This window comes from Cibotium barometz, chromosome 15 (assembly GCF_041138505.1).
Source record: "Cibotium barometz isolate CiBa-2024 chromosome 15, ASM4113850v1, whole genome shotgun sequence".
NCBI classification, from domain to species: Eukaryota; Viridiplantae; Streptophyta; class Polypodiopsida; order Cyatheales; family Cibotiaceae; genus Cibotium; species Cibotium barometz.
The window spans coordinates 37419735-37708092 of record NC_141060.1 but is presented as its reverse complement, the minus strand read 5'-3'; the positions used below and the strand labels follow the sequence as shown (position 1 = coordinate 37708092).

Genomic DNA, 288358 nt, shown 5'->3' with positions numbered 1-288358 from the left:
AATCACAAGTAATGGAAATATTTCAAGACAACTTGTTTGGGTATGGCATGTGTTATGCGTATTAGCTAGTCTTGTAAGATGAAGTTATTTTTGTGGTTCAATTACAGGCTAGTGTTAATGGAAATATCCATGAAAAAGTTAAATTGACTAAACTATTAGTATATGCAAGCGCATTGAAAAGCAGTTAAATTTCAAAGCATGTAAAGAAATTAGCTGGATTGCATGCCAGCTCAATCAAGAAAGGGAAGGCTGCTTATGTTTTCTTGGATTGTGGCGTGCAAAGTACTTTTCTACTCTCTTGTTAAATGCTTTCATACTCTGGTAAGCTTCTTGTAGTACCATGTACTCTTCTTGCACAATAGCCACACATGTAACAGTTGTTTCACCTTTCAATCCATGATGATTTTCAAATTTTTGTATGGCCTTTGCTTATTTAGGCTGAGCTACTTGGAAAATGTCAACCAGTGAAGAGATTGCAAATTTTTGTTCATTTAGAAGATATGCATAGGAGGTGTGGCTTGTACTTCACAAATAGTGTCAGCACCCTCTTGCCTTAGTGGCCCTCTCCCCCCATTGTCTACATAAAAGTCACAAGTTTGACCCTTGGCTGCTACCTATGCAATCCCCAACATGTACAGGGGAAAGATGAATAAACTTATTATTACCTTTTATATCACATGAATATGATGTGTGAGCATTTTTTGTGATATGGACATGGAGTTTATCTGTAACTAATACTAGGGGTTGTAAATCATGAAAGCTTTTTAAAAATATTTTCCACTCTTTGTTCATTATTCTAGTGGATGCCTTCTAATAAAGACTTCTTTGATCTTACCAGCAGTGTCATGTGGATGTTTTGTTTCTCTTCCATTGTATCAATCAAACTTTTAGCTGGTTTTAAGAAAATGTTTGTTGGAAAATTTGGCTACACATGTATGCATCATGTCAGAAGGGAAAAAACTGTGAGACATTTTATTATTTAAGACCATGAAAAATTGTGTAATATGTATATGTGGCCTCTTCTTTGTAAAAGAAAAGCATAACTGATATATGGCCAATAATAATCTTCTTTGAGTTTTTTTTTTTTTAAACATCTCCTTGCTTGACCTCTTCTCTCTTTTTTCCCTTCTTTTCCACAATTCTTTCTTTATTTACATTCTTAAAAACTTAAGCTAAAGGATAATAATGTACTCCCCATTCCCTCACCACACCAAGAAAGCATATCTTGACTGTGGTGACAACACTTTCAAGAGAATGATATCGGATGAATGAAAAACAGGTATTAGCACATAGTTGTACGTTGTGGGTAGGATGAAGGGCGAGTGGGTGGAGCAGATGGGCCCTAGATTGTGTAAGTAAGATGAAACCATTTTCAATATATCAAAGAAAGCATTGAAGAGTGTTTGAATTATTTGGGTTGATATAAAGAAGATTGGCATTGCTTAGTACCAACCCACATAATTCAAACACCCTTTTTGCAAGTGTATTATGAGACATTGAACCTGTAGAGTGCATAAATCATGCACATCGGTGTGAGCACAAACTAACGACTACTACACATACATACCAAAAATAGCTTAATATAACGGCTAGATTTGCCTTGGTGAAAGAAGATCCATAAATACCCGTGCTGCGCCTGTGCAGTGTCTCTAGGTCACACGCAAACTTTAGTTTCATCTCGACACCTTAGTTGTGTGCATGTGTGTGTGTGTGTGTGTGTGTGTGTGTGTGTGTGTGTGAGAGAGAGAGAGAGAGAGAGAGAGAGAGAGAGAGAATGCATATGCACCTTTGTGACAAGCCCAAAATCTTTTGCATAATTAATCTCACGTGATAACATGAGATCTCCACCTTAAAGAAACAATGTGTTGATAATATCTGGCATGGCCTCTATACTCTGATATGTGTTTTTATGGGTGTTGAAATCAAGACATATTGGCCAAAATTTGATGACAGTCGAAAATACACGTTAGCCAAAAATGTTATGACAATAGACAATCATGACCAAAATAATTTATGATTCAATTTTTCTCTAGTGCCTTTCCAAACAGGTGTGCAAAGCTTCATGTGGGGTTCACATGCAATAACACACTCGCACATGCATATGTTCATGTGCATGTGCATGTTCTCTTGACCTCCACATTCATCATGTAGGGACCATTGCACTCACATGAAGAGACCATTGGACTTAAGCAGGCACTTAGATATCCAATCTAATTTTCTTTCATTCTTTCTCCGTATGCTCCAACCGGTCAGACCGCACACACTCTAATGGTGACAAGACTTCGGGAAGATCACCAGTAACACTACAAAGGCTCACTGTATAAATAACGAAAACACTCTCCCTCTCCCTCTCTCTCTCTCTCTCTCTCTAAGCCACACGTTGTTACAGAGTAAGTTCAAAGACACGCATGACTGGGAAAAGCAAACACAAAGACAGATCGATGACTAGAAGACTTAGTCTATGAACCCAGGTTCTATTTCCATAACCAGAATGATGGGATATTTCAGCAAATAGTGTGATTGTCACAATCAAGAAGGCCAAGACATGACCACATGATCTTATGCAAAAGGTCCACAATCCCACTCTAACCAAATGTCTTGAAGTTCGTTTTACACATGCCGACTGCAGTTCTGTCCCTCCACCCAACAACTTGCTGTCTTAATCTGAATTCAATTGGCTTTTATACCAAAGAATACCACCTTCCTGAGGAGAATCTGCTTCCACAAATACACACTCCTTGAACTCTCTCCAGAGAGCTTCTGGTACCGAAGTGCTGTCATACTGATAATAGTTGCCCAAAATGGGCTTTATTGCTTTTGTTGCCTCTGCTGCATGGTAGTGTGGCATGGTTGAAAAGATGTGATGAGCAACATGGGTGTCAGTAATGTGATGGAACACATGATTTAGAATACCGTAGTCTCGATCTACTGTCGACAAGGCTCCACGCAGCCACTCCCACTCTGAGTCAGAATAATGTGGGAGAGCAGGGTGAGTGTGCTGCAAAAATGTGATAAGAACCAAGAACCCATTGACGATTAGCAGAGGCACTGCATAGACTTTGAGTAACCAAAGCAGCCCATATGCAGAGGCCAACTTGTAGAGGGAAAACCCAACAGCAACAAGTGATACATCGCTGATCAGCACTTGTAATCTCTCTCTATTGTTGAAGATAGGGCCATTGGGATCAAAATGCGAAGCAAATCTATCATACGGCCGGCCAGACACATTGAACAAAAGGTACAAAGGCCACCCCAAGGTCAAGGTGATGGCAATGGAGAGCAATCTGCCAATAGGGTTACTGAAAAGTATAGAAGTGAAGCCTAATCTTTCCTTTGTTTTAGGCACAAAGACCTCATCTTTGGACATGCTGCCAGTGTTGCTGTGGTGTCGCCTGTGACTGAATTTCCAAGAGAAATATGGCACAAGGAGCCATGAGTGCAAAACAAGGCCAACCACATCGTCCACAAGGGAGTAGTCACTGAATGCATGATGTCCACACTCATGGGCTATAACCCAAACACCTGTAAGTACGCATCCTTGTGCCACCCAATAGAGAGACCATGATATCCATCCCAGAAGACCTGGGAAGGTGATGAAGGTTGCGGCATATAAGAGAGCACTAGCCACCAGGAGATCTACACACAAGTAAGATGCAGATTTCAACAGAGATCTGTTGAAGCAATGTGGGGGTACTGCCTTCTTCAGCTGGCCAACTGAAAAGGGAGGCCGGGCATGAGGGGCTCTGTGTCCCTGCTCTTTACTGGTCAAGGACATCCTTCCTCCAGCACCCATGTTGAATCTGCCCTCTGCGCAAAACAGAGCACATTTGTAAGAGAGTGATTTATTGGGAAATAAAAGCTGGCAACCCATCCCTGAATAGTACTCATCAAAACAAACAACATTTTGTAATACCTTTACTCTATGAATTACTTACCAATCAATCAAAGCATGCTCATATGTATATATCTTAGAACACATACAAGAAATAAATTAGCAACCAATCGAAACCAAGCATGTATACCTGTCTGTGTTATCTACGTTCCCAAACAAGCTTGCATGTGTATATATGCTATCTATCTTAAGTACACACGCGCATGTGTATCCATGCTATCTATCTTAAATACACTCATGATACATTAGTAATCAGTCCAAACAAGCATGCATGTATACCTGTGTTCTCTATGTTAGATATAGATTGATACACTGGCATTCAGTCCAGACATTGCATTCGTGCATATGTGTGTATTTTATCTATGTCAAAGACAGATCAGACAGTACACTTCAACGCAAGAAAAATCTTTTATATACTAGCTTTAATTCAGTCCCTTCATACATGCATGAGAAGAAAAAGGCCAGTAGAGGCAAGCCATATCTGAAAAAAACCACTTTGGCTAAACAAACAAGTTCTGAGAAATTTAAGGCCAAAACAAATGTTGTTAAATATAATAATACCTCCAACATCTGACTGTGCTACTACTCGAATGTTCAAAATCCAGCATTCATACTTACATGACCATGCGTACCATTAAAACAGGCTTATTGCACATTTTAATACGAACATACCCATGTACAAGGGCATGCATTTATGCACAATGGACGCAATACAGTTAAAACATGATGAGAAATCCAACATCACACTTAGATGACCATGGGTACCATTAAAACAGGCTTATTGCACATCTTGATACAACAATACCCATGTACAAGCACGCACAATGGAAGCCATACAGTCAAAACATAATAAGAACCCATTAGTTGCAGATCAAAACAAAACAACCTTTCAAAACTCACTAATTGCATGCTATGATGAAGAAACCTCTCGAGATTTTTCATAAACACTCAGATCCCACCCACCAGTGCACATTCTGCAAAGTACCCTTAATTCCTTCACTGCACACAACTGGATGCATGAAAGCATGAAAACGTGACGCAAAAAAAAGGGATAAAAACTTGAGAGAAAAAGAGAGAACTACACAGGAGATCTGCCACAGAAGGGTTTTGATGGCATGGGAAAACTGCGCATTGTGGAACTAAGCTGCTCAAAACGCAGAACCTGAACAAAAGAGAGAAGCCCAGAGAGCAGAAACCATTGAAAAGAAGAATCAAAAGATTGAAGAAAGAAGGCAAAAAAAAGACACAGAGACTCGCTGGAATGTTAAGCTAGCGTTCCACAATGTGAAAGCAGAAATAAGCAACAAAATGCGCAAGGAGGAAACGCAAGAGGGTGCCATGGGCAGTGATGAAAATGGCAAAAGTGAAAAGAAGAAGAATGGGCAGGAAAAACACCAACCTTGCTGAAGCTCCTGGCTATGGCGACAGAAGCTCTCTCTGCTGCGGGAGGGGCAAGGCAACGAAGGGCCCTAATAAATGTTAAGCATGAAAAAGACAACACACGTGGTCGCTATTGCAAATAAAAAAAGAAACCATCTCATTGGCTGGGACGTCTCCACCCAAGAGGAATGGTTCAAAATTAATTGTTTTTTTATTTTATATTTTGACTCAAATTTTTATTTTATATTTTGATTCAAATTTTCAATGGAGTCACTTCACATGATCACATGAATCATATGTGGAGCCCATTGATAAGAATGTCATTTGCATGAAACCATTATCAAGAGAAACATTTACTGCTCTTATCAACAACTCTTGCCTCTGATTGGGGAAGGAGTGAGTAGAGTCTAGACCATGGACATGCATGGGTGATTCTTCTACAAACCTTTCTAGTTTTACTACAAGAACATAGGTTTCATATAGTTTCTTATAGGGAGGGACGGAGGGAGGGAGGGACGGTGCCTTTCCTTGGGGCATCGTCTACCTTGCACATATGAGAAATGGCGAGAGATGCCCAGCGTCGAAGCGGTGAGGGAGAGATGACGGAAACCGAAAAAACTGTAATTTGATGGAAATTGGTAGGCGACGTTTAATTGGTATCATAACGTTTAGATTAAAGTTCCACCTTAATAAAATAAGGTTTTACACGATGTCTCTTGCTTGGTTAATTAATGAATACGATTTTTTCATCGTTATCAGCCCCTATTGGTTGAACATTTGGAAATGACCATGTTTGTTACCTTTGTACAAGATAGGTTTCATATAGTTTCTTATAATGGTTGAACATTTGGAAATGACCATGTTACCTTTGTACAAGATAGGTTTCATATAGTTTATATAATGGTTGAACATTTGGAAATGACCATCGTTACCTTAGTAACCCACCTAGCATTGCCACGCCCCCCACTTCCATCCCTCTCTTTTTGCATTAGGATTGGCTCTTAGTAACATACAATGTCCTTTGTCCTTTTAAAGTAATAACGAACATTATACGATCATATATAGTAAGGTGCAACATCATGGTCAAGTTCAACAACCAAATTAAATTCTAAAAGCAAGAAAAAAATCCCCTTGGTTAAATGAGGGTACCATTAGTCCTAAGAAGGCATCCATTTGGAAGATTAACCTGAATGTGTAATGTACCTTAAAAGGTGTTCATAAGTTTTAGCTCTTTATGCATCCCAAAAAAAAAGAGGCGAGACACTTCACTATAACATAAAAATCTTTGGCTCATACTTTACATTTTCTTCAAGAGATTAACCTATGTTTAATAGACCTTACAAGGTTAACAAGTTTTGGCTATGTATGCATCCCAAACCCTTGCTCAAGTGGGTTATGGCCTTAGAACCACAACATGGGCTCTAAGTCCAGCTCAGGGCATTAGATGTGGGTAGCTCATAGAATGGAGATATGGCCACAGAGCCTTATCATTTGGAGATATAGCCCCGAGACCATGTCTCCCTTTCCTCTTATAACTTATGGCTCTAGCACCATGCCTCCTCTAGAGATGGGGCAAAAGAAATAATTCTCTAGAGGTGGGCCATCTCTCATATAGAGGTGGATAGATCAAGTTGTGGATATATTTCCATACAACCATTTCTAACCATCTAGTGGATAGGGATTTAGAGCCACAACATGAGGCTTAAAGTCTAGCTCTTGGCTCTAGAGTTGTATGGCCATGGCAATGGAGAAATGACTCTATGGCCACGACATGCTTAGATTGTGTAGGCATGACTCAAGGGCCATATCTCCTCAAGAGATTGATAGCTCATGCTTCTGGATTCGGGTGTGAAGAAATGACCCTTGGGACATATCTCTTCTAGAGGTAGGTTGTTGAAACTGTGGTGCCAAGAAGCACAAGTTCTTGTACTAGGGGGGGTGGGTGTTAAAATATGGTGCCGTTATGTAGGCATGTGGGCATTTATGGACACATGGATGGCACAAGGGTGCATGGAGCATGTGGACGAGAGCTATATATGCATGTACTTGGATCAAGTTTGATTATGAATGAGAAATTGTGTGGTCTTGTGTTATTGTGAGCCCTTTAGTCTTTCTTAGTGTGGTTAATTATATTTCAATCCTCTTTTTCATTCTAATCTATAATTATGAGTTTAATCATGTGTTATGAGCCACCTTATCCATGTTAGATTTTAACATAGGTGGCTCAAGGTATGAAAACATGGCCATGGAGCCATTATATATTTTAATGATATGACAATATCTCCCCTTGCTCTAGTGGAATATGGCCATATCTTCTAGAGGCACATAGGTCAATATCTCCCCTTACTCTAGTGAAATATTGCTTTAGAATCTAGCTCAAGGTGATACAGGTGGGTGGATCATGGCATGGAGATATGGCCATAGAGCCATATCATTAAAGTATTAGCCCCATGAGGGCACTTCACCTCTTACTTTAATGGATTGTGGTGTTAAATCCATGCCTTCTCTAGAGATAGGGCAAAATAAAATGTTAATTAGAGGTGGTTCATATGTCATGTAGTAGATGTGGGTAGCTCAAGGTAGAGAGAGATGGCCAAAGAGGCATTTCTCCCCGTCTAGTTAAAAGGGAAGTGAGCCACAACATAACCATCCCTATCAATGAGATACGTTATCAAGATTTGAGATGGCTCTAGGCATGGAGATATGACTTAAGGTCCATATCTTTTTAAGAGATTGGTAGCTCATGCCTCAAGAGGTGGGTGTGAAGAAATGGCCCTTGGGACATATCGCTCCCAATGGTAGGTGGCTCAAGGAATGGAGATATGGCCATGTAACCATAGCCTTTATGCACATCACCCTAGAGAAATATCTCCTCTTAATGTAGTGGGGTATGGCTTCAGAGCTATGACATGGGCTCTAAATCTAGCTCAGGGAATTACGAGTGGGTAGCTCATGGCATGGAGATATGGAAGTGGAGCCATATGGTTTAGAGATATTGCCAAAGGGCCATTTCTTTCTTTTCTCTAATGACATCGCTCTAGAGCCACGCCTCCTTTAGAGATAGGGTCAGATAAATAGTTGATTAGAGTTGGGTCATATCTCATATAAAGGTGGATAGATCAAGATGTGGATATATGGCCATATAGCCATTTCTAACCATCTAGTGGATAGGGCTTTAGAGCCAAAACATGGGGCTTAAAGTCTAGCTCTTAGCTCTAAAAAAGTTGCATAGCCACGGCTATGGAGAAATGGCTCTATGGCCACATCTAGCTTAGATTTTCTAGGCATGGCTCTTAAAAATGGATCAAGGGTCATATCTCCTAAAGGGTTTGGTAGCTCATGCTTCTAGAAAGGGAAATGAGACACAACATAACCATCCCTATTCAATGAGACAGGTTGTCAAGCTTTGGGATGGCTCTAGGCATGATGGAGATATGGCTTAAGGTCCATATCTTTTCAAGAGATTGGTGGCTCATGCCTCTAGAGGTGGGTGTCAAGAAATGACCCTTGAGACATATCTCTTCCAAAGGTAGGTGGATCAATAAATGACCCTTGGACCATATCTCTTCCAAAGGTAGGTGCAAGAAATGACCCTTGGGCAATATCTCTTCGAAAGGTAGGTGGATCAAGAAACAACCCTTGGTCCATATCTCTTCGAAAGGTAGGTGGATCAAGAAATAACCCTTGGTCCATATCTCTTCCAAAGGTAGGTGTCAAGAAATGACCCTTGGGCCGTATCTCTTCCAAAGCTATGTGGATCAAGAAATTGAGATATGGCCATGTAGCCATAGCTTTTATGGATATCACCCTAGAGCAATATCTCCTCTTAGTGGGTTATGGCTTCAAAAACACAACATGGGCTCTAAGTTTAGCTTAAGGTATTAGAGATGGGTAGCTTATGGAATGGAGATATAGAAGTAGAGAAAAATGGTTTGGAGATATGGCCCAAGGGCCATTTCTCTCTTTTCTCTAATGAGCTATTACTTTAGAGCTAGGCCTCCTCTAGAGATAGGGCTAGATAAATAGTCGATTAGAGGTGGGTCATATCTCATATAGAGGTGGATAGATCAAGGTGTGGATATATGGCCATAGAGTCATTTATCCCCATCTAGTGGATAGGGCTTTAGTAGATCCACATGGGGATAAAAGTCTATCTCTTTGGTGGGTGGCTATAGAGGTGCATGGTAATGGTAGTAGAGAAATGGCTCTGTGGCCACATCTAGCTTAGACTGTGTAGGCATGGCTCTTATTAAAAATGGCTCAAAGGGTCATATCTCCTAAAGGGATTGGTAACTATTCTTTTTATTGTGCCACTAAAAGTGGATTTGGCTAGAAATATGCCCAAGGAGGGGTTCAAACAGCATATTAGCTTGTTGTGGAGTTCCAATCAAAATATACATAATGGGGTTTTTAAATACAAAAAGTGAACATTTCTATACATACTTTTATCATCTTAAAATTCATAGAATACGGGAGGTTTTACAATTACCCCTTGAATTCACATACTCTTTTGGGGTGTACATAAATAGGGGAGGTTTTGCAATTACCCCTTGAATTCACATGCTCTCTAGGTTTTTTACATAATGACCACCACTTTTTTTTATCAAGATAGGGGTTTTCACTAAGGAAATATAGTTCAAGTTTGATATGCAAACTTTTGAGAAATGGGAAGACAAATTTCTTAAGCATGCTTGTTTAGCACGTGTCTACACATGGTAAGAATTTTGAAATCAAATATATGCCTCTTAGATTGTGGATAAATTGAGAAAATATAATCAAATGTATGCCTCTTAGGTTGGATATATTAAGAAAATGAGAATGAGAATTCATTTGTTTAATAGAGTTGGCCCCTCTCTCTCTCTCTCTCTCTCTCTCTCTCTCTCACACACACACACACACACACACTTTTTTTTTTGGTAATGTCTAGCGCAGTATATTTATATGTTCACAAATTTACAAAGATGGGAGATCTCCATAAAGGAGAGGAACCCAAATGTCAGAAACATAAACAGAAGAGCTCTATGCAAGAAGCATCCATATCACCCTCATGGTGGCAGGCATCATATAAGGATTGCCGCAATGAGGCTCTGAAGAATTCATATGACTGTTGATTCAGCCTACCCAAGTATGCCATGTTGTGCTCACTCCAAATTGTCCAAAGAGCCCAATATCTCACCCAAAAAAGAAATAGTGAGTATTGGGACAAAGACTGCAATAATCTGCCAAAGAGCCAAAAATGTTTCCCAAATCTGTGACTCGGGAATCGGAGCCGAAGATAGCCTGAAATTCTGCTGAGGAGGGTCCTGGAACAAGGACATTGCCACAGCAGATGAAGAATGGAATGAAGGGATGTAATGCATGAAAAATATGAGTAATCACCATGTAAACATGATGCCTAAGTGTGTTTAGTCTCTCACCAAGAGAATGGAAATAGCCTTCCACAAGCCAAGAGAGAAGCCATGAGCTCCAAGAAACATAAGTTTCCATTTCTAAAAATGATCATCAAAAGTTACAACCATGGTCCAAGTCCCCTCTTTTATACATGGACTTGTCCCATTATTAACCCTATTGAATAAAGTTCCTACTTTATTACAAACCATCCCTTCCCAAAGATTTTGTCCTCAAAATCAATAACATGTACAATCTCAAGGTATGAGACTCTAATGTAATCAATGGGAAGTGGTTAAGAGTTCTCAAGTACATCCAAAGCACATATACAATGAAAATCCGGATGTATACAAGTCCACAAAGCTTCAAGCCCAAAGTGTATGAGTGGGACTGTTATGACAGCCCTTCTAGTCGATGAAGACCCTTGAAAATCCTTCATTTAGAATCCATATATTGGGCTGAAAATGATATGTACACTCAGCCATATGTAGCCCACATCATAATCTTTCATTAGGATACGCCATGAAGCTTGTTGGAGTAGAAAAATAGGCCCAATAGTAGACCTTCCCAAAGCTGTCCAGAAATTACAGCATGTATACTTCTCCTCATATTACCCAATTTGCTCAAGTAAACCATACCACTTGGTCACGGAAAGTCATCCACAAGTAAGCCATGTTGTTGGACATACTCCAATGATTGCCAAGTAGCCTCATCCATGGGTAATTGCTTCCATTTGACAAGGTATTCATCAATATTCCGATTCCTCAACTCTCTTGTCCTCTTGCCAATAACCCTCTCCGGCTCATAAATGATCTCACCTTCTTCATTCATGGGTGGAAGCTCTTCCATCTCTCCCATAAACCTCTTAAGGTTAGATACATGAAACACATTATGGATCCTTGTTGAAGAAGGCAAATCCAACTTGTAGGCCAAATCACCAACCCTCTTGATAATCAAGTATGGTCCATAATACCTATGAGCCAATTTTGAGTTGGTTACACCTTTGAGAGTGTTATGCCGACTCTTGGGAAGCTTCAATAGCACATAATCACCCTCTTGAAACTCCACATTCCTTCTATGAACATCCGCATTAGCCTTCATGACATCTTGAGCCTTCCTCATATTGTCGTTGCAAAGTTGAAGAAGTTGTCTCATTCTTTCCAACTCTTCTTTTGCCAATGGATTGACCACTTTGTCTTCATGGAAGGCTATCGATGGCTATCCTTATTCTTTTGACAAGAAGCACATTCCATCACAAACTTCTTCACATCTCCCCATATACCTTTCCAATAAAAACTCTTGCTCACTTTATCATAGGTTTTGAGTACACCAAGATGGCCCGAAAGTGGTGAAGAATGCATCTCATGAAGCACCTTTGGTATGTAGAATGAGGTAGGAACCAAATACACCTTATCCTTGTACCACAAGAGACCATTGTGAAGCTTGTAATGAGGAAACTCTCCACCATCACCTTGCTGTAATTTGGTATAAATATGGGCAGCACCTTCATTGATGAGGTATTCCTCTTGAATCCCCTTGATCCATTCACTATATACCTCCATGATTGAAGTTGTAGCGCATGCCCACATTCTAGACAATGCATCCGCCACTACATTGTCCTTCCCGGGTGTGTAGGATATCTCAAAATCATATCCTTGAAGTGTGGCCAGCCATCTCTTTTGCTTTGGAGAAAGATTTGGTTGGGAGAGGAAAAATTTCAGCACCCTATGATCACTTCTCACCTTGAAATGAGCACCATAAAGATAGTGATGCCACTTCTTGATGGCATGAAGTATGGCTAGCATCTCTTGCTCATAAACATGAAGCCCCATCTCCTTTTCGGTAAGTTTTCTGCTTTCAAATGCAATGACTCCATGCTCTTGATACAAAACTGCCCCAATTCCTCTACCACTTGCATCCGCCCTCACATAGAATGTCTTTGCAAAATCCGGACATACAAGTATAGGGGCTGAAGTGAGCAACTTCTTGAGCTCATTGAAGCTCTTGTTGGCAATGGAATCCCAAAAGAAAGCCTCCCTCTTGAGCAAGTCGGTAAGAGGTGCCGCAATGGATGCATAATGTTGCATGAATCTTCTATAGAAAGAAGATAATCCCAAAAATCCTCTCAATTGAGTTGTATTGCTTGGTGTTGGCCACTCTTTGACACATGCCACTTTCTTAGGATCAGCCCTTATGCCATTCTCACCCACCAAGTGTCCAAGATATTCCACTTCATTGACCATGAATGTGCATTTGCTCTCCTTTGCATAAAGCTTGTGCTTCCTCAACACTTCAAACACTTGCTTCACATGACATAGATGTTCCCCTTTGCTCTTGCTATAGATCAAGATGTCATCGAAGAACACTAGCACAAACTTGAAAAGAAGGGGAGCCAATATCCGATTCATCAATGCTTGAAAAGTGGCCGGAGCATTTGTAAGACCAAAGGGCATCACCATGAAGTGAAACAATCCCCTTTCCGTCCTAAATGTTGTCTTCTCTTCATCACCTTCCTTCATCCTTATTTGATGATATCCCGATCTCAAATCAATCTTGGTGAAGAACTTTGCCCCTTTGAGCTCATCAAGAAGATCATCAATGCGAGGTATGGGATACCTATTCTTGATTGTGACCTTGTTCAAGTCACGATAATCAATGCACATGCGAAAGGATCCATCCTTCTTCTTCACCAAGAGAACGGGAGATGCAAATGGAGATTGTGAAGGTTGAATAAGACCCATAGCAAGCAAATCTTGCACTTGCTTAGCCACTTCCTCTCTTTCTACCTTAGACAAATGGTAAGGAGGCTTGTTGACAACCTTTGCATTCGGTTCAAGTACTATGGCATGGTCAATCTCCCTCTTAGGTGGTAGACTCTTTGGCACTTGCAAAATATCTTCATACTCCTTAAGAAGAGTTGCCATTTCCTCATCTATGTGCTATCCACTGCCTTCCATCCCCTCTTGGGTAACATGTAACACATAGATAGTGCCAAAAGCCTTAATCTCTTTCTTGAGTCGCCTTGGAGTGATCAAAGAGAGCTTCTTAGGTGCATTTGCAGCAAGTACCACTTGTTGCCCATGATGTAGAAAGCTCATGAAACCTTGTTGAAGGTTCATGTGAATGTCACCAAGTGAAGCCAACCAATCACACCCCATGATAATGTCGATGGGACCCATATCCAAAACCACCAAATCACCTTCCCAAGTGTATGAAGAGGATAAAACCACTTTTGTAGAAGGGCAAACCAAGCTAGTCTTCTCACTTTCCCCATTTGCCACTTGCACTTGGAACGTTGTAGGTGTCTTCTTTGTGTTGAGTTTGAGAGAGTTGATGGATTTAGAGTTGATGAAGCTATGAGTGCTCCCGGAATCCACAAGAATATGTGCAACCCTCCCATTGATGGTCCCCACCAACCTTAGTGTGCTTGGGTTCTTGCAACCTGCCAACAACTCTTGTGAGATAGAGCATATGCAAGCTGAAATTTCTGCATTGGTAGGCATGTCTCCATCCACAAGGCTTTCCTTAACTCCACCTCCCGGATCAAATGGAAACTCACCATCCTCCGTGATGAAAGAATGGTCTTCAAGTGACTCCTCATGTGCTTCTTCATTGCAATCCTCCCATTCCTCAATCTCATGAGAGTCATCCTTGTTCTCTTCCTCATCCATGAGGATCATAGTGGCCACAATCTTCTTTGATTTGCACACATGCCCGGGTGACCACCTCTCTTTGCACTTGAAACATAGCCCTTTGCTTCTCAACTCCTCAATCTTTGGATCATCCATTCTTTGAGTCTTCTTGAAGGGTTGAAAGGGCTTCTTCTTCATGAAGTCACTACTCTTTTTGGCATAAATTGATGTATCCCATTCTTTGGCTGTCCACCCCCAAATGATGTAGGAGTTCTTGGATTAGAGGATGGTAATGTAGAGGTAGGACCTTTCCCAAAATTGTAAGAAGTAGTGGTTGGTTTGAGTGTGTCTTTGGTGAAGGTCATGGGTTGAGACCTCTTGTACTTTGGCTCATAGAGTTCGGCTAACCTCATAGCTTCTTTGAGAGAGCTAGGCCTTTGAGCCGACACATCCGCCTTGATGAAGTGTTCAAGCCCATGCACAAACTTTTTCATCTTCATGTCTTCACTCAAGCCTTCCACGTACATTGAAAGCTTCAAAAATCTCTTGATGTAATCTCTCACCATCATCCCCTTTTGAGAAAGCTCATACCATTCTTCATGGTATCGGTCAAGCACTAAGGGTGAAATGAAGGCCAAGTTCATCTCCCGCTTCAATCCTTCCCAAGTTGATGGCGTGTTCCCTTGCTTGACCAAGTGCCTCCACCATTGATGAGCATAATCTTCAAGATGTAAGGAGGAAAATTGTACCATATCATGCTCACTTTTTGGGTAAAGTTGGAAATAGGTGTCAAGCTTGGTAGCCCACTCCTCCAACTCTTGCGGAGATGACCCGTCACCTTTGAACTTTGATAGTGAGATTTTGTCTGTGACATCCTTGGAAGATATGTGGGATGGGTTATCATGTTGGGTAGAGGGCTTGAATCTTTGCATCTTCGAGTATGACTCCATAAATTGTGCAAAGTCTTTGTAATCCCTCTTGATGATATTCGACAATTCCATCCACTTCTCGTGAGCATCCCTTTGTCTTTGGGCAAAGGACATTTGATTCCAATCGCGAGTGCAATCTCCTCATCATTCACAAACACCTCATCCTCTTCCCTTGAATGCATTGCCCTAGAAGAGGTAGGACCCTTTGATGCATTAGGGTGAGACAAACCCGAATGAAAAGAAGGAGGAAACATATCCTTGACAAGAGGTCTCCGTGCATCCGCCATGAATCCCCGAGTGGATGCTCCCAATGGATCCTCTTGTACGGCCTTCACGGAATCCTCATTCAAGATGCCCTTGCCTTTTCTTTGCTCATAGTCACCATAATTCCCATGCTTTTCTTGTGCTTGAGACTTCCCAAATTTGTCCTCTATCACACCAATCCGTGAGGATAATGTTTCAAAATGAGAATCAAGCTTGGAGTCTAAGGTCTCCAACCGTTGTACAAGCATTTGCATGAGGGTGTCATGGTTAACCGCCGCTTGTGTCCCTTGAGAAATTTGATTATGTACATTGCCCCCATTGTCTTCATTGATGAATGCATCCCTTGCATCCATATTACCTTCCATGTCCTCATCACCAATGATCATTTCTTACACAACATCCCCACCCTTGCGTGGTCTTCCCTTCGGCATAGTGAAGAAATGCAAGATGTTGGTAGAATGCCCAAATGATGTCGGAATTGGACAAAAGAAGGTTCTATGGGTAGGTAATGGTGTCTATTATCCTCCCAAATGAACACAGTAAGAATTAGGTGTGGGCAAGTACTCTCTGTTTTAGGGTTTGTGAGGGACAGCTGAAAGTAGTAATTTGGCTCTAAAACGCAAAATATATGTCGGAATTAGGATTTTGACGGCTCTATAGAAAGCTAACGGAAGATAGAACCTACCCCTAAAAGCATTTTGATTCAGTCAAAGTGGAAGTATATTCTGTTTGACTTTGACCAAAAAGTCAACATGACTACTTTGACCGAGATTGTGATATCCGATTAAGGGGTTCTATGGCTCATTTGAAAACTCTCAAGGAGTAGAATAGAGTCGTGTAATCACTCGGACCTAATCCCAAAAACCCTAGGACTGAATTAGGGTTTTGTAAAATCCCAAAAATTCCCAAAATTCTGTCCTAAAGCTCAATCCGGCTACAAATGATTGGTGTTCCTCCCCTTGGTAGTTGTGAATAACTCTTCAAGTGTATCCATGGGGTAAATCTCCAATCAATAAGCTTGTTTGGCTCCCTTGTTGGAAAAATTCCACCAGAGTCTCCTTTGTAATTGGAACCAAATCTCAAATGAAAATGCAACTTCTCAAATCACAATGCAATACTCTTTGTATCCCACAATGTCATGAACAATCATATGCACTCTTTGTCCATCAAAGCATTTGCAATATCCACACAATATGACGGAAAAAAGGGCCCCATTGCCCAAATGCATCCACAAAGTCGATGGTGAGGATTGTTGAGGACGCGCGTTGAAGCTTGCCAATCTCCCGGCCAAGCTCTTCTCACCCCTTCACCGAGTTTTCCTCCAAGGTGAAGGTTGAGGCCATTTCTTCACACCGGTGTACCTAATCCCCCTTTGTACCGCTTTTCCAAGGCAATCACGACACAAAGAGTTCAAGCCATTCTCCCCTTGGCCTCTCCAACCAATGCCAAGGTACCCTCACACATTGCTAGATTCTATAGAAACTTGAAGTGGTAGCAATGGTGAGTGTAGGTACAAAATGATGTGGATAATATCAAATGATAGAACAAGTTTGTTGGCTTACAAGTATTGAGCATGACTCATGCCCTTTTACAATTTAGAACTCATCAATAAAGCATGGACTCATGCCTCAATCCATCATCCAAAAGCTCCAACACAAACCAACAATTCACAATGCCCTCACCATGGTATTTGCATAAGCAATTGTTAACCACAATCAAGGCATTTGCAATTGCATTCCAACAATCCCTTTCACATCATATTGACAAATGCATGCTTCCAAAACTTATGCTCTCTTATGCCCATGTGTAAAACATAGCATTGGCATGGCTATGTATAGCATCCATAGTGTCCATATGGCATCAAGATGAGCATGAGGGACTCCAAAAAAAAATTGCATAAGCTTGCTATTCCATCAATGGCATGCCAATTGAGACATAATGAAGAAAATCTCCCAAAATGTGATCTATGAATTGGCCAAGCTCATGTGGAATCAATTCCTTTCACCATTGCCATCAATAATGCATGGAAAAGCAATATTGGCATGTGAATGGTCAAGCTTTAATGGTTAATTTCTAAAAATTAGGGGAATTTGAATGTGTCCAACCCTAATCCATTCCCAAGCTCCACCAAATGGTTCAAATTTGCAAGAAATTGATCAAACCACTCACCAATGTCATCCGGAACGCTTCAATGGAAAAAATTGTTGAAGAAGCCTCTTGTTGAAGAAAAACGTGGCCTCTCTTTGCTCTCAAATTTGCAGCCAAAGAACACCTCCCATGTGCTTGAATCATAGCTTGAAATTTGCTCCAAACAATGGCTAAAAACCCTATTGCATAGCTTCCATCTCATGAGGTAGTAGAGCTAGGCTTCACCTAGCTCTCCCTCCACCATTTCAACGCGATTTTGAGGCGGCAGCCTGCTGCAGCCCGCCGTTTGCTTCTTTGCCTCCTCCATGAGATGATTAGAATACCAAAGATGCCTATGAAGTGTAAGAGCATAGCAATGCAAGATTTGGTCAATGTGGCAAGGTATACTAGGGTTTCTCACAGCCATGGAAGAATGAACAAAATCTCTCCAATCTTGAGAAAAAAATTTGCAAGAAGAGGCTCAAATGAAAGATCTCATTGAGCTCTACAAAAACCCTAAGGTTTGGCATCAAAACGGGTAAAGGAAGAGCATCCCATGGCTATGGAAAGCTTGAGGAAGAAGAAGATGATTACTAATCACGATTAGCAGAAAAGTTAATTGCAATTAGTCACTTGCCTAAGTTTTGGCCCGACTGCCCCAAATTCTTGGTCCAGAGGCCCAAAATTTGGTCCAAAAATGGTAAAATTGGCCAAAATCACTCAAAATCCAACAATTTCCATGAAATGCTCACCATCTCCATGAGATTAAGCAAGATTAGAGAAGATTTGTCAAGAATCACTCAAGGATTACAAGAAAATGAGAAAAAAAATTAAAAGAAACTCAAATTTTCAAGCAAATTTTCCCAACAACCCATGCATGCCCATGATCAAAATCAAGAGCTCTGGTACCAATTGGAATGAAGGGATGTAATGCATGAAAAATATGAGTAATCACCATGTAAACATGATGCCTAAGTGTGTTTAGTCTCTCACCACGAGAATGGAAATAGCCTTCCACAAGCCAAGAGAGAAGCCATGAGCTCCAAGAAACATAAGTTTCCATTTCTAAAAATGATCATCAAAAGTTACAACCATGGTCCAAGTCCCCTCTTTTATACATGGACTTGTCCCATTATTAACCCTATTGAATAAAGTTCCTACTTTATTACAAAGAAAGGTCTCTGAGGGAGCTGAACATCTTAGACATGTGGATGGTGCAATGTGACGTTTGGCAAGTGTGACCCCAACTGATAATGTGCCTGTCAAACATCTCCAAAGAAAGAGTCTTTGCTTCAGTGGCATTTTACACTTCCATAACATGCGGAGATTCTTCCGCCACCAAGAGAGAGGCTTTCTCATATGCCACAAAGAATTGGCATGTTGCTGAATCCATGGGGGAGGCTAAAAAAGCCTGTAAGCTTTGATGGAGGTCAAGGCTGGAAGGGGAACAGGATGAGTGCTTGGCAGTAGATGAGCACAATTGCCAATCCATGAGCCTGTCTGTGTCAGCCATAGTTGGAATAGGTAAAAAAGGAAGCAATATATCAGCAATTTTCTTCCATATTGGCCTATGATGCATTCCCAATGCATAGGTAGCAGTGGCCCGAGGAAAGGATAAGACATATCCTCGATCATCCACCACATCATGTATGTACCTAATTCCCAGTTTCATAAGATTGTATGCCCGAACAGGTTCCTACAAGGCAAGTGGAGTGTCAAAAATGGCACTCCAATGAATACTTTCCTTCCTCATGGAGTTCATCCCCAAGCAATTATGAGGAGCCCATTTGACCTTAGAGAGAACTTGGTTCCAGTCAAGTATTAAGGCAGTGGAAAAAGGACAGCCAGGTATCCTGCCTTGAAATCTCCCAATAACAACCTCCCAATGATCCGTAATCCAATGACCATAAGCTGAAGTCCTCATGTTGACACACATGGACGCTAACATACAAGTCCATGGCTGTTGTTGGCAGAAGAAAGTGTGCAACATAGTAGCCTTCCTTGCAAGTACATGATATCTTATATTGAGAATATTGAGTCCACCATGCATCCTTGGGGAACACACCATTTTCATCTTCATCAGTCTCAAAGCTTTAACAGCAGATTTTGTCTTCCATAATATCTCCATAACTTGAGACATAAAGGCTGAAATATCCCGGGAGGACCAATGCAATAAAGGCAAATAGAACTGAACATAAGACATCACTATGGATTGCACAATTCTGAGCCTGACATGAAGAGGCCAAGTAGATATCTTCCAGTATTCCAGCTTATGATGGAGTTTTTGGAAAATCCATTTTAGTTGCTGCTTTCTTGAGATATGCCATCCAATGGGATATCCCAAATGTCTGACCACATCTCTGGAATGCACCACATGCCCCGGCCAAAGAATAGAATGCCAATCACATTCTTTCAGGGGTATTAATTTAGATTTATCAAAATTAATATGCAATCTAGCTTATACCTAAATCATTTCCAATTAAAGGGCAACAATATAAACCTTGTGAATTTAAATCCTAAAGCTCTAAAACAAAAGATTTGATCCCTTTTTTTCAAAATTAAAACACCAAGGCTTACAAAAGATCTATCTCCACTACCTTCCCTCCTAGTTGCAATTGGTGGTCGTGAAATGTATTCATTTTGGATAGCTCTAGTGGTTATGACCAGGTGCGGATGTCTCCTGAAGATAAAGAAATCGCTTCAGTGGCCTCCAATGTTATGACATTCACATTGAAGAATGCTCTAGCTACTTTCCAAAGAATGGTTCCAAAAATCTTTTATGATTAACACTCGACAATGTGCTTGGAAAAGTGCTGAGAAACTAGATTGAGTCCAAATCTAACAAAATGTGCCTTTGCACAGCATGAGCAGTGCACCATTGCTTGGTCATGTAGTCTCAGCCAGAGGAAGCACTAGTAGTGGATCCCCAGAAGTTGCTTGTTATAGTGAGGCTTCAAGGTCCACATAACATTCAAGAACTGGCCAGGTTCCTTGGGCAAATCAAGTGGCACACAAGGTTCTTGCATAATTTGGCATATGTGGCATGTCCATTGTACGTGCTATCAAAAAAGGATGTTTAGTACGTATGGAATGATAAATGTGAGCAAGCATTCTAGCATCTCAAGTTGATGTTAGTAGCAGCACCAATAGTGCAACCCCCGGATTAGACAAAGCTATTTCATATTTTTTTAGATACTTTGGATATTGCAATTGGAAGTGCACTAATGTAGGCCAAAGGAGACTAGTTCGTCCAATTTATTATTCAAGCCGGATGCTATTTGCAATAGAAAATAATTATTCCACAATAAAAAGAGAAGCTCTAGGTATGGTTTACTCAGTGCATGCATTTTCTTTTGGGCAATAATTTTGTTTTCCATGTTGACAAGCATTGGTGTATGCAGTAAAATTAAGCCCAACCTATAAGGAACGTTGGCTAGATGGATATTGTTATTGTAAAAAGTCCGATTACACCATATATCATAGGCTTGGAAGTGAACATGTGGTTGTATACTTTTTATATCGGATATATTTTGGAGAACCACTAGGTGGTGTAACATATTAGTTTTGGACATAGAATTTTTATTCTACATAATTCACCAATGACATTGTGAGGAGAATTTAAGTGATGCTTGCATGAGGGATCAAAACCCCAGGTAAAATCTATGGTAGGTGTGAATTTGAGAAGAAGTAGCTATATGTAGTTCTTGAATCTTGATAGTATGGGTTTTGATGGTGTGGAAGTTGAATGAGGACATGAGGAGAGTGATGAGAGAGAGCTATGGTTGATGACGTCCATGGTGATGATACATGATCGTATGCATCTAACACCCACATGGTAAACCTATTCACATGGCAATAGAGGTCTACTGGGGATATAAGTCTAAGAGGGCATCATGGCCTTATATGACTATGGGATGCTCATGCTGTGAGGATGTTGGGAGATGTGTGAAAGTATGTGAGATGGTATGGTTGATCATGTACATAATGAATATGCATTGCCCCATGTGCATCCAAAATGCCATGCATAGGGTACTTGTCCACTTGGCATTAGGGAGAGGTGTCATTAGTCGAGCGAGAACCCAAAACGAGTGTGAGTGTGAGTTAAGAAGGGTAGTTTTTTTAGTTTCTAATTGAGGTATGCATGGTTCTTAACAAGAAGAAGAAAAGAAGAAAAAACAACGAATAGGAGCAAGGATTGAGGATTGGAGAGGATCATCAAGCTGGAACAAAGGTGGATATAAGAGCAAGTACCTATGTCAGAAGATATGTGAGAAGCTGCTAGAGGATTTGAACAATTCGGACTAGGGAAACTTGGAGCTAGTGCAGAGCACACTGTGCATGTGGGGGACTAGCTGAATTGGGGGACTAGCTGAATTGGAGGGCATGGGCATTTATAAAACTTTCTCTATTGGAACTTGGGTCTTCCCCAAGACTCTTTGGTATTTAAAGCTGGTGTCAACTATGGGTTGGTAGTTTCTTGATGCTGGGAGTTCATCACATGGAGCTTCTTCTTCTTCACTTGGTTCAAGCTATTCAGCATTAAAAGTATAATATTGTCACCTTTTTTTTGTCTTACCATTGAGAGCTCAATTGAGAAGGAATTGTTATTATATTGGTATATAACATAATGTTATTTGAGTGTCTAATGGTCAATAATTAAGCAATTGATGAACTCTGAATGAGCTTGTGTGCGTGTTGAACTAGAGGAATGAGCCTCTCATTATATTGGTTTAATTTCAGCAATTAAGTGGGTTTGATTGGGTCTTAGAGATTGAGTAGAGATTGCTAACTTGGATTGGGTCTCTGGTTTGTACAAATCACTTGAAGGGATATCATCAATGAATATGTGATTCTTAACTAGGTGGTCTTAGGTTTGAATTGGACAGAATCAATTGGGGGGACACAACAGTAAACAAGTCTTTTATGTTTTGGATCCAATTATCATAAGGAACATAGAAGGTAGGCTTCTCTGGGCTATCGGAAGTGATTCAATTTGAGACAAATTTGATACCATAAAGTCTGTAAAACATGAAAAATTTAGGCTTGAGTTATATGGTGATATAAAATCAGAATCTATTCACTGCTGCTACTAGCTGTTGTGAATTGTTAATCTATTCAGCTGCTACTAGCTGTTGTGAATTGTTAGTCTAGTTCTTTTGAAACTTCAGGGGAGAGTGGAACTGCAGATTTTGGGAGACCAATAAAGAATAATTTCCTGGATTAAGCACCTTATAAAAAGGATAACTCTAGATGATTGGGGTCTTCTTTGATCAACAAGGCTTTAGGGGAGATGATTTGGATTGATAGGTGCTTTGAAATTTATGATTTGGGAGCCCCCAATACTTGTATCTGTATAGCCTACCCTTGTGTGGTGTCTGGTAGAGGCCATCATCCAAATCCCTCACATATTTTGGTCCCCCCCATTGAGCAAACAGTTCTTGTTATTAAGAGCTTTGACCAGCAAGTTGGTTAGTCAACTCTCGACCATGGCAGGTATGGGATATGAAGTGTTCTAAAGGCAAAGGACTAAAGATGTCAGCCAATTTCTCAAAAGGATTGAGCCAATTTCTCAGAAGGATTGAGCTGGCAGCTTTGAGTAGCAATAGGGGATGAGGATGCCTACAAGTCGAGGATGGTAAGTTTGCTTTTGTAAGGTCCAGCTAGGGAATGGCATGAGTATGTTGTTAACAGATGATGAAAAAGGGGATTGGGACATGTTGAAAGAAGCATTGAGGAGGAAATATGAGAAGGCAGATAGTCCTCAAGATTTATGGAGAGAGCTTGGCAAGTTGTACCAACAAGGAGAGGATGAAGAGATGCCAACCTTTGTGGGCAGATTTGGGAGAAGGATACACAAAGCTTTGGGAGAGAACTAGGTACCACCTGGTTTTTTGAAAAAGGACAGGTTTGTTGGTGTATTACATGGCAACATCAAAGAAAAGGTGGAGTTGAAGGACCCTGACACATTTGCTGAAGCTGTTAAGGATAACAATGAAAAATGGAGAAAGAAGTTGAGGAAGCTGGAGCTAGCGAGGAAGGAGAAAGAAGCAGGAATACCGATCAAGCATGAGTAGGTTCCGCATGGTCCTATAGTAGACCCTCTACCTACTGATATGCATTTGGAAAGGGGGATCCCTGTGGAAGTTCCAAGATTAGTGGAATCAAATAGGGCTCACGATGGATTGCATTAAGAGATCTAGAGACTCATTGAATAGATTGGCAATCTTAACCTTGCTGTCCAAGGAATTCAAAATCAAGTGAGAAGGCCACAAGGGGAGATACAACCAAGAAACATATTGGAATAGATACAATTCTTCAATTGTGGAGAGAGGTCACATAGCACCTCAATGTCTTCAGCCTAGAAGGGAGCTAGCTAGGATATGCCCAGTGATTTAAAGACAGGAAGGAGATAGACCCATTGACCACAAAAATAGGGGAAATGGGAATCAATTACCAGTACAGGGTTAGGCTCAGGGTCCCTTGGGCAATGTGAACATTTTGAAAGTTGTTCCAGAGGAGATAGATGAAGTAAATGTGATGGCCAATAAAAGGACAAGGTTGTAAAGGTCAGAATCTGAAGTACCACAAATAGGGAAGATAGAGCCAAGATGAGATCATAGAAGGGGAAAGCTCGTATGGATCAAAGTGAATCTAGTAAACAAGGAGAGGTTAGGGCTAGGAGAAGGAAGATTGTGATGGGAGATTTTCAGTTAGGAGAAGATTAGGCACCATACAGTTTGTTGGCAGATGTAAAGCATAAAAAGGCTAACATTACCTATGGACAACTACCTACAGCTGAATTCTATGTGAGAAGACAACGGCATAAGCTTGCTAGTATCAGAAGGGTGAATTGTGGTTCAACTAAGTAAAGTGCTAGATGTATTGCCTATGGGATAGATGTCTGGATCCATGGTGGAGCTTAGGTATGTGTGATTACTTAAGGAAGCAGCTCATGCCCTAGAGTTGGAGCTCATGGTATGTGTGATTACTTAAGGAAGCAGCTCATGCCCTAGAGTTGGAGGTTATTGGAAGATCCATGTTTAGTGTGAAGATGGCTAACAATATTGCCTAAGTGAAGTGCTTAGGGGTGATTAAGGATTTGGAATTCAATGTGCTGGTCAGAAAGTGAGGATTGATATGCATGTCATGCCAGCTGGGGTTGCTCTATAATCTTGGGACGACCATGGTTGATAGCAATGAGATCAAGGCAAGATTGGTATATGGGATGTATAGACCTATTTGTTGATAAGCCTAAGGATAAGAGGATCAAGTATGATTTAAAAATAGGGAAGCTAATGGAGCTTGGAGAGGATTGGAAGCTCTACCTCATTAGAAAGTTATGATGCCTACTCTTCAGAATCTACCAGAAGAAGCTGATGATGAGGGCTTGGATCAAAGTTTGTTGGAGATGGAATCGATATGTGTGGGTTATAGAATGTCTAATCATTTGGTTTTATGCAGATATTTATCCATCCAATAGGATAGACTGGCAACCAGTGGAGAGTATAAGTGGGATTTTTTACGCTTTCCATGCATATGTAGGAGAACAAATTTACAAAGGAAGAACTCATAGAGATCTTGCAGACCAGGGCATATTTTTCTATGATATGTAATACTTAGAACACCAAACACGTTTTTGGATGGGGTCGTTTGATTCCATTACCCCTCCCATTATTTGGAAGCAAAGATTGGCCATTGCCAACTTCACAAACTAGTGAATGTTATAGGATCAGGTTGTATCACGACATACAGAAGTCTCTTAAGGCATCTGTTTTTTTGCAAGTGAAGCAGGGCACTGGACTTTTTGGATAATGGTTGGGACAGGAGAAAGATAGAAGGCATCATTTCTGTTTTGGAGAAGAAGTCAATAGTTTGCAAGTACATTATTGGCTCTTAAAACTTCATTGTGACTTTTCACTACACCATGTTATCATATTATAGTAGTGATGTGTGTGAACACACTTAGGACCGCCGGGGCACTTTTTCCCTCACTAGGAGGTTTTTTCCCCCGTGCATTGTATATACGCCCATTATCTTCTAGGGCTTGTAATCTTTCATTTTTGGCACTCATAATACACTACTGTGTTGTGCTCAAGCTTCCTCATCTTCTTGAAGTTGTGTGTGCATTCCTGCAACCCTAATTCCAACAATTGGTATCAGAGCAGGCTTCCTCCTCCCGGGCAGCATCACCGGCACCTGCCGCTTCATCTCCTCCGATTGCGACGAGGTTTCACGAGCGTCTGCAGGTTAGTATATGCTTTGGGGGAGCCCGTAGGGCTTGGTCGTTTCAGAATTTTGATCTGAGGTCATTTCGCCCTCCGTTTTTGCATTCCAAGTACTGCGCAGGCAATATCGTCCTACTGTGCAGATTTTCTGTCAAGATTGAAATCTGCAGGACAGGTGCCCATTCGTCTGTTTTGGGCTGTGCTACATAGCACAGGTCGATTTTATACAGGTTTACCTCTTACAGACAGCATTTACATCTAGAAGTACAGTCATTGGCCATGGCTGACAACAATGATGTATTCCGCATGTTGGCTGCTGAGGATAAGTTGGATGGCACCAACTATCCATTGTGGGCATATATGATGCGACATGTATTGGTAGCAAAGGGGTTATGGAACATTGTGCAGGGTATTGATGCACGTCCTATTGTGGCTGGGAATGCTGCAAACACATCAGAAACAGGTACTGTTGATGATGGTGCAGGCACAAGTGCTGTAGCAGCTGTTCGAGAACCACCACTTTCAGCAGAGCAGATTCGTTGGGATGGTAGAGATGCGCAGGCTCATGCCTTGATTGCGTTGTCTGTCAAACGTACCATTATCCCACATATTCGCTCCTGCAGGACTTCTAAGGATGCTTGGGATGTACTTGCCACATTGTATCAGGCAAGAAATGAGGCTCGTGTTGCTTACCTCCGAAAACAGTTGGAGAGTGAGCATATGAACGAAGGTGATTCTATGGATAGCTTTTTGACAAAGATCAAGGATTTCAAAGAGCAGCTCATTTCTGCAGATGAAATCCTGTCAGACAGTTCACTTGTGCAGACTGTTTTGAATGGTTTACCAGATTCTTATCAGGGTTTTGCTTCCACTCTTCGCTTGATGATGAAAGGCAATCCCAATGCCTTATCATTTGAGGAGTTAGTTTCTGTTTTGCTGCAAGAAGACCAGTCAAGGCAAAACAGGAATATTATGCGTGTCGCAGATCAAGCTTTCGTTGCTAGTCAGAGAAGCGGGAAAGGTAAAGCTGGCTTTTCTTCTAGTAAGCAGAAATCTGCAAATGCTGCGCAACCAAAGAAGGAAGACAAAGATGAGAAGAAGGGTGACAAACAGAAGACATTTTGCAAGTACTGTAAGGGAAATGATCATGTCATCAAAGCGTGTCCTAAGCTGGCTGCGAAAGAGGCTAAGAAGAAAGAGGCTGGTATGGCTGTTGCAGATGCCTCTCCTTCTAACAATGAATCTGCTAATGTTGTGCTAGATACAGAATGGGCATTCAATGCGCAGTGCAGTTATGACCCATCTTTGCATGACACATGTATGTCTGCAGTAGATTCAGATGTATGGTACTTTGACAGTGGTGCCACTAAGCATATCACCTCGCAGCGCAGTTTATTCACTTTCCTTGAGTCTGCTCCCACAGGGAATACTGTCACTTGTGCCAATAACTCCTCTTATCCCGTTAAAGGAGTTGGACAGATTGTGCTGAATGTTGCAAATGGCAACACCTTTACACTTTTTGATGCATTGTATGTGCCAGGGATCAAAAAGAATCTGCTGTCAGTCTCCGCATTTGCCAAAACAGGTTTGGTTGTAAAATTTGTGGATGACAGATGTACTGTTCATGATCTCTCTTGTGGTGACATCATTGTAGCATCTGGTTCACTATGTCGAGGGCTGTATAAGCTCAATATGGATGGCAAATGTGTAGAGGATTCAGCATGTGCTATTATGGATACGCAGGCTATTTCAAATGCAAAACTGTGGCATGCACGTTTTGGTCATCTGAATTTTGCAAGTTTGCTGCGCCTGCAGAAATCTGAAATGGTGTCTTCTTTGCCTAAGCTTGAGGCACCTGTCAAGCATGTTTGTGAGGGCTGCATATTGGGTAAAATGCAGCGTGCTTCCTTTCCCAAAGATGGATCAGTGAGAGCTGAACGCAGATTGCAGCTTGTTCACAGTGATGTTTGTGGTCCCATGCAAACTCCATCATTTGGAAACTACCTTTACTTCGTGACTTTCATTGATGATTTTACCAGGCATGCATGGGTATATCCTTTGAAGGCAAAGTCCGAAGTGTTTTTGTGCTTCAAACAGTTTTTGGTTATGGCTGAAAATGTGTCAGAAAGTAAGATGGGCACCCTCCGTTCAGATCGAGGGGGGGAGTATATGTCTTCAGAATTTAATGCATTTCTGGCTGAGCGTGGGATAAAACACCAATGTACAGTGCCGTATACACCACAGCAAAATGGTGTGGCTGAGAGAAAAAACAGGTCTCTCATGGAAATGGCAAGATGTATGGTTAAGAGTCAAAGTCTACCACATGGTTTTTGGCTTGAGGCTGTCATGTGTGCCACTTATGTACTAAACAGGTGTCCCACCAAAGCATTACAGGTTGTCACTCCATATGAGGCTTGGCATAGCCGCAAGCCATCTGTTGGCCATTTACGTGTTTTTGGTTGCCTGGCATATGCATTAGTGCCTGTGCAACATCGCAGAAAATTGGATGACAAAGCTGTCAAATGTATTTTTGTTGGATATAGTGCTGAGAGCAAAGGCTATCGTTTGTATCATCCACAGACAAAGCGCATTTTGGTTAGCCGTGATGTTGTATTTGTGGAAGATGCAGTTCAGCCCTTGGTTTCATGTACTAAGGAGACAGATATCAGCTCACGTGATGTCTATGATACATTGTTGCCTCTTTTCAGTGGTGCACAGTCAAGTGCAATACCTCATGAGGCAGTTTTTCAGCCTATGCAGGTTTTAAATGATGGCACAGATCAGCCTATATCTGATGCAGATGTGCATGATGCACTTGAGGATGAGAGACAAGAGATTGAGGGCTCTAGAAATATGCCTAGATGGCTGGTGCAGACTTTGCGTGACAGCAAGTTGGATGCCCCTTTGTCTAGTCGCACTCGTTCTGGCTCTCATGGTGCCTCTTATGCGTCAGATTGTTATGCATTGGCTGTTTCTAGTATGTGCGATGAAAGTGAGCCTGTTTCATTTGATGAGGCACAAAGTTCAGAAAATTGGATGGCTGCTATGCAAGCAGAATACGATGCTATTATGAAGAATAGTACATGGTCTTTATGTGACTTGCCCCCTGGCAAGAAGGCCATTGGCACTAAGTGGGTATACAAATTGAAGCGTAAGCCTGATGGCACAGTGGATCGCCATAAGGCTAGGCTTGTTGCAAAAGGTTATGCTCAAGAGAAGGGCATTGATTTTGATGAGACTTTTGCTCCCACATGTCGTATGACCACTGTTCGTAGCATCTGTGCATTAGCAGCTCATAATGGTTGGAATGTACATCAGCTGGACATAAAGACTGCGTTCTTAAATGGAGATTTGCATGAGGAGGTGTATGTATCGCAGCCTCGTGGTTTTGTTCAAAGAGGGCAGGAAAACAAAGTGTGCAGGTTGAAAAAGGCTTTATATGGTTTAAAGCAAGCTCCACGAGCTTGGTATGAAAAAATACATGCATATTTGACTGCACATGGGTTTCAGAATAGTCCAACAGAAAGCACTTTGTATGCTAAACGTGTGGATGGTGTACATCTAATCATTGCTCTCTATGTCGATGACATGCTGCTCACAGGACCAAATGAGAGTCATATTGCTGATTTTAAGGCTGATTTGAATGCCTCTTTTGAGATGTCAGATTTGGGGCATTTGCATCATTATTTGGGGATACAATTTAAGCAGTGTGATGGAGGTATTGCTTTGTGTCAGACAAAGTATATTGAAACATTGTTGCGGAGATTTGGCCTTGAAGACTGCAAGCCTATTGCTACTCCAATGGAGACAGGTTTGAAGTTGAGTCTTCATGATGCTGGAGATCACTTTGATGTCACACTCTATCAGACAGCTGTTGGTTGCCTCATTTATGTATGCATTACGAGGCCAGACATTCAGTTTGCAGTCTCACAGGTGAGCAGATTTATGCATAGCCCAGGCATTAAGCATTGGCAGGCAGTGAAGCGTATCTTTCGCTATTTGAGTGGTACTCGGCATCTTGGGTTGTTTTATCCCAAGGGGACCCTAATTCCAACACACCAGATATCATTATGTTAATGGCAACCTTGTTCAACAATGTTTATTTGCAAGTCAAGCAGGGCACTGGACTTTTTGGACAATGGTTGGGACAGGAGAAAGATAGAAGGCATCATTTCTATTTTGGAGAAGAAGTCAATAGTTTGCAAGTACATTATTGGCTCTCAAAACTTCATTGCAACTTTTCACTACACCAGATATCATTATGTTAATGGCAACCTTGTTCCATTATATTAAGATTTGGAGTCAGATCCCAAGAATACACCTCTAGTAATGGAGATATATTTGGAACGAAAATTGCTTACAATGTTGAACACACTATCTAAAACATCTCTTTCTCAAATTAGAGAAGACCTTACATATTTATGAGGAGATTGAACAATTGCCAAAAGATTATACATTTACAATGGATACTAAAAAGTTAAACCATTTATATTTACATTCACCATTTAGTATGCTGTGCATAACATTATATAATATAAAACTAACAAAACCCCTTTTTTACAGGTGCCAAGGTGAAAAGAGAAAACGACTTTCTGCAAAGAATCTATCTCTCATACTATTCACTTGATTAATCGTTGAATGATGATAGTATTGAGACATTGTAACTCTAAAAGCAATTGTATATATGAAAGATTTTTTTCTTACAAAACAATGTCAGGTCTCTTACAAAATTAATGTTAATGTTAATGTTACAAATGTAAATATAAGTCTAATGATGGTGACACTGATCAGAAGAGTCAGGGGCAGGGGAGCGACGTCGTGTGATTGAGAGGTCGACTGTGCTTTGGGACTGAGGGGGCCGTCGATTTTTCTCCTCTTACAGCCTTTCCATTTCTTCCCATAGTGTTTCTTCTCTTCCCCTCTCCGCCTGCTACTACTGCAGCTTGTCATACTCATTCAGGACAGCCACATGTTCTTGGACTTGTCTTTGCCGCTCCTTATCTCACTGACGTATTCTCTCTGCAACTTCCCTCGCAAATTTGTCCGCCCTCCTAATCTCTTCTTCTACATGATCATGGATAGCCAAAATAATTCTTTGTACAGATTTTGTCATGAATTGTTTTACATGCAAGGGAGCATATTTGTTCAGACTTATTTCCTATACACAGAGAAAAGCTTTGTTGGGGACATTATAGCTACGTTTGATTATGCAAGTCTACGTTACAAACATCACTTACCTCAAGAATATCTAAAATTTTCCTTATTAAAAGATAGGCATTTAGGGCCGTCCTCCATCCATTCACATTTGGCTGGACTATCACCCTTATCCTACGATATGTCATGCACATTGAACAAGGTTTGGCTCCATTAGGAGATGTTCCAATGCATATACAAACTTTTGAGCACATCTGAGAGGTCCAAAAACCCGCATCAGCTTATCCTACTTAAATAAATATACATGCTTGTGGAAGAGGGAAATGTCAATAGGGACTTACTCTCTAACGCGGCCATGATATTGCTGAATAGAGTTAGCAAAATAACACGAGTTTTGCTCAATATTGTACAACATCAAACTCCAATGTCGACTGAAAAAAACAAAGAGGACATAGGTGTTATTAAAGAAAACATATATAGATCACCAAATATTTGATGTCAATTTTAAACTTAACATGAGACTCACTCTTCATGGTAAGTCGTGAAAACAAGTCTTGCCTGCCAAGTCTAGGTTCACTAGTTTAAACCAGGACATAAGGTTCAAAAATGTTGAGCTTTCATTTTGTAATGCCACGGAAATGAGAGGATCCATAGTATATGTACAATTTTGGACCTCTTTTGGTAGTAGTAATATACAATACCTAAAGGCAACAATGAAAAGAACAAAGAATTAGTCCACTGGTACTTACAGCTTAGTCATGCATCATACTATATACATCATGCATTGTATATACTATACATACCATAGTAAAATATTGACAATGTTATCTGTGATTTCGAATGCGTCATTCCGTATGCATCCAGGCACCTGACAACTCTTTGGCCCTGAAGTGAAAAAGCCGCTCTAACCGGCGTAACAGCCTCTAAGACTCTCAATTCTCTGATATTGTCTGCTTCAATCAGACTTAATTCCCTCTCTATCCTGTTTGCATTTTCTTCTTCTGCAACAATTTCAACTTCAGCGGGCGGGCGGAGGGCTGTGGCTATGGTGCAGTAGCCTCCAGTTGTGGTTGTGCCTTCGATTCTAGTTGTTTGTGAGGTTCTGCTTGAGGGGCATCATCACTGAAGTGTTCAAGTGTTAACCTACTATGAGAACGGGTGTCCCTGTCATCATGAGTAGGAGCACGAGAGCTCTTAGATGGCCTTGTACGAGGATGGAGGGGGAGAACTGTAAGGATACACCGCATTCGAGGATCGCTTACAGGAACAAGCATCTGGTCGTATCGTACCGCAATCGATGAAGGGTATCAAAGTCCCTCGGCATTATTATCACCTTGTGGGCATGAGCAGAGAGAAAGTAAGCATCTTCAAAAACTCGATGATCCAATCCTTAGTGATTTCTTGAAGACACAATAATGCAGATGATTGCCACTGCATGAGCAAAGAGAAAGTAAGCATCTTCAAAAACTCGATGATCCAATCCTTAGTGATTTCTTGAAGACACAATAATGCAGATGATTGCCACTGCATGCCGATACTCCATTGCTCACAAATTTCCCTCACAATCCTCTGGAAAGGGAGCCTGGATATCGCAGGCTGCATGTGTTGCTCAATGCGACGAAGCTCCTGCAAAACTGCCCTATGAGCTTGATACCTCCTTGTTCTACTGACTCAGTAGGTCTTTCAAGCCTCCGAGCAGTTGTCTTGGTACGAGCCATCTAAACAAATAAACAAAGCGTTATGAGAAACACTTTAAAAAAAGTCAATACCAAGCGATATAATAGAAATAGGATTCCAGAGTACATTGTATCGCTTGGTACTGACTCCATGACCCCATGACTCACAGTGGGGTCTGTACCAAGCGATATAAAGCAGACAGGATCCCGGAGTCCTTTGTTTTGCTTGGTACACTGACCCCACGACTGGGTGGGGTCAATACCAAGCGATATAAAGGAGACAGGATCCCAGAGTCCTTTGTTTTGCTTGGTACTGACCCCGTGACTCACAGTTGGGTCGGTACCAAGTGATATAAAGGAGACAGGATCCCGGAGTCCTTTGTTTCGCTTGGTACTGACCCCATGACTCATAGTGGGGTCGGTACCAAACGATATAAAGGAGACAAGATCTCAAAGGCCTTTGTTTTGCTTGGTAGTACTGACCCCGTGACTCACAGTGGGGTCGGTACCAAGCAATATAAAGGAGACAGGATCCTAGAGGCCTTTGTTTTGCTTGGTACTGACCCCATGACTCAGAGTGAGGTCGGTACCCAGCGATATAAAGGAGACAAGATCTTGGAGTCCTTTGTTTCGCTTGGTACTGACCCTGTGACTCACAGTGGGGTCGGTACCAAGCAATATAAAGGAGACAAGATCTTGGAGTCCTTTGTTTCGCTTGGTAGTACTGACCCTGTGACTCAGAGTGGGGTCGGTACCAAGCAATATAAAGGAGACATGATCTCAGAGTCCTTTGTTTTGCTTGCCCCCGCCGTGACTCACAATGGGGTCAGTACCAACAAGCAATATAAAGGAGACAGGATCCTGGAGTCCTTTGTTTCACTTGGTACTGACCCCATGACTCACAGTGCGTTCGGCACCAAGTGATATAAAGGAGACAGGATCCCGAAGGCCTTTGTTTCGCTTGGTACTGACCCCATGACTCACAATGAGGTCAGTACCAAGCGATATGAAACAAATAGGAGTCCAGGAGTCCAGAGGTACCAATATCGCTTGGTACTAGACCCATGGGAAAACGTGAGCCAAGGGGGTCAATATTAAGCGATATGGGACCAGAAGGACCCCGATGAAACCCTAAATGTTTTGTATAGACACTATCATCAACATTCACAAAACAGACAGCAAAACGTTAATAGAGGGTCTGAAAGAACTTTGAAATACCTGTAAATGGATGTAGAGGCCAATGGCGTTTGGCTCAGTTTGGGGGGCGTTGAGGAGGCTGATGCAGTCAGAGAGTCAGAGGACGATGGATGTAGGAGCGATGGCATTTGGCTCTTGCTATTTTGTCGGAGACTCAGGTGAAAAAAATGAACACATGCAAGAATGTCGATGAGTGAGCACATAGTACATAATACCATAGTCACGCATCGTTAATGCAACCGACCTTTTAAATGTCCACACACGAGTGGTATGAGTCGATAACGTCCCAAAACTCCTTGTGTGGTACTAGTTTTTAAAGTCCCAAATCTCCCTTGGGAGCAGTGTTCAGGGAGGATATTTTTGAGAAGCATACCCAAATTCCCATTGGACTTTTCTCAAACCAGCAAAGCAAGCAATTTGGGACATACATTTTTAGAAATTTACACTATTTCATAAAGTTTCTTTGTATGCTAAAATCCTTCTAGGTTTAAGTCTTGTAGGAAATCCTCAAAGCTAACCGCCTTTATGATAAGTTGAGACACCCATTTGCGTTGAGTTACCTACGTTGCCATCCCTCTACATTGCCATCACCCCATCACCATCGCCGTCCCTCTGCATCGCCACCATCGCCCCATCACCATCGCCGTCCCTCTGCATCGCCAATGCCATCGCCAAAGCTTTCAATATTTTCTGCAGGTATGCCCATCTCTCCCTGCCTCCCTCCCTCTCTCCCTCCCTAAGGTTTCAATTGAAATCAATTTTTCTAGAGTAGTAGTGGGTTGTAAATGTGTAAACACGAAGGCCAAGTAAGTTTATAGGCCTTCAAGTCAAAGCTTAGGGCAGGCCTTAAATTTTCAGGCCTGGAAGATAGACTATTTCAGCTTACAAAATACAACTAAAATGCAAAATATGCCACTTGTATGTTTTTTATTTAATATATATAAAGGCTTCATCTAAAAAAATAATAATAAAAATTATTAACCCCTTTAAGTCTCTTTAAATTTAGGGGTCAGTACCAAGCGGTGATGGGCTCGTGAATTTCGCGTGAGCCCTCTACCGCTTGGTACTGACCCCTCTTTTTTTGGTGCTAGTACCAAGCGATAGGGGGCTTGCATGTGTATATCCAAATCTCCTTATCGTCAGGTACTGACCCCATGTATAATAAGCGTGCATGTTCTAATTGACTGAAATGTTTTTTAGGCGAAAGAGTTGGACATTGTCTAACGAATCGAATGACGAGGCAGAAGAGTCTTATGCAAAAAAGCTGTTTATGTTCTTGTACAATGTACAAGCCCACGAGCGTATCCCGGAGTTGTCTTCAATGTTCAACAAGGAACTTTCTCTTGAGAACGTCATTAATTCTTGTAGGATTGTTCTCAATGGTGACCGTGAGCAGGAGTATGAAGACACTATTTCTGCCAATATCGTTATGTCCGATGGTGAACGATATGTTCATCCATTTGATTTTGCAAAACAGACAAAGTCATGAAGAGGAGGCTTAGCCGTTATCTTGAAAAGATTCCCAGCTATAGCAATAGAGTAGAGGAGAAATGCCCAATACACTTAAAGAAGTCCAATTTAGTTATGGTTTTCTTTGTTTTCTGCATCTTATTACTGAGGACTCAGAGCTCGAGATAGTGACTTTGGCAATCACTCAAGTGCCATTCGAGGATGATGGGGTTGAGAAAGAGGTGGCTATAGACCTAGCAGAGGAGAGGGCTGAGGCTGAAAAGGAAACCTTTGAGGCTAATGCATCCCTTATCCCCTTCGATGTAGCACCTTCTGATGAGAATGAACAGGGGGAGTTGTCACTACCTTCCTTGCCCAAAATTACTATGGCAACCCAAGATGATTATGTATTATTAACAGACATTATGCAACATTTCAATATTTGTGAAGAATATTGCTTGGCTACCTTAGCAAATTTTAGTGAAGCAGAAATGGACTGGATAGAGGAAGGAGTTGACAATTATCTACTAGCTGATTCTGCAGTCTAGGACTCCGAGTACCTGCCTGCTGGCAAGGAGATATTAAAGAAGATGTTTGATGAAGCTAGGACATATGAAACCCAATTGCCTTCCAAGGAGGAGGCTACAGCAATTGCCGACCGTCTTGGTTCGGCAGATATGGGTAAATTTTTGGCACCAAGTATGCATGAAGATAGTAAGTCCACGATCCCTTTGTGGACAAGATCCATGCTTGAGGGTGATGAAAATCAACAGGTAATAGAGCCAAAGATTTTTCAAACTATAAGAATTTGATTTATGTGGACTTTGTCAATTGTGTGAATTAAACATTTAACATTGGTACCAGGTTTTTGTATATGATGAATGATTTCCTAAAGAGAGCAAGAGGCTCAAGATCATCTAGAGCTTCCACTTCAAAGTCAATAGGTAATCAAAAGGATGTTGCTCTCGTTCAATATATAAGGCATTTAAATCATCAAAAGGTATGTGCAATTTACGACACTTACTTAAAATTGACAATAGCAAGCAGTGGCATGAGTCATGATGATTACAATTTTAATACGCAGATCATTATATTTCACAAGGAGTTCTCAAAAGACAATGCAAAATTCCCTTTATTCGCATTTAAAGGACTATCCAAGTTTTGTGGTGGACACGAAGTGCCTTTAAATGCTGAGAAGTGGTGCTTGTCGAGAAACAGTTTGCACTGCGGGTGTTTGGCCACGGGTATGGTTGCCAAGCACTAATATGCCCCTACTACTTGTCATATACAGCGCATGCTATTGTAGCGGGAATTACAAACCCATACACATTGCATCCATATGGAAAAAGATATCTAATAAGGACAAGAAAAAGCCGGTCGGAACTGTTACCTCCAACAGTGCAGATGCCAAAAATAGATCTCCCGGCAGATGAATAGGAAGAAGAGGAAAAGTAAGACGAAGAAGAAAGATGAATAGGAAGAAGAGGAAAAGTAAGACGAAGAAGAAAGACCACTGAAGAAGATCAAGCCCACCTCATCTAGACCACATTCTCCCAACCCTGACTCTTGAGCAATGCCACAACTATGGTGCTCTCTCGTAGTTGACTGGTTCTAAGCACATTGTCGCTTTTCTTTATTAATCAATTGTATTGCATGTGTCAAGGATGAGGACTTGAATGTGTCTTTTTGTTTTGCTTTGTAAATAAATTTCCTGTAAGTCGATTGATGTAACTCTAAAAGACTATTGACTTGATTCTTGCCTCCACCATGTCTAGTGTGCTTAAAGTAACCTCTTCTTGCCATCATGTAATGTGACTTCTCCATGCCTTGAGTTGACCATATTGACAATGAACCATATGTCTTTGTGAAATATGGTGTATGATTATATAGTATATGCTGCAATCAATGACAACATAAAAAAATCAGATGTATGTATTAGTTGGTCTCATAGTATTGAGATTGTAGCAGTTTTTAAAGTTCTTACCATGTAATGAGTTACATGTTGATCACTCCATCCTGCAATGAATGCCTTCCTCCAAGTCTAATATATTTTCAAATAATTTTATCTCACACTTGCTCCAGCTCTTTTTCTCCATGAATGCAAAGAACTTGTCAAGTGAAATCCACACATCTGACTTCCGATTTTGGATTGAACCTTCATTTCCAATGTCCTTGACTACATTATGGAGATCTTTCCATCGATTAAACATATTTTTCTTGTTTTTATCTGGATAGCCTTTGAGGTAGTATGAAAAAAATCTTTTAGCTTTCACACCACCTATTGATGGTTTTCTTGGTACTTTGCTGCCCCCTTGACCGCTTGTCGTCCTCCTCAATTTTAACATGCCCCCCATGCAAGCCAATGTCTAATAGCACTTTTTCTATTCCTTTGATTGCTTTTAGAGATTCTTTTTTAGGCTTTAACGTCCATGCAAAGCATATGTACAAATACACTAGCTTCTCTACAATTCTACATAGTGCATCCAATGTGCATACGTGCACTCTAGATAGAGGAATATCAAGCACTACTTTGAAATATTTGTCTTTTAAATGCCTATCAGGAGCTTTGTTCCATAGTACATGATCTAAAGTCTTGGCACTTGACATGCAATATAGACATGGACTCTTTGCATTTACACCTTTGCTAATGTTATACATGCATTTTAGAGTCTTTAAATCACTTGCCATGTGCCATTCCACATTATAGTCACCGGGCCCTTCCATTTCTTTGCTCACTAATCAGTGATAGAATTGTAGTTTGATGAAACACCCAATGCAAAATTTCAAAGTCTTCTTTATCCACCTGTATCATTTGGAAGAAGCTCATGTTTAATAATAATACAAGTCTCGTGTTTAAATTATTTCAACGTAACACACAGTCATATTCAATGATAAAGAAGATACCTCAAAAGATCCAAGCGACAAAATGTTATTCTCCGATTGAACACTGAAATATCTTGCATCATCTTTTGTAATTGATGTGTCTAAGGCCCTATTCATTAGAGTGATAGTAACCCTCTCCATTTTACTATTCTTTAAAATCTCACACTCATCCAGTTTCAAAATAAATTTTAGAACTCCTACACATTCTTCTTGACTAATCTTAAAGAACTAAACTCTGTACCTTTGCAAAGCTTCAAGATCAGAGAAAATATTGTTGTACTGGTTAAAGAGTACCTCTCTGTTCTTTAGCAACGAATGTTGCTTCAATATGTACTGGTGAACTAAGCTTCTCAAACACCTCTGAGTTCACATGTTGGCGTGCAGTCTTTACTTGCATTGGTTTTGGAAGTAATGAACCTTTATGCTTCTTACTTTGACATTTCTCTGCTAGTGCCTTAAAAAGTATACTATATGGTTTCTGAGAGATGCCAATCTCATCGAGCATTGCTTGCACCTAAGTTACTGGTTCTTGTTCATAAAAGAAGATACATGCTTCTCATTGATTTTTTGAAACTTCTTTTGATACAGCATCTTCCACTATTCCTTTTGGTACCAAATGACTATAATGCACTCCAGCTTCGGAATGTACCTTGGACTCTGGATGAAGTAAAGATTTAAAAATAGAATAACATCAAATCTGATTACTTATGTCTAGTTTCAAACAAAGAACCTAATCTTAAAAGAGAAATATATATGAAACAAGAGTTAACATTACCTTACAGCCTGTACTCGCTTTTTCATCCCTCCATTTCCAACTTTCATTTTCTCTATGTTGCAAAGTTGCCTTCTTCTTTTACGTGGCCCTAGTGTTGTGTCCTTTCTCCTTAAAGCATCAATCTTTTTCTCTGAGTCTTGAATTGTTTCTTTGTTTGTTGTAAACTACTGTGCATATAAACCATTTAGTTTTTTTATTTCAGTGTTCTCTATCTGTAGAAAATCCCTTTGTTGTTCTACAACCATCGCTTTTGTTTCCAAGTGTTGGGTGCATAACCTTACAAACCTTGTCTACCATACTTTTTGGATTAAAGACACATGACTAGCATAACTTTCTAAAGAGGTAGGCCATGGCTCTTATCTTATTCTTGACATTTGTTAATTTGTATGGATACTAACGTCAAAGGTGGACTATTTACAGCATATCTTGCCACTGTAATTGATGAATGCTTATCTGAGGGCATTTGAGATATCATATACCATTTGGGGTCACTTGCAAGAAGGTACTGATCCTTCAAAAATGTGTCTAGGATTCTTCCTTGTAATTGAAGTTAGTTATCGATTGGTGTTTTATCATTTTCTTGGTGGATCACATCAAAGGAAATAGACACTCAGGAGATTCCACAAAAAAAAGTTGGAGTGCATAGAGCTCCTATGCTGCTTGATGGAAAAAGAGTTGCATATAGCTCCTATGCTGCTTGATGGAAAAAGAGTTGCATACATCCTTTTTTGACATCCAAGTCCATGTGTTTATCCACATCATTGAGGAGGTGAAGCTTGTTGGAGTTATAAGCACACGATGAATGTTCAGGGTTAAAAGATTCATTGGAGTCTTGAAGGGTTTTGTGCATCAGAGGACAAGGCCTGAAGGATCTACGGTAGAGGGATGGTACATCATCAGTGCACGTACTATCTCTTTGAGTACTTGCAGCTTGTTAATGAGGAAGCTCCCCATGTTTGGTGGACGGCAGAAAAATCGAGTAAATTATCAGAAGAGGTGTTATGTGGAAAGGGACTCCCAGTACGTCTTGATCATGAGACAAATGAGAGAATTTAAGTATTTTTGTGATCTACAATTCAAAATTCAAAATTTAAGTATTTTTGTGATCTACAATTCAGAATGCATGCAAAAATGAGTCGAAGAGCATGACAACGAATGGCAAGAAAATATGCAAAGAACATCAACGAAGAGGTAATGGGTGACCCCACCATGTCAATGACATGGATACAAGAGTGAATAAAAAAGGCTCAAGGCAAAGGTGTGCAAGTTATGCGTGAGGAGTTCGAGCTCAGTCTCGGGTGTGACAAGGAGGTAAGATATGGCATCGCCCACACTTCCAATATTCTATGTGCATGCTTTTGTGATGTTAGTATTCTCTACACTTGTGATTTTAGGTTCGGGCATATAGCATTATTTGGGCCTATGGACAACATCGTTGAGTCAAAAGGATTGATAATATGCATCTTACTCAAGACTTGTGCATTGTTGCATCATTTCAATAACAATCTCGTGCAAGTGCCCATGACATGAACCTTGTTGATGACATGCTAGGTTATGTTGGAGATCTAGAGAGAATATATGAAATTAATTTATCATTTTATGAAACAAGTAGTCATTCTAGAAATTGATTCTTTCTCTCACATGGTGTATTTGGTGCTAATTTGAGATCCTGTTTATTATAGGTTATTTTGAAGGTTCGCTAGTTCTGTACATTTACAGAGGCAAAGATGCTATCGTGAAAAGAGAGCCCCATGGGTATCAACTCCTCCAAGTTGCTACGAGGTAGCAAAGAACCTTACCTTCTTCCAATGCATTGTGAACAAGCATTATTTTACAAGAATCCAAATGGCAATCCATGGTAAATTGTGCAAGCCAATCCTCGAGATCGACAGATTGTTGATAGCACACTCGCCTCCTTGCACGAGGATAGCAACCATATTGATATCCAAGAAGATACATCATTGGCCGAGGAAGATTATACACATCTCAACCTCATCATAATGGTGATTGCTCAAGGAGATAGGCCAGGACCATATAATGTGAATGAGGAATGAGAGGAGGAAGATGAGGATGAGGGGGACGAAGACCTACCTGAGTTTGGCATTAAGCAGGTAACTGAGCTTGTAACGTCAACTTTCCCTATACCACCCAGGTTGGACCTAACAAAAGAGGAACTACAAGAAGCTAGCAAGGACAACAATGAGCCACTCTTTTACATTGACATTTTTCCCAAGTCTAGTCCTTGGAAACTTAGGTGTAATCCCACTTCTTGCCCTACATTGAGATCACAACAAAACAACACAACTTGAAATAGGTGAGTGAGTCTATATATAATGGGGTGAGTGAACATATGTACAAGAGCTCTCTGATGTGAGGTGACTATCGACGTGCCGGTAGCATGTCGGGTGCTACCGAGGCAGGCCAGTAGCTACCAACATGCACCGAGAGCACCCAATCCATGACGGGTGCTACCTAGGCATGAGGGTAGCTTCCAATTCATGCTAATAACTACCGACATGCACTGAAAGCTACCAGCATGCACTCAGAGCACCCAATGCATGCCGGGTGGTACCTAAGTATGCCGATAGCTACCGGCATGTACAAGGAGCACCCAATGCACGAGTGCTACCTAGGCAAGTGGGTAAGTATGCCGGAGCTACCTAAATATGTCAGTAGTAGTTGCTATCGCCATGCACTAGGAGCTCCCAATGCATGCCGAGTGCTACCTGGGCATGCCAGTAGCTTCCAATACATGCCGATAACTACCAACATGCACCAGGAGCTACCGGCACATGGACGAGAGAACCCAATGGATGTTGGGTGCTAACTAAGCATGTTGGTAGCTTCTAATGCATGCTGGTAACCTACTGACATGCCGAGAGCACCCAATGCCTGCAAGTGCTACCTGAGTATGTTGGTAGTAGAGAGGGATGTTGTCCCATAAGCTGAGGATAAAAATGATAATGATATGTAGCAAAGAGTGGGTTGTTTTCCGAAGGTATGTTGCTAAAGGAAAACGCTATAGATATACTATCAACGAAGAAGATGTGCTGATGTACGGCAAGTGCCAAAATAGCAGTAGCAGCAGCACAGCCCTGCATCATGGGACTAGAAATCTTAGGCTCTAAAACTGAAAACATATTTTCTCAATGCTTCATATGGAGTTCTATAGCTCTTCTCGAAGAGGAGGACGAGCCGGTCGTTTTGAGTACTAGAACACAAAAAATGGACACTGTATGCAATAGTTATAACCCAAAACGTATCAGGCTCCCTAGGCATGCCGGTAGCTTCCAATGCATGCCGATGGAAACTAACCTTGGACCCATGAGAGTTGGAGTGGAAAACTGGTCCCATGTGAGCCCAGTCTAGGATGTGTCAGCCAGGGTTCCACTGTATGCGTCTAAGGTCAGGTCTGCATTGTCCTACACATGAAGCAGTGCCATTCCGTGCTGTGAGTCTCCCTTTGGAATGATGTCAGTGATCTGTGTATCTGAACTACGACCGGGTTCTAGACATCTGCAGGTGCATGTAGGATTGCATGTAGAGAAGGGGGGCCATCCCATAAAGCTACCCTAGTGCAGAGCCTTGTTCTCTTGTTGTGGGCATGGGGGAGCTGTAGAACCACCCCCAAGGGGCCAGAAGGGCCCCAAGCTGTGCCCACCAGTCTTGGCTTGGGCCGGAGGGGTTGTCGACCAGCTCTATGGACCATGGATAGCCAACCCTAATAGCCCCAAGCCCTAGAAAAGCAGTCATACCATGGATCTCTCCATCGTTTTGGTGGTCTTCAACCCAAGACCTTAGGAAGGCCCTAAGCTATGCCCACTAGCCATTGCATGTGCTGGGCAGGTAGCCCTAGGGGCCGTGAAGAAGCAGACGATAGGGCCAGCAGGGCTCTGCCCAACCAATCGGCTCTGTCATGTGCATAGAGTGTGTCTACCATGTGTAGCACGCACACAAGACTAGCTTTGAGGCTTGGGGTAGCTTGGAGCTAGGCAGACCGATTTGGTGAGCTGGGCTAGGGATGAACTGATGGTGGGCGAGCACCCATGTGTGGATGCCCCGTGACCAACCAAGCGCCTACAAAAGGGTGGTCAGGGTCAGTCAGCCAGTCAAAGTCTTACGAGTCATTGAGAGAGCTCTGTGGTCAGGAGCCTCCATCTAGTGCAAACATGCACCTGCTTAATTACAACCAAGGCTAGCAACAGTCTCAGGGGCCCACAAGGGTAGCCTCATGGCGGTATGGGACGTCATGGGGTAGAGGGCTGATCGATATGTCTATCTAGTTAGCTCAGCTCGTGGCTCAGTGGGGATAGCCAAGACTTGTGGGCTTTGCCCATGGCTGCTGTCGTGGTTGGGTGGTGAGTCAGGCATGCACCCCCTTCATGGTTTTATGGCTTTGTTTTGTAGGTTTGGAGTCTTGTTGAAGGTATGCCCTATGAGGAGTCCTTGTTGGGGATTTGACAAGCTAAGTGTGGGGGAAGTCCCACACTGTTTGTGCATGGCTATTGAGTAGCTTGGAATGATGCTAGGTGATTTGTATATCTAGCCGAACATCTGTAGGTGCATGTAGGATTGCCATGTAGAGAAGGGGGCAGCCCAAAGGGCTACCCCAGGGGGCAAAGCCTTGTGCTCTTGTTGTGGGCATGGGGGAGGTGTAGAACCACCCCCAAGGGACCAAGAGGGTGCCACTGTGCCCACCAGCCTTGGCTTGGGCAAGAGGGTTATCGACTAGCCCTATGGCCCATGGACATGTGAAAGCTTTGGGCTCGAATTGGTAACTTCAATGCTCAGAATTCAGTAATCTTTCATGACAAAAATAACGCACAAAACTAAAGTAGATGTGCTGAAAATATATATATATATATATATATATATATATATATATATATATAGAGAGAGAGAGAGAGAGAGAGAGAGAGAGGGAGGGGGGAGAATAGGACACAGTATTAGGTCCCGAATACCCACACAGGACTAGAGATTCCCCTTGATTGTGTTTGGTTTGGCCACCCCAAGCAAGCCGGCTGCAAGCAAACCGGCTGGTTGTTTGCTAGGCAGCCACCACTTGGTTGGCTATCTGGGCTGTGGTCCAGAATACCCACAGGACTAGAGCTTCCCCTTGACTGTGTTTGGTTTGGCCACCCCAAGCAAGCCGGCTGCTGCAAGCAAACCAGCTGGTTGCTTGGGCAGCCACACTGTCCCATGGCTAGCTGATAGCCTCTCTAGGGGAGCATGGGGCCTAGTCGACTAGCTATCCATGGGCCATAGGGCTGGTCGATAGCCCCTCTTACCCAAGACAAGGCTGGTGGGCATAGCCTAGGGCCCTCCTTGCCACTTGGGGGTGGTTCTACAACCCCCATGCCCAAGAGCACAAGGCTTTGCCTTGGGGTAGCCTTATGGGCTGCCCCCTTCTCTACATGCACCTACAAATGTCAACTGACATCATTCCAAGCTATTGGGTAGCCATGCACAAACAGTGCAGGACTGCACCCACACTCAGCTTGTCAAATCCCCAAGGTCTCCTCATAGGGCATACCTTCACCAAACCTACAAAACAAAGTCATAAAACCATGAAGGGGGTGCATGCCTGACTCACCACCCAAACACGACAGCAGCCATGGGCAAATCCCACAAGTCTTGGTTGTCCCCACCAAGCCATGAGCTGAGCTAACTAGATAGACATATTGATCAGCCTCTACCCCATGACGTCCCATACCGCCCTCGTGGGCCTCGAGATTGCTGCTGGCCTCGGCGCTACAATGAAGCAGGTGCATGTCTGCACTAGAACGAGGCTCCTGACCACAGAGCTCTCGCTTAGACTCGTAAGACTCTGGCTGGTTGACTGACCCTCACCACCCTTTTATAGGCTCTTGATCAGTCACCGGTCGGGCACCCACCACCCGTCAGTCCAACCCAGCTCACCAATCAGCCTGCCTAGCTCCAAGCTACCCCAAGCCTCGAAGCTAGTCTTGTGTGTGTGCTGCACATGGTAGACACACTCTATGCACATGACACAGCCGATTGGTTCGGCAGAGCCTTGGCCCTGTCGTCTGCCTGGCCAGGGCCCCTAGGGTTGCGACCCCAGCTCATGCAATGGCTGGTGGGCGCAACACAACTTGGGGCCTTCCTAGAGTCTTGGGTTGAAGACCACCAAAACGATGGAGAGATCCATGGTATGACTGCTTCTCTAGGGCATGGGGCTATCGGTTGGCTGTCCATGGGGGCCATAGGGCTGGCCAACAGCCCCTCCGGCCCAAGCCAAGGCTGGTGGGCGCAGCTTGGGGCCCTTTTGGCCCCTTGGGGGTGGTTCTATAGCTCCCCCATGCCCACAATAAGAGAACAAGGCTCTTCCCTGGGGTAGCCTTATGGGATGGCTCCTTCTCTACATGCAATCCTACATGCACCTGCAGATGTCTGGCACACCCGACTGCAGACCAGATACACAGATCACCTGACATCATTCCAAAGGGAGACTCACAACATGGAATGGCACTGCTTCATGTGCAGGACAATGTAGACCTGACCTTAGACGCTGACCTTAGACGCTGACCTTAGACGCTGACAGTGGAACCCTAGCTGACATGTTCAAGACTGGGCTGACATGGGACCAATTTTCCACTCCAACTCTCATGGGTCCAAGGTCAGTTTCCATTGGCATGCATTGGAAGCTACCGGCATGCCTAGGGAGCTTGATACGTTTTGGGTTATAAACTATTGCATATGGTGTCTGTTTTTGTGTTCTAGTACTCAAAACGACCGGCTCGTCATCCTCTTCATCAAGAAGAGCTATAGACCTCCATATGCAGCATTGAGCAAGTATCTTCTATTTTCATTTTTAGCCTAAGATTTCTAGTCCCATGCACGGCTGTGCTGCTGCTACTACTACTTCTGCTGGCACCTGCCCTACATCAGCACATCTTCTTTGTTAACAACATATCTGCAGCGTTTTCCTTCAGCAGCATACCTTTGGACAACAACACACTCTCTTTGCTACATGCATTCGGTGCTCTCGCTGCATGCCGGTTAGCTATCGGCATACTTAGGTAGCACCTAGCATGCATTGGGATCTCCCACTGCATGTTAGTAGCTACCGGCATATTTAGGTAGCATCTAGCATATGCAGTTAAAGATAACCGCATCTAGCATATGCAGTTAAAGATAACCGCATCTAGCATGCAGTTAAAGATAACCGCTTGTCTAGCTAGCACCCACACCCAGCATGCATGGGTGCTTCTACTTCATGGTAGTAGCTCCTAGTGCATGTCACCTAGCATGCATTGGGATCTCCCGCTCTGCATGTCAGCAGCTACTGGCATATTTAGGTAGCATCTAGCATGCAGTTAAAGATAACCGCTTGCCTAGCTAGCACCCAGCATGGTGCTTCTACTTCATGCTAGTAGCTCTTGGTGCATGTCAGCAGTAGTTATCGGCATGCATTAGAAGCTCCCATTTGGTGCTCTCGGTGCATGTCACCTAGCATGCATTGGGATCTCCCATTGCATGTTAGCAACTACCGGCATATTTAGGTAGCATCTAGCATGCAGTTAAAGATAACCGCTTGCCTAGCTAGCACCCAGCATGCATGGGTGCTTCTACTTCATGCTAGTAGCTACTGGTGCATGTCAATAGTTATCGGCATGCATTAGAAGCTCCCAACATGCATTTGGTGCTCTCGGTGCATGTCAGTAGCTACCTGCATACTTAGGTAACACCTGGCACGCATTGGGAGCTCCCAGTGTTGTTGGGAGTTACTGGCATGCATTGGAAGCCACCGACATGCCTAGGTAACACCCATCATGCATTGGGTACTCCCGATGCATGCTGGTAGCGACCAGCATACTTAGGTAGCACCTGCTGGCATGCATTGGGTGCTCTGGGTGCATGCCAGGAGCTCCCGGTGCATGTCAATAGTCATCAGCATGCATTGGAAGCTACCCACATGCGTAGGTAGCACCCAACATGCATTGGTGTTAATCCAATTCTAGGATTAACAAGAGCTACCACCATTATCTTACATCAAGGAGTCACGATAGATACACCAAAGGGTCATACATTCAAGATATCAAGCAATAGTGTCCAAAGCTACAACTTGGACGGGTGCCCGTAATGGTGTGACGGAGTATTTATGGCGATTCCCGCTTCAAGAGCATGTGGTAGCAAGTTAGGATGAAGTCCTAAGTGATGTACTTCATGGTATATTATGAGAGTAGTCATTATAATAGCATTAGGCCTCTTATGAGCCTAAAGTGCCCGGCCGACCGGCCCCACAATTTAAGTGAGTGTGAACACTTATAGCCATGTATATGATTCAATTTCTCTCATAATAGAACATACTCTTCCATTGTGCAATTGAGTCTTGCTCTTGCTAATCCTCTTACTAATCTTTCTCCCTAATGCATGCTAGTGAGTGTGTGTGAGTGGAGTCAGGTGGTAAGAGGAGGGACGAGGATCCGTAGTGCAAATTCACGAAACTCCATCTCACGGAATTACAATTCACAAAGTTCCATTTCACGGCTTAAGAACCTGCACTTTCACATTTAAGCCTCATCATGGATTAAGCCATATTGCACAAATAGCCACTATATATTTATTAAGCTTATTGCTTACTATTCTTTTGGCTAAATTAATGTAGCAGCTGCTCCACGAGTACGTATCCATACTCATGCACTGGAGAACATTTGCACCAAAGCCTCACCCCCATCGATAACTTCGAGGTACATCTCTGGATGGGGAGGCCATGGTGGGCGGAAGTCTGGTCAATGGTACAACCCATCACTTGGAGTTTTCCTTCAAATTATAAACCTCTCCAAACGATGCCACCATCTTCACAAATCAATTATCTTCAATTCTTAGTGAAGATATCTATATTAGCCTCGCAAGTCGACATAATTCTTTCAATCCTCACCAACAAGTGGCTACTTCAATAAAGAGCAGTTCAATAAGAGTCTATATGAATCAATTCTTGTACTTCATGTAAATATGCTTCTAAGAGCACTTAAATATACATAAAAACATAAAAAGCACATGGGCAGAAGAAGACAAGATGAGGTCCTACTCAACAACATTTGACAAGAATCCTGCCACACAAAGGGACATCATCACAAGCCAATTACTTCAAATGATGAATGTTGCTTCAATGAATCAAATGAGGAACTGAGAATCGCCATCTTGTTCTGATGATTAAGTCTACATTCCTCCGGATCCTTCTCTCTCTTATCTCCCATTATTAACATCTCTTAGTGTCCCCACTAATAAAAATCACATGTAACCTTGCCGATGATTGCCAAAAACAAAGTGAGCCAAAAAAAAAACAGCTCACACAAATATAAAAAATGCAATCATTCGCAAAAACCCCCCACCCCGTTAGGAATTCCCAATACACCACTAACCTTTTCGTTCATTAACTAGCTTTTCTTATTTCCTCCAGAGGAACAAAGACTATTCAATAGTCTAACCTTTTCGTTCATTAACTAGCTTTTCTTATTTCCTCCAGAGGAACAACTCCAGAGGAACAAAGACTATTGAAGGTCATTCAACATCAAAGCCATCGACAAAGCTTGTTCATTCTCCTGACACAAAAGTCTTCAACACGATCATGAGGACGTGATCGTCATCATGAAGGGGAGAATGTTAATCCAATTCTAGGATTAACAAGAGCTACCACCGTTATCTTACATCAAGGAGTCACGATAGATACACCAAAGGGTCATGCATTCAAGATATCAAGCAATAGTGTCCAAAGCTACAACTTGGATGGGCGCCCGTAAAGGTGTGACGGAGTATTTATGGTGATTCCCACTTCAAGAGCGTATGGTAGCAAGTTAGGATGAAGTCCTAAGTGATATACTTCATGGATATATTATGAGAGTAGTCATTGTAATAGCATTAGGCCTCTTATGAGCCTAAAGTGCCCGACCGACCATAGTTTAAGTGAGTGTAAACACTTATGGCCATGTATATAAGTCAATTTCTCTCATAATAGAACATACTCTCCCATTGTGCAATTGAGTCTTTCTCTTGCTAATCTCTCTCCCTAATGCATGCTAGTGAGTGTGTGTGAGTGAAGTGAGGTGAGAGAAGGGACGAGGATCCATAGTGCAACGCAGCGGTGTGACAACGCTCGTAGAGACACGGTGGAATTGCTTCTCAAGGAGTTGTAGAGCATGGAGACCGCGAGGGTTACGAGCTCGGCCATTGAAAAGATCCTCACGACAGTTGCGATTCACCAGGTAAGCTCTTTTTGGATGTGTTTCAAGGAGGGTTAGGGTGAACCATAACAATTGGATGCTCGCGGCACATGTCGGTAGCTACCGGCATACTCAGGTAGCACTCGGCATGTATTGGGGGCTCTTGGCATGTCAGTAGTTATCAGCATGCATTAGAAGCTACCAACATGCCTAGTTAGCACCCACCATGCATTGGGTGCTCTTGGTCCATGCCAATAGCTCCCGGTGCATGTTGGTAGTTAGCAACATGCATTGGAAGCTAGCGGCATGCCTAGGTAGCACCCGTCATGTATTGGGAGCTCCTAGTGCTGCATGGTGGTAGCTCTACCGACATATTTAGGTAGCATCCGACATGCATTTTAAGATACCCTCTCGCCTAGGTAGCACCTGACATGCATTGGGTGCTCTTGGTGCATGTCGGTAGCTACCGACATACTTAGGTACCACCCGCATTGGCCGGCATGCATTGGGTGCTCTGAGTCCATATGCCAGTAGCTCTCAGTGCATGTCGGTAGTTATCAGCATGCATTGGAAGCTACCTGCATGCCTAGGTAGCACCATTGGGTGCTCCCGGTGCATGTCAATTAGCTATCGACATACTCAGGTAGAGCATTGGGAGCTCTTGGCATGTCGGTAGTCATCTCACATTAGAGAGCTCTTGTACATATGTTCACTCACCATTATATATAGACTCACTCACCTATTTCAAGCTGTGTTGTTTTGCTATGATCTCAATGTAGGGCAGGAAGTGGGATTACACGTGAGTTTCAAGGACCAGGCTCGGGAAAAATGTAAATGTAAAAGAGTGGTTCATCGTTGTCCTTGTTAGCTTCTTATAGTTCCTCTTCTGCTAGGTCCAACCCAGGTAGTATAGGGAAAGTTGACGTTGCAAGCTCAGTTACATGCTTAATGCCAAACACATGTAGGTCTTCATCCCCCTCGTCCTCATCTTCCTCCTCTCATTTCATTCACATTATATGGTCCTGGTCTATCTCCTTGAGCAATCACCATCACAGTGAGGTCGAGATGTGTATAATCCTTCTCATCCAATGATGTAACTTCCTAGATATCAATGTGGTTGCTATCCTGGTGCAAGGAGGCAAGTGTGCTATCAACAATCCGTGGATCTCGAGGATTGACTTGCACAATTTGCCATGGATTGCCATTTGGATTCTTGTAAAATAATGCTTGTTCACAATGCAATTGAAGAAGGTAAGGTTCTTTGCTACCTCATAGCAACTTGGAGGAGTCGATACCCATGGGCTCTCTTTTCACGGTAGCATCTTTGCCTCTGTATTATTTACGGAACCAGTGAGCCTTCAAAATGACCTATAATAAACATGTTCTCGAATTAGCACCAAATACACCATGTGAGAGAAAGAATCAATTTCTAGAATGACTATACTTGTTTCATAAAATGATATTAATTTCATATATTCTCTCTTGATCTCCAACGTAACCTAGCTCGTCATCTCGACAAGGTTCATGTCTCGACAAGGTTCATGTCATGGGCACTTGCACGAGATTGTTATTGAAATAATGCAACAATGCACTTGCACGAGATTGTTATTGAAATAATGCAACAATGCACAAGTCTTGAGTAAGACGCATATCATCAATTCTTTTGACTCAAAGATGTTATCCATAGGCCCACATATTGCTATATGCCTAAACCTAAAATCACAAGCGTAGATAATACTAACATCACAAAAGCACGCACATAGAATATTGAAAGTGTTGGCCATGCCATATCTTACCTCCTTGTCACACCCGAGACTGAGCTCAAACTCCTCACGCGTAACTTGCGCACCTTCTCCTTGCGCCTTTTTTATTCGCTCTTGTATCCATGTCATGGTGGGGGTCACCCATTGCCTCTTCAATGTTCTTCGCATATTCTCTTGCCATTCGTTGTGTCATGCTCTTTGATCCATTTTTGTATACATTTTGAATTGTAGATCACCAAAATACTCAAATTCTCAAAATACTCTTGCCATTCGTTGTGTCATGCTCTTTGATCCATTTTTGTATACATTTTGAATTGTAGATCACCAAAATACTCCAGAAAATCTTTTGACCTTTCAAATTCCGGAAACTTTTGACCTTTCACATTCCAATTTTTTTTGTCTTTTCATTTTCCCAAAACTATTGGCTTTCCGTATTCTGGGAAGACTGTTGGGATTCCAAAATTTTTTGATCGTTCGTATTCTAAATGCTTTCGGGGTAAATTAAATTTTTTTTAAAATTCCTAAAAATTAGTGAAAAATTAGACGAAGGTTATTTTAAATTTCTGGAAAATGTAGGGTTGGTGTTTGGCATGTGGTGTGTCCATTCAGACCCTTGTGACCATTCAAATTCCTTTAAACCCAAAAATTTTTAAAATCCATTAAAATTGTAAATTTTCACTGGATTTGAGAATTGTCGCAAAGCAGAATTGGAAATTTCGTGAACAATGGGATTCTCAGAAAAAACTAGAAATTTTCTAGAAATTATTTTTAAAAATCCTTAAAATTGATATTTTTAAAATACCAATGGTATTTTGGCAAATCTAAATTGCTAAAGAAATTTTGGAAAAATATAGGTTTGGAATGCCATAAGATAGGTTTGGTGGAATTCAAAATTATCGTATTTTGAGGCCCTTAAAATTAGGGAAAATCAGAAAAAAAAATCATGATAATTCTTTTTCTCGAGAATTTAATATTTTCGAGGGTTATTTAATGTTGAAGAACGTTTTCTCGTGCTGACATAAGATAGATGTGGGTTATTCACATATTATTAATACGATTGTACCTTGTATTAGTAGATATTTTTATTTGGATTAACTCTAAACGATGTCTTCATGATTTTTTATCATTGTTTAGCCATTCTTTTTGGGCATGTTCCTTAATTTCTTCAATGATGGCTATAATCTGTGTTCAAAGTGTGTTTCATCTTTGATACTTTTCCATGATAATTTATTTTGCACTTGTTTAAGTGTGGTCTATGCTTAATTTCTTAAGCCTAAGAGAAATTCTATCATGGGTTAGTTGATCGGTTTGTTTTGGTGGATTTTATTGGATGTTTTCCAAGTTTTATATGGACTTATCAGGTTTGACCTAGATCACTTGTTTCTAGGGGTTTTTTATTGAAAGTGTGGGATAAGGCCATCTTATTCCTTTTATACAGGATTTTATTCATATTTCCTAGACGGTATACTAGGGAGTTTAAAATTGGTAAGGTATGTATATGTGGTATCATGGTGGTATCGGACATTAGCAATCCCTCACATATATTATCTTATGGGATAATTTGGGCTCAAGATTGTTGCTTTGCTTACATCACTTAGCATGTTGACCTCAACATTCAAAGACAATCTCATTTTTTTCTGAATTCACTAGAAGTTATAGTGTAGGCATTCTCTCTAGATCAACTTCTTTTATCTATAGCCTGCATGCACATAGACCAATCAGGAAACTAGGACCCACCCAACCACCCCAAATGGATAATAATTATCACATAACATATACGAAATGCAAAAGGCAAGTTAAGGAGAGCATGCTTAGCTTGGTTGAATGTCTTACTGGGTCATCGATTGTAATTGAGCCTCATAATGCCAATCCTAAAAAAGCAACTAAAATACAAAGCCCAGAGGAGTACCGCTTCCCCTTTCAAGAGGAAGACATACTCTCTACACAGAAGAGTCACTTGAGACAAATTGCACAAACTATACGCTTGAGAAAGCACGTGAGGAATTTGATAATTCCCTTACAAGATTAAAACAGTCTCTCAAAACCTCATTTGGAGGAATGCTCTTCTCTCATGGGGTGAAGCCATCATAATATCCGCACTTGCACCTTTAAAAGGGCTCAACCTGAGTTATACCAAGACATAAAGAACTCCATAGAACAGGACTGTAAGGATTTGCAAGTTTCCAAATAGACCTCATTAAGAATTGTCAGAGGGCCAAGTGTGCCAGTGTACACATTGGGTACTCTTGAAAAAGTTGAGCCAAAATGAGGATGAAAGTGAATGGGAGTATGAAATAGAAATGGGATCTGAAGCTGAAAAAAACTGAAATATCCATGGTTCCTCTAGAAGATTCTATTATGATACATGGTTAGATTTTCCTATAGGCAAGCGCAAACATGCATTGATTAGCTCTCGAGCTAGTCATAACATCATTGATAATAGACACTTGGGTGTCATTGGGACAACCTAAACTCATCCCTATAGATAATAGTCTTGCAAGAGGAGCCAATGGACAAAACATTGAAGTTCCAGGTTACTTTAGCTACACTACTCAAACAATCGATGTGGCGATATGGAATTTACATTCCATGTTACCCTAGATTCCCTTGAGTATGATGTCGTCCTTGGTGGAACTTGGCTAGGTGAATTGTTGTATTCAATAGATGAATCCATGCAAACAGTCACCTTGAACACTCCTCCAGGCAATGTACAATTGGTATTACGAGAGGAAGAGACCTTGGAGGAGCTGTAACTTCCAACATATTTTACTGAAAAGATCCCTAGGATTCTGGTTGGATTTGAAATTTTAAATAAAATCACCACAGCTCAAGCACAGCTTATCCAACATGAGAACACAATCTCATGACCCTCAAGCTATGGGATTTGTTAGGGAAACCAACACTCATGGCACATCCTGAAAGAATTCCCTTTACACAAGACTTAAACATGCCATGTTTAGGGTACTTTGAACATAAAATGTATATTGAAACTAACCCCCTTACTTACAAGTTTTTTATGGTTATGTGTTAGAAAAGCAGATTTGATCTTGGGGCATAAATGGACTATTGCTACCTAAGCACCACTGTGCTTTGCTAGTGATAGAGTCATCATGGTGGTCAACGACAAAAAGTTGACAATACCATACTGCAAGGAAGAGGATCCAACTTTAATGGATTTCTATGATGCTGAACGCAAACGGTTACAAGCCTCTATGATGCTGAACGCAAACGGTTACAAGCCTCTTCCACAAAAGCCCCTCTACACAATGACCTACCAATTCAACAACCGACTCCGTTAGAGCATCTACTCCTTCAACCCCATCCTCACCTCTACGAAGTTCGATGCCAAAACCTTGCACAATCAACAGCTATTCTTGAAGAAGTTTCCACAGCTCAACCTTCTATCTCTATCAAGGAACTCAAAGGAAAAGCCACGGAGCCTATGCATCTTCATCGACAAACCTCACCAAAGGAGAAAACCACATGCTTGAAGGCCTCGTCTTGACAGCCACTCCACAAGAGACTCTAGCCTCATCATCATCAACAATGCCCACCATGAGTCTCAAACTTGTAGCCTCCACGCCAACCAAAGTCAAGGTGAGACCCAAACCTTTCACATCAACCCAAAAGAAAACTCCACTAAGACAACCACAATCAAGGTATCTTAATAGTATCAAGATGTGGGTGGAGAAGCTGTTACTTGTAGCTTAAAGCTACTATGAAGGTGCCAATCAAATTTGGGTGCCTTGACAGTTAAAGCCTTTTCCTCAACATCAGAGGCTAAGGAAAAAGAAAAGTACTCCACAACACCGTCCACAAAAGACTATGTGAATTCCTTAAAGAACTCTACCAAGTCAACAAGTGCGGGTACCAAAAACACTAATACAAGCACAAGGGTACTACCAAAGAAATACCAAAGCTTGGATCCCTAACCGCATCACAAAGTCCCCTAAGCTTGCACAAAGAAGGAAGCCTCAGCACCAAGCACATCCGCCACATGTTTATAATGTTCATCAAAGATGGGTGCCTATGCATGTGCTTTAATAACAAGGATACTATGATGGTAATCCCATCATATGGTTGCCAAAATTGAACAATGTGAAGAAAGCCTCACCATCGACTTCAACCCCAACAGCTTCACCTAAAGCTCGACAAGAATGGAGGCGCAATCAACAACAAGCAAATCACTCAACCACTCTCACACATGCATTCAGCACCAACACAAGAGCTTGTGTGTTCAAGTAACCAACGAGCAATCTGAGCCAACAATTTGGTCACATGAAGGACTAACTCACAATGCTCTTGTCACCTCTTTGGATGTGAAGCATAAGTGCACAAGAACCTATTGCTTGCATGTTATGCTCTAGCTGACCCATAGAATCATTTAAATAAAAAATCATCTCAGGATCAGAACCTGCACTTTTAGAGGTTAAGACCATTTCACGGAATAACCTTTCACGACCTTATAAAAAAAATAAAATAAAAACTTGCAATCTCACGAAACTCCATCTCACAGAATTCCATCTCACGGAAGTCCATCTCACGGCCTTCACTTTTACGGAATTCCATCTCACAGAATTCCTTCTCACAGAATTCAATCTCACAGAATTCCTTCTCATGGGTTTAGGCCATTTCACGGAATATCCCTTCACGGCAGCCAAAAACCTACAATCTCACAGGATAAGACCATTTCACGGAATACCCCTTCACGGCCAAAAAACCTGCAATCTCACAAGTTCAAGTTTCTCACAAATTACAGTCTCACGGCTTAAGAACCTACACTTTCACGGATTAAGCCATCTCATGCATTAACACTTTCCCAACAATCTTTAATAACCATTATATATTTGTTAAGCTTATTTCTTACTATTCTTTTGGCTAAATTAATGTAGCATTTACTCCATGAGTATATATCCTTACTCACGCATAGGAGAACATATCCATACTCTATCTCACCATCGAGACAACTTTCAGGCATATCTCTGGATGATGGGGGGCCCATGGTGGGCGAAAGCCTGATCAATGGTACAACCCATCACTTGGAATTTTCCTTTAAATTACAAACCTCTCCAAACGACGCTACCATCTTCACAAATCAATGATCTTCAATTCTTAGTAAAGATCTATATATAAGCCTCCCAAGTTGATGTAATTCTTTCAATCCTCACCAACAAGTAGCTACTTCAACACAGAGTAGTTCAATAAAAGTCTATATGAGTCAATTCTTGTACTCCATGTATATCTGCATTCTAAGAGCACTTAAATATTCATAAAAAAATAAAAAGCACATGGGCAAAATAAATTAGGAACATGTCCTACTCGACAATATTTGACAAGAATCCTGCCACACAAAGGGACATCATCGAAGACCAATTTCTTTAAATAATGAATGTCGCTTCAATGAATCAAATGAGGAACTGAGACTCACTATCTCTTTTTGATGATTAAGTATATGTTCCTCCGAATCCTTCCCTCTTTTCTCTCCCATTATTAACGTCTCTTAGCATCCATACTAACACAAATCACATGTAACATTTCTTATGATTGCCAAAAACAAAGTGAGCAAAAAGCCCAAAAAAATACATGTTCACACAAATACGCAATCATTCGCAAAAAATCCCATCCCCCACCCCGTTAGGAATTCCAAATAAACCACTAACCTTTTCATTCACTAACTAGCTTTTCTTATTCCTTCCCGGAGGGACAAAGACCATCAAGCATCAATTAACTTTTCATTCACTAACTAGCTTATTCCTTCCCGGAGGGACAAAAGACCATCAAGCATCAATTAACTTCAAAGCCACTAACCTTTTCATTCACTAACTAGCTTATTCCTTCCCGGAGGGACAAAGACCATCAAGCATCAATTAACTTCAAAGCCATCGACAAAGCTTGTCCATTCTCCCCACACAAAGGTCTTCAACACGATCATGAGGACGCGATCACCATTAGGAAGGGGGGGATGTTAATGTAATTCTATGGTTAACAAGAGCTACCACCATTATCTTACATCAAGGAGTCACAATAGAGACACCAAAGGGTCATACATTCAAGATAATGAGCAATAGTGTCTAAAGCTATAACTTGGACGGGCGCCCGTAATGGTGTGACGGAGTATTTATGGCGATTCCTGCTTTAAGTACGTGTGGTAGCAAGTAAGGATGAAGTCCTAAGTGATGTACTTCATGGATATATTATGAGAGTAGTCATTGTAATAGCATTAGGCCTTTTATGAGCCTAAAGTGCATGATCGGCCATATTTTAAGTGAGTGTGAATACTTATGGCCATGTATATAAGTGAATTTCTCTCATAATACAACATACTCTCCCATTGTGTAATTGAGTCTTGCTCTTGCTAATCATCTTGCTAATCGTCTTGCTAATCTCTCTCCCTAATGCATGCTAGTGAGTGTGTGTGAGTGAAGTGAGGTGAGAGGAGGGACGAGTACCTATAGTGCATTGCTTCTCAAGGAGTTGTAGAGCTTGGAGACCTCAAGGGTTACAAGCTTGCCATTGGAAAGATCCTCACGATAGTTGCGGCTCACCAGAGGTAATCTCTTTTTGGATATGTTTCAAGGAGGGTTAGGGTGAGCCTTAACATTTTTGGCACTACTGCCGGGGTCAACAAGAGCTACCGCCATTATCTTACATCAAGGAGTCACGATAGATACACCAAAGGGTCATATATTTAAGATATGAAGCAATAGTATCCAAAGCTACAACTTGGATGGGCGCTCGTAATGGTGTGACATAGTATTTCCTGCTTCAAGTGCGTGTGGTAGCAAGTAAGGATGAAGTCCTAAGTGATGTACTTCATAGATATATTATGAGAGTAGTCATTGTAATAGCATTAGGTCTCTTATGAGCCTAAAGTGCCCGATCGACCACAGTTTAAGCAAGTGTGAACACTTATGGCCATGTATATAAGTGAATTTCTCTCATAATACAACATACTCTCCTATTATGAAATTGAGTCTTGCTCTTGCTAATCCTCTTGCGAATCTCTCCCTAAAGCATGCCAGTGAGTTTGTGTGAGTGAAGTGAGGTGAGAGGAGGGACGAGTACCTATAGTGCAATGCGGCGGTGTGACAACGCTCGCGGGAGGCACGGTGGAATTGCTTCTGAAGGAGTTGTAGAGCTTGAAGACCTCAAGGGTTACGAGCTCGGCCATTGGAAAGATCCTCACGATAGTTTGCGATTCACTAGGTAATCTCTTTTGGATGTGTTTCAAGGAGGGTTAGGGTAAGCCTTAACAGCTCCACATTTCTGGTGCGGAGGCAAAGAAGAGGGCAAGTCAGATTTGAAAACATGAGAAAATTTTGTCAGAATTTTCTCTTGCAAATATTTTGTGGCATTACAAGTTAGAGTTCCACTTTCATGCATGTTACAACACTTGGAAATTTTTGAATCCAACCTAAAAAGAGATACTTACAAGATATTTTAAGCATTTGTGTAGTAGTATAATTATTACATTTTTGGTTAGATCTATCTCACCTTTAATGTGATACGTCCTCCTCTCATGCATGAATTGACAAGACATGCTTTGCAAAGTCAATGAGAGGCTTCTTTCATGCGTGCCATTCTTTCCCTAGCACAACATCAAAACGTGCTAGGGAAACATGGTCAGGTAAAATTAAAGTTGAGCTCGTTAAAGTAGGATTGAATGGTGAGACCAAGGCCTACAACTTGCTGGTCCCAAATCTCTATTCCTTTGACGTCTACTAACTCAACTATGTACTGATATGGTGATGGTTGAGTCTTCAACTTTACCTTCTTGACAAGTTGAGAACTAACCACATTATGGATAGAGCCCGTATTGAAGAGTACCTTCAACTTGGTTTCCCTTCAATCAAACCCTTCATTACAAAATAAGTTATGTAACCAAAAATTGGTAATCTCCCATGACTTACCTCTAAAGATAAGATTATATCAGTAGCCCATGATGTATTTACCTGTAAAAAAGTAGTCCATGTAAAGATAATATGTCCTATATTAAGATGCGGCCCTAACAGGAAGAGGGCATGCATTTAATCTAAGAGTGAGCCTCGTCCTAGGACTAAACTAGAAGGTTGCCACAAAAACTAGAGGAACATAGGAATTACTTGAACGTTCTCAAAGATGGTAAAGGAGGGTAGCAGAGCAGGATGATAGACGAAAATGACCACCAAAAAGACTAGATAGACTAGGAATAATAAATGTTTAAGCTTGAAAGAGCTATGACCTACAAGAAGGGACTCGAGAAGAATGGATGTAAAAGTTTTGAGAAGAGGTATGCTAGTCTGAGAAACCTAGCAAAAATACGATAAAATAGTCCAAGGAGAAGAAATCAAAGAAGACCAAAAAAAAGTAAGATAAGAAAAAGAGGGGCTAATCAGCTTAGAAGAGACAAAGATTGAGAAATAAGGCTAGTTAAAAGGCCATATAAACCAACTACAACAAATTGAAGACAAGTAGAAAAGCTTGGATAAATGAAGGTGCGAGCAAGAAAGGCCCTAAGAATAAATACTTAAAGAAATACCAAGAGAGAAATGAAGGTAGGAAAGATTGAAGAATGGCAAATCTAGAAAAGAAGAGAAGGAAGTTAGGAAAACCCCATGAAAGAAATTTGGCAAAGGAGCCAGGAAATCAAAAGTAGGGACAATGAGAGTTTCAAAAAAAAGAATGGAGACTAGAAAAAGAGTTAAGAATAGGAAAAAGGGAACCAAATAAGTCCTAGGAAGGACTAATAAAGAGAAGCCAAGAAAGAGGAGGGAGCCTAAAAAGCCTTAAAAAAAACCTAGCCAAGGAACCCATAGGGAAAGATGAGGAGCCAAAAAGGCCCTGGAGGAAGAGCTAGTGGAGATATCAAGAAAGAGAGCATGGATACCAAAGATCAGGCAGAGCAAGTCAAAAAATCAAGAAGTCAAGAGCCAAGATCTTAAAGGAACTAGTGGAGATATCAAGAATGAGAGAGTGGATACCAAAGCCTTAGGCATAGCAGGTTAGAAAGTCAAGAAGGCAAGAGCCAAGAGCCAAGATCTTGAAGGAGGTAGTGGAGATGTCAAGAAAGAGAGAGTGGATACCAAAGCCTCAAGAGGAGCATGTTAGAAAATCAAGAAGGCAAGAGCCGAGATCTTGAAGCATGAATTATTGATATTCATTTCCCAAGGCAAGATCTTACAAGTTGACTATTTTCAAAACTAGGAGCATAGTACTATCCTAAACAAGAATAATGTTGAGATATTTAGCTCAACTAGTGCTACGACAAACATTGATAACGTGCTTGGGTGATAGCTTCCGCACTTATGTCAGTGCCGGCACGGTTGGTATGATTATGGTTGATATGCCACTAGTGGACGACAGGTTGTGTGATAGCCACCTTGGAGTACTAGAGTTATGGTGTAGCTTTAGAGCCAGCTCATATATTTGGGTTCACACTATAGACCAAATTTTTTGTATGTTGTAGGAGAGTACTTTCCCTTTATGTATGTATTCTTATCTTTTAGTTATATGGTTGTAGGGAAGATAAGAAGATAGAAGAAAATTTAGCCATCCATCTCTCTCATGTGTCTTGCACTCTCTTGTGTGTGTGTGTGTGTGTGTGTGTGTATGTGTGTGTGTGTGTGTGTTTGCTTGTAAGGAACTCAAGCTCTCTCTCTCCCCCACATTCTCTTTATGGTATATCAGAGCTCTAGTTCATGTGAGAGCTAAGAAGGCAAGCAAGAAGCAAGAACAAGAAAGGAAGGAAGTGGTATATATGGGTAAGAGCATCGTCATCTCTTTGCTTTCTTCGTTTAGGTACAACACCCCTCAGTAGCTTCGAGAGCTACACATCTCTGATTGAGAAGCTATCTTTGCAAGCTTGGAAGTGCCTGTGTGTACTTAGTACTTTGTACTATAGTTTTACGACCAGAATCATGTTTCAGGGGGGCATCTCGGTCTCCATTCTATCACTGCAAGGTATTTTTGGCAGTTTTGGGAAGTTCTGGTTGAGAATTGTCTCTAGTTGAAATCTAGTTATTGCAATGCAGCAATGCATTTTAAGAGTGCAAACAGTGTTTGCATATGTATTGTTTACATTAGGTGTATGTACATGTACTTTGGTCAAATCTAGTAACTTAGAGGTTGTGCTCCTGAAGTACAGTAGTCACTCACAGAAGATACTGCTATGTTACAGGTTGCATACAGAAATTGTATGTTGCAGTTTTTTTTATTGTTGTTGTAGGAAAACATGTCTGAAGGAATCAATGAGATTGTTAGTGATGAAAAGCTGGATAAGAACAATTTCCATGTCTCGAAGTTCAAAATGACCAATTTCCATATGGGTAAAAGATTTTGGAACTATGTCGAAGGAGACAATGAGGAGCCTCCTGAATTGTCTCTGAAGAGAATGTCACTCCAGTAGACATAAAGGCATTCATGGATTGGAACCAAGGTGCAAGGAAAGTTGTGTATTGGCTTTCAATAAGTGTCATAGACATGATGATAGGACACATATAGGATGCCAACATTCCAATAGTTGCATGGCAGAATCTGGTGCTGCAGATGTTCCAGACCAACACAAAGGCAAGGAAATTGCAGCTAATGCAAGAGCTACATATTGCGGAAAAGAAAAGCATGTATATCAATGATTATGCTTTAAAGATCAAGGGCATTGTTGAATCTCTTGGGTCCATCAATGTATCGATGAAAGTTAATGATTTGGTGAGTGTCTGTTTGAATGGTCTTGGCAAAGAGTACAAGCCATTCAAGACCTCCATTGCAGCAGTAAGGGAGAATATTCCCAACTTTTGGGACGTGGTTTCTATTCTAATAATAAAAGAAAAGTCACTAGGTGAGGAATCTTCCTCACACAAAGCAAGAACACATTGGAACATGCGTTTTACTCTACTTCAGGTAGAGGCATAGGTAGAGGTCATAGTCGAGCCAAGGTGTTGGCCGATAAGGAAATCAGAGTTCTCGACAACAACAGTCTAATGATTCACATTTTCAATCATACATAGGTGGAAGAGGCCAGTCTCTAGAGGCAGGGGGAGCTTAAGAGGCCAAGGTGGTTGGTAAAGAAATCAGAATTAAAATAGCATAGAGTGCTATTATTGTGGCAAACGAGGGCGCATGTCAAAGGACTGCTATAAAAAGTAGAATGACATTAAAAGTGGAAAGTTATAGCAAGGCAACTATGCATCATCTAGTAAACAGGGAGGTGATGACACAAGTGAGCAGTTGTTTGAGATGTAGCACATGCTCAATTCCATAACAAGAGATGTGTCAGGATCTCAAGATACATGGTATGTGGATTCTAGCACCTCTAACCATATGACCAGTCATGCTGAGTAGTTTAGAGACATGCAAAAAATGAAAAAACTAGGTTATGTAGAAATAGGTGATGATATTGCACATGTTGGTAAAGTGCCATTGTGAAGGATGGCAAAATAAAGTACTTACTAGATGTACTTCATGTTCCAAATATTACAAAGAACCTAGCTTCTGTTGGATAGATGGTTGAGCAGATTCTACAAGTGAGCTTTAATCCTCAAGGATGTTTTGTGAAAGACTTCAAAAATTAATGTCAATTGGTTGCAAAGGGTAACAAAAATGGTAGGATGTTTACCTTGGATGTGAACATGCCTGAAGTAAAGGCAGCCATGTTTGTGCATGTAACAGATGTCATTGCAGATATATTGACATATGGCACAAACGCATTGGTCATGTAGGCCCAAAATATTATTGTAGGTTGGCCAAAGTTTAAGGTTGATGCTATGCACAAAGTATGTGAAGCAGGCCAGCTTGGTAAGTAGGCTAAACATGCTTTCCCACATGAAAAGCATATCAGTGCAAGACCATTAAATGTCATACATTCAGATGTATGGGGACCGACCAAGACTACGAAAGTTGCAGGTTGCAGGTACTATGTTACATTCATTGATGACCATAACAGGAAATTGTGGGTTCACTTTATGAAGGAGAAAAGTGAGGTCTTTATTCACTTTCAGAGATTTAAAGCCTTGGTTGAGAAGGAAAAAGGCATGTAAATAAAATGCCTGAGATCAGATGGTGGGGGAGAATATTTCTCCAATGAGTTTAACGATTTCCTGAGTAAGAAGGGAATCACGAGACCGTTTACATGCAGGTACACTCCGCAACAGAATGGTGTTGCAGAAAGAAAAAATAGGCACATTGTAGAAGTGGCACATGCCTTGATGACTAAAAAGAATATGCCACATTATTTTTGGACAGAAGCAGTAGCAATTGCTATGTACATTATGAATAGGACACCCACTACAACTGTTCATGGTATGATGTTTAAACAAAAGTTTATAGGCATAAGATCAGATGTGTCTCACTTGAAAGTCTTTGGGTGTATTGGATATGTGCATGTTCCTGATGATGAAGTGAGAACAAAGTTGGATCCAAAGGCAGGGAAATGCATCTTTATTGGTTATGCTATGGAGCAGAAAGGTTAAAGATGTTATAACCCTACCCCTCATGAGATGCGAGTAAGCATAGATGTTTTCTTTGACGAGATGAGTAGTTGGGTATGCACCAGTAGTGAAGGCAATGAAAGATGCAGATGTAAAAAGTGTTGATGCTGCACCACATGTAGAGCAATCACATGTGCTTAGTGGACTTGGAGAGCCCTCTAGTAGTGGATCCAATGTTAGTCCATGGTCAAGCAAGTTAAGGACATATGTAGGTACACATGTATCACATAGAGGGAAGAAAAAGGTAGATCAACCTCTTGTGCTTGATCTATCAGCATGTCACTCATATGTGGATGGTGACTCTAGTGGCTCTGAGCAGAGCCTTGATGAGGATCTTGGCATCCCATCTGTGGTTACTCTTGGTCTAAGGAGAACGAGGGCTGTTTTGAGGACACCTGTAGTGATCCAGGTGTACGTAGGTCTACGAGGGTTAGGTACCCTGTTGTTGATAGGTTGAGATATGATGGATATATAGCCCATCATTATGCTTACATGGTTAAAGCAATACAGGAATTGGAGCCCACTTTGTTTTGAGCAGGCACTTGGAAATAAGAAATAGGAAGATGCCATGAATGAGGTGATGACAGCATTGGATTCAAATGCAACATGGGAGTTAGTGCCTTTGCCGAAGGAAAAGAAGGAAATTGGATGTAAGTGGGTGTATAAAGTCAAGCATAATGCTAATGGTTCAGTTGAGTAGGTATATAAGGCAAGATTGGTGGCCAAAGGCTATGCGTAGACTTATGGCATTGACTATGAAGAGATATTGAGCCCACACTTGGATGCGCGGCTAGACAAATTCTCAGGTACATAAAGTCCACAATTGATTATTGAATTTTCTATGAGCTTGGTATAGAGATACAGCTATATGGGTACACAGATGCTGATTGGGCTGGTAGTGTTGCAAACATGAGATCTACTAGTGGTTTTATGTTCTCATTTGGGAGTACTACTGTGAGTTGGAGCAGTAAGAAGCAGCCCCAAAAGTTGCCTTGTCAAGTACAACGGCAGAGTACAAGGGTGTTGCCATGGCAGCTTGTGAGGTAGCTTGGTTTCAAAATCTACTTAGTGATATGGGTGAGCCCGTGGTGGGTAGGGCAGTTTTCATTTATTGTGACAACATGAGTAGTATACAGTTGGCTAGTAACCCAATATACCATGCTAGAACAAAGCACATTGAGGTGCATTATCACTTTGAGTAGTATATAGTTGGCTAGTAGTATACAGTTGGCTAGTAACCCAATATACCATGCTAGAACAAAGCACATTGAGGTGCATTATCACTTTGAGGGAGAAGGTTCTAGTATATGTCAGCACATATGATCAAGTGGTTGACATCTTCACAAAGGCATTGGGCATAGAGAAGCTCCATAGGTTTAGGAGCTTACTTGGAGTACAGTGTGTGGAGTAGAGATCGAGGGGGAGTGTTGAGATATTGAGCTTAACTAGTGCTACGACGATGGACATTGATAACCCGCCTAGGTGATAGCTTCCGCTCTTATGTCACTGGCATAGTTGGTGTGATTATGGTTGATATGCCACCGGTGAATGGAAGGCTATGTGATAGCCATTTTGGAGTTCCAAAGTTATGGCATAGTTATAGAGCTAGCTCATATAGTCGGGTTCACAGTATAGACCAACTTTTTTGTATGTTGTAGAAGAGTACTTTCCCTTTATGTATGTACTCTTATCTTTTAGTTATATGGCTGTAGAGAAGAGAAGAAGATAGAAGAAAATTCATCCATCTATCTCTCTCTCATGTCTTGCACTCTCTTGTGTGTGTGTGTGTGTGTGTGTGTGTGTGTGTGTGTGTGTTTGCTTGCAACAAGGAACTCAAGCTCTCTCTCTCCCCCACATTCTCTTTAAAGATATTGGGGACCTAGGAACATGGAAGATAGGATCTTGGAAAGGAAAGTATTACCTGTAGTTATGGAGCTATACTAATAAGTACAAGATAAATTAGAATACTTCTATGATGTAGAAGAAGAATTTAAGGACTGTAATGAAGAAAAGAGCATGCAAGAAGGAGTACAACAAATAAGCATTTCAAGTACTTGGGAAGAAGCCAAGAATCCAATATAAGGAGTCCAACAAATAAGAATTGTAGGTACTCAGAAATAAGCCAGCAATCCAACAAGGAGTACAACAAGCAATCACTTGCAAAAAATAATAGAACTAAGGGTGTATAGATAATTTGAGATTTGCAATCACTTGTACAAATAATAATAGAACTAAGGGTGTGTAGAGAATTTGAGATTCAAAATCACTTACAAATAATAATAGACTAAGGGTGTGTAGAGAATTTGAGATTTGCAATCACTTGATAATAATAATAGAACTAAGGATGTGTAGAGAATTTGAGATTTGCAATCACTTGATAATAATAATAGAACTAAGGATGTGTAGAGAATTTGAGATTTGCAACAAGTTGTTAGTGGATGTATGTTTATGTGACTATTTTATATTTAGTTACAATACCATTATGTTAGAGATTTTACAAGCGCTATTTGGGAAGGTGCTATAGGTAATGTTACAGGTATATATTTTATCATATTTTGATGCATAATAATTGTAGAAAAATATGCTTGATTTAATGTGTGTGCAGAAATCATCTTAATGGAATGTGCAAATGTGCACAAGGTTATTATATGTGCGAATGAGCACAAGGTTATTTTATGAGTTTTTTTTTTTTGGTCACGTGCCAAATGTTTGTACAAATTATTCATGCACGCTTGTGCATGGCGTTGCTATATTCCTAGCACGTATGCTAGAAGTGTTTTGATTATTTACACTTAGTGTGTGAACAAGCTCTAGTATTTGAGCAATTTTTGTAATACTGGAAAAGTAAGCCCAATTTTGTATGCACAACTATTAATAGCTCCTTGGGCTATTTATTAAATACAATTCTCAAAATACTCATATTGTTGGAAGTGGAGCTACACGTATGAGGGGGGAGATTGCACCCAAGCTTGTCTGGATAGTGATGGTGTTCTATCTCTCTTGTTTATGCTATGCTATGCTCTTTTATATCAATTTGATGCAAGTCTATGCTTTAATCTTTGATGAATTTGTGACTTTTTAATTATTTCTTCAAGAAGCACAAAAGGTCATGTGATAGTGGTATCAGAGCTTTGGATTAATTCAATCTTCTTGAAGCTGATCAAATACTTGTAGACAAAGAGGTGAAAGAGAAAAAGCCAAAGGTGATTTTTCAATTTAATTTGAAGAAGAATATGTTTATCGTTATGTATGGTTGAAAGAAGACTTGTTTTTAACCATTGGACAACAAATCTCCATCAATCTATTGTCCAAGGGGTGAAACAAGGTGGAAAACCATTAGTGGGTTTGTGAAAACCTCAAAACCACCTTTAATCTCACTAATTCTCTTCATAATCCATTTGTACGGATTGAATCAGCAAGGGAAGAAGCATAGGGAGCCATAGCAAGATTGCTAAGCCAGTGAAAGTGTTGGAAATCTATCATGGATGGCTATGGAAACTCTCAAGTCAATTTATTGATTTTTCACAAATTGTTGAATTACTTTAGGGAGAAACAAAGCCAAATTCTATTTTTATAAATTTATTATTTCCTTCTCTCCTCTCCCTCCACAACTCTGTCGGGTAGAGCAAAGGGAGATTTCTTTATTCCCCATGGACGACGGCAATGCACGGGCTGATTGTTCTTTTTTTAACTTTCTGCTATGTGTCGTTTTTGAGGGCCGTTGCTATCGTTTGTTTTTGGTGAAGCCCTTTATAAAGCTAATTAAGCTTTACTACAAAGCTTACTAAAGCTTTGATAAATGCTTAGTTCACACACACACACACACACGTGCATGTGCACGCACGCACGTGCACACACACACACACACACACACACATAAAAGCCTCATACTCTCTACTCTCTCCTGTGCATGGGACGTCAATTTTAGAATTTCTTTCGTATTTTTCTTTTAAAGCTTAAAGCTTTAATACTTATTTCCATAAGCTTTAAAAAAACTTATTACTTTAAGCTTTAAAAACTTATGTCTCCCATAAGCTAAAGCTTAAATTTATTTAAAGCTTTAAAGAGCTTACAGAATCTTACAAAATAAAGCTTTTATATATTTTCAAAGAGGGATTACAAGTGGGCATCATTACGATTATTTCTAAATCCTTCCGGCTTTCGACTTTCCATCTCAGTTATTCATTTTCAAAATTTATTGACTTATTTATGAATGGGAGGCATGATTATATTTTTGACAATGATATTTTCTTTGAATATGGCATTTATCGACTTCTTTGACATACCGATAAAGGGATTAGTGGTTCATTTCAGCATCATTCATCCTCAAATTGTTAGTGGAAAGAATGGGGGTTTTCACACAAAGAAATCACCAAGTGGACAACGGGGTTTTTTCTTCCTCGACAATTTTCGACTCTTAAGAAGATTTTTTCAATGAGTTATCACTTGGATTTATTTTGGCATTAAGGAATTATCTTCCACATCGGATGTATTTATCGAGCAATATTCTTGATCTTTTGAAAATTTTGGATCCATGGTTATTAGTTGATTTTTCGACATCAACAAATATTATTTTTCCCACTTAATCTTTGAAATATGAGCTTCTGACTTTTTACAAATTGCGGGTGAAATTCAAGCTAAGTAATAACTATACTTTCTAAATTTTATAGATTAACAATTGAAGTTTGATATTATATTATGAATTGAAACTAACCTGCAGATAGTATATGCAAAATCTCCAATGTTTTACCAGTTAAGTATTCACCTTGTGTAATTTGATTACTTTATAAAATAAAAAATTTTATTTGTCAATTCGTTTTCTTCTAGCTAATATTTTGCAGTCCAACCTAAGTAATTTTCTCCATTTTTCATATTTTTGAGTAAATTAAAATGTCACATATGCTTGCAATATTTGCGTCCTTTTAATGATGTATTTTTTGTAGCTAAGCTATCTGACACTTGCAAGTAAGTTGCTACCCTCTATAACTTGGTAAATAATTCCTCAAATATTTCTATGTAACCTTTATATTTCAGACAGTTATTCGAGCACTCTCCAAGAAAGTTTCTCATTACTATCCTTGCAATAGTGATCATGTTTAAATATTTATGCATAGAATTTTAAACCATATTACTATAGGTTATATTTCTTATAATGTCATAATTTAATATAACCTTAGTTAGCTTTGGAAGAAATTCAAAAAAATAAATATTTCAATCGATTCGCATTACTTTCTCATTTTTCTCTCTAATTTATAATGAGGTATTCTCAATGTAGAAAATCATTGCAACTGAATATATGTAAGGTATGACCTTCTTATGCTTCACTCAACCTTATGATTGCCAAGTTTCATATTTATTATTCAAGCTTATTTCAAGTTCAAATGCAAATTAATCTTTTCATCATCATTATCTCGTTTGACATTAAGGTAAGTACATAGATTTAGACTTATTTACTTAATGAAGATTGTTATAATTGTTACTAGTCATTCACACTTATAATTGTGCTTAAACTTTGGATGTATTGAAAAATCAATTCTATCTATTTTTTATTTACAATCTCACACCCTTTCAAACAACTTTTCAACTCAAGGTTAGTATTTCCTATCCTTATATCAATTTATCTTTTACTGTCATGATGTTAAGTTTCTCATGAATTATGTTTAACAACTTTATATTCCCTATTGATAGAAACTTTAACGATTCACATCCCTTTAGAATGTTAAAATTATTTTTGACCAGATAATTTCAATAACACCACAATGATGGAGGTATGTATATATATTCACTTCCTTTTGTAAACTTTCATAAGCATTTCTATTACAACCTAAGAACCTAATTAGTAAACCATACAATTAAACATTAAAATTACTTCAAATTCCGTAACTTAAATAAAATTTTAAGATGAAGAAAATTTATGTCGGACTTTAAGTTTCAGAGGGAACTGGTCACTTCGTCTCAAACTTCTATTTTAAAGGAGTGATATATGGAATTAATATAGTGGTATGGGACATCAAATTCGTTTCATGTACTTACTCTAGACACATTTATATCTTCTATCTTTTATGCAGAATGCACCTTTGTGGTGGTATGGGACACTTAGACTCGTTTCACATATGTTCATTTGATTGGTTCATTGTATATTTGCGCACTATGTGCTGGTCTTCCACACCAATCATGAAGCCATCCTCTCATGGATTTACGCAACCGAGGCCAGTTTTGCAACCCCAACAAGAGGGAATGATATCTATACAAGGGTACCGATTGAGGTGTCGTATGGATGGTGGATTGAGCGGTGGCATGAAGATGAGATCACTTGCTAATCGTATATTAGAATTGCATTAATCATTTATGGCCTTTCATGTTGCCAGGTTATTTTATGTGTGTGTGTCACACACAAGGGATCTTGTCTATATCATATTATTTAGTATTATTATTTGTGATTTGATGAGATGAGTGCGAGGGTCTCACCAATTTAGGTGTCGCACGAGTTTTGTTATTGTAGTCCATGTTCACCCAAGTCTTTGAGCCATGCCTTTGTGCCTCTGAGCCGCCATGCTTAGTCAATGAATCTTTGAATCTGTTTGCGGTATTCCATGTCCATAAGAACTTTTGAGCCATGCCTTTGTACCTCTGAGCCATGTTCGGACCTTTGAGTTTACCTTGCAGGTTATGACATCGATAACTATGAGCATGATGTTGTTGTAGCATTTTCTTCTCTACACAACTGAGGATAGTTATTTCCTCAAATGGGAGGACTGTTACAAGTATATATTTTATCATATTTTTTATGCATAATAATTGCGTGGAAAAAATATGCTTGATTTAATGTGTGCAGAAATTAGCTTAATGGAAAAAATATGCTTGATTTAATGTGTGCAGAAATTAGCTTAATGGAATGTGCGAATGTGCACAAGGTTATTTTATGAGTTATTTTTGTTGGTCATGTGCCAAATGTTTATACAAATTATTTATGCACGCTTGTGCATGGCATTGCTATATTCCTAGCACATATGCTAGAAGAGTTTTGATTATTTACACTTAGTGTGTAAACAAGCTCTAGTTGGAAGACTTCAAAAATCAATGCCGCTTAGTTGCAATGAGGTAACAAAAATGGCATGATGTTTATTTTGATATGAAGCTGCCTGAGGTGAAGGCATCTCTTTTTGTGCATAGGATAGGGGTTATCATATAAATATTAACATATGGCACAAGCATATTGGTCATGTGAGTATACAATGAATGAAGCTTATACAAGCTCAAAATATTATTATAGGCATATTAGAGTTTAACGTTAATGGTATGTACAAAGTATGTGAAGCATGGCAACTTGGTTAGTAGGCCAAATATGCTTTTGTGTATGAAAAGAACATTAGTGCAAGCCCATTAGATGTTATACATTCTAATGTATGGGGACCGACCAAAACTATAACAATTATAGGTTACAGGTACTATGCTACATTCATTGATAATTACACTAGGAAATTGTGGGTTTACTTCATGAAGAAGAAAAGTGAAGTGTTTACTCACTTTTAGAGATTTAAAGCCTTATCTAGATAAAATTCCTAGGATCGAATGTGAAAGTTGAAAATTAAGAGACAATTCTCAAGCAAGTACACTCCTTAATAGAATGGTGTTATAAAAATGAAAAATAGGCACATTACAAAATTTTCTTGTACCTTGATGCTTATATAAAATATTAAATTATTTTTTGGCTTAAGCAATAGTAGTTTTTGTTTACATTATGAACATATTCTCGCTATAGTTTCATGGCATGATCTAAACAAAAGAAGTTTATAGGCATAAAACCAGATGTATCTCACTTGAAATTGTTTAGATGTGTTGCATATATACACGTTCCTAATAAAGGGAGAACCAAGTTGGATCTAAAGGCATAGAAATGCATGTTCACATTGGTTATGCGTTGGAGCAGAAAGGTTATCGATGCTATAACCCTAGCACTCGTAGGGATGGAAGTAAGCAAAGATATTATCTTTGATGAGATAAGTAGCTGGTATGCACCAGTGAAGGCAGCCAAAGATGAAGTGAGAACCAAGCAGGATCTAAATGTATCTCACTTGAAAGTGTTTGGATGTGTTGTATATGTGCATGTTTCTGATGAAGTGAGAACTAAGCTGGACAAAGGTATAGAAATACATATTCATTGGTTATGCGTTGGAGCAAAAATGTTAAAGATGCTATAACCCTACCACTCATGGATGGGAGTAAGATATTATATTTGATGAGATAAGTATTTGTTGGTATGCACCAGTGAAGGCAACCAAAGATGAAGTGAGAACCAACCTGGATCCAAAGGCATAGAAATGCATGTTCATTGGTTATGCTTTGGATTAGAAAAGGTTATATATGCTATAACCCTACCACTCGAGATGGGAGTATGCAAAGATGCTATCTTTGATGAGATAAGGAGCTAGTATGCACCAACTACTTATCTCATCAAAGATGTTATCTTTGATGAGATAAGTAGCTGGTATGCACCAACTACTTATCTTTGATGAGATAAGTAGCAGTATGCACCAATGAAGGCAATTAAATATGCAAATGTGAAAAGTAATTGATGTCCCATGTGTAAAAATGGCAATCAGATGCTTAATGGACCTTGAGAGTCCTCTAGTAATGGATCCACTGTTGTCCATGGTCAAACAGGTTAAGGATAGATACAAGTAATGTAGATGCATCATGTTATGATACTACAAGTGCTGGTACACTTGTATCACATAAAGGAAAGGAAAGGTAGATCAACCTTTTATGCCTAATCTATCAACAAGTCACTCTTATGTGGTTGATGGGTGTGATTTTTTTGCGAGCTTCCTTTGTGAGCTTTTGACAACAAGAAATGGCAAGCTTTTAGATTTCTATTTTTTTAAATAATTTAGAGAGTTTCTTATTCTCTCTCCTTTCTTGTTTGTCTTCTCTCTCTCCTCTCTCAAATCTAATCTCTCTCTCTCTCTCTCTCTCTCTCTCTCTCTCTCTCTCTCACACACACACAATACAACACACAATCTCTCTCTCTCTCTCTCTCTCTCTCTCTCTCTCTCTCTCTCTCTCTCTCTCACACACACACACACACACACACACACACACAATACAACACACATATATACATGTCACCATCACATTACAAAAAAGCATCTATGTAAAATTTCATGATTCAAACTTAGAAAATAGGCTTAGAAGGCCTCAATATGGTAAAAAAATTTATAAACATGAGTGTTAAGAGCACTTAGAAGCCAGCACTAGCGGTTGCTTTTGAGGGCTTCCCATACCTTTTTTTAATACACATGCACATAAGTCAATATTATATTACAATTTATTTTTCAACTGCATAGTTTCAGACTTTTATCATAAATAGACTCAAAAGGCCCAAATATGGTATTGTAAACTTGGGTATCTTTTGATGACTTTTATGGATTTCTAGTATTGAAAAAAAGTCTAGGGAGCCCTCAAAAGCTTTTTTTTAACAACCATTTTTCAAGTGTAGAATTTCAGGCATTTGACATCGTAAATGGACTCAAAATGCCTAAATATGGTAAAAACAACTGTAAACTTGGATACCTTTCAATGAGTTTTTTTTTTCAATATTTCAAATTCATAAAACTCATCGAAAGGTACCCAAGTTTACAATCATTTTTACCATATTTGGGCCTTCCGAGTCCAATTATGATGTGAAAAGTCTGAAATTTTACAAACTTGATAGTATAATGATGACTTATATATATATGTGTGTGTTGTATGAGTTTTTCTTTTAAGAAAGGTCTAAGGACTTTTTAAACCTTATTTCTTTAATATTTGAGATCACAAAACTTATTGAAACATACTATTGATTTGTTATGTCAAAAGTATGAAATTATGCACTAGAAAAAAATATAATGGTGACATGTGTGTATGTATGTGTGTGTGAGAGAGAGTGTGTGTGTGATGACACAAGATAGTCTCAGCATAGACTCAGGTGGGGATATTGTGGGCCTCAAACATCTTTTTGAGGACCCTAGGCATTTTTAAAAGCACGTTCGGTTTATTGGCCAAGACTTTGTGTGGTGTGAGATTTGAATAATAAAAAACAAGGAAGCCCCCACCATGCAGATATTTATCGCAACTTATTTCAATCCAACATGCACTATGGTGTGTGATTTGGAGAGAGAGAGAGAGAGAGAGAGAGAGAGAGAGAGAGAGAGAGAGAGAGAGAGAGAGAGAGAGAGAGAGAGAGAATATTTGATTATAAACTCCACCATAACTTAGTGACAATGTCTTGAAAAAAAACTATAAATTCAAAAACTTGCAAGATATTCTTGGAAGCCAGCAAAAAAAAAATCCTCGTGAATGGTGACTATAGTGGCTCTGAGAGCAGAGCCTTGATGAGGAACTTTGCATTCCATTAGTGGTTACTCCCGGTGCTGCACAGAGAACTAGGGCTATTCTGAGAACAACACCAGTAGTGATCTAGGTGTATGTACATCCACTCAGGTTACCCTGTTGTTGATATAATAGATATACAGCCCATCACTATACTTACATGGTTAAAGAAATACAAGAGATAGATCCCGCTTGTTTTAAGAAACACTTGGAAATAAAAAATGGAAGGATGCCATGGATGAGAGGAGATGGCAGCATTAGATACAAATGCAACATGGAAATTAGTGCCTTTGCTAAGGATAAGAAGTGCGTTTACCTAAGGATAAGAAGTGCCTTTGCCTAAGGATAAGAAGGCAATTCGATGTAGGTGGGTATACAAGGTCAAGCATAACTCGTATGGATCTATGAATAGGTATAATGCAAGACTGGATTATGAGAGTGATGTATATCTAGATTTTGTGTGTAGGTTACACAAAGCCTTGTATAGCTTGAAGCAGGGAGTCCCAAAACATGGTCAAACAAGATCAGAGACTATCTTATTACCATTGGATTTCAGATATCCACCAATGTAGATTTTTCACTTTTTGTAAAAAAGATAGATAGAGGGATCATGCTATTAATCGTTTATATGGATAACTTGATTATCACTGGTGATAGTGATGTTGACATACATAATGTCATAGGGTACTTTTGAAGCTTAAGTTTGAGACGACAGATTTGGGTAAGCTATGGTATTTTTTTTGGTATAAAGGTGGTAAGGTTACTTGATGGCATTTTGGTGTTAACAAAGGTAGTATGGCTTGGGCATGTTGTCTAAGTATAGTATGATAGGCTTAAACATATTTCAATGCCATTGGAGTAGAACACTAAGCTTTCTATTGTAGATACATGTGAGCTTTCTCAGGACCCCACTATGTATAGCTGCATAGTGGGTAGCTTGATCTACATTACCATTACTAGGCCAAATTTAAGCTATAATGTTGGACTTGTGAGTTAGTTTATATAGGTCCCTAGGAGGCCACACTTGGATGTAGCTAGATAGATACTTAGATACATAAAGTCTACTACTATTGATTATGGGATTTTTTATATGGCTGGTAGAGAGATATAACTACATGGGTATACATATGCTAATTGGGCTGGTAATGTCTTGGACATGAGATCTTCCAGTAGCTTTATGTTTTCTTAGTATTATTTGAGTTGGAGCAGCAAGAAATAGCTGACAATTACGATATCGAGTATAGAGGTCGAGTTTAGGGACACTTCTTTGAGAGCTTGTGAGGTAGGTTAGTTTTAGAAGCTACTTGGTGATATGGATGAGCGCGTGGATAGGACCCTTCTCTTTTTTATGACAACATGAGTAGCATACAATTGGCCAATAACCTAGTCTATCATGCTAGGATGAACCACATTGAGATGCATTATCATTTTATGAGAAAGAAGATTCTAGCAGGTGATGTGGATTTAGTATATGTTAGCACGTTGACATCTTCATAAATGCATTGGGTACACAGAAGCTCCACAAGTTTAGGAGCCTACTTGGAATACAATGTGTAGAGTTAAACTTGAGGGAGAGTGTGGAGATACCAAGCTCAACTAGTGTTGCAGACATTGATGACCCACCTAGGTGATAGCTTATGTACTCATGTCACTGGTTAGGTTGGTGATATTATGGGTGATATGCTACAAGGCTATATGATAGCCACTTTGATGTACTAGAGCTATGGCATAGGTATAGTGCTTGTTTATATAGTCAGATTCACACTATCGAACTATGTATGTTATAGTAGGAGAGTACTTTTTCCTTATAATATGCTCTCTTATATCTTTATATTATAGTTGTAGAGAGAAGAGAAGAGAATAGAAGAAGAAAATTCAGCCATCCATCTCTCTTGTGTGTTTGTGTACTCTTATGTGTGTGTGGGTGTTTGCTTGAGCTCAAGCTCATCCTCTCCCCCACATTCTTCTCATGAGAGGCTAAGAAGAGAAAGGCTAAACATAAATTAAGGAGAATTATAAAAAAACTAACATGACAATGAAAAAGGGAATGTGCCATAAATTACTAAGAGCAGTAAAAAGTAAGAAGAGAACATAAAACTAGCAAGAAAACTTAAGCCATCATAATTAGCACTAAGGTGTTGAGAGACTAAAAGATCGGAAGGGAGCAAAAGAATCAAAAGGAAAAAACTCTAGATAAACAAGAAATTGTGAAAAACAGAGGCATAATAGGAAGAAAAGAATAAATAGGCAAAAATACATTAGGTAGAAGACAGAAGTATAGGAGGATAAAGAAAAAATAAACAAGAGAAGAAGAGAGCAAAAAAAAGATAAACGAGAAGTTGAAGAAAAAGCAAGGAAGGACTAAGAAGGGAAATAAAAAGGGGCCAAGGAAGCTAAACATACCAGGACACAAAAATAGAAAGAATAAGAATAAGAGCTCTAGAAAAAGAAATCAATAAGAACAACATGAACAATACAAAAGCTAGCAGATCTAGGCACATATGGCTTTAGTATTGTAGTCATGAAGGAGATTGACTAAACACTTTGCCCAAGTGCTCTTTCACATTCCACAAATGAGAAAAGCTAGAGTATAAGATTGTTATAAATGTATGCTCTCTTTGGTACTATGTCATACTAAATAGAGTAGGTAGTATATGCATTAGACATGTAGCTCCCCTGTCATATGCCATGCTCTATAGAGTATGGGATAGTTTCCTTAATATATATTGTGTGACATCTGCTCCTTCCATGATCTTTTTAGCTAGGTGAAGGTTGAGGTGCCTCATATTGTAACCAGTGCATTGTGTGTGTGTGTGTGTGTGTGTGTGAGAGAGAGAGAGAGGGAGAGAGAGAGAGAGAGAGATCCCTCTTAAAATTATATCCTTGGCCAAAAAATGAAGAAGGAATACTCATATTGGTGGATACACCACGAAAGAAAAGCAAACACAAACTCGTGAAGTGTATCGTATTCTCGATGATGATAACGCTTCGGCTCCGGCACAGCACGGCGTCGTGAGCTGCAGAAGAATCAGGCATTGGTTTATGCAGTCCGAGATGGAGGGCCTCCCTGCATTGGATATTGATTATTCGTTGCGTCTCTGCGATCATAAAACGTGCCCCTCCTGACCAGCAAATATAAGCACAGGCAGAGCGCTATCAAAATGATGATTGCGGGGATAGATACGTAGATGTAAGCTGCCATAATCGCGATCTAAATCACCAGCTAATTGCAGTGTTTAACGCCTGTTTAATCAAGCAACCTTCAATGCTATGGTGGCTGTAGTATTACTCATATAATGCAAGGTTCCAACAGTTTGCACTAAGGAGTGAGAGGATAGACTCCCATTAGGGTTTTGCTCTGGTCCCCTTATGACCTCTGCGCTCCTCCTCCCATCGTTGTCTGAAAAGTAGGTGAAGAGTTGAACCTTCATGCTTGCCAACACCACCAAGACGATTCCACATTTTTAAATAATCAAACCCCAATCCTCTCCATTTACCAAAGTCTCTTACATGACCCTACATTATACCTCTTGTCTCCCATTATCATGGGTCCCCCACCATGCTTGGAAAGTTACTACTCACACCTGTCTCATCAAGCATCTCTTTGTTTCCTCACCAACCTTATCCCCTCCTCACACCTCCTACAAGCTACTCCTCTCCTATTCGGAGTACTTTCCAATGCAGCCATAGACAGAGGACCACAATCTTGAACTTGTTCAATACTAACTCTCTCTCGTCTCCTCGACAAAACTTTATGTTAATCATTATATGCATATATCATATATTATCAAAAGTAACACCCCACCCTGACCCATCTCAACCCAACCTTATTTAAACTAAAGGAAAACACATCCATCCACTCCTGAATGTACAAAGCTTATATGCCTTGGTTGCCCTTGTTGCTTTCTATCCCTATTTTCCATCATGTACCAAGTCAGTGCAAACTATTTCTTTCAACTTCAATATTTATCGATGAATGTCACTTTTTATGAATTGCCTCCCTATCCTCATGAATATGTGGTATGCACTCATTGATAGGATTTCTTACAACTACACTCTAGACAACACGAGCCACTTGCGATGGTGTTGGTGTACTCCTAGCTATTACATTATTGATCAAGGCTTCCAAACTGGGTCCTTCACCCACATGCCTACTAATCATGTAATCATGTTACTTTGCACTTTGCAATAAAGTATTCACCATATCTAACTCACACGCATCATGCAATGTGATCGACTTGTATCCCTCCCCAGCTAGCTAGCTTCCATGCGTACTCTCTTGGGTGCATGCTTCTTCAACTGGACTTTTATGTACCTAGAAAAATCATTAGAGTAAAATTAAGATATTTTATATAATCATGATCAAAGCACCAATTTTTTAAAATTAAAGAATATTGTGAGTTTATCACAGAGATAAGATCTCCCCAATGTGCTATTCAAACTTTCTAACATAGCCAACTATCCAATACTAGAATACGGTTTGTATCTTTAACTACTCCTTATCTCCACTAACTTCTTGTCAACTAACTTTGAACAAGAGCATCTGCCTTTGTCTTGCATATCCTCTACTTTCTTATTGTAGATCTTTCTTTATGTACTTCTTTGTGCATCGTTGCATAGACTCTGCTCCTAGTGAAAACGGCAAGACCTTTCATGCCCCTCCGTAATTTTATCAGGATCTCCATTGTACACTACCCTTATTGCTCTCCAATTTGTTGATGCCTCATTTGCTATGAAGTCATAGGTATTTACTTCATGGTAGTGTTCTTAACATATCCCAAAAAATGAATGTGGCTTGTTGTATCATCCTCCATTTCATAGGTTGCATAGTATTAAATTTATTGATTAATATTTAGTATAATGAAGAGTTATTTATCTAATTAGTATAATGAAGAAATAGTATTTAATTATTTTCTCGTTCTACTCTTCATTTGAGATTTTGGAACAATCTCATGAAGAACAAGATATATTTAACTAATTAGATAAAATTTAGTATAATGAAGAGTTATCTTAATTAGTGTAATAAAGAAAGAGTATTTAATTATTAATTCATTCTACTCTTCATTTGAGATTATGGAGTACGTGAAGAACAAGATATGTTTAACTAATTAGATGAAATTTTTATTTTCGAGATATCAAAACAAAACTCTAAGGTTTCTCTTCTCCATCGTTTATAGCAAGGTGAAGAGTCTTATAGTAGCCATCTACAAGCACCATATCAAGCAACAAACAAACATCTTTCTTTTCAAAAGGTATACTCTTCTTTCCCACATGTGCTATTTGTTTGTTGAAAGAAAAAGAATGTCCCTCATAGAGCATTGGGATGGCCTGCGCTAGCACAACCCCTCCGAGTGCTCTATGAGGGGATTTTTTTCATGGTAATAAATCACTATGAAAATTTAGAAGAGAGCAATGTAAAGCATAAGCATTCCTCTACAAACTTTTATCCATTTGAATTGAATTATGGGTATAATCCAGTGATACTAGATACAATTGGATTACAGAAGACACCAGTGTAGCTGAATTTCTATTTGAGGTGTAGTTAAATTTAACCAGAGCTTACGATTATATCAGCTGGGCTATGGATCGAGTAGTTCACTATGCCAATCCCAAGCAAATAGCCTATTCTTTTAAAGAGGGAGAGAAAGTGTTTCTATTTGTTCCTCGAATGACTGAGACGCTTTGTGTGAGTAAATCTACTACGATGTTGCCTAGATTATAGGCCGTGGACAATTTTGAAATGAGTTGGAGATGTGTGGCTTATAAATTGGACTTACCACAAGACTATTGTATCCATCGAGATTTCATGTGAGTCGATTGAAGCGTTATCTTCACAATGGCAGTGATAAGTTAGCTGATGATATAATTGCTTTGTAGGAACCTGATCAAAAAGATCTTGGACGTGAATAAATCTTGGAACGAAGAGAAAGACGATTGTGAATGCGTATTCTTTAGGAGTTCCTTGTAAAAAAGAAAGGGCATCCCTTAGCATATGCAACTTAGGAAATAGAGTTTCAGTTTTGTAAGCATTATCCTCAGTTTGTCATCAAGGACGATGATTCCTAAAAGCATCAAGGACGATGATTCCTAAAAGGGGGAAAAAATTTTATAACCCTTATACCTAGCAATACGTGGGATGCATACGCACCGATATGCGGGATTTACATATACTAGTAATGTGTGGACACGCAGGCGTTGCGTGGGAAAACTAATGTCGGCATACTATTGTACATCACCAAACTAATGTCGGCATACTATTATACATCACCACTTATATTAATAAGTGTGAATGGGTAACGTTTGTGGGTGATGGTTATAGGCCAAAGACTCAATGATGTGTAGCATGGGGGTACCAGTGGTGGGGACACAAGGGGCACGTGAGTATGCTGTGTGGTCGGTAAGGTACACACTAGATGCCCAAGGTCACTAGTATATATAATGGTTGGGTGGTTAATTATGGTATGACAAGCTAGGTTTATTTTTGCTATTTGGAACTCTTCTTCTTCTCTCTCACGTTTTTTGCATGAAAGAGGATGCCTAGAGCCAGGGTTGCTTGCATGGGAGCTTAACCGTGATATGTGGACCGCACCCTCACCCTTACAAAGTTTGGCAACCATCAGAGCACATTTGGTTGCCAAGTCTACATAAGCTAAAGGCCCAATTTCGAGGGGACTCTCTAAGGCCATGATACATTGGAAACCAGGTGTCTAGCATGTACATTACAACCAAATATGCTTTGATGTGACCAAACTTTACAAGTGTGTATGTGTGGACCACCCCACTCTCACTCTTGTAAAGTTTAGTCACCACATTAGAGCACATTTGGTTGTAATGTGTGGGCCAAAGAGCCACCGAACAAATAGAAAACAAAAGAGACAACATTAGGTGAAAGAGAAAGACATGTTTGGATAAGTTTGTGCATGTGTGTGTATGTGGATGTAGGTGGATGTTTATGTGTATTATGTAGGTGTATGTGTGTATGTAGGTGGATGTTTATGTGTATTATGTAGGTGTATGTGTGTATGTAGGTGGATGTTTATGTGTATTATGTAGGTGCATGTGAGTACGTGTGTGTGTGTGTCCCTATGAGAGTGTGTGAATGTTTGTGAGCATATGTGCCTTGGAGAGAGATCTCTAAAATGACCTCATATCTTGGAGCCTCTATGACTTGCTAATGGGCAATAGTAGAATCCCATCATGGAGACTCCACTCTGGGTGCACACGGTAGTACACATGTCCACATTGCCTCAAGAGGCCTTTGGGCTTTTGTGTCTTGTGTTGCCCCATAGTCTCACCTTTCTCTTTAGCAAAAGATTGAAGTTGGCAGGCACACGTCTCTCCCACTCAACCCGTGTAATTTTCTCAACAATCTAGTAAGTCTCAGATGTTATTAGCGTGCCGCTAGGACCAGAACTACCAACATGCTCAAGACATGCATCCTCCTCTAGGACTACATGTAGCTGTTGTTAAAACACTATCTTGCTCCACTCCAACTCTAGTGGCTCCTCAAAGCCCTCTAGTAGGGCCTCAACACCCAATTTACAAGCAATAGCTAATAAGTCCTCTTGCGTCATGTGAGAAACTGGTCTCCTTATCTATGGATCAATCTCTACTAAGCTTGGAAAAAGATTGTCAATGTCCAAAAATTGATAAGAAGCTAGGTCAATGTCATACCTACACACTGGGATGCCATAACTCAGTTGGACTAGGAAGGTGTAGTCTAGCTATAGTCTAATTTTATAGAATCATTGATGAAGATCCATTGTGTCAGCTACCAAACGTGCCAGTGGTGTAAATGTTACAAATAATAAGAGTATTTATCTTCGGTGACCCAAGTGTGGTATAAGAATTAAGAGAGAATCCCATTAATTCTTTAGATGGTGACCCAAGTTGGTTGTGAGTGAATCCAACCAACTGTGACACGTGTAAAACATGTATATTAATTGATAAATTGATTGTACATGCGAGAAATGCCCAAGCTAAGTTTATTATGAGTGAATCCGATCAACGGTAACATAGACATGTGGTGTTAATGTGCGAGTTTGATTGTGAGTGAATCCGATCAACTCTGTGACATGTTAGACATGTGTGAAGACATTGTGAGTGCATCGAATGTGAGAGTGAATCCAATTAATTAAGTTTCACATAAAAATGAATTGAATCTTAATAATTTTTACCGCTTGTCGTTATTATTTTTGTAAGTGAATCCAAAGTAATTGTGATCTAACATTGTGGGTTGTCTTTGAGTATAGATCATAAGTTCGGGACAACAAAGGTGGACATTAGACATAATTATCTAGCCATGCACATGTGTGCAAAATACTTAATTTTGTATGGTTTGGCCCATTGTACATATGTTGGGCAAGGTTTATTTTCGCTGAAATACTTTAAAATCATTGGACTATGATTCAATTTTGTAAAAGCCCAATTTTGGAAAAGCTATACTATTTATGGCTCCGAGGGCTAAAGTTACGAAATATGATTTAAATATCGTATGTGGAAGAGGAACCACACACTTCGGGGGGGGAAATTACACCTAATCTTATGTTCTTTGATTTTTATGTTCTTGAGTTTATGCTATGGTGTGGTGCAAAGTCTATGGTTAATTTATGCACCTCCCACCAGCTCAACCAAGAGTCCATTGTTGACCCATTATGCCACCATTGACATATCAATCAAGCCTCCACCACTTATGCAACTTCACTCGTAGGATCCATGTGCCACTTCTCGAACATTGCTTTGTGCTCTCCTTGAGACGTAACACACACATACTTTGTTGTGTGGGATACCATTCTCTACTCCCAAATGAAATAGGCAAGACCTCTCCCTATCTACCAAGATGTTATTTTTTCCACCATTGAACTAGCTAAGTTAATTCTCTCGCTTATCTCTTTCATGTTTTTATAATTTCTATATTTTCTTCATTTCCACCATAGTAGCAAACAATCCTCAACTGCCGCTAACTATCCAATGAACACTCCTCTTGTCACTCTCTTACGCAAAGCTTTCTTCGCAAAGCTTTCTTGAAAACTAATGAGGCACGATAATTCTCCTCCTAAAAACTTTCTATCAAGGCTCTAGTGGTTTCATCTAGTAGGCGATCCATTAGGGCCAAAAACGTCTCAAAATGGGCTGTGTAAGGAATTTCGCTAACTTGCTAATTAGTAGAATGTTGACGGTCAAAACAGCTCCAAATTTAGCCATTTTGGGTATTTAAAGCGTATCTATCTGATTGAATACGTATCTAAGTGCATATTTTAAAATCTTAAAAAATAGATCGTTTTCATGCTACTCTTTAATGGCTCGTCTCGAAATTTGTCCTCTTTCAGTGACTACGCGGCAAAATGACCATTCTCTCCAAACGCGCTCTTATCCATTCTCCAAAAAAATTTCACTCCTCTGCTTCTCTAAAAATTTCACAAGCTACATCTCATTCTCATTCTTCTGTGTCTCTCATGATCTAATAGCTCTGCTTATACTTTTTGCTCGGTTAGTAATGAGTGATACATCTAATCGTAAGTTTCATTTGAACATCAAGCTCAACCAAGAGTATGCAACTACACGGAGTGTCTACCAAAGATCCCTATCATGTGCAAATGAAGCTCAACATCTTCGCAACGAAGGAAAGAAGCATATTGACCTATGGACAGATGGAAGTCTATATCCACCGGATCCCAAAACAGGAAGGTATCCTTCTTTTCACACACCACATGATTTGATTAGATTTGTTGGTGATGGGGAGGATGGCTTACTTGGTTATAGTTCAAGACTATCTCAATCACATATTAATTATGCAGAATATACTACATATCTTCAAAATACTTCATCTTTGAATGCAACAAAAATTTTAGAACTTGAAAACGAAATAGTGTCTTTGAAACAAGAAAATGATCAATTGAAATCCTTAAAAGAAACTCCAATAGGATTAAGAGCACGAGTAAAACGAATGCGGGATGTAGTTAACTTAACAGAGAGATCTAGACAAAGAAAAAAAAGGTTAAAACTTGTAAGAGATCATGTTACTAACCTTCTAGGATTTGACATGTCTAATGCTCAGGAAAGGGTGAGATTTTTGAATGAGCTTATGAATAGGTCGGATATCTTGAAACTTTTAGAACTTCCTGAAAATCAAACTCAAAAAAAACTGGTCTTTCAACATCTATTAAAAGATATGGACTTATTAGTCCAGCCTTCCCAAATGCAAGAAGTTTGTGACACAGTGGGAGTGAGTAGAAAGGGATACAGAGCCATCTCTAAAACCTGGTTCAGGGTCCTTAAGTATTACAAAATCAAAGCTTTTGGGTTGCCTAGACCTCACAATGTTGGAAAATATAGAACTATGTTAAATGAGGAAATTTCTAAACATTTCGGAGAGTATTTCCATATTGAGGGAACAATGCCATATGAGAGACAAAAAAAAAAATCATCTTTTGAATACAACGTTTATAATAATATTTGGATGAACATTAGAAAAGTCCAACCTTTAATGGTGAGATATTACAACATAAGAGAAATAGATTGTGAAGGAAAACTTGTATTTGTTTTAAAATTAGATGAAGCTCAAATCCAAAAGTGTCAAAAAATGGAAAGAATATCTATATCCCTAATGAATAAAGCATTGGACTATAGTCAGGGTAAGCTTGATTCTCCATACCACAAAACTCAATCAGAAATGGAGCTATGGTGGATTGGATCAGCTCAGGTACCAGTAGAGAGTCATGAAACATTAAAGTGGCTCTTCTAAAAAACAGACATTCCTTCAGTTATTCAGAGCCAGAATACAGGTGAACACCTTCATGTTGATGACATAGGTGATTTCATTGTGGAATGGCATTTGAGTGCCGACCTCAAGGCGTTGAAGTGTATGTTTGGTGTATGTGGAGGAGCAAATACCAAATATCCATGTCTTTATTGCATGGCAAGCACAGGGACAAAAGAATGGCTTGCAGAAAATGAGATTGGAAAACCACCATCCAGAAATAATGTGAATGTTGTCGATTATCCAACTTCTGTTAAAATATGGGATCCAATTCTACCAATACATTTGAAAAATGTGCATATATGTACACTGCATGCAGAGATAAGAATCTTGGACAAATTGCTCAAACTTCATCTGGACTATGCATATTCTATTAAGCCGACTAAACTTGCAGATGAGTGCATAGAAAAGTGCGAAGCCTTGCTCTCTCAAATGGGTTTTCATGGTGGGGAAGTGCATCTTAAAAAAGATCCTGTTCTTTCTGGAGGTACAGGTGATGTTCTGCAAGATGTTTCAATGGGAGGAGCAAAAGTGAGAAGATTTTTGAGCAACCATGACACCAAACAAGTCAACGCAATGTGGAACTGTTGGAAACAGCTGTGTGTCATCACCACAAATGTCAAAAGTAGACCAGATGTAGCCAACAAACGTATGGAAGTTTGGAAAAAACTCGACAATTTTTTCAAAGTCCTTAGACGACAAGTTGGTTCAAATACTTATGCAGATGATTTCAAAAACGCAATAAAGCTTTTGATCAAAGCTATCACAGATGCCTGGGGAGAAAAAGACATAACTTATTACTTGGTGAGTATTCAGACTTATCAAAACAGTTATAAATTGGTGTGTCCAGACTTATTACTTGTAATTTCTTAAATGTACTAACAAAAATTTTCTTTGTAGCATATTCTTTACTTGCATGGACCATATTTTGCTACAGAAGGACCACTTGCAACATGGAATACACAAGGAATGGAAAAGTCTCATTATCAAGCGAGAACTTCCTTTTTTAGATGTACCCGAAGAGGAGGAGGTGGACAAAGAAGAAGCAATGCACTAAACGAATTATTCAATTGGTTCTACAGGAGGCAATTACAAAGGATGAGATCAAAGACCCAGCAATCTGAAACTACACCAACACCTCAAGAAAGAGACTAATGATTACTAACACATTTGTACCTCTAACAAAAAGTTTTGCTGAAATAAAGTTGGTCCTTGCAAAATATTGTGTACATTAGTATTTGATTCTCTTGGGACTACTTGGCATGTCACCTCTGTATCTCAAAAATTTTCTCCTTCTATAACCTCCAAGGAGATTGATATCTGACACCTCAGCTGCAGCTGCATAGCTAGAGTAGCAAAGAAAGTATCCTGCTCTTGAGGCATTGAAACCTGCAGCATATCCAAAGATTCTAAGAGCAGCAGCTCTCTCTAGAAGCAAAACCTTGTTAGCATTTATTTGAAGGGGAGTATATCCCATAAACTTTGACAACACCTTGAAGGCAAATATTGGCAACTCAGCATCTTCAGAGAAGTTCATGTGGAATGCACAGAACACAGCCTTATCCAATGTAGGCAAGTAGTGCATGAGAGCAGATGAAGGCCTTCTTGACCTTGTTTCTGTAGATTTCACTCTGGTGCCTCTAGCTCTTCCCAGAAAATCATCCTTATCAAGCAATTCAATCTGCAAGACAAAAACCTCAATTAAAAAAAATTACAATCACAATAACATTTAACAAAAGATTAAATGGAAGCTACCTTCTGCAACTCATCCTCAATTACTACTTTGTCTTTCATCAAGTTGCAAGAGCCAACCCTTTCCACTTTATCAGAATCTGCCTGAAGCTTGAAATCTCTGCCAAAAGACTCAATACCTAACTCAATTAGCCTGTCCTCAAAATCCTCATCACTCAAGGAAGGTTTCCCCTCTTCCACTTTTTTAAGGCACAAGGCAAGTGCATCAGTAGAGCAGGGATAAATGAGTTGTCAGATGTTTGCAAATCAAGTGCCAAAAACTCTTCCTTTGGCTCTACTTCTGTATCAATAAAGTCTTTGGCCACTTCACAAGCTTCTGAAATTGCTGCAATACAGTAGTCTTCTCTGATATTGAAGAGACATTGAAGATAGGAAAGAGGAATAAAACCTTTCTCATTGATATAAAAGAAAGGAAGGTTTGGAAGAGTAATAGAGGATTCAGATATACTTGCTACCTCTGAAGGCTCTTCAGTAATAGTGGAAGCCCTAAATTCTGCAACATCAAGATTTGCACTTTCTCTCTCCTCAGCTTGAACGTCAATTTCTTCCTCTTCTAAAACTTCACATTTCTCTAACTTTGAAACTGTGGTGACAATTAAGTTTTCTTCCTCATTCTCTGCATCAATTTCTGGTTGTTGCTCTTTATCCTGTATTTTTGCTTTCAAAAATAGGAAGAAAAGAAAGGAGACATCCTTGGGGACAAGGTTGCAATGTTTTTTATGGATAGGACAAGAAATGGATGAAGGGCATGTGAAAGAAGTTCTATTTGAAAATCTACTGAACCTCTTTGTTACTTTGGCTTTCTCCACAGATAGCTGTGTAAAATCTGTAAGGTGACAAAAATCATGGTCTCCGATACGAAAACAATGAGCTTGAATTGACATTTCAAATTGGTTGTACTCATCTTCAAGAATGTCCTTGAGCTTCAACAAAACATCTGAAAGAGAAAACCTTGGATTGAAAATCTCCACTGCATCAACGTATACCTTCATATCATGACCATCTTGCAAAATAGCATTCAAGAGTTTCTCACTTGGGCTTTCTTCAACAAGCTCATGTCGACCCGCAACACCTTTACTCATTGAGATATTTGAGAAAAATGCCTGAAAAATTCTGATGTGCCAGAACCAAGCGAAAATGAAAGGTCCAAAAAAATTGGAATGACTCTATCGCTTGGTGCGGGCTTTGATAATTCCAAGGTCTCGAAATTAATTTTGATTTTTGCAAAATAGGGTTTGGAAAAGAAAACGGTGTACAGCTTGATCTGACGCAAATGAGTGGTCCAAAACTGGGGAAAAAATTTAAAAGCGCGTGACTAAAAGATATTAAATAGTGACCGTTTATGCCACGTGGCAATAATGATTACATACCACGTGTACTCAACGGTACTTTGTACGACATATCCGAGGTATAAAAACTTAATATTGTTAAAAATATTCATTTTTTTCTCCGTCACTGTATCAAGCGAAACCAGGCTACCTTTTGTTTCTCAACCCCACTTTTCCCATATCAAGCGTTTTCACAATTCCCTACCCGAATCAAGCGATAACGAACATCCGAGATCCTTGGATTCTCCGCATCGCTTCGTTCCTGCCCGCATCAAGCGATTACACACATCCGATTCACTAGGATTTCCCTCATCGCTTCATTCGGGTCTTCAAGTTTTCATTAAATCCTGCCCGCATCAAGCGATAACATACATCCGAACCTCTAGGATTCTCCTCATCGCTTCGTTCGGGTCTTCAATTTTTCATTAAATCGTGCCCGCATCAAGCGATAACACACATCCGAACCTCTAGGATTCTCCTCATCGCTTCGTTCGAGATTTTTCTTTTTTTTATTTCGTGCCCGAATCAAGCGATTATCACCTTCCATAATCTTTGGATTCCCTATATCGCTTCGTTCGGGCTACCTCATTTTTTTGTCCTATTATACAAATTGCTTGATCTGGTCTCTTTTTCTAGCCTCAATGGCAAGGACAAAGCAGACTGCAAGGAAAGTTTACCCACCATTGGAGACTGAAAAAGCTGAAGACAAGCCAGGACCTTCCGAACAGGAAAAGCCCCTTCCAAAGCCTCGTGCGAGGACGACAGCAAGAAAGAGATTGAATTATCAGGTGAAGTCCTTAAGAGAGATAAGAGCAGCACAGAAATCTACAAGTCTTCTCATCCCTCGACTGCCATTTACTCGGGTTGTCAGGGACATATCAGAAAGGTTAGTTGGTAAAATGAGAAACACATATCTTCAGAAAGTTCGATGGGAAACCCAGGCCCTCATGTGTCTTCAAGAGGCTGCTGAAGATTTTTTAATCGACTTTATGAATGATGGCTACATTGCTGCTGCATTTGCTCATAGGATCACTCTTATGAGCAAAGATTTTGTGCTGGTGTCCAGACTTAGATATAAGTTTGACAAAGCTTTGGAGCCTATTCCAAGTCAAGATATGAGAGCTTTTGAAATTCTTAATATCCCTCCAGCAAGGCAACCCAAGCAGTCTGTTGTTATTGAAGATATTTCTCATCCTTATGATACAAGAAAAGCTCACGATATCAAAGAAGAAGTTGAGAAAGAGAGAGAGCAGGAGAAAATTTCAGAGGATGCACTTCTTTCTCAGCAAGCTGAGATTCTCCATTCATCCAATTCAGAGCTTTATAAGAATGTGACAGGTCAAATGATAGTAGATGTGTCCATGCCTGGAGAGGATGAGGTGTATTGTGACATTGCCCCTGAGGACACAAGCATGCTTGTGAATCCTAATATTGAGATATCTGACACAGTCCTCTTCATCTGCCTGAGGTTTGTAGGGATTTGCTTTTGTTTTCTTGATGAATTTCCCAGGAACCATATTTTGTTGACATGTTTTGTTTGTGTATCCAGATGTCTTATGAGGGATCTTCATGAATCAATGGCTGTGCAAGTGACAATTCTTGATCCCCTTGTTACACAGTGCCTTTTCAATAGGCAAGGGGATCTTGCAAGTTTTCTCAAAAACTTTGATATGCTTACATTACATTGTGTACCCTTATGTTGAAGTGTAAGACTCATACTCAATTACCTTTTGCCTATTATAGACATGACAGTATTCATTACTAATTTCAGTACTCATATTATCACAGAGGCCATTGGAGTCTTATTATTATCAATCTATTGGATAGAGATGTGATCTTAATGAACTCTTTGGCATCCATCCATGGGAGAAGTAAAATGTAAGAATCAATTTTGCCATGTGTTGACCCTCAAATTTCTTGCATGATTTCCATTATTTGGTTGACCCTCAAAATTTTATGTTTGCAGTGCTGCCAAACTTATCTTGAGTTTTCTAGCCTCTACCTATGTAGACTACAAACTTGAAGATTTTAAGTACTTCAATCAGGAAGTTCCCTTGCAGAAAGACTCAACATCTTGTGGATGGATGGTTCTTGCTAATGCTTGGAGATTTCTTGAGTCAAGATTCAGAATGACAACACTTCCTGTAAGTTCATGAATAAAAACCATTGATTGATTTAGTGAATACATTGAGTGACCTGTTTTCTTACTTTCTTATTTTCTTTTGTCTTAGTTGCATGAGTATTCAGATTCTTGGGTAAGTTGGGTAAGGGAGAAGGCAGTGTCCATGGTTTTGAGCAGATCCATCAATCCATATGATCCTGATTCTCCCTTTCCACCTGGAGCCAAGGATACAACTTCAAAGAAAAGGAAAAGGGAGAAGAAGGAAAGCAAAGACAAGGATGACTCATTCAAGAAGGAAAAGACCTCTGCCAAAGAGAAGAAGAAGAGAAAGAAGAGCCCTTCCAAGAGCAAGTCTTCCAAGGGAAAAAAGAGCCATTCTAAAGAGAAGAGCCATTCTAAATTAAAGATCTCTCAGGCTACAGAGAAGATCCCTACCCCTCCTGTTAAAGAGAAGACCCCTAGCCCTCCTGCCAAAGAGATGAGCTCTTCACCAGCTCAAGGGAAGACACCTATCAAAGAGAAGATCCCTAGTCCTCCTACCAAAGAGAAGAGCTCTTCTCCAGCTCAAGAGAAGACACCTATCAAAGAGAAGACCCCTGTCAAAGAGAGGAGTGCTGCTAAAGGTCTTCCTTTTCACTCACCAGTGAAATTTAAAATTCAGAAGCGTCGTTTGTCCAACAAAGGTAGTAAGAGGGCAAATGTTGGCTCTCCATTAAATTTCTTGTTCATGTTCCCCAAGAAGACTGCCAAGTCTCCAAGGCCAACCTCCAAAGAACCTTCTCCAAAACCAGACACCACTGCCAAATCTCCCTCGCCAACACGTGAAGGTCTCAAAGAGGAGCCCAACTTACCACCATTAGGGGAATCCACTCTAAAGTCTTCCTCTCCAACACCTCAAGTGCTGAAAACTCCAGAACTTGAACCTCAATCAGCAAAATTTGATCGAAGCAAACAGAAGAGAGAAAGATTCTCTAAAGATGCAGGGTCATCTCATGCCAAAAGGAAAGTTGATTTTGCAAAGTGATTCCACATATTGGATTTTGTTTTGTTCATTTTGTCCATATGAACACACCCTTTTTGGGTTAATTTTCTGTAAAATTCTGTATCAATAATTTGATATCAATCTGTTAAACCTTGTTTTGTGTCGCGAACAATTTGTTAACCAATTTTGTGAAGAAGACGAGACGAAATCTAGCAGAATATATTGATTACATTATCCTTTTCAACTATACAAACTTGCCCTTGCAAGTGGCTCAAATACAACTTTTTTTGGGGGGAGACATGTGATGCATGAGGTTACACTCTCCATCCTTGTACGGATAACAATATCATCTACTTTGAATCTATATTCAGGTGATATTTCATCCAGAAACTCAAGCGACTCTCTAACATGTTGTAGTCGCCAGTTTGATGTTACTATGAGTTTCCTAGGATCTATGAATGGATGGACTATGATGTTAAATTCAAACTCTGGACAATTCTCTTCAGAATCCAAAGGGACCCAACTACCAAGCTTGCTTTTCCATCTCCTATAGTCATAGCCCAAAACTAAGGATTGGCGACACAGTTGGTATGAGATGGACAAAGAATTTGGGCTTACTCTACAACTGATATTGTCCCCCATATGAAAACTTTCCTTGGTACTCCATCCTTCTCCAAGTACAGTGTCCAGATCAGTCAGAGATAGTCTTCTATTAAGCCACATCGTTCTTGTCCTCTCCAATTCCATTGTTTTGAAACATGCCACAAAGACATGTATAGGCAAGAACCATTGAAGTTTAATCCTTCTTGAAATCCTTCCAGGAGACATTGCTTTAAGAATATCATCTTTGATTTTGGATTTGAAGCTTGTTATGGTATTTGGATCAGGAACTTCCCATTCTAGTGACATTATTGTGGGAATAGGTATGTCATACAATTCTCCATGAACACCTTCTCTTGATGGAACCCTGTATTCTGCAAAATACACAAATAAATCCACTGATTTGTAAAATGAAGGTGGTTTGTCTGCGTACATGACATCTGCAATCCCCTTGTGAATTGCCTTGAATGTGCCACTTAAGCTCTCAACAGGCTGCCACTCCACAGCTGTTGACGGAAAGATAACTGAAATGAAACAAACAACAAATATATCAGAAAGAGAAATATTGTGTTGTGTCAAATAGATAAAGGTTTGTTGAATTACAGTAAGAATGGAGAATTGGATGTTCATCCAAGTTCAACACCATGTCTTTGGCCATGTAGACATGTTGAACTTTTGCAAGCCAGCCATTGTCGGTCACTTTGAATGCAAGAACACGACCTTTCCAATGGGATTTCACTTCATTTCGCTTGGTTCTTTTCACCCTGTGGGCACCTTTGCAAGAGGGAAGCATTGTTACCCAATCATTCACACGAAAAGACATGGGTTTCCAAACACCATCTTCTCTCGTGTTATGAAAATCACAAGAAGTTATATTATGAGAAGGACGACGTGAGGACGCCATAGAAGCTCACAGATAAGAGAAAAATAGTAAATCTTTTGAATAGTGAATCTTTTGAATAGTGAATCTTTTGAAAGTGCAAAGAAGAAAGAATAAACCATATGCCAAAATGAAAGGAAGGCGGAAAGTAGACGTCTGATGTTTTGTCATTAATAGCGTTGTTTTCAAGGCCTGAAAAGAGGATTTCGTATCTTAATGCTTGATTTTTTGAAATAAAAAATGGAACAAGATGTCACTATTTTGGACCCAAACTTTAATGTTAGCTATCGTAAACGTCTACATTTAGCCGTTTTAGCCGTTCGCCACTAAAATAGAACCGTTAAGAAGACATTTGGAGGAGACAAGAATGCCATACTTTTGTATACGTGTCAATTCACAATTGGACAATTTCTTAATCCTTGGATTAACAAACAGCCCTTTTCTAGCCGTTTTTGGCCCTAATGCATGCCTAACTACACGACCACTACTCGCCCACAAAGCACCAACCTCATTGGCATCTAAACTTTGCCGTCTAATAAACCCAACTCTAAGTGCGTGTGTGGTGCTATGGAAAGGATACGAGATGTGGCACTCACTTTACCCTTCATTTGGGAGCTACTTATAGCTGCCACAATAGCCCGTCGAGCAGCCAAAGCGTCCGCAGAGTTCCTCTTCTTGTTAACTGTGTAGGAACGACGAACACTTTGTAGCACCGCCATGCCAGCTCTCTGCTCTTTGACCTCCGATGTGAGAAAGTACCTTACAGTTCGCCATGTTGGGCAGATCGATCAAAGCATCAAGCACGCATGCTTGTGATGAAGGCATGAGGTCTTTGAAATAGGAATGGAAGATTGCATGGGCACGATGATGTGCCCTTGACTTTGATAGTTCTTTCCTATCCACACTATGGGTGTCCAAAGAAGGGGGTGGGTTCTTGTAGAAGAGAAGGGGGCTCAGGAAGGGTGGGTTCATGTGGATTATCTAAACTAAGGGATAGTGGGGGGGAAGAGGGCGGAGGGAGAGGAAGTGGAAGAGGAGGAGCAAGGCTTGGATCATCACCAACGGAAGGTGTTGCTCGTTGACGTGCTCTCCACTCTCTCTTTCTCTAACGAGCTACCCTTTTCCTCTCCTCCTCTTGAACTCGGTGGATGGGGGGAAGTCTAGTCCTATCACGTTCATTCTCAAGGAAGCTAAGAGAGTAAAAATTATGAAGGCTCAATGATGGGATAGTACTAGAGATAAGTATGGGATAGTACTAGAGATGTGTGATTATATAGGAAAATTAGGTTATCCACTTCAAATCTCATTGGATTTCCTATCTAAGATTGATTGGATAATTAAGATAAACTATTATCCACTTAAAAATTAATATTATTAATAATATTTATTAACAAGTCTAAATATTTATCATTACTAGATATATAAATATATCTTTAAAAATATCTTTTGTTTTATAATTATATAATTACATTTTCTTTTATAATGTATTTTTTTAAATTTTATTCAAAGGTTTAATAAATATTTTTAAGAAATATAAAATTTAAAAATTTATTATTTTTAAATTAAATAACATGAACTTTAAAAATAATATTATTTATCTAATTTCAAAATATAATCCTTTAAAATTAGTGATTTTAAATTCTTTTATATTAATCAATTTTATATATTTTATTATTTAAAATTTTATATTTTATTTCTCTAAATTACTAAATTAAATTTTTCAAAAATATGTTTTTGAAAAAAATGGGGAGGTGGGAAGGAGGTGACACGTGTCACATGCGTGCATGACACGTGGCATTTTCTTGACATGTGGCACTATTATGGCTAATGTGGCATTCCATGTCACCAAGTGCCAGGTGGCATGCAAAGGTGGCAAGAAGATGTGGCATTAATATGATGACTAGGATGATGAGGTGGGGAGTCAACTAGGTTGACCATGTTGACATGGAGGGTGGAGGTGGCAAGGTGAGGTGCCAAGCTGCTTATGTGGATCCTCTCGAAGCTGATGCGAACATAAAGTGGCATGCATATATAAGATTTGTGCCTACCCAAGCCTCACACACAGAATGATATCTAAGCTTTGAAGTTTACCAAGCCTAGATTTCCAAACCTAACTAAGATTGGTTTTAGACTTGAAAAGGGGAGAGTGGACACAATATGGAAATTTTCACTTGGGAGGATTGAAAATGGACCTTCCCATACTCAAATTAAGCCAATTTTTTTTAATAAATTCATGGCAACAAGTATATTGATCCCTATAGTTTTTAGGTTGAAAGATTCAATATTTGATTTTCTGGAATTAAATTACAATTGATTTAATGGGCCTCTAACAATCATAACAAATTTTTCAAAGTAAATCTACAAAAATCCAACCGTTAAATTTGTAATTTTACCTTATACCCACATTCTACTAATCTTTCCCAATCTAATCATCACTAGATCCATACAAATTGAGCATTTTAAATGGTAGATGTGGTGGAAGGACAAAATAGTATGTTTTTCAACAATTCTAATACATTTTAAATAATATAAAAAATAGTAGAACACATCAAAAATTACTCGATAAATCAAGTTAAGGTCTATGTTATTTGAATTTGTGATATGCAAAGTGGGAACATCATATGAGTAATAATGTAAAAGTTATAGGCAATTTACTCACATTTAGTGTCCTTGTCTAAACCTCCGAGACAGGGCTTGTATACAATTATGGTTCCCAAAGAAAAGGGGATTCGCAATTATTGGATATTCGATCAGATTATAGTTTTAGGTGCCCAACTTTGCATATGATGTTTCATTAGAAGACCTTGAAGTGAAACTCCTTGGCTAACTAGGAGAGATTGGTTATTCTTCTTGAAAAAATGCATGTTTTCAGGCTAAAGCCAAGGGTGCCCACTAAGTGAAACTAGATAACCTCATCTTGTAACCGCCCATGAGTTGTCTATGATACACACTCGTGTTAGTGTTCAAGAATACTCTTTTGCATGTTCATGAATGGATACTTAAGTGATATTTATCTGTGATGGATAGCTTATCACAATTAAGTGTTCATAAGTTCTTGAGACAACGAAGGTGGACATTGGACGAAATTATCTAGCCATGCACATGTGTGCAAAATAATTTATTATGTATGGTTTGGCCCATTATATATATGTTGGGCAAGGTTTATTTTCGATGAGATACTTTAAAAGCATTGGACTATGGTTCAATTTTGTAAAAGCCCAATTCTGGAAAAGCTATACTATTTATGGCTCCAAGGGTTAAAGTTATGCAATATGATTTAAATACCACATGTGGTAGAGGAGCCACACACTTTGGGGGGGGAAGATTGTGCCCAATCTTGTGTTCTTTAATTTTTATGTTCTTGAGTTTATGCTATGGTGTGGTAAAAAGTCAATGGTTAATTTATATAATTAATTTATAGTATTGTTATGGAAACATATTTTAAGCCCTCTTTAAAATATTATTCTATCCTCTTAGATAATTCAGGGATGCTTGGATTATCTTTACGTCAAGCCAAATCATGTTAGTATCATGGGTGATGCCATTATAAATATTAATACGTTTGGTGAATATTGAAGTATGTTTGGGGCCTCCAATGCGTTTGTATACGGAGGGGTGATTCTTGGGTCACTTATGCCTGGCAAACATGTGTGTGGTTACGCTTTGTATACTTATGGGATATTTGTTTACTAATTTAATGTTGGTTATTTTATAGATGAAGAGGATTCCAAAGATTAAGGAGAATTTGCACATATTTATTACTTGGCATACCATTTTTGTAAACAAGCTTTGTATATACATGTGCTAGCTTGTGCACATTTTGATTTATTTGGAAAGCCTTAGTTTATCAAGCATAGACTTGAACTTCAATATTTTGTGAAGCGTGATATGCTTAAAACCCTAGCCTTGATTTATGGGCACTCTATTTTGAGCATAAGAGAGTGTCGTGCAAGAAAAGCACCTTTTTGTATTTTTGGAGGCTATGGCCTAATTTGGAATAAAGTATCTCGTATACTCATGTGTGGGGAGAGGCCACACACATGAGGGGGGATGATTGCACCCAATCTGGGAGTTATGCTATGTGAGCTAAGTATTATTTGTTTTCCACTCAAATATTGAATATGTTGAACATGTGGTATTTGATGAGTTATTTGATTTGATTTAATCAAATTCTTGCAAGTTTCATTTAACTCTATTTTCCTATAAATTTAGATCCGTGACAGGTATATTCAAATCTCCATGTACCAAAGGTCTTATAACAATAAATGTCGAATGGTCACCCAGGCATGTCATGAGTATCAGCTCATGTTGAGCTCAACATCTCAACATATGTGAATAGCTAATGTAGATTAGGCAGAGAGGGAGCTCTAAGAGTAAACAATAAAAATGAGGAGGGAGAAAAAAAAGGGGCTTTCTATAACCTCAACTAAGTTGGGGTTAAGGTTTTTGACATAAGAAACACCTCACGATTGGTTTACCAAATAACTCGATTGAGTTCCAAAAAATCTACAAAAGAAAATCATAATTGAACACGTGTCAATCCTTTAATGGTTATCCGCATAACTCGGTCAAAAATTAGGGAAAAATTTTGGGCAACATTGCATATATTAGCACCATTTAATTGCTATTTATGTAACTCGTTTGAGTTAAGTGAAAATTACATTTTTTAAATGCCTACCAGGAATTAAAATAAACACGTATCCATTATGGGTATCCATGTATCTTAGTCTAGTTGCGTGATTTTTTTTTTGAAGTATGCATTCTTTTGAACATCATCGAAGTGCGCATCTTGATGTGCACGAATGCCATGGATTATGTAAGTAACTCGGTCGAGGCACATACTGGACGTCCACATAAGCAACTCGTATATCGATCAAGTTCCATGGGGATGCCCACACTGCATAACTCAATCGAGTTATGCAGTGGTACCTACATGGATACCTACGTGGATGTCCACCATATAACTCGATCGAGTTACATGGATGTCCACCTTATATCTTGATTGAATATATAAGGATGTCCACCATATAGCTCGATCAAGTTACACAGTGCCTTTGTGGATGTCCATCATGTAACTCGCTCAAGTTACATGGATGTCCACCTTGTATCTTGATTGAATATAAGAGGATGTCCACCATATAGCTCAATCAAGTTACACGGTGCCTTTGTGGATGTCCACCACATAACTCGATAGAGTTACGTAGTCATTGATAGTGTCCCATGGTAACTTGGTCAAGCTACCTCTTGGGCCTCTAGTGGATTGCCACTAGGGATGATGTGATTGGAAGCATAACTCAATTGAGCTATGTCAATGGTAAACTTGATTGAGCTATGTTAATGGTATCCCATATACGCATGCTACGGTCCCAAATTGAGGATCCTTATTCAACTTGACAACACTACTTTCGAAAAAAAAAATCAAATTATTTTTGGATACTTACACATGTTGGTTTGTTTGGGTGTGTTCAACAAAGTCAAGGTGAACTTTCATAAGTAGTTGGTAATGTTCATGATCACATAGATAAATGTTCATGATCACATAGATAAATGTTCAATACATTTTCTAAAAAAACTTTCTCCTCATGATGCCTTCACCTTGCCAATGATGATGTCTCTTTGTTTTATTGAGAGTGCATACATACTAAGGCCTATGGTAGTGCATTTATAAGAAACATATGACTTCAAGTTGTTTTCTTATGGGGAAAAAACAAATAGAACTCAAGCAACTCAATAACTTAAGTTTGCAATTGTTTTTTTGATAAAGAAAGATAAGAATGGAAAAGTTATCCTTTATAGTATACAACTTTCATCTCATAATGAATGACTAAAGGGTCTCCATCTCCTCAAATTTGTACCTCAAACAATCATGTAAGCAGCAAAGCTACAACCACTTTTAAGGGTAAAGGAGACAAAGGATGCAAAAAGTTTTGGTCGAGAAATTGATCACAAGAAGTGTATTGAAGAAAAAAAGAGGCTACTACAGAGAGCAAAGAAGTATGTTGGGAATCAAGATGTTTCATGGTGGGATGACTTCTTCCATAACCAAGAGGTTATTCTTACAAGAGCAAAAAATAATGAATGGACTTTGGTGAGTCTTTTTTAGTGGCCAATTACTTCTGATGCAAGGTGCCATATGGAGATACGTATCCCAGCAGAAATTGATTTTCTTTTAAATGTCCTGGTAAGAGAAATATACTTAGGCACTAGAAGATTAAAAGTAAAAAGAGAACAATTGTAAGATATGTGGAGTGGTGTCCCCCAAGAAATAAAGGAAGGCACTCTTATTGGCTACTTTGGCAAAGGATAATGAGCTTGGACATCCATTTTGGATTGCCAAAGTGATTGGGATTAAAAAGGATAAAGTTGAAGAGACAATTATTTCAATCATTGTACATTATTAGCAAACTAATCACAAGGATGCCTTCAAAGGAAAATATAGCTTAGAGATGATTAGTGAACCAAAAGGTAGAAGTAAGAGGAGAAAGAACGCACATAGCATAAGCACTTTGAAGCTCGATGAGGTGGACATACTTGTGTACAACTTCTTTTTTAGTTCATGGAAATTGTACACCAGACAACGAATTTGATCATATTTCAATGATACGAGAAGCATGTTCACCTTGTGTCATCTCACTTTTTATGCCTGCAAGAAACAAACATTCATAAATTCTTTCCAACAACTTTTGAGTCCAGTAATAATTTTTCAAGCTATGGTATACCAATTCTATTTGGGAAAATCAACATTCTACACTATTAACTTATTAGATATAACAAGGTTTTGAAATAGTCAAGGCAAACTTTGATAATAAATAAGTTTTCCAATTCATAGTGAGATCAATAGTATACACCTCCAAATGTAAGTATATTTATATTCTTTGAAATGCTATAAACTAGCATTAGGGATAAACAATCTATCTCATGGGTGACAAGCATCCGTTTGTAAAAAAATCAAACTACTCATAAAATTTATGCATGACTTTAACAACACTCAACGAGATCACATTTGGACCAACATGAAAGACAATTTTCATGTTGGTACAGTATACACATATTTGTATTGATACAATTTTCATGTTGGTACAGTATACACATATTTGTATTGATACAATTTTCATGTTGGTACAATATGCACATATTTATATTGATATAGCACAAATTTAGGTAAGACCATATCTTTATTTCACGTTGTTACAATATATATACATATATTTGTATTGATATAGCACAAAATTAAGTAGGACCATGTCTTTATTTGTCAACTTATTTAAGAAGTGGCCTTTTTGAAATTTCTAAAAACAAGGGAAGGGGACAATTTGCCACATGTATGAGGAGCCTTTTAAGAAAAGTGGCATTTTAAAAACTTTTTGGATATCCATTATCCCCCTTTTGGCCTTTATCAACCTAAGATTGTCTCCAAAGGACACAAAGATTAGACATCTAAACAACTTTGTTAATCCATTTCTTATGAGGCCTAAAAAAGTCTCAATTTCTTTCTTGATGGAAAAGTGTGTGTGTGTGTGAGAGAGAGAGTGAGAGAGAGAGAGAGAGAAGAAGAAGAAGAAGAAGAAGAAGAAGAAGAAGAAGAAGAAGAAGAAGAGGGGGAAGGAGATGGAGGAGAGAGACATGGAAGAGAGAGTGTCTGCATAATAAATAGTAAATTTTTTAAACTTTTCTCCATTTTTAAGTTATCTTCCGAGCAAGTATTAAACAATCACTTAGGTACATGAAGCCCACAATATGTTGCTAGTCTCCTTAAATCCATGAATGCCATCTGAACTTGTACAACTTGGTTCACATAGTTTTGTAGGCGCGGCTCCAGAAATCGATGTAGCTTGCGAACAAGTATTGGTGTATTTTTGTCTGGGGGGGGTTGATGTTGTGCTTCTCCTATCCATGTTTGTGTAACCAATAACATGCCTTGCAGCTCTCCAGACCGCTAAAATCTTTCCAATCAAAGTCACACACAAAACTATTTTTTAAAAATATGTGAGAGTTGGTAATGAATTTAAATGCCGTGAAGGTAGGTTGAGACCGAGTATCTCCTTGGGGGGGGACGGGTGCCACCATTGGGCTATAGTGAGAAACCATTTCAGCTATTATCCCAAGTTTTTGTGTTCTCCACAAATACACGCTTAGTAGAGAGAGGAAAACAAGTTAGACCAAATATATTATTCTAATGACGAGGTTAGAAGGATAATCAAGGATTGGTTAGGGCATTAAACAATGTGATTTGGCGGGAAGAGATTGGGCAGGGGAAACGTGTGATGTACGGAAGAGGCTCTGCCGTTGGGCGGGGGATCTCTCTCCTATTTTTGCATGCCAGTTTCCACTTCACGGGCAAAGGGGCGCTTGTTGTTTTCTCCAGATTCTAGAACATTCCAGGGCCCTTCTTGATGGCGTGGGTTGTTGGGTTATTGCTAATGCAGGCCTCCATGGTGAACCTGCAGCTCCTCCTCTGTGTAGGCCTCGTCTTAGCAGGTCATTTTTGTCGCACTGAGATGCCAAATAATTCCATACTCAAGATTTAACCTAAATTCGCAGTTTTTAAATTTCGATTTCCAATGTATTCTCCCAGTATATGCTGTTTTTTATTGGTTTTTGTGATTTTGAAAATAAAATTCCTGCCAGTTTTTTTTTGGGTTGGAAATTCTGTTTTGGGTTCAAAACTCACATGTGAAAGGTGTGCTAAATATTTTGATTTTTTTTTGGGGGGTTGTATTTTTATTATTATTAGCCACAAGTGCACATGGATCAGGCTTTTCCGAGGAGTGTGGAGTTTTTGCTGCAGATGAACTTGGGGTTTCCTTTGAGCCTTACTCCAAGGTAACGGAGCCCACATTATCACCAAATCACTTGCAAGGTGCTCTTCTGCTCAACCTCCTTGAACTCAATGCATTATTCATCAATATAAGTAACCCTAGAATTACATCTAAACAATCATAATATTCAATTAGGCATAGTAAACATGTAACATAATACACATTATATACCAATTCATGAGCATTCCTCCAGCCTTTTAACTGATTCCTGCATTGCTTGCACCATTATCTATGTATTAATGTCTACAGTTGTCTTGCCATTTCAATCGACAAATAATGGATCACCGTTCAGGAGCTGTGCATGATGTCCGTTATGACAAGAGCTGATGGCCTTGGCGAGGATTCTGTACGCATGCCTGGTGATCAAGTGCCGGTTCTTGTCCTTCCCCCTCTTCTTAAAGAATAAGGTTGATGAATCCTTGCAGTAGCCACATTTTTCCTTAGGATTCTTTCCACTAGTGGATGTGTTTCAAGGACGAACACAAACAGAAGGTGTCCAAGATTCCCTACTATGAGTGCATTCTAGTGTGGTCTTGGTTAGGTCCATGTGAGTTATCCCTATGAAGAGACTAAAGAAGCTCAAGAGGTAGTCAAATACAACTCAAGAGGTCCATGTGAGTCATCCCTAATGAAAAGACGAAAGAAGCTCAAGAGGTAGTCAATTTGGGCATGTTCCTGGATTCATCTAGGTATATCTTTATCCTGTATTAGTGGACATGCAAATTTCACATTGTGAAGTTTTTGACCAAGTTGTGGCTAGTTGATATTGTGTTAATTCTTTCTATCAGTGGTGCATATTCCCTATCAACTACCTTTTTGTTGTAATAATTCTTTCTATTTGTTATGATCCCTTAGTGCTAGGCTTCATTATGGTTAAAGAGTCTGCCCTGCATCTCCGGAGCTCTAACAGAAACTCAGTACATAGACCTTTGTATGAATGTATGCTCTTATGTGTGTGAGCACGTAGGGGTGTGTGTGTGTGTGGGAGCATATATTGATACCAAGTTCTACACCCAGTATTGGGCATTGATGACGTTAGTGGGGATGTCGTAGTATCTAGTCCATACTATGCATGATGGAGTTGATGGTTTATTGTCTTGTGGATGACTACCATAAGGTTATAAATTGCACTTTCTTATAAGGTGAATTTGGGCATGTTCCTGGATTCATCTAGGTATATCTTTATGCTTTATTAGTGGACATGCACATTGTGAAGTTTTCGTCCAAGTTGCAGCCAGTTGATATTGTGTTAATTCTTTCTATCTTTAGTGGTGCATATGCCCTATCAACTACCTTTTTGTTGTAATAATTCTTTCTATTTGTTATGATCCCTTAGTGCTAGGCTTCATTATGGTTGAGTCTTCCCGACAAACTTAGTACATAGACCTTTGTATGAATGTATGCTCTTATGTGTGTGTGTGCACGTGTGGGGGGGAGCTTGTGTGTGTGTGTGTGTGTGTGGTGGAGACCGAGCAATCAAGGAGCTGTTTGCTGCGCGACCTAGTGTAGGGTTTTTCTACCCACGACAAAAATTGTTTGGAGGGTTTCCAATCCATGCGCAGTGTGCAGGACCCCTCCTAACCTACTGCGACCCTCCTAACTAGGGTTTATGTGCTTTTGACCTCCCTGTAGAATTTGTCGCCCACCTTCACTCTGTGCTTTCTCCTGCCCAGTGCCCCCCCGTGTGTGTGTGTGCGTGTTTGGGCCTTACCTTTTCTCTACACGACTTTGTTGCACAGGTTTTTTTTTTTTTTCTCATCTTCCTTCATTGTGTTCATCCCCTCATTTTCTTCGACTTTGCCTGTTTAATTTTTGTTTGTCCTCTTTCTCTTCTCCCCTGCTCTCTCTGTGTGTGTCTCTATGTGCGCTTGGGATTTTTTCCCCTTTTTTGTATAGTCTCTCTGTTATGGATTCAAGGCAAACTTTCAAGCGTGATGATATCAAGAGAAGACAAGTTCTCATTGGAGATTCAGATGCTTGCCTTTTACACTATGAAAATCCAGGTTTGCAGATACTCTTCATGAAGGCTTTACTGAAATCAAAAAAGTCTAGGAGACTTCTACACCTCAATTCCGTGTCAAAATCCATGGACATATAATGCTTGATCCTGTTATGAATCTGGCTTAGAAGGCAGTTGTCCTTTTTTTCCCTACGAAAATGCCATATCCATTGCATGTTGCACAATGGCTTAAAGCGTTGATTGGGGGTTGTTTTGTAGCTTGTGTGTATAAAACTGACCGTGGCTTTTTTGAAGTGATATTCACAGATCCACAATACAAACAATCTGATACCAATGTGATATGCAGCGGAAGTCTTTGTATTGGAAGATCCTGTCACACAAGTGCTCACACCGTCTTCTGTATCATCCTGAGTTTCGTGAGTTTAGCAATCCACTTTAATACTTCAAACTTCAAAGAGATGAGAGAGAGATATGAGAACTATACACTAGATTGGGTCCCGAATTACCCACTGAAGGGCCCCCTATCCCGATAACGAGATAGTGTTCGCTTTATTTCTTTAGAGAGAATGACTGTAGATAAGCCAAACGCAAGATCTCGGAGGATCGGAAGCCTGGCTGAACTGTACACGGCAGTAGAAACACCTCGATGAACTGATCTCGAGCCTATGCACTCTTCCCAAGGGCATGAGGAAGGGCTGCACACCTGAGGCTGAGAAAAGAAGGCGGTGGACTGTTCTAAGCTATGTTAGAATGCTGTAAATGCTGTGTTACCTTCACTAGAGGGCTGTAGCATGTATGGATGATGCATATAGGCGGAGGAACTGCTGTAGGACTGAAAACGCAAGGTAGCACTGCTGTGGAACTGTAAACGCAGGGCTGTGCTGATGCTGGACAGAAAAACGCAGGACTGTTTGCTGTTTTGGGGGACTGTGGAGGACTGAACTGCAGGCGGCTGTGTACTATGCAGAAAACGCAGAGATGCCTGCTGAATTGGGGCCTGAAAAGGTGCTGAAAACAGGCGCCTATGTCCTGAATGGCTGCGCCTAGCTCTGCAAGGACTTGGACTGCTGTAGATGCTGATTGGAAGCAAAACGCAAGTAGATCATCTCAGCCTTCAGCGTTTTCAGTCCACAGCACAAGGAGCATCAACGCATGAAGCAGTCCGTCATCCATCATCAAAACGCAGCATAGAAGCAATTCAGTACCTTGCGTTTTCAGCACACATACAGTTTTTCAGCATACATATCTTCATCGTTTTGCTATTTCACTTTGGTGAAGGTAAAACTCAGCATTCATATTCATTTCAGCATTCATTCACAGCCTAGAAACAGTCCCAATCAGCCCATACCTCAGCCTCAGATTTGCAGCCTTCCCTCATTCCATTGGGAAGAGTGCATAGGCTCGAGATTGGTCATCATTGGTGCTTCTACAGCCGTGTACAATTCAGCCCGACTCTTGGTCCTCCGAGATCTTGCGTTTGGCTTATCGTCAGTCGAAAGTCAGTCTCTTCAAAGTAATAAAGCAAATACTATTCCGGTAACGAGATAGGGGGCCCTTCAGTGGGTAATTCGGGACCCCATACGGTGTACTGTCTCTCTCTCTCTCTCTCTCTCTCTCTCTCTCTCTCTAAATCTCTTAAAGTTCGAAGTTATCAAAGTGGATTGCTAAACTCGCGAAACTCAGGATATAGAAGGCGGTGCGAGACTTGTGTGACAGGATTACGAATACTTCTGCTGCATGTTACATTGGTATCAGATTCAGCTTGTCCACACACATTGCATCCTAGCGTGAGGGCATCCTTTGATGGTCAAATTGCGTTCCGACACGACCACCGACTTCAGCATCATGTCTACAGAGGAGAGTACACATCAGCCGGAAGACGTCTCCCTCGAAGGAGACCTTGCTCTTCCAACTACCGCAGATACCATAGCTCTATTCAGAGCTCAGAGCCGGCTTCTTATGGAGAGTCTTTAACTCTTGGAGGCAACAACAGCATGATCTTCTCCTCCTCCAGTAACCCCCGACTACATCTCCCTCTTCTTTCAGATGGAACAACATAGAAGAGAAGACGAGGTTTGACGGAGAGAAGAAAAAGCTGAAGTTGAAGCAAGAAAGCAACAAGAAAAAGCAGATAGATGGGACTATGAGGAAGCCCAATGCAGGATCGAAGAAGACTGACGTCAGGCTGAACTCGTCGCTCGGGAGCACCAACGAGAGCTCGATCAAGAACGTATGTTACTCAAGCACCAAAGGGAAAAGGAGGCCATGCATGTGAGATATCAGCACCTCTGTTTAGTTTCCCCAGCCTTAGGTGCCACCAGCCAGTAGCCTGCGACATCGACTACCGTCATTCAAACTAAATCAAATTTTAGTAAGTATGATGGTAAGTGTGATCATTTAGTAATTAATCAATTCATTCATTAATTTACTACTCATTTTCCTTTAGCTAGGATTACAGATCCACAGGATAGAGTCCGTGTAGCGGCTCCCCACCTTACGGGTGAGGCAGTCACTTGGTGGCAGCATTGGTCTAGTCTTCATACAGACCAGACCGTAGGTGTCACAACTTTTAGTTGGGATACATTTGTTAATGACCTAAAGACCAGATTTCTCGCTCCTTAGTATATGACCAGCCTGGCAGATGAGTTCTATGGACTCAAACAGAACGGGTCACTAGTGCTTTAGTTTTTCGGAAAGGTTATAACTTTAGCACAACAGTTAGGGTTATCTAAGTAGGCCAAGATGGATCAATTCATTCGTGGATTAGATCCTAATATCCAGTTCACAGTTCATAACTTTGAACCCAGTACCTATGACCGGGCTTTGACTCTGGCTCAAAATGAAGAAATGAAGATGAACGGAGGCAAGCCTAAGCAGTCGTTGCAGTCTAGTACCAAACCCCAGCAGCAACAATCTACTGCGCAGCTAGGGAAGGGTAATGCATCTTCTAAAGATGCTAAGAAGGACGACAGTAATAGCTCTAGTTTAGGGGGTAAGAAGGATAAGGAATCCAAGCCTAAGAAAAACCCCGAGGAAAAGGCTAAAGCAGGCATCACTAGAGGTTATCTTCCTCTAGAGGAGCAAAGGAAATACCAGTCAGAAAACAGATGTTTTTTCTGTCATACCATCGGGCATGGTAAGAAGGATTGCCACAAATGGCAAGCGGAGCAAGCCTCCAAAGCTCCTTCTGCCATAGTTGCCACAGCATCTCCAGCTCCTCCAGCCCCGCCTACTACCACAAATGCAGTTCAGCTTTTACCTTCTATGCATTATATGCCATCCGTGGTATTTGATGCTAAGCAGGAGGGTGAGAGCGATGCTGCACAGAAAAGCCTCATCCTAGCTTATGGCTCTGCCAAGGGACGACAGTTTGTAGTCCTATTCGACATGGGCAGTTCTGAAGACGCCATCTCTCCCCAGTTGGCTAACAAGATGAGCTGCACATTAGTGCCATATCATTTGGATGTGGATGGGTTCACACTTGGTCTCCGCACCCACATATCTCAGAAGGCGTAGCAGTTTGCCTTTGAAGTTCAAAAGGCCTCATTCCAATGAGATTTCATTGTCTCGCCTCTTTTGGGGTGTGACATGATCTTAGGAATCCAGTGGTTTCGTCAATATGAGCCTATTCCCGATGGGGGGTTGGACACTTTTACTATCTGTAAAGGTTTTCTTGAGCCCGTCATGATTCGTGGGGATAGAAGAATTCTTGGCATCTCACTGATTTCTAATCTCTAGGCCCGACGAGCTATCCGCAAAAGGGAGCGGAAGGGACACTACTTTATGTTCGTGCTTAGACAACCTCTACCTTATCGGTAGCACCTATCTCATCTTCAGTCCCACAGTTAGCAGACCTCCTGTCTAGACATCAGGACATTATGCTTAGGGACGATCTCCCGCCCAGTCTTCCCGCATCACGTCTTGAGGACCATCATATCGATTTGGTCCTCGGATCAGAACCTCCTAGCAGGTTCCCTTATCGTCTTTCCAAGACTTTAGAGGGCGAGCTAGAAAGACAGTTATCTGAGCTTCTCCGAGTTGGATTTGTTTGGCCTTCTTCCTCACCATTTGCTGCACCCATCCTGTTTGTCCAAAGAAGGACAAGTCTGCACGCCTTTGTGTAGACTACAGGGCATTGAATAAACTCACCATTAAGAATAAGTTTCCTATGCCAAGGATTGAGTACATTTTGGAGTGTTTAGACGGTGCAAAATTTTTCACTAAGATTGCCCTTAAGAGTGGTTACCATTAGGTCCGCATTTTCGAAGCTGACATTCCAAAACAGCTGTTCGGATAGAGCTCATAGTCATGCCTTTTGAGCTTACCAGTGCACCCGCAACCTTCAATAAAATGATGTCCAAGATTTTCGCAGTTCTTATTGGTAAGTGTGTCTTCATCTTTCTTGATGACATACTTGTATTCTGAGCCACTGCGGAGCAGCATGAGAAAGATGTGGAGAAAGTCTTGCAACTTTTGTGAGATAATGGGATCTACATAAACGCCAAAAAGTCTATCTTCGGCGTTAAAGAGGTTCAATACTTGGGCTATATCATCAGTTCCAATGGGATTCGCTTGGACCCCTCAAAGGTTCAAGAGATCTTGGATTGGGACATCCCTCAGACTGCCCAAGAGATCCGTTCTTTCGTAGGTCTTTGCCAAGCCTACAGCACCCATGTTCACCAGTTTTCCAACCTTGCAGCACCTCTCACCGACTTGCTCAAGGGGGTGAAGACTCGCAGGACAAAAAGTCTCAATCACACGCAAGGTGCTTGATGCATTCTGTGCCCTCTAGAAAGCTGTCTCAGAAGCGTCTGTTTTGAAGTTAGCATGTTGGGATGAACCTTTTGAGGTCATTACCGATGCAAGCAATGTAGCCATAGGTGCAGTTCTCCAGCAAGACAACAGACCCGTGGCCTACTACAGTCGAAAGTTGGATGTCGCCGAAAAGAATTATTCAGTTTATGACAAAGAGCTTTTGGGTGTGATCACATCACTCAAACATTGGAAACGTTTCCTTTATGGACAGGTTTTTACAGTCAAAACAGACCACCAAGCACTGGCTTCAAACCTTGCCAAGTGTCCAGTGGAGTTATCGGCAAGCCAGATGGAGTCATCTCTTCCAACAATTTGGAGGAATGATGGAGTACATTCCTGGTAAGCATAACCCAGTTGATGCTCTTAGTCGAAAGGCCAGCATCCAGGCAGTGCAGGAGTCTACCATTCTCGAACCGGGGAAAGACTTAGATTGCATGAAAGACCAATATGTCGACTTCCTTGAGTTTGATACTCAATACAATTTGGCCCTCACTTCTGAGCCTAGCCATTATTCAGTGTAGAACGGTTGGTTGTTCTTCAAGAACCGTCCCCGCGTCATTTAGGAAAAGCGAGCAACTCTTCTCCATGATGTCCATGACTCCTTAGTTGGAGGACATAGAGGTATCAACAAGACCCTTGAGAAACTAGAACGGTCCTTTTATTGGCCAAAAATGAGGTGTGATGTATATTCACATGTTCAAGCCTGTAAGATTTGTCAAAAAATTAAGGTTTCACATACAAAAAAGGTTGGGTTACTTCAACCTTTTGCCTATCCGTGACGGACCTTTCATCGACATTTCTGTGGACTTTGTAGTGCCTCTACTAGCATCCACCGGATCCCGTAACACGTAGTGTTTTATCTTTGTGGATCGCTTCAGTAAGTTCTGCATGCTCATCCCATGTAAGCATATTGCCACAATTGAGGACGTAGCCCGTCTTTTTCTCAAGCATTGGTACCCCATTTGTGGTTTGCCTAGCACCATCACCTCAGACAGAGATTTCAAGTTTACCTTGCATTTTTGGAGGGCATTATTCAAAAACTTTGGAACCAAGTTACAGTTGTCTAGTGCATTCCATCCACAGACAGAGACAGACGGCCAGACAGAAATCTATAACCAGTTGGCCTTTGATGTTCTCAAGTCATATTGTCATGACCAGCAGTCCAAATGGGAACATTATCTTCCATTGGTCCAAGCCATCTTAAACGATACTCACTCATCTAGTGTCGGGCGGACTCCGTATGAAATAGCCTTTGGTGGTCGTTTCTCTTCTCTCTTGACGAGATTGGTGTCTCTATCTCTTGAGGCTAACAAAACGACGGAAGCATTTTCCAAAATCATTGAGTTAGTTAAGGGGATTGGGTCTATCTGCGCATCATGAGACAGAGATTGAAACAAGTGGGCAAACGTTATCCCAAGCTTTCTTTCTGTAGTTTTGGACCTTTTCCAATAGTTAAAAAGATAACTGATGTCTCCATGAAGTTGAAGTTGCCTAACAGTTGGACGATGCATGATGTTTTCCATGTTTCTTGGCTAAAACCATATGACGGACAAGAAGTGTTTGATGTTTCAGATAAATAGCAGCCAAACGTGGTAGACGAAGGAGAAGTCATTGAGCTTGAGCAGATCCCTTTTCATCGTTGGAAGCATGGTTCTGGTCGAAGAATACGTCAGTTCTATACGAAGTTCTGAGATCGAGGTACCTACGAAGCCGTTTGGCTAGATGAGGAGTTCTTTTAAGAGTACCCCTAGTTATTGGCGGACTACTTGGAAGCCATGAACCTGCCGCCAAGCTTAGCAGGAGGGAATGTCACATGCACTCTGCACTGTAGTGCATGGTGACAAGATGGCTCATCATCATCACTGCAACATTGTACAGTATTTGTCGTACGTCATGACCCCATTGTAATCCTCAGTCTAGGATAAGTCAGGCACGAGCTACGTAGGTCATTCCTCAGCCATAGGAAGTGAGTCAGTTAGTCAAGTCCCTTAGCTCACTTGAAGAGATTCATTCATGCATGTAGAGTTAGTAGAAACCTTAGGGTTTGCATTAGAAAGCACTCTGCATATTGCATTGTTAGAATTGTGCATCTCTTGTGTATATGGGCTCTACCCATTGTTGGGTGTTTTATGCTTTTTCTCCTATTTTTAGGGGTCATGGAGCAGTCGGCTTGCTCTAGGAGTAGTCGGCCAGCTTCTACACAACACTATAAAAGCAGGCCTCCAATCATCACTTTATTCATCCATTCCCTTGCACAAGTTCAACACCGTGTTGCTGGCCATTGCCATTGTAAAGCTTTACTGCTGTTATAAAAGGTGATCTTATCCAACACTCTCTATCTCCTTTGCACTCTCTCATATGTTTACAGTTTTGCTTCCGCCCTGTGCTATCTCCTTCATGGTATCATACGCTTAGGTCGTGGCTGCTCCAAACCTTGCAAATTTGCCCAGTTTTGCCGTGCGTTTTGCCTCCATCACTTCTCTGGCTGTAGATCAATCCATACTGTTGCTGCGTTTTCAGTACGTTGCTGCGTTTCTAGTCCAGCCCTCTTCTGGTTGCTGTCGGCCAGCCCTACAGGCTGTGTTTTGCTCTTCAAAGGCAGATCTTGAAGTGTTTTGGCTGCGTTTTCTCCTACAGAGGCTATCCGGCCAGTTTTGGTGGCTGCGTTTTCTTCTACAGAGGCAAACGGTGGAGTTGTGGCTGTGTTCTCTGCACCGGCATCAAATTTGGTGAGTTCTCTTGCATGTGGAGTTGCCAGACAAGTGGCTGTACATTTTCTTCTTCCTCCACGAGTCCCTACCCTTCTGGTAGGAGGTTCCCGGTGGATCTTGGACTGTTTTGCTGCTGTCCCGCCTCTTTCTCTCTACGGTTTGAGAGGGGGCTGATTGTTCCTGGTGCCTCGCTTCGTTGGAAAGCACTTGAGAGAAGTGTTTGAGAGCTGAGATTTGTTCTTTGCTGCTGTGGATATGGCTCCCCCTTTTACGAACAAAGATGATAAGTTGAAAGGATCCAACTACGCTCATTGGAAGCTTTAGATGCAGGTCTGGTTCATCCACAAGGGTTTGTGGGACATTGTTCAGGGCACTGAAAGGAGGTTAGAAGTCTTTTGTCTTTATGATGACACCAGGGCCTTTGTTGTGGGTGTGCCCGCCCTTGTAGGTGTTTTCTCATTTTTCCTCACTCCCCGTATTTTTTTCCCATTTTTCCCTATTTTTCTGTGGCTTGGGTGGCAGCCCCGTGGTGGTAGGAGGACCTCTGAAGTTGGCTGACTGCATTTGGACATGCTGCTGCTGACTGATTGTGTTGCTTCAGGTCCACGACCTCCCACATGAGCTGGCCGACACCCCTGTTGCTGGCCGACTGGTGATCATGGCTGGTCGTGGAGGTTCAGGCCCTGTCGGCTGCCCTACAGCAGGCCAACTGCTGTTTGGGGGCCATATAAAATGGCCCCACAGCCCCTTGTCACATTTGTATCATTACGGGATCTTCTTTGTGTATATAGAGCAGACTTACACGCCTCTCTCTCTCTCTCTCTCTCTCTCTCTTGTGCTGTTGTTTTCTGCATTGCATTCGCTCGTGTGTTCCCAGATCTGGTCATCATCTCCGCTGCGTATTCTGACATGGTATGAGAGCCCTAGGCTCTTGATAGTTCTTGGGATTTGTGTGAGGAAGAGGGGGACTGTTGTGTTGCTGATTGGTGGACTGTTCGGGAAGAGGAGAAGCAAGAGGACGACGGGTTGATTTGCTGGATAGCCACTTGCAGGTGTAAGTTCTTCTTTGTTCCCACCCACCCACCCTTTTTCAGAGTACGTCCCCGCAAATGGCAGATCTGTTAGAGATGGCCGAGAGGCATGTGAAGATCTCTACACTCCCCACGTTCCCGGTGGACCATTAGTTGGATGGGAACAACTACGGCATATGGAAGGTTATGATGGAATCTGTTCTGGAGTCTTACAACCTTGCTGATTTCATTGTTGTTGGGGTTCGACGGCCGGAAGAAGAGGAAGGGGAGTTACCGTAGATCCGAAAGGACCGAGAGGCAGAGGCACAGATGTGGGATTGTGTCAACGCCAGGGTCCGTTCGTTTATCTTTCTCAACTGCACACCACAGGTAATCAATCATGTAAAGCATATGGTGCTAGCCAGAGGTATATGGCAGCATTTGGCTTCTCTTTACAACAGGGTATCGCCCATGAAGAGGATTTTCTTGGAAGTACAGATGCGGGTTATGAGCCCTGCAAAGTCGTTGACGATGCGGGAGCGTATTAACAAGCTGCAAGCTCTTCAGCCGGAAGTTCTTCAAGCTGGGAAGGAGATATCGTCAGAGGACATGGCCATAACGTTGCTGTCACATTTGTCCTCTCAGTACTCAGCATTTTACTCGTGTTTGATTACCAGTGGCAGGCTCAGCACCATCACGTGGGAGGAGCTTGTGCCCATGGTGTTGGACCAAGAGGAACGATTCACGAACCCTCCTCAGGGTGGAGGTTCGGAGGCCTTAACTGGCCAACGGTCGAAAGACCGTAACACGGGCAAAGGGAAGGCTTCATCGGAGAAGTGTTCTGAGAAGAAGTCCGTCGCTGATCGTGAGAAACTAAAGGCAGAGAGGACCTGTGGTGCTTCCAAGCACATGACCCCTTCTCGTTGAGATTTACAGGATCTCTGCACAGGTATTATGGTCACATTCTAACTGGGGATACATCCACTATCCCAATTCACAGTGAGGGTAGGTTGGAGATAGTCCTATTTTTCTGTGGCTTGGGTGGCAGCCCCGTGGTGGTAGGAGGACCTCTGAAGCTGGCCGACTGCATTTGGACATGCTGCTGCTGATTGATTGACCTCCCACATGAGCTGGCCGACACCCCTGCTGCTGGCCGACTGGTGATCATGGCTGGTCGTGGAGGTTTAGGCCTTGTCGGTTGCCCTATAGCAGGCCGACTGCTGTTTGGGGGCCATATAAAATGGCCCCACAGCCCCTTGTCACATTTGTATCATTACGGGATCTTCTTTGTGTATATAGAGCAGAGTTACATGCCTCTATCTTTCTCTCTCTTGTGCTGTTGTTTTTTGCATTGCGTTTGCTCTTGTGTTCCCAGATCTGGTCATCATCTCTGCTGCGTATTCTGACAAAGGAAGCCCAAGCGTCCTCAAAACTCCAAGAGGTGGACTCAAGATCAGGAGGATGAATTTCCTGTGGAATTACAAGACTGGGAGAATTGGGACTCAAAGGCGCATTCTGTGCTTGTGCGGATCATTACCGAGGAGGTCTTACCGGCAGTGCAAACTTTCTCCAGTGCTCATTAGGTATGGTCAAAGTTGGAGGATCTCTTTGCACGAGATTCATCGATGAGGGCAGTTACCTTGCAGGGACAGCTCTACGGTTTGTTATTTCTTGAAGGCAATTCCATGCCGTCTTTTCTCATGAAGGCCAAGGTTATCCATGACCAGTTACTGGCTATGGGTGCTGCTTTGTCCTCTTCTTAGCTGGCTGCTCTTATCCTCACCAAGCTTCCTCCGGACTATGATGTTATTTCTCGATCTTTGTACCACTCAGTTGGATTTTGATGATCTTAGCTCCCTACTTTTGGAGGAGTCTGTTCTCATCTCACAGGGTAAGTTGAAGGTGTCAGTCAATAGTTTTGACCAGGCACTTTCCTCAGTTCAAAAGAAAGGTCGGAGTTGTGTTAGAAGTCATCTCTTGTCTAGATTTATACACCAGGGCCTTTGTTGTGGGTGTGCCCGCTCTTATGAGGTGTTTTTCCATTTTTCCCCACTCTCCGTATTTTTCCCCTATTTTTCCCATTTTTTCTGAGGCTTGGGAGGGCTGCCAGAGGGTGCCAAGAGCAGTACAGTGCTGGCCGACTGGGTGTTGATGAGTCGTGGGCACTCTTGCTGCTGGCCGACTGGTTTTCATCAGTCGTGGGCACTAGATTGCTGGCCGACTGCATTTATGTAGTCGTGGACCTTTTTATCAGTCGTGGGCTTTTCCTTATGCTGGCCGACTGCCCTCTAGGGGGGTATATATAGGTCCTCAGCCCCCATACCTCATTTGTATCATTCCTCGGGATCTTCTTGTGTATATAGAGCAGAGTTACACGCCTACATCTGTCTCTCTTTTGTGCTGTTTTTCTGCCTGCGTTTTTGCTCTTGTGTTCCCAGATTTGGTCATCATCTCCGCTGCATATTCTGACATGGTATCAGAGCCCTAGGCTCTAGATAGGTCTTGGGATTTGTGTGAGCAAGAGGGGGACTGTTTTGTGGCTGATTGGTGGACTGTTTTGGGCTGATCGGGAAGAGGAGAAGCAAGAGGAAGGCGGGCTGATTTGCTGGACAGCCACTTGCAGGTATTAGTTCTTCTTTGTTTCCACCCACCCACCCACCCTTTTCAGAGTACATCCCCACTATGGCAGATCTGTTTGAGATGGCTGAGAGACATGTGAAGATCCCGACACTCCCCACGTTCCCGGTGGACCGTCAGTTGGACGGGAGCAACTACGGCATATGGAAGGTGATGATGGAATCCGTTCTGGAGTCTTACGACCTCGCCGATTTCGTCGTTGTTGGTGTTCCACGGCCGGAAGTAGAGGAAGGGGAGTTACCGTCAACCCGAAAGGACCGGGAGGCCCAGACGTAGATGCGGGATCGCGTCAACGCCAGGGTCCGTTCGTTTATTTTCCTCAACTGCACACCACAGGTAATCAATCATGTAAAGCACATGACGCTGGCCAGAGGTATATGGCAGCATTTGGCCTCACTTTACAACAGGGTATCGCCCATGAAGAGGATTTCCTTGGAAGTACAGATGCGGGTTATGAGCCGTGCAAAGTCGTCGACGATGCGGGAGCATATTAACAAGCTGCAGGCTCTTCAGCAGGAAGTTCTCCAGGCTGGGAAGGAGATATCGTCAGAGGACATGGCCATAACGTTGCTGTCACACTTGCCCTCTTCGTACTCAGCATTCTACTCGTCGTTGATTACCAGTGGCAGGCTCAGCACCATCACGTGGGAGGAGCTTGTGCCCATGGTCTTGGACCAGGAGGAACGATTCACGAACCCTCCTCAGGGTGGAGGTTCGGAGGCCTTTACTGGCCAACGGTCGAAAGGCCGTAACTCGGGCAAAGGGAAGGCTTCATCGGAGAAGTCTTCTGAGAAGAAGTTCGACGCTGACCGCGAGAAACTGAAGGCAGAGAGGACCTGTAATGATTGTGGCGAGAAAGGCCACTACTGGAGGCAGTGTCCCAAGCGGAAGACCGAGAAGGGTGAAGACTCCTCAGCAATCATGAAGACTCCGGCTTTTGTGCACCTGGAGGTGATGGACACCGATGCTTCATTTTCTTCAGGCAGGGAGGAGATTGGAGGACTCTCCGCAACGGATACTCGGGAGTGGATTCTCGATAGTGGTGCTTCCAGGCACATGACTCCTTCCCGTTCCAGTTTACAGGATCTCTGCAGGTGTTCTGGTCATATTCTTACTGGGGATACGTCCACTATCCCAGTTCACAGTGAGGGCAGGATGGAGATAGTTCTCGATGGCAGAGGGGGGAAGCATTCCTCCCAGGTGTTGTATGTTCCGGCACTCGGTTTTCATCTGTTGTCAGTGCAGAATGGAGTCTACAGGCTTTCAGCACTCTCTCCCCCATGTCCTCAGGATTGTGATGAGTGGCAGTCTGGTAATGGCTACTCAAGTGTGGATACGCTGCAGGTACCGGCTTTCCGAGACCAGATGGTGGATAGCTTACTAGTAGTTGGCAGCAGTTGGCAGGAACTTTCCAGTACTGAGGTTGGTAGTTCTTGTGTTCGTGAGTCAGAGGAAGCTGAACAGGTCACTTATGCTCTGATGTCTCGTCGTGTTCGGGACATAGAACTTCCAGTAGTTGAGGATGTTCTTTCCACGGGGACCTTTCGGAAAGCCAGGCAGGTGGCAGGTGCTTACTTGCAGAAGGAGGTGGTTTCTCCAGGCTTTGTGGTTCTGGATTCAGAGGGGGTGGTTGACAGGTTTCATCAGGTTTCCAGGACTTGTTTATGCACCGTAACAGGTGTTGATCCTTGTGAGCAGTGTGATGTCTCTCTGACTCAGAAGCTGTATGGTTCATTGATCTGGTTGATGGACACCAGATTGGACGGGAGCTTCCTCATGAGGCAGTTGAGCTCATGGTTGCAGATGTCTCTTTGGGAGGCAGGATTGCATTTCCTGTGGTTTCTGCAGCATGCGAAGGATCATGGACTCTTGTACAGAGGAGGGGGATTGTTGGATGGAGTCCGACTCCACGGTTGGAGTGACTTGGTTTGGGGAGGAGATCCGGACACGAGGGGATCTACTTCAGGCCTAGGAGCAATTTTTCGGAGCAAGAGGAGGTTGCATTGCTTCCACTGGAGGAACCCATGGTCATCCTGAGGCACTTTGTTCATGAACAGATCGTTGCTGATGACATCTTGCTGGAGTTCTGTTCGACGGAGGACAGTACGGTGGACCTCTTCACGAAGTCGCTCTCTCAGGACTTGCTCGGGCGGCACCCCAGCTCCATGTGGTTGGTTTCACAGCCAGGAGCTGAGAGGGGGCGTTAGAAGTCATCTCCTGTCTAGATTTATACACCAGGGCCTTTGTTGTGGGTGTGCCCGCCTTTATGAGGTGTTTTCCCATTTTTCCCCACTCTCCGTATTTTTCCCCTATTTTTCCCATTTTTTCTGAGGCTTGGGAGGGCTGCCAGAGGGTGCCAAGAGCAGTACAGTGCTGGCCGACTGGGTGTTGATCAGTCGTGGGCACTCTTGCTGCTGGCCGACTGGTTTTCATCAGTCGTGGGCACCAGATTGCTGGCCGACTGCATTTATGTAGTCGTGGACCTTTTTATCAGTCGTCGTGGGCTTTTCCTTATGCTGGCCGACTGCCCTCTAGGGGGGTATATATAGGTCCTCAGCCCCCATACCTCATTTGTATCATTCCTCGGGATCTTCTTGTGTATATAGAGCAGAGTTACACACCTACATCTGTCTCTCTTTTGTGCTGTTTTTCTGCCTGCGTTTTTGCTCGTGTTCCCAGATTTGGTCATCATCTCCGCTGCATATTCTGACAAGTTGTTGTTTCTCTTGCGGAAAAAGAGGCCATCTGTCAAGGATTGTTTGTCCAAGAAGAAGGACAAGACCAAGGGCAAGGCTTCATCTTAGAGAAAAGGCAAAGACATGACACATGATAGTGATACAGATTCCATTACCACTTCTAGGGCTCCCAGGGCGCTTCTGGCTCAGGAGACCCCAAATGGTGTGCTTCTCTAGTACACATGCAATTTCCCCCCATGTGCTTCCAGCCAGAAGAGGCTTGTGGGAGGGAGAGGGGGCTAATTACAGCTCCACCTACTGGTTCATGGAGACCGTGATTCGGAGTTCCAAGCTTTAGACATCTGGCAAGACATGGTTATCTTTGGTCCAGCAGAGATTATGAACTGGATCTGTTCCAAGTTCATTGTTCGAGGCTTTTGGGACGTGATGTGTTTCGTCCACTGTTGGGGATTATGGCCGTGGTGTGTCTAGCAGCTCATCATCTATTCTTGGAGTTCACTGCACACTTGTGTAGGAATTCGTGGCCAAGCAAAGTTCCTTGATGTTCGTGGTGGCATCTTGTTTCGAGGAAACAGGTTGGTGGGTGCTCTCTCCGAGGTGATTCCAGTATTCGCGGTGCTGGAGGATCCATGGTTGCATCTTCATCAACTTATCTTCTTCCGACTCTTGCACACTATTTTTCTCCTATTTTTAGGGGTCGTGGAGCAGTCGGCCAGCTTCCACACAACACTATAAAAGGAGGCCTCCCATCATCACTTTATTCATCCATTCCCTTGCACAAGTTCAATACCGTGTTGCTGGCCATTGCCATTGTAAAGCTTTACTGCTGTTATAAAAGGTGATCTTGTCCAACACTCTCTATCTCCTTTGCACTCTCTCATATGTTTACAGTTTATGTTCCACCCTGTGCTATCTCCTTCATGCATTCATCCATTGCATATAGACCATGGCAGAAGCCTTAAAATAGCATCTAGTATTTTTAGAATATTTATTAGCATTTATTTGGCATTTTCCCATAATTTCCAGCATTTAATACCGTCGTGTAGCATTTAGTGTCCAGTCGGCCAGCCCTTCAGCCAACCGACCAGCCATTTAGAAGCATATAAATAGTCTTGCTTTTGTAATGTCCTGTCTTTCTTCACAAACTTTGTAATGCTAATACTTGTCTTGTCTTTCTTCACGAATTTTGTAATGTGAGACGTTTTGTAGATGACCTCTTCGTTCCTGACATTCCTTCCTTCCAAGAGTTTTTGTTTATTAGTCCAAATTCCTTAGATGGAGGGATCTATCCCAAGGAATTTTGTGAACTTAACCGCTTCTCGAATAGCGATAGTTGTGCTTTTTTAGACCTTAAGATCACTTAATCATCTTTAGGCTTCATAGTTGATATTTATGACAAATGCTTACAACCTGAATATGCTAGCTTAAAGATCATTCGGATGCCACACTTTTCTTCCAATATTTCTGATACAGCTAAGTATGGTGTTATATGCTCTCAACTTTTTAGATCCTCTCATCTTTGCTCTACTAAATTTGCCTTTATCTCTCAATCATGCCATCTTATTTTGATGCTTATCGAAAAAGGTTATAGTTTCAATACGATTTTGAAAAAGGTTCGTTCCTTCATGAATCGTAGTAAGTTTATCTTTGGTATTTTAGCTTTCGGAATGTTTAAAATGATAAGGAGTAAGTTTTATAAAAGTGGGGAGCTGAAAAGCCCACTTAATTCATAATTCAATGCTCTTTTTTGTAAAAGTGGCTTGTTCTAGCTTAGAGTAGGGTTTGTTGTTTTAACTTAGAGTAGGCCTTGTTTAGTCTTTTCTTTCTTGCTCTAGCTTAATATAGACTTATTTGGTTCTTTCCTATGTTTTGTAATTGTTTGTTGTTATACTTAGAGCAGACTTTGAGTGCTAGTCTCTATCATGGCTGAGTATACCCATCACCTCCGGAGAGTGAGAGAAACTCAGTTTGCTGGTTTTATAAAGCATGTTCTTTTGGACTAACCTTATACAAACCTGCACCTACTCTTGGACACTGATGACGTGAGTAGGGATGTCATAGCTTATTGTCCACGCTATGCATGATAGAGTTCATGAACCTACACTTCATGTTTGGACAAACATTGGAGTTAACGGTTGCACTTTTGAGTCGAAGTCTTTTTTAAAGTTTAGCTTAATGTTTGGTTCTAGCTCTTAGTGCTTTAGGTCTAGAGTTTAAAGCTCTCTGTTTTGCTATTTTGTTTCTTGTTTTTTGTTTGTTTGTTTTTTTTGTTTTTTGTTTTTTTGTTTTTTTGGATTAATGTCTTAATTAAAAGTCTTCGTTTGATATTATCTTTTGATTTCCTTTCCTTAGGAGCTAGGTTTGTTAGTTTATTTATTTTTGATCTTTCAAATGCTTTGTTTTTGTCTTTTGTCCTTCTTCACTATTATTTCTTTCTCAAATCTCTCAATTCGTAAGTTCAGATTTTTTTGACCTTATGAAGGTATATAGTCTTGCTTTTGCACCATTTCATCATCATCTCATAATCAGCCATCAAACGTGGAGCCTTCAGCACAAGGAGCATAAGCGATTGATTATTTAGCCCTAGATCATCTCAGCCTTCAGTGTTTTCAGTCCACAGCACAAGGAGCATCAACGCATGAAGCAGTCCGTCATCCATCATCAAAACGCAGCAGAGAAGCAATTCAGTACCTTGCGTTTTCAGCACACAGAGTTTTTCATCATACATATCTTCATCGTTTTGCTACAACACTTTGGTGAAGGGAAAACTCAGCATTCATATTCATTTCAGCATTCATTTATAGCCTAGAAACAGTCCCAATCAGCCCATACCTCAGCCTCAGATTTGTAGCCTTCCTTCATTCCATTGGGAAGAGTGCATAGGCTCGAGATTGGTCATCATTGGTGCTTTTACAGCCGTGTATGGTTCAGCCCGACTCTTGGTCCTCCAAGATCTTGCGTTTGTCTTATCGTCAGTCGAAAATCAGTCTCTTCAAAGTAATAAAGCAAATACTATTCCGGTAACGGGATAGGGGGCCCTTCAGTGGGTAATTCGAGACCCCATACGGTATACAGTTTATCTCTCTTTCTCTCTCTCTCTCTCTCTCTCTCTCTCTTTCTAAATCTCTTAAAGTTTGAAGTCATCAAAGTGGATTGCTAAACTCGCAAAACTCAGGATAGAGAAGGCGGTGCAAGACTTGTGTGACAGGATCCTTAATTACGAATACTTCTGTTGCATGTTATTGAAAAGGACTTGGCAAAATGTATTTCGAAGCATAAGAGCGTGTGATTTATGGAAGCACATAATGCCTCCCAAAAAGGATATACCTTCCATCACAATGCAGTGAATGACTATTGCGTGAGATTAGATCGATGGTATATGCTAAATACTGATCAGTTTGATGCCTTTACTTGCATAGACTTCTCTATGCAAATTTCGGATCATTGTCCTTTATGGATGACTTTGTATTTTGGCATGACTATGCATGATGTACCTTTGCCTCGCAAGAAACTGCTTATAGTTAATAATAGCTACCTTATATATCAACAATTCAAAGCTTGAGTGGAGGCTGAAATTCGGCCTATAAAGCTTCACATGCGCATAGATGTAGATCTGGCGTGGTACAGATTTGCATTTAGACTTCAGGATGTCATTCGAAAATATGGGAAATTCTAAAAATGTATTGATTGTAAACTCTAAAATACGATTACTGACGGAGTATACTCAGTATGGGACATTGGATGCTCAAGAGCAAGATGATCTAGAGGCTCAAATTTGCTTGAAACGCAATGATGCTAAGAAGCTTCAAAAATGGCAAATTAGGGCACGACAAAAATCTCTCATGGGTAAAGGTTGCTCTTCAAAGGCTTTCTTTAAAAATCTGCATGCTTCTAGGCAGAGTGAGTCCATTCATAGACTCAAAAAGGATAATGGGTAGTGGACTCAAAATACACATCAGTTAGAGACATAAGTATTGACCATTTTATTGCCCTTTTTGCCGCACCTACACAACCATCGCAACAAACCTTGCATGCTTGTCGTGTTTTTTATAGCAGGTCAACCAAATTGTTACACCTTAGACAGCATTGGAAATGGAAGTGCCTTTTACAAAGAAAGAATTGCATGATGCCTTACGCGGTTTAGGGAAATGGAAATCTCTTGGTTGGGATGGTTTGATAGCTGAGTTCTCTTGAATATTGGGATTCACTTGAAAATGAAGTTCTTTTTATGATTAATATTAGTTGGTGCTCTGGTGTGCTGCTAGCTTCTTGGAAGCAAGGGCTAGTGTGTTTGCGCTCTAAAAAACAGCTATGTGGTAAATTGACAAATTGGAGACCCATCACTCTTATGCCTGTTATTTACAAGCTGGTTGCTAAAATGATGGTCAACAGATTGAAAGATGTCCTCCATAACCCTACTCAATAGAGTTTTGTGCCTAGGCGACAAATCATGGACAATATTGCAAATGCCTATAAAGGCATTAAATATGCTAAATATACGAATCAGGATGCACTCATCATGCAAATTGATATTGAAAAGGCTTTTGACAGTGTTCAATGGCAATTCATAGCTCAAGTGATGGACAAAATGGGTTTTGGTCCTAAAATGAGGAATATCATATATTGGCTGTATGAGGAAGACACAACCCAATGTATCATTGAAAATGAACTCTTTGCTTCTTGGAAGCTTGGGCGATCTGTGAGATAGGGATGTCCATTGAGTGCCTTGCTTTATGCGATAGCCACTCATCCATTGTTCTTGTATATGGATAATTTGAGTGTAGAAGGGAAGCTTCATGGTATTGACATCACATGAGCTAACCAATTTGTTAGTCAAGTGTACGTAGATGATTCCTTCTTTTTTCCCAGAAGCACACAACATGATGTCAATGCAATCATGAATGCTTTGAAGCTATATGGACTAGCTGTTGGATTGAAGGGTAATTTTACTACGTCCAAGCTATTGCCTCTTAAAGAGTGTGATTGGAATTTTGTTCTTTGGCCATGCATATTGTCCAATCCATCATTATGCCTTATGTTTAGTTCCACTTGCCTCTTATGCCTTGGTCAAATAAGGATATTGACAGTTTCATGTCCAAAGCTTTAGAATGTTTATGGTGGACAAAAATAGATAGAAAGGTTGTCAGATTGCTCAAAAAAGGTCTTGTATGCACTCCCAAAATGCATGGAGGCTTGAATATACTCGATATTCACTACCATGTCATTGCAAGAAAGTCAACTTTACTTCTTGAATTCCTTCACCAAAAGAAGCCTTGGACTTTAATGCTGGCACATTTGATTGCGACTATGAAAACAAAAGCTTTTGGGGATTGGATAGTTTCTCACCATGATGTCATATTTGGAAAATTTGAAGGTCGGATTGTGAGTCATCCTTATTCCACTAAGCTTATACATGATTGGCAAATGCTTCTTTCTCATCTCTCTTGGTCTGGTAGATCTCTAGATACAGGCAATTCCTTGCGAAAAGAAAGTATTGAGCAGGGCTTTTCAACATTCTTTAGCTGCATTACAACCCAGAAAAGCATACTTCCTCTCCAACTTTGGTGTACGCATGGTTGATGATGTTGATGATCAAGGCAATGTATTCTCCTTTCCATAGGCTATCAGAAGATATAATCGCATGTATGGCATGAAATAAGCTCTATATTGCAAGATTTTCAGCCGGTGCCTCCACTTGAGGATGAGGAAAGATTAAGATATTGGAAATTTGACAAGAAACTTCAAGGTTATTTCTTTTTTCTTTCCATCACCTCACGGCCGCTAGAGCCTATAAAATTTGCTCCCTCCGCCTTGGATACAATCACATGCAAATCACTTGTGGCATGTAAACACACCTCTCTCATGGTGGAAGGCCTCTATGATTGCAGGTTGGAAAAGCAAATTGCCTCTCAAACATAGACTTTTCTTGTGGAGATGCATTGTGGGTGCATTGCCAGTTGACACCTTCTTAGCCAAGAGAAACATTGCACTTGCCTCTTGTAAGAGGTGTTCTCATCACCGAGAGACAGTTATTCATTTGTTATGGGGATGCCCCTCTTCTTGTGCTGTCTTGGACAGACTGTCAGGGTACTTGAGATTGGTTTCACAAAAAAAAGGGTGTGTGTGGGACCTTATATTGATACCAAGTTCTACACCCAGTATTGGTCACTGATGACGTTAGTGGGGATGTCGTAGTATCTAGTCCATACTATGCATGATGGAGTTGATGGTTTATTGTCTTGTGGATGACTACCATGAGGTTATAAATTTACACTTTCTTATAAGGTGAATTTGGGCATGTTCTTGGATTCATCTAGGTATATCTTTATGCTGTATTAGTGGACATGCAAATTTCACATTGTGAAGTTTTCGTCCAAGTTGCGGCCAATTGATATTGTGTTAATTCTTTCATATGCCCTATCAACTACCTTTTTGTTGTAATAATTCTTTCTATTTGTTATGATCCCTTAGTGCTAGGCTTCATTATGGTTAAAGAGTCTGCCCTGCATCTCCGGAGCTCTGACAGAAACTCAGTACAGAGACCTTTGTATGAATGTATGCTCTTATGTGTGTGCGCGTGCATGGGGTGTGTGTGGGAGCATATATTGATACCAAGTTCTACACCTAGTATTGGGCACTCATGACGTTAGTGGGGATGTCGTAGTATCTAGTCCATCCTATGCATGATGGAGTTGATGGTTTATTGTGTTGTGGATGAGGTTATAAATTGCACTTTCTTATAAGGTGAATTTGGGCATGTTCCTGGATTCATCTAGGTATATATACAGCTCACCATCAAGATGAGAAGCCCACCATTTTGCTCTACTAGTTGTGTCTCTGTGAAGTAAAAGGCAGATTGTCTTTCCCTTTAGCAAGGAGTCCTTTTATCTTTTTTTGAGTCCTTTACTTTTTTTTTTTTTGTCTCTAAACTATGTCTTACTCTCTCATGTTTACCATGTGCAGTAAAGTTTATGATGCTTATGTGTCCCTAAAGTTCTAGTTATGCAATACATATTGCATATGATTTCATAAGTGATCAGAAAGAGAAATTTTCTTGCTTTTCTTAATGTGAATGAAACGCTAGAGGAACATGCTCCTCATAGTTTGTCTTCATTGTTCAGTGCAGATTTGCCAGGTTTTACAAGGAGTTTTTGCAAAAGGGATCATGCCCTTATCACACCAGAGAGCCAAGTCTTTGCTCCCTTACAAAGCTGGTCATTCCCACTCTTCATTATTGCTACTAATTTTGTTTTAAGATCACGAGATTACTAGAAAAATCATCTGCCTTATCTTGAAGAGTTTTGTCAACCTTGGTTATTTTGTTTGTTCTTAATTCTAGGCTGAGGACTACTGCTGCCTTCTTGATCTCTCCAGCAACAGGATCTCATTTCTCAATGTACCTTGCAAAAATGGAAGGCGAGTGTCTCTTGTAATAGCACACCTTTGTATGAGGTTGTCCTGCAAGGTTTGATGGTCAGGAGTAAGCTTTCTGTTTAACATTCAATACTTGTTGATTGAAAAGTTGATTCTACTTTTGTGTTGAATGCCAGAAAATTCTACATCTGGCACACCTGGTGTTGGTATAGAAAGGTAGGCTTCAAAGTACTTGCTGTGTTTCTCCATTGTATTATGCAGGTTTGTGCGTATGTTTGCGCACACTCTCACACACACAATGTGGAATGGATCTCTCAAGGCTTTCAGAAGCTATTTGGGTTCTAATGTTGTCGAGTGGCATTGATGTTGCTACAGCTCAAGCTCTTATTATGTGATTTCCAGGTTCATATTTGTAATAAAGGGTGAATTGGTGCTATCCGCAGGCTTTGATGGCTCTCAAAAGCTCTCAGTAAGTGTTTTTTTGGGTCCTCTAGAATTAAATTTCTGATTTCTGAAGAGCATATGTGATGGACTTATATGCTTTTACTTGTAGGTGGACTCCTTTGTTTACTTGCCGCCAGATTTCAAGCACTCCCTACATTGTGATTTTTCTGCAACTATCGTAATATTTGAAAGGAGGTTTGCATTGAGTTCCCTTCAAGACTGATCTAAAAACCATTTGATTTACAAAGAAACTTCGAATCTTGATCAGCTGGTACACCTACTATGTAGCTGAGACACTAGGTAGAGGAGGCATTTTTAATCAATTGAGGAGTCATGGCTATTATGAAAATGGTCATTGCACATAGAATGCATGCTTCTTGAGTGAGTTTACATCTTGTCATCTTCCTCTATCACTATGGAAAATCACGTCTCGGAGCACTTAATTATTCACTTAATCAACAAAACAATACATCACAATGGTTTGCCACACACAAGCAGAGATCACTCTACACCACATTGGGGGTGGAAGGTGGGCTGAACCCCCACTTCCCCCTCTTCCTTCCCGCACCCCTTCACTATTTTGATACCAAAGGAGAATTTGTTGGGTACAAGCTTTGTGGGTGTCTTGGCGCACGACACAGATTTTCAAAACCAACAATGTGATAAATACAAGAACAATAAAGATTGTTGATGCCAATGCTGGTGAGCAAGAGACTCATCCCTCTAGACACGACATGTTAAATATAACATGCGGAAGCTTACAGACAGGAGTATACTTTGATAATGAATATTCAGCACCTTGGTTCTTGATGATAGCACAATGTAGAGAGAGAGAGACAGAGAAATGAAATGCTATATTAACTTCTCTAAGAGGCCATAATGGGCTATGAGACCAAAACTGAGAGTACATCTGAAGTTGGTGTCTCATCAAAGAGAACAACTAAATGAGACTAAAAAGTACGATAAACTGATTGTCTTACAGTTATAAGAACATAATTGTAAGACTCTGAGATGATATTGAGTAGAAAATACTGGAAAATGTATATCAAGTAGATCCATGTATGTTGATTAGGTGAAGTGTTGCCCTCTCCTTAGATCAAATATCTCCGCCATGGGGCTGTCTAGAATGGAGAGGTCGTAGAAGCGAGGTAGGCGCCTCCGATGCCGAGCAATAATGGCTCTGATCTGGCGATGGTGAGGATGCCGTGGTCGGGATCCTGGTGGGCGTGGCTGACGAGCACGACATAAGATGACTGCTCTATCAGTGGTGACTCCCTGGGAGTGTGGTCGGTGCCCTGATGGCCCAATGGAGGAGGTATCAGGAGGTGTGTGGGCTGGTTGCTGGTGCCGGAGAAATCTGTCAGGGTCCTCTGTCTAGGTACATCATGGCTCGGTCTCTTGTCTGTCAAGAGGGTCTCTCTATGTCTCCTGAGCTCAAGTAGGAACAATCCGAGAGAGAGAGAGAGAGAGAGAGAGAGAGAGAGAGAGAGAGAGAGAGAAATGAAATGATATGATATATTAACGTCTCTAAGAGGCCATAGTGGCCTATGAGACCAAAACTGAGAGCACATCTGAAGTTGGTGTCTCATCAAAGAGAACAAGACTAAAAAGTACAATAAACTGATTGTCCTACAGTTATAAGAACAAAACTGCAAGACTCCGAGATGATACTGAGTAGAAAATACTGGAAAATACTGGAAAATGTATATCAGGTAGATCCATGTATGCTGATCAGTTGAATTGTTGCCCTCTCCTTAGATCAAGTATCTCCGCCATGGGGCTGTCTAGAATGGAGAGGTTGTAGAAACGAGGTAGGCGCCTCCGATGCCGAGCAATAATGGCTCTGATCTGGCGATGGTGAGGATGCCGTGGTCGGGATCCTGGTGGGCGTGGCGGACGAGCACGACATAAGATAACTGCTCTATTAGTGGTGACTCCGTGGGAGCGTGGTCGGTGCCCTGATGGCCCAATGGAAGAGGTATCAGGAGCTGTGTGGGCTGAGAGAGAGAGAGAGAGAGAGAGAGAGAGAGAGAGAGAGAGAGAGAGAGAGAGAGAGAGAGATTTTAAAACTAGGTTTTCTCATGGGGGATTTTAATATTTACTCTTCTGCTGATCAAGCTAATTCGCCTCACTCTATAATGGATAATCTGAAAAGGCGGGTTTGGGACTCTTTTATGTCTCTAGTCCTTAAGCAAGACATTTGGTCTTGGCTACATCCTTATGATTTTGGCTTTACTTTTCAGTCTCGCCAGTATCTTGGTACTTGGAGCAGGCTGGATAGAATGTATGTTATGCATGATGATTTATTTTTGCCTGAGATATTGAAGGTGGCTGTGGATAGGGAGCATGTTCTTTCGGATCATTTCCCAATGGTCTTGGACATAATGCATCAGCCTATGGATTTTCATAAAACTTTGCTTGGGAGGTTGCCTTTGCGCTTCAATCACAACTTTCTTGATCATGAGGTCTTTCATGGATTTATATTGCAATTGATTGATAATTTTCAGCTATGTTTCATACCATAGGGAATGTCAGCCTGGGATTGCTTTTTGTCTAATGTTCAACGCCTTGCTTGTCAGTATGGTATTCATCAGGCCTCGAAAAGGAGGCAAGAGCTGACATTGTTGCAATCTTTACTGGGGGCCTTGCAATCTCAGGCGGCTATATCACTAGGGAATGATAGAGTGAATAATGTTGTTACTTGGCTCTCTCGTAGAGTTGCTGAATGTCAGGAGGCAAGTTATATGAGGGCTAAGTTATCTGCCCGGCCGGAGGCCCTTAAGGATAATAATTTTCAGACACATAAATTTTATTCTCAGTTGCATCCCTCTTATGCTAGAGAGAATATTGTGAGGCTTGAAAATTCATTGAGAGAGATGATTTCAGAGCCTCATAGCATCATTGATTTGTGTGTTCAGTTTTACCAAAGAGCTTTTGGGCACTCCTGAGGTGCTATCTAATGATGTTTATCAATCATTAGATAGCAATGATGTTTATCAATCATTAGCTTTTGGGCACTCCTGAGGTGCTATCTAATGATGTTTATCAATCATGTGCTAGTATTGTAGCATTGGTACAACATCAAGTATCTTTGGACTCGGCCAATATTTTAGATACTGATATTACAGAGCAGGAGGTTGGCTTTGTGTTGGCTCATTTGCCCAAAGACAAGAGCCTAGGTTGGGATGGCATTACTAATGAATTGTTTTCCAAGTATGTGGATCAGTTGAAGGGTCCATTGACATCCGTTTGTCAGGAGATCAGGCAATCTGGGGCTATGCCAAAGGTGCCTTCTCCATTTGCTTTAAAACATTGGAGGCCTGTCTCTTTGATGGGTTGTATGTATTAGGTTTTCTCTAAAGTCTTGGCAAACAGATTGCACAAGTTTCTGCCGGACTTGATACACCTTGTTCTGTATGGGTTTATAAAGGGGCGCAATATCTTGCATAATATCCTTAATGTTCAAATAGGCATTGATTATGCAAGGAAAACAAAGCAGGAGGTGGTGATGGTTTAATTGGATTTGGAGAAAGCCTTTGATCATGTCATCTGGTCTTTCCTTGTTGAATTGATGCATTCTATGGGTTTTGGGCCATGTGTGTCTCATTTGATCTACACTCTCAGCCATGGATCTCAGTCTTGAATTATGATGAATGGTGGAGTTACGTCCTTGGGCTATCCTATCGGGGTGGATGTCACCAACAAACAACTTTTAGAATGGATCTCAGGCCGTATTGGGGATAAGTTTGTGTACGGGAAGTCTCAGGCATTGCCATTTCATACCCGGCTGAAAGTGGCACAGGTTATTATGCTAGCTATGCTTTCTTATTTCTTGCCCTTACTTCCTTGGTCTCAAAAGGCTTTGACAGCTCTCACCCAGTCGCTTCGATTCATGTTGTGGAAAAAGAAAGGCAACAATCCAGGGTTGACTTGGGTTTCATGGAAGCACATTACCACCCCAAAGAGATTGGGAGGGGTAGCTTGTTGGATGTTTGGGTACACCTTCTTGCCCGTAGGTGGACTTTACTTCAGGCTATGTGTGTTGATTCCCTACCATGGATAGACATGACTGTTGCATTTTTGGAGGATGTGGGTATTGTGCATGGGAAGATCCGGATTGTTGCATCTTGGTGGGATGTTCTAAATGCTTCACAATCTGCGCGTGTATCTGCTTCTCCTCTATTGGATCATTTGGTTAAATCATGGCAGGAGGTGTTACCATTCACTTCTTGGAGACCTCTAGATTCTCATTGAGGTGAGAACTCCCTGCTTGCAGAGGTGTTGGCCACCTCTCGTGTGATTACTTGGCCAGAGAAGAATAGTTGTAGACAGCAATTCAATCGTATGGCAAGACTCGGTGTTGTGAGGATGTATGATACTCTGTTGCCCGGACGGCGGCGAATGTTATCATTCTGCCGTGCTCGTCATAGATTTCGTGTGTCCCGAGGGCCGAGGTTACAACAACAAGTGCAGTCTCTGGGGCGCCTTCCTAGGATTGATTCTTCTCATGCATGGGATGATTGGGTGTTGGATCGCAAGACGAGGCTGTTGAAGGCTTCTGCTAATTTTGTATATCATCTTTTGGTTGAAGAGATGAGATGGCTTGCAGAAAAAGCTAATAAAGTATGGAATGTTAAGAAAACGACCTCCTGGTGGAAGTGCATTTTATTCTGTGGTTGGCATTCCAAGCTTCCTTTTCAAGGCAAAGTGTTTATTTGGTGAGTCATGGTTGGGGGCCTGCCTTTGGCCATTGCCCTTTGGCGTTGGAGACTTTCGAATGGCAACTGTTTCTTTTGCTAGACTTGTCCACAATCTAATCAGCACAGGTTTATTTCTTGCCCGGTGGCTTGCCAGATATGGGAGTTCATCTCTTCAGTGTGGCAAATGGTGACTGGACACACTTTGTCGCCTAGGCGTGGGTATTTGGACATGATCAGCTTGGGTATTTGGACATGATCAGCTTGGGGGGAACAATCAGCAACATGAGGTCTTCTTTGTTTTCTTTCGATGGTTGGGTCTTTGGCATAATTGGCTCATGCGAAATGCTTTCATCTTTGATTCACAATCAGGGGTGAAAGGTCATGTCTAGCGTGTTCGTGGTCTATTGTTTTGGCAACTTTCTTCTTTGATCGATGCTTATGTTATCACCAGGGCGCAAGCTGACCCCTGGTTACATGCTCTCCGTACGGTGGGCATGCCTCATGTGGCCTTGTAGTGTGCGCGGTCTGACGGCCTCTATGTACATGTTTGTATAGCTGGTCATGCGACCTTTGCTTTGTATTACATTTAATCAACCAACCATTACGAAAACAAGAGAGAGAGAGTTGTATTAATGTCTGCAAAAGGCCAAAATAACCTACGAGACCAAAAGGTTACATCATGTCCATGAAATACATCATCATGGGTACTAAAAATAAAAATCAAAGAAAGTAATAAGAGCTGAAATGTCAGATCTGATCCCAAAACAAAAGGTGTCCAGCTCTCATATCACCCTAAAATATCTCGCATAGGACGCTTTGCAACCTGGCACCCAATGTAGTAAAGCTGGGCAGACGGGAGATGATGGCTCTTATCCTCCTGTAGTGACGCAAGCGTGGGTGGGGACCATGAGGTCGAGGGCGTAGGGTTCAATGGCTCTCTCTAGTGTTACTCTCGGCCAAGCTCCTGCATCAGCTTGAAGGTCAGGTGTAGTGGGTGAATCTGCCCTCATCACTCTAGTCTGGAAGAAGTTGGTGAGAGCTCTTTGTACTGGTCTTCTGACGGGTACCGTTGGTCTGGGCCGCAAAGGGACTCCTTGTGTTTGTGAAGCTCTAGGAGGAAAAGTCCCAAGCATCTCTGGTCTGGGAATCCACGATCTTGGAAAGTGAGAGGCAGTGGAACCTCCCCCTAATCTCATAGTATACTGGGCATCTGTATACATAGTGGGCCTCTGTCTCAGTGTTACATGCGGAAGCTCTCGGAGTCTTCTTTCAGCCTCCTGGAACATGCTGATGCGAAAACGTAAGTAGATGCTAGAGAAGAGAGAGAGAGAGAGCTGAGTATTCAGTATATTCATAATGTACAAAAAGGTAAATCTGTTCTTGCAGCCAAGGCTGCCTCCTTGAAAAGGTATAAAACCTAATCTAAAAGCCTAGTCTAGTGACCCAGCCCTGGCTGGACTGAATGACCAAAAGCAATGAGCAATGTTGCCTTTATAGGCTTGGAATAACCTGATGGACTGGCCGACTGCTAGTCGGCCAGGTCTTGGACAAAAATCCACCTATTGTGCTGCAGTAGACAGGTCCTTCTACTCTCTCATATGCTGGCCGACAGCAACCCAAAGTCCTCTATCCGACATTCCTTGCCAAATCAGCAACACTTGCTCAAACATCTTGTTCTAATTTGTCTTTATCTTGTTGCCTCTTCAGGATTAGCCCTAAGATTGCTAGTGCATGTCTTGCACATGACATCCCCCTCTGCTAAACTTGATGACGGGATTCCAATCTGCATTCTTGGATGACTGTCATCATCCCATTCTCTATTCCCGTAATCCCTATGTCATCCTTTCCTCTCTAGCAACCTTTTCACTGAACACCCGGCTTGGTCTCCAAATCCATTCTAATTGATGAAGATCTATGCATATGTTCCATCTAGTCTCCTTTCCATTCCTGCCTTGTCCCTGAACACTGTCTTTAGTCTTCTTTCCTGAGTATTGAGTCTGGCACTCTCACTCCACCCCTTGGAGGATCAACCTCCCCTGAAACCGTCGCCTGAAAGCCTTTCTTGGTGTGCCCTAAGTGGCACCCGACTCACAAGACTGCCATTCCCTTGGGTCTTGTGGAACGCCACCAACCAACCCCCTGAGAATTCTTATATATCTTGTGTTCCTTGCCTTGGGCCTCGTACTTGCGCACTTTCTTGTGCCTTGGACTTGTGCACCTTCATTTGGGACTGAATCAGTGTTTAGCCTTGTTGAGCCTGATGCTCTGTTACCAATGTAGCATGTAGAAGCTTTGTGGTCGAATCGGTAACTTCAGTGCTGAGAATTCACCAATCATTCACGACGAAAATAATGCACAATGTTGAAGAAGGTGTGGAGAGAGAGAGAGAGAGAGAGAGAGAGAGAGAGAGAGAGAGAGAGGAGGGAGGGAGAAGAGGACACAATATTGAGTCCCAAATACCCTTTGTAGGGCCCCCATCACGAATGGTGTATTTACTTTATTAGAATGATGTGAATTTGAAAATAAAGACCAAATCTTGACCTGCAATGTTCACCTTGGTTGGAGCACTACCCCTGTTAGAAAAGTGGTTGAGGATGCATGTGAGCTAGGGAGGCTCAAAGATTAATATAAGATTAAAACTCATGATGAGTAAGAAATGGTAGAAAGGGTTGTGCACACAAGAGACAACAAGGTTGGGCAAAATACAATTTGTTGATTACTTCATAGGCAAGTGCCCTTTTATAGATTCCATACAACTCAATACAACCTAGTGGTTTCATCAAAACAAGTGGTTTAATACAAAACTAAATGCTAGAGAAGCTTCACCCACAAGCTAAGTGATCTAGTCCCTTTCACATGTACATGGTCCATTTGGCCCCATCGTTCTAGGGATGTGTTTGGTGCATATTTTAACACCCCCCTTCAAACACATAATCATTACAATGGTATTGATGACCTTTGATGACTCACCACAACTTATGCTTACCTAACATCCATGCTAGATGATTTTCCTCTTACTATGATTGCTTACCATGACCATACAAGTTTAGGATGATAATTTAAGCTTGAGGCTAGTTAGGAGTAGTTGGGCTAGAGGTTTAATGGCTGATTTTACAAAGATTTACAACACTTATGTAAAGTTGGGCATTGAGAGTTTGGGGTAGGGCCCAAGACATGATATAGAAGAGATGGTCACTTTGCATTATGAGGGCTTCATGATGCCCTTTGTTGTTCTCCTTTGGTTCTCCATGCTCTTCTTCTTGATCTCCATACTCTTCATGCATAATGTAGGCCTTTTGAGCCTTCTTTCGAAAGAAATAATCTTTGTCAATGTGTCCAGGTTTGTGACAAAAATCACAAATGATTGAAGAGTTGTTCTTAGCCTTCCCTTTGTAGCCTTTGTTTGATGTGTAGAGAGCCACTTCATTTGACGAAGTGTTTGTGTGAAAATGGCATTTTTCCCAGTGCTAAAAAGGAGATTTTTTTGGTTTTTATTGGGTCTTGCTGCTGGCCGACAGCCCCTTTACTGGGCTGACCAGCAGCACACCACCACTATATATAGCATAGCCTCATCATTCAGCATTAGTACCACATCATTGACCACATCATCGTCTGCATGCTGCTGCCGGCGCCTGCACTACATCAGATCATCTTTGCCATTCAGCAGCAACACTTCTCTTGCAGCACACCTTGGGACAGCAGCCCTCTTTGCTATAGTAGAGCACATCAGCGTTTTACAGGTAACTCCTCTCGGGCGAGGTAGGTCCGGAGTAGCTCGTGGAGGGTCCACAAGATCCGCTATATCGGTGTCCTCCATCTCTTGGGTCCGGAAGAAACTGGTGATGGTTGGTTGTCGAGGGAGGGGGCAGGGTGGCTGGGGCCGAAGCTCTCTCAAGAAGGTGTCCCTGTGTCTGCGGACCTCAAGCAGGAGGATGTCTACGCAACGCTGGTCCTGGAAGTCAATGATCTTGGAGAGTGGACCAAATCCCTCACGAAAGAGACAGTGAAACCTCCCGCGGATCTGAGAAATGAAATGAAATGATATATTAACGTCTCTAAGAGGCCATAATGGCCCTATGAGACCAAAATTGAGAGTTCATGTGAGAGAGAGAGAGAGAGAGAGAGAGAGAGAGAGAGAGAGAGAGAGAGAAAAGACAAGTACACCCGATTGGGTCCCAAATACCCTCTTAAGGCCCCCCACCAAAGATTGGTATATTTGCTTCATTGAATGATGTAAAAGATTGACTTCTTGGAAAATCAGCAGCGTGAATATGACCTATTCTTGACCTTCAAGTTCGCCTTTGCATTAGCCTCCTTAGCCCTTGGAGTCTTCAGCACTTTGTGAATAATGAGATGAATTAGCCCTTGCCAAGCCCATGCTTTTATAGGGTCTCTTCTATGCTGGTTGGTCTGCTGATGGGGCTGTGGGCCTGCTGTTTATTGTCCCATGACTAGAATAAACACCATAAATGGGGTCACATGGCCTCTTGGGCTGGCCGACAAGTTGCTGTTGCTGGCTGACTGAGGTCTGGCCTTTCCCATGGGCTGGTCGACTGTGGCCTAAGCCCTTCCATGGGCTAGCTGACTGAGCCTAGGGTCTTTATGGGCCCAATCAATGGCCCATGGGCTGACCAAAGGTAGCCCAAGTGTAAGGCCAACATCGACATAGTCTATGGCCTTGCACTTCCTACTTCTACCTACATCTAAATGCTACTTTAGTCTTTAGTGCCCTTGCATTTGGCTGAAAGCCTCAATGCTTGGAACACCACATCATCATTCTAGAGGGTGACTCGCAATATGGATTGGCACTGCTCCATGTGAGGGACTTGCATACCTGGTTGTTTTGTCTCGCCCATTTATTTGGGACATGATTTGGATACTGGTGTTATGGAGACTTATTTGGTCTCGCCCATTTATTTGGGACATGAATGCTTTTCGTTATATTGAATTTTTGAGACTGTCTTGTCTGGCCTACTTGATGGGACATGATTATATCTTGGATATATGGCTTGAAGCTTAAAGTTGCGGACAACTTTTAAGAAGTTGGGAAGGAAGTCACTGACATTTTCCAGTATAAAAGGGATCTGGTGGAGTCCAGGACAAGCTTTGGGAATGGGGGATTATCTTGGAATACAAAGGATCACACTCCGAAAATCTAGGAGGGTTACTATTTTTGGACAACCCAGAATGAAAATTCCGTTTGCGTCATTACGTTCGTAAGCTAGTCAAATGGGGGGACTTGCTAAAGCACCTTTGACAGAATTGTCTACAAATTGAGATATTTTTAGAGATGAAGTTTATGGGGGGAACCATCTTTAGATTGGGACATGTCTCAAGAAAGTGGATCAAAGTGAGACAAGGAGCCTCACCATTGTCACCTTAGCTCTTCACTTGTCATTGTACCCTTCACTTTCCATTTTTACTCATGGGAGCCCCATATCTATAAATTGGATCCCTCTCTTCATCCAAGAGGCTCTCTCTTGCTGCTGTAGGCTCTCTTCTACCATGTTGGTTGCTCGCCTTCTTGTCTACATCACTCTATGGAGTGTCTACACTACTTCACTCCCCTCTACAAAAGCTGCTGTAAAAACCGTAGTACCAGTTGTACTAGCCGTTGTATGCATTGTACCAGCGCCTATACCGGTTGTACCAGTTGCAGTGAAGATTGTATGAGTGTACCCACCCATATGGTTCTATTATGGTAGAGACAAATAGTTATTTATGGTGCTGATTTGCAGTTTTTCTCTAAGAGTTGCAAGGCGTCGTCATTATGGAAGATCAGTACCCTTTACAAGGAATATTGGCTTCTACATACATCCGATATATGTTTATGGATTCTTGGAAATGAGATGGACAACCCTATTGTACATTTGTTTATGGTTATGTACACGGATAATCCGGCAAGAACCCCTGTTATGGGTGAGCCCTCAAAGCTTATACAGGTTTCAAATACTCCTTGGTAATAAAATTATCCAGAAGGAAGGGGGAAGGGGGGGGGGTGCGAGGGGGTTGGCCCTAGTGTAGTGCAAGCGGCTATTTTCAACTTCCAGTGGCTGTTTCCAGTTTCTATGTTTTATGCAGAGTGATTATGGAAATATGTCAAGGCTATGGCCATGTTTCATGTTTAAATGTTAAGTAAGCATTTGATGGCATCTAAAAGTGTGTCAAAGTCCTTAGTCCCCTGGGCAAGTGAGTTACAGTGTGTGTAGAGACTGAGAAGATCTAAACACCGTAGAACCCTGTTGGTGTCGTCCTGAGAGAATTGGAGAAAAGGGGAGTCCAAACTGTACGGAGGGGGTGGAAGGCGGTCCATGTGGAGTCCATATCCTGATAACCAGGTGGAAACTCGGGCTTACCATACTCCAGGGTGGCCCTCGAGTGCTAGTTATCTTGAGGACTCCGGGAAAGCCTTGGATATATATGTGGATCCATCTCATGATGCGATAGAGGTATGTGACTGTCTAGAAGAGTGCATCCACTACCATCGGGCTATAAGAAACTCTGCATGGATAATTTCATGTGGGATTGATTGTTTGCTACGGATCATACGGGAGAACATCATGACTTGGGGCCTCTCAACTCATTGCCAATCCTCATCAGAAAAATTTGTCCCCCCAAAAAGCTACTCCATACATCAAGGCCGGTGTGATGAGGGTGTCAAAAAGCCAACCCTTCTTCTTGGGCTCTTGGAAATGTGCTTGGAAACATTGCCGCTCAAGTAAGCTCAAGGTTGCATATCCTCGTGTCACTCTGGCATGTGCTACTGGAACCATGGTGAAGCGTGGGCCATTGAAAGTGATGCCAAGGTAGACATAGGATGAGACGATCTCCACAAGATCTCCTCTATGTGTGAAGCTCAATTTGAATGTGAAGGGGCACGAGGTATACCTTGGTTTTACTAAGGTATACCTTGGTTTTACTAAGGTTCACAGTGAGGTCCTGTTGAGTGCAAAAACCCTTCAAGGCATCCAAATGTCCTTGAAGCCTCTTGATTGAATGTGAAAGGACGATGATGTTATCTCCATAGAGTAGTAGGGGATCAATATGTCATCTACATAGAGTAGTGTGGTACCAACCCTGCCTAATCTATTAATGAAGCTAGAGATCTCATTATTGTAGATGCCAAAAAGAGTGGGTGATAGAGAGCAGCCCTGTTTCACCACTATACTGTTGGAAATCTTTTGTGACATACCTCCTAGGGCTCTCATTGCTCGAGTGGAGGACTTGTAGAGGGTGATGATTGTCACGTGCTGTCACCAGCCTGGACATTTCCCAGTCTGAAAGGGGTCTGGTGGACTCCAGGATGTTTAAATATTTGGAAAGTACAAGCTTTGGGAATGGGGGATTATCCTAGAATACAAAGGACCACACTCCTAAAATTTAGGAGAGTTGCTATTTTTGGCCCGACTCCGATGGAAATTCTGTTCGCGTCATTACATCTGGAATTGAGCAGATACCAAGAGTTGGCAAAGTGCCTATGACAGAATGTCTACCAGTTGGGATATTTTTAGAGATAAAATTTATGGAAGGACCCATCTCTTAGATTGGGACATGTGGCAAGGAGGTGGACCAAAGTGAGACAAGTGCCCTGACATTTGTTAGAAAGTGGATCAAAGTGAGACAAGTGGCCTCACACTTGTCACTTCAGCTATTGTGTGGCTCTCCACTTGTCATCGTAGCCTTCTCTTGCCATTTTAGCTCATGGGAGGCCCAAATCTATAAATTGGAGCCCTCTCCCTTCATTGATAGAGGCTCTCTTGCTGCACACTAGCCTCTACCACCGTTGAAGGCTGCCCTAATGATGGCTACTCTCTTTCTCTCTCTCTTGAAGGTTGCCTATGAAGAATACCGGCTGTTGGGGATTGTTTTGGAGGCTTCCATCGCGAAGAAATACTGAAGGCAAGGGAATTTAATCATTTATTATGATTTCTAGCCATTGTACTTGTTGCATCAGCATTTGTACTTGCTGTACCGGCTATACCAGCCACCGTACCGGCTGTACCAGTCTCTGTACTACCTGTTGTACTTGCCATCGCACCAGCTGTACCAGCCACTATACTTGTTGTACTAGTCATTGTACTTGCTGTACCAGCATTTGTACTTGCTGTACCAGCCATCGTACCGGCTGTACCAGCCACTATACTTGTTGTACCAACCATTGTACCGGTTGTACCGGCTGAATGGAGAGTTGTACTTGCTGTACCAGCTCTATTGCATGAAGACCCGTGGTTTTGGGGGAAGAATCAGTACCCACACGGAGGTATATGGATTATATTGTTGGCTCGGCATTTCTATAGCTTATGTTCCGGCTTGGTAGCCTTGTGTTGGGCTGTGTTATGGCATTTGTATAGGGATAATCCGGCATCTCCCGTGGGGAGAGTAAGACCCTCAAAGCTTGTACATGATATTATTCTCCTTGGGTAATAAAATACTCCAAGGGGGGGGGGGGGTCGGTCCATTCCGGCCTCTATGCGGTGTCACACGTGCAAGCTCCATTTTCAGCATTTGTTAATGTTTTGTCCAGCTTTATGTTTTATGCAAAGTGATAATGGATATGTGTTAAGGCTGTGGCCATGTTTAAGTGTTTTAACATGCATTGATGGTATCAACAAGTGTGTAAAAGGCCCTAGTCCCCCGGGCACCCGGCGCGAGTTACATTGGTATCAGAGCATAGGCTTTCTTGGAAGCGGAGGCTTCCTTCTATTAATAAGGAAGAGAAAAGATCTCAAGTGGGGACCACACTTACCATCATTGCTGTTAAGCATGGCCAGCCGCTTCATAGCTTATGAAGCAAGAGCATGAGCAGTAGACAGCTTGTTGATCTAAGGATTTATGAATTCACAAAATTTATCTTGGAAGTATGGAGTTGGCTTTATGTGCACACGTTTAGCACTCTTTCCATATGGATATTGTGGATTATATTATCAAGCTTACAGGCAAGCTATATGGAGATATATCTCAGGATATCTTAAGGATATGGTGAGGAGATATTTCTTTTGGCTTCATGACCAACCTGGCAAAGAACAGCTAAGTATACTTTGAGTTTGCAAAGTTGGTGCTTTTGCTATTTACTATGAAGTGTTTTTGATGTTCACTAACCCTTGTATAGCTATGCAAGGAGAAAGGAGGTGTTGTTTGCCTTGAGATGGTTTCAGGGAAACATTGTTTATGGATCCCTTTAATGGGATGAATTCTTTTCATGGCTCCCTTTATTGGGATGGATTATATCTATGGAGATTTCTTCCTTGGACGAGATTTATATAGATATTGGGCTTCACAAGTAATTTCTATGGACGAATCTGTCCGAGTTTATAGAGAAGAAATCTTCGAATATCTCATGGATATGATGCTTTTATGGATAAAGTCCACCTCTACTCCAAGGGATGGATTATTCCTTTTGGCTCCCTTTATTTGGGATGCATTGGACTTATGAAACTCATGATTCACTTACCCTGTGTAGTGTTCTCTTGTCCTACGTGCTCTCTTGAAGATTGTTTCTACCATGTGAGGGTGGAACAATAGAGAGCAGATGGAAGGGAACATGGGTACTTCAAAGGGTAGTGACAAGGACAACATACCATGTGTAGTGTTCTCTTGTCCTACGTGCTCTCTTGAAGATTGTTTCTACCATGTGAGGGTGGAACAATAGAGAGCAGATGGAAGGGAACATGGGCACTTCAAAGGGTAGTGACAAGGACAACATACCCTGTGTAGTCTTCTCTTGTCCTACGTGCTCTCTTGAAGATTGTTTCTACCATGTGTGGGTGGAACAATAGAGAGCAGATGGAAGGGAACATGGACACTTGAGAGGGTAGTGTGAGTTGGTGGCCGAAATGCCTACAAACTATTGGTGGCCGCAATGCCTATAAACTATGTGTAGCAGAAATGCTTATGGAACACCAGGTTATCTATGCTTGCGAGTGATTGTTTTATCTTGTTACTTGAGTCCACCTCTCATCCAAGGTGTGTGGTTAGAGTACCAACACGGAGTGCAAGTGGTAAAGTGGACATGACGCCTGGTTGGCACGGAACTTATATCTATGCCAAGGATCATGTGGACCAATGCCTTATTGGCAGGAGACTTATTTTGTCTCGCCCATTTACTTGGGACATGGATTATGATATTTGGACTTATGGGACTGATTTGTCTCGCCCATTTACTTGGGACATGATTATGATATCTGGACTTATGGGATTGTTTTTTTTGTCTCGCCCATTTATCTTAGGACATGATTTTGATATTGGTATTATGGAGACTTATTTAGTCTCACCCATTTCTTTGGGACATGGATTCTTCAGTTGTTGGGGTAAAGGCGTTATGCCCACCCTTATAGTGTGTACAAGCCCATAAGTTATAGTACATAGTATACTTAGTACTTTTAATGTACTAAGTGCACTATGTGTACTAGTGCAATATACATGTGTGATAGGGGAGTCACACACTCATGCTATTGATGAGTTGACTTATCCCCACAACTCTCTCTCTCTCTCTCCCTTGCTTCTCTGTGTATGTCTCCCATGAATGAACTCTAAACCCTAATTCAGTTTTCTCCCCATCAACTGGTATCAGAGCTAGTTATTTTTCTAGGGTTTTGTCGCTGCAGAGAACAGGCGCGTGCTGCATCAGAACTTGTTGCTGGTCGCCCTTATGCAACGCTGGTTACTGGTCGACTGTGTGACCAGTCACAGGCAGGTGGGTGGAGAGAAGCAGCAGCATGGGCAGGCGCATCCACGCTGCCCAGCAGACTTAGCCACGCTGCCTACGTGTAGCATTACACAAGGCGCATAACCACAAAGCAGCGTGTAGCGTGGCTGAGGCAACGAGCGAAGGCGCATCGTAGCGAACCCAGGCGAACAGCGTGAAGCTGGCGAACGTGGAGTAGTCGCGCAGCGTCAACAGCCGTGAGAAGAGTCTGTGAGCGCTGTTGAGGTGCGTGTACCAGCGTGCCGTAAGCCAAGGCCAGGAGGAGCCCGTCGACGTGTATGCTTGTCGACTACTCGGGTGCCTTCGTCACCCAGCGCCGCCTGCCTGACGTATTCGCCATCGCCTAGTCGTGTAGCGTTGCACACTTCACAAGGAATTGCTGCTGCTTTCGACGCCAGGGACGTTGGGAAGTGTGGAAACGAAGAAAGCCCCATTCCATAGCCAGCCCATGTGGCTGCCCAAACTGCACAGCCAGCACACGTGGCTGCCCACAGCCAGGTGTGGCTGCCCAGTTACTCCAGAAGCTGCCCAGCACCGAAGTCGCCGCCACCACCGCCTCCATCTCAGCCTGCAAGTCAAGAAACTCAGAAAAATCAGAAAATTACAAGGTATTCTGCTTCAATTTTTTTTTGGGATTTGCAATTGAGCAAATACAGTAATCAATTGAGCAGGTACAGGTGCCCAATTGCTCAATTTTTGAGCAAAATTGGCAAAATTGGGTGACATTGGTCACAATCAGGATCAATTTGCAGGAAATTGGATGTCGAAATTTGGGGCTTTTGATGTAATTGTGCAATTAAGCACTCATACATGCTGTATGATGTGAAAAATCGCACATTTGGGCAAAATTGCAGCAAATTGCAGTGCAAATCAAGGGGCTTTTGTGCCGATTTGGTTGATTTGCATGCAGGCGATCGCATTTGATGCTGTGGATAATGTGCTGATGCCTTACAAGGACTCAATGTGCCTGTAAATCAAGGGGCTTTCATGTATTTGATGTATATGTGGCCAGGGGGAAGCATCGTGAACACTCTGGATGCCTTCATGTGCGTCAATGTACCATGCATGATCAGCAATTGATCTTAAATCAAGGGGCTTTTCAAGTTTGTATGCTTGTTGAGCTTGGCAAAGCAGCAGCAGGCAAAACATTTATGCCTTGAATCCTCAAAAATCAGCTTGCAGTCAAGGGGCTTTTGCCCAATTTCTGTTCGGGACTGTTGTATGCAGTGTTCAGGACTGTAAAAGTCTGATTTTCACTCATTTGGACAGCCAGGAGAGCATTTATTGCTACTGTACCTGCTGGTACAGATTTGGCACAGCTTTGTGCATGTTTTGGCATGGCTGTACACTGTTTTGAGTGACCAAAAGATTCAATTTCAGCTGCTGAAATTGCCGGTACAGGTTTGGTACATCATTGGTGAGCACTTAGTACTGCTGTACAGTACTTTGGAAGGGCAAAAGAGCACATTTAAGGTGTTGTCCAAAATCTGCAGCAACCAGATTTTGGTGTTTTCATCACAAAAAGTGGGAGAAAAGTTGCATTCTTGCTTCCGCAGTGGGAGATAAAGCTTGGGAGAACATTTGTGAGCACTTCGTGTGCTTAGGGTGCAGTGTTTGCACATCTTGGGTGTAGTGTTTGCACATTTGCAGGGAGTCAGGCATTGAAAGGTTGCATATTGCTATGGCAACCACAGGTGAGAGCTCTTCATTGCTTCACATCAAGAAGCTTGAAGGCTCGCATAATTATGATATTTGGCAAACCCAGTGCTACAATGTGTTGCTCCAGAAAAAGCAGCACAAGCCTATCAAAGAAAGGGGTGTAATGCCCGCTTCTCTTACTGCTGAAGAGTGGGAAGATATGGATGAGTTGGCAAGATCTACTATCATGTTGTCTGTGTTAGACTCATTACTTTTCAGCATTCGTGAAGAGAAGACAGCTTGGGGAATGTGGCAGAGATTGCAGGACTTGTATGCCCAACAAAGTGCCTCAAGCAAAGTGTATTGGTTGAAGAAACTCATAGGTCTTCAGATGAAGGAAGGGGCATCTATGACAGCCCATCTCAATGAGTTTAATGGTATTGTCAGCCAAGTTATCAATCAAAAGTTGGCAATGGACAATGAGTTCAAAGCCACTTTTCTGTTATGCACTTTGCCAGAGAGTTGGGACACATTCAGGACAGCCACTAGCAATTCGCATGCTATGCTGTCATATGCAGATGTTGAGGGTGCTCTTCTTCAAGAAGAGATGAACAGGAAAAACAACTCTGTTGGAAAGTCCAATGCAATGAATGCACGTGGGAGATCCCAGCAAAGGGGAAAAAGCCAAGAAAGGGGAAGGAGCAAGTCTCGCTCCAAAAAGGATTTGGAATGCCATTATTGTGGCAAGAAGGGACACATTAAAAAGCAATGCTACAAATGGAAAAATGATCAAAAAGAAAAGGGAAAAGGCAAAGACAAAGAGAAAGATGAAGCCAAAGATGTAAAGCCAAAGGGCAAAAGTGGAGTTAAGATTGAAGAAATCAATGTGTCACATGCAGGTGGCAGTGAGGATGAGGTCCTCTTTACGTCTTCACTTGATGCCCATTCACTTCTTACAGGTGGTCATGGTATGCACTCATGGATCATTGATTCAGGTGCCTCCTTTCATGTCACAGGTTGCAGAGACTTGTTTGTCAGGTACACTGTTGGCAATGAAGGAGTGGTTTATTTGGGTGATAACCATGCATGCAAAATTCTTGGCAGAGGTGATGTGAGGCTTGTGTTTTCAGATGGCTCACAGCTTATGCTCCATGATGTCAGGCATGTGCCTGAGATCAAGAAGAATTTGCTTTCTACTGGACAGCTTGATGATGCTGATTATGTTACCACATTTGGTAGTGGAAAGTGGAAAATTAGTAAGGGCTCACTGGTTGTTGCCAGAGGCTCTAAGGTGGACACTCTTTATTTTATGCATGCAGGTGTTTGTCACCATGCTAATGTAAATGCAACCGAGCTGCCGGAAATTTCTATGTGGCATAGCCGGTTGGGACACATGAGTGTCAAGGGAATGGAGCAATTGTCTCGTTTGGGTTACTTGCCTTCTCTAAAGTTTTCAAGTTTTCAATTTTGTGAGCATTGTATATATGGTAGGCAACTACAGTGCCCCCACAAGAAAGCTCTTGGACAGAAAGATGCTCAGTTAGAGCTTGTGCATACAGATGTATGTGAGATGCCTCAGCTTTCTTTCGGAGGGGCAAAATACTTTGTGTCTTTCATTGATGATGCCACACGCAAGGTGTGGGTTTATCCTCTTCGTTTGAAGAGTGATACATTCTCAGTGTTTGAGAAGTTTGTTGCTCTTGTTGAGAATCAAACTGGCAAAACACTGAAGGCTTTGCGTTCCGACAATGGGGGAGAGTATATGTCCAAACAGTTTCAGGACTTTTGTGATGCTAAAGGCATCAAGAGGGAGCTCTCTACTCCTTATGATCCTCCACAAAACGGGACAGCAGAGAGGATGAACAGGACCATACAGGAGAAGGTCCGTTCTATGTTGTCACATGCTGCATTACCTCATGGTTTTTGGGCTGAAGCTGTTATGACAGCCGTTCACCTTATAAATAGGTCACCGAACACGAGGCTTGGTGGGAAAGTGCCAGAAGAAGTATGGACAGGGAAGCCTCCGTCATACAAGCACTTGAGAGTGTTTGGTTGCGTTGCGTACGTGCACATACGCAAGGAAATGCGCACCAAACTTGATCCTAAGTCTCACAAATGCATATTCCTAGGATATGGTGACAGAGGTGAAATGGGGTATAGACTTTGGGATCCCATGAATAGAAAGATCATACGCAGCAATGATGTCATTTTTGATGAAACATGCATGTATAAGGAGCCTGCAAGGCAACAGGAGCCTGGCAGAGTCATCTTTGATGATGATGGACATCATGGACAACAACAAAGGGCTGTAAATCAGCCATTACAGCAGGAAAACCAGCCCTTAAATGGTGCTGAAAATGGTCCAAATGGACAGCCAGAGATGGCAGAAGATATCCCTATGGATATACCACAGTTAGAGGAGATACCGGGCATGATTTTTCAGCCTTATGGCATGGAACAGGAGCCACCAATAGGTGATATGCAGGCTGGACAGCAACCTGCAAATGATGGTCATTGGGTACGGAGGTCCACTAGACCCTCCAGAGTCCCTGACAGGTTTGTTCCAGGGGTTGACTACTTGATGCTTACTGACTGTGGGGAGCCCTCGTGTTACAAGGAGGCTTTACAGAGGGCAGACAAGGCTCTATGGGAGCGTGCCATGAAGTCAGAGATGGATTCTCTGCATAAAAATGGAACATGGAAATTGGTGCCTTTGCCTGAGGCAAGAAAGTTTTGCCATGCAAGTGGGTATACAGGCTCAAAGTTGCACCAGATGCAAAGCCAAGATACAAAGCCAGGTTAGTGGCTAAGGGCTTCAAGCAGGAATATGGTGTGGACTTTGATGAGATCTTCTCTCCAGTGGTCAAAATGACCACACTTAGAGCTGTGTTGGCTTTGGTAGCGCATGATGATCTGGACTTGATTCAGATGGATGTGAAGACTGCTTTTCTTCACGGTGATCTCCATGAGGAGATATATATGCAGCAGCCAGAGGGTTATGCAGTAAGTGGAAAGGAGAAGCTTGTATGCAAGCTGAAAAAGAGTCTTTATGGGCTCAAACAGGCACCAAGAGAATGGTATCATAAATTTGATACATTCATGAAATCTCAGAAATTCAGGAGAAGTGACATAGATCATTGCTTGTACACCAAAAAAGCTTTGGATGGCAGTCTCTTGATTCTCATTTTGTATGTTGATGATATGTTGATTGCCGGGAAATCTCGTAAAGAGATGAATGCCTTGAAGCAGAGGCTGCATCAAACCTTTGATATGAAGGATTTGGGTGATGCAAATCACATCTTGGGTATGCGGATACTTCGGGACAGAAATCAGCATGTGTTGTATTTGTCTCAGAAGGAATACATTGGCAAAGTCTTGCAGAGGTTCAATATGGACGGGGGGAAGAAGGCTAGTACTCCTTTGCCTCCATATGTGAAACTCAGTGCTATGGACAGCCCACAGTCAGATAGAGACAGGGCTGATATGGCCAAGATTCCGTATGCTTCAGCTTGTGGCAGTCTCATGTATGCCATGGTTGCTACTAGGCCGGACATTGCATTTGCAGTGGGAGTGGTTTCTAGATACATGGCCAACCCTGGCAAGAAGCATTGGGAAGCAGTGAAAGGTGTCATGAGATACCTGAAGGGCACACAGGATTTGTGCATTTGCTTTGGCAAACAGGATGCATTAGTGCATGGTTACACGGATTCGGATTATGCCGGTCATCCAGATAACCGGAAGTCTACTACCGGTTATGTATTTACATTCACAGGAGGTGCTGTGTCATGGATATCCAGGATGCAGAAGTGCACAGCCTTATCTACTACAGAGGCCGAGTATATTGCAGCCACAGAGGCTTGCAAGGAGGCATTATGGCTATCTCGGTTAGTGGTTGATTTGGGCTATACAGGGGATATTCCATTGTTGCATTGTGATAGTCAGAGTGCCATCCAGTTGGCAAAGAACCCTGTCTTTCATGCAAAGACGAAGCATGTGGATGTGAAGTATCACTTCATCAGAGAGGTGATAGAGAACAAGCAAATTCAGCTTGTTAAGATTCACACGGATGACAACCCGGCTGATCTGTTGACAAAGAGTTTGCCTCCGGAGCGGTTTGCTCATTGCAGACACTTGATGGGCATTGGATGAGGCCAGTTTCAGCCTTGATATGGCCTTGTATATTATCATGTACATGCTGATTTTTTTTTCTTTTCTTTCATTTAAGGGCACTTTGCCTTTAAGTGGGAGGTTGTTGGGGTAAAGGCGTTATGCCCACCCTTATAGTGTGTACAAGCCCATAAGTTATAGTACATAGTATACTTAGTACTTTTAATGTACTAAGTGCACTATGTGTACTAGTGCAATATACATGTGTGATAGGGGAGTCACACACTCATGCTATTGATGAGTTGACTTATCCCCACAACTCTCTCTCTCTCTCTCCCTTGCTTCTCTGTGTATATCTCCCATGAATGAACTCTAAACCCTAATTCAGTTTTCTCCCCATCATCAGTTATATTGGATTTTTGAGACTGTCTCGTCTCGCCCACTTGATGGAACATGATTATATCTTGAATATATGGCTTGAAGCTTAAAGTTGCGGACAACTTTTAAGAAGCTGGGGAGGATGTCACCAGCCTGGACATTTCCCAGTCTGAAAGGGGTCTGGTGGACTCCAGGATGTTTAAATATTTGGAAAGTACAAGCTTTGGGAATGGGGGATTATCCTAGAATACAAAGGACGACACTCCTAAAATTTAGGAGAGTTGCTATTTTTGGCCCGACTCCGATGGAAATTCTGTTCGCGTCATTACATCTGGAATTGAGCAGATACCAAGAGTTGGCAAAGTGCCTATGACAGAATGTCTACCAGTTGGGATATTTTTAGAGATAAAGTTTATGGAAGGACCCATCTCTTAGATTGGGACATGTGGCAAGGAGGTGGACCAAAGTGAGACAAGTGCCCTGACATTTGTTAGAAAGTGGATCAAAGTGAGACAAGTGGCCTCACACTTGTCACTTCAGCTATTGTGTGGCTCTCCACTTGTCATCGTAGCCTTCTCTTGCCATTTTAGCTCATGGGAGGTCCAAATCTATAAATTGGAGCCCTCTCTCTTCATTAATAGAGGCTCTCTTGCTGCACACTAGCCTCCACCACCGTTGAAGGCTGCCCTAATGATGGCTACTCTCTTTCTCTCTCTCTTGAAGGCTGCCCATGAAGAATACCGGTTGTTGGGGACTGTTTTGGAGGCTTCCATTGCGAAGAAATACTGAAGGCAAGGGAATTTAATCATTTATTATGATTTCTAGCCATTATACTTGTTGCATCAGCATTTGTACTTGCTGTACCTGCTATACCAGCCACCGCACCGGCTGTACCAGCCTCTGCACCTGTTGTACCAGCCACCGTACCGGTTGTACTAGCCATTGTACTTGTTGTACTAGTCATTGTACTAGCATTGTACTTGCTATACTACATTGTACCAAATGTACCAGCCACTGCACTTGCTGTACCAGCAACTGTACTTGCTGTACTAGCCATTGTACTTGTACCGGCTGAATGGAGAGTTGCACTTGCTGTATCAGCTCTATTGCATGAAGACCCGTGGTTTTTGGGGAAGAATCAGTACCCACACGGAGGTATATGGATTATATTGTTGGCTTGGCATTTCTACAGCCTATGTTCCGGCTTGGTAGCCTTGTGTTGGGCTGTGTTATGGCATTTGTATAGGGATAATCCGGCATCTCCCGTGGGGAGAGTAAGGCCCTCAAAGCTTGTACATGATATTATTCTCCTTGGGTAATAAAATACTCCAAGGGGGGGGTCGGCCCATTCCGGCCTCTATGCAGTGTCACACGTGCAAGCTCCATTTTCAGCATTTGTGGATGTTTTGTCCCGCTTTATGTTTTATGCAAAGTGATGATGGATATGTGTTAAGGCTGTGGCCATGTTTAAGTGTTTTAACATGCATTGATGGTATCAACAAGTGTGTAAAAGGCCCTAGTCTCCCGGGCACCCGCCGCGAGTTACACGTGCACATGGTACGAAGTGACACACTGGCTCATCAACAGTGCAAGAAACACGTACAGAAGTAGTACCTTGATAGGAGATTTTATTGTATGCTATGACCCCATTGTGAGCCCCAGTCCGGGACATGTTAGGCACGAGCTATGTAGGTTAGTCTTCTAGCCATAGAGGTGTGTCAGGTTAGTAGCATGTGTGCTTAGGCAGCCTGCCTTTGCATACTTCAGCATCCTTTGTGCTCTCAAGCTCAAGACATCCAAAGCTCAGCCTCTTCCCAGAGTTCTCAGAGCACCATCGTCGGTGTGCTCTCTCCGAAGATAGCTTCATAGTCGCGTACAGCTTATACACAATTTTCCCAACGTTTGGTCAGCTTGTCCTCAATTAGTCAGTTTGTCGGTTTAGTCTTGTGGACGCAGTTCAGCTTGTATTTAGTTCTTCAGAAGAAAGCAAATACTCCTGCTTGCAGGGGGGGCCCTTCAGTGGGTAATTGGGACCCCATCTGGTGTTGTCTTGACTACTCTTTCAGTTCATGTATGTTGTTTGATCGTTATGTAGATATTAGGATCAAGTGGATCTTCGGCTTTGAGGATTGGGGTGATGGTAAGGGATTTGACAGTGATTATGGATGTTTTGCAATTGTTTGGGACAGCAGCGGGGTTGAAAATCAACTTAAGAAAGTTGAAGTTGCTACCACTAAAACAGGCGGATTCGCATAGTATACTACACTACCTCCAGGTCAAATCACTACTCATTTGGGATATCCTTTGGGTTGGAACATATCTTTCAAAGAAGCAGTTGTATGGATGCAAACAAAGTCAAACAAAAGGTTGATTATTGGCACTTGTCTACATGGCCTTGGCATGTCAAGTTGTGAATAGTAAAATCCATCATAATGGCTTACATACGATTCTTCTTGTCGTTACTTATTTGGGGGACAAAAATTGCTTGATACATTCATGTCATCAGCAATGGAACTGTTGTGGAAAACAAGCACTGATAGGAAGGAAGGCTTTAAGGCTATTGAAAATGGAGCATGTACGCAGCCCTAAAATGCATGGTGGGCTGAATATCTTGAATGTGCATTACCATGTACTGGCTCGGAAAAGTACCATGATAATAATTTTCGAGGAACAAGGATAGCCATGGGCATGGATGCTGGTTGTAACGTGTGAGTGTTACAAGGTTGATTATTTTGGGCATTGGAATCTTTCGTACTGGGATATCTTGGTAGGTTAGGTACAAGGAAAAATCCTAGGCTACCCCTACTCTTCCAGATTGCTGCAAGATTCGAAGTCTGTGCTCATACATTTGCATTGGTCACATAGGCAAGTGCCGCGATGGTAGCTGAAAATGTGCATTGGAGCAGAGCGTTTGATACGCCATTGGCAGTGACTGAGCCAAGAAAAGCTTATTTTTTAGCACAAAAGGAATTTGTACAATGGGAGATGTCATATCGTTGAAGGCAGACCATTATTGTTTCCACAAGCACGACAACGGTGGCAATTGGGAGCCCATTACCACCTTGTATGGAGACTTGTTGTTGCTTAGCTAGCAGGACATATGGATACGGTTGGGCAACGACAGGATGATTGGTTGCTAAAGAACAGCCGACTAGGTTATATTACAGAGTTTCCTCTTTGTAGATTGACAGTGGCAAGGGCATATAGATTACTGCTTCCATAGCCATGGATAAAGAGAAATGCGGATTGGGTGTGGCATATAGTCCTTAGGTTGGTGGAAAGGTAATTTGGGAAAGATATGGCAAAGCAAATTGCCTTTAAAACAGAAGGTTTTCCTATGGACATGCCTTAACAAGAACGCTCCTGGTAGGAGAGTATTTGGAAAAGCAGAAAATTGCGGCTTCAAATTGTTTGCGGTGCAATCATGAGATGGAGAGTATTTATCATTTGCTATGGGTATGCATTGACACAAGGGATTTTTTGAATCGTTTATTTTCGCATTTGCGAACAAGATTTCTTGGGGTGACATTTGGGAAAATGTTTTGGATGTTTGGAAGATAGCCTTCCATATTGCAGGAATATGCTCTTTTCTATGCTTGGGCGAGGTATTGGGCTATATGGACAATATGGCTGGATCGTAATTATGAGGTGTTTGCACATCCTCTGATTGAAAAGTACGTATGCTTCTGTCGATCATTACGTCAGTCATTGCATGACAGTTTTGAGTTTCGGTAGATTGATTAGCAAAACTATGAAGTGTTCTTCCACTATTTTGTACTTTATTGAGAGCCTCTCACTTTGAGGGTTATCGAATATAAGATAAAACAGTGGTTTCACAAAAAAAAAAGATGGTATTAGTGGACCAAGAGGGTGGAAATCCTTCCCAAAAGGCTCTATTGAACATGTAGGCTAGAATTGGTGCGAGGGTATCATCGGCAGTGAGTTCCTCGTGATCTTGGGCTTGCCCATTATGGAGTCTACGGATGGCCTTGAGGACCATACCCTTTGTGAAGAAAGTGGAGGTGGAGGAGTGGATTTTGGAGGTGGGGGAAGAGGTGGCTGATGGGGGATATGATAGAGGGAGCGTGCATAGGAGTGCCATGTGTGCGAGTAGGTGATAGGTTTGGGGGGCGACGTTCTCGAAGTTTCCTCCAAGCCTCTTTGCAGCTCGGCCCTAAGATGAGTCGGTATAATTCATTCTCTTTTTGAGCGTAGAACTCCCAATTCTTTCGTTGGGTGAGGCATTGAGAAATCCGTTGTGCTTGGCACTTTGTGATTTGCCCCCAATGCGTACCTTATGGTTGAGATAGGAGCGTGTGGCTCGACATCATCATCATACCAACATTTTTGGGGCATAGAATTGTAGGATGGCTTGGCAGTAGAATGTCGTGTGTAGATGAAAGAAGTGGAGGCACATGTTTGGAGAATGCTGGTGAACTGTGACGTGAGGATGGGTAGGGGGCCAACAGGATGCACATCTTGGTGGAGGCAGTAGATGTGGTTGGAGTTAACGGTGTCAAGCTCGTTATCAAAATGGACCTGGGTGTATTGTGAGATGGGGGGTAATGGCGGGGAGTAGGGTGGTTAGAGGCGTCAGAGGCGTTTGGTACAAGGCGGGTATGGTATGTGCCTTGAAAGACTCATATTTTTTAGAGACGTTAGAGGCATGTTAAAGGCGTCTGTTATATTATATATATATATATAATGATAGATATATATATAGATAGTGATAGATAGATAGATTATTAGAAAAAAAGAAAGAAAGAAAGATTTTATTAACGTCTTCCAAAAGACCGAACTCGGCCTATGAGACAAATCAGTGTACCTGTGTGGGGTATCCTCTGTCATCCCAACAAAATGAAAAAGTACTGAACTAAAAAAGCTGAATCTGGGTGTGCAATAAGTACAATGAGTGGGGGAGGTGATGGAGAGAGAGGGTGTCACCTGGGTGTGTATGAGAGAGGAAGAGGGTGTCACCTGGGTGTGTATGAGAGAGGAAGAGAGAGTATAATGATAGATATATATATAGATAGTGATAGATAGATAGATTATTAGAGAGAAAGAAAGAAAGCTGTATTAACGTCTACTAGAGGCCGAACTTGACCTATGAGACAAATCAATGTACAACTGTCAATGTCCTCTGGATGTCCATAAAAAAAGGACAAAATAAACATGAAATAAACTATGAAAGTATTGAGCTAGTGGGGGGGGGGGGGTGTGATGGTATGCAACCTATATGCGTAGCGTATACAAGAATGCAATGTAGATCTGTCTAGCTCCAACCAGTACTATAATGGGGGTGTAATATGCCATACATAGGCGATGGCGAGGCAAAAATCCCTTGGAGCATGATCTCCGGATGTGAGTGTAAGTGAGCTAGCCGCTCCTGGATATGGTGCTGATGTCGAGCCCGTATCTCTGTAATATCCCTCTGATGTAGTCAGGGAGTCTGATAGCCTGGTGCTCTCGGTCTCCATCTAGCTCGGAGATCCGCAGCACGTTGAAGTGTAACCCCCTCCTGTGTCAGGGTAGGCACTGGGATAGATCTCTGGAAGAAATCAGTGAGCTGGAGCTGTCGCCCACCTCTCCCTGTGGTATGAGTCCATAGCAGTGCCTCTCTGTGGCGTTGTATCTCTAGCAAGAATTGGCCAAATTTGCGTTGGTCTGCGGATTCCATGATCTGGCAGAGTGAGGGATGTCCACTGAAGATGTTGGTGTATCTCTCTCTAATGTCACTATATGCTCTGCATCTGCATACATAATGCTCCTTATTCTCAACCTCCTCGTGGCATAGTCTGAGTGTGTATGAGAGAGGAAGAGAGAGTGTGTGTGAGAGAAAGAAAGAAAGAATGATTTTATTAACGTCTTCCAAAAGACCGAACTCGGCCTATGAGACAAATTGGTGTACCTGTATGGGGTGTCCTGTGTCATCACAACAAAATGAAAAAGTACTGAACTAAAAAGCTGAATCTGGGTGTGCAATAAGTACAATGAGTGGTGAAGGGGATGGAGCTCTACTACTAGGAGAATGCAAAGCTATATGCATGGAGTATACAATCATGATATGCAACCTAGCTAGCTCCATCCTGTACCATACTGGGGGTATAAAATGGTATACATCAATGAAGGGGGTGTCCACAGCTCCCTGAAGAACATGCCTAGGTGTGATCTGAAGCGAGCAAGTCGCTCTGCACCGTCTCTGTGAAACTGAGCTCTGATCTCTGTCATCTCTCTCTGGTATAGGCGTGGTGTTCGAAAGCCAGGTGTCCTCTGTCTCTTGCGGGCTCTCAGTGTCTCTGCTCTCTGGAGAGTAATTCCGTGCCGTGTAGGGGCTGGGAGTGGGATGGATCTCTCAAAAAATGTAGTAATCTGTGTCTGTCGTCCCCTCTCTGGAGCTGTCTGAGCCTGTAATGATGTCTCTCTGTGGCGCTGTATGTCTAGAATGAATCTCCCCAGTATGCGCTGGTCTGCTGCCTCAAAGATGTAGCGTAGGGAATGTGGCTCTCTGAATAAAATGGGATCTCTCTCGCTGATGGCTGTATATGCTCTGCATCTGCATACATAATGCTTCTCACTCTCCACCTCCTCCCGGCACAATCTGCATACCCTCTCCTCTCGGGGGATCCGTCCTGCTTTGCTAGTCTCAATCTCCAATCGGTGCGATGAAACTCTAAGCTGACCAATAGCCACTCGGGAGCCGTGTGGTAAAAAGCCCTCCATGTATCTAGGCCTCTCTATAAATCCATCATCAGTGATACTCATAAAGTGATCTCTGTAGTATAGCATCTTTGGTGGAAGAGGTTGTGTAGGCGATATCCATGTCTCTCGTGTATAGAGCTGCCATAGATCCTGTCTCAATACTCTGTTCCTCTCACTATGTGAGAGACGGATATGTGGTGCATCCCTGTCATACTGGAATGGTGGTAGATGATCCATGTCTAGGCCATGCTGTGAGAACCAATGTGTCACATGTGCATACCATGATCCTCTGTCTCCTTCCTCAGCCAGCTGTCTAGATGCCTCAAAAGCTCTGCATGACAATCTTTCCTGTGGCATCTCTCTGAATCTGTCTAGCAGGCATATAGTCTGGAATATGGCCTCTACCATCATAGGAGGCGTAGCAAACTCTGCTCGGATAATGTCATGAGGTATTGACGGTTTGCTGCATATCATGCGTGCCATCATGAGGGCGTGTGGTCTCTCTATCTGTGTCCACCAATGGGTAGCAAGGCCTGGCGCCCATACCGCTGCTCCATACATCAATGCCGGTGTGACTAATGTGTCAAATAGCCACCCCTTCGTCCGAGGTTTCTGAAAATGCGCCTGGTGGCACTGTCTCTCTCTAGCATAGCCAATGCTGCATATCCCCGTGTCAATCTAGCTCTGGCTGCTGAACCCATGGTGAAGCGTGTGGCTGCTCTACAGAGAAGGTAACCCCTAGGTACACGTATGATGTCACCACCTCCACCTGGCGTCCTGCGAGAGTGAATGTCAGCTGACTCCTGCCATGTCTCGATGTATGAAAGACCATAACCTTGGTTTTCCCAAGGTTCACAGTAAGACCCCTCTGTGTGTAGAAATCATCGAGTGCATGTAGATGCTGCTGTAGACCACCTGGACACTCAGACACTAATACAATATCATCAGCATAAAGCATAATATGTACTGAGGTACCTGCTAAATCAACTCCATCTCCGCCTCCCCGTGTAATGAAGTCAGCCACCTCATCAATGTATAACCCAAATAGAGTGGGGGAAAGTGGGCATCCTTGCTTCACACCAATGGTGCTAGCAATAGTCTCGGACATACCTCCTGGTCATCTGACTCGCCCAAAAACCTGCTCATATAATGCATAGATGCCCCATGTCATATCTGCTGGTGTGCCAAGAGACAGCAGGCGCTGAAAGAGGCTCTCTCGTGGTACTGTGTCAAATGCCTTGCGGAAATCCACAAAGCAGCAATAGAGCTTTCTCTTCCTCACTCTGGCCTGATCAATCATACATCTCAAAGTGAATACATGGTCAGTGGTAGAGAAAGCTCTCCTGAAGCCTGCCTGCCCTGATGAGCGTAAACCTGCTCGCTCAGCATTTAAGCTAAGCTCTTGCTCCAACACTGCAGCATAGAGTTTGGCCAGCACGATGCCAACCATAACCGTCTTGTAGCTGCTCGGATCGAGCATATCCCCTGTTTTGTGAATTGGCACAATGGTGTGCATCGTCCACTCCGCAGGCAAACCCTCTGCTAGTTTCTGTTAAACAGGTGTGCAAGAAAAGGAGCCAAAGAATCTACTGCATATATGAGATGCTCACCCTGCAGGCCCATATGGTCGGCGGCCCGTCCATGCTGTAGGCGGCGGATAGCTTCGTGTACCATCGAGTGGGTAAAGAAGCTAGCTGTGGTAGGTCGAGGCTCCTGTGGCTGAGGTATAGGTGGCTGCTGTGGGGCGTGGTATAGGCCCTCTGCATATGTGTGCCATGTCTGTGGGTCTGCAATAGGTGTCGGTGTCCGGGGCTCTCTGAAGTGCCGCCATGAGACAGGGCTATCTCTACTCATGAGGAAATGAAAGATCTCTAGCTCCTGTATATCTGCGAAGGCCCGCCTTTTGCGGCGAGTAAGTCTCCTCATCCCTCTCCTCGACTCCTGCTCTGTGATTGCTCCCGAGGCTCTCTGCATGCGGAGCCGTGAGTATAGGGCCCTGCACTCGTCATCATACCGTTTGTTTTGGGGCATAGTCCCAGATCTCGCAGGCTCTCCTGAGTGTACACGATGTGGGAAGCTCTGTAATGCAACCGTGTGTAGGAGTGATGCCAGCTGGGCTGTAATGGTATCCATAGGTACCAGGGGATCCATGAGTAGGAGCCCATCCTCTACTCTACCAGTGTATATGTATGCCATGTTTTCAAAGAAAGGAGTTTATCTTATTGATGATGTTTTGGATGCTGGTGGCCATGTGCTTTCTTTTGTGGTTGCCGCTAGAAAATTTGGTCTGGGAATGCATTATAGAACAATCTGGCAGCTTATTCGAGAGCTTCTTGCTCCTTTTGAACCAATTGCTGATTTGGATCGTTCTGATCGTTTGGTTGATTGGAGCCTTAGAAGAGAACAACCTGCACGAGGCCCTTTATCAATGGCTAAACTTTCGGTTCGTTCGATATATCATCTCTTGTTGCCTGCCTCTTGGGTTCAAGAACGTGCGAATCAGATCTGGCATCTTCATAAAAGTCAGACTTGGTGGAAACAGCGGCTTCATTCTCTTTGGAAATGCAGTCTGCCTTTGAAAAGTAGACTTTTTTTATGGAGATGCTTGATTGGAGTCTTGCCAGTCGGGCTTTTCTTGGCTAGGCGACTTTTGGCACTTTCAACTTGTCATAGTTGTGGTGCTTCTCAAGAGACAGTCTTTCATCTTTTGTGGAGTTGTCCTCTCACCAGGACTTTTTTGGATCAGATTGCTGCACGTTTGAGAGCCCGCTTCCGACAGGCACCCTTTGGGAAATACTTTTGGATCTTCGGTCTTCTCCCATCACCCCTTAGATCCTATAAAGTCTTCTTTGATTGGGTTCGTTATTGGGCTTTATGGACTACCTGGTAGTCTCGCAACAGGATAGTTTTTGCTGGGCCTCATTTGGATGCTTACTCATTCTTCCGTTCCTCTCTTCAGCAATCTTTATATGACTGTCTCTCTCTTCATGAGATTGACTCATCTCTATATGCTCTTTTTACAGATTGTTTTTTAGATGTTTAACTATGTTCACACTGAACATAGTGAACACTCTACTAGTCTCCCTTGTAAATGGTCTTTTTAGTGGGTTTTCCTCGTTTTCAGGTTTCCCACCTGTAATTAATGACATGAAGCTTTACAAAAAAAAAAAAAGTATATGTATGCCATGTCATGTGTGAAGTAGATGGTAGTGTGTGGTGTCGGTATGTGGGGGGCTGGTGATCCGGCTAGTGAAAATGCCAAGTATGTATGATCTGCCCCAATAGGGCGAGGTGGAATGGAGAATGAGGTGACAAGTTGTGATGCCTCCAAAGACCCCATAATGTAGTCTACCACCGTGCCTCCGATCCGTGTATGACTCCCATGTGGGAAGCATGTCAGCCCTCCTGATCCTGGCCACTGTAGCATCCCGTTATAAATAACGAGACGATGCCTGGCTCCCAACTCTAGTAAGTGGTCCTCCCCATAATGTCCTCTGTCTGGTCCAATGTCCTCTGATGCGTGACTAGCCCCTATCTCCTCTGGATCCACAGGGTGGAGGATCTCCATGCATCATAGTCATACACCTCACACTGTCTGCTCTGTGTGTGGGCATTGAAGTTGCCCGTAAGAAATACTTCCCCTAGTGTAGAATAATGCATAATCTCCTCTGACAGACAAGTGTATGGCGAGGCTCCTGTCTCCTCCTCCTGTGGCATGTCCTTTGTAATGACATAGGAGGATCCTGATGGAGAAAAGTAGTAACATAGAGCTATGTATATAACCCTGTCCTGTGAGAGTTGTAAGCTAATCCACATGTATTTGGCCTCTGGATCCTGTGCTACCACTCTCAGTCTTCCCTGTAGCTCCCGTCTGAATAGAATTGCTACTCCCCCCGACCCTCTCGAGGTACCCTGGCGTGTGGTCCTCCTGTATGCTGACTCCCACTGGAATCCCTCTACTTGAGGTAGCCCTCTCTCTGGGCTCTGATGTGTCTCTGTCAGAAGTATGATGTCTCTCCCCACCATAACATGCTCCAGTCGTCCAGACTGCACCCATAGTGAACCATTACAGTTCCATGCTGCCATGTGTATCTCTGTCAGACTTCAGTGGCCTGGTCTGTGTCCCATAGGCCCCAAACCGTTAATCCATGGGCCGGCCAACCATCAATGATGACCCGACCATCTCGATAGAAGGCCTTCTTGCCTTCTCTCCTCGCGTGTAAGACTCGTGGCATGCAAGTTCTCCTATGCTCAAGCTGCATCCTCGTGAGATCATCATCCAAGAAAATAGGAGCTTCCTCTAAACCCCGTAGTATGACCCTCTTCCTCATGAAGGTGACCCTCTCCGTCTCTCTTGCAAACTGTAGGATGAGGGCTCGCGTGCGTGTTGAGTCTTTCCCGGCTCTCTATGCTTTGGTGAAGGGGAGAGGGTGCTCTTCTTTGTAGCCGAGCTTCATGCATAGAAGTTGTCCATCTTTCTCGGGAGTGGAGTCGGGTCTCTCGGCTATACCTGTGACTCGAATGTTGAGGCGGTGGGCATACCTCATCTTCTCCTCCTCAATGGTGGTGTGAATGATTTGGTGTTCTTCCCTTTGAGTCTCCTCCCTCACTTCTTTACGGATGTTCTTCTTCACCACCTCAACCCATCCTGACTGCTTGGCTTCAAGCTTTCCCTCCATGTCCTTTGTGATCTCCTTGGAGATCTCTTCTTTGATGGCCGTGAGAGTGTTGTCATTGATCTCCCCTTCTTCCTTCTCAGTAATCTTGATGGCTACCATTTCCACTTTCAATGCACTCACCTCCTCCTTGAGTGCCGTGTTCTCTTGTTCGAGGTTCGTGACCCGTGCTTCGAGAGCCATGATGTGCCGGTGTAGTTTGTTCTGCACCTCATTGAGGTTGGAATCGGATGTCTTCTTGTTCTCCTTGATTAGTGCCTTCATTGCCGTCTCGAGGGCCTCGAGTTTCTCTTGGAGACTCGGGGCCATTCCTCCAGATCACTCTGCAGTCCTTCCCACAGGCAGGGAGGAGAGAGAGAGAGAGAGAGAGAGAGAGAGAGAGAGAGAGAGAGTTATGTTGCTGCCTTGGGGGCCTGAGCAAGGGTGGGTAGGCAGAGCAAGGGGGGCAACCAACGAACAGCGCGGCGAACAGAGGTGAGAGAGAGAGAGAGAGAGAGAGAGAGAGAGAGAGAGTTGCGGGAGAGTGGGAGGGTGTGTGTGAGAGGGGCTGCCTTGAGCAAGGTTTAATTCTTAAGGAAGGGAGAGAGAGTGTGTATGAGAGAGGGAGAGACACGAGAGAGGGAGTGTGTGAGTCTTGAGAGCTTAGAGGGGCCCTTGTAGCCCCCCGTCTAGAGACTCAAACGGATGAAAACGGGAAAATCCCAAACGGTTAGAAACGAGCAGAATTCAGAAACGGTTAAAAAAAAATCAACTATGCCAAGACGCATTGAACGTCTCGGAAGACTCGTATGCCTCGACGCTTCCGACGGTTAGAGGCGCACCTCATAACAACTATGGTGGGGAGAAGGTTGATGTGTAGGTAAGAGTGAAAGAGGTAGGCATGGTCGGCTTCGTAGGGGGGTGGCGGGATGGAGAAGTCTGTGAGGTGTGCCAAAGTTGGAGATCTCAATAGCATAGTCACCAGAAACGAAAACAGAAACGGCACCCCTCTCGGAAAAGGCTAGGAAACGGCAACCGTGGGAAACGGAAACAGCTAGGAAACGGCACATATACTTGATAAATTAAACTACAGAACCAAAAACTAGTAATTACAAACTCAACAGCGAGACTTTCTGAAATTTGCATAAAGGACACCTCAAGATGAAGTCAATTTCTTGTTGAATGTAGAATAGAAAGTACAATGCAAATACATCAGCCAAGTTTGGAACTCATGAGTAGACTCAAACTTGCGAGCGATGCACATCATTCGAGCCCAAATCATCATAATCTAGAAAGTCGTTGGAGCCGCAATCCCCTGCTTAGCCCAAAGTAGCTATCGGTGTAGGCGGTAAACTGGCATGCTCTTCTGCCTCTGAACCCTTCTCATCCTCCTCTGACCAATGCTTCCAAGATTGGGGGTTCTCATTTCGCTCAAGAAGACGCAAATTGGCACTCACAAAAATTAGATCATTGGTCTTTTGAGTGCCAAATCGGTTTCGCTTCTTTGAAGCGATATGGCTAAATGAGCTCCATAGTTTCTCCAAACAAGACAAACTGACCGCTTGGCTCAGAATCTTGATGGCCAATTGTTGCAATTCTGGAGTGTGTGCCCCATAGTCCTCCCACCAAACACATGGATCAGGGGTGAAGCGATCTGCCAAAGCATTGGCTCTTCCAAACCTCCTCTTGCAAGCCCTGTAATCTGCCAGTTGATCCTTGATAGTTCTCTGCTTTGCAATGTCAGGCTCAAGTCTCTCCAAAATCATGTCCCATCCATCTGCCACCTCCGAATCTGTGTATTGATTGCCTGTTTGAAAGTGGGGATCAACCATAAAACCTGTTGCATTAATAGGTGAATGGTACATATCCCATCTATCTATCTTGGCATAGCTTCCTTAAAACCTGGTATTTCTGTTCATCTTGCTCGATGTGCTTCAACTTTTTCACCATCTTGTCCATCCCCTCGTAAATCTTTCCAATGCATGGCTGAAGTGAATCTGTCATCCTCAACAAGTGGATGATCGGCTTCCCCAAAGCTATGATGCGTCTCACTTGCTCCCACCAAAGCGGGTTCCCAATATTTGACGCACATGCCTTTCCTACAACAGTTCCAGACAATGCATGCCTCTCATACTCATCACTCACCATCAACTGCTTTAGGGCACTAGAACACTTGTTAAGGGATCCCAACATGAGGAAGTTGTATCTGAAGCGAGTGACTGAATACTTGCGCAAATCTCTAGATGACTTCTTCCTGAACTCAGCCAGCAAGAAAGTGTGCTTGTAAACGAAGGATACAATCTGGGTGGCTTGCTCTATGATGGGAGCAATCGAGTCCAACTTCCCAATGTCCTTGACAAGATTGTTGAGGCAGTGCGCCATGCATACAGAAAATGTGATATGAGGAAACCTGTCACACAACAATCTGCCGGCTGCCTTGTTCGCATTCTCTCCATCAGCTACAAACAGGATCACTTTCTCTTCACCCATCGCTTGTACGGCTGCTGACCACTCTTGGAAGAGTGCTTCTGCACTTTTCCCTATCTCGGACGCATCATGCGATGTGATAAAGTAAGATTGCTCTTTGGAATAGGCAATGACACCATGAATGGATCTGGACTGAGTGTCACTCCAGCCATATGCAATAAGTGTGATGCCATTCCACAGCAATCTGTGTTATGAAACATCGAGCTGCCTCATAGAAATCCTTAATGTTTGTAGGAAATGAATGCATAAGTATCCTTGCATCTCTATAAACCCCTCCTTGATCAGCATGAAGAATTGGTCTCCGTTTAGAACTTTTTTTGGGTGGGAGCACGTCAATTAAACTTAGGACATAGCATTGGTCATCTGTGATAACTTCATTTCTCTCCTGTTTACTCACTGTCAATGAAAACATACAAAAGATTACACAATGGTAGTGCATCACAAAGCGCAACCAGCATGCATGATGGCACATACTTCAAAACTTTTTGGAAAGCCAAGGAAAAAGAGAAAGATTCAAAAATTGAGCATTTAAAAGGTGTACATTGAGGGTGAATTGTGGTATGTGTTACTTCTAAAGAAACTGACCTTTGAAATATAAGGTGTATGTGAATAATGTCCTGCAAATGTAACTTCTCAGTCTCATTTTTTCTTATTGATTTCAAGGTATAAAAAATTGATGGATGAAGCTCCCAAGTTGATTGTTGGCTCAACTTACACCCAGCCTGTTTTAGAAACTCCCGGAGAGGTGATGGTTCTTTCATCTTCTTGAGGTGCCTTCAAAACATTGCTACTGCAGCTTGACTAGTGTTGTGATGTGTGCTCAGGTGTTCATACTTCGCAAACTTTTGCCGACAAGTGCCGAGTATGACTTCAATGTTCATGTATGCTTCACAAGCATTAAATATTGTCTTTGATTTTATCGCCCTAGTATACATAAATTGACCATATTGATTTCTGTGTGCATGGTTCTGAAAGGATGACATGTACTTTCTATGCCCTTCCCTTGTTTGCTCATCCTTTTCCCTCACTATTTCACCTGTCCCTGTTTGTTTGACTTTGTTTATGTGAGATCCCTGTAGCTTCTCTTGGCTACCCACGCTGTTGCAAGTGGCTGTTTTCGATGCCTCCCCTTTCTCTCTCACAGCTGGGTCTGAGTGCAGCAGCAGCATTTGACTATGCAGTCCTTGCTGCCACTTTATCGACTCTTTACCTCATTTTTCCTCCTTGTCTGCCCCCCACTTTCAACTTACTTTTTCCACTTGCCTTGCTTCCTCTCTTTGGTTCTCCTTTTTCCTTTGTGGGGTGCACTTTTCTCTCCACAGCAAGGCATTGAAGCATGACCGTGCATAGTAGGCAATGCATAGTAGTAACTCATGCTGATGAGTTTAATGGGGTGGACAAAGGAGTGTGGGGGTGCGATGTGAGAAGAGGAGTTAAATAGTGAAGGACTTATGTGGTGTTTGGGATATTTTATGAATGCAGACGGAATTAGCCTCGACCCTGAAAAGGTAAGGGCGATTCTCGAATGGGATGTTCCCAAAAATGCTCAGGAGATCTGCTCTTTTGTAGGTCTCTATTAAGCATATAGTTTACCTTGTAGCACCTCTTACAGATTTGCTCAAGGGCATGAAGATGCGTCGAGATAGAAAGTGTTCGTCATGGACAAAGCACTCGAGGGATTCCATGCAATGAAGAGGTTCTCAAATTGGCTTCATGGGATGATCCTTTCGAGGTGATTACCGATGGCAACAATTTAGCCATAGGAGCTGTCCTCCAGCAAGAAGGGCGTCCAATGCTCTTAAGCATTGGAAACATTTCCTTTATGGGGGAGAGTGCACATTTAAGACAGATCATCAAGCACTTAAATGGTTGCAAACCATGCCTAGTGTCCAATGGATTGATAGACAAGCCAAACGGAGTTAGATCTTCCAATAGTTTAGAGGCATGATTGAATACATTTCTAGCATGAATAATCCCGTTGTCAAAGCTCTAAGTCGTAAAGGCACCATAAAAAATTTGCAAGAGTCCACTATGCTCGACATACAGGGAAAAGATCTTGACAGTATGATGCCACAGCATGAGGATTCTTTTGAATTTAGGACTTAGTATAGATTGGTCCTTCAATCAGAACCAGGTCACTATACCATCCAAGATGACTCGTTACTTTACAAGAACCGGCTATGCATACGAAGGGAAAAGCGATAGGCACTTCTTCATGAAGCCCATGACACTCGTGTTGGAGGTCATCGAGATACATTCAAGAAACCTATCAACATGTCCAAGCATGCTAGATATGCAGAAGGTGAAGGTTCCTTGTATGAAAAAGGCAAGGTTGTCTCAACCTTTGCCAGTTCCCGAAGGTCCTTTCCAAGACGTCAGTATGGACTTTGTTGGACCTCTTCCCGCTGCATTTGGATCTCGGAACACACAGTGCATGACTATTGTGGACCGATTCAATAAGTTTTGCATGTTTATCCCGTGCAAGAAAACGGCCATAGCCGAAGACATCGCTCGCGTGTTAATTTGTGATTGGTATCCCATAGGTGGATTGCCAAGGACAATCAGACATGGATCCCAAGTTTACTTAAAATTTTTGGAGAGCATTACTCGATTACTTTGGGACCACGTTGCATTTGTCCAGTGTATTCCATTTGTAGATAGACGGCTAGACAGAAATCTATAATCAACTGGCATTTGATGTTCCCAAATTGTATTGCCATGACATGTAGTCAAAGTGGGAGCATTATCTTCCTTTGGTTCAGGCCATCGTGAACGACACTCATTCATCTAGCATTGGTTGGACTCCGTATGAGGCAGCATTTGGTCGCCGTTTCTCGTCACCTTTTATGAGAATGGTGTCACCTTCCTTGGAGGCCAACAAGACCACCGAAACTTTTTCTGAGATCATTGAGTCGCGCCTTGCCAAAGCACAAGAATCATATACTAGACAAGCCAATAAGTCAAGACGAGATGTCAACTTTAAAGAAGGGGATTGGGTATATCTTTGGATAATGAAGTAGAGATTGAAACAAGAGGGCAGACATTGTTTCAAACTCTCCTTTCACAGCTTTGGACCCTTTCTTATCATCAAAAAGATCAATGATGCCTCCATGAAGCTTAAGCTTCTAGATGCTCTCATGGCTTTCTTCCAAGATGGTGTGTGGATGCATACATTGTGCAACGACAAGGTGCATTGGATGAACAACTTTGTCAACTCCCTCGTGGCTTTTTTTACAACATGCATCTAAATATCCGCTTAAATGCTTGCCCTCTTTAGAGGGCAGTTGGCAAGCTAAGTGGTCACGTGTGCTTGTGGAGTGGAGCTAAAGCCAATGCTACCACTTGGGATTTTTGATTGGCTTTGAAGGCCACATTTGCACCAGCCCTTTCTCTTTAATATCCTCACTGGCGTTTGCATCTTGGGACTTAGTTTATATAATCCTTCATGCTGTCTCCTCCATTGCTGCAAAAAGACAAAGATAGAGGTTGTATATGGGTAGTTTAGAGCAAATTTGATAGCTCTATAGGTGCTTAGAGGTGTTGAGCACATGTACCAATGGTTTGGACAAGTATTGGGCACACACTTTATAACATCTTTGACGACTTTTATGGGATGGAAAGGGTTGGTTGACCTAAATAGGACTTGTTATCAAAATCCCTATATAAAGGTAGGTCAAGGGGCATTCATGAGCATTTAGAGATAGGGAATGTAGAGTCAATACCAAGGGCAAGAGAGCCAAGACCGAGAGCTTGCAATCACGACATTTGGATTAGCAATGTTCACCTCCAAATCAATGTTTTCCATTAAAGAATTGTCGGCGCTTCTTTTGGATCGTTTGCCAATTGTTGCTCTTCCAAAGCTGAGGGCATGAGAAACTCCTCTATCACCACGGGGATTTTTGCAACCCTTTCTTATCCTCTTGCGTACTCGATTCAGTGAGACATACGTAGACTGTTGGTATTGCCACCACTTCGGAAAATTGCCAACTCTCAGCCATTGGTTATAGAACTAGTGTGGACCTTGCAAACTCGGATAATTGCACCTCTTGGTCGACTTTGATGTGTGGATTGGACATTGTCCTTCATATGTCTATAATATCCTTGTATCCTTGTTGGTCTTCAACTACAGTACTCTTATCAACTTTAACTATCACCACATTGAACTAGGCCTCGTATAAGCTTCCAACATATTCTCCTTCAAGATTCTCCAACATCTTCAAGCAAAAAGCATCTTGTTGTTGACAACATTCTATGATACGTCTATATTTGCCATGGATGAGACTTGCCTACTAGACTCAAAACAGAAACCCCAAGAGGGGAGCAAAGAAAGATGCTCATAGCCGTGGCAACAATGAGATATATTAGGGGGGCTGCGGGACATCCCTGTTGTAGAGTACGAGAGATTTGGAAGTGATCACCTCTACCACCAGATGCGAGCACACTTTTGGCCTAGTGCTTGTCTACCGACCCATCAGACGTATATTTGGTTTTATAGAACCACTTGACACCCATGAGTGACCGTTTTGACTGCCTCGGAACTAACTCCCAAGTGTTGTTTGTCTCAATGGCTTCAAGTTCCACGTGCATGGCTTTCCTGCAAGTCTCTTGGGAAAGAGCGTCCTTAACAGTCTTTGACCCGAACGATATGAGACATCAAAGCATAGTTCACCTGTAAAGGCTCCTCTGACTTACGAATGCAAGAACTGGAATGTCCCTGCATGCTGCCCACATCTGGCAAGCCATCCACCATCTGGCCCCGGAAAGCCCACCCCAGCGTATCCACATTCAAGTGGCCATGACGAAACTGCCAGAAATCACCTAATTGAGAACTTGTAAGAGAGTGCTGAGAGTCTGTAAATCCCATTCTCCACTCCGCCTTCCCAAACAACCTAGCTTGTTGCTTTGTCCCGGAGAGCAACAAAATGCTCATCAAACTTCACCCGTATGCCAGTCTTGCAAACCTCATGCACTGACAAAAGATGAAAACCAAGGGATGGGACATAAGGAACCTTCCCCCCTTTGTCATCGGGAACGATCTCCAACTTGCCCTCACTGTAGGGAAAGTGGACTTGTCACCAATAAGGATGTGACCTGTTTGCTTGCGAAAAGCCTGCAATAACTCTCAGGTTGGAGTCATGTGCCAGGAAGCACCACTGTCTAGAATCCACACCCGGGTATCCCTAGTGGTGAGTCCAACCGGCTCCCTGCTCGAAGAAGATGGAACTACGGTGTCCATAATCTCCAAAGGCACAAAAGCTGGAGTCTTCACGGTTACTGCTGAGGAATTTGCACCTTTGTTGGTGCTCCGCTGAGGACATTTCCTCCAATAGTGGCCTTTCTCGCCACAATGGTTACATGTCCTCTCTGCCTTCAAGGCGTCATGATCCGAGTCAGGTTGCCGCTCAATAGACTTCGCCTGTGAAGACCTCCCTTTGCCCTTGTTGTGGCCTCTTGATCGCTGGCTAGTCAAGGCCGCAGAACCTCTGCCCTGTAGAGGGTCGTAAACCGTTCTTCTTGGTCCAAGACCATATGCACAAGCTCCTCCCATGTGATGGTGTGAGGGTTATTCTTTTCGGCTAAAAGAGATGGTTTTAAAAAGGGGCTATTATAAGATTGAAATGATCTATAATTAAGCTTTTTTCGAGAAAGAGAGAACGTACAGCGCAAACATCATCACTCCATGAATAAGGACACCTATTCAAGAAGACCCTCCAACAAGAACCACCATGTGTAAAGGGTAATCCTTTTTCGCTAAAAAGAGATGGTTTAAAAAAGGGGCTATTGTAAGATTGAAATGATCAATAAATAGGCTTTTAGTCTCTACTTCCTAAGCAAAGCTATAAAGATGAGGACTACCTTCGAAGAAGTTACTTTTCTAACTATATTCTATACTTTATAAAGAGGAAGTTTCTCATGTAACTCTAGACTAGAATTAGCAAGTGAGAAGTACCGAATCCAGTTTTATCATGAAGGCTGTTTAAAAGGCTCCCATGTAACCAAGAGATGACTCCAATGTAATTCATTTATAATAAAATCTCATGTCATGAGCTGGGCGGTATCCCCAATTGGGGTCCTAATGAGGGGTTTCTATTTCCATACTCTTTAATGGGCACTCCCTAAGGTAAATGCGGGCTTACTCAGATAATTAACCTTAATCTTTGCTCTAATAGGTAAGAAAATATTTCACATTGGAGGAAAACACATGGCTTGGGATGTTCTTTGGGGTATTGGAAATGGTTGTAGGCGAGCCACTATCTTTGCAAGATTTTCTTGTGCTTTTGGATGATTATGCATAGCACCGACCTTGCAGTTGGTTTTCGATAGCTCGTATGATGTAATGCGTGCATTGTCTGTTGGCAATTGAAGGCTTAGCTCTTTGAGGCTTCATCATTAGCCAAGTGTTAGGGAATTAACGGATTTGCAACTACTGGGAGATGAAGGTGGCCTTATTGGGGAATTAGGGAAGTTGATGACCGGTGTTATCTACATTGTTATCAAGGGAGAGGGCAGAAAGACTTGGGTCTGGCAATGGAGGCTGTCTTCCCTTCCAAGTATACTATTTTGAATTTTTGGCAAGACACTTTGCTTTAGGTTAGAATTTCCACACTAAACATCTTACGTCATGTAGAGATGTTTTGTTTCAGCCGTAGGGAAGATCATTGATGTCCTTTAGAATGCAAGTGTGAGGACAATAACTATTAGCAAGTTCACCTCCTGGGCTATAGCCTAGCAGTAGCGTCCATGCCTTTCAAGAAGCTGGTACTGGGTTTGAATCTACCTTAGCAGCATCTAAATTCAATAGATATCATTGAGACATTCTTACTCATTGGGTATAGAGTAGGAAGGATGCCTATAGCTTGTGGATGGTCGCCTCTTCACCATGTGGGAGATGAGATTAATATGTTATGGGCCTAAAGGACATAACTATGCTGGCTAATAACTAATGGGGCTAGTCTAATGTTGTTAGTAATCTGGATGGAGGGTGGTGAGCTAGCCAACAATTGTCACCGGTCTTTGCATGTGATAGTGCAAGATGGTGATCGAGGGTTTCATGCTAGAGACATAGGTGAGGCCCCCCTATGGATTCATGTACCTGATATAAGGCAGGCCTCTTATTCTTTTGGTACTTCAGAGGGGCTTGGGCTCTGGTTGCACCTGTGCCACCAGGGATAAAGCAAAGCTAAGAGAGCAGGCGAAAGCCTATGACAGGGTGGAAAGGTTGAATACTTTTGTCTAGTGGCTCTCATTCAAGAGGAGGCAGGGCATTTGTGCCACACAGGTTCATTAAAGAAAAAAGCAAAGCTATACACTTTTTGCACTCATTACATGTGAACCTCAATTCGTTCTTTAATATGCCTTAATGTGTCATATCAAAAGGTCATCTTTTACAAATCTTGGATTTGTATCTGACCATCATGCTGGTGTAAACAGGTAATGGATTTTCAGCCTGGGGAATATTTGAATGTGAAGGTGTGCTTCAATAACCTGATGCTTGTCAATGATGAAGTCAGATTGTCTGTCTGGTGTTAATTAAGATTGTTAAAATGTTAGAAGCTGTCTTGTTCAGCATAATAATTTCCGTGGGTGAGTTAAGGTTGCATTGAATTTGTGCCCATTCTCAAAGGAGTGGGTTATCTCTTTTGTCACTTGCACAACACTCAGGCAACATAAGAGCAACAAGTATCCTTGCATTCTATTAGAAGTTCAAGAATACGAAGGACATCTTGACCTCACGCAACACATTACATGCTCAAGACCTTATGCAGTCGGCTGGCAAGAGGACTTGTACTAGGAGTTCTTGGCTTCCTTCCACCCTGCCAATTGTATAAGCATGCCTTTAAATGCTTGAACATGGTTATTTTTCTCCCCGTTGAGTCTTTGAGACTTAACTTGGCGTGGGAACATTGCTGCTGCCGTTTGTGGCTTGGTCTCTCTTTTGCTTGTGAACTTGTCTGCTGAGCTACTTGGGTCTAGCCTTATGGACAGCCACATTGGATTGCAGACACAGAGGCACTTGTGTGGGTGCATTCTATTGGATCCCAATGGGCTCCTCCACTAGCTACTTTTCTTGTTGAAGATAACATTTGGAAGAGATTTTTGTACAGGAGCTCTGTGAAATTAGATTTTGCTTCAAGAAGAGTCATTGTGAATGAGGTTCTCCTTGCCACAACTTTGTATTTTACCTCTTGTTGCTGTTTCTCACGTTCATGTATTGCATATCTAAAGAGATCAATTCACAATCATTTATAGCCAGAAATGGATAGCACTCATAACTCAAGGGCTAGAGGTGCTTGGGTTCTGTCATTCTCTTCAAGCATGAGGGAGGCTTGGGGACTATTGATTTGGAGATTCAAAGCAAAGCATTGCTATCTTAAGTCATTGTCTATGATCGTCTCCCTGGCAAGTAATCTTGAAAGAGTTTTCCTACATATTAGTGTATGTGATGCACGCCAAGAAGGGTGGTAAATGGAGACCCCATATGAGATTTTCAATGAGGGAGATATCAACTGCTTCCCTGTCATTGATAGTGAGAGCTTGCCAGTTCCTGAGACGCGGTTTGAGAGAGGCCCTTCCTGCTATCCAGGGGTAGATTGTTTGGCAGCCCATCATGTGGAATGATTCCATTTGGGATGAGCATGGTTGGCTATTGGGGTCCAATGGTTTCATGCAGTGATCTAGCTGAGACAGAGGTCAAGATTCAAGCCTCTTCCATTGGCACACAAATGGTTTTCAGGGGCCTCTAAGTTCAACAGGTTGGGCTGAGTTGCAAGTCTTGAAGGGGCGTAAAGGCCAATCCTTTGACCTTTTACTCCCATATCCCAATCCTATGCAACCATTTCTCCTGGGCTGGAGTCCCCTACAGGTTATTGGTCCTTATTGGATTTGTGACTACAAGATTCCAGATTGAGTTCATGTCTTCCAAGTGGATTCCTACTAGGTGTCCGCCGTGTCATGTCCCTATGGCTTTATGGCTGCTTCTTTCTGATGAGAGCTTGAAGCTCTAGCAAGAACTTGAAGGTCGCCCTCTTTGTTTGGTTGATAGGTCATGGAGCACTACCAGTCAGTTCTTTTGCGATCTATCAAGGGTGCAACCCTTGAGTGTCATTGATGCAGTTGCCTTGTGGAGTCCAGCCAATATTTTATATATGGCAATAAATAGTGGTGCTGAGAGTATGGCAGGGAATTTCTTGTGTATCCCAGGTCCCTCACATCAGGGGAGAGCCATGCTGTCTCACTTGGAATATAGTGACCTGGTTTATTGAGCCTGATGCATGTGTTTTATGATGGGACCCCATGGATCATACCATTTATATTGACAGAAGACTATTGCTCGTCATCTGATTTGAAAGTCAACTATTGGACGTCATCACTTAGTTGTGGACACAGATTGGAAGATCATCGAGAAGCCCGAGCCATTAAAAGATCATAGACCTTTATATGCAGTTTCTTTCAGCTTTATCCGGTCGAAACAACCCACACCTTACGTCATCATTTGAATGGATATGAGGATCCTAATGCTGATTAGACGGAAAGATAGAAAGTGTACTTTTTGATGTTGCCAATCATAGTGCTTGGCATTGTTTGGGACTTTTCTCCTGATTGGCTTTGGCAGCTTAACATGGTTTATCCATAGGACATGAATGTGATGCTTTTGTGTTTATATCATGGAAAAAGTCAAGTACATGGCTATTTTACCAGAAAAAAAAGGGATTTATTATGTTGTGGTTTGGCCTATATAGGAAGTGCATTATAATCAACATGGTCTTTTAATGTTGGAGGGCAGTGGCATATACCGTCTCGGAGATGATTGGTAAGTGTTTTGGACATCCTTACTACATTGTAATGCAATATTATGTGCTTCCAAGATCCATGCAATCAATCATAGAGTTTTGCGTTATTTATTTAAGACTCTCTACTGGGATTGTCAAATCATACAAGGTAATGTTGTAATCACCTTAAAAGCTGAGGCATGCAATCATCAATACATGTAAGGCACCACTAGGGAAGAGCAAATAAGAACTTAAATAGAAATAACGGGTGGATGTGGAACGGTCATGTCGAGTACAGTAGGGGCTGGATCAAGTACAATAAGGCTTCCACACATGCAACGTTTGCTCTAAAATTAGGGTTTTTAGCCAAAAGACCAGAAATTATAGCAAATACAAGGGCTGTTTTGCTGAATTTGAGCCATTCGGAGTGTGTAGGAGATGAATATGGCTTGGAAACACTCTCGAAAGCTTGGAAAACACTCGAGCAAGCTTGGATATGGTGTAAGGAAGGTAGAAGTGCAGAAAATACAGCCATAAGGCCTCCTTCAAGAGGGCGCCAACTCCTAGAGAGGGGAGAAGAGAGATGATGAGATGTCCATCTTAGGTGTTAGGCATAGAGGGAAAGTGAGTCGGGTTCAAAGCTAAGAATGACACATGGCTGGTTGCTCTCTTTGAACAAAGGGGATAAGGTCTGGGCGGTGGACAATGAGCTTTGTCCACCTGGGGACATCAGTGTTTGCAAACTGGACATGTGTCGGTATGGGGGGGGGGGGGGGGGGGGGGGGGGGGGGGGGGCAACTATTGAGCTTCCCGTATCATTTCCTCCGTGAGGACTTGCTCTGTCGATCCATCAGACTTCGTGATTGTACCTTGCTTGGTATTTCTATCATAAGACTTCAAAAATTCCGTACATAAGGTTGGGTTGATGGTGCGGGGTAGTACCTCTGCCATTCTGCCAAGTCCGACTTCCTCCAGCTTGTACTTGACATTGGTATCTTCCAAGATCTTCAGACACTCTGGGGTATGATACTGGAACATGATCTTCCCTTGAGTTGTCTAAAAGTCAGACTGGATCATTGTCCCTTATAGTTCCTGTGCATACGGACCAAGGTAGGTGAGCTTGGTATGGCGTGGTACTCTTTTCCTCTTTTCTATTGGTGGCCTTGTGGCACTGGCCTTAGTTATGGCCAGGTTCCCCTCAACCTCTGGTTCAGAAGTAGAGGAGGAGGCCATAGCCATATGTAACATTTGAAAAGAACATCAGTCATTGTGTGACTGGTAGGGGCTCATGGCCCTTTTTCTTTTTCTCTTTGTGTGTGTGTGTGTGTGGGTGTGTTAGTTATTTTTATGTATGGATGTATGATGGGAAGAGTGTTATTGTGGTGAGAAGTGAATCAAGAAGGGATGTGTGTGAATTAGTGTTTGCCGTGAATTAATCTTATTTTGTGGAGTGGTAACCCGTGAAGTAGCAGTGCGTGAGGTATTAACCCGTGAAGTGTTAGTACGTGAAGGGTTAACTTGTGGAAAGCTTAACCCGTGAAGTGTTAGTACGTGAAGGGTTAACTTGTGGAAAGCTTAACCCATGAAGGGTTAAAGCGTGAAAGCTTAACACGTGAAGCTGCTTTGTACATGGGTTGTAATCTCGATCGAAACCTTCTCTTCCTTTCAACCTTTGGAACATGCATAAAGGGAGACACCTTCAAAAGCACTTTCCAAAACTCGTGCACATATGCATTCACCGTTTCCCCTTCATTTTGCTTCACCCAATCCCACTTCATTGTTATCTCATTTAATGCATTGGGAGGCAAGAACTGGGTGTAAAACTTTTGCTCGAACTCTTCCCATGATCTAACAAGATTTGGGGAAAGCTTCTAGTAAGGCACCAATGAGCAGCAATACTTTTCATAAACATGCTTACATGCTGGATCATGGATTTTTGAGTGAAATCTTCATCATTGAAGGCAATATCAAGCTGGGCAATAAAAGCAAGTGCCTTTATGCATCATATTTCCCATGATATGTATCAAACTTAACAGATTTGTCTCCGGCCTTGACTTTGATGCATTAGTTTGCATCTCAACATGTTTTCTTGTGTGCATGTTCATTTGGACAACCCTTTTAACTGGCATCATTCTGGGAACCAAAGGTAATGCATTGGGCAAAGAAACATGTGTTCTGGAAGCATGAGGCATGGATGGCCTCTCAACATACATTGGTGCAATCTCACTCATAACTTCTCCCTCGCGAGCACGCTTGGGGGCATGAGTAGCATGAGAGAGATGCGGAATACTTGCACCAACAGAAAATTGCAAGCCATGTTGCATGTGTTGTGCATGCACATTTTCAGCCGGCAATGGCATTTGACATACAATTTGACGATTGCCGTAAACATGGCATTCTTCAAGGGCTACTTACGGTATACCTACAAGGTGTAAAGTCATCGATGGTTCCTCTCTAATTGTATGAGGGTTCATCCTCTTGACATGTAATCTTGTTCAACCAATTGTGGGGATACCAAGATATATGGAATAGTTGCAATTTCTCCATAGACATCCTCAGTATGAGCCAAGTATGCACGCGCTACATCCCTCGGTTGCATCTGCAACTCTTAAGCTATCACTGCCATGGAATGATTTAGCTTTCTTGGCCCTCAAATGATCATGTGTCAATGGATCTTGGCAGTAGAACTTCAATTCTTCTTCTTGTGCATAAAGAAGAGCCCGCATACGAGTAAGCTTAGCCCTTAAAGGCTATGGACTCTCCTTCGTGCACTCTCTTTACCATGGGACAAATGTCCCACATGTTCCTATTCCTTGGTGTGCACCACATGAGTATGTTATTCCTTTAAAGCATTGGAAGCATGCATATCACTATCCTTGTCTTTTGTGTTGGCATCTTCAACATTCACTACATGGCTGTCCATAGTGTTCTAAGTGTAGAGTGTCACAAATGCGGAAGCGTGTGCACAGAAAAGCCTTATCCCATACATAACATCATGGCATCATACATAGCATTTGACAATATCATCATCATACTTTGAAACCATTGAAACAACAATATGAAAACCTGCACAAAACATTGCACTAGGGGCTGAGTTGGGCCAGCCTCCCCTTAGGTATCTTTATTACCAACAAAGTGTTCTAGTACAAGAGAACGGGTGCCAGAGAGTGAACACTCTTTAGACTGGCACCAGATACATCCAGAATAAGATGAAAACAAATCAAACAATTTCCTAAGTCCTTAATCTCAAGCTTCCAAGAGTTCCTCGGGCACAGCCACACTCTAGTACGTGATCACACCCTCTAGCAGTGGTGTTGTCCTGAATAACAAGCCATGAAAACCCTGGCTCTGGCCACTCCAAGGTTCCACCCTTAGAGCCACAGGCTTCACGTAGGGTTAGAGACTGTTTGCCTTCAAATCTGTCGTCGCGAAGATCCTTGCTGAATTGGACTGAACATCACCATTTTCAGCCCACAAACATGCTGTATAGGTCACCCTAAGAGATGAGATGGGTGCCCTGTTGTTTGCCTTGAACACCGAGCCTTTGGAGCATCAAAGTTCAGCCCAGAAACTTGTTGTATAGCAATCGACCAGCCTTGTAGAGAAGCCAGAAGGGGTTGCCTGCTTCAAGGGAGAGAGAGAGAGAGAAATGAAATGACATGAAATGTTATATTAACATCTTCGAAAGGCCAAAGTGACCTATGAGACCAAAGTTACAACCAAAGTGGTAAGGTGCGTAGTGTACGGCACGCTATCAGTACGTACGGAACGTACTTCTGTACGGAACAAATTTTAAGGTACGTAAACAGTACGTACCATTTGTAAATAGTCCTAGAAACCTGAATATTTTGTAGACATAGCAACCAAAATACTTAAAATAAAGACTGAACCTCATTACTTAAAGTTTAAATCAATTATCAGTTACCAAGCCCATTACACAATACCTCATGTTAACAGTCATAGTGATATAAGCAAGAACCATGAAAGTCATAGATGATAAAAGAGAGTACAAATATCATGTCTACAGCTGCCAGCACATGTCCTGGTCCACAAGTGCAAAAAGCAAAACAATGAAACATTACAGTTGTCTAGACTCTAGAGTCTCAAATCTCATCATTAGATGAAGATGATGAGTCTTCTGAAGAGAGCATGCCTCCATCATTGATACCATTGCCCTCTTCATTGAACTCTGGCTCAGCAGCAACAAGCTCCAGTGCATCCTTGTCATGTGCCTCGGGAATCTGAGTGTGAATGAGTTCGACAGCCTCATTTGCACGCCTCTGCTGGGTGCGACGAACTGGAAGCTTTCCCCTACGAATGCTCTCTCGTCTCGCAGAGCCTGGATCTGGAGCTGCCTGGCGTAGAGGAATGCTGAGAGATCGTGCACGTGAGTGGGTCACACAACGATCCACGCTCTCAAGCTCTCTATGTAAAGCTCTCAAAATCTCCTCTTGCTCATCTCTAATCTGCCGATCCACAAGCTCCGGGCTAGGTTCATCTACCATTTTGAGTAGTGTTGGATCAACCTGTTTAAACATGCCACAAATTGCATATTGGACAATGGATATTCATTGAACTAGAAAAAATTTTCTACTTCTAAGTTCTTCTTGAGTCCAAATTTCAATTTATACCTGCTTCGGTGACCCCAAAGCACGGTAGCTTCGCACGAGCCTCATGTTAGCTCTGCAATACACCAACTTCTCTAATTGAGAAGTACTAAGGCGATTCCGAATCTTAGTGTGTATAAGAGAGTATGAGCTCCAGTTCCGCTCACATGCTCCAGCTGAGCAATCCTGTGCAAAAATGAGTGCAATGTGAGCAAATTTGTAAATCTTTTAATGCTAAAACATCAATCTTCATTTCCGAAGACTATACTTTAGAGATTAATTACAAGTTACCTGAGATAGAACACGAAGAGCAACTCGTGAAAGGTTTGGAAGACCAACCCTTCCATAAGAGTGCCACCATGTCAAAGGGAATTTCATGGCTTCCTTCCTCAATGACACAGGTCTCGCAAATGAAGCACCAATACCACTCATGTAAGCGGTGAACTCTCTATCGATCTGAAGTTGCTTCTCCTCTGAGAACATCCTTCCCACATACTCTGACTGCTTCATGCTCAAAGCAGTATTATTCCATAGCTCTGGCGACCTGTAGAGAGGATGGAGCATGGCAGCCATGGCATGGATGGGACGGCTCATGAATGTCCACCGTTTGTCTACAATGTCCAAGATCTCACCTCGGCTGAAAATGAGAGATTGAAAATACATGTCTTAGGTTATAGTGCTAAGTGTACACATGTCAGTCCTGACTCCTGACATGCCATGAGAATCGAGAATCGAGAAGTCATAAAAATCAAAGAAAGAGGAAGAAATTAGAACTATTGCTTACCGTTGAGCAGTCATCATGGAGCACTGAGCAACATGGTCTTTCATTTGCATAAACAAATGAAAGACCAGCCCCAAAGTTGAGCCCTCCATGTCTGTAAGTCGGAGAAGGACATACACGGGCTTAAGTGCAACTGAAAGGCTATGAACTTGTTGCCAAAAATCATCATCCAGGATCCGCCTCTGCAAGTATTTTGTACGCTCATCCTCTGAATGATGCATCTGTCGCCACCTTGGATCCACAACTGTTGATGATAGTGAATCTCTTATCTTGTAGAGCCTATCCAAGACCAAGAATATGTAGGCAAACCTGGTCTTGGAGGGTCTCACCATATCCAAAGGGCTATGGCTCCGAAAGATGGCAAGAGCCTGATGCTTTTGCGGAAGAAGGTGGTTATCTTTACAGCATCTGCAACAATGGGCTGCACCCAAACAAGCTTCCCAATGTCTTCCATAAGTAAATCAAGACAATGGGCAGCACATGGAGTCCACACTATATGTGGAAACTCTGCCTCGACCATTTGACCCATTGCCTTGCAGTTAGAGGCGTTGTCGGTCACCACCTGCACAACATTGTCCTCCCCAACCTCAAGGATAGCCTGTCCATAAATGAACTCCCCTGTGATCCTGTCGCCTGCTCTCCCTGCATCCACGGCACGCAAGAAATAGGTGCCCAAGCAAGATGACACAAGGATATTGATTATGTGCCTCTTGCGAATGTCTGCCCACCCATCTGAAATAATAGTGCATCCAAACTCCTGCCAACCTGCTTTCACAGGAGTGAGCGCCTTGTCTATCAAGGCCTTCTGCTCATCCAACATGGATGTACGCATCTTCGTATACTCAAGACCTGTCCACGTCTCAGTAGGCCCTACCTGCGCAATTGCTTTCACCATTCTTTTCCATTGGTCTGTCCTTAACACATTGAAGGATATATTACACTCAATAAGAGTACGACAAATCTCCATTTCTGCCACCCTTTGCCGCTCCTTTACCCAAGCTTGTGATGAGATACAAGAACGCAGAGTGGATTGCTTTGATGCCTTCCCTGTACCTCTCGCATCTTGTGGCAGGAGGTCCTCATTGGCAATACGTGCCCTCTTCCTGCCTGTGGGGGATTGGGCTGAAGCCGAAAGACTTTCACCCTCATCTACTGTACCTGAACCTGTAACATCTCCAATAAAAGCATCATGGAGAGCATCTTGCGTACTTTCACCACCTCTAACACTGCTTGCACCACCCATTGCAGGACAATTCTCCGCAATCAATTGGTCCCTCACAGCTTGTGGTATTTTATCACATGGACCACATTGATTGGTGCACCCGATACCTGTCATGTGCTTGATGACGCGAGTTATGGTGCTAGTGTACTGCTCCCCGCAATACTTGCATGCCCATAGCTGAGTACCCGACCCTTGCTGAGAAGGGGTGTTAACAACCCTCAGGACATTGGTGTGGATTGCCCAGTTCGGGTTAGTCTTGCGCGGCATGATGAAGCCTGGGCGTGAGAGAGAGCAAAGAAGAGCGAAGAAGTTTGCTCTGCAGAGTTTTGCAGGTACACACAAGCGACACGATTTTGCAAGTACACACAAATGCCCAAATTTTGGTCGCTTATCTACAATCGCATGGTCGCCACACGCCACACATTTTTTTTATTTTTTTAAAAATGTTTCCGTACGGATCCGTACAGTACGGCACCGCACCGCACCGTACGGTTGTACCGTACTGTACGGATCCGTACGTACGTACGACATCAACCTTGGTTACAACCATGTGACATCTGATACACTGTCTGGAAAAGAAAAGAAAAAACTGAAAGAGAAAGAATCGCTTTTGCTTATAGAAGATGTGGAGGCAAGCAACCAGCTATAAATCAGCCTTGTCAGTAGTCGACTAGCCCTCCCAAGCTGTTTTGCATGCCCAACTGACATCTGTATCAAGCCCAGGGTGTTCCACATCCAAAAACAGTTGGAAAGGGGGCGCCTGGCTGAATTTGGCCCTCCCCTCCTAGAATAGCAACTCATGGACCTTTTATGGCTTGATGGGCTGCTCACCTTGAGTAATGGCCTGCCCACCTTGAGTAATGGCCAAGTTTTATTAAAAAATGGTCCTCTTGATGTGAACACTTTAAAAATTGTCCACCCAAACTTAAGTGTATGTGAACACTTTATAATTTGTCCATCCAAATTTAATTGTATGTGAACACTTTATAATTTGTCCATCCAAATTTAATTGTAGGTGAACACTTGCACACATAAACCTTAGTGTAATAAAATATAAGCTGTAAATTGAGTTTGGGGTCACTTACCACGTGCAAAACACACAAAACCACCGCCTCGGTCCCAAACAGGTGTGCACACACGCGTCCACAGTGTTTCCAGGCATCCCCGGAGCCCATGGACAATCACAAGCAGAAATATCAGGCATTGTCCAGGCAGTCAAGACAAGTCATTCATGCATGTATAAACACACACAAATGCTTTATGCATAATATTCTAGATTCCATCTCTCAATTTATTCATCTTGTACGAACCCTTCTCGGGCACCGCCCATACAAGTATAAAGAATGCTCACTAGGGTATCCACCCTTCCATGAAGCCCTTCCACATGTACTGAAGTCTGAGTCATGCCAGGAACTAACACCAGGATATCAATCCTTCCATGGAGCTCTTCCACATGTAACCAATCATGCCAGGAGCTAACACCAGGATCTCAATCCTTCCATGGAGTTCTTCTACATGTACTAAATCATGCCAAGAACACACACTAAGGTCTATACCGTGCTTGGAACATGCACCAGGGTCTCTACCTACGCTTCCATGGTGTTCCTCCACATGTGTATAGTCAGAAATATGACATTCTCCTTGGCTTCTAATCAATTGTCCGTAATGGAAAAGCGGCTAAATAAACTTGTAGAAGATCCGGATAATCTTTGAAGTAGTCTTCATCTATCCATTTCGCATCCTTCCATGGAGTTCTTCTACATGTACTAAATCATGCCAAGAACACACACTAAGGTCTATACCGTGCTTGGAACATGCACCAGGGTCTCTACCTACGCTTCCATGGTGTTCCTCCACATGTGTATAGTCAGAAATATGACATTCTCCTTGGCTTCTAATCAATTGTCCGTAATGGAAAAGCGGCTAAATAAACTTGTAGAAGATCCGGATAATCTTTGAAGTAGTCTTCATCTATCCATTTCGCATCCACAACAGGGTAGTTCTTAAACTTCACAAGGAACTTGCGGATAAGCCTGCCACCAACAGCTTTCTGTTCCTTATGAAACACAATCTGTCCTGGTTGAAGCACTTCTTCAAACTCATCAATTTCGAGTTGGTCCTCAATAACTGGCTCAAGCGGCCTAGGACCCACATATTTCTTGAGGAGGCTAACATGAAAAGCATTATGTATGTGCCAATGCAAAGCAAGCTTGAAAGCCACCTCATTAATCCGTTCCAATACCTGGAATGGCCCATAGTACCTTGGAGGCAACTTTGGACACTTGCCTTCCTTGCCAGGTTGCTTCCGAAGGCGTGCCTTCTCAAACTTGAGGAGGACCCAGTCACCCTCTTTGAAATCCACTTGTCTGCGATGTTTATCCGCAGCGTTCTTATGCTTTTATTGAGTTCTTTGTACGGTTGTCTCTACCTGTGAGAGCCATATCCAGATCTGTAACATACTCATCTGTAGCAAAGATTTCATCCTTCGTTCGAAGGATACGTGGAAGCACCACCCTGCCATAAACAGTGTGCTTTCCCAGTTGAGGTGTGTACCGTATTGTTATTATAAGCAAACTCGACAAGAGGCAAGTACTTCTCCCAATTTGATTTTCGCTTAGCCACATATCATTTGAGCAAATCAAGCACAGCTGAATTTGCAATTTCACTCTGCCCATCCGTCTGAGGATGATAAGCTAATGAAAAATTCAGCTTTGTGCCCATATTATTGTTGGGTTTTATGCTGTGTATGCACCCAGAGGAGTGCTAGTGATCATCAGTAGATTACTGGGGCACTTTTTACTTCAATTAGTGGAGGTTTTTTCCCCCCAGTTTAGCTCAGTTTCACTTATATGCAGTTTATAGTGTTTTGGTCTACCCGGCACATTTTATGGCCAGACATGTGAACACTTATCTTTAGGGTCACCATTATGTGGCTATTGTACTTCACTTTTTTCATCAAGCAATAGACTGAAGTCGTGTTCTTTCTCTCTGTTGGTTTCCACGCCTGCTTGAAGCTTCTGTAAACCCTAACCCTAACACTTCATTGCCTTCATTTGGTATCAGAGCATTGAAGGCTTGACTGTTCCTGCCCGCAGGCTTCTATTGCTGCTGACCGTACAACTCCCGTACGTTTTTGTTGCAGCCCATACACCTGTGCGCCGCCTGCAAATCGTCGCCTGCAGCCTGCCGTACCTGTTCGTTGCTGTCAGCACCCGTACCAGCTCCTTGTCAACGCTGACTCAGTCGTGTGCTGCAACAAGCGTCGACTGTACTTGTCAACGCTGACTCAGTCGTGTGCTGCAACAGGCGTCGCCTTGCTTCCGTATAGTAAGCGCCGCCTACAAGTACTGTACCTGCCCGTACAGTAAGCGCCGCACTTGTGCAAGAAAAGGAGCCAAAGGATCTATTGCATATATGAGATGCTCACCCTGTAGGCCCATATGGTCGGTGGCCCGTCCATGCTGTAGGCGGCGGATAGCTTCCTTTACCATCAAGTGGGTAAAGAAGCTAGCTGTGGTAGGTCGAGGCTCCTGTGGTTGGCTGAGGTATAGGTGGCTGCTGTGAGGCGTGGTATAGGCCCTCTGCATATGTGTGCCATGTCTGTGGGTCTGCAATGGGTGTCGGTGTCCGGGGCTCTCTGAAGTGCCGCCATGAGATAGGGCTATCTCTACTCATGAAGAAATGGAAGATCTCTAGCTCCTGTATCTCTACGAAGGCCCGCCTTTTGCGGCAAGTAAGTCTCCTCAGCTCTCTCCTCGACTCCTGCTCTGTGATGGCTCCCAAGGCTCTTGTATGCGGAGCCGTGAGAGAGAGAAGAATTGCTTTTGCGTGTAGAAGCTGTGGAGGCAAACAACCAGCTATAAATCAGCCCTATCAGTAGTCGACCAGCCCTCCCAAGCTGTTTTGCATGCCCAACTGACATCTGTATCAAGCCCTGGGTGTTCCACCTCCAAAAACAGCTGGAAAGGGGGGCGCCTAGCTGATTTTGGCCCTCCTCTCCCAGAATAGCAACTCGTGGATCTTTTATGGCTTGATGGGCTGCCCACCTTGAGTAATGGCTGGCCAAGTTTTATTAAAAACTGGTCCTCTTGATGTGAACACTTTAAAAATTTTCCACCCAAACTTATTTGTATGTGAACACTTTAAAATTTGTCCGCCCAAATTTAAGTGTATGTGTACCCTTGCACTCATAAGCCTTAGTATAATAAAATGTAAGTTGTAAATTTAGTTTGGGGTCACTTACCACGGGCAAAACACATAAGACCATTGCCCTTATAGTTTGTGTTTAGCCTGTCTTGGTTGTACTTAGCTTTTTGTGGTTGTTTCTCATTAACTAATTGAAGGATCTTTTTCTCGGTAAAAAGACCATCACCTTAGTCCCAAACAGGTGTGCACACGCGTCCACAAGATTTCCAGGCGTCCCCGGAGCCGATGGACAATCACAAGCAAAAATACCAGGCTCCCATGAGACTTCATCGACATGTACAAATCATGCTTGGAAGTTGGAACACACACCAAGGTCTATACCATGCCTGGAACACACACCAGGGTCTATACCTACCCTTCCATGGTGTTCCTCCACATGTGTATAATCATAAATATGACATAGAGATAGCTAGTTTTCATGGTGATCATCTTTCACTATGGAAGTGAAAGAGAACCATATGCACTGATACCAATGTTTTTCCACCGATGCGTGTGGAATGTTTGGTTGAACACAATGCTAATCAATACACGTAAATAAACTAAGAAATAATGGACAACAAGAATATTACAAAATGTAATTTGCTGAATTGACAAGAGACGCACAATGAGCCGGAAGTTCCCAGAACGGTTGGCTCCCCTCTCAAATAATATTTATTGATCTTGGAATAATCAAGTACATAGTGTCATGGGGATTTCCATACCAATGCATATGAATACAGTATTGCAAACAATATTGTTGTCGGTGAAGATCTGCAATTCACACTACCCTTTTAAATGCCCATGTTTCCTACCATCTGCTCTCCATTGTTCTACCCACACATGGTAGAAGCAATTCAAGAGAGCACGTAGGAAAAGAAACACTGTACAAGGTATGTGAACATGGAGTCTTGCTCCTTCCACTTGCTACTTGCTTCTATAATTGATCATTAACGCTTACTAATTGCAAAAGTAGAGTTGATATCAGCGGAAATCTTCACGATGGAAGCATTTGGAATGCTAAAATCTTTAGTTTGTCGTGATCCCTCGTGAAGTCTTCAAGTGGTTGTAAGGAACCTTGGAAAAGCTTCCCCTATGGTTCAACTTGAGAAAAGAGAACACTGTACAAGGTATGTGAACATGGAGTCTTGCTCCTTCCACTTGCTACTTGCTTCTATAATTGATCATTAAAGCTTACTAATTGCAAAAGTAGAGTTGATATCAGCGCAAATCTTCACGATGGAAGCATTTGGAATGCTAAAATCTTAAGTTTGTCGTGATCCCTCGTGAAGTCTTCAAGTGGTTGTAAGGAACCTTGGAAAAGCTTCCCCTATGGTTCAACTTGAGAAAGGAAGTCAGAAATTAGGGCTTTCAACCAAAAGACCATAAATTATAGCAAATTAAAGGGCTATTTTGCTGAATTCGAGCCATTGGGAGTGTGTAGGAGAGTGAATATGACCAAAAAACACTCTTGGAGGCTTGCAAGTTACTCTAGTAAGCTTGGATATGGTGTAAGGAAGAAAGAAATGCAGAAAATACAGCCATAAGGCACTCCTTCAAGAGTGCGCCAACGCCTAGAGAGGGGAGAAGAGAGAGATGATGACATGTCCACCTTAGGTGTGAGGCAAAGAAAGAAAGAAAGATATATTAAGCGTCTAGAAAAGACCCAATGGGCCTATGAGACCAAAGTGATGCAATAATGTCCATGGCATATCTCATCATGGAATGGAAAATAAAATAGAAACAAAAACATAGCTATGTCACTGGGGTGATACAAAATTGTTTATGGTAAGTTAGTGTCCAAGTTGGGAATGACACATGGCTGGTTGCTCTCTTTGAACAAAGGGGATAAGGTCTGGGCGGTTGTCCACATTGGGACATCAGTGTGTGTGAACACAAGGCTGGTCATAATATATAAGTGAGTTTTGGTCGCCCAAAACTTAATAAAGTGTGAACACACTCATAAATTAATACTAGATCCTAAGGCTCAATTTTGACCAATACTTACCACCTGTAACATGCCACATAACCATGTCAACGGATAGTTTGACATGCACGGTTCACAGGGAGGTGTCCCCTTACCTAGAACTACACATTGGTTGAGCAAGCATGAAAAACAGCATGCAAATTCAATTAGCAGGCAAGCTCATAAAGATGCTATGCAATGCAACATTGTTATGGACAATCTCCCTTCATGAGACTATACCGAAATAGACACGTTCCAGGCAAGTACACGAAGTACCAGACCCGTGGAACACCAATCCTCCAAGCATTTCCGGGCATGTACACATAGGCAGAAGTCCTAGTGGAGAGCCAAATCCACAGTATCACAAGACTGGCATCAATCCTCTTCATAACATTCATGGATGCTAGTCCAATGTATACACATAATGAGAAAGCAAGGGTGGCACACATAATGAGAAAGCAAGGGTGGCCAAATGGTGACATGAGCTCTGTGATGGTGTCCTAAAAGACCACCCCTCTCACCTCTCACATTAGATGCATAAAGATTCAAGATGCCCTATTTCTGACCCTCATGCATGACCATAATCCATTGCGCTCTAGTTGATATTCAAGATACCTTATTTTTGACCCTCATCCATGACCATAATCCATTGCGTGGTAGTAGGTATGATAACACCATATCCAACAACATTAGGCATAAGTAATGCTGCAACTAAAATGCACACATCTCCTTTGGTCCCATCTACGGAGGACCAATAAGTTTAGCAAGAAGAATCTTACCAGTTCTACCACACTAGTGCCTATCCAATTTGTGCTCTTGCAATAAGAGCACATCCTTAGTTCCACGTGTAACAGTAGGATGGATTTGGTCCTTCATGAGGTGCTTCCTACTGTGGGTGGCTGAGGCTCCTCTGTACATTCCATAAGACAATCCTCATGGTAAAGATATGCTTTTGACCCTAGACCTAAGCAAACGCTTAGTTGGTGTCTGTGCCGGCCTCTCATAATGTTGAAGGAGGGGGGTAGTCCTTGGAACAAAGTCCACTGCCTTTCCCATATCTAGGACTCTACATTGTAGTCTCTGCATACGTGCACACTATATGAGCTCCTTGCAAGGCATTGTGTTGTGATACATCATGTTGTACATCTTGGAAAGCCATCTTGGTGTGCATCTACATGACCCCCCATGCCATGTAGATCCTACGTATTGTCCAACCCAAGTAGGGAGGACCCAACAAAGTCATTATGGCTTGATGCATCATCCTTCTGCAAAGGTGACTCAGCAACCTGATCACTCTAACCCAATACATCATCATTGTGGGGTACATTGTTTGTGGGTGATGCTTGGTTTTTTTTTTTCCGGGAAAAAGATCCTTCAATTAGTTAAAGAAAAAATAGCCACAAAGGGCGGAAATTAGGTGATCATGAGGGGAAGAGACGCTTCTCCTCCGGCTGGCCGCTCTGTGAGCATGAGGAGAAGGCTATCTCATATTTGGGGGGGGGGGGATTGGGGGACAACCACGTATGTGGTTTGTAATGCCAAATGGGATCGCCTCCTCTATCTGTGTCAGAGGAGCGGCTTCAGCAGCCTGATCCGTTTACCCAGTGGCCACATGCTAGGGGCCCGACCGCACGTTTCTTGGGGCACCTTGAGCATGCGACCAGCCAGGTCTCTTGGAGATAGGATCACCCACAGGCAGTTACCCCCGGAGGTGCACGAGAGAGGCCTAATGGGGATCCGGGGTAGAGATAGGCTCAGCATCGGCATCAACTCAGCTATCCCTCAAGAGTGGCTGACGCCCCCAAACCCGACTCCCCCAGTGTGGCTAGGCGTGTTTACCAGACACGATATCCTAGTGGCGGTCCACAGAGCAAATGAGGACAGTGGTATGCTCACTTTCTCTATTGGATCCCATGGTAGACTAGAGAGATCTGAGCTTCCCTTGGAGGATTTTAGTGGTTGCACCTTGCAGAGGGTGAGGGTGATTGGTTTTCGGGCACAGGAATGGCATATTGATCCAGCACCAGCCAAGGTGGCCAGGGAGAGATTATGGCGGCTATGGATATGGGAGTGCCGATGCATATACTACGCGGCTAGTCCGCAAGATCCAGATGCCCGAGATAGATGGCACACCGGCACTAGCTGCGCATTGGCAGTCTCAGGGCCTCTCACAGCATTTCCTTTCAGATTTCTGGAAGAGAATGTGGGACAGCTTTCAGCCAAGAAAGATCACCCTCTTTCTTTGGTTGATGGCACATAGGAGTTTAGCAGTCGGTACTTCGCTAGCAGTTGGTGGTCGACCAGCGGCTTGTCCGCAGCGGCCACCCCCAGGAGACTCAGAGACATTGCCTTTGGGATTTCCCGAAGGCTCAGCAAATTTGGCAGAGGATTCTTCGCATGTTTGCTATGGACAATGCATCAATCCGATCATCACATGGGGCATTGTCGCTTGGGCTACAGAGGCTGGAGTGGTCAAGGCATATGAGGAGGATGGGGGAGGACTAGGCCTTCAGATCTCTCACCATCGTATTGCAGGAGTCCCAGTCACAGCCCCACCTACAAGCGACTGGCGGCTAGGCTCATGCCAGAGATGGGAAATTTGCAATAGCATAGCAGCCTAGCAGATTTGACGTGCTAGGTGCAGCAAGGCCATCGAGGGTACCGTCACTCCGCCGGCGGAGACCATTAGGAGCATATGGCTGGATATCGTTCACACCCTTTGTGGTCAGTGGGGGAAATTACAAGGAGGTTCAGACCACATGTGGAAGCGGTGGGAAGCTGTCTGGCGACTTTTGAAGTCGGCCCTTTCCTTGCAATTAGAGCTATCTGTTTTAGGGCGGGCCTAAGGTGCTCCGGGGGGGATTGGGGGACAACCATGTATGTGGTTTGTAATGCCAAATGGGATCGCCTCCTCTATCTGTGAGGAAAGGGCCAGGCTTCCAAAGTTGCCAGATAGCTTCCCACCGCTTCCACATGCAGTCTGAACCTCCTTGTAATTTCCCCCACTGACCGCAGAGGGTGTGAACGATATCCAGCCATATGCTCCTGATGGTCTCTGCTAGCGGAGTGAGGGTTGCTGCATTTAGCACGCCAAATGTGCTAGGCTGCTATGCTATTGCAAATTTCCCATCTCTGGCATGAGCCTAGCCGCGAGTCGCCTGTAGGTGGGGCTGTGACCGGTACTGCTGCAATACGATGGTGAGAGATCTGAAGGCCTAGTCCTCCCCCATCCTCCTCATATGCCTTGACCACTCCAGCCTCTGTAGCCCAAGCGACAATGCCCCATGTGATGACCGGATTGATGCATTGTTCTTAGCAAACATGCGAAGAATCCTCTACCAAATCTGCTGAGCCTTCGGGCAATCCCAAAGGCAATGTCTTTGAGTCTCCTGGGGGTGGCCACTGCGGACAAGCCACTGGTCGACCACCAACTGCTAGCGAAGTACCGACTGCTAAACTCCTATGTGCCATCAACCAAAGAAAGAGGGTGATCTTTCTTGGCTGAAAGCTGTCCCACATTCTCTTCTCGAAATCTGAAAGGAAACGCTGTGAGAGGCCGTGAGACTGCCAATGCGCAGCTAGTGCCGGTGTGCCATCTTCTCGGGCATCTGGATCTTGCGGCCTAGCCGCGTAGTAAATGCAAAGAAGGGGGCATCCAGAGTCTCCTTCCGATCCACTGGATCATGCCAAGTCTACTCTCCGGGATCCCACTGAAGGCACGTGAGAGGTCGGCACTCCCATATCCATAGCCGCCATAATCTCTCCCTGGCCACCTTGGCTGGTGCTGGATCAATATGCCATTCCTGTGCCCGAAAACTCAATCACCCTCACCCTCTGCAAGGTGCAACGACAAATCCTCCAAGGGAAGCTCAGATCTCTCTAGTCTACCATGGGATCCAATAGAGAAAGTGAGCATACCACTGTCCTCATTTGCTCCGTGGACCGCCACTAGGATATCGTGTCTGGTAAACACGCCTAGCCACACTGGGGGAGTCGGGTTTGGGGGCGTCAGCCACTCTTGAGGGATAGCTGAGTTGATGTCGATGCTGAGCCTATCTCTACCCCGGATCATTATCAGGCCTCTCTCCTGCACCTCCGGGGGTCACTGCCTGTGGGTGATCCTATCTCCAAAAGACCTGGTTGGTCGCATGCTCAAGGTGCCCCAAGAAACGTGCGGTCGGGCCCCTAGCATGTGGCAACTGGGTAAACGGATCAGGGGGTTCTAGATCAAAGGCTGCCAAAGCCGCTCCTCTGATGCAATTAGAGCTATCTGTTTGAGGGTGGGCCTAAGGTGCTCCCAAGCACGAAGTAAGTTGGTTGCAAATCTGTCTTCAAAAGCCAGGCTAAAACCACGGGCTCGCATCTCTGTGAAGATCCATCTGGTACTTTGCGGCCAAGAGCCCCCAAGACTCGGAGTGCGGGTTGAAATCTGGGGCAATAGGAATCAACTTGCCTAGTGGGTGCGGCTCTGAATATCCGGGTCAATGAGTTGAATAATCACTCTCCATGCCACCTTGGCCCTGGCTGGCCTCCCATCACTTCCGGCCCATAAGAAATTCCGGATCAATCACTGTACCTGGCCAATACATGCCCGAGAACAGGCCTAGCACGAAGTGATGTACCACATGGTGGCAAGAAGTACCTGGTTTGCCACGACCACCCTGCCTGCTAGGGAGAGCCTCGTCGAGCTCCAATATAGAAGCTTCTTCCAAATACTCAGAAGAAGCGGGGTGAGCTGTTGCTCGGGAGAGATATCAATGCCAACCTGGCAATCGAGATATCGAACTGGAGTGCCCCTCGGGATCCACTGGAAATCCTCAATTAGTAGCCAAGTCGGGGCGGGTTCTGAGCCTACCCAAAAACCACACGACTTAAGCCAATTGATCTGTGCTCGTGATGCATGGCAGAAAACCTCGATCGCCTCCACAAAACTGTGCGCGCGGAGGGGAAGACGCAATCCCTGAAGCCCGGTCTCCTAGGCGGAGAGAAAACTACTCATGGCCTTGGCGACGAATAGGAAGAGATAAGGTGCCAAAGGACAACCTTGTTTGACTGAGCGCGAGAGGGGAAATCTGTCGCCACGGGCTCCCTGAATGAGAACCTGGCTATGTGAGGCTGAGTAAAGTCCTGAGAATCCACTCCATGGGGAATTGCATCCGGCTCATAGTGCCCTCCAGAAAGCTCCAATCCACCCTATCATAAGCTTTCTCAAAGTCTAGGAGTAGCACAATGAGGTCTTGTTACCACATCCTGGCCAAAGCTGTCGCCTCCCAAACGATAAAGTTGTTGTCCAGAATGCTTCGATCGTGAACAAAGCCAGTCTAAGTGTTGTGGATCAAGTCTAGGAGAAAAGGCTGAAGTCTCCTGCTGATGGCCTTGGCCAAGATGTCCCTCGAAGAGTGATTGGTCTCCACTACCGGCTCTCCAATCTGTCACCACCCTCCTTGGGAATCAAGTGAATCAAGCCTTTTGAGAGCCTCTCTAGCATGGCAACTGTGATCATAATCTCATTGAAGGCAGCTTGAAGGCCATCTTCCATGAGGTCCCAATGGCGAAGAAAGAAGGATACTGGAAGCTTGTCCGGCCCCGGGCATTTGCCCACGGGAAGTGCCGTCAATGCCTCCGCCAACTCCTGAGTAGTAAATGGTGTCAATAAGAATGACCGAAGAGAAAGGGGAACCACCTCCCTCATACGCCGCCAGATCCTCTTGTGTGCTTCCACCACCTGTGGAGATGCTGTGGAGATGCACCAGTGAGGAGGGATCGAAAAAAGTCTGTGGCAATGGCTCTCACTTGGGGGGGATATGAAACAATAGCTCCATCCTGGCCACACAACTTGTGAATACCGTCTCTCCTCCTGTGGGGCCGGCTATCTCAAAGAAATCCCCTGTGACTCTGTCGCCTGCCTAAGTCCAGAAAGAGGCCTTGGCATGATACTTGTGCTCCACCCTCCTCTCCTCTATGGATCTAATCTTTGTGCGAGCGGCGGCAAGCTGACTCTCGATCCACTGGCTATTCGGGGACTTCTCCTGAAGCTGTTGTAAAGAGGCAAGACAACTCCTTAACCTCCTCTCTTGCTCTCGGAAACCCTCTAATCGGTCTAGGCTGGGCTCTAGGCTGCCTCCTGCAGGAAACAACTGATCTCCCCTAAGCCCTCATCCCAATGTGCGTGCAACAGAGCCTGAAAGAAAATCCAATCGGGCCCATATCTGCTCTATCTTGCTGCAAATCTTGGGGTCCTGAATAAGGCTGTCCGGAATCCTCGAGCTCACATGCCTGTCATGCCTCGAGGAGTCCTCTAAGGACAAAACAACCGGGCGTGCCTTCCAAAATACCAATCATACCCCCTCGGCTGCAAGCCCACTCATCAACATAAAATTTGTCTAGTCTAGAGAGATTGCGGCCGGTGCTCCTCCTATCCGATCTCGAGAAGGAAAGGCTCCCAGGGCTATGCCCAAACTCTCGAAGATGCCAAGGGTCCTGTCCCTTGACTGCAAGAATCATCTCCTCCCAGGTTGAGTACTCTGTTCCTGAAACTGTGGCAGTGCCACCTCCAAGTCTGTCCTCTGCTGCCTCTATCATGTTAAAGTCACGGCCCAAGCACCAAAAGTCAGCTTGCGGGAGGGACTGCCGTACTACTGAGCTCCAAAAGAGGGCTCTACCTGCAGCAGCATTCGGAGTGTAAACGTTGAGGAAGCCAACGCTATCCTCTCGAATAGTAATGGTAATCCACTATGCACGCCCCGGGACAATGACTCCTAAGCCAATCATTGTCGGCAACAGTTGCTCATTGACAGATACACACACCCCTCTCCCTGCATTCCTGAGGGGCGGAAGGATATGAAACAGAAAGTGAGACTCCTGCCTGGAAGAATCTTCCCGCATCTGCGGGTGTGCCTCTCTGAGAGATGATGCTCCTGGAGGAAAAGAATGTCTATGGTCCCCCCACTATGGCCCTCTAAGCTCGCCACGTAGGACGCCTCGTCTATGAAAGCACTGAGGCCCCCCTAAACTTTAAATGTTCCATGTAACAATCCGCATATCAATCTCGGTGTGATGCGGCACTAGCGAACTGCCCTCCACTCGAAGAGTCTTGGGCGAGAATTTAGACAGGGGAAAATCACAATCCGTGCGGGGACGAAGGTGTGCCAGGTGGGCACTAATCTTGTCCTCCATGTGACGCCACTCTGTACAAGTGCGTGCATATGCATGTTCCGGACTCCATTGATCATAGTAGAGGTATCTGTAAGAGGGGGCAAGAGGTACCGCAACAGAGGTATGCATGAACACAAAAAGCAGCATCTCCAGACTGGAGACTACCATCTCCTCGTCCTGGCCTCGATGGGTTGAACCTCCAAGCTCCATCCTAGCCAGAGGCCAAAATAGAGTGAGAATATCGGTGATGTGGAGATGGTGGGAGAGCTCAACTGCTTGACCTTGGATGGTAGCTGCCACCAACTCAGGATCCCACTCTGTCCCCGGGGTTGCACTGAAGGGGAAAGAGAAGATCATCGCGCCATTATCTTGCATAGAGGGCTTGGAGTGGTGAAAAACCACACAAACCTGAATAGGGGCTACTGTCTCCTCAAACATGTCGTGGTCCCTTCCGTCGGCAAACATCGGAAGAAACTGTAGTTCGCGGACTGTCCCAGGATCCTGGGGACTCCCTTGGGGACTTTGGCGCGAGAGCCCTCACCGGAGAGGTGGCAATGGTTATCTCTACCAGCTCGGAAAATCGGTGAATCAAGCAATAGACGGATTGCCAGTTGCGTCCGCTCTGAATTAGGGCCTGCTGTTGGGGGGGCGACGAGAGTGCTCTAGAGATAGAAAGGAGAGAGGGGGGGAGGGAGGGCTTGGATGATAAAGGCGGGGCGGAGTGCGTTGCGGCGGGTATAGTCGGTGCCGAGACCAGGGGAGGAGGAGGCGGGGGAGGTGGGGGAGGCGATGAGAGAGGGCGGAGGGGTGTAGAGGCCGAGGAGGGGTGCTGTTGTGAGGGATCCATCGGAGAGGAAGGCTAAGGGGAGGGACCCACTGGGGGCTTTGAGAGGCCGGCCGGCCGGCCTCTCTAGAGGGATTGGTTGCCATCTTGGTGGGGCTAGAGGGGCCCGCTCTGGGACTGGAGAGGGCACGTCACCAATGGGAAAATGCTGAGATAAATGCTCATAACGGTTCTCTGACAGAACCGAATCCTCCTGAGATTTGCCAGCCTCTGGTGCGCACGGCTGCAGTGCTCAGCTTTGGTGGTCATTTGGCGGCTCGGGCGCGGTCCAACCGTCCGCCACTCGTCGTCCGCCGGGTCACCCAAAGTCGGGGCTTGGTGCTCTGCTGCTTGAGGGCCTGCCTCTCTCTCTCTCTCCTCCCTGGTGAGGGTCAGCATGAGAACCGCTGGGGGGGGGGGGGGGGGACACTGGAGGCAGTCTCCTGGACTACTGTCGAGGGCAAGCTCTAGTTAAATGACCCATCTGTCTGCAAATGAAGCACTGGCCTGGAAGGCCAGAATACTCCACGAGCTACTGTATAGGGTCGCCTTGGAGGCTAGGAATAGATCTGCAGTGCGGTACATACTCCAAAGAGGCTACACAGATGCGGAGGGATGGAATCCCCGCTGCCCTTGCGAGGGCCGAGGCAGTGGTGGGGGGGACTCCATCACTCTCTCGATGACACAGCCAATCAGTGGGAGAAGAAGACGGTACTCCTTCCTAAGGCCTCACTGGGAAGCCCGAAACGCTAGCCAATGGGTTAGACGTTGGATCGAAGTTGTGTTGCCTCCGTGCAAAGAAGGCTTGCGCCGTACGCAGTGCAAGGGGGCTCAGCTGCATGACTCGGTTTGATGTCGATGGCGAGTTGAACTTCACCTGGTAGTATCTGTGCCCTAGAGGGTGAATATCTATGATCTTTGTAGGTTCGCCGACAAGGCTGGCCTGAAAAAGATCCTTGAGCTGTCCGCGTACAGGGTGGCTACCAACAATTTCGCAGACCAGGGTGGAGGCCTCAAGTGAAGCAACAGTCGTGGCAAGAACCTGTAGATCCGCTTCGGAGAAGGTAATGCAAGCAACGGCGGCTTCGGTTGGGGATGACGGAGCGGTTGCCATGGAGTCCTCCTAAGGGTGAAGACCAGAAAAGGCCGAAGCTTGCCGAATAAAGTTGAAAACCCTAGAAGCCAGAAAGCACCAACTTGCACGGAAGGGGGGAGAGGAGAGGGACGGGGAAACGAACAGGAGGATGGAAAGAAAAGAGGAGGGGGGGGTGGCGTCTCCAAAAAAGAAGAGGAGGGAGTGGGGTGGGGGGGGATTGCGCAGAGAGGGGGGGGGGGGCAGCACAGGGGGACGCAGGCAAAAAGGGGTGGGGGTTGGGCAGCAGATCGAAGAAGGGGCGGGTAGTGAAGCGAAGAAGCGTTGGAGGGGGGCGCGGGTGACGCAGGCGAGAGGGGGGAAGCTTACGGGAGCTTGCTCACTGTATTCTACACAGTTACCGTTTTTGTGGTTGATGCCTGGTCTTGTGTCCTAGCCGGAGGGCCAGGAGGGCGGCCATGAGAGATGATTCGCCACTCCTGGCCTTAGTATATCTCACTTGAGAGGGGCATTTGCGCTGTCTCTTAGGACCCCTAGCCATAGGGCAATCCCTGGCAAAGTGCCTTTGCTGGTGGTAGCGGTGGTAGATCCGATACTGTTCAAGTTTGTTGACAATCTACATACATTGCTTCAAGGGACCGTTAGGTTCTGCAAGCAACACAAAGTCCTCAATAAGCTCATTGTCATGAGCAAGCACCATAACCCTTGGGACATCGTCCGCCGAGGCAATGAGATCACCTGGGCGGGAGAGGTCGGCAAGGTAGGGATAGGGGGCACCTGTAGGACCAGCCCAAAAGCTGACCCAATGGCGTCCCAACATTGGCCGATACACGTGTGGAAGGCAGAGGAAAAGGGGGGGGGGGGGGGGGGGGGGGCAGCACGGGCAGCAGAAGTGTAGGCAGTGAGGTCAGAGCGGGCAGGAGCAAAGGCAGAGAGGGCATCGGGAGAAGAGAGGGGCAGGCATAGAAGGGCGGAGGTGTGAGAGGGAGCAGAGGTGCAGGTGCACATGACAACTCAGGTACGGGGAGCTTTTTCTTCACGCTTTTCTTTCCTACGCTTTTGTCTTCAATGCTTTAAAAAAAAAAGTCCAAATTAACACAAGCTAAGGTTCAAGCTTTAATGAGTGTGTAATGTCCAAGGACTGCGGGTGCCAAAGAATAATAAAAGGTCTGAATCCTTTTATTGAAGAGGGGCCCAATTAATAAAAGTCCAGCCTTCTTCAATAAACTTGTCCACCCACTATGAACACGCACAAATAACGTGTTGTGACCCTGTTTTCCATGCATGTAGCCTTCTCGCCAAGCACAGTGACCTGTCGGGCACATGCCCCACATAATCCAATGCATGTGTCTTGTTCTCGGGCGCCCACCAAGATGTTGAGGGTGATCGGAACCCATATTTGGATAACCTCCCATTTTCAAACCTTGCACAGAAATCCATAAATCTTGTAAATATGATAAAATATAGATAAATGCCTATTATTACCGCCAATCCCAGAAATGGCAAGAAATGGTCTACCTAAGAGAGAGAGAAATGAAATGATATATTAACGTCTCTAAGAGGCCATAATGGCCTATGAGACCAAGACGGAGAGTACAGCTGAAGTCGGTGTCTCATCAAAGAGAACAACCAAATGAAACTAAAAAGTACAATAAACTGACTATCTTACAGTTATAAGAACTGTTAGTAAGACGCCTAGATGATACTCAGTAGAAAATATTGGAAAATGTATATCAAGTAGATCCATGTATGCTGATCAGTTGAAGTGTTGTCCTCTCCTCAGATCAAGTAGATCCATGTATGCTGATCAGTTGAAGAAATGGACAATTGAGGCTGTACTGAAAGGGTGGGAGTGCCTCTATCTGCAAACCATGTAGGTCAAACCATGATCTCATCTGAGCATACTAGCAATGAGTATCTCCATCCTTTGCCAACTGTATGGATGAGGTCAATGCCAATCGGGAGTACCTTTGCTGAGGGAGCTCCCATTGCCGCTGTAAAAAGGCAACTGCCTGGAATAGGGCCTTGGTCACTACTGGTGCGGCACCCAGCTCAGCCTGAACAATCTCATGTGGTGAGAGAGAGAGAGAGAGAGAGAGAGAGAGAGAGAGAGAGTCCGTCCGTGATGGCATTCCAAAAAGATATCCTCTCCCCTCTAAGATTAGGGCCATAGACATTCAAAATGCCAAGTTTCATCCCATCTTGCATAAGAACGGCCCACTGTGCTCTGGCAGGCATAACAACCCCATGGCCAACAATGAAGGGCAAAATAGTGGCTTTCACTGATATACATGCACTACCTTCGGTCCCATCAGAACCTGATAAGATCTTTTGATACTGACTAGAAGCAAGTCTGTGTTCCTGCAATAAGAGGATGTGTGTTGGGATTTGGAGCCTCATGTGTGTATGTACCCCTGTTTGTGTGTCTGTGTCTAAGGTGTGTGAACAGCCTATAGTACGTGTGTGTGTGTGTGTGAACACCCTCTATGAGTGAACAGCCTATAGTAAAAGTGTGTGTGTGCATAGATAAGTAGGCCACATGTCATGAGTTTAGTGTGTGTATGGGTCAAAAGATAAGGCTACTAGCCTACAAAAGCATGTCCTTGTGAAGGGTATTATCAATCGATCAAGCTGTCATTGAGTCGTGCAGTATTTTCTCTCTGTCTTCACTAGCATGTCTATCAGTAGCTGCTGTGCCTGTCCACCTGGCATCTGTTTTTTTTTTTCGAGAGAGATCCTACTATTAGTTAATTACAACTCGCTCATCCTCCCAGCCAAGCTGGTGTCTAGAGCTACGAAGTCCATCTATGCGCCCCTCTGAAGAGAGCGACAGCCGCACTCGACCACGGAGAGCGGAGCGGCTACACGGAAGTCCTCCTAGAGAGAAGGGGTCGGAACACGAACGACGTCGACGATGAGGCTTTGGGAGGGCACAGAGGAAGATGCCGCCGAGGGGTCCAAGCAAGGTTTGAACCCAAGACCTCTCGGTCCTAGGCAAACACTTTACCACTTGAACTACCACCTCATTGGCACCGGGCATTTGTTGCTCGCATCTGCCTCTTCTCTTCTTGTTTGTAGGACACTTCCTAGCAGTATGGCTCTGACGGTTTTCTGGTAATCTCCATCCTCTGTCTGAAGTGGGAGCCATGCGGCCTCTGCAGCAAGACATGATTCTCTGGGATGGATGAGAGACAATAACAATAACTCTTGGTACCCTGTCTAAGCTGGTGGTGATGGCGTTTGAGGCAGGCGAGGGTGGACCAAGTAGTGGAGGGATCTCCAGTGTTAGCAGGCCAAAGGCAGCTCCTATTGACCTCAGCAAATTACAGTAGGCACTTGGTAGGCCAACAAGTCTAAGTGTAATGGGGGTGATGCATTGGTCTTCTTTCACTGGATCAAAATCTGTGTGATACCCAAGGACGAAGATCCTTTTAGGACCACTACTGGTGAAAGCTCAGAGTCTGGCTTTTCGTGAGTCAAAGCATACTTGGAAGAAGCCCCTACCGGGGGTTTCAAGAGAGTACCCCAAATAGCCGGTGGATTGGGGACCAGATGACTACAGCCCGTGCAAAGCTTATCTCCATTGAGGTATAGATGCCATGCTAGAGCTTCCTTTTGGACGCAGGCTGGAGACAGGGTCACCGGAGATTTCTTTGAGATTACACATCTACACAGGCAGAGGGAAGATATCCGCAGATAGCCAGGCTAGGATGGATCCACAATTGTTGAAACCCACCCCCACATCACCCCCCTCCCCCCGGCGGGGGTCGAGCCATTGCCATGGATTTCTTCCGCTCCCTTCTCGCCGGTGCCCCCCTATTCTCTCATGTGATGGATGTGTGTGAGCGCGTTTGGTGGCATACGAGGGAGGTTGTCCCCTCGCTCTCCGGACTTTCTTGCTGACACCTTTTAGGCTTTTACTTCAGAGGAGCTTGCGAAGGCTCTATAAGCACTCCGATCGGAAAGTGCCCTCTTGTTTCCTTATTTCTTCGCCATTGGGCTCTCATGGAAGGTGGCTTTAAAGCTGCCTTCAAGGAGATTATGACCATGGGCTCCATGCCGGAGAGGCTATCAGAGGGATTGATTCATTTGGTTCCCAAGAGGGTGGTGATAGATTGAAGACTCCGTAGTGGAGACCCATCACCCTCCTAGGGACCGCATTCAAAATCTTAGCCAAATCCATCCGCCGACGACTGCAGCCCTTCCTCCCCGATTTGATTCATGGCACACATACAAGTTTTATTCAGGATCGGAGCATTCTGGACAACATCTTCACTTTTTGGGAGGTGATCGCTTCGGCCAGGTTCAGAGGGTTTAATAGTTCTCCTCCTTGATTTTGAGAAAGCCTATGACAGGCTGGACTGGGGCTTTCTTGAGGGGACGATGTGCTAGATGGGATTCCTAGAGGAGTGGCTTCGAGATATTTGTGGGATCTATTCGGCTTCGCACAACAAGGTTCTCATTCAAGGGGCCAGAGGTGATAGATTCCGCTTTCTTGCTCGGTTCGGCAGGGCTGTCCACTAGCACCTTTTCTCTTTGCAAAGGAGACATGGCTACAGGGGCTGTGTCTTCCCATCGGCTCGCAAGAGGAGCTGGTTGGCTCATAGTTTGCCGATGACACAGCAGCATACGTATCCGGAGATGAGGGAATCTCTAGAGATTCGCCGATGTGACAGAGATATTCTGCTGTGCATCTAGTGCACATATCAACTGGCACAAGTCGTCTGGATTCTGGCCCCTGGGTTGGCTCATTGCGCGTGCCAAATTGGAGGCCAATTGAGGCTTTCGTGGACTTCTTTCGGGTGGCGAGCTCTGGAAGGACTTTCTCCTAGCCTGGATGTCTGCTTGCACCCCCATTTTGGGAGGCCCCTGGGCCCAAAGTACGAGATGGATTGTCATGGAGATGCAGGCTCTTGGCTTTAGCCCTGCATTTGAGGACAGATTTGCAGCCAGCCTCCTGTGAGCTTGGACCACCTCAAGCCATCCCTTTAGCAGTTCACTCTAGTTTCATCAGAGACGCACCTGCATCGGCCCATGATATGGAATCCTCTGGTTGATTTACCGAGTGGTCATACATTGGGGCCTGCCCGCACGTATCGTGGGGAGCTTTGAGTATGGGCCCAACTCCGGTCACTCAGAGATTGGCTTCTTTTCAAACAGCTCCCTCCGGAGGCAGAGGAGAGGAGCCTCACAAGGAAAGACTTAGCCTTGACATCGAATCTTCCCATATCCCCCCCCCCCCCCCCCCCGGGCGGGTTGGGAGTGTTCACGAGACATGACATACCCTTGGCCGTCCATGGCGGTGATGTGAGCTTTGTCTTCCTCATCTTCTCTATCAGACACATGACAGATTTGACACAGAAGATCCCCCTGTGGAGGATTTTAGTGGATGCACTTTAGAGGGTGAGGGGCTGTTGGGAATCAAGGTCTTACCTTTGCATGTGAACCACCTCTTAGAGGGGTCACTTTGTGTTTTGTGTATGTGTGAAACACCTCTTAGAGGGGTCACAATAATATCCAGATATTTGTGTGAGAGTGACATAAGGAGTGATGTCAGGAGGCAACCTTTGTAAACCTATAAAGATACTCGTACTGTCATTGAAATAATCAAGCAACAATTACATCATTATTATTCAGCAGTAGCGAGCTGCGCTCTCCCCCCCTCCTGCTCTGCGTCGCTGTCGGCGCCCCCTTGTCCTAGCTCCGCCGCCTGCCCCCCCCCCCCCCCCCCCCCCCCTGTCTCTTTCCCTTCGCCTCTTGCGCCCCCCTCTTCTCCCCCTAATTGCGCCTGTGTCCCGCCCCTGCGCCCCCCCCCCCTCTTTTCCGCCCCTGCCTGCGTGCGCCCCTCCTCTCTTTTGAAACTTCTTATCCGCCCCTGCCCCGCCCGACTGCACCCACTTTGATGCAATATTTGATTATTGTAGACTGTAGAGCAAGGATTGTTTATGAAGAGAATTGATTATTGAAAAATCCTAAAGCTAAGGTCTTTGGAACCTGGATGACTAAAAGGAAAAAACCAAGTGGGAGAAAAGTACTTTTGGTATAAGTGTAGTAGTATCTTATAGGTACCATCAAGTCTATGTAGCATGATCAAAGATGTATTAGGACACATTTAGATATATAGGTCATACATCTTTAAATTATGATAATGAGTTGGAAAGATATTGGAAGTAGTATTGATGTATGAAGCTGGAGTTTAGGATTGTTTGCTTTTCCCCGTTTTGCGCTAGTGCCCGCCCCCCCAATCCTGCCCGACTGCAGTAGCCCCCCTCTCCGTCCGCCACCCTTTGCCTTCTTTCTGCGCCCGCCCCCTTGCCCTTCACCGCATGCGTCTCTCTCCCCCCCCCCCCCCCTTTTTTTTCTTTTCCTTTCTATGCCCTCCGCCCCTTCCTTTCCTTTCTTCACTGCCATCTCTAGCCCATCCTTGTTCATCCGGCAATGCCCTCAATTTGTGGGCAGTTTCTTCATTTTCTTGGCAAGCTTCGGCCTCTTCTGGTCTTCGCCCCAAGAGGACTCCATGGCAGCTGCTCCGTCTCCCCCGGTTGAGGCCGCCGTTACCTGCCTTTCGTTCTCCGAAGCGGACCTATGGCTTCTTGCTACGACTCACATCCCTAGAGGCCTCCACTCTGTTATGCAAAGATTGGCGGTACCCGCCCCGTGCATGGCCAACCCAGAGATCTTCTTCAGGCTAGCCTCCTAGGTGGGCCAGCAAAGATCACAGATATTCATCCTTTGGGGCGCAGCTACTACCAGGTTGATTTCGACTACCAGCGGCATCTGATCTTGACATGCAGTTGAGCCATGTTGCACTGCATACGGCTCAGGCCTTCTTTGCACGGTGGCAGCACGGCTTCAACTCGGCATCCGACCCATTAGCTGGAGTTTCAGGCTTTCCCGTGAGAGTCTGCTTTTCAGGCCTCAGGAAGGAATACCTTTCTCTTCTCCCGGTGATGGTGGTGCCATGGAAGAGTGATGGAATCCCCCCCCCACCGTTGCCTCAGCCTTCGCACGAGCAGTTGGGATTCCATCTCTCTGCATCTGAGTTGCCTCGCCGGATTCTGTGCCTCACATGATATCTATTCCTAGTCTTCGGGGCGACCCCATTATGTAGTGAGTGGAGTATTCCGGCCTTCCAAGCAATTCTTTATTTGCAGACAGATGGGTCATTTGGCCAAAGCTTGCCCTCGGTGTCAGACTATGAGGTCGCCCCCGGTGGTTCCCGCTTCTACTTCTCACTCAGATCCTCACCAGGGGGCCGAGGGAGGAGCAGGTTCCCAGGCCACGGAGCACCAGGTTCCGACCATGGATGACCCATCAGCCGGAGAGTGGCGGACGGGTTGCCCCTACCCCGGTCGTCGGTCGAGCACCAGAGCTGAGTGTCGCTGCCATGCGCGTCAAGCTGGCAGCATGCAGGAGGATTCGATTATGTCAGAGAACCGTTTCGAGCACTTATCACAGGCACCCGCCGCCCGCAGACGGTGGGCCCCCTCCAATCACGGAGAGGGTCCCCCGTGGCGGCTGATTCCTCGTCGTGACTTCTTCTCCTGGTGCCCAGTGGAGCAGGTTGACCCCAGGGCCCACCCTTGCTTCGTCGAGCCTTCCCCTCTGATGGATACCTCTCAGCAGCATCCCTCTCCAGCCTCTCTGCCTTCCCGCTCCCCCTTGCCTCTTCCCCCCCCTCTCGCATCCTCGCCTCTGACTCTACCCGCAGTCGCTCCATTTGTCCCTTCCTCTTCCTCCGTGCCTACCATCCCCTCCCCTCCGCCTCTCCAAGCATTCCCGTCGGCCTCTTGTAGCCCCTGATTCGGAGAGGAGACAGCTGGCGAGTAGGATTAGGAGGTCGGCAAGAGTAGGAGGCGGCGAACACGAGGAAGAGGCAGGCTGGAGAAGAAAAGCGCAGAGGAGGGGGGTGAGGAGAATGGCAGTCAGGAGAAGAAAGGTGGGCAGGAGACAAATGCGCAGAGAGGAGGGGGACGAAGTGAAAGGCGGGCAGGAGGAGAAATGCGCAGAAAAGAGGGGGGGGGCTGGGTTATGGGCAGACAGATAGGAGTTGGGCTTGAGTTGAATGACGGGCAGGAGCTGCTGCACAGGTGCACAAGCAAGGAGGGTGCAGAGCAACAGGCCATTTTGACAACTATGATTGTCAAAATACATTAGGGCACTGAATATAAGGAACATTTATGTAGTATTAAATATGAAATATGAAGGTGAAGACACTATTGTTTAAGTAGTATGGTTGGAAGAGAGTATTGTTTTTAAACTTATTGTCTGCTGTATGTCGTAAAATCATGAGTGCTTGTAAGTTGACACCTTTCGCGGGTCCCACTGAAAATATGTAAGACATACATGAGCTAAACACAATGGGTTTCATAAAAACATGTTAGTGTAATGAGCATTTTTAACAAGTTTAAAGAGAATTTCTGAACTCACTTGGGTGTGCATTTGGAATAGGTACCCGGTACAGGCTGGTGATGCTATTTGGATGGCACCGTTTGTTCCCCAGTGGTATGCCATCTATAGGAAAAGGTTTATTTTTATTTTTATCCTTTTTGTTATAAATATGTGGTGTCTGAAACTCCTCTGTCTCCCTTCCATACCCACGAGTCTGAAGTTGTCCCTTTGAAGCACCAATCATTCACTCATTGGCCTCTTCACCACCATTTGGTGTAGTGGCTTATGCTTCAGCCAAAACCCCTACGCTGAGACATAGAGTGAAGGCACCGCACCCTTGACGGGGGTGTTGGTACAACTGGCCAGGCATTTGTCTGAACCACCCTCTTTGACAGTGGTCTCCCATCCCCCAGTCGCCACTTTGCTGCACTTTGAAACTTCATCAAGTAGAAGAAGGGACTTAACTTTTTCTCGAGAGGGATATGAAGACTAGAATGTAGATACTTACACTAGGGAATCCTTCTAAACGAAGGCTGAAGGAAGAGTTAACAGACTTATTTGTAGATACTTACACTAGGGAATCCTTCTAAACGAAGGCTGAAGGAAGAGTTAACAGACTTATTCCCCATTCTGGGCCTGCGCAATGATAGAGATCTGCTTAAGCTGCCTTACGACGCACAAGGCGTATGTTATATTGATCCCCATCTTTTGCTAGATAGTGCAATCTACTACTACTGACAGCTGCTTATGATGGAACTCTGTCACGCTGCTAGAGATCAAGCACAGCCGAGGATGTGACATCATTTTCCCCATCTTGTTATTGTCAAAATGCAAGTAGAGGTGGCTGTGGAGCTTGAGAGTTATTTGTGCTTTGCCAGAAGAGGACTCTAGCATGCAGTAGGTTGACCGTTGTAACGTGCAACAAAGCCTTCTTTAAACCTGTGGGTTTATGCATCCACTGAACTTGGAGAGAGAAAATAGAGTCGACACAGTATTGGGTCCCAATTACCCTCTAAAGCAACCCCCCCCCCGCCCTTGCAACAAGCAGGAGTATTTGCGTATATTTCTTTGGAGAACTTTATACAATGAGTATGAATGATGGCTGAGGTCTACCAAACGCAAGGACAAAGTAGACCGAACACAGGCTGAACCATATGCTGTCCAAGCTCCCTTGAATAGCTCTTCGATGACCACTATGCAAACCCAAAACTGAGGGATGCACACATGCTGGCTGAATGCTTAAGAATGCTCTTCGTGGAGCCCTTGGGAACTGTATCACAGTAAAGTGCTGACTGCTGAATGTATGCATAGGAAACCTGAGGCTCTAGGCACACGTATCTGCTTGAGAACTGCTGTAGACTGATTTGACGAATGATGATTAATGCTGGAAACTGAGATCTGTTCAGGCTCAATAACTTCGACTTCGTCTACCACGGCTAATTGTTGCTCATCTACAATATCCTGCAAAGTTGGACCAATGTAGGGCTTCAACCAAGAAACATGGAAAACATTATGCATAGTCTAACTATCTGGAAGCTTAAGCTTCATAGAGACATCATTTATCTTTCTAATGATAGAAAAGGGTTCGAAGATGTGAAAGGAGATTTTGGGACAATGTTTGTCCACTTGTCTTAATCTCTATCCGGAGATATACTCAATCTTCTTCTTTAAAGTTGACATCTCGTCTTGATTTGTTGGCTTGCCTGGTGTATGCTTCTTGTGCTTTGGCAAGGCGCTCCTTGACAGACTCAGTGATCTCTGAAAACGTTTTGGTGGTCGGGAGTGTGACCAATGCTAGATGAATGAATGTTGTTGAGGATGGCTTGAACCAAAGGAAGATAATGCTCCCACTTTGACTGCGTGTCATGGCAATACAATTTGAGAACATCAAAATTAGCTAATTGCAGATTTCTGTTTGGCCATCTGTCTGTGGATGGAATGCATTGGACAAATGCATCTTGGTCCCAAAGTTGTTGAATAATGGTCTCCAAAAATTTGAAGTAAACTTGGGATCCCTGTCTGATGTTATTGTCCTTGGCAAACCACCGATGGGGTGGATGAACAGGCGAGCGACGTCTTTGGTTGTGGCGGTTTGCTTGCACGAGATCAACATGCAAAATTATTGAATCAGTCCACAATGGTTATGCATTGTGTATTCCAAGATCCAAATGCAGCGAGAAGAGGTCCAACAAAGTTCATACTGATGTCTTGAAAAGGGCCTTCAAGAATTGGCAAAAGGTTGCGTGTTTCGTATGAGAAACCTTCACTTTTTGGCATATCTGGCATGCTTAGATATGTTGTAAAGACATCCTGTCTCATTTTAGGGCAATAGAATGACCGCTCAAGCTTCTCCAATGTACTTTTGATACCATGATGACCTCCAGCGAGAATCATGGGCATCATGAAGAAGTGCCTGTCGCTTTTCCCTGAGAATGCACAGTCGGTTCTTGTAAAATAACCAGCCATCATGGATGGTATAGTGACCCGATTTCGACTACAGGGCCAATCTATACTGAGTCCCGAATTTCAAAGAATCCTCCTATTGCACCTCCATATTGTTGAGATCTTTTTCCTATAAGCACAATGGACTCCTGCGAATTTTGAATTGTGGCTTTACGACTTAGAGCAACGGCAATAGGATGTGGAGTTGTGACTCGTGAGAAATTGGGCAATTGAGAATTTAGGGAATTGGGAATATTGGGAAATTTGTGAGAAATTGGGGAAGAGAGAAGGAGGAGGAGGAGGAGAAGAAGAAGAGGTAACTAGAGATCGCGTGCAAAAGAGAGAGAGAGAGAGAGAGAGAGAGAGAGAGAGAGAGAGAGAGAGAGAGAGAGAGAAATGAAATGATATATTAACGTCTCTAAGAGGCCATAATGGCCTATGAGACCAAAACAGAGAGTACATCTGAAGTTGGTGTCTCATCAAAGAGAACAACTAAATGAGACTAAAAAGTACAATAAACTAATTGTCCTACAGTTATAAGAACAGAACTGTAAGACTCCGAGATGATACCGAGTAGAAAATACTGGAAAATACTAAAAAATGTATATCAGGTAGATCCATGTATGCTGATCAGTTGAAGTGTTACCCTCTCCTTAGATCAAGTATCTCTGCCATGGGGCTGTCTAGAATGGAGAGGTCGTTAGAAGCGAGATAGACGCCTCCGATGCCGAGCAATAATGGCTCTGATCTGGCGATGGTGAGGATGCCATGGTCGGGATCTTGGTGGGCGTGGCCGACGAGCACGACATAAGATAACTGCTCTATCAATGGTGGCTCCCTGGGAGCATGGTCGGTGCCCTGATGGCCCAATGGAGGAGGTATCAGGAGGTGTGTGGGTTGGGTTGCTGGTGCTGGTCCCGGTGCCGAAGAAATCTGTCGGGGTCCTCTGTCTAGGTACGTCATGGCTCGGCCTCCTGTCTGCCAAGAGGGTCTCTCTGTGTCTCGTGAGCTCAAGTAGAAACAATCCTAGGCTTTTGTGATCTCCTTAAACTCCATGACCTTGCGTAACGGCCCAAAACCTTCTCGGAAGAGGCAGTGATATCCCCCTCGGATCTCATAATAGACTGTACATCGGCAAATGTAGTGTTCCTCTGTCTCTACCTCCTGGTAGCATAACTGACAAATGCGGTCATCCAAGATTTGATGCACATATTGCCCTATCTCAATCCGCAGTTGGTGTGATGAGGTTCGGATCTGTCCAATGGCACAACGTATCCCATGTGATAGGTGTACATCCATGTACGTCGGGTGGGTGATAAAATCATCTGGTGAAAGGTGTAGAAAATGGCTCTTGTAATGAGCCATTTTTGTGCCTAAGGGCTTAAGGGGGCTAGTCCATGTCCTCTCTGTGTCCACTCTGATGATATCCATCCTGATCACGCCGTTTTGCTCTGAGCGGGTGAGATCCAAAAATGGACAATCCAAGCTGTACTGAAAGGGTGGTAGTGCCTCTATCCGCAAACCATGTAGGTCAAACCATGATCTCATCTGAGCGTACCAGCAATGAGTATCTCCATCGTCCTCCAATTGCATGGATGAGGTCAATGCCAATCGGGAGTACCTCTACTGAGGGAGCTCCCATAGCCGCTGTAAAAAGGTAACTGCCTGGAATAGGGCCTCGGTACTGGTGGGGCACCCAACTCAGCTCAAACAATCTCATGTGGTACTGCTGAATTGCTCCGAATAATGCGGGCAATCATCATAATCAGTGGTCTCTCCATTTGCCTCCATCCCTCATCTGTCCCTCTCTGAGATCTGTGATGTATATTGGGTCCCCAAATTGGAGCTCCGTACAGGAGGGTCAGTGTGACAAGCGTATCAAATAGCCACAATTTGGTGCGTGGCTCCTAAAACTTTATGTGTGCACACTGCCTCTCAAGTGCCCCCAAGGCTGCATGCCCTCGAGCTAATCTAGCTACTACTGCCTCCTCCAGGGAGGAACGCGGTCCTGTGAAAGTAACTCCCAAGTAGACATATGACCCGACGGACTCTACCGGCTCCCCTCGGAAAGCGAACTGAGGCTCTGATCTCGTCACCCATGCCTGTGTGGTGTTAAACACCGTAACCTTGGTTTTCCCAAGGTTCATTGTCAGATCTCTATCCGCACATAAAGCTTGTAGTTCATCCAGGTGTCTCTGTAATCCCTTCGGAGAGTCTGAGATTAGAACAATATCATCAGCATATAACAAGATGGGTATCAACACCCCTGCCAGGCATGCCCCTGGGCCTCCCAATCTGTCTACATAATCAGAGACCGCATCAATGTACAGTCCAAAGAGGGTGGGCGATAGCGGGCATCCTTGCTTCACCCCTATCGTGCTGGTCACCCTATTAGATAGTCCGCCTGGAGCTTGGACTCTGCCTGTCACACAGACTCATACAAAGCATATATCCCCCATTGCATATCCTCGGATACCTCAATGTCATGCAATCTGTGCATAAGCTTGACACGTGGTACGGTATCGAAGGCTTTGCGGAAGTCCACAAAGCAGCAGTATATCTTTCTCTTCTGTGCCCTACCCTCTTCAATAAGTGCCCGAAGTGTCACTATGTGATCCAAGGTAGTAAATTCTCTCCTGAAGCCAGCTTGTCCATGTGCTCGATGACCATGCCTCTCTGCCCATCGGCTCAGCTCCGACTCCAATATAGAGCCATATAGTTTGGCCAAGTAATGACCAATCATGATCGCCATGTAGTTGCCTTGTACCATGGGGTCCCCACTCTTAAAGAGTGGTACAATGATATGCTCTGTCTAGCTTGTCGGGAAACCCTCACAAATGACACGATTAAACACATGTACGATGAGCGGAGCCAAAGTGTCTCGTGCATATGAGTGAGAAGTGCTTTCCAACTAGCCCATCATGATCCTGTGCCTTTCCATTCTGTAACTTGTCTATTGCATCTAGCACCATCCGCATAGTAAAAAAGGTGCTGCTAGCCGGTCTAGCTCCCAGTGGAGGGGGGGTGGGGGGCTGTCCTAGTGCATCATATAGCTCTCTAGCATAAGTATGCCATGCCTCAGGTGCAGTAATGGGAGTACCAGGCTGTCTCTCATGAAACATCTTCCATGCCCTCTTGCTATCTTTCCCCAAGAAGAGTTGGTAGATCTCCCCCTCTAGCTTAGCCAGATAGGCTCGTTTCTTCCTCCGCACAAGGCGCCGAAAGATCATCCTAGGCTGTCTATGCGTGTGAGACCCAATGTCAATCTCACGCTGTAGCTGTGCTCGTGTCTCACGACACTCATCATCATACCAACTGTTCTGTGGGGCAGTGCTGCGGGGGTGGGTGGAAGGGATCATAGTGCAAGGAAACGCATATGAGGCGGATGCATGTAGTACACTTGCCAATCCTCTCGTGATCTCGTCCAGAGGGCTATGCGGGTCTAAAGCGAACAAGCCATCAGATACTGCATCTCGGTAAACCCCAACTGTCTCACGTATAAACTGATATCTCAGGTACCTAGGTAGATGAGTGGTTGGCACATCTCTCGGGGATCTATCTACTAGTGTGAAGCTCAGGTATGCATGATCGGTTGCTATGCCAATGGGCCTATTGGAAATCGTGAAACCCTGCACATCAGGTATCAATGAAGGAGATCCCATCAAGTAGTCCACTGTGCTCACTCCCCCTTTAGAGTTCCAATGTGTAAGAGCATATGATCCTTGCCATCTCGATAAGCCATTGTATATGACCAAGCCATGTGCACTCCCAAGTGTGAGAAAATGCCTGCCATAATCTGTAATCTCCCCCTCATCCTGTGCTGATCTCTGCAACCCTACATCCTCTGCCGTGATCTCCTGGTACATATCCTCTTGAGTATCATACAGCTCTGTTTGCTCTGTGCCTGTACGTGCATTAAAGTCTCCCAATAGTAATATGTCTCCCATGCTAGCAAACCTCATGATATCATTATATAGGGCGACTCTCCTGATGATGCAAACCTGGAGTGGGCTGGGGGAAAGTAGCATACCGCCACATATAGCTCGCGGAGCCCCTCTCTGCATATTCGGACCCACATGTACCTCGCATCTGCATCTCTATGTACCACATGTATTTTGTCACACGAAGCTCCTCCGTGTAAAGTATTGCCACTCCTCCAGATCCTCTGGTACCTCCCACTGTGCGTGGCTGAGGGCGGAAAACTGATTCCCATCTATAACCCCATACGCCAGGAAGCCTCTTGTTTGTGCATTGATGGTCTCCGTATACATAGCAATATCACTGTGTCTGAAAGTATCCTGCATCTGTTCTAAGGGCTCCATTGCAATTCCACACCATGAATCACAAGGTCTCATAGGCCGCGCACCGTCAAGCGGGCCTCCTCTCCGTAATGATGACTCGGCCATCTCTATATACCGCCCATTTCCCCTCTTTCCTTGCCTCAAGCACACGCGGCATGTGTTCCTTCCGGTGTAAGGTCCTCATCCAAATAAATCTTTTCCCCCTTAAGGGCCATCCTTTTGGAGAGGAAGGCCTTCTTCTTCTCCAAGTCACCAAACCTGATGATCAATATCTTCGCCCTGGTTTCATCTTTGCCTACTCGCCATGCTTCGGTAATGGGTACATCAGTGGCTTCAATTTTTGTTGCAAGAGCTTTTGCATCCTCTTGGGGATTTCCCTTATCTTCCCACGCAACTACACGTACATGTAAGGCATGTGCCCGTCTCTTGGCTTCCTCTTCCAATGTAGCATTCATCACCTCTACTTTATTGACTGGTGTATCCTTCTATTTTTTTACTACTTCAATCCATGGGTTGACTTCCTCAATTTGTTTCTTTGTGGCACTGGCAATTTCAGCCCATGAATGCATTTCCTTCTCACCTGCAGCCACTTTTGCCTTACATGATTCCAAAGTGTTTTGCATTTCTGTGATGTCTTTTTCGCGGTCAGCCATACATGTCTTCAAAGTGCCTTCGTACGATGCAACTGTTGTGCCAATCTCTCGGAGCATGTCATCCTTCCATTTCTGCATCTCTTTTTTCATTTCCGTGTGTATCAAGGCTTGGGCTAATTCCATCTCAACCCGTACTTGGGCTTGCATTTCTCCCTTCAATTGGACATATATCTCTTCCTTCAGTGTTTCGTATATCACTTTCCTTTGGGCATGCATCTGCTCGGTCCATTCCTTTTCAAGCTCCTGTCGCATGGTGTTCATCTCTGTCCTTATGTGAAGCTGTATCTCCTGAGAAAGGGCCTCATCTCGTTGCCATCTTCGTAATCCTTCGTAAGCCAGGGGACATGATTCCTTTCCTCAGTTCTCTGCGGTAGGCATTTGGTGCCTTCGTGGGGGTTTGAAAGGTTGTCTCACCATCTTGTTCCCCCTCCAGGGGTTGAGACATGTTTTCCCCTACTAGTTGTTGCCTTGGGGGCCTGAGCAAGGATGAGTGGGTGCGCACAGGTCATCTCAATAGGCGAGCGCACTTCATTGCATGACTCATTATAGGTGAGAGAGAGAGAGAGAGAGAGAGAGAGAGAGAGAGAGAGATGAAATGAAATGAAATGATATATTAACGTCTCTAAGAGGCCATAATGGCCTATGAGACCAAAACTGAGAGTACATTTGAAGTTGGTGTCTCATCAAAGAGAACAACTAAATGTGAGAGAGAGAGAGAGAGAGAGAGAGAGAGAGAGAGAGAGAGAGAGAGAGAGAGAGAGAGAGAGAGAGAGAGAGAGAGAGAGAAATGAAATGAAATGTTATATTAACGTCTTCAAAAGGCCAAAGTGACCTATGAGACCAAAGTGTGACATCTGATACACTGTTTGGAAAAGATAAGAGACAGCCCCACAATACATCAGTAGGGGGGAAGCTAATGCTACTAGTTGAAATGGGGTACATGAGTACATGGATACCTGAATATATGAATATGGGGGAGTACAAAAGTGACAATGAGTACAACAGTATATGGCTGGAGTCGTAATCATCCTAGGAGCTCTAGCATGGGTCTCTGCAGTGAGATGCCTGGTCGGACGAGCCCGATGCCTCGCAATGATGCTCTGAATCCTCCACTGTAGGCACCGTCTCCAATGTGAGGATCCGCGAATCCTCGGGCGTCTAGATCTACCCAACTGGATAGCTCTCTCAACTAGAGTCCCACGGGGTGCCCACTGCTGGGCTGTCGGCTATGTGTCCTCCCGGATAGTCCCTCTAAAGAAGTCAGTAATCTGTCTCTGTGTGGACTCCCTGCCAGTCGTCCTGGGTTTTGTGGAAACTTGCTCTTGACCTTGAGCTATGATGTCTTGAAATTGTGCTAGAAGACCATCTAGCTTTAGCTTCAAAGGGGTTACTGACTGAACAATAGAGTGTTGGCTACGGACATAAATCAACACGCACTTGGCTCCTTTTCTGATATCTCATTGGGCTTGGATGCATGAGATGAGTGGAATACCTGGAATGCTCCTATCCCCGCCAATCATGAGAGGCTCAGGAACACCATCAACAATAGTGAAAGTGTGCTGCCTCCAATCAGGATTGAGTGGATAATCCTTGAATCATTGAATGCCGAGAATCAATTCACACCCCAAAAGAGGCGAGACAATGAAGTCTTGTTGAAATGTGGCCTTTTGAACCATAAACGAGAACTGTTGATCTTTATAAGATATATGAGTGCGAAGACCAGGGGTATGAACTATAGTCACAAGAAACATTTCAAGGTTTTGAGATTTCGAAGGTTTCGTCCGTCGCTAAAAAAACCATAGGTTTTGAAAAATTATATATATACATACATACATATTACATACGTATATATACGTATGTATATACACATACATACATTTCTTACGTTTCGAAGGTTTCGAATGGACAAATCCAGTGCAACGAAAGATCGTTTAAATATACGTATATATGTATGTATGCACTATGTATATATATACATACTTATATACACATACTTATATATACATACATATATAGTATCTCATTAAATTGTAGTATGTTCAAATGTCCACCTCTTGCCTTAAGGGGGGATGCTAGCAATTAATGCAAGGTGTCCATTTGAATTACCCTTTATTCCATGCATGAATCTAGGAAATATTCTAGGAAGCATATTTCTATTTTCAATCTAGAATGCAACAGTCACTTGTTAATGGTCACTTCCATATATAGTGACCTAATCTTGTATAAAGTGCCAATCCATTGTAAACATTTGACATGATTTGAAATACATCAAGTGATTGCTTTCTAGTCTATCTCCTTCTCTTCTCTCTCTCTCTCTCTCTCTCTCTCTCTCTCTCTCTCTCTCGGGGGGCATCCTAGCATAGACGGAGGTTGCAGCGGCAGATTCGGATTATTCTTGCGAGGCATGCGGGACACCCAGTCAGGGTGCTGACCACAGAGGATATTGAGGAGATCCGCCAGTGTCCGATGCGGCACATATTATGAGATGGAGGCACCTCCATAGTGTACCCCTCCGTCCCACATGATATTATATCCTCACTATATTCCACTCACCTCCATAGCGTACCCCCCCTGGCTATATTCCAGTTCCAGTTTCATTTTCTAGGTGCCAGTAACAACGGAGCTCGAGCTCCAAAGCTTGGTGGCCAAAATTCAACAAGAGGAGGCCTTACGGGATCATACATCCCACTCCACCACCAAAACAGTGGCTTTAGCCACTTCTCTCAATGCTCACAAGCATGGTCATCACAAAAGTGGTTTTCACCACTCCCAGCAGCATCATCACGTCAATCCTAAGGGGGGGACCTCACAAACATGCTCATGCTCGCAATACCCCTTACTCCAATGTGCAATGCACATACTGCCACCGCCATGGGCGTGAAGAAAAGGAGTGCCGCACCAAGCAAAGGGCTCTCTCCCACAACAATCATCACAAGAATCACAAAAGGCCATTTGGTAGAGCTCATTTCACTGAGGTTCAAGTAGGTAATCAAACTACTTCTCCTACTTTCTATAATCCTCTTACTTCTCATGATTATCCTCTTTAGCTATTTGCCACTAGTATCTCTTATAATACTCCTCCTTCTACTATCTGGTACTTAGATACCGGTGCAACTGACCATATGACCTTCAATCTCTCTTGGCTATCTAATTTCACTCCTCTCCACAAACCCTTAGATGTTTGTCTAGGAGATGATAGCTTACAGCAAGCTAACAACCATGGTGAAGTTGTCCTCACACTCCCTAATGGCAAAACTACCTTGGTTAAGAAGGTTTATTATGTCCCATGCCTAAAGAAGAACCTCATTTCTATCAGTGAGCTTGCCGACCAAGGTCTTGAGTTCAAATTTCTCAAAGACGGCTATCATATTCAAGCCATAGATACTCATGGCAAGAAGATTACTTTGGTGTGCCCCAAAGATGGTAAGCTTTACCCTCTTGGCACTACATCCTTATCAGCAAAAGCCCTCTCTACAACCATCAACACCCCTGCGGAAGAAGAAACACTATTGTGGCACACTATCGACTTGGCTTGGGCTTCCCAAGGAAATCACACCCATTAGCTTTTGTGAAGGATGTGTTGTTGGCAAAGCCAAACATTTTCCTTTCCCAAAATCAACTTCACGGACTTCTGAGCCTCTTGCATTAATTCACACAGATTTGTGTGGTCCTATGCAAACCACCTCTCTCACAGGCAATAAATACATGCTTTTATTCATTGATGATTTTACAAGAAGGTACACATATGCTTATTTTCTCTGTGAAAAATCATCTACATTCATCAAATTTACATCTTTTCAAGAGCAGGTGGAGTTTCCAATGCTTTCAAGGAGCATTGCCTTGCACATGGCATACGCCATGAATTCACTATTTTGGATTATCCACAACAAAATGGGGTGGCAGAAAGAAAGAATCGGACCCTTGTGGAAGCTGCTCGCTCTATGCTGTGGCACGTGTCTCTCGTGCTTATTGGGAGGAGGCCGCCGCCACCGCGGGCTATCTCCAAAATCGATGCACTACCTCGACACTTCATGGGAGCACCCCATACTCTCTTTGGTATGGTCATTCTCCAAATCTCGCTCATCTTCGAATTTTTGGAGCACCTTCATATCCGCTCAACACTGGTCCTCAAGCCAAGTTCGCTGTGCAAAGGCTTCCAAAGCAATTTTTGTGGGCTATGGTGATCGGTTTGGTAACAAGGCATACCGCCTACATCATCCCAAGAGCTGCCACTTCTCCTTCAGTCGTTCCATCATTTTCAACGAAAGTGCTCTCACCAGCTGGGCATCCACTTTCTCCCCGTCCACGGCTTCACCAACCAATTTTTCCATCACCTCCCCGTGCTCGGTACCTTGTCGTCGGGTGCCTTCCCCCTTGTGTGGTTCACCTTCTCCGTGCGCTAAGCAAAGCGCCCCTGCGCATCTTCCGCCCCTACTCCCCACACCGCCTAGGTTGGGTCGGCGGCTTTCTCATATGCAGCCCCACCTGGCACATCACCCTTCACCAACCCATCCCAACCTTTTCAACATTGCCTCTCCAACTTCCACTCCCAGTTCACCGTCCCTTTCTGTTTTGGCAGACTCCCCTACTTACCACATTGATCTGCATGGTGACTTGCTCACTGGCCGCCATGCTCACTCCATCGCCATACTACCTGCCTCACACCTTGCATCGCCTAGCTCTACCTCCACACCCCCTCCTCACTCGAGCTCGCACTTCACTCCGCCGCCTTCCATATGCAGTCCCTCGGCTCTGCATGCCCGCCATTCCTCACCTACGACATGCACCTCCTCGGCTTCGCATGGTCGCCTCTCATCTCCATTGTCACACCTACAATCATGCTTTCCTTCCTGCGCCCTGCATGGTCGACAGTCATCTTCACCAACTCCAGTGCCGAAATGCACTCCTCCATCTATTTCTCGAACCCTTGTGCTCTCTGCGCATACTGCCTCTCCTCTTGCTCTATCTCCTGCGCACTCCTCCCATTCCCCGCGCTCTTGTTCTCTCCCTTGTCCCCTTGCGTTCCCTTCTACAATGGCTACCTCAGCCAACTCTCTGTCCCACTTCTCTCTTCATACCTCCCTCTCCCATCATGCACAGTTCCCATCCACTGCCTCTCTTCCCCCCGGCTTCACTATTGACCGGCCAATCTACCTATCTTCATCTATATCTCCCTCAGTCTCACCCGCCCCTGGTTCTAACACTACTCCTTTGCCTTCTTCCGATCACACCACCTCCAATAGCCTCCTGGATGATGGTGAATCCCCACCTCAAGGCCGCACCCGCAGTCTTGCTGACATCTACAACTCCACGTGCTTCTCGGCTCTTTTACAAACTGAAGGTGTGGATTCACATCCTCCGGATCTCCTTGACGATCCTCAAAGTCCTACGGTCGATGAGGCACTTTCTAGTTCTCACTTTGTGGAATGGATCGATGCCATGACACAAGAAATGGAGGTGCTCATGGAGCAAGGCACTTGGATTCTTATACCGCCACCACCTCATCGCAATATCATTGGGTGTAAATGGCTCCTCAAGAAAAAATACAAGGCTGATGGGAGTCTGGATCTATTCAAGGCAAGACTTGTTGCTCGCGGCTTCACTCAATAACATGGTGTTGACTACACCGACACTTTCTCATGCGTCTTAGGTATGGTATCCTTTCATTTGATCGTTGCCATTGCCGTGCATGATAATAATCTTCCTCTTCATCACATAGACATCAAAACTGCATTTCTTCATGGTAAGCTTGATGAGGACATTTATATGCATCAGCCCCCTTATTTTCTCTCTCTCTCTCATCCCCAATTTATTTACAAGCTTCAACGCCTCATATATGGCTTGAAGCAATCCCCTCGGCAATGGTACCGCCGAATGCATGACGCCCTTATCTCTTGGGGATGGCGCAGATTGCTCACTGATCATAACCTTTATGTTTTGCACAATCATCATGGGTGGGCTATCATTGGTCTTTATGTTGACGACATTCCCATTCTTGCATCTAATGAGCATATCCTGATTTTATCCAAAAATATGTTTAGGGGGGAGTTTCCTATCACTGATAATGGTCCCATTTCTTACTTTCTTGGCATTCAAGTAATTCGTGATCCTCATGGTAGCTTCATTTCACTCTCTCAAGAGAAGTGGGCGGCCCATCATTGTCGGGGAGCTATTGGGATAAATGCTCAAAACGGTTCTTTGACACAAGCGTATCCTCCTGGATCCTACTAGCCTGACGCGCGTGCCAATGCCAGTCAGCTCTTGATGTCGGCCGGCATTTCCGCCTCGAGCGAGTGGTCTGCCACTCTCCTGCGTCAGTCTCAACCGGGGCTTGGTGCTCTGGTACATGGGAGCCTGTGTCCTTCCCACCCCCTGTTGGTGAGGGTCTAAACTAGAGTCTTGCAAGGGGGGCGGGGGACAACAACGATACACAAGTCGTGCAGATGATGCGAAACCTCTATGGCCTTCCCCTATATGACTCCGTGCTCTAGTCCGTCCCTTGTGCTGCACTCAGTGGGAAGGAGAAGATCATTGGTCCCATACTCTAGCGAGGTGTCCCACCTAGCGATAGATGAAACATTGGCCTAGAACGCTAGAGTACTCAACTTTGTGCAAAATCGGGTCCCCATCCCCCCCCCCCCCCCCCCCCCCCCCCCTAGAATAGGGAGTGAAATGGTGCGAGGCATCGAGTCTGTGGAGGCAATGCAAATACGAAGGGATGGAATCCCAGCCGTCCATGAAAGAACCGAAGCGGAGGTCGGGGGGGGGGGGGGGGGGGGGGGGGGGGGATTCCATCATCCTCTCAATAGCACCACCTGTCACCCGGAGAAGAGGAACGTATTCCTTCCTAGACCTAGAAAGCAGATTGTCATAGGAAAGCTCGCCAACCCAAGGGTCGGATAGCAGGTCAAACCCGTGCACACAATCTTGCATACCAAGGTGGAGGCCTCTAAGGAAGCAGTGTCGAAGCAAGGAGCTGGAGATCCTCTTTAGAAAAGAAGAGGCAAGGGACGGCGGCCTCGATCAGGGATGATGGAGCCATGGAGTCCTTCTAGGGGTTCAAGACTAGAAGATGCCGAAACTTGCCACGGATAGAAACCCCAAAAGCGACAAGCACCTGACTTGGAAGGGGGGAAAGGGAGGGGGGGGGGGAGGGAAGCAGGCACAAGCACATAGGAGTTGGGGGTGGTGGAGAAGTGAGGGAGGAGGAGGGAAGTGGGCTCAGAAGGCGGCAAGCAAAGGAAAGTTGGGAGGCGACACAGATTAGGGTAGGGTAGAGACAGGGGGTGGGACTGGGGGGGGCGATGATTAAGCGTGGGGTGTGAGAGAGAGAGAATGAAAGTTGTATTAACGTCTACTAGAGGCCGAACTACTGCTAGAGGCTCAGTATGCAACCTATATGCATAGGGTATACAAGAATGCAATGTAGATCTGTCTAGCTCCAACCAGTACCATAATGGGGGTGTAAATATGTGATACATAGGCGATGGCGAGGCAAAAAATCCCTCGGAGCATGATCTCCATGTGTGAGTGTAAGTGAGCTAGCGGCTCGTGGATATGGTGCTGATGTCGAGCCCATATCTCTGTGATCTCCCTCTGATGTAGTCTGGGAGTCTGGTAGCCTGGTGCTCTCGGTCTCCGTCTGGCTCGGAGGTCTGCAACGTGATGAAGTGTAACCCCCTCTTGTGTCAGGGTAGGCACTGGGATAGATCTATGGAAGAAATCAGTGAGCACCTCTCCCTCTGGTATGAGTCCGTATCAGTGCCTCTGTGTGGCGCTGTGTGTCTAGCAAGAACTGGCCAAATCTGCGTTGGTCTGCAGATTCCATGATCTGGCGGAGTGTGGGATGTCCACTGAAGATGGTGCTGTATCTCTCTCTAATGTCACTATATGCTCTGCATCTGCATACATAATACTCCTCACTCTCAACCTCCTCTTGGCATAGTCTGCATATCCTCTCTGATGTCACTTTATGCTCTGCATCTGCATACATAATACTCCTCACTCTCAACCTCCTCTTGGCATAGTCTGCATATCCTCTCTGCTCTGGGGATCCGTGCTGCCCTACTTGGCTCAATCTCAAGCTGGTGTGATGACACTCTGAGTTGGTCAATCGCCACTCGGGCACTGTGAGGCATGTACACATCCATATATCCGGGTCGCTGAATGAATCCATCCGTTGAGATATGCATAAACTGATCTCTGTAGTATAGCATCTTCGGCAGTAGAGGCTGACTGGGTGTAATCCAAGTCTCCTGAGTGTATCGCTGCCATAAATCTTGCCGAAGGACTCTGTTCCTCTCACTGTGAGAGATCTGGGTGCATGTATATCATACTGGAAGGGAGGCAGGTGATCTATGTCGAGACCATGCTGAGTGAGCCACTGTATCATCTGTGAATAACATGATCTCCTATCTCCACTCTCTGTGAGCTGCCTGGATGCCTCAGAAGCTCTATGTGAGAGTAGATCTGATGGCATATCTCTGATCCTCTGTATGAAGCAGATCGTCTGGAAGAGGGCCTCTACTAGCATAGGAGGTGCGGCAAACTCCGCTCGGACAAATGTCATGTGCGGATCATCCATGAGAGCATGAGAATCTGAGGCCTCTCTATCTTGGGGGGCGCATTGTAAGCCACGCCAAGCGCACAAGTGGGCAATGAGCAGGAGGGGGGGGGGTGGAAGGCAGCACGAGAGCAAGGGGGAATGCAGTGAAGGCGGAAGGGATGGGGGAGACTTGAAGGGAACAAGCATGCAGCAGTAGGGGGGAACTCCTGCTCGAGCTCGACTGGTGCTCTGCGCAATTGTGTAGTGCATTGACTATGATGTATATTATGCAGGCTTGACTACTTTTTCTGGTGTTTGTGTACTTATACAGCATGCTTTACACAGGGTAGTGGCTTATAATGATCCAGATGGTAGAGTGATCATTGTACAATGCATTTTAAATGGGTATTTTAAAAAAAAATTGCATCGGTTTATACTCCTTTGGTATCTGCTAACTGTGCCTTGCTCTGGCAAAAACTTATGTAGCATCCATGGATGACTAATGCTTTTTAATGTGGGGATTTTAATAATTCACCATCACAAGAGGGCAATACTCGTGGACACTCTCACATGATTGCAGCTATGAGGTTCTCATGGACAAATGCATTATGTCGTTTGAATGCAATAGATATGTGGAAAGAAACTTGTTCGAATGTAAAAGGGTTTACATTCCATCACAATGCTCTTGCTGATTATCGTGCTCATTTGGATCGTTGGTATATTATAAATGTTGATCATGGCGAAACTCATGCATGCCGTATGTGGGTTGACTATTCCTTGGGACTCTTCGATCATGCTCCCTTATGGCTGGGGCTCCTTTATGGCTGGGTCTTTATTTGGATGCTCCCAAATGATATACGATTGCCTACCAAATGACTTTGTATGGTAAATAACAGTTATCTCACTCACCCTCTGTTTGAAGAAAGGGTGTATGCTATTGTGGATTCCCTAAAAGCTGAAATGTATGAGGACATACCCATTGCTTGGCATCATTTTGCAATGCAAATACAAGGGGTAATAGCAGACTATGGAAAATGGTACTTAGGAGAAGAAAGACATCGAGTTGTTGGGCTGAAAAATCAATTGCAAGCTCTTGAAGAGCTTAGCCATGTTCATTTGTTATCGCCCCATGAAGAAATGCAGATGAATTATGCCCAGCATGAATTGGTAAAAAATTATCAACGAAAGTTGCAAAAAATGGACAATTCAGTCACAACAAAAACCCCTGTTGGACATGGGTTGCTCCTTCAAAGCTTCCTTCATTCAACATGGCGCAAGCAATGCATTTAATGAGTTCAAATGCAAACTAATGAATGGACACAAAATCTTATGTAATTAGAACAAGAATGCATTGCTTATTTTCAGCATTCTTTTGCTTCACGAGCTCCGTTGTTGACAGCTAGTGTTCCTAGTGCTTGTCTTGAGCTCCTCTCTGAGGTGGTGTCAATTATGTGGATGCACAGGAAGCACGAGACCTTGAACTTCCTTTCTCAGCTTTAGAGCTCAGTGATGCTATTAAATCTTTAGGCCGATGGAAGTCTCTAGGTTGGGACAGCTTGACTGTAGAATTCTTTCTCTAATTTTGGGAAATACTTGCGCACTCCCTGTGCTTATGATTAATCAATCATGGTTGCAAGAAATTATGCCATCCTCTTGGCAAGAGGGGCTTGTCAAACTGGTGCCCAAAAAACAGCTATGTCCAAATTTATCCAATTGGCAACTGATTACTTTGATGCTAGTATTCTATAAAGTGATCACAAAAATGCTCACTGACAGACTCAAAAAGATTTTGAATAGAGGCCACCATTGTGCACAGTATGGATTTGTTCCCAGACGACAGATCACTGATAATATCTGTAATGCCTATGTGGGCATAGAATATGCAAAATATAGAGGGCAAAATTAGTTTTTATTGCAAGTTGATGTAGCAAAGGCATTTGACACTATTCAATGGGATTGCATTGCTGTAGTCATGACAAAGCTTGGGTTTGGGCAAAAATTGTCTTACTGGCTTTATGAAGACAATATGGCATAGTGTATATTGGGCAAAGGACTGTCCTCTAAAAGTGTATGGGGAAATCTATTAGACAAACTGCAAGTGCTTTATTGTATGCAATCGCCACTCATCCTTGCTGCTCTATATGGAAAAACTCACTAATATTGGGCAGTTACATGGGTTGCAATTACCAAATGGGTGTGCTTTGGTTGCTCAATTGTATGCTGATGGCTCTTTTTTCTTCCCTAAGAAAACACGAAATGATCTTAAAGTATTTATGCAAGCTCTTGAGCTCTTTGGAGCGGCAGCAAGCTTGTTCATAAGTTTCAGAAATCAAAATTACTGCCATTGAAGGAGATGGAGTGGCATAGCCTTTTATGGCCGGGATAGATTATTCAGCCCACTGACATTGTTCGACACTTGGGATATCCACTAGGCTGGAATACGTCTCATCGAACTGCCACTGATTGGGTCATGCAGAGACTAAGCCAAGTTGGATTACGGGCACTTATCTACTTTGCCACTTCAAAATTGTGCAGTCCATTCTTATGGCTTACATTTAGTTGTTCTTGTCGCTTTTAATATGGTCAAAACAACCGAGTTCCAGAATGGAAATATGGAATATGAATAAGAGAGCGATATGGTGGAAAATAACTTTGCAAAGGCTATGGAAAAGCAGGTTACCTCTCAAACAGAGAGTCTTCTTTTGGCGATGCATGCAAGAGTACTTCCTGTTGGTAGCATTTTGGCAAAAAAGAAAGATTGCTTCTGCTTATTGTCCAAGATGTTCTTGCTTGAACGAGACCATTCATTTCTTGTTGTGGCACTGCCTTGAAACCATAGTTGCAAGCATTCTTTGCATTCGTGCATTCGCATTCGAGAATGCCGAGTTTGCAAAAGAATGCATTGAGGGTGGATGCATTCGCATTCGTGGTAGGTTAAAAAAATAATTTTTTTGGGCATAAATAGAATGTTCAAAGTCAATGCTTGAAAACACAATGAAAAACTTGAAAGCTTGAAACTTGAAATTGCAGGTCAAGTTTGCAAAGGGATGCAAACTGCAAACGTTTGCAAACGTTTGCAACACCATGCATTCGCGAATGTTTGCAACTATGCTTGAAACACAAGATTTCTTGCTTCATTTATCTGGATGCTTGAATGCCGGATTTCCAAGTGCACATTTCTGTTAGTATTTTTGGATATTTGACAAATATGACCAGAGATTTGCAATATGGATGCGATTTTAGGCTCTCTGGACAGTTTGGATTGCTCATAATCAACTGCTATTCTAGTCCACCCCGATTGACAAGTATCAGTATTTCCGTCAATCGTTGCCACAATTTCTACATGATTGCTATCAGCTACAACAATTAGATCAGTCTCATCTGGATTTGTTTTTCCACTGTTTTTAGTTTTCTACATATGTGAGACCTCTATTGCTTTGAGAGTCTCTCTCTATATATATTTGACCTAATAGAAACAGTGGCTTTTAAAAAAAAACAAAAGAAGCATGTATCTGTTCATGCGTAAATGCATGTGTGTGCGCGCGTGCGCTCCAGTTTCCACTTTTCTGGCAAAACGACATATCTCCAGTGATAGATTTTGTAGATGTGGACGACATGCAGAGTCTGTTCCGCATCTTCTTTGGCATTGCTCGGAGTCCAAGATTGTCTTGCAAGCACTGACTCGCAATCTCCAAGGACGTTTTGCATCCTTCAAAGGAGGAAAAACTCTTCTAGATTTTTGGTGTTTTGCCATCTTGCATGGCTTGATCTAACACTTTCATGATCTGGATGAGATACTGGGCACTCTGGACTATTTGAAAGGCTAGGAACCATATTATGTTTCGACAGCCTTCTCTAGATGCTTATGCTTATGCTTTCTTTCGTGCCAATCTTTGCCAGTCCCTACATGATTGTCGACAGTTGGAGGCTATTGATACTCGACAATTTGAGGTCTTTTTTCACTGTTTCTAGCTTTCTTCATTGGATGAGTTCTCTCTAAAGTAAATCCTCCCCATGTGCATTGCTCCTTAGTTATAGAACGCTGGTTTTTTACTTTTAAAAAAGTGTGCATGTGCATGCGTGTATTCAGACATATTGGTAATGTAGATGGAACGTGTTCTTGTGTCTTGTTTGTTAACCGTTCTGGTCAACATATCCTCACCGTAGTTGGCAAGAGAGTCCTCGTTCGCGTCACCAAATTGTCTCCTTCACGGAGTCCCTCTCCAACGATTCTCTGGATAGTTCCTACTCACCTTCACTAGCTCGACATTGGCCTAACTTGTCCAGATTAGACCGGTTCTATGTAGATGAGTGGGCTTGTGGACGTGGTGGCATGATTGGTATTCTAGCAAGCACTATTTTCTCCAATCATGCACCCCCTAGCGGACCCCTAGAAGCAGGACATGCTTTTGAGCACTCGGATCCATGATAGCCTCATTCAGCACTCTGAGTATGTAATAGGATAGAGGAGATCCAGGAGAGGTTGGATTTTTACTCAAGATGAGATGCAGGCGCGTTGGATGCAGGCCCTGGAGAGGTCAACAATTTAATATAGGAGGCAGGGCAGAGCAAAGCAGATTGTTTGGCTTCCGAGAGGAGCGGAGCATCCATTGGAGCCTAGCCTCCTTGTAGCGGCTTCAAAAGAGTACACCAGGTAGCCTGTGGTTTGAGGCCGAGCTGGCTGCAGCCCGCCGTACAAAGCTTAGTTCCATTGAGAAGGGGAGGGTGGAGAACAGATATAATGCGTCCTTTTGGACCCAGGCGGGAGACGTGATCATCTGGGATTTCTTTGACATAGCAGGCCCAAACAGACAGAGGGATGGTATCTGCTGCAGGTTGCGAGGCCAAGATGGATCCAATGTTGTAGATCCCCCCATATGAGAGCCATTGCCACAGATTTCTTCCGCTCTCTTCTCATGGATGCTCCCCTATCCGCACTGGTGCTGAACGCACATGAGCGGGTTTGGTGACATATGAGAGGTGGTTTTTCCCGTTCTCTGGACTTTCTTATTCACTCCCTTTACTGTAGAGGAGCTTGGGGAGGCTCTAACGGCACTTCCTAGGGGAAAATGCCCTGGAGAAGATAGGCTTCTGGTTTCCTTATTTCTTCGACACTAGGATCTCATGGAAGGCCAGGTTCAAAGCTGCCTTCATTGGGATTATGATCACGGGAGCCATGCCGGAGATGTAGAGGGATTGATCCATTTGATTCCCAAGTTGGGTGGTGACATACCCATCACCCTCCTAGGGCCTGCCTACAAAATTCTAGCCAAGGGCATCAGCTGGCGGGGCTGTAGCCTTTCCTCCCTGATTTGATGCAAGGCACGTAGACGAGTTTCATTCAAGATCGAGCATCCTGGACACCATCTTCACTTTCTAGGAGGCGACTGCTTCGGCCAAGTTGAGGCAGTAGGATCTTATTGTTCTCCTTTCCTGACTTTGAGAAAGCCTATGACTGGGGCTTTTTGGAGGGGACGATGTGCAGGATGTGATTTTTTGAGGAGTGGATCCGAAGATGATAGGGAGGAGACTCTTGGGACCCCCTTTTTTTTTACCTACACCGCACGGCTGGGCCATAGGATTCAAATGCTAGAGGTTGAGGGCACCCAGCAGCAGCAGGACATTGGCAGTCTCAAATCTTCCTCCTGAGTTTCTCTCAGATTTCTAGAAGGGGCTGTGGGATAGGCTTTGGCCACGAACGATCACTCTCTTTCTGTGGCAACAGATGGCACATCGGAGTGTGGCGGTTAGCACTTGGTTGGCCATTGGACGTAGGTCAGTAGTTTGCTCGAGGTGTCGCCATCTCCAAGAATCCCAGTGCCATTGTCTTTGAGATTGTCAGAAGGCTCAGTATGTTTGGCAGTGGATTCTCTGCATCTTCACTATGGACGAGGCCCCCTCCCGCATTGTTACATGGGGCGCAGTTTTGCTTGGGCCACTGAGGCCGTGGCGGTCATGTCATATGAGGAGGAGGGTGGGGGACTAGCCCTTCATTGCAATGGACTCCAGGTTCTAGCCATAGATGGGAAATTTGCAGCAGTATTGCTGTGTGGCACATCTAGAGAGGTCAATGCAACGAAGCCATCAAAGGCACCCTTAGCCTGCCATCGGAGTCCATCTGGAGCATTGGGCTCGATATCATCCATACCCTCCATGGACGGGGGAAGCTTCAGGGTGGCATAGAACCGCATGTAGAAGCATTGGGAGGCCCTCCTGAGGATTTGGCGTCACAGTCACTTTCTCACGGACAGTGGTGGTGAGCCCACTTGGCACTATAGACCACATGTGGTTGTTTTCGCCTCCCCCCATTGTATGAGATAGCCTTCTTCTCCTAGAGTGGCCAGCTGGAGGAGAAGAGCATCCTCCCTCCTATATGTTTCTTGACTCTCGCTTCCCCATGTGGAGCCGAGTTTCTACTTTGCCATTATGGCTGTTTTTCTTGGTAACTAATAGAAGAATCTTTTTGGTCACAAGGCTGCATTGCAGTTGATGTTTTCACTAAGCCATATTGTTTGTTCTTAAATTTCAGTTGTATTTCTTATTTCTTGGATATAATATAGAGCAGTAGTTTAGGATTCGTGTGTGCTGTATGTGTGATTCGCCGCACTCTTTTCTCTCTCTGAAAACAATAGCCAATAAGCACAAGTGTCCTACACCTTGAGTGACCTACTTTTATAACATTTCAACTTCCTGTATGGACAGGAGTACCATCTTCAATTCTGGATTATTCTCCATTGGGTTGCTGTGCAAAAAGCACATCTACAAACAAGAAAATAGGAGAACTATTAAGAAGTGATATTGAAAGATCCATTCTACAATTCAAACAAATAAAATAGACCTGAGAATTTACCTGAAGAGTCTACTAACTTTTTGCATAAAGGCACATGGCAGAGCCTGTTCACCACCATCCAGATGATTAGTGAGTATTGTCATTGTGGGGCAGGAACTTATGCATAGGAAGATGACACTTAGATGAAGACTTGCAGCACTTTAGAGAGAAGACAGGAAATACCCAAAAGATCCCTGATCAACGAGAGGAGGTAAAAAAAAAGTTTTGGGTATGCCCGTGTGTTTTCAGCTCCCAAGCCAGATGAGAAGAATGACTAAGTCGTGTACGCAAGGTGGAGTACAGGTACTATACTAGGAATTCCTCATGGACTCACTCTTGTGTGAGAGTGAATAGGCAGTTTTCCTCCCGTCTATGTCTCCATGGCAGAGATCCTGTGAGATGCCTTAGGGATGCAGGAAGCATATCCGCTCACTGTAAATATAAGTTTCAGCTGATAACGTGGTTGGAGGCAAAGCCCAGCATAGGATTGGGAAATGTGTCTCCCTATCTTGTTACTGCAGAGATGCATGCAGATGGAGCTTTGTTTAACTCATGGTTTGGTAAAGAGCAAGTTATGGTTGTCGTCTCTTTTATTTTCTAGTAGTTCCTCTCTTGGGACAGACACCACCTCCTAAAGATACAGAGAGATAGAGTGACTGTAGGATTGCGTGTTCTGAGAAGGATGGCCATCCCCTGTATATTTAGAGGAGCACAGATAGACAGGTGCAAATCTAGAGGGGCACACGTACACAGGCGTATTAGTTGAGGCCTTGCTTGGGTCTGAAGGGGTTTCAAAAAGCCTTAAAATAAATAGGCATTTTCTACTTGTTTATGATAGCACTGAATTTTTTTAACCCTTCTTTCTATTTTCTATTTTTTTACAAACAGGTACGGTGCGCTTGGTCGGACGAGGACTCGATACTTGCTCTACAAAGATGTCAATAGAGATCCTTTGCTAGATCTTAACTAGGTGTGTAAAACGTTTTCCCAGAGCCAACTAGGTAGAGAATGACATGCTTATAAACAAAGAGCTTGTAATATATATGCGTCTACAATCAAACCTTTAGACATAATAGAGGCGACCCTGTGTATAACCATTGAGTTTTGCAATGTGTCGTATTAATGGAGCTTTGACTGGTTTCATAGATGTGGTATCAGAAAATCCATAAAGATTAAGCCACCAAATACAATGTATGCAACTATTCTCGTGAAGCATAGAGTACATCAGACTGGTGGAAGGCTTGGTGTCTCCCCAAAGGCAAGTTTTCTTGACGGGAGGTTAGATGGGCCTCCACTCATGGGTGGGGCTGTGTGACCAACCTGAGAAGATGTTCCAAAACCACTCATGTGAGTGTCTACACAGGCTGCTTACTATGTTTGATTTTGAGCACCTTGCTAAAACTTCAAATGAGTACAAGTGGTAATGCTTATGTCAAAAAATGACTCATGGACTTGCTTTGGTTTTCAATAAAGGATTTTGGTTTTCAATAAAGGATTAACTAGCTGTGGTGTGTACTTATTTCAAGTACACATGGTAGATTTAGATACTAGGCATTCTTGCTTGTGCCTAAGCAATTGATGGCAAGGGCTAGCCTTGCACAAGGCAACACCAACTTCCCAAAAAGGAATGAGAAATCATTTCTCTAATGTCAAAACTTAACCTCATACTTGGATTATTGTTGGATTTAGTGTGCTCGGACGTGTGACAAACACCGTCATGTTGTGAGCTCCTTTGTGAGATGGTCCAATGTCTTGCATGTTTGCCTAACTAGGGGAATGCCTTTTTGGATGCAAGTCTCTCAAGCATAAGTACTTGAAATCAGTTCCCTTAGGCAATAAAATTGGACTCCAAATACACACTTGCAACAATCAATAAAATTTGAAGCTTCTTGCATGTTTTGATAACAAAATGACAAAATCAAAGTTCTCTTTGACTTCATTGATCAAGTAGAGCTGATTTTTGAAGTGTAAGACTAAGATATCAATGTCCAAGCTAAGTTTGAAGACAAATCTCCAAGACATCATGACTAGAATATGACACTTTCATGGTTAAAGGCAACCATCTCCATGTGAGCTCTTTTGGGAGATGCTTAAGAGAGAGTCCGATGTTCTACGTGTGGTCTTGTATTAGGCTGGAACTAGTTTTGGTGGATTTGGGCATGCCAATGGTCAAGTCATGTATCGAGAGAGTCTTATTTGATCCAGTTGTCTAAATGGCAAGGGTTGGCCACTTCAAAACTCAATAAACAGGATTAATGGGTTTTGTTTTCACAGTTTACTTAGGAGAGTTATTTGAGGCACGTTCATCCAGCAAGTGAACGGCTTGAGTCTAGTGTAGACGGAGAGGGGATCATTGTAGCTGCTTGTTCTTCAATAATATGTTCTTGGTGTTCATCTTGTTGCAATCACTCCATTATCTATTCTCTAACAATCATTTACCAAACCTTCGAAAACACTTCAATGTTAAGTCTTGAAAATTCAAGTAAAGGAAATGTTCCTTTTCTTTGGATGCAACTCTCTCAAGCATAAGTCCTTGAAATCAGTTTCCTTGCAATAAATGTTGGCTCCAAATACACATCTCCAATCAAGAAAGTTTGAAGGTTCTTGCATGCTTTGATCACAAAATGGCAAAATGAAACTTCTTAATGGTCTTATTGATCAAGTGAGCCGATTTTGAAATAAATATCAATGTTCAAGCTAAGTTGAAATACAAATCTCACAACACTTGCATGGCTAAAGGCCACCAACTATAAACTATAAGAGCAACACGAAATGGCCATGGATAACAAGTTAAAAACTCTTTGTCGTCCGTGTGGAGAAAAATCCAAGGACTATGAAATAATCACTCACAAATACACATGCTCACTGTGCATACGAAAATCTCCACCATCAAGCATAGAGTAAACATTATCATAGTGGGTATCTCCATCATCAAAACTATCATCACATGCTCCACCATTAAGCATGCATGCATCATAATCATCCCCGTCCTCATGATAGGTGGTATTACAATGATAATCTGACAAACTCTCCATAGGTACAACTCTCTCTATGTCATTCTTTATGCAATGAGCATAGCACTTGTCATTGTCCCATGTACAAGGAGAATCACCATACACATCACGGAAACAAGAAGCATCTTCTATAATGCACAACACTCTGATCAATACATGTCAAATCATCATTTGCATAATCATCACATGTGTAATTTGCCTACGTGTCCAAGGTACAATCCTCAAGACCATCATAAGCATGATCCTCATCAACACTAGACTCCGATAAGGCATCCACACATGAAGCGGTCTCATAGAGCTCCCAATCTTTAACTTTCCACTCCGAACTTGAAAAAGCATCAGAAGTTGGATTCACAAATATAGTCCACGGACCATCCTTCAAATCGTCCATAGGTGAATCCCTAGTATGGTTGTCCACACCAATTAATGCATGTGTAATAAAAAACAAAGCTGTCCACACTATGAGTATCACATATGTCCACATCATAAACATCACACAAAGTAGATGCACAACTATCCAATATCTTGTGAACATACACATCCATCTCTTCTGCAAAGTCATCATACCCATGGTTCATCTTTGTCTTTGCCAAAAGCTGAGATGTCATCAAAGAAAATAACTAAAAAATTTTGGTGCTTCATGAATATATGGTTCATCGTGCGACTAAATGTAACGCCCGGTGCATTAGTAAGTCCAAATGGCATTACTAAAAACTCATGATGACCTATTTGTGTAAAAAAAACAGTCTTATAAACATCTTCTTCAATCATTCTAACTTGATAATAGCCTGACTTAAGGTCCACATGTGGAATAGGATATCTATTCTTGACAATATTCTTATTTAAATCTGGGTAGTTAATACACATGCAAAATGTTCCATTCTTCTTTTTGAGGAGAAGAACATGCACTCCATATGGTGAACTACTAGGCCTAATAAGTTTCCTATCAAGTAGATCCTTAATTTAAGATTGAATCTCTTTTTTCTCTAGAAAATTAACTAGTATTTGCATCACCCAAGAGAACTTAAAAAGCTAATTTATGTATAAGTTCATTTCCTAAGCTTTTTAGAAATCTTTGAGATCTCGTAGAGTCCTAATTTTTTTGAGAATGACTATCTTATGGGGGTAGGAAGGAGCTGCCTAAGCTCCGTGATCTCCCTATAAAAGTTTCAAAGGTATTATTGATTAATAATAATCCACAAAACTAATCTCTTCTAACTCATGATAAATGATAACATTATGTACAAGTATCTCAATATCCCCTATGAGGATCTTGAAAAAAACAAATAGATGGTACACGTTGTACCATATTTGGGTCCATTAGGTTTACCCATGGTCCTCAAACAATGAGCAAACAACTTAGCTTTAAGCTCTAAGATCTGACAAATTCGATTGCTTGCATAATACAAGTGGCCATCCACTCATTGTAGAGAACCTTTAAAGAGACGTCTCACTTGGTCTCCTAGTCATGATTCCTAAAAGATTAACATGAAATGTTCTTAGTCTCTTCGCTCTTTTTAGTGAAATAAATATTATGACCATGGGTTAGCTCTGATTTAACTAATAAGGCCTTGACCCACCTAACCTTGGGTCCTCAATCACTTGGCATGGATGTGTTGCCTGCTCTTGGGTCTCGGAATTCCGTTACGAAGCCTGGGGGAGTAACTCATAGCATAAGTATCCACATGGACACAATTTAAAAAAAACATTGATAGTAATGATATCATTCCTTCATCATCTCAAGAGACAATCCAATAGAAAAAACAAGCCAACAATGCAAGTATGCCTTTTTTTTGTACATCGTGCTCATGTAAGATTCTTCATAAGAACTTTTAAACTTTGAAAAGAAAAGCATTGGACTCATCCAATCCATCCAACCATAGGCTAGTACATAGACCATGCTCCCCTTATTCTTACTTGGACTGTGTCACTTGGACTATATATTGCCATCACCCATATCAATGTAGCATTGCACAACTGCAGTCGCTACCTCTCAACACTCCCCCTCAATGATACATTGGAGTGTCCATCAACCAAACATGTGTGCGCGTGTCTACCATCTTAGATACCAAGTCCGTTTTGAGCCAACTCGCTCACAACAGAACCACTAAGTCCAATTTGAACATAGAAGTTCGGGTGGGAACCAACCCATGCGCATGCACCTCACATGTGTATCGCTCATGCACACATCACACAACAACCATTTCGAGCTTCTAGGTGAGCTCGGGTATGGTTACCCTCATACCATGGGTGAATACATATCTCCTTTTGAGCACACATGCTTGGGCACGGTTACCCATCATCGATTGTGGGAGAGTAAAAATTACAAAGCCTTTTGGCCAAAGTCGGGTAGCGGACCCTCATGTGTGTGTGAACATCTTCTTAAAAGGTTGGAAAAATTCAGTTGTGTGTGAAACTACCCTTCTTGTCAACGCTGCACTTGTAACTTTTTTTTTTGCTACGTGCCACGATGCATTTCTTTGCAAACTGGCATCATGGCAGATTGAGCCGTTCATCATTAACATCTTCTCTACCTCGCTATCTTTGGTACAACAACCCAACACAGACTTTACTGCATAACACATCCCACACGGTTCATCTTCTTCTTTATGCTTTCTGCTGCTACCACCATCGCCATGCTCGGGCTCAATCGTGGTCACCTTTAGTCTAGCTGTTACCCTTCGTTGGTGCTGTTGTAATTGCCGCCTACCTCTCTTCACTGGGTGTTTCCTTGATGTTTGTTACTTGCTACTACTGCTTGTTGGCTTCCATCGTTCTTTCATGCTTTACGATGGCCAACTGAATTGCCCAGCAAAACAGACCTACCTTTGTTTGTCAATATTGCTTTGTTTATAGCTTTCGCTTCTTCACACCAACCCAAGCCATAATGGCTTCAATCTCTTTATCGGCATTCTCTATGTTCTCTTCGCCTTGTGGATGATGGTGTTGATGCAGGTGAGCACCTCCACCTAAAAACCAAAGACCTCCTCTTCAGTTTGCTTTTTCAGAGCTCTCTGCCTTGCTCATTCTCTTTCAGCTAGGACCTCTTCTTTTTCGCTTTGCTTCTATTGTTGTGGCTTCTCTTGGCCGCCTTTCTACTGCTAACTGTGCTATCAGGCTACCTTTCCCGTCATGAACTTGCTTGTGCTCCTTGTGCTTTAGCTCTATTGAGGGCCCCTTCTTGCTACACCCACCATCGCTTCTCTAAAGTCGTCTCACTATGCTTACTATTCTGGGCAGTTTTAACTCCTTGCCATCTGCTCAACGCTCTTCCTTGATTGCAGTGTTGTGCAACTCTTATTGACTGCACTTCTTTGCCTCTTGAACCCCTTGCATGAGGTTCACATTGACCACTAACATGGCCACAATGAGCTCCTAATTGAGCTCCACAACTTGCTTACCTTAGCAAAACCTCCCTCATGAGGTTTTCATACCATTCAATGGCTGTTGTAGCTCACCAATGAGCTTATCAAAGTCTACATGCTCCCCTTCTTTGCATGTAGAACATTAAGGGTGCTTTCTTCAGGTGGTTTCTCTTGAAACCATAGGTGCAAAAAACTTTGTGAAGACTCCTCCATTGTCTCCACCACAAATGAGTGCATCCCACTCTTGGTGCACACACATGGACTCCATCTTGAGTCTCAAACCTTGCTTGCTTCAGCCAAGCAAAACATGCACCTTAAAACATGCTCTTGCCCAAATGCAAGAGCCATGGGATCCACATATCCCAACAACCAGCAACTCTTCAACATTGAGCATTTTTCCATGCTCAAAACCAAAACTTTGAGGCAAAACTTCACAAAACCAACCTTCTTGAGACACCTTTGTCTCCTTAGCAGCTTCCTTGTTGACACCGAACACTCCATAGCCTTCATACTTTTGGTGAAATCTCCATTTTCAGCTTCCATGATGATGAGTAGGTTTCCCATGTTGCAAAAATCCCATTTACAACTCTTGGGCAGCTTCTATGCAACCTCCTTGTTGTGAATCTCCTCTTAAACTTGAGAATGGCAGCTCCAAATCTCTCTCAAATCCTCACAAATGCAAATCCAAATGATAATATAAGTGTGTATTTTTTTTATAATAACTGAAAATAATGCTTAATCAAAGAACTCATAACCAAGAAATCTATACATAAATATTCACTATGACCAAGAGCCCACCCAAGCTTTGATACCATGTTAAACAAACCTAAAATGGGATTGATCATGGTGATAGACATAGATTAAGCAACATAATTAAGGTGGATTAAACCACACTAAGAACTCCATGAGAGAGAGAGGGAGATTGCACACTCAACACTCAATTCTATTGCACATATCTCAAGTGAACCATACAACGATATAGGCTTTCTAGCCTTGTCCCACTTTACATGTCATCATCCATGTGACACTCCCTTTTCCACTTCTTTTGGTCTCAACACTCACACACCATACAATATTACATGTGGCATTTCTATCTTGCATCTTTAGGGTGCTTTCCCACATACACACAACACCACGATTACATCTCTCAACATCCTTAGGGGATTGGAGTTGGGAATTGGGAAAGTGACAACAACAACAACAGGTTTATTTGGACAATTACTCATGTGGCTTGGCTGCTAGCATTTGAATCATTTGCACTCTTTCATGAGTTGATACTACAATTTTGATGGTAAATTGGAGTAAGAATCTTGTCCTCTGGGTCCATTATCCTCTCTAAGCCTTGACTTAGGTCCTATTCCTAACTTTTTATTTGTTTAGGTAACCCTTCTGTTTGAGGAGGCATGGGTCAACCATTCTTACTACTTTTGCTGTGGATAAGGGCTTTGCATTCTTCATCACTAATCTGCTTCTACTATGGATAAGGGATTTGCATTCTTCACCAATCTATCTAGTGGAGGATCCAACCTTTGAACCAATTGATTGAAGAAGTGTTTCATTTTCCATTGCAAGTCCATTATGGGAGTATAGTACGTAATGCATAAGATTGGTGGTATGCCTTGATAGATTTCCCTACCCTTGAGATAATTCTTAGAATTCATTCATATTTTCCTCCTAGAATCCTAGGGAACAAAATCCATGTTGGAGGTGTCTTAATCTTGAGATCCAAAAAGTAATAAACAATAATATTGACCTATGATTAAAAAAGTTTCATGAGGAAAATATAGGCTGAGATGGTTAAGCCTGGCTAAATATTCACCTAGGGTAAGGAGGCTTTTGCTAGGAATCCTATATTCCTTTCCAAGCTTCAAACTTTTCATAATCATGGCTAAGCTTAGGGTTGAGGCGTAATATGAAAGATAATCTATATCTATCTCCATGATAAATTTCTCTTCATCTTCGTTTCATTGATATTACCACATGTACAAAGTTGGTAAGGGTGACCAAATTAATATTCGCTATAATTGAGATAGTCGGTTGTAGCCACTACTCTATCACTGGCCATGTGCTTAAATGCAACCTGGATGGCTAGTCATTCCAAGGTAGAAGACAAGTTCTAGGCCATACTAAAATTTAAATTTACACATCATTACTAAGAAAATAACATTTACAAATATAGAAGTAAAACTCATCTCTTTATTTTAAAAGTTTTATTTAAGTACAATGAAGTAGGGCATCAATGATTAAGTCTTGCTCTCATGGAGTGGTGATATATATAAGGGTAGACATGTTATGTAGCATAACTAGAGATAGCTCTGGTAGTCATCGTCAGTGCGCTCAAACGGAATGCAAAAGTTTGCAGGATTCTCCCTCAGAGAAAGGTCTAAAAAACAAAATTGCTGATCGTTGTGTAACACAGTCCTATGGGTGGGGAATAAAGTTCCTAAGAGTTATATACATTATTAAGACAATGCACTCTAAGATTGCGCAAAGGTCCATAGAGAGCTATCCCTCTCACGATGTCCTACCAAATGAGAATCATTCATGAGAGAAATGTTCTTTGGTAACATCTCATCCTAGCTACAAAGAGCACCATGATCCACCATTGTCTCCAGTACCATCTATGTCTTAGATCTACCATGGTAAAAAAATAGAAGTGCTCGAAGTGTCTCACCAAAGCAGCGCTGTCTTCATAAAACGAGCTAAGGAAAGGATGTTGAGATATCGAGCTCATCTAGTGAGGCGGTGGACACTTATGACCCGCCTGGAGGATAGGCCCCACACTTACACCACACTGGCATGGTTGGTGAGATCATGGGTGATATGTGGCCAGTGGGATGATAGGCTGTGTGATAGCCATTCTAGAGACTGGCATAGTTATAGCGCCAGCTCATTTAGTTGGGTTCACTACACTATAGATAACCCTAGTATGTATTTGGCTGAGTACCTTTTCATATGTGTGTACTCTTATCTTTGTATATGGTGTGTTGAGTGTTGAGTGTTGAGTCTTATCTTTGTATATGGTGTGTTGAGTGTTGAGTCTTATCTTTGTATATGGTGTGTTGAGTGAAGAAGAAGAAGATTTTCAGCCTCTCACCTTGTGTATTCTCTATTAGGGTTTTGTGAGTGTGTGTGTGCTTGCAAGAGCTCAAGCTCTCTTCTCCCCTGTATCTTTTCATGGTATCAGAGCCTGGTTCATGCTAAGAGCTGAGTTGCATGCAAGAGAAGCACAGGAAGTGGTACGAGGGTAAGAGCTTCAACTACTCTTCCCTATTTGTGTTGGCAACAACTACACCCTTGTCGGGAGCTCTACGGGAGGCACCAACAAAACGATCTCTCACTGAGGAGCTTTCTTCGCGGGAGTAAAGCTATAGAGCCACTATATGTCCTATCGGACGATATTTTTTGGGCCAAAAACGCGTTTCGAACACGTCAAGACCTCCGTTTGTCAGAAAGTAGGCGATTTCAAGCACTGCAGGAGGTAAGTCATCGATTCTCTGGCAGAACTCTATTTTAAGAACTGCTAGAAGACAGATTGGCTGTGCAGACACTGTGTGTGCTACAAGGAGGTCAAAAATTGCCATTGGGTATATGTATGCACATTGAGGTCACTGGTTGTGACATTTGAGTGTACTACAGTACCGCTACAGAAAATACAGCAGTTTGTGCAGGACAAACCAGAGTGCTGTTTCTGGTAAATTTGTGTGTCTGGCAAGATGTCAAATGATGGCATAAACCAGATTGTTGTTGAGAAGCTTGATAAGAACAACTTCCATGCTTGGAGGTTCAGGTTGACAAATTTCCTAATGGGAAAGGGCTATTGGGACTATATAGAAGGTGAGCATATGAAGAGGCACCGAAGATACCGGAGATCAATCCGACTGCTGCTGTGCAGATGTGAAAGAGTTCAAGGATTGGAACCAAGGAGCCAGAAAAGTTATGTATTGGCTCTCTATCATCAGTATACAACAGGACACAATGATTGGGCACATACAGGATGCCAAGTCCCCCAAGGAGGCATGGGACACCTTGGTAAAACTCTATGAAACGAATACCAAGGCACGAAAGATACAGTTGAAGAATGAACTTCATACTATGGAGAAAAAGAGTATGTCTGTGAATGACTATACATTGAAGATAAAGGGTATTGTGGAATCCCTTGCATCTATTGGTGTTTCAATAGATGATGATGACAAGGTGGAAGTCTGTCTACGTGGTCTCAGGCCATAATACAAGGCATTCAAGACGTCTATTCAGACTCGAAAAACATTCCCAATTTGGATGAGTTTTAAACTAAAAAATAATAGGATATTTTTATCTCTCCTCTCTCCTGGATCAAACCAAATCAAAAAGGGAGCCAAATTGGTCCAAATCTTGTCCAAATTCAGCGAAACTAGAGCTGAAAAATTCTAGAACTCAGTTGGACTCAGTTAGTGGCCTCCCTCACCTATAAATAGATCCTCATTCTTTTGTATTCTCATCTGTGAAACTAAACTATGCTGGACTCTAAGATAAGCTTATTTTCTATTATCCTCTAAAAATCCTCTACAAATTGAAGAGATTGGAGCTTCTCTCTCTCTTCAATCTTCCTTGGAGTCTTCATTAACATACCAAACCAATTGATTGGTTGGGGGCCTCTACTTTGATTAAAGAATCAAGTAATCTAGGAGATAAAGTGTGGTTTATGGTCTTTTTTTTTTAAATCTCCAAATGTTTCTCTCTTCTCAACCCCTCTCAAGCTTGAGAAGCATTCAATTGAATGGTTTTTTAATACAATTGAAGTTCTTTAATGAATTGTAGTGATAAAACACATAAATTTTTATTTATGCTTAAATTATAATATTTTTTAAAGCATTTCTCTCTCCCCCCAAAGAATGGTCATTCTTATGACCTATTCTATATTCAAATGAAGCTTCTCATGAAGCAATTCTCTAATCTAAAAGGAATTTCTATGCTTGTCAAATGGAGGCCAAATAAGTGGCTTTTTAATGCTTTTATGCTATTTAATTCATGGAAAAATTAGGAAACAAGTCCATAATTGGATATTGATCCAATTAATGGTTATTCTATCATATGATATTACTAAACTTTATGTTTTCAAAATTATTGAGAATTATCAGTTTTAGCAGCGGAGCTATGGTAAAATTTTTAAAAAATTAACACATAAATCATTTTCATTCATAATATGAAAAGAGGACTTTCTACCATATTCTAGGATTAATCATCCTAGATTAATTGAATGATTCTCATTATAATCATGAAAATTTTAATTTTTATGTTTATGCATGAATAGTTAATTAGAAAAAAGAGGAATTTCTAGTAGTTCATTTTTATGTTAAAAGAGTAATCCCCATGACAATGGAAATCCATGTATTCCAATGAAGTAAGAAAAATTGGGATGCTAAAATAATGTATATTTTATTTAAAAATTAAAGAAAGATTTTAGTTAAATTTATCTTTTTGCATAGATAAATTTAAATGATGAAAGAGAAATTTTCACCATATTGGAATTCAAATATTTAAATGAGAAAAGTGTAATTCCTAGTGTAAAGGAATTAATGGAGATTTTTATTTAAATTTTAAGAGAAAATTTAGTTAAATTTATCTTTTTGCATAGATAAGTTTGAATGATGAAAGAGGAATTCCCACCATATTGGAATTCAAATATTTAAATGAGGAAAGTGTAATTCCTAGTGTAAAAGAATTAATGGAGATTTTTATTTAAATTTTAAGAGAAATTTTAGTTAAATTTATCTTTTTGCATAGATAAGTTTAAAGGATGAAAGAGGAATTCCCACAATATTGGAATTCAAATATTTAAATGAGGAAAGTGTAATTCCTAGTGTAAAGGAATTAATGGAGATTTTTATTTAAATTTTAAGAGAAAATTTAATTAAATTTATCTTTTTGCATAGATAAGTTTAAATAATGAAAGAGGAATTCCCACCATATTGGAATTCAAATATTTAAATGAGAAAAGTGGAATTTTTAGCTTAATGGAATTAAGGGATATTTTTATGTAATTTTTAAGAAGAATTTTAAATAGATTTAATTTATGGTAAAAGAGGAATTCCCATGATAATTGGATTGCACTCATTAAAATGAGAAAAAGAGGGATTTCAAGTTTATTCCAAAAAAGGTATGATATTTAGTTAAAAAGAAGAATTTTTATGATAATTAAGAAAAGATGGATTTGAATTAAATTTTAGTGTCAAAAGATGAAATTTTCACCATAATTCTACCTAATGAATTAAGGTTGAGAAATATTGTGATAGAAGGAATATCTTTGGATATTTTAATTGGTAAAATCACTAAATAGATATTTACTAAAAACTAGATGTTTATCTAAAGGGAATCCTTGTAGAACTAAACCGAATGAATTTGGTTAGACTATGAGAGGGATGGACAGTAAACCTATTGTCCATCTCTCGATCTGAATCAAGTAAAAACTTCATGACCAATTCCAGTTTCTAATCACAAAGAATAGACTACTGGAACTAAACTAGTTTTTCCTGACCGAACTCACAAAGAATCTAGTTGGACAATCAGGCTGAATGATGGGTAGATTACCTTGATGAGAGATCAAGGATCCTCATTACGAAACTGGGAATTATGGAAAAAAGGTTTTTGGAACCAATCTCAAATTGAAATTTTACTTGCATTGGAACCTCTGTTTTTTTATTCAAAGGACTGTTTTATGCCAGAATGCTGGAGGAAGCATTTGGCTTATGTTTTTCTAAGAGGAGGTTCGTTTTGGAACAGCTGGCGCGGAGAGTCGTCAAGGGACATCGCTCGCGATAAAGCCTGCTGACGTCTTGACCAGCCTAGGTACGGTTAAAATGGTGCGCTTCCGGTACGATGGGTGAGGACCGACAAAGTGATCCCTGAGTGAAGTGCTAGGACACCTAAGGAGGATCCTAGAGGGTTCTGACCAGGCGATGCACAGGCTTGCGATTGCTAGGACACCCATGCATACGTCGAGGAAGATTTCAGATAGACTAAAAGGAAAGATTTTTGGGAACCAAATTTTGTGTCATGAGAATATATTTTAAGTCCTCTAGAAAAATATTATTTATCCCCTCTTGAGTGATTTGGGGACGCCTAGATTACTCTTGCGTCATGCCGGCTAGGTTAATATCGTGGGTGACACCACTATAAATATTAATACGTGCGGTATATGACGTATGTTTGAGGCCACCTATGATTATTTCAGTTAGGTTTGTATGGCAGGGTGATTCCTGGGGTACTTACGCCTGGTAGTCATGAGTTGGTGATGATTTGTGCCTGTTTAATATTTGTGGGATTAATTTATTAATTAATTGGGCTTCTATTTTCAGGTGATGAAGACTATGGGAATTGAAGAGTTTACTTTGGAAGAAATGTCTTGGATCATCACATTTTATTTTTGGCAAGCATAGTAGCTTGTAATCTTATTAAATGATTTTTCCATTTTGAACATTAGGAAAGATACATTTATTTTTGTGGAATTTATTAAAGCCTATGGCTTTACCCTAGTCCCAATTTGACACTCTATTTTTGTTAAAGAAGAGTGCCGTGCTCTCTAAAAAGCACATCTTGTATTTTGGGGGCTATGGCCTAATTTTGGTGAAAAGGAAAGCTAATAAAGAAATACTCTTATGTGGGGAGAGGCCACGCACAAGAGGGGGGAAGATTGCACCCAATATGGTCTTTTTGGAGCTAAGTATTTTTGTTTAAGTGTTTAATTTTTCAATTGCTTTGATTTAGTTGAAGCTAACAAGCAATGGTTTTTATGATTGAATTAATTCTCTATCTTTCCACAATCAATTCCTAGAATAAGATTCCGGTTGCAGTGGTATCAGAGCTTGGGCTAGGAGATTTGTGGAGAAGGTAAGAAAGGGCTTCAACTTCTCAAAAATCAAGAAAGTGCAGGAATTTATCCAGTGGACAGAAGGGTGTTTTGCAGGTCTTTACCCAAAGGTCAAAGATTTAAAACTAGATCTACTCTCAAACCCACTCACCACCCTGCAAAACCATCCCTCTCTATCAAAAAGCGGTTTTTCCAAATACTCTGTGAAATCAGAATCTGACCGTATGGATGAAATCCTCATAGCCAAAAACCTCACGGGTAACTCTCAGAAATCAGAAAGCTTCAAGGTTGAGCAAATCTATAATGGACGGGAGAGATAAATCCATGCAAAAGCCATCTCATAATCCACAATAATCTTTTGGAGCAAGGAGCGTACGGTGGCAGCCTGCCGGCGCAAAACGCGTGGAGAGAAGAAATTTAAAAAAAAAGAGCTCAAAGAGCTAATTACTCCATAATCCTAATTTTCTCTTAATCCTAATCTACTCTCACTTTTCCCAATCCCTATGCAAGTCACATCACTCCTTTTTCAACCTCTACTTTTTCCAATTTCCAAATTTGAGGAGAAATTCAAAGGTTTTCCAATTCTGAAAATTTCTGGGTGCAGAAAAGTGATTTACAGGTTTTAAAAAGCTTGGAAATTGCCTAGAAAAGGCTAGAAAATTCCGAAATCGCTTCTGAAAAATTCTGAAAATTTCAGAAAAATATTACAGAGTTTGGGCAAGGTTTACAGGACTGTTTCAGTAGGTTTCAAAGTGCAGAAAAATTATTTCATCAACAATTCGACTAGCCTAAGACTCTCGAATCACGCGAAATCGTTCGGGAATTGTCCGGAGCGTACCAAGAATTCAACACCAGCAGCAGCAGCTCGAGTCAACATGATTGAAGAAGACGACAATGAAGAAGAATCATTCGAGCAAGAGGGTAATTCCGATCCAGATTACTCAGAACAGGAAGGTAAACCTCATGTTCATTCTTTGCTTAAAATAAAAGGAACGATAAATGGACATGAAGTTCTTATTTTGCATGATGATGGTAGTACACATGATTTCATTTCTGAAAAGGTACTTAGAGCATTAAATCTTCATTCTTTACCTACGCACTATAAAGTCAAAGCAGCATTTACTGGAACAAAGTACAATTGCATGCAAGTAGTGAAAGATTTGGATTTATGCATCAAACCTTTAACAGAAAAGAGGGATTTCTTAGTTGCACCTTTACAAGGGGTAGATATAATTTTGGGTATGCCTTGGAGACACAAATACAATCCTATTATAGACTATGACACTCATAGCATTTCTCTAAAGAAGGACAATGAAAATATTATCCTTCAAAGGAGAAATGAGTCCTTTGTTGAGTCACACTCAAGCAAAGAGAGCTCTAAGAAAAAGAGACAAGACTTATATGGTATGGGTTAACCAGCTTGATGCTGAGTTGGACACATCCAAAAGACCAAAGTTTGATTCATTTATCTCCAAATTTAGTGACTGTTTCATGGAAGATCTGCCTCCAGGATTACCTAAGTCTAGGCCTGAGGATCATAGCATTGATTTATTGCCTGGAAATTCCCCGCCTTGTAAAGCTCCCTATAGAGTCAACAATTTAGAGCAAAGAGAAATCCAAAGCCAAAGAGAAGACTTGCTAGACAGAGGCCTTATTCGACCTAGTAGTTCACCTTTTGGAGCTCCAGTACTTCTTGTTAAGAAGAAGAACGGAACTTACCGAATGTGTGTAGACTATCATGCATTGAATAAGATTACTGTCAAGAATAGATATCCTATTCCTAGGGTAGATGATCTTCTTGATAAGCTTAGAGGATCAAAGGTCTTTAGCAAGATTGACCTAAAGTCTGGGTATCATCAAGTTCGTATGACTCAATCTGACATTTTCAAGACAGCTTTTAGAACCCAAACTGGTCATTATGAGTTTTTGGTTATGCCATTTGGTTTGACCAATGCTCCAGCTACTTTCAGCCGTATGATGAATCGTATATTCCTTAAGTTTCAAAGTTTTGTTATAGTGTTCTTTGATGACATTCTTGTTTTTAGCAAGGATCGACAAGAGCATGAACAACACTTGGAACAAGTGTTCAATCTTTTGAGAGAAAATGAATTGTATGTCAATCCTGAAAAGAGTTCTTTCTTTCAAGAGGAGATTGAATACTTAGGACATATAGTATCGGCCGAAGGGATTCGTGTAGATCCTAAGAAAATTGAATGTATTGCTTCTTGGCCTACGCCTAGAAACATACATGATCTTAGATCTTTTCTTGGCTTATGTAGTTATTATAGGAAGTTCATCAAGAATTTTGCTTGTATTGCCAATCCTTTGACTGAACTCCTTAAGAAAGCTACAAATTTCAATTGGACTGATAAGCAAGATAAATCTTTTGCAACACTCAAGAATGCTTTAACACAAGCACCAGTTCTAACACTACCTGATTTTCAAAGACCATTCTTTATAGTAGTGACTGATGCTAGTGGCAAAGGATTTGGAGCTGTTCTTATGCAAGACAACCATCCTATTGCATATCAAAGTAGAAAGCTTAAGCCTGCAGAGCAAAATTATAGCACTTATGACAAGGAATTAGCAGCAGTAGTACATGCTTTGAAAATCTGGAAGCATTACCTAATGGGCTCTGAATTTCTTATCAAGACAGACCAACAAAGCATTAGACATTTGCTTACGCAACCTCTTATTTCAGATAGACATATCAAATGGGCAGCTTTCATTCAAAGTTTCCAACCTATGATTCAATATCAACCTGGAAAAGAAAATGTTGTTGCCGATGCTTTGAGTCGAAGACCAAATATCAACAACATTTCTATAATTGAAAGTGAACCATTTGTCCTCATGAAAGAAACTTATGAAGTTGATCCAGATTTTTCTCAAATATGGATTAAATTGCGTGAAAACAATTGGACACCTCAAGGAAGTTATTCTCATAATGATGGCTATCTTTTCTTTGAGAAGAGATTGTGTGTTACTCAACCTTACAGACAGCTTGTCTTGGAAGAGATGCACCAACCACCATTTGTGGGACATAGAGGAGTTTCCGCAACACTTCAAGTAGTTTCTCGAGAATTCTATTGGCCCCATTTGAGGAATGATGTAGCTAAGTTTGTAGCTGAATGTAATATTTGCCAAACAATCAAAAGCTACAAAGGCAAAGCTTTAGGATTGCTTATGCCTCTACCTATTCCTGATAGACCATGGGAACAAGTGTCTATGGACTTCATTACTGGCTTCCCTACTACTTCCAGTCACCATGATATGATTTGGACAATAGTGGACAGATTTAGTAAGCAAGCCTATTTCATTCCATGTAAAAAGACACTAACTTCTCAGCAAGCCGCGAACATATTTGTTAAGCAAATTTTTGTTCATCATGGTCTACCCAAAGTGATAGTTTCTGATAGAGATTCTAAATTTTGTAGTCACTTTTGGGTTGCTCTTTTCTCAAACTTGGGCACTAAGTTAGATTTTTCTACGGCTTTCCATCCGGAATCGAATGGACAAACCGAAGTTACAAATAGCACTATCTTAGATATGCTTAGAGCCTATGTTTCCCAGCAACCTAGTGCATGGGATAAGTACATACACCTACTCCAATGTGCTTATAATAATACTCCTCATACTGCTACTGGTCGAGCACCATTTGAGATCATCTATGGAACAGCATTGCCTATTCCGGCTACTAGACTCTCTCATAAGATTGAAGCAGCCGACCAATATGTTAGAGACTTTGATCGCATTCTATCTGAAGTGCGTGATTGTATTCAAAGAGCTCAAGAGAAGTATACATCTCAAGCAAATAGGAAGCGCAAAGATTTTTCATTTCAAGAAGGAGATTATGTACTTTTGAGAATTGAAAAGCGTCGATTAAAGAGTGTGGAAAAATTCCCTGCAGTGAAGCTAGCGCCTAGATATTATGGGCCATTTAAAATCCTTCAAAAGATTAATGATGTGGCCTATAGACTAGAGCTTCCATCTAATTGGAATATCCACAATTCTTTTCATATCCATCTCTTGAAACCTTTTCGAGGAACACTTCCTACTCACCCAACATATGAGGAACCACCTCTTATTGAAGGAGAGGAAGAAGTATTAGTTCCTGATGCAATCATTGACCAAGAGATAACAACAACAAGAACAGGTAATCAATACTTTAAGTATCTTTTGACTTTTAAGAATCATCTACAAGAAGATGCTAAATGGATGCCTGAGAAATTTTTCCGAGTTTACCCTGAAATTCTTCATTCTTTTCAAACCCAGCAAATCCGCAATTGAGGACAATTGCAAACTCAAGCAAGAGGGATGTCATGAGAATATATTTTAAGTTCTCTAGAAAAATATTATTTATCCCCTCTTGAGTGATTTGGGGACGCCTAGATTACTCTTGCGTCATGCCGGCTAGGTTAATATTGTGGGTGACACCACTATAAATATTAATACGTGCGGTATATGACGTATGTTTGAGGCCACCTATGATTATTTCAGTTAGGTTTGTATGGCAGGGTGATTCCTGGGGTACTTACGCCTGGTAGTCATGAGTTGGTGATGATTTGTGCCTGTTTAATATTTGTCGGATTAATTTATTAATTAATTGGGCTTATATTTTCAGGTGATGAAGACTATGGGAATTGAAGAGTTTACTTTGGAAGAAATGTCTTGGATCATCACATTTTATTTTTGGCAAGCATAGTAGCTTGTAATCTTATTAAATGATTTTTCCATTTTGAACATTAGGAAAGATACATTTATTTTTGTGGAATTTATTAAAGCCTATGGCTTTACCCTAGTCCCAATTTGACACTCTATTTTTGTTAAAGAAGAGTGCCGTGCTCTCTAAAAAGCACATCTTGTATTTTGGGGGCTATGGCCTAATTTTGGTGAAAAGGAAAGCTAATAAAGAAATACTCTTGTGTGGGGAGAGGCCACGCACAAGAGGGGGGAAGATTGCACCCAATATGGTCTTTTTGGAGCTAAGTATTTTTGTTTAAGTGTTTAATTTTTCAATTGCTTTGATTTAGTTGAAGCTAACAAGCAATGGTTTTTATGATTGAATTAATTCTCTATCTTTCCACAATCAATTCCTAGAATAAGATTCCGGTTGCATTTTGATACAGGATCTTGCTGGTTGGCTAGCTGGTCTTCAAGAGAGAGTTCAGAGGATATTATTGTAATACAATGGACTCGGAATTTTGAAAAATGATGATAAAAAATATTATGATTTCTATTGAAGGACTGTTTTAAAGCCATTCGAATCTGATATAAATGGTAATTTCATATTGGGTGTGTACGTGGTATGCCTACCTTAATTTTTGCATGAATCGTCGGCTAGGGGGCTTGGGAACTCTTTTCCTCGGTACCTGAGCAAAAACACAACCAAATCTTTATAAAGGAATCCCACTAATATAGTGGTCGGGTGGTTGGCTAACCCATGGGCCGGATAGGCTGGATCGGAGGATTCCTGAGAAACAACTAGATACGATTAGTTACGTTAATTTGTTTAAATCCTGAGAAGACCTTGTTCTGTGGAAGGGGATCAGCGACTGTGCCTCGTAAATGAGGAAAAAATCGGTGATTCCATGGACCAAGTGCAAGTCTCTTCTTGATCTGACTATGTGACTTCAGGTTCGGTCAGATCAGTTATCTAGTTAAGACTTTGACTCGTTAGAGTAATTCCCCCATTAGAAGATTTTTCCCATGGCGGAATCGCCCGTGCCTTCCGGGTGAGGGGACCGGGCCCAGTCTCGGAGGGACCACCTGGGCTAGCCTCTCGTCCCGGACATCCGCCGCCGCCGCAGGCGAGGCGTCGAGTGTGGATCCCTGCCCCGCACGAGAGGCCGACGTCGCTTCCGCCAACGGCATGGGCACCGCGGAGGGGGTAGGGACCTCATAGCACTTGTGCTTTGTTTTTGGAGTTATCTTTTTGAAAAGCAAGCATTTTTTAATACATATAAATGTGGGTGAGTGGTACATGGGCCACACTCATCCAAGGGAGATTTAACCTAATCTTGTGTTGACGATGATCTCTTTCTTATTCTCTATCTCTCTTGTTTATTTAATTTTGGGCGTGATAGTGGTATCAAAGCTTTGGGAATGACTCAAGGGGAAGGATTTTTGAAAAAAAAATTAAAAGCAAAGTTTTCACAATTATTTGGAGCAAACAAGGCCAAGGATTTGATTTTTGGCAAATATTAAAACTTCAAATAAAGAAGGAATAATTGCACGGGAGGGTCAAGTACAAGAGATTTTGATAGCATATAACAACAAGGGTACAAGTACTTTGTAGAAAGAAAGAAGCTCACAAAAATCCAAAGGATAAAGAAGGCAAGGGCGTGAAAGTCTTTGGACAATGGATTTTGTGATTTTTGTGGACGATTTGATGGAGCTTTAGATTAAGAGCTATAGATTTATGTCACCTTTTCTCCAAAAAGCACCTCCCGGTAAGCAAAAACCACCCAAGAAAACGACCTTTTTCTATGGATGAAGAAGGCTTGAAGATCACTTTAGTAATCTTAGAATTTAGGAAACCATAGAATTCAACAATTTGGAAATTAGAGGGTGTGGAGGGGCTTCCATAATCTTGAAGGATTTTTTTTTTTTAAAAGGTCCAATTCTCTTTCTCTCTTTGCGCGCGCTGCATGACTTCTCTCTTCCTTCATTTGGCCGAGCTCTTCTCTCTCTTCTTTTTTCTTTGCTGATTGCACCAGCTTTCATAAGCTTTGCCAAGATTTAAACAAAGCTTTTTTTTAATACATAAATTTTCAAAAAAACTGCAATTGCTACCTGCTGCCAGCCTTTCTTTTTCCCTCCCTTTTATTTTTGTTAGCCACCACCACCATCCTTCTTCCTTGTTTTGCACCATCACTAACCACCACCCCTTTTTTACCCCTCTCTCTCCCTTTGATTCGTGTGGCCTCTCTTCCCTTCTCTCTCTTTGTTTTACTGCTAGTCCCGTCAATTAAGCTTTCAAAGCTAAAAGCTTTTCAATCAAAACTTGTTATTTTTAAGCTTTCCTTATTAAAGCTTTCAAAGCTAAAAGCTTTTAAATAATAATAATAATTAAATATTAAAAGCCTTAAAAGTCTCTTAAATCTTCTACTCAAAAGTTTACAAATTTTCTTAAGGCTTCAAACCTTCTCCTTAGCCAAAATCTCATAAAAGTTTTCCTATTGTATACCATTAAAGCTTCCAAAAAGGGGTAGAAGCAAGAGACTTGAAGAAAATTATGTATATCAAAGATTACTATTTTGAGCATTAAGGCAAACAAAAACTTCCATGATCTTTCTAGAATTGCTTTTTGGAGATTAGATTACGGGTTTGAAGGGCTACAAGCAACATAAGACTTTCAAAAGTTTTGTCAAGGTTTACTTTTGCCAGATTTCATCAAGACTTACTTTTTTCATGAGTTAATCATGAGGATGACTACTTCTCTCTTGAGCAAGAGGGTAATTCTAAACATGAAGGTATTTCTGATGATCTAGGTATGCCTAAGCCTATTGAAAATAAAGTTTCACCTCATAAGCTTCTAAAAAAGAAAGGACACATTGAGGACAAAGAAGTAACCTATGGTAAAATCAGCTCCTAGATTTTATGGACCTTTCAACATTATACAAGAAGAACATGAGACCATCACTACACGCATGGCAACACTTATGTTAAGTATTTTATGACCTTCAACAAACATCCTATTGAACATGCCAAATGGATGCCATAAAAGTTTTTTTGTTCTTACCAAAATCTCAACACTTATGGTAAGGATTTTATGACCTTCAAGAATCATCGTATTGACCATGCCAAATGGATGCCATAAAATTTTTTTCATTCTTACTAAAATCTCATCCACTCATAATCATCCACGTAGTTGAGGCCAATTGCAACTCGAGTAAGAGGAAATGTTAGTCATAACCTCTATGGGAATACCCATTATTTTTTTGGGGATATTTTATTTTGAATGTGTCTTTTATTTGTATCATCTACCAAGATTAATGTGTTTAATCAGCTATGTGTACTGGTATGATATCTACCAAAATTAATATTATTAATCAGCTATGTGCGCTGGTATGATATAGTTGGGATCAATGTGGTTAATCAGTTGTGTGCATTGACTAATATTATTATGGATAAAGGCAATGATTGAGTGGCAGATTATGTGTTAATCACTCACGGGTGGAACATGTGTGACCACTATGAGATATTTTGTAAGACATGTGAACAACTTTTATGGTTTCATACTAGGATTACAATGTTTAATCAACTATTTACGCTAGTATAATATAGTCAAGATTAATGTGTTTAATCAGTTGTGTGCACTGACTAATATTATTTTAGATGAAGGCGATAATTGAGTGGAGGATTTATTGAAGTATGCAAGCTCACATCATCCCTAGCTTGTATGCTTGATAGCAGTCAGTTGTGCTATATAGTAGTGGTGGACAGTGCAATATAGCACTGGGTAGTGCTAGAGAGTACTACTACAGTCATGGACATGCCATGGGAATGACTCAACCAAAATAAAAGAAAAAATAGTAACTAAATACCATTACAATAAATCAATGGTAAAAGGCAAAAGACGTGTATTTGTGAAGGTCAAAAGTGCTCCCATATCATAGGAGAAATTCCATGCAAGCAAAGTTTTAGAATGCTGATTTGTAGAGCCCATATCTCGAGATACAACTGTCAAAATGGAGTGATTAAAAAGATTAAATGCTCAAAAGAATCTAAGCTACACCTCACCATTGGGATCTTCTAGATCTGATCTTAATCACCTGGAATAAAGGCTCCAACATTGATGGCTAGAAAGCTGCAGGAAAACAAGATTGCACCTACCTACTTGTATTGGTGGGCTTCTATAGGAAAGTATAGCCATTAGATCAAGGTGGTTCCTTCTACAAAGTTGTTCTACACATCAAGATCTACAATCCTACTAGAGGGATTGATAACATCATCACTTATGTGGCTGCAATAATTAAACCTTTATAGTGCAGTCTTACTGTAGCTCATAGTTGTACGTAGGCAACTATAAAAGCACATAGCAAGCACTAATTGTAACAAGCCTTGTGTAATCCCGACTAAGATTATGAGTGCATAGCTTAGGAATTCTCTTAGGTCTCAGCAAAGTTCATTTGAGAGTGGATTAAGAAATTATCCCTCAGCCTTAATCCTCATTAGATTGAGATTATGTTGTACTTGGAAGTTTTGTTATTGTCCATATAAGCTTGTGCTTCCAAACATGAATGGAAGAAGGCTATGGATGAGGAAATGCATGCCTTGCATAAGAATAAAGCATGGGATTTGTGTGAACTTCCAAAAGGGAAGAAAGCTATTGGCTACAAATGGGTCTACAGAATCAAGCATAACAAGGAAGGACAAATTAAAAGGCATAAGGCTAGGTTGGTTGCAAAAGGTTTTTCTTAAAAGCATGGGATAGACTATGATGAAACATATTCTCTTGTTTTGCGAAAATGAATTTAATAAGATATATACTTGGTATTGAAGTCTACAAGTCAAATCTTTCATCTCCCAACAGAAGTATGTTGTTGAAATTTTGGACAAGTTCAACATGTCCAACAGTCATCCAATCAAAACACCAATGAAATCTAACACAAAACTCTCCAAGGATGAAGGGGGAGTAGCTTATGATGCCACATTATACAGGACTTTGGTTGGTATGCTGATTTATTTGCCCATTACCATGCCAGACATATGTTAGGTTGTGAATAGTTTGTCTCAGTCTATGCAAGCTCCAAAGATGTCTCATTGGGGTTCCTCCAAAAGGGTACTTAGATACTTGAATGGTACTAGGGATTGGGGCATTGAATATGCTGGCGATAATGTCTTGTTACATGGATTTTCAGATTCTAATTATGCTTCCAACTTGGATGATTGCAAGACTATTTCAAGTTACAGTTTCTTCTTAGGTGAAGGAGCTATTTCATGGGCTTCTAAGAAGCAAGCTACTGTTAGTTTATCTTCAACAAAGGTTGAATACAAAGCCATTACGTCTTCAGCTTGTGAAGCTATTTCGTTGAGGATATTTCTTATTGAAATTGGATTTTGTGATGAAGCCAAAGGCACTCCTATCTCTTGTGATAATACTTCAACAGAGGCACTTGCAAGGAATCATGTTCATCATCAAAGGACAAAGCATATAGCTATGAGGGATCATTTCATTAGGGAGAAGGTACATGATGGAGAAATTGTGTTGCAACATTGCAATAAAAAGGACAATGTGGTTGATACCTTTACCAAACCATTGTGGGTGGAGAGCTCTTCATCAAACATAGAGCTCATCTCGGAATGAAGAAGCTTTCCTTAAGGGGGAGAGATTGATAAGTAACGGAAGGCTCCATACCCTCTAGTAAGGGTGTGCTATATATAGCAGTGGACAATGCAATATAGCACTGTGGGTAGTGCTAGAAAGTAGTGCTAGAAAGTAGTGCTACAGTCATGGACATGCCATGGGTAGTACCACTCACCCAAAATAAAAGGAAAAATAATAACTAAATACCATTACAATCAGTCAATGGTAAAATGCAAAAGACATGCATTTGTGAAGGTCAAAAGTGCTCCTATATCATAGGAGAAATTCTAGGCAAGCATAGTTTTAGAATGCTGATTTGTAGAGCCCATATCTCGAGATCCAACCGTCACAATGGTGTGATGTAAAAATATGAAATGCTCAGCATAATCTAGGCTACAACCTCACTATTGGGATCTTCTAGATCTGATCATAATCACCTAGAAAAAAGGTTCCAACATTAATGGCTAGAAAACTATAGGAAATCAAGATTGCACCTACCTACCTACTTGCATTGGGGTGGGCTTCTACAAGAAAGTGCAGCCATTGGATGAAGGTGGCGTCTTCTACAAAGTTGTTCTACACATGAAGATATACAGTCCTACCAGAGGGATTGATAACATCATCACTTATGTGGCTACAACAATCAAATTGTTACAGTGTAGTTTTACTGTAGCTCTCATAGTTGTATATAGGCAACTATAAAAGCACATAGTAAGCATTGATTGTAGCAAGTCTTGTATAATCCCAACTAAGATTGTTAGAGCATAGCTTAGGAACTCTCTTAGGTCTCAAAAAAGTTCATTTGAAAGTGGATTGTGAAATTCTTCCTCAGCCTTAATCCTCATTAGATTGAGATTAATGTTGTATTTGGCAGTTTTGTTATTGTCAATATAAGCTTGTACTTTCATGACGGCATTATGTCTGCATCATTTGGTTTCCCCAACCTCTGGCACATATCGCACTCCTTTGCAAACTTTTGCGCATCTCCATAATCCTACTTGGAACAATTTTGCCCCATGACTTCTCCAAAAAAGTTCCCTCTGCTTATTCCTTTGTGTGCTTCTACCATAGCATCGTCTATTGCTCATGTTTGGGGATGCATCTTCTTAGTATCTGATCAATGCCCATCTTGTAGACCACCATGAATGACTTGCTCCAGAGAGTCAGCTTTTTCCTCTGATCTCTGGACATGTACTCCGTAAAGGGACAAGTTAGACAGGAATTGCAGTATCTCATCATACCAGTTAGGTTTTTCTCTGTCTATATGAGAAAGAGCTGCGCATCCGGGGAAATCATCTTCCACCCCCTGTGGATTTTCTCCTAAATCCACTCTTGACATGAAATCTATGGAGTAGATTTCTTGTCAAGAGTGGAGTTAGGAGAAGATCCAGAGGGGGTGTACCTTATGGTGAACTCGAACTCTTTTAAAAAAAAGCATCCATCTAGCCAATTTTCCTACCAGGTCTGGTTTGTTCACCAGGTACAAGAGTGCTTTGTGATTTACATGAAATTCAAACACCTTTCCCACATAGTGCCTGAACTTCTTGATCGATTAGATCAAGAAGTTCTTGATCGATTAGATCATCCCCAATGACTCCTTTTCTGTAGTGGAGTAGTTCTTTTCAGGTCTGGACAGCCTTGTGCTTGTATAGTAAATTGGTCTGAACTAGTCTTCTTGTGCTTCTTGCGTTAAAGCACAAGAAGCACAAGAAGACTAGTGCTTGTATAGTAAATTGGTCTGAACTAGTCTTCTTGTGCTTCTTGTGTTAAAGCACTACCAATGACAAAATCAGACGCATCAAACAAATACATGAAATACCAAATCATAGTTCGACTGCTAGAGAATAGGTGCTGCTGACAGTATCCGCTTGAGATTCTGGAATGCTTCCTGACAGGATCTTGACCAGACATATTTTGCATCTTTCACCATCATACTGTACGAGGGCACTCCCACATTTTCCAGGAACCTCATGAATCTTCTATGCCACTTGATTAGTCCTAGGAATCTGGTAAGTTCTTTGGCATTCTTGGGCAGCTGCGGCTTTACAATGATTGCAACCTTAGCCGGATCCACCCTAGCACTTCTGCAGATACTATGTGCCCTAAGAGGGATCCACTTGTTATAGCAACAAAGGCACACTTGTGTTGGAATTAGGGTTGCAGGAATGCACACACAACTTCAAGAAGATGAGGAAGCTTGAGCACAACACAGTAGTGTATTATGAGTGCCAAAAATGAAAGATTACAAGCCCTAGAAGATAATGGGCGTATATACAATGCACGGGGGAAAAAACCTCCTAGTGAGGGAAAAAGTGCCCCGGCGGTCCTAAGTGTGTTCACACACATCACTACTATAATATGGTAACAAATCCCCCCTGGAGTGATGCGGTGAACAAGAGCTAGCACTCATGTATAGGGAAGTGTCTAGCTATGTGGACGAATCCACAAAAGGGAGTAAGCCCAAAGCTTTGCGAAAAGCTTCGAACTTCTCACGAGGCAGAGCCTTTGTGAAAAGGTCTGCAAGGTTATCCTGTGTTGGCACATAAGCCAAACTGATCTCTCCTGCAGAGAGTCTCTCCCTGACATAATGGTAGTGCACCTCAATGTGCTTCGTACGAGCATGGAACACTGGGTTCCGCGCAACTGCCAATGCGCTCTGACTGTCAGTGAAGATGGTGGTGGCAGATGGCTGCCCAACACCCAAATCAGCCATAAGGCGTCTGAGCCACACACACTCAACCGTAGCTGTGAAAGCTGCCCTGTACTCAGCTTCACAACTAGAAGTGGCCACAGTAGGCTGCTTCTTGCTCAACCATGATATGCATGAGCTTCCAAGCATGAAGCAAAAACCACTCGTGGACACGCGTGTGTCATAACAACCAGCCCAGTCAGAATCTGAAAAAACATGTAAATCTGGCGGCAATGATCCCCCCTTGGGATAAAACAACCCAAGATGCCGAGTACCACTCAAATAGCGAAAGATACGCTTCACTGCCTGCCAATGCTTAATGCCTGGGCTATGCATAAATCTGCTCACCTGTGAGACTGCAAACTGAATGTCTGGCCTCGTAATGCATACATAAATGAGGCAACCAACAGCTGTCTGATAGAGTGTGACATCAAAGTGATCTCCAGCATTATGAAGACTCAACTTCAAACCTGTCTCCATTGGAGTAGCAATAGGCTTGCAGTCTTCAAGGCCAAATCTCCGCAACAATGTTTCAATATACTTTGTCTGACACAAAGCAATACCTCCATCACACTGCTTAAATTGTATCCCCAAATAATGATGCAAATGCCCCAAATCTGACATCTCAAAAGAGGCATTCAAATCAGCCTTAAAATCAGCAATATGACTCTCATTTGGTCCTGTGAGCAGCATGTCATCGACATAGAGAGCAATGATTAGATGTACACCATCCACACGTTTAACATACAAAGTGCTTTCTGTTGGACTATTCTGAAACCCATGTGCAGTCAAATATGCATGTATTTTTTCATACCAAGCTCGTGGAGCTTGCTTTAAACCATATAAAGCCTTTTTTAACCTGCACACTTTGTTTTCCTGCCCTCTTTGAACAAAACCACGAGGCTGCGATACATACACCTCCTCATGCAAATCTCCATTTAAGAACGCAGTCTTTATGTCCAGCTGATGTACATTCCAACCATTATGAGCTGCTAATGCACAGATGCTACGAACAGTGGTCATACGACATGTGGGAGCAAAAGTCTCATCAAAATCAATGCCCTTCTCTTGAGCATAACCTTTTGCAACAAGCCTAGCCTTATGGCGATCCACTGTGCCATCAGGCTTACGCTTCAATTTGTATACCCACTTAGTGCCAATGGCCTTCTTGCCAGGGGGCAAGTCACATAAAGACCATGTACTATTCTTCATAATAGCATCGTATTCTGCTTGCATAGCAGCCATCCAATTTTCTGAACTTTGTGCCTCATCAAATGAAACAGGCTCACTTTCATCGCACATACTAGAAACAGCCAATGCATAACAATCTGACGCATAAGAGGCACCATGAGAGCCAGAACGAGTGCGACTAGACAAAGGGGCATCCAACTTGCTGTCACGCAAAGTCTGCACCAGCCATCTAGGCATATTCCTAGAGCCCTCAATCTCTTGTCTCTCATCCTCAAGTGCATCATGCACATCTGCATCAGATATAGGCTGATCTGTGCCATCATTTAAAACCTGCATAGGCTGAAAAACTGCCTCATGAGGTATTGCACTTGACTGTGCACCACTGAAAAGAGGCAACAATGTATCATAGACATCACGTGAGCTGATATCTGTCTCCTTAGTACATGAAACCAAGGGCTGAACTGCATCTTCCACAAATACAACATCACGGCTAACCAAAATGCGCTTTGTCTGTGGATGATACAAACGATAGCCTTTGCTCTCAGCACTATATCCAACAAAAATACATTTGACAGCTTTGTCATCCAATTTTCTGCGATGTTGCACAGGCACTAATGCATATGCCAGGCAACCAAAAACACGTAAATGGCCAACAGATGGCTTGCGGCTATGCCAAGCCTCATATGGAGTGACAACCTGTAATGCTTTGGTGGGACACCTGTTTAGTACATAAGTGGCACACATGACAGCCTCAAGCCAAAAACCATGTGGTAGACTTTGACTCTTAACCATACATCTTGCCATTTCCATGAGAGACCTGTTTTTTCTCTCAGCCACACCATTTTGCTGTGGTGTATACGGCACTGTACATTGGTGTTTTATCCCACGCTCAGCCAGAAATGCATTAAATTCTGAAGACATATACTCCCCCCCTCGATCTGAACGGAGGGTGCCCATCTTACTTTCTGACACATTTTCAGCCATAACCAAAAACTGTTTGAAGCACAAAAACACTTCGGACTTTGCCTTCAAAGGATATACCCATGCATGCCTGGTAAAATCATCAATGAAAGTCACGAAGTAAAGGTAGTTTCCAAATGATGGAGTTTGCATGGGACCACAAACATCACTGTGAACAAGCTGCAATCTGCGTTCAGCTCTCACTGATCCATCTTTGGGAAAGGAAGCACGCTGCATTTTACCCAATATGCAGCCCTCACAAACATGCTTGACAGGTGCCTCAAGCTTAGGCAAAGAAGACACCATTTCAGATTTCTGCAGGCGCAGCAAACTTGCAAAATTCAGATGACCAAAACGTGCATGCCACAGTTTTGCATTTGAAATAGCCTGCGTATCCATAATAGCACATGCTGAATCCTCTACACATTTGCCATCCATATTGAGCTTATACAGCCCTCGACATAGTGAACCAGATGCTACAATGATGTCACCACAAGAGAGATCATGAACAGTACATCTGTCATCCACAAATTTTACAACCAAACCTGTTTTGGCAAATGCGGAGACTGACAGCAGATTCTTTTTGATCCCTGGCACATACAATGCATCAAAAAGTGTAAAGGTGTTGCAATTTGCAACATTCAGCACAATCTGTCCAACTCCTTTAACGGGATAAGAGGAGTTATTGGCACAAGTGACAGTATTCCCTGTGGAAGCAGACTCAAGGAAAGTGAATAAACTGCGCTGCGAGGTGATATGCTTAGTGGCACCACTGTCAAAGTACCATACATCTGAATCTACTGCAGACATACATGTGTCATGCAAAGATGGGTCATAACTGCACTGCGCATTGAATGCCCATTCTGTATCTTGAACAACATTAGCAGATTCATTGTTAGAAGGAGAGGCATCTGCAACAGCCATACCAGCCTCTTTCTTCTTAGCCTCTTTCGCAGCCAGCTTAGGACACGCTTTGATGACATGATCATTTCCCTTACAGTACTTGCAAAATGTCTTCTGTTTGTCACCCTTCTTCTCATCTTTGTCTTCCTTCTTTGGTTGCGCAGCATTTGCAGATTTCTGCTTACTAGAAGAAAAGCCAGCTTTACCTTTCCCGCTTCTCTGACTAGCAACGAAAGCTTGATCTGCGACACGCATAATATTCCTGTTTTGCCTTGACTGGTCTTCTTGCAGCAAAACAGAAACTAACTCCTCAAATGATAAGGCATTGGGATTGCCTTTCATCATCAAGCGAAGAGTGGAAGCAAAACCCTGATAAGAATCTGGTAGACCATTCAAAACAGTCTGCACAAGTGAACTGTCTGACAGGATTTCATCTGCAGAAATGAGCTGCTCTTTGAAATCCTTGATCTTTGTCAAAAAGCTATCCATAGAATCACCTTCGTTCATATGCTCACTCTCCAACTGTTTTCGGAGGTAAGCAACACGAGCCTCATTTCTTGCCTGATACAATGTGGCAAGTACATCCCAAGCATCCTTAGAAGTCCTGCAGGAGCGAATATGTGGGATAATGGTACGTTTGACAGACAGCGCAATCAAGGCATGAGCCTGCGCATCTCTACCATCCCAACGAATCTGCTCTGCTGAAAGTGGTGGTTCTCGAACAGCTGCTACAGCACTTGTGCCTGCACCATCATCAACAGTACCTGTTTCTGATGTGTTTGCAGCATTCCCAGCCACAATAGGACGTGCATCAATACCCTGCACAATGTTCCATAACCCCTTTGCTACCAATACATGTCGCATCATATATGCCCACAATGGATAGTTGGTGCCATCCAACTTATCCTCAGCAGCCAACATGCGGAATACATCATTGTTGTCAGCCATGGCCAATGACTGTACTACTAGATGTAAATGCTGTCTGTAAGAGGTAAACCTGTATAAAATCGACCTGTGCTATGTAGCACAGCCCAAAACAGACGAATGGGCACCTGTCCTGCAGATTTTAATCTTGACAGAAAATCTGCACAGTAGGACGATTTTGCCTGCGCAATACTTGGAATGCAAAAACGGAGGGCGAAATGACTTCAGATCAAAGTTCTGAAACGAACGAGCCCTACGGGCTCACCCACGGCATATACTAACCTGCAGACGCTTGTGAAACCTCGTCGCAATCGGAGGAGATGAAGCGGCAGGTGCCGGTGATGCTGCCCGGGAGGAGGAAGCCTGCTCTAATACCAATTGTTGGAATTAGGGTTGCAGGAATGCACACACAACTTCAAGAAGATGAGGAAGCTTGAGCACAACACAGTAGTGTATTATGAGTGCCAAAAATGAAAGATTACAAGCCCTAGAAGATAATGGGCGTATATACAATGCACGGGGGAAAAAACCTCCTAGTGAGGGAAAAAGTGCCCCGGCGGTCCTAAGTGTGTTCACACACATCACTACTATAATATGGTAACAACTTGGTTGGCTCAGTCTAGCATTCTTGCACTTCTCTAGGCACATCGTGAGGTGTGTTATGTGGTCTTATTTCTTTCCAAACACACTAAAATCATCCACAAACACCCTCATGAAGGTGGTGAAATATTCGTAGAATATTTCCTGAACCATCCCTTTGGAATGTGGCTGGAGCATTCTTCAGCCCAAAAAGTCATTACATTGGAGGCAAAAGCCTCCCGTTCTATCACACTATTTTTTCTTTATCCTCTGGGGCCATCCGTACCTGATTATACCCACTGAACCCATCTAGGAAGGAGTATATCTCATGCCCTACCATGTCCAACAAGGAATTTATTAATGGTAGTGGAAATGGATCCGATATGGTGGAAGCATTTAGCTTGCGGTAGTCAATGCAGACCCTTAGTTTTCCATTCTTCTTTGGGACAATGACTATTGGTAAAAGCCATTCTACCCTATTCACTGGATAGATGAACCCTATGCTTAGCAGCTTATGAATCTCCTCCTTCACTTGTTTGGCATAGTTGGGGTTTATTCTATATCTACTCTACTAGATAAGAGTTGTATCCTCTTTTAAGTTGATCTTGTGTTGGTAGAAGATAGGATCAATTCCCTTCATGTCCGAGTAGTTTCAAGAAAACACATCTTTGTAGGATTTCAGCAGTTTCAGGAGTCTTTCTCTGAATTCCTGATTCAAGTTGGCACTGACTCTGAATGTTTTGGGCTCTTAGTTGTCCCCCAGGTTTACTTCTTCAAGTTCCTCTTCCTAGACTCTGATATTCTGCTTCTTAAGTTGGGCTTCCTCCTGCTTGAGAGCCATCCTGCTCAGCCTGTAGTTTTGCCACACTGTCCTGAGTGTCCTCTTCCTCTTCCTTTGCACTTTCTTCATTTAGTAGAACTTTAGGGTGAGCCACCAGGACTTCTTGATCATATCTATGTACAATCCTTTCTATATCCACCTCAAATAGTGATAATAGATCTGGATTTTCTTTCATGATCTGCTCTTTTTTGTTATCTTCTACCCCTTCCAGGTAGTTTAGGCCTTCTGCATGCATCGGTCGACTAGCCAGATTTAGCTTATCTTTTCTTGTGAGACCAAGATGTAGACCTTCTTTTCCCCCTTTGGATTGTGATCTTGTGTTACAGGTATATATTTTATCATATTTTTGATGAATTGATAATCATTAAAAAAATATTCTTAATTTAATTTGTGCAGGATTCAGCTTAATGGAATGTGCAAATGAGCACAAGATTATTATATGTGCAAATGTGCACAAAGTTATTTTGTGTAACAAGGCCCATTAGCAATATTTGGGCAAAGGTTTCTATATGTATAAACCTTAGGAGACTTCATATGGTTAATAATATGCAAAGAAATACCCCAAAAGTGGGAAAGCAAGCCCAATTTGTACGCATATCTATTCTTAGCTCCTTGGGCTATTTTTATGAATAAAATTCTCTAAATACTAAAGTCATGGAAGTGGAGCTACACACTTGTTGAGGGGGAAGATTGCACCCAATCTTGTCTTTTATGTGGTACTCTCTATCCTTTACTCTTTTACTCTTAATGGTGATGTTATTCTATCTCTCTTGCCTTGTATTATGCTATGTTATTTAGTTTTCAATTTAATTAAAGTCTTTTTTTTTAAATTTTGATGTCATTTGTGAGTTTTTAAATTATTTTTTTAAGAAGTACAAAAGAGTCTCGTGACAATGGTATTAGAGCTTTGGTTTAATTCAATCTTCTTGAAGCCGGCACAGTTCGACTACTTTGGCTTGAAGTCAACATCGATAAAATGGCTGGACAATCCTTGATCCGACCACTCTTATCGGCCCTTATAGAGACATCTGGACCACATATATATCTTTTAGTCGAGAAACTCATCGACCATGAGCCTCCCCCATGGCCCTTCTGTGAGGGATGGACTCCTATCACTCTATTGGCATGAGGAATCATTTGGGACTCAACAACAAAGGTCGTGGATTTCAACATCATGGCAGTTACCCATAATAACTTTCCTGACGCCTTACCTAAGTTGTACATTCTATACTTTTTTGACATGGTTTTTGAAATTCGTATATACGTACCCAACTATTTGGCAGCATTCCCCATAATATCTATCACAAACCTCATGAATACTTTTTCCCGACATCTTTTTGGATTGTTTGAGCAAGGTTCCTGGTATCCTTGGCCTTAGACAAAAGATGTATTTAAATTTATTTTGTCTTGAATTATAAAATTTAGCAATTGTATTCCTTCCTTTCATTTCTTTTACAATCTAGATTGTTAAAATTGTTATTAGTTTATCATTATAATAGTGCATAACCTCAAGACTCTCTCCCTAAAACCAACATTAATTATACAACATCGCACCAACTATACTCAACGAGTCCTCATGTCAAAAAAAAAATCTTTTATGGTGATTATAGCATTATGACACGCAATCATCACCTCATGATCCTCAGGTGCCTTCAGAGCTCATGCGACTCATGACACAATGCACCCGCTTAGCATATTTATTTGAACTAAATCATGCTATTTTTCAACAACTACTACGAATATTCAACAAACAACCGATAACAAGATGAATGGTCAAAGATCTGGATGCATGATCACGAAGAATGTTTTGTTTTCATACCCATTGGAAACACCACAGTTTTTACTCCAAACATATGCTTTTATCACCTTTTGGAGCGGACCGACATCATACGTGGATATACTATAGAAGATATTTGTTGATAAATAGATGAAGAGTTTATGAACCGATTCCATTACCTTAGAACCAGATTATCCCCTGAGAAAATGATAATACTTGACCATACCCGCATCATTAGAAGAATGTAAATATTGTCTAATTTCTTGTATTCATTTCTCTTGTTGGTATCTCTTTATCTTTATCCCATATTCAATTGTTTCTCCATTTTTCATAATTTTAATCTTCATAGCAAATTAAAATGTCACATTTGCTTGTGGTATTTGTGTTCTTTTTAATAATGTATCTTGTAGCAAAACTATCTGACACTTTGCAAGTAAGTTGCTATTTTCCATAACTTGGTAAATAATTCTTCCAATATATTTATGAAAGTTTTATCTTTCAGATAGTAATTCAAATACCGTCCAAGTAAGTTTCTCATTTCTATCCTTACAATAATCATGCTTAAATAATTATACAAAGAGTTTTAAATCATACTACTATAAGTTCTATTTCTTATAAAGTCATAATTAAATATAACCCTAGCTACGTTTGGAAGAATAATTACATTTCAATTCATTTGCATTGTTTCTCATTTTTCTCAATGTAGAGCATCATTACAATCGAATATATAAAAGGTACAAATTTCTTACACTTAAGTTTCATGTTTATTATTCAAGTTTATTTCAACTTCAAATGTAAATTAATCTTTCATCATCTAGACTTGTTCACTTAATCAAGATTGTTAGAATTGTTACTAGCCATTCATATTTAACCAATTTTATCCACTCTTCATTTATAATCTCACATCCTAACAACTTTTCAACTCAAGGTTAGTATTCCCTATCCTCAATTTAACTTTCATTCTTATGATATTAAGCTTCTCATGAGATTCTGTTTAATAACTTTATATACCCTATCTATAGAAGTAATAACAACTCACGTCTCTTTGAGTGTGAAAATTCTTTTGACAGATAATTTCAATGACACCAACAATGGAGGTATGTATATATTCACTTCCTTTTATATAACTTTTTCATAAATATTTCTATAATATTTTTCCAACCTAAGAACCTAATTAATAAAACATAGATTCAACATTAAGATTATTTCAAGTTTAGTAACTTAAATAAAATTTCTAGATAGAGAAAATTTGTGTCGAAATTTAAGTTTCAGAAGAGGGAACTGGCCACTCCGCCTCAAACTTCTATTCTGAAGGAAGTGATGTATGTAATTAATCTAGTGGTATGGGACATCAGATTGGTTTCATATACTTACTCCAGACACATTATGTCTTCTATCTTTTACCATCCTATGTGTGTATGTGCAATGCGCCTATGTGGTATGGAACACTTAGACTCTTCTTGCATACATTCATTTGATTGGTTCATTGCATATGCATTATGGCTTGTGGGCCTCTACTGTTTGTTTCAATTGGTTTGTATGGAGGGGTGATTCCCAAGTTACTTACGCTTGGCAAACATGTGTGTGGCTATTATTTGAATACTTATGGGTTTTCTATATCTCAAGACAACGTTGGGATTAATTGATGTGTTCAATTAATTGTTTAACTGACGTGGATAGTGTCTATGAGTATGGTCAATAAAAAGTGCGATGGTATCGATGAGGTGTCGCACTATACGAGAGTACCGATTGAGGTGCTGTATGGCTAGTGGATTGAGGGGCGATGTGAAGATGATGATCATTTTTCTTTTTTGAATCATATATTAGACTTTTTGTGCATATTATTTTTTATTTGATGATCAGTGTGAGACGATCACCAATTTAGGTGTCACAAGAGTTTTCTTGTTGGTATTCCATGTCCATAAGAACCTCTGAGCTATGCCTTTGTGCCTTTGAGCCATGTTCGGACTTCTGAATTTACCTTGCAGGTTATGACATCAATACCTGCGCGAGCATAATCATTTTCTCTTAACATTGACTTGACAAAGACTTGAATTAAATTGAAACATTGCAGGTTATGACATCAATACTCTGTACTTTCGAAACGGACGTGTCATAGTCCTGGACTATTTCCACATTCACGCATTCTATTGCTGGAAATGAGTGTTACAAGACACCGAGCGAACATAACAGAGAAAGACCCAAACTCGAGTGACTGCAAAAAACCATATAGTGCTTAGGCTTGAGCATCTTGTAGTCAGCCCAAGCATTGTAGTTAGCGAGCAGACCCAATTTATCAGTAGTTCAAGCCATCAAGTAATCACACAAACTCTCTTACATTGGATTTCTCCACATCCCGAGGCATCTGTGTTTTCCCACGGCAAAGTTTATACCATGTGATGGCTTGCAAATTAATGATCCCCAAGTAAACAACATGCCTACTAGGTCCTTCTTCCGAGAAAAAGGATTCTATTATATCACCTACAAATGCAAGTCTAAGGTACGATGCTAATCCTTTAGAGTGTAGCAAAATTATGGCTCCAATAGTTGCAAGTGTTGGTATTTTTTCACCCTTGAATGTAAGCAGCATATTTGGAAACCGGTGTTACCCATAGGCGGATCATCTACGACATGTCATCATTAAAGTAAACTAACAACTTGTTAATTTTAACTTTGGAATCATGTCTCCCATGCTATCTTCCAATTTCTTGTCATCATTAACATGAGTATTCCACAATGATGAAAAACCAAATATATTCTTTAAGGACACTAATTCTGGAAATTGCGATGGGCACACACTTGAAATGGATGTAATTAGCCCCTTCTGGGATACATTCCTATGTATTGTCCCCTCGTGCATTCTCCCATAGTCTAGACTTTTTACATGTAGCCAGAGATGAAGCTTAAGCATGTGTACATATGGCGGTAAGTCAGCTTTAATCATAGGCTCGACAGAATCAAAAAATGTTCTATGGTCACCCATACTTGGCAATTTCCACTTCTGCGCACTAGATTTGGTGCCATGTCCTTCAAGTCATCATAGATAGCTTCCTCATGCCCATGTTACCGGAGGGGTGTTTGAGCACGGCTTCAAACACGCTATGAAGAAGGTGTTTACAGATGAAGGGTCGAGCTTTGCGCAGGCCCGAGGTGGCGATCACAGCTTTATTTGGCCGATGGAAGGCAAGCATTGTAGTCAACGTTCATCAGTATCCATTGTGCTCACGCACATACCAGAGGGATATGGAATGTGTTTGTGCATGTGAATGCAATGCACTAATACATTGCAAACTTAAAGCTTTTATAGTCACAAAGTAAGATGTTTAAAGCTCTCTGATTGTAACTACTAATTTTAAAATTGATTAACGAAACCTGATTCAAACCTTGACTCTCTATGGTAATGTGTCCATGCCATTATACGCTAGCCCAAATAAATTGGGAACCAGCCCATGTACGATAGTGTAGGGTGTACACATCATGTTTAAAAAAATTTCCTAGAAACCCAATGAACGACGACTTCCTCCCTGTAATTGTCCTCTGAGGGTGGTTGCCATCAACACCTTCGCTAGTTAATTCAGTTGATGTTGATGATGGTGTGGATGACCCATCACCATTATATTCAGTGCTTCTTGACACAATTGATGTTGATGATTCGTTGTCCTCCTACAAATTATTTCCGCTAGGCATTGTGACTAGGTTTGGGTTCTTTAAATGGGTTTAGGTTGTTTGTCCGATGTTTGTCTTACACCTAAGATATATTTGTAGCTTGCATAGGTTAAGGGTGAAATGAAGCTAGAAAGATGATTATTTTTTATGCTAGCTTGATGAGAAATTTGTGCTCCATTGGCTTCTTGATTTTAACATGTAAAATGTATGTTTTGATATTATCATTGCAAATTTTGATTACTAGATTTTTTGCACTTGCTCGAAGATGTTTCCTACTAGATTTTTTTGCACTTGCACTTGCACTTGCTCGAAGATGTTTCCTACTCGTGGTTTCAGTCGCTCTCGAAGTGTGTTCATCCTTGATTTTTCGGTTCCTACAAGGGCATCTGCACCAGTTTCTCATTTGGTACTATGGCCTGAAGTAGCTTTTGCCTGTAAATTGGGAACCAAATTCAGCATTTGGTCCAATGTGATGTTCAGTTTCATCTTGCTGAGATCCTCCCATAGGTCATATTCCTTCACAGAGTTGGTCATTGGGCATACCATTGGCCTCTGTATATTCTTCCTTCTTCCTCCTTTGCTTCCCTTTCCTTTTCCTAACTTTCCCTTTTCCTAACTTTCCCTTGTCAGATTTCCTATCCGGATTCTTTCTAAATTTCCTTCCATTTCTTTGCTCGCGATGCTTTCACTGCTCTAGGCTACTGTAATTGGCTCCAGCTGTGGCACTTCAGCGTCCTTTCTTCGATTGCTCTACCATTGCACACCAGCTTCTTTCCTACTCCAATTTCTTCCCTTTTCTTCACCAGGTTTGTCATGTCTGGATTTTCCTTAGAATGCTCTCCTAGGGCGGGCTTTCCTGCATTGTCCTCACCATCCCTTGTGCACTTTGCACCAACTTGGTGATTTGTTCACAGACTCTATTTCCCTGTCCACTATTTGGACTTTTGTTTCTATTCCGTCTCAGCATTCCTACTTGTCTCGACGTCTTAACAAGCCCTTGTGATCTTGTCTTCACAACCATCACCTCTAGGTGGCTTTTCTTGTTCTCTGCCTTCCCCATGGTCTACTTTTACCATGTTTATAGCTACATCAGCTCCTGTTGGGTTCGCCTCCCTTTGTGAACTTGCCTCTTGTAGTTCTTTGCTGATGGTGCTGAAAAATGGGGCAATCATTTTATCTATGTCGTCCTAGACCATTATAGTATAAACAAGCTCCCCTTGGCCCGAATCTACCACCTCCTCCTCCATATGGTCTATTGATTCATGTTGATCCCAAAATGATAGAGACCATTAGATCATAGCCTAGACCAAAGGATATTCATGAGTTATGATCTTTCCTTGGTTTATGTTCCTAGTCTATAAGAGATTTGTGAAAAACTTTGCTTATAAAGCATATCATTTGACTGAATTGTTGAAAAAGACTAAAGTTTTTCTTTTGACTGACATGCACAAAAAATCTTTTAAAGCACTTAAGTATGCACTTACCCATGCACCCGTATTACACTTACCCATGCACCCGTATTACACTTACCCATGCACTTGTAATTAACACTACTAGATTTCTTTAGAGCATTCTTTGTGGTAGTAATTGATGCTAGTGGACATGGTATTGGTGTTGTGCTTATGTAAGATAATCATCCAATTGCTTTTAAAAGTAGAGAATTGAAACCATATAAACTTAAATACTTATGATAAAGAATTAATTGCCGTTGTTCGTACATTAAAGATTTGGAAACATTATCTTATGGGTTCTAAATTTATCATTAAAACTAATCAACAAAGTGCAATTGAAGAAGGTAAGGTTCTTTGCTACCTCATAGCAACTTGGAGGAGTCGATACCCATGGGCTCTCTTTTCATGGTAGCATCTTTGCCTCTGTATTATTTACGGAACCAACAACATTCAAAATGACCTGTAATAATAAACATGTTCTCGAATTAGCACCAAATACACCAACATGTGAGAGAAAGAATCAATTTCTAGAATGACTATACTTGTTTCATAAAACGATAAGTAATTTCATATATTCTCTCTAGATCTCCAGCGTAACCTAGCTCGTTCATCGACAAGGTTCATGTCACGGCACTTGCATGAGATTGTTATTGAAATGATGCAACAATGCACAAGTCTTGAGTAAGACGCATATCATCAATCCTTTTGACTTGAAGATGTTATCCATAGGCCCACATACTGCTATATGCCTGAACCTAAAATTACAAGCGTAGATAATACTAACATCACAAAAGCATGCACGTAGAATATTGAAAGTGTGGGCCATGCCATATCTTACCTCCTTGTCACACCCGAGACTGAGCTCGAACTCCTCATGCGCCTTCTCCTTGCGCCTTTTTTATTCGCTCTTGTATCCATGTCATTGACATAGTGGGGGTCACCCATTGCCTCTTCGATGTTCTTCGCATATTCTCTTGCCATTTGTTGTCATACTCTTTGATCCATTTTTATATACATTTTGAATTGTAGATCACCAAAATACTTACATTCTCTCATTCGTCTCATGATCAAGACGTACTGGGAGTCCCTTTCCACATAAGACATCTTCTGATAATTTACTCGATTCTCCTGTGCCATCCACCAAGCATGGGGAGCTTCCTCATCAACAAGCTGCAACTCAAAGAGATAGTACATGCACTCATGATGCACCATCCCTCTGCCATAGATCCTTCGGGCCTTGCCCTTTGATTGTACATAATGAAGATGCATTGCTATGTGCATCCAATGTCCATGCATAGGGTACTTATCCACTTAGCATTTGTGAGATCCCTGTTCCCACCGAGCAACGGATTCGGGGTACTAGCAGCGGAAGTAGCACTTCTCGCGCGGGACAGGGGTCCCACACTCGGGGCCTCGCCCACGGATATCCGGACAAGAGACTAATCCGTCGGTTTGTCCAAAACCGAAACCAGAAAAACTTCCTTTACCCGGAAAGCACGGGCGATTCCACCAGGATAACTCTTTACTCTAACGTAGTCAAGATCATTACTGATCAAACTGATCTGACTGCACCTTTAACGGTACTTGGTCAAATCAAGGAAGAACTTGCACTTGGATCATTGGGATCAACGCTTTTTTCCCCATCAAGAGGCACAGCCGTTGATTCCTATCCATAGAACAATTTCTATCCGGGATTTACTTCATCTATCGTAATAATAGAATTTAAATCTCGATTTACGGATCCATCAGTCCAGCCTAACCCCATCCGATCCCATGGGTTAGCCAACCGCCCAACCACTGTAGTGATGGGATCCAATTTGGAATTTGGTTAGGTTTTGTCCCGGGTACCAAGGAAAAGAGTTCCAAGGCCCCCTAGCCGGAAGTTCATGCAAACATAAAACTAGCCACACCACTTACACACCCAATATGAAATTGCCTTTTTCTTAGCATCAGCTAACTTTAAAACAATCCTTTAAGGAAACCATAGTATCACTGATCACAATCTTCCAATTTATTTGGTTGATTCATAATTTCCCATCATTCCTTCATCAGAGTATCTATGGCATCATTGGCAACTAGAACGCTCACCACCTGTCCACACAGGGGCCTTTTCAATAGTTCCTAGCCCATAATACTTGGCAATATAATCACTTATAAAAATCAAGATGGACTCTCGTTGAAGATCAGCAAGATCAACCAACAGATCCATATAAAGAGCCATGGACTCATCCATTGAAGACCAGCAAGGTCAATCAACCAGATCCATGCCCGGTTTCACAAAACAACTCTTACTCCTTGCTCCAATATCTTCCACGACGCACGTGTGGGTATCTTCGGTGACCCAGAGCCCGAGCACCGTATGGTCAGCACCCTCTAGGATCCTTCGCAGGTGACCTAGCGCTTCACTCATAGGCCGCTTCCTTGGTCCCTCATCCACCGTACCGGAAGCTCACCATTTAAATCGAACCGAGGCTGGTCAAGACCTCGGTCGACCTTGCTACGCGAGACGACCTCCATTGACTCTCCGTCATCAGCAGTTGCAACTTTATCAGTTAGGTCTCCACGACCTTAAACACAAGACGGTCAAAATGCTTCCCCAGCATTCTTGACATAAAACAGCCATTTACAAACAGCATTTACAAACAGTTTACAAATACAATTTCTATATTAACTCTCATTTTTCCACATTATCCCTCATTAATCCACATTACTTATTCCACATTCCATTTATATGTGTACTCATCCAATCACATCATTTTTCATCTCTTCACTTCAGATTCCTTCACATCACATATCATATATTCACATCCATATCCACATCCATACATCCACATCCACATCCACATTCACATCTACATGCTTACCTCCATTTTCACATCCTCATTTATACATCCACATCCCATATCCACATTCATACATACACATCCATATCCACATCCACATGCATACATCCACTATCACGTCCTCATTCATACATCCACATCCACATCCACATCCATATACATACATACATCCACATCCACATTCTCATTCACATCTATACATCCACATCTACATCCACATACATACATACATCCACATCCACATTCCACATTCACATCTATACATCCACATCTACATCCACATTCACATACATCCACATCCACATCTACATCCACATTCACATACATCCACATCCACATTTCCATTCACATCTATACATCCACATCTACATCCACATACATACATACATCCACATCCACATCCACATACATACATACATCCACATCCACTTTCCACATTCACATCTATACATCCACATCTACATCCACATTCACATACATCCACATCCACATTTTCATTCACATCTATACATCCACCTCTACATCCACATACATACATACATCCATATCCACATTCCACATTCACATCTATACAACCACATCTACATCCACATTCACATCTATGCATATACATCTTCATGCATACATCCATTTTCACATTCATACATCCACACTCCCATCTCCACATCCACACATCCACATACATACATCCATTTCCAAATTCCCATTCATATAACCCCATATGCCTTCACATAGCCCCATATGCCTTCACATCTAATCTTTTACATCACATCCATTCTTGCCCTATCATCACAACCCATATACATCTTATCCTATCACATACACTTCTTACCTCATCTCATACACATCTTATCACATCTTAATTCATCTTATTACCTCTTATCACATCTTATACACCTCTTATCACATCCTATCACATCTCATATCTATTTATAGAATACAAGAGAACTCTTATATTTGATATAAGATTTCTTTACACATTTATTTATGCATAAATTCCATTTAAGGAGATTAATACTTTCGAAGTAAAAATCAATCTTTTTTTTGCATCTTCCTATGCATAAATTCATTTTAAATGAAAATGATACTTTTGAATTAAAATTCAATCTTTTATGCATCTTCCTATGCATAAATTCAATTTAGATGAGAATGACACTTTTGAATCAATCTTTTATGCATCTTCCTATGCATAAATTCAATTTGGTAGGAATTACACTTTTAGAATAAAAGAATTTCTCTTATGCATGTAATTTATGCATAAAATCCATTTATGAGAAAAATCACACTTTTAGTATAAAAAGAATATCTTTTATGCATACCTATATGCATGAAATCCAATATGATAAGAGTAACACTCTTACAATAAAATAATCAACTTTTATGCATACCTCTATGCATGAAATTCAATTATGATAAAAGTCACACTTTTATAATAAAATAATCGACTTTTATGCATATCTCTATGCATGAAATCCAATATGATAAAAGTAAAACTTTTAATATAAAAAAATTATCCTTTATGCACACTTCTATGCATGAAAATTAAAAATGATAAAAGTAACACTTTTGATATAAAAAATTTATCCTTTATGCATACTTCTATGCATGAAAATAAAATGGATAAAAATAACACTTTTGATATAAAAATTTACCCATTATGCATACTTCTATGCATGAAAATAAAAATGGTAAAAGTAACACTTTTGATATAAAAATTTAACCATTATGCATACTTCTATGCATGAAATTAAAAATGGTAAAAATAATACTTTTGATATAAAAATTTATCCATTATGCATACTTCTATACATGAAATAAAAATGGTAAAAATAACACTTTTGATATAAAAACTTATCCTTTATGCATGATATTAAAATTTAATTTCTCCATGATTATAATGAAATTCTTTCAATTAATCTAGGATGATAATTCCTAGAATATGGTAGGAAGTCCTCTTTTTATGCTTTGAATGAAATTATTTTATGCATAATTTTTATAAAAATTTTGCCATAGCTCCGCTGCTATGACTGATAAATCTCAATTTTTCTAAGGGATAATGCTTATCATTAAGAAAATAATTAAAATAATCTCTAATTGGATTATCAATCCATAATGGATTGAATCATTAATATACATAAACTAAAAGCATAGAAAAAAGCCATTAGTTTGGCCTCAAGCATAGCTTAATCTTGGGTTAAGAAAAAGCTTTATGAAAAGCTTGATTTGGATTGAGAACGGTTCATGAGTATGACCATTTCTTGAGTGAGAGAGAGAATTTACATAAAAATCATTAGAATTTAAACATAAATGAAAATTAACTTCAATAGCATTATGTAACTCTTCACTACTATTCAAACTTCAATAGCATTAAAAAAAACCATACCAATTAAACTTCTCAAGCTTGAGAGGGGTTGAGAAGAGAGAAACATTGAGAAATTATAGAAAGATCAATATTCACTAATTACCTTACAACTTGCTTGATTCTTTGTTCACGGTAGAGGCCCCCAACCAATCAATTGGTTAAGTATGTTGATGGAGCCACTAATTGGGATTGAAGAAAGAGGGAAGCTCCAAAAACTAGTGAATTATTAAATGAATTCACAGTTCTTGGCTTAGGTGGAGTAGAGTAACGATGCATAAACACTATATATTTTTCAACAAGGGGGAGGCTTCTATTTATAGGAAAAATTGAGCTCCTAACCAAACAAACTGATTCTAGAATTTTCTAAATCAGTTTGGTCAATATTTGACCATTTTTAGGTCAGTTAAGCTAACTTTTTGGAACTAGACTTGAATGAGGAGAGAGGAGAGATGAAATATCTCAATTTTTATGAGTTTAAAACTCATTCAAGCATGTGAAATATGCACCTCCTTTAAAGAACTCCTCTTCCTTACATATGTGTCATAATGGAATCATTTTAATATTGCTCATAGTTTTTTTACTAATAATCCTTGTACATTTTCAACTCTTCATCTTATGTGAAATATGCACCTCCTTTAAAGAATTCCCCTTCCTTACATATGTCATATTTTTAATATTGCTCATAGTTTTTTACTAATAAACCTTGTACATTTTCAACTCTTCACCTCATGTGAGCATTTACTCATTTTTGGGTATTTTCTTTTTACAAGTTGGATTTATCTCCTCCCTACACATGGATTGATGCTATTGGTCCATAGGAACCTTAATTGGACCATAGTCTAAAGATTTCTGAAAATCTAGACCCTTAGGCTAAGGTTCTTTATAGCTATTTTCAATTAATTCCAATTGCACATTGAAAATTCTTTTTGAATTTCTGTTTCAGGGGAACTCATCTGAATTAGAAGAGATATTTTTCTATCCAAAAATATTCAAAATTTGAATATTCTCTCTCTAGAATATTTTCTCTCTCTAGGTTAAAACAGTTAGAAACAAGTCTTTTATATTTCTGAAGAGGGATTGATTACAGGGGAAGATACTAGACATCAAAAAGGGGTTGGGGGAGGAATCTTACATTCTACCCCACTTAAAAAACGCGAGATGTCCTCATCTCGCAACTTGTGATAATTTCGCAAGATTCACGAATATGAGACTTAGAAAAAAAAATTTAATCAAGATTAACCACCAAGATAAGTCTTAAAGAGAGCAAGATTCAAAATACGAACAAGATTTAAACTTTATTCATTCTCGGAACTTATACAGTAAAGATAGAGGAACTCTTTACACTTCCATAAGCCCGTCCATCATATGGTCACAAAAGCAGTCCTCACAAGCTGCACAAGTATAAGGTAACTCATCTATGGGAATGATTCTGTGGGTTATTGCTGCGCCTATCTCAGTGGTATGAGGTGTTCTAACAAAAGGACCTCTGAGAGGCAAGCCAAAAACGGGGTAAAGGCATATCTTCTCATGAGGAAGAAAACACGCCAGTAAGAAGACCCGCTCAGAAAACCCAGGATGCCTTGATCTCATGACGCAGTAGTATCGGGGACCCAAACCCAAAGCTTCAATAACCATGGCCAAGCGGACAATGTTACGAAAGTGCTGCTGACCCCAGGGTGTTACCCTAGTTATGTTTTGATAGGTCCGCCATTTGGTTTGCGCTACAGAAGTTCCCAAGTGAGGGAAAAGTGAGCGCTCATACTGCTCTATAAAATCCTTCTTTACAGATTCACTTGCGTCTTGAAGGTGAGGAATCATTATGGATAAAACTAGTTCTTGTTGCCAAGCCATGAAGGAGATTAAGAAAGAAAGGAGATCGATGGAAGTAAGATTACTGTGAGCGACAAGTAAAAGTTACGACTTATATAAAGGAAGGAGCTAGCGTAACTTAGAAGCCAACGGTAACTTGCCACTGAAGTTTTACCGTCTTTCCATGATTTGGGTTTGGCACAATTTTCTATAGAAGGCATTAAGAACTTTGAGATGAGGAGATAAAAGAAGTTCATAAGTTAAATCACCTACTTTCTTTGGTCCAATATCTGGGAGATAACTTCTTATACTTCCCAAGAGATAAAGAACTTCTTTTGGGTCGTACTCGAGACCAAAACCTTGATATCCAAAACATCGATTCTCACTTCTGAACTCGTTGTTCTGAATCCTTAAAACAGGTGGGACTCTTGAGAAGTATTCAGGAAAAAGGTTCTTCCTTTTTTAAACAGAATCTTTCTTTTATTTTAGAGAGGGAATAATTATAAGATCAAAAAGGGAGATTCTTACTCCTGTATACCTCGAAGGCTGGGGGAGAATCTTACATTCTACCCCACATAAAAAGTGCGAGATGTCCTCATCTCATAAAGTAGAGGACAACTCTTTTTCTTAAGATCCAATTTTATTCTGGGGTTCCTTATATTCTGGTCAACCCAACAGAATACTGGGATAAATATCCCTTAGAGCTCATCATTAAATAACAATTCATTCAGATCATATCATTCATATCTTTAACATGATAAAGGTCCATTAGACCGAAAAATTTCCTTCTGAGCATTCCTCCACGGGAATTTCAGTCAAGTAGGTTCTCAATTTGTCATCCCTTAACTTGATCTAACGGTCAAGTGTTAACAGTAGCAATTTGACAGCACAATCCACTAATCTCATAGTGATTTGCTGAATCATTTTCATCATTTATCATTACAGGGACTCGTCCCAATCATCCACCTTGTGGTTTCGCTCAGCTTATTACATTTCAATCCATTTTCAGGGATCATCATTTTTCAATCAGAATCCAAATCAATTCATCGGTTTCCAAACAGAACTAAAAATCATATCAACCACATTCGAAATCATCATCTGGATAGCATTAACGCTTATAATTTCAAGTCTTAGATTTACTCGTATATACTGTCAGTAAAGAGCTGCAGTTATACTCTCGGTATATACGGTAGTCACGGCCCTTGGAATTATAAGGTAAATACCATCATGTCTAGGCCTCAAGCAAGTCAGGGATTCTATATAATTGCGGTACTTCCATCTGAAGACCCAATTACCAATTTATGAATTTCAGTTTGAATATCAAATTGCATGAATTATATCACACAATTACAACCTTTTTTTTGTGCTTCTTGATAAATTTTTGACATATTTGGTTTCTCAGTTGATCTTTATTAGCCAAATGCTCTGATACCAACTGTGAGATCCCTGTTCCCACCGAGCAACGGATTCGGGGTACTAGCAGCGGAAGTAGCACTTCTCGCGCGGGACAGGGGTCCCACACTCGGTGCCTCGCCCACGGATATCCGGACAAGAGACTAATCCGTCGGTTTGTCCAAAACCGAAACCAGAAAAACTTCCTTTACCCGGAAAGCACGGGCGATTCCACCAGGATAACTCTTTACTCTAACGTAGTCAAGATCATTACTGATCAAACTGATCTGACTGCACCTTTAACGGTACTTGGTCAAATCAAGGAAGAACTTGCACTTGGATCATTGGGATCAACGCTTTTTTCCCCATCAAGAGGCACAGCCGTTGATTCCTATCCATAGAACAATTTCTATCCGGGATTTACTTCATCTATTGTAATAATAGAATTTAAATCTCGATTTACGGATCCATCAGTCCAGCCTAACCCCATCCGATCCCATGGGTTAGCCAACCGCCCAACCACTGTAGTGATGGGATCCAATTTGGAATTTGGTTAGGTTTTGTCCCGGGTACCAAGGAAAAGAGTTCCAAGGCCCCCTAGCCGGAAGTTCATGCAAACATAAAACTAGCCACACCACTTACACACCCAATATGAAATTGCCTTTTTCTTAGCATCAGCTAACTTTAAAACAATCCTTTAAGGAAACCATAGTATCACTGATCACAATCTTCCAATTTATTTGGTTGATTCATAATTTCCCATCATTCCTTCATCAGAGTATCTATGGCATCATTGGCAACTAGAACGCTCACCACCTGTCCACACAGGGGCCTTTTCAATAGTTCCTAGCCCATAATACTTGGCAATATAATCACTTATAAAAATCAAGATGGACTCTCGTTGAAGATCAGCAAGATCAACCAACAGATCCATATAAAGAGCCATGGACTCATCCATTGAAGACCAGCAAGGTCAATCAACCAGATCCATGCCCGGTTTCACAAAACAACTCTTACTCCTTGCTCCAATATCTTCCACGACGCACGTGTGGGTATCTTCGGTGACCCAGAGCCCGAGCACCGTATGGTCAGCACCCTCTAGGATCCTTCGCAGGTGACCTAGCGCTTCACTCATAGGCCGCTTCCTTGGTCCCTCATCCACCGTACCGGAAGCTCACCATTTAAATCGAACCGAGGCTGGTCAAGACCTCGGTCGACCTTGCTACGCGAGACGACCTCCATTGACTCTCCGTCATCAGCAGTTGCAACTTTATCAGTTAGGTCTCCACGACCTTAAACACAAGACGGTCAAAATGCTTCCCCAGCATTCTTGACATAAAACAGCCATTTACAAACAGCATTTACAAACAGTTTACAAATACAATTTCTATATTAACTCTCATTTTTCCACATTATCCCTCATTAATCCACATTACTTATTCCACATTCCATTTATATGTGTACTCATCCAATCACATCATTTTTCATCTCTTCACTTCAGATTCCTTCACATCACATATCATATATTCACATCCATATCCACATCCATACATCCACATCCACATCCACATTCACATCTACATGCTTACCTCCATTTTCACATCCTCATTTATACATCCACATCCCATATCCACATTCATACATACACATCCATATCCACATCCACATGCATACATCCACTATCACGTCCTCATTCATACATCCACATCCACATCCACATCCATATACATACATACATCCACATCCACATTCTCATTCACATCTATACATCCACATCTACATCCACATACATACATACATCCACATCCACATTCCACATTCACATCTATACATCCACATCTACATCCACATTCACATACATCCACATCCACATCTACATCCACATTCACATACATCCACATCCACATTTCCATTCACATCTATACATCCACATCTACATCCACATACATACATACATCCACATCCACATCCACATACATACATACATCCACATCCACTTTCCACATTCACATCTATACATCCACATCTACATCCACATTCACATACATCCACATCCACATTTTCATTCACATCTATACATCCACCTCTACATCCACATACATACATACATCCATATCCACATTCCACATTCACATCTATACAACCACATCTACATCCACATTCACATCTATGCATATACATCTTCATGCATACATCCATTTTCACATTCATACATCCACACTCCCATCTCCACATCCACACATCCACATACATACATCCATTTCCACATTCCCATTCATATAACCCCATATGCCTTCACATCTAATCTTTTACATCACATCCATTCTTGCCCTATCATCACAACCCATATACATCTTATCCTATCACATACACTTCTTACCTCATCTCATACACATCTTATCACATCTTAATTCATCTTATTACCTCTTATCACATCTTATACACCTCTTATCACATCCTATCACATCTCATATCTATTTATAGAATACAAGAGAACTCTTATATTTGATATAAGATTTCTTTACACATTTATTTATGCATAAATTCCATTTAAGGAGATTAATACTTTCGAAGTAAAAATCAATCTTTTTTTTGCATCTTCCTATGCATAAATTCATTTTAAATGAAAATGATACTTTTGAATTAAAATTCAATCTTTTATGCATCTTCCTATGCATAAATTCAATTTAGATGAGAATGACACTTTTGAATCAATCTTTTATGCATCTTCCTATGCATAAATTCAATTTGGTAGGAATTACACTTTTAGAATAAAAGAATTTCTCTTATGCATGTAATTTATGCATAAAATCCATTTATGAGGAAAATCACACTTTTAGTATAAAAAGAATATCTTTTATGCATACCTATATGCATGAAATCCAATATGATAAGAGTAACACTCTTACAATAAAATAATCAACTTTTATGCATACCTCTATGCATGAAATTCAATTATGATAAAAGTCACACTTTTATAATAAAATAATCGACTTTTATGCATATCTCTATGCATGAAATCCAATATGATAAAAGTAAAACTTTTAATATAAAAAAATTATCCTTTATGCACACTTCTATGCATGAAAATTAAAAATGATAAAAGTAACACTTTTGATATAAAAAATTTATCCTTTATGCATACTTCTATGCATGAAAATAAAATGGATAAAAATAACACTTTTGATATAAAAATTTACCCATTATGCATACTTCTATGCATGAAAATAAAAATGGTAAAAGTAACACTTTTGATATAAAAATTTAACCATTATGCATACTTCTATGCATGAAATTAAAAATGGTAAAAATAATACTTTTGATATAAAAATTTATCCATTATGCATACTTCTATACATGAAATAAAAATGGTAAAAATAACACTTTTGATATAAAAACTTATCCTTTATGCATGATATTAAAATTTAATTTCTCCATGATTATAATGAAATTCTTTCAATTAATCTAGGATGATAATTCCTAGAATATGGTAGGAAGTCCTCTTTTTATGCTTTGAATGAAATTATTTTATGCATAATTTTTATAAAAATTTTGCCATAGCTCCGCTGCTATGACTGATAAATCTCAATTTTTCTAAGGGATAATGCTTATCATTAAGAAAATAATTAAAATAATCTCTAATTGGATTATCAATCCATAATGGATTGAATCATTAATATACATAAACTAAAAGCATAGAAAAAAGCCATTAGTTTGGCCTCAAGCATAGCTTAATCTTGGGTTAAGAAAAAGCTTTATGAAAAGCTTGATTTGGATTGAGAACGGTTCATGAGTATGACCATTTCTTGAGTGAGAGAGAGAATTTACATAAAAATCATTAGAATTTAAACATAAATGAAAATTAACTTCAATAGCATTATGTAATTCTTCACTACTATTCAAACTTCAATAGCATTAAAAAAAACCATACCAATTAAACTTCTCAAGCTTGAGAGGGGTTGAGAAGAGAGAAACATTGAGAAATTATAGAAAGATCAATATTCACTAATTACCTTACAACTTGCTTGATTCTTTGTTCACGGTAGAGGCCCCCAACCAATCAATTGGTTAAGTATGTTGATGGAGCCACTAATTGGGATTGAAGAAAGAGGGAAGCTCCAAAAACTAGTGAATTATTAAATGAATTCACAGTTCTTGGCTTAGGTGGAGTAGAGTAACGATGCATAAACACTATATATTTTTCAACAAGGGGGAGGCTTCTATTTATAGGAAAAATTGAGCTCCTAACCAAACAAACTGATTCTAGAATTTTCTAAATCAGTTTGGTCAATATTTGACCATTTTTAGGTCAGTTAAGCTAACTTTTTGGAACTAGACTTGAATGAGGAGAGAGGAGAGATGAAATATCTCAATTTTTATGAGTTTAAAACTCATTCAAGCATGTGAAATATGCACCTCCTTTAAAGAACTCCTCTTCCTTACATATGTGTCATAATGGAATCATTTTAATATTGCTCATAGTTTTTTTACTAATAATCCTTGTACATTTTCAACTCTTCATCTTATGTGAAATATGCACCTCCTTTAAAGAATTCCCCTTCCTTACATATGTCATATTTTTAATATTGCTCATAGTTTTTTACTAATAAACCTTGTACATTTTCAACTCTTCACCTCATGTGAGCATTTACTCATTTTTGGGTATTTTCTTTTTACAAGTTGGATTTATCTCCTCCCTACACATGGATTGATGCTATTGGTCCATAGGAACCTTAATTGGACCATAGTCTAAAGATTTCTGAAAATCTAGACCCTTAGGCTAAGGTTCTTTATAGCTATTTTCAATTAATTCCAATTGCACATTGAAAATTCTTTTTGAATTTCTGTTTCAGGGGAACTCATCTGAATTAGAAGAGATATTTTTCTATCCAAAAATATTCAAAATTTGAATATTCTCTCTCTAGAATATTTTCTCTCTCTAGGTTAAAACAGTTAGAAACAAGTCTTTTATATTTCTGAAGAGGGATTGATTACAGGGGAAGATACTAGACATCAAAAAGGGGTTGGGGGAGGAATCTTACAGCATTAGGGAGGGGATGGCCTTAGATGACTATGGGATGCTTATGATGTGAGGATGTGGGAGATGTGTGAATGTATGTGAGATGGTGTTAGAGATGTCCATGGTTTATCACGTACATAATGAAGATGCATTGTCATCCAATAACCATGCATAAGGTACTTTTCCACTTGGCATTAGGGAACAGGTGTCATCAGTCTCGAGGGAGAATCCAAAAAGAGTGTGATTTAAGAAGGGTAGTTTTTTTAGTTGCTAATTGAGGTATGTATGGTTTTCAACAAGAAGAAAAAAAGAAGAAGAAAAAACGAGTAGGAGCAGGGATTGAGGATTGGAGAGGATCGTCAAGCTGGAACAGACGTGGATAGAAGAGCAAGTACCTATGTCAGAAGATATGTGAGAATCTGCTAGAGGATTTGAACAATTCGGATGTGGGGAACTTGGAGCTAGAGTAGAGTAAACTATGTATGTGGGGGACTAGCTGAATTAGAAGGCCTAGGCATCTATAGAACTCTCTCTATTGGAACTTGGCTCTTCCCCAAGGCTCTTTGATGATTGAAGCTAGTGTTAGTTGTGGGTTGGTAGTTTCTTGCTGGAGTTCATCATAGGTAGCTTCTTCTTATTCACTTGGTTTTCAAGCTATTCAACATTAAAAGCATAAAATTATCATTGTTTTTTTGTCTTACTATTGAGAGCTCAATTGAGAAGGAATTGTTGTTAGATTAATATATAACATAATTTAATTTAGGTGTCTAAAGCATTTTATACTTGATGATTCAATAATTGAGCAATTGGCGGACTGATAATGAACTCTGAATTTTGAGCTTGTGTGTGTGTTGAACTATAGGAATCAACCTCTGATTATACTAGTTTAATTTTAGCAAATTGGGTGGGTTTGATTGGGTCTCAGAGATTGAGTAGGGATGCTAACTTGGATTGGGTCTCTGGTTTGTACAAATCACTTGAAAGGATATCATCAGTGAATAGATGATTCTTAACTAGATGGTCTTAGGTTTCTTAACTAGATGGTCTTAGGTTTGAATTGGTCAGAATCAATTGGGGGGACAAAGTAGCAAACATATCTTTTGTGTTTTGGATCCAGGTATCATAAGGAATGTAGAAGGTAGAATTCTCTGGGTTGTCATCAGGGGGTGGTTCAATGTGAGACAAATTTGATACCATAAAGTCTATAAAATAGATTAGATTCAAGCTTGAGTTATTGGGTAATATAAAATCAGAATCTATCCAACTGTGAATTGTTAGTCTGGTTCTTCTGAAACTTGAGGGGAGAAGAGTGGAACTACAGATTTTGGGAGACCAATGAAGATCAAGCACCTTAGAAGGATAAGATGATTGGGTTTTCTTTGATCAACAAGGGTTTAGGGGAGACCATTTAGATTGATAAGTGCTTTGGAGTTGATGATTTGGGAGCCTCCAATTATTATATCTATCTATCCTACCCTTGTGTGGTGTCTAGTGGTGTTATAGAGGCCATCATCTAGAGCCCTCACAACGTGTTACGATGAAATGCTGATGTTCTTAACAAATGGAGGACTTTCGATGAAAGGAATATCTAGAGATCATCGGAAGACTCTCACACTTCATAGTAGAACTTTCATTATACAAAGTGGGATTTATCAAATATTAAGATAATGTGTTCCAAATCATGAGAAAGCCACAGTAATTGCATAAGCACATCAAGGTGTGAGTAGAGGATACTTCTATGGATAAATTATAGGTCAGAATATATTCCATGTAAGTTTATGGTGGCCCCCACAATGTTGAAAGATCCTGGAAATTTACAAAACCTAGGCGGTTAGGTCAATCGAACGCATAATCCGATATTACTGTTAGAAGGTGGCATGAGAGAAGGGAAAATGAGGTGATTGAAAGAAATAAGAGGGCATGATAATCAATTCGAAGGTGTAATACATTGGATTGGAAACTTAAGTAAGCTAGTTTAGAAGCCTAGGTGGGAAGGTTAGAAACCTTAGAAAGCTATAAATAGAAGTGATGATGTATGCAATTAGAGCCTTAATGAGCCGTATCTTAGAAGCCATAATTAGGCATTGGTGGTGGGATAAGAGGCATTTAGAAGCCTTAATATATGCTCACTTCAATGTTAATTAGGATCCTTGATTTTCCTTAATTAGAAAACACTATTACCCTAAGTGTATATCTTAACCTATCAACAATAGAGTATCTAACCCTCAGACATGTATATACACTTGGATCATTGCAAGATATCCTAAAAATAGCCCTAACTCTCCTTTCAACAGGAATAACCACCTCTAATGGAATGTCAAGCTTAGAGCCACTAGAGTTAACATCCACATATGAGTGACATGCTAAACAAATTAGGAACAAAAAGTTAATCTACATTTTTAACCCTTTACATGATACATGTGTACCTGCATATATCCTCAACTTGCTTGACCATGGACTAACACTAAATCCACTGCTAGAGGACTCTCCATGTCTACTATGCATATGTGAATGCTACTCTAAATGTGGGGCATCATCATTACTTCTTACATCTACATCTTTTATTGACTTCATTAGTGCATACCAGCTACTCATCTTATCAGACATAACATCTCTGCTTATGCATCTTACAGTGATAGGGTGAGAACATCTATAACTTTTCTACTCCAAAGCATAAACAATGAAGATTCATTTCTTTGCCTTTGGATATAAATTTGTTCTTAGGACATCGAGAACATGCATATATACAATACATCCAGACACTTTCAAGTGAGACACATCTTGTTTTATAAGCCTATAAACTTTTGTTTAGGTGTCATGCCATAAACAGCTATAGTTGGGGATCTTGTTTATTATGAAAATGCTACTGTATTAGCACAAAAATAATCGGGGATATTCTATTCAAACAATCTTCCCCTACCTCCATACTACTTCCCATAACTTGATCAACATTTGCTTTGTCCTTAATTGAAAATGTCACTCTAGGAGAGTGGCATAACTACTTAAACTTTTGCTTATTGTTCTTCTCCCCCTATTGTGGCATTCTGTAGGGTTGCTTTTTGACCCATGCACCCACTTCATGTCAAAGGTATCTCCATGTACTATGAAAATATAATGATGCACTAGACATGAGATAATGAGATGTGAGAACATTGCAAATTTCCGTGTCAATGTGCTTTAACAACGCCCTAAACATAACATTAGCGTTCCAAATGCCCTCTCCACCAACATCTATGTGCTCAATTGTATGAAGTTTTAGAAGTACTTCAATTTCGACAAATCTTCCTTGCATGATAGGTGAGAATATTAAGTATAGCCACCCACAAAACAAGACTTCCCAAGTTTGTCTCTTTCACATCACTACCTAATATCACTTTATATGTGTAGATGGCTTAAATGGGTCTCATTTTGGTAGTATTTGGGTCTCATAGTGTTTAGGTCTCCTTTGGTATCCGGGTGAAAAAATGTGGGCTCATTGTGGTTAGGGTTAGGATTGAGTGGGAAAACCCTAACCCTAGCTTTTTTGTATTTGATCATTTGTGAGCCAGACCTCTAAGGTAGTTTTTAGTCAATTTCTCTGTTAGCAGGATCAACCAAGAGTTTGGTAAGCCCTTGGGGTAGTGGCGTGCGGGAGGATTGTAAAGGATCGTGGACTCCTCATTTTGGACTGGAAACAAAAGGAGAATTTTGGAGGCAGTTTTCTATCATTTCTGAATTAGTTGAGGTGAATTCAAGTTAGCAAAGGAGTGTTGACAAGTGTTTTGGAGTTTTGAAGCAAGTTTTTGAAGTGTGCTGATGGTGGTGGACAGCCTGTTTTGCCTGGGCTGATCAATCAGTGTCTGATTCAGGAGATAGTCAATATCTAATCTGTCTATGACAATTGGGAGAGATTCAAGTCATGTACTAGCTTGGGTTAGCTAAGGCATTTAGGTTAAAGATCAAAAGTCTTAGAGGTTTGATCAAACCGGGAGGACAATTGGAGGTAACAGCCAAGTCGGACTGAATGGATAAAGGTGTTCATTTGTGTCAGCCGAAGGTCAGAGGATAGAGTCTAAGCTAATTGGTGCCTTTAGAGCTGGGATCCTAGTGTCCCCAAGTTTTAATCCTCTTACATTTTCTTCTTGTGTGTCTACTGGTGGTGTTATAGGGGCCATCACTCTGTCACCACATACACATGCTTTGGTTCCCTTACTGAGGACCAGAAAGCTCTTGCTTAAGGCTTTGATTTAGAGGTTGGAGATCACTTGTAGATCAACTCAGGACTTATGGCTGATCTTGCATATGATGTTTTTAGAGGTGAGAGAGGGGAAGATGTTACTTAGTTCCTGAGGAGGGTTGAGTTGACAACACTGAGAAACAACAGGGATGATGATACATATAAGACTCGGATGATGGGATTGCTTCTTCTGGAAAGAGCAACCAGGGAATGATATGAAGAGGTGTTGACAGAGGAACATAGGGATGATTGGGATTATCTGAGGAATGCATTAAGGAGGAAATATGAGAGGATTGAAAGTCCAAAGGAACTTTGGAAGGAGCTCAGTATGCTATACCAAGGGGAAGAAGAGGAGATTGTTACTTTTGTGAACAAATTCAAAGGAGTTTGGAGGAAAATTGTGAGAGTATCAGGGAAGAATCAAGTACCTCCTGATTTCTTGAAGAAGGATAGATTCATAGGATTATTGCATGGGGTTATCAAGGATAAAGTTGAACTGAAAGACTTTGATACCTATGCTGAGCCAATTAGGCTTGCATTATAGCAATGGAAGAAGAGGGTGCGGAGGAGGCAGGAGCTTGCTCGTAAAGAAAGAGAGTCAGGACTTGTGGACATGTTGTTGAGCCGTTTGCCAGTTGAAGTTCATGTAGAAAGAGATCATTGTGCTAAAATTCCCAGGACAGCAGAGGTCGGAGACAAGGGTCAGGAGGGTCTGTATCAAGAAATCCAGAGACTGATTAAGCAAATTGGGAATTTGAACCTTGCTGTGCAAGGCATTCAGAATTAGGTCCGAAGACCACATGGAGAGTGACCATTAAGAAATAGAATGGAGAACTTCCTGTGCTTTAACTGTGGGGAGAGGGGGCATATTTCTCCACAGTGTACCCATCCAAGGAGGCACCCAAGAGGAGTATACCCAATAATTAAAAGGCTTGAAGAAAACAGAGGGGTAGGAAATAGGGAGATGAATAATGGGAACCAGGGGCCAGTACAAGGGTAGGAATGACCTCAATGCCCTTTAGGAAATGTACATATGCTTGATACCATTAAAGAAGAAGAGGAGGAAGATGAGGCTGACATGTTACCTAACAAGATAACAAGAGGGAGCTAGTAAGGAAACAAGGGCAAAAAAGAAAAGAGAAAAAGGGAAGGCACCCATGGAGAAGCTACAGTCTAGTATAGTAGGGGAGAGTTAGAGCTAGGAGGAGGATAATTAGAATGGATGGCTTTCAGCAACAGTTAACTGGGAGAGGGGGAATCCCCTTACAGTCTCCTCTCAGATATGAAGAATAAGAAAGTAGACATTACTTATGGTCAGCTTTTGCAGTTGAACTCAAGTATAAGAAAACAGTGGCATAAGCCAGCCAGTGTCAAATGGGTCAAGGTTAAGACACCTCAAGCTAATATAGTTTAGCTGAGCAATTTCTGACATTCTACTTATAGTAGATGTCTAAATTTAGGGTAGAAAAGTAAGTAAAGTGTATATAGATGGTGGAGCCCAAGTGTGTGTTATGACAGAGGTTTGAAAGTGACTGGAAAATCCATATTCAATGAAAGTGACTGGAAAATCCATATTCAATGTTAAGATGGCCAATAGTTCTAAAGTCAAATGCTTGGGTGTGATTGAGGCCATGGAGATGAATGTACTAGGGCAAAACGTAGTAATTAACATGCATATAATGCCATCTGGGGTTGGTGCATATCCTATCATACTAGGAAGGCCCTGGATTATTATAATGAGGTCCAGACAAGATTGGTACAGAGGGTGTATATACTTGTTTGTCGACAGACCCAAGGGAAAAAAGATAAGATATGATCTAAAAACATGTAAGATTCTAGAGATTGGAGAGAAGCTAGAAACAGAGAGAGGAGCTGATTCAACTTCAGTTAACAACTATGAAGACTATTCTATTGGTTCAGCTGATGGGGAGTCAGGATTGGACCAGAGTTTGTTAGAATTGGAGGCACATTTGTGGTGTACATATGACTAACCATTCAACAGAATCAGCTTGTGCTCAAGCTATGAAGCCAAATGTTCCAAAAGATGAATTGATGCAGACTAGTAAAGGATTTGACCAAATAGGAAAAAAAGCAATATGAAGAACTGCTGGACAGATGCCCCAAGCTATTTGCTAAGGATTATACTCAGATGAGGGGTACCACTAGTGTTGTTCATGAAATCAAGTTGAAAGAAGGTGCTAAGCTAGTAGTTTAAAAACTAAGGAGATTAGGAACAATACAGAGACAAATTTTGGAGACAAAGGTTATCAAGCTGCTACACAAGCTATGAAGCCAAATGTTCCAAAAGATGAATTGATGCAGACTAGTAAAGGATTTGACCAAATAGGAAAAAAAGCAATATGAAGAACTGCTGGACAGATACCCCAAGCTATTTGCTAAGGATTATACTCAGATGAGGGGTACCACTAGTGTTGTTCATGAAATCAAGTTGAAAGAAGGTGCTAAGCTAGTAGTTTAAAAACTAAGGAGATTAGGAACAATACAGAGACAAATTTTGGAGACAAAGGTTATCAAGCTGCTACACATGCTGGTTTTATCTATCCAATTTTGATGATGCTGAGTGGGTATCTCCTATTGTAATTGTTCCTAAAAAGGGGAATAAATGGAGAATCTATGTGGACTATAAACCATTGAATGTTACTACCAAGAGGCATCACTACCCTCTTCCCTTTCAAGATGAGATTCTGGATCAAGTAGCAGGCATGAAAGGTACTTAGTATGTGATGGTTTTAGTGGATAGTATCAGATTAGAATAGCTTCTAAGGACTAGAAGAAGACCAGTTTCATTACTCCATGGAGAGTGTTCTCCTACAGAGTGATGCCTTTTAGTTTTCTTAATGCCTATGCTAGCTTTCAGAGTTAGGTGGACAAGATCCTTGCCCCATACCTAGGAACTTTTGTGAGAATATTTATGGATGATTTCTATGTATATAGTGGCATGTTGTTGCATGTAGAGAAGCTTGATGTTGTCTTTAAACATCTTGATGATAATGTCAGTTGAACCCAGGTAAATGTAAGATAGAAAGGGCTAGAGTAGTGATTCTAGGACATGAAGTGAGTGAGAATGGAATAGCCCTAGACCCATCAAAGGTAGAGAATTTGGTGCAGATGGAAATCCCCAAGTCAACCAAAGAATTGATGAGCTTTGTTCAAAAGCTCAAATATTTATCCAGATCCTTATGTATGCTGGCTGAGTTTGCTTACCCTTTGCAAAAGGCTAGTCAGCAAGATCCTTTCAAGTGGAGTCAGATAGAAGAGGATGCTTTTGAAAGCCTTAAGGATAAGTTGTCTACTCTACCAATAATAATGCCCCTAGGTTGGAGTCAACCATTTTATCTAAGTCTCAGTGTTGGGAAACATGTAGTGGGAGAAATGTTGATGCAAAAGGGACCAAGCAATCATATATAAGGCTAGTTTGTACATCAATAGGGCAAAAGGTGAGATTGAGAAGGCCTGACACGAGGTTGAGCTGCTGCTGGTTTGGACACTTGTATATGCTACAAAGAGGCTAAAGTCCTACTTAATTTATAGACCTTTTTTGTGCTTATTTCTTGTAATCTTTTACCTCATGTGATGAAGTATCCCGGGGATAACCCAAAGGTATAGAAGTGGATCATGGCATTGCAAGAGTTTAATATGAGCTTTATTAAGGAAGACAATGCACGAGGGCCCATATTGCAGACATGTTAAACTATAAAGAGGTACAGGTGAAGCCCAAACCTATTAAGGATATTAAAAGGCAGGTGGTTTCTGATCATAGGTTGCATGAAGAATTGTAGGATGTAGATGAGACTCTGTACTTTGATGGGGCTTTTAAAAGAAGTCTAGGTAAAGGGGGTGCTGAGTTTGTCTTTGTGAGCAAACAAGGTAAAGAGCTATGGTCCAGCAGCCAGAAGATTGAAGTTAAAAGCAACAATAAGGCTCAATATAATAGCCTCAATTTGTGTCTTGAAGAGTGCAGATAAAGGAAGTTAGAAAACTGGTTATAAAGGGGGACTCTCTACTTGTTATAAGGCAGGTACAAGGAACTTGGAAACTTAAGATGAAGACCTGGTTTTTCAAGGTGAGGAAGCTCCTAAATTGTTTCTAGGCCTTTTAGATATGGCATGTATCTAGGGAAGACAACATGAGAGCCTGTGAGTTAGCAGAATAGATTTTCTCCAAGGATTTGCATGCTGTGAGACAGTCCAAGAACCACTATATCAAGGTAGAGAAACCCTTCATGAAGAAGAGCAGGTTCTTTTGACAGGTTTTGCTAGAAGAGAGTTAGATGCTTGAAAGAGGAAGGCAATTTTCAGAAGAGCTTTGAAATATGTATTGATTGGAGACACATTATATCGTAAGGGAAATGATGTTGTTTTGAGAAGAGTTTTGTACCAAGATGAAATTCTGAATTGTGTGAAAGCTTGTCATGAAGAGAGATAATGCGATGGCCACTATGGGGTTGACATTACAAAGAGGAAGGTATTGACATCAAACCTCATGTGGCCAAGCATGAATAGAGACATCCACCATTGGTGTAGGAGCTGTCATGAATGTTACGCTTTTTAGAAGAAAATTCTAGTTCTAAGCCCATGCATCATATCATGAGCTATGGGGCTTTTGAGCTATGGGGCTTTTGAGAAGTAGGGATTAGATGTAATAGGGCCTCTTCCAGGAACTAGAAGTAGAAAGTTTTACATCATCACTGCAATAGACTATTTGACAAGGTGGCTAGAGGCTAGAGCAACCAACAGTGCTATTGCATAGCAAGTTTGTAGGTTTGTGTATGAAATGATTTGTTGTAGATTTGGACTTCCTTTAGATCTGGTCAGTGGTCAAGGGAGGGAGTTCAGAGCTAATTTAGTTAAAGATTTGACCAAGTAATTGGGAATTAAGCATAGGTTTACCACACCATACCATCCCCAATGTAATGGGTTGGTAAAAAGCTTTAATGGGGTTTTGCAGAGGTTGTTATTCAAACTAGTGGAAGATCACCCCAGTGATTAGGACATGGACTTGGACAAAGCAGTATGGGCATTTAGGGCATCTAAGAAGAATGCAACTGGGTATATACCCCATATCACTTGTGTCTGGAGAAGACTATGTGTTGCCAGTGAATGTGATCCTACCATCACTTGATTTTTTGTTACAACATAACATGACCCATGAAGAGCGAGAGAAAAAGAGGTTGACCAATACATATTCTTTACTGTTGGACATAGAAGAAGCAATAAAATGGTATGAAATGGTTAGTCAAAAGAGAATTGAAACTTTAAATGATAAGTTGGGAAGAAAAGTTTGGGAATATTGGTCCCCTCAGATACAAAAATGCTCTAGATACTACACGTCAGACTAAGTTCAGAGTCAGGTGGGAAGGACCTTTTATTATACATGAAGCTTTTTCTAATGGATCTTATCAATTGTAAGACTTGGGAGGTCAGATGCATCTAGTAGAGTGAATGGCTTGAGACTGAGGCCATATCATATCAGGGTTATGTGAAAGCACAAAACAGAGTGTGAAACACTCGAAAGTGTTTCACTGTAGGGTTGGGGCAATATGTGAGAGGAGCCTAGAGCTCAAAACAAACATGAAATGTGGGAACATCTAATGTATATAAGGAAGATGACGTAGATCCTAAGTGGTAAAAACAACATGGTGACATGAATGGATAAGAGCAGGTGAAAAAAAACCAAAATGAAGGAGCATGGAAGAAAAAGGGAGCCGACGCAATTGTTACAGAAGACAACGAGACGGCGAGGGGGAAAAAGGGGGAAATGGAGATAATTTTTAGGAATAAACAAGTAGATAGGGAGGAGAAGCAAGGGAAGCAAGAGTGATTGAAGTGTGAAGGATCTACAACGGAGAGACTAGCTGCTGCTGCAGACAAAGGTAATTCCAATTTTTGAAAGTTGTAGAATTGGAGTGCAAAATCAGAGCAGAGAAGGTGTAAAGGTCTAGATAATCAAACAAGAGATGTGTCCTTGTTATTTTTCTGAGGTGACTTTATTAGAGACATGGTTTAGTTCAATTCATCTTCAATTGTTGCTGCTGTCAATCAACTGTGGTGCTGATTTGTGTTTGTTTGGGAAGGACATGTGGTTTATAGTTGTAAATTCACTGCAATTCATATTCGTGAGTGAAGCTAATGATTGGGAGAGTAATAGCTAGAGCCTACCTATAAAAACCCTAAGTTTTGTAGTGTGTTCATCTGATATGTTTGGACCCATTATCTCAAGGTTGTTGAGACAATCCGTCTTTGTTTTCGTGAAGAAAGCCTAGTGTTCCAAACTTGTATCTATGTCATGAGATTGATGAGAATTTGAGATATGGAGCTTGTTTTGAGCTATTTCAATTTTCTTTGATGAGATAGAGCAACTATGAAGGTATGTCTGACGTCCAGAAAGTCAGTGTTGTCTCATAATTGAAGCAATCATCTTTTGTTGAGAGAAAACAGTCAGATAAGATCAGAAGAGTATTAGGTACAAGCAATTGTGTATCTAGGGGGTCAATTGTTGAGGTAAAAGGGTTGTTTTGATATTTTTGAGTTCAAGAAAAGTTATCTTGAGTTGAGTTTGACAGTCAAAAGCCAGATAAAAGTCATACAGGTTTGTGCGCAAATTGGTGATTCTAGAGAAGCCAAATAAAAGTCATATGGGTTTGTGGGCAAATTGGTGATTCTAGATCATCTATAAGTTCATTGTGATCATCTGGATGTCTATAGAGTTGTATCTTTGTGTGATTTTAGTGCTTAGAGGGTTTAGAGGTGTTAGAGGACTCAAAGCTAAGAAAGTTTTCTCTAGTTAAATCAACCATGAGCAATCAAAATGACAGTCAGATTAGTCAACAATAAGTCTGTTGTGGGCAACAACAGAGAGTCATTGAAGTCATATCTTCATGATATCAGGATAGCCTAAGGGTTAGGAGGATTCGACTGACATAAAAAGAGAGAGTTTCTGATCCAGGTTACATGTATATAGAGAGATACATATATACATGTGTATATATATACACACATACATATACACATGTACACACATATATATACACATGTACACACATATATATACACATGTACACACACACACACACACACACACACACACATGTACACATGTACACACATATATATACACATGTACACACACACACACACACACACACACACACACACACACACATGTACACACACACATACATATACACATATATATACACATGTACACACACACATACGTATGTATATATACATGTATATAGAGAGATACATATATACATGTGTATATATATATACACATACATATACACATATATATACACATGTATATATGTGTGTACACACACACACACACACACACACACACACACACACACACACACATGTATATAAGAAAAAGAAAATTAGAGGAAAGAAGGAAGAAAAAGAAAGACAAACGAAAAGGAGGGGAAGGAAGAGTGAAGAGTGGAGAAAATCAGGATAAAAGAATGAAACATGAAAAAATTAGGAAAAAAGAGGGGTAGGGTAACCTTCCTTTTCATTGTGTAGCTTGGAGAAGAAGTAGGCAGAAGGAGGCATGGCCCTTAAGGGAGAAGGAAGGAGAAGAGCAGAGTAGAGTAGACTTAGCTTCTCAAGCTTGGGGGAATAACAATTCATTTCACTTTGCACTCACACACTTTCTCACTCACGATCACCTCGCATGCTTACTTGCACTCGCAACAACCACCTCATAGTTGTACTTGCACTAACAAACATCTTGCACTCATGCTTGTGCTCATATCTTCCACACTTGTATTTCACATGAGCTTACAAGCAAGAGACAAGTAGAATTTGGATTCACCCTTGGGGCTTTGAGAGAACTTGAGCCAAAACACTTCGAGCTGTGATGGATTAGCCCCGTTAGTTAGAGTAATAAGGATTATGGATGTGAAGGAGATCAATGGAAGTAGGTGTAGACAGGATTGTGGTGTTGTCACTACCCATATTAGTCTAATGCTATGTCCTATAGATGATAGATAGAAGAGGGAGAAACAATAGACCAATGGGCCATCTAAGGTCTTGTTTAGTCCATGTAGGGTCTTAGAGATAGTGGAGTTTAGGAATGTGCTCCCAAATGAGAGGTGTTTGCATTGAAATTGCGTAAATGAGGGGGGTCTTAAATTTATTTGATTAAGGGGAGGCATGATATTCTCTCAAATTCTTTGCTTAAGGAGAGGCAAGATATTCTCCACAAATGTATGCTTTTACATGATGCAATTTTCTCAAAGGTTGAGTGAGAGCTAGAATGTCAGAAGGTGAAAAGGACTAAAGGTTCTTGATGTAAGAGTTTACACAAGAGTGGCAATACATGAGCACATGGGTAGATGGAAATAATAAAGGGGTGATTGAGAGAAACATGGATCATTGTGGATCTATCTTATATTTGAAGCTA

General features: G+C 42.1%; 4 protein-coding genes and 1 pseudogene across 7 annotated transcripts in view; 3 read left to right on the top strand and 2 right to left on the bottom strand.

The window, feature by feature from the left end:
- LOC147631264 (endonuclease 2-like) overlaps positions 1–43 on the top strand; it is a 21104-nt gene extending 21061 nt beyond the window's left edge. Inside the window, exon 9 of the mRNA XM_086809611.1 lies at positions 1–43. This exon is cut by the window's left edge and continues 316 nt beyond it. The gene's annotated coding sequence lies outside the window, so the exon portion shown is untranslated.
- A 2414-nt stretch (positions 44–2457) lies between these two features.
- Positions 2458–5431, bottom strand: LOC147631263 (delta(12)-fatty-acid desaturase FAD2-like). Its single transcript, XM_086809610.1, has 2 exons — positions 5292–5431; positions 2458–3807 (listed from the first exon to the last, which is right to left on the bottom strand). Exon 2 carries the CDS (start codon positions 3791–3793, stop codon positions 2660–2662), a length of 1134 nt encoding a protein of 377 aa, XP_086665736.1. The 5' UTR covers positions 3794–3807; positions 5292–5431; the 3' UTR covers positions 2458–2659.
- Positions 5432–100351: 94920 nt separating this feature from the next.
- UGLYAH (ureidoglycine aminohydrolase) lies at positions 100352–223913 on the top strand. 4 transcript variants are annotated; one of them, XM_086809608.1, is made up of 13 exons: positions 100352–100651; positions 100908–101033; positions 123948–124035; positions 124161–124237; positions 124372–124411; positions 124598–124664; positions 124749–124834; positions 160672–160753; positions 160833–160889; positions 167440–167478; positions 169749–169819; positions 200059–200112; positions 223657–223913. In XM_086809608.1, exons 1-13 carry the CDS (start codon positions 100567–100569, stop codon positions 223736–223738), a joined length of 954 nt encoding a protein of 317 aa, XP_086665734.1. In that variant the 5' UTR covers positions 100352–100566; the 3' UTR covers positions 223739–223913. The 4 variants fall into 4 exon arrangements, 3 of the variants coding, with proteins under 3 accessions (XP_086665734.1, XP_086665732.1, XP_086665735.1); XM_086809606.1 differs by having other exon boundaries at positions 200059–200133; positions 223657–223859; XR_015267553.1 differs by lacking the exon at positions 169749–169819 and having other exon boundaries at positions 200059–200133; positions 223657–223859.
- On the bottom strand, positions 175006–176756 carry LOC147631262 (uncharacterized; annotated as a pseudogene).
- A 22840-nt stretch (positions 223914–246753) lies between the features above and the next one.
- On the top strand, positions 246754–247305 carry LOC147631260 (secreted RxLR effector protein 161-like). Its single transcript, XM_086809163.1, has one exon. The coding sequence runs from the start codon at positions 246754–246756 to the stop codon at positions 247303–247305; it is 552 nt and encodes a 183-aa protein (XP_086665289.1).
- The last annotated feature ends 41053 nt before the right edge of the window (positions 247306–288358 follow it).

Bases quoted from the DNA above. Each gene is read 5' to 3' on its own strand.
- LOC147631263 (XM_086809610.1), bottom strand. From the start codon at position 3,793: ATGGGTGCTGGAGGAAGGATGTCCTTGACCAGTAAAGAGCAGGGACAC.
- UGLYAH (XM_086809606.1), top strand. From the start codon at position 100,567: ATGGCGTGGGTTGTTGGGTTATTGCTAATGCAGGCCTCCATGGTGAAC. The intron at 124,665-124,748 runs GTAAGTGTTTTT...TTTTACTTGTAG, and splicing joins ATGGCTCTCAAAAGCTCTCA to GTGGACTCCTTTGTTTACTT. The intron at 167,479-169,748 runs GTGTGCTTCAAT...TGGCCTATATAG, and splicing joins GGGAATATTTGAATGTGAAG to GAAGTGCATTATAATCAACA.
- LOC147631260 (XM_086809163.1), top strand. From the start codon at position 246,754: ATGTCTCATTGGGGTTCCTCCAAAAGGGTACTTAGATACTTGAATGGT.